Source organism: Vicugna pacos, chromosome 14 (genome assembly GCF_048564905.1).
Source record: "Vicugna pacos chromosome 14, VicPac4, whole genome shotgun sequence".
NCBI classification, from domain to species: domain Eukaryota; kingdom Metazoa; phylum Chordata; class Mammalia; order Artiodactyla; family Camelidae; genus Vicugna; species Vicugna pacos.
Window position 1 is genome coordinate 6,388,688 of NC_133000.1, and position 288,358 is coordinate 6,677,045.

The 288,358-nt window shown below is 44.6% G+C and overlaps 2 protein-coding genes and 5 long non-coding RNA genes across 9 annotated transcripts in view; 4 read left to right on the forward strand and 3 right to left on the reverse strand.

Annotated features, from left to right (window-relative positions):
• Positions 1-27,364: 27,364 nt before the first annotated feature.
• LOC140685481 (uncharacterized) lies at positions 27,365-28,983 on the reverse strand. Its single transcript, XR_012058719.1, has 2 exons — positions 28,623-28,983; positions 27,365-27,462 (listed from the first exon to the last, which is right to left on the reverse strand). It is a non-coding gene; the product is annotated as an uncharacterized lncRNA (long non-coding RNA).
• A 19,122-nt stretch (positions 28,984-48,105) lies between these two features.
• On the forward strand, positions 48,106-50,308 carry LOC102529045 (uncharacterized). Its single transcript, XR_012058720.1, has 3 exons — positions 48,106-48,341; positions 49,465-49,605; positions 50,197-50,308. It is a non-coding gene; the product is annotated as an uncharacterized lncRNA (long non-coding RNA).
• Positions 50,309-75,739: 25,431 nt separating this feature from the next.
• LOC116283342 (uncharacterized) lies at positions 75,740-81,456 on the reverse strand. The gene is made up of 4 exons (XR_012058721.1): positions 81,075-81,456; positions 79,443-79,670; positions 78,312-78,403; positions 75,740-77,336 (listed from the first exon to the last, which is right to left on the reverse strand). It is a non-coding gene; the product is annotated as an uncharacterized lncRNA (long non-coding RNA).
• An 11,300-nt stretch (positions 81,457-92,756) lies between these two features.
• HSPH1 (heat shock protein family H (Hsp110) member 1) lies at positions 92,757-116,042 on the reverse strand. 2 transcript variants are annotated; one of them, XM_006208973.4, is made up of 18 exons: positions 115,593-116,042; positions 113,010-113,067; positions 111,196-111,336; positions 110,447-110,569; positions 108,792-108,891; positions 107,508-107,641; positions 106,818-107,062; positions 105,962-106,190; positions 104,376-104,482; positions 104,010-104,143; positions 101,885-102,093; positions 100,155-100,286; positions 97,474-97,611; positions 96,446-96,571; positions 95,155-95,262; positions 94,934-95,053; positions 94,568-94,729; positions 92,757-93,653 (listed from the first exon to the last, which is right to left on the reverse strand). In XM_006208973.4, the coding sequence occupies exons 1-18, from the start codon at positions 115,697-115,699 to the stop codon at positions 93,447-93,449; spliced, it is 2,580 nt and encodes an 859-aa protein (XP_006209035.1). In that variant the 5' UTR covers positions 115,700-116,042; the 3' UTR covers positions 92,757-93,446. The 2 variants fall into 2 exon arrangements, with proteins under 2 accessions (XP_006209035.1, XP_031540506.1); XM_031684646.2 differs by lacking the exon at positions 100,155-100,286 and having other exon boundaries at positions 115,593-115,992.
• A 473-nt stretch (positions 116,043-116,515) lies between these two features.
• Positions 116,516-121,738, forward strand: LOC140701086 (uncharacterized). Its single transcript, XR_012079911.1, has 2 exons — positions 116,516-116,644; positions 121,259-121,738. It is a non-coding gene; the product is annotated as an uncharacterized lncRNA (long non-coding RNA).
• Positions 121,739-135,139: 13,401 nt separating this feature from the next.
• On the forward strand, positions 135,140-218,498 carry B3GLCT (beta 3-glucosyltransferase). The gene is made up of 15 exons (XM_072976085.1): positions 135,140-135,382; positions 147,347-147,396; positions 152,583-152,622; positions 158,039-158,148; positions 171,461-171,537; positions 172,023-172,134; positions 178,007-178,143; positions 181,015-181,078; positions 185,186-185,305; positions 186,997-187,066; positions 194,073-194,186; positions 196,079-196,178; positions 203,094-203,213; positions 207,698-207,842; positions 216,464-218,498. The coding sequence occupies exons 1-15, from the start codon at positions 135,310-135,312 to the stop codon at positions 216,629-216,631; spliced, it is 1,500 nt and encodes a 499-aa protein (XP_072832186.1). The 5' UTR covers positions 135,140-135,309; the 3' UTR covers positions 216,632-218,498.
• Positions 218,499-283,280: 64,782 nt separating this feature from the next.
• Positions 283,281-288,358, forward strand: part of LOC116283341 (uncharacterized) — a 6,308-nt gene continuing 1,230 nt past the window's right edge. Inside the window, exons 1-2 of one of the 2 annotated variants that reach the window (XR_004192925.2) lie at positions 283,281-283,420; positions 287,721-288,358. The exon at positions 287,721-288,358 is cut by the window's right edge and continues 1,230 nt beyond it. This is a non-coding gene — a long non-coding RNA (uncharacterized lncRNA). Of the gene's footprint in view, positions 283,421-283,465; positions 283,547-287,720 lie in introns of those variants that run through there. The other variant, XR_012058722.1, reaches the window with a different exon arrangement.

Genomic DNA, 288,358 nt, shown 5'->3' on the forward strand with positions numbered 1-288,358 from the left:
CCAATTAGACATTCAGTTCTTGAGATTCTTGCTCCCAGACTAAACAGAATGCAACTGTGTTCATAGCTAATGATTCTTTTTCCCTCCTAGGAGTATGAGAAGAGAGGAAGACAGCTGCTGGATATGGAAACTTTCAAATGCATAATGAAGCAGAGCATGAGGTCACAGAAGAGAGTAAGTGGGTTTTATAAATGTTGGAGCATTGCGGCCACAGTTAAGACGTTAACCCTGGGGGCCAGCTAGGCCTGGTGAGCTATCTGCATGATCACGCTCAGCTCTGAACTGTGATTTCTGCCGAGACCCAGACTGAACAGCTTCTATGGGAAAATACTTTTAAATTACTCAGTACATTAGACCAGCAAGATATTTAGAGACTTTTCTGTAAAAAGAGAAAAAAGCTTTTATTAGATCACTGGTTGTTTCCGAAGAATTTGGGAACTTCTCCCATCCCTACACTGCTGGAATTAAGTATTTTAAATATTCTCTCTGCCATCTTGGTTAGCCATTTTTTTAGCCCAGAATATGAATCTTATGGAATATCTTAGTCCATTCAGGCTGCCGTACAAAAACCCATAAAATAAGTGGCTAGATAGCAAGCACTTGTTTCTCACAGTTCCAGAGCCTAGAACTGAGGTCAGGGTGCAGACTTCTTGTTGGATGCTCCCAGGACAGAAGGATCTCTTTCATAAGATCACTGATCCTGTTCTTGAGGGCTCCATGCTCGTGCCCTAAGCACCTCCCAAATGTCTCACTTCCTAATACCATCACATTGGGCATTAGGGTTTCAACATATGCATTTGGGGGTACACCAACATCCAAACCATAGCAATGAATGAGGCTGTATTCGTAAGATAAAGAACACATTAGAACAGGAGAGGCTGTTTAAGCTCCACTTGTTAAAGTGTCATGATTATATCTTAAATTACAAAAAAACACTCACGGGAAATCTCGACAATCTTGTCCCTCGAGTTTGAACAAAAGCCCACCACTGTCAAACTGCAGGCTGCTGAGGTCCCAGCTGCCCCCTCTCAGTTACAAAGCCCTCGGGTTCGATGGTTGCCATGGAAGTTTAGGTGTTTAGAGTCTCATCCACTATGCAGATGTGACCATTAAATAGCACTTCTTTTTTAAAAATATCTGCTCCATATGCATAATATTAAACGAACAAACAAAACTTCTATTGGGCAGAGAGAGGAGTGATTTCAATGGATAAATTATTAGGTGTTTTAACAATATCCCAGATCTTTTTAACCAAGCAGTCTAATTACCTACATTTTTAGCCTAGTCAGTCGTCTACTCATTCTCTTATCCTCTCATTCATTCACTCACTCACTCATCCATTCATTCAATAAATATTTACTTGTGGCCCAAAAAGTCAATCACGATGTGATCTCTGCCCTCGGGGAGGTCAGGGCTGGCTTAGCTTTCAGCCCAGGTGCTATGGGAGCATCTAAACCAGACCAGGGAGCCAGGAAGTTCTCCTGGAAGAGATGAACCTTGGGCTGAGTTGTCAGGAGCACAATGTGTAGGCTGAGTATTTCAGACATGGGTGGCATTGAGGAATGGGGGTCTCACCACAAGCCCTGTGGTTTCCTTGGGGAGCAGAGAAGGTGATGCTCTATTTTCCTATTTCCATGGCTTCCATGTGCTGTTGTTCCCTTGCCTAGAATGTTCTCTTTCCATTTTTCACCTGAGCAATAATTCTCTCTGGATTCTGATTTTTCGTCATATTTCGAGAATTTAGAGCCATGCCTGGCACATACAGGTACCCAATAAATGTTATTGGGAGAACGAATGACTTTAAGGCAGTGCAGTCATCATAGACTCAAAGGAATCTATTCTAACTTCCCTAGAAATAAGTAGATGCTCCTCTTTTTAAGCTGGTGGTGGTCTGCAGTTACCTGTAGCACAGAACTGATCTTTGGCATTGCATTGCTGGCTTGCTGCGACCCCAGAGACAGTGACTACTGCGAGGGCAAGTAACGCGTCTTTCGGGGCTGAAGCCTCGGCATCTGGCACAGGGCTTGGCGAACCGTTGATGCTCACTCTGTTTTTCTTCAGTACGTGAGTCAATGTGAGGAGGAAGTAGTCCAGTGTCCTTCAGCATCTCACGTAATCATACTGAGAAGGTAGTTCCCCACCGGGGCAGAGGCTGTTCATGCAGACACAGGCTCCCCACAGCTCTGGGCTGATGGAGGAAGCTGGGTCTCTCTGGGCAAAGCCACAGTGCTGCAAGGCCAGAGCAAGGCCGTGTGGTGGCCTGTGCACCGCCCGAGGGCCCACTCCCACAGTGGCTCACAGCGCTGCACGGCCCTTGCCTGATGCCATCTGGTCTGGAGCTCCAGGCATCCAGGCAGACCCACACCTCTCCCAGGCTCCGCCCTGTGGTGACAGGGGTGGTCCAGGTGAGCAGCCCGAGCCTCGGCAGTGGTTTCCCTCATCCTGAGCTTTCTGTGTTTCCTGTTCCATCTCTGATCCCAGGCTCTCTGGAAGCCGTCCCTCTGGGTGTTTTGGTTTGTTGGGACTTTCATTCCAAAAATATTTGTTACCAGTTATGTGTGTGGTATTGTCTAGTTGCCATGGTGATGTCTGTGCTGGCAGCCATACCCAGGAATGTGCGATGTCTCCTTTGGAACGTGACTTAGAGGAAGCTGGGGCTGAGCTTAGTCTCACAGCCAGGGCCTGTTCACAGGACCCTACCCTGGCACGGGGTATCAGCTCACCAGGGAGCAATGCCCATGTCTTGGAGATCAGGCATCATCTTATTTCCTCCATTTTGGTGTCTTTACCGAGCAAAGGCATACACCCCTGAGACTTACAAGAGGAAAGCCAACATCTCACGCTCCCCAAAATAGACATAAAACCTGACCATCTCTCCTGAAGCTGCAATTATGGAATCCAAGGGTTTGAAAGAATCTTAGAGGTCACTTAGTATGTAAACTCTTCAATGCACGAATTCTCTTCTCTGCTAAGCCAGGAGCCAGCATATGCTTGGATACTTTCAGCTAAAGGAAACTCAGACCCTATAGGTTAGCTATTTCAAGGCTGGAGAGATGTGACCTTAAATTTTAAAAGTGTTTTTTCCCTTTCTGAGCTGAAATTGGTCTTTCTTGGCATTCTACTCTTTAGCCCAACTTCTGATTTTATGAACCACTGTATGAGTCAGCCATTGCACCAGAACAAATTATCACAAATTTAGTAGCTTAAAACTACCTGTATATTATCTCACAGTTTTTGTAAGTTAGGAATCCGGTCATGGCTTAGCTGGATTCTGTGCTTCAGGGTGTCTTGTGAGGCTGCATCAAGGTGGTAGCTATGCTTGGATCTCATCCGAAAGCTTGACTGGGGAATGATGCACTTCCAAGGACACGAGGTTGTTGCCAGATTCAGTTTCTTGCAGGTTGTTAGACTAAGGCCTCCGTTCCTCACTGGTTGTTGGCCAGAGGCTGCCCTCAGTTCCCTTCCACGTGGGTAGCTCACACCATAATAGCTGGCTTCCTCAAAGCCAGCAAGGGAGAGAGCACCCACCAGGAAGACAGAAGTTACGATCTCATGTAATCTAATCACAGAAGTAACATCACTTCAGTGTTGAGGCACTGAGGCCCACTGGTCCCAGGCAAGTTACTCAAGGGGATGGTATTTCATCAGCCATGAACACCAAGAGGCAGGGACAATGGGGATCCATCTTCTAGCTTGCCTGCTATGGCCACACAGAGGAAATCTGCTCTCTTTCCCACACAATGATCCTTGTAACACTTGAACATAATTTTCGTGACTTGCACATCTTTTTGTCTTGGCTATGCCCAAGTGAGTAACTCCCTCACGATCCGAGCCATTGTCCTCAGAACCTGCTTTGCTGTTTATCTCCAACTGGGGCCCCTAAAGACAGGTCAGTTCTCTGGCTGGAACTGACCAGGGTGGAGTGGGACCTCCTGGGAGCGCAAGCTTGGGAGACACACAGCTCCTCTTACTAATTAGGGCCTGATTTCAAAAATAGAACTTCTAGGAGCCCAGTCTCTCACTGGGGAAGAGTTTTCGTGTCAGTGCACTGAGTTCAGATTAATAGTCCTATTAGTGTTCTGAAGCAAACATTCCAGAGAGCTTTAAGCATTATGCATTTTTGAATATGATATTCATCAACTGGAAAAGCAAAGCTGTCCCCTTCCTCCTGTATCCCTTTACCCGCCAATCCAGTGAATAATTTACTCTATAAAACAGATTAATGTTTTCCCTCTCCAGAATATTGAACAAATAGAACAACTTTTCATGAAAATAGACTATGAAGCAGTGGTCAGAAGTCAGTGGGTAAGTTGGGTGGTGTTAGGTAACTCAGACTTGAAGTTCGTAAGGGAAACGTATGAAATGTTTGCTTCTGAGCCTTTCTGTTGTTCCCTGTGCCCCTCAGTGCCTTTGCCAAGTGGAAGTTGAACCAAGGGGACATGCATGTTTACAATTTAAAAGTTCCTGTAATGTCAGGTTATACTTGGAAGAGTTTAACTAGGAATTTCAGTAGCTAAGGCAAGTTGCAAGAAGGCTTTCCTAGCCAGGGAATGAAGATACACCTGCCACTTTGCCCAAAAGCAAACGTGAAACAGCAGTGAGCAAGAAATCCTGGGTGCAAGCGCCACCCGATGCTAATGAGCTCATTGACGCATCTCTGTTTAGAACAGGGACAGCCACATAGTAATTTCTCAACAAATATTATTATCATCATCACTATCAATGTATCCCAATACAGGGTGTATAATAAAGAGGAGCTGAGGCAACTGCTTTTAAAATTCTCTGCCATTGTGTGTCAGTATCCTTCTGCTGTTCTAGGATGAATTAAGCTCTAAAGTGACAAGCTGAGTGGTGGGACACCTCTATTCAGACCTCAGAGCAGCTCCCCAACCAAATCAAATGCAAGTGTTTTCCCTGTCATCTGATTTGAAAAGAAGAAGTCAGGACTCCAGGGAAGGGAAGGGGAGACGAGTGAAGTAGGGCTTTGGGGGAAGTGGAGAGAAAATGGAGGCGTTCCCAGGCCCCGTGGGCACCCCCACCCCTGCCCTCCCACCACAGGCCTGCTTTCCCTGCGTACACTGCTGAGATTCGAAATGAGGCATCCATCCTGGTGGGTAGGACCAACAGACCAACGGGGGCTCAAGTCTCAGGCCAGCCACTTGCCAGTTGTTTAAGACTATGTAACCTTTCTAGACTTGAGTTTCCCAATTTGTAAAATGAAGAGAACAATTACCTATCTCATCCAGTTATCTCCAGGATGGAGGTGAAGGTCCACGTGGCCTGGAACAGGGTCTATGCTCAACCACCACCACCATTGTCACCCTTAGAGGAAGGGATTGGGCCTGGAAGGGAGCCCAGACACTGGGTAGCGGCCCATCAGGCACAACTCAGTTATCAGCCCCGAGTTCTTGGCAGCCAAGTCCATACCAGTGAACTAGGTCGTACTGATAATTATGTCATGTCCAAGAAAGGATAGTCATGCCTGGATGATAAAGAGAATTTCTGAAAGCCAGAAAGACAGGAGAGGTTTAATGAATTTTCTTTGATTCTCCAGGACGGCTTCTGCACATATCTGCAGCTCGTGTATTCTGAGCAAGCTGATGCTTTGGCTCGACAGAAAGAGGTTTCCTTCCAGCTGCCTGCTGTGCTGCAGGGGCTGTCATACGGGGGTCCCGTGCTGGGCATTCTCTCCGCGACTGATGACACCTTAATCATGATCAGAGTAGATGGAGCCATTTATTTCTGGTCCCCGCAGCTGAAGTTGAAAAGAAGAAAGTGGGTTTTTGTATGTGATTCTCATTTGCTAAGGATGCTGAGTGCTCCAGTTTGATTCTATTTGCTATTTTAAACTGCTCCTCAAGTGGCATGATTACAGAAATTGTGTCCTTGAATATAATATATTCATGTTGGATTTTGCCAGTCTACGGAATGCAAATAAAATATGATCTCTATATGTAGCACAAGATAATTCTTCCTCGTGCTTCTAAAATCAGATGGAGTGATGAATTACACGTGACTCCATCATGTAATTTACCATATATCTTAATGAATGACAAATGGAAAAGAATTTTCCATTTTTCTCCCTGTTAATGGTTATTTCAGTTTAGGTAGCTATGCTAGGATTTCTCTTCAGAGACCTTAATGAATCACAGAATCAGAACCTCAGAAGGCAAGAAGCATTTGGGAAGTACACTTAGGACAGGAATAACAATACCTGACCCATTCCAGAATATAATCTGTCTTTTAAGTCACTGTTTCATTATCTCATTCAACGAATCGTTGAGCCCTTGTCGCTGCTCAGGCTCTGTGCAGGGTGCTGAGAATACAGACACCCATTCCTGCCCTCAGGAAACTTACCATCCACCCTGGAAGATACAGCTAAACTATACCCCTCAGGCTGCCAAATAAGCCCTCCCTAGAGAGAGGGGCTAAAGTTGGCTCTTCATACTGATGTAGCAAGTTCTCTGTACAGGCAGACCTTGTTTTATCGCGCTTCTCTGATACTGCATTGTTTGCAGACTGAAGGTTGTGGCAACGCTGCATCCAGCAGGGCTATCAGTGCCATTTTCCCAACAGCAGTTGCTCACTTTGTTTCTCTGTGTCACATTTTGATAATTCTTGCAATATTTCACAATTTTTCACTCTCATTATATCTGTTATGGTGACCTGTGATCAGTGATCTTTGATGCTACTATTGCAAAAAGATAACTACTCGTGGAAGGCTCAGATGACAGTTAGCATCTTTTAACAATAAAGTATTTTTAAATTAAGATACGTACATTGATTTTTAAGACATAATGCACACTTAATAGACTACAACACAGTGTAAACTTAACTTTTGTATGCACTGGGCAACCACAACACTCATGTGACTCACTCTATTGCGGTGGTCTCTGGCGCTGAACCCATAATATCTCCGAGATATTCCTGTACTTGAGGGCAAAAGTCAATTAAAGAAAATTCTATAATGTTAAGCATGCATATTATGGACCAGAATAGCTTGAGACAACTGAAACTGTCTTATCATTAAAAGGGCATATTTTTGTTCTTTTTCACCATTCAACCCTGTAGGACAAGTCCATCATTTGGAAGCTCAGGTGGGTGATGGATGTCACCAGCATGCCATAGTACAGCAAACTGATCCTGGGGACTGGGTGACTGCCTGCAGCTCTTCCACCTGGAAGTGAGTAATTGTTGGGCTATGAAATTCATTGCCATGTGTAAGATTACACCGATACATGCATGTCTGTGGTAACAGGATAAAGTATGAAGCCCGTTAAAAAAAATGCTAGAACTCATGTATCATCAAAGCTGTCATGCAAAGCCATCACATTGTTTAGCCTGTTGCAATGATACTGTCATTACCCCAGACAGAAGGGGCCCTCTTTTGGAATACTTCCAGAGTGAGAAAAAAATGTCTTGTTACCTTTTAGTGCCTTTTATTTTAGATTCAAATAATATTCCTATTTTATTATCCACGAAAATTCACTCCAAAGTGCTCTGGCCTGATTCAAAAAATTAAAATCCACAGTAAAAAACAAAAAACAAAACAAAACAAAACAAAAAACTATACTCACTGTTGAAGAGCCTCAGAAGAATGGGTCCAGGCTGGGAAGGTAGACCCTGAAGGTTTCGATGGCAGCGTGATGAAAATGAATGCGCTGCGTCCAGGGCGCTGCTTGCAACCTCAGTAATGGGCCAAGGGAAGGGAGTGCGGCTTGGTAGGAAGGAATTTTGAAAGATTTCAAATCAACGGTGAAGCAAAGCAAGTTCAACACTGGGGGAAGGTGGTGTCCAGGCTGAGGAATCAGGCTATTTAGCTCCGAGCTGGGGGCGTGGCTGAATGAGGGGCGGGGCTTGACGGTGGTTCTTTGCCTACTGACTCCTCCCCTCTCCTCCGACTCCTCCCCTCTCCTCCGACCCCTCCCAAGCCCAGACTGGTCTCATTTAGCAGGACCTGGTTCCCTGGGCTTCAACCACCTTAGGGAACAAACGGTTAATACAACCTCAGATCATCCAGGCTATTAAACACAATCAAATTTAATGTTAAGTTTAATTATTAGAATATATTTATTAATATATTAAAATATATTAGTAATAATTAATGTTAACCATTAAAAAGCAAGAAATTTGGATTTATAAATTCAGCCCAGCTTGGTTTTAAAAAGCATGCTCAGTAACTTTATTATCACGTCTTTTACCCACATAGAAGTTCAGAGATTAAAACAGTAACTTCCTAGAGACTGTATGAGCTGGCAAATCAGAAGATGAGGCAAAGCATATGACCCTGGCAGCGGGGAACCACTCTTGAGCTGCATGGCAGGTAGAAATGAAATGGAAAAAAGATGTTTAACACTGAGGGCAAGGCAAAGCTTTGGAATTTAGGGAGTGACCCCTGTGTGCTCCATGCGAACAGGCTGAAGCAGTAAGTTGTTTTTCTTACAGCCACAGACTTGTCCTTCTCTTGGTCAGCTACAGGGTCGACAAGCTAGCATAGGAGGGAAGGGTCACAGGAACAGGTTATGAGGCGGAGTGAGAGGGAAACTGACTTAACCCCTTAGGTACAGAAAGAGGCCTCAACCCTCCACTTTGCAGATCTAATCATCTTTATTATCAGCAGCAAAACTCAGCTCACATTTTTGAGCACGTCAGAAGTCCCAGGTGCTGGACTGACCACTTTCCCGCATGTCTGCTCATTTAATCCCTGTAACTTCCCGACAGGACAGGAACTGGCATGAGTCCCGTTTTACAGATGAGGGAGCTGCGTGGTACAGTGGGATGCAATGCCCGAACTTTTGGCATCCAGGGCCCATGTTGTTGAAAACTGCCAGGGAAGAACGGGCCCCGTGGCCAGTTTAGAACCAGGCAGAAGTGATGTCCCCAAACGGTCGAACTGAGGAGGGAGCCCTCAAGCTCAGTGAAAGGCAGTGCTCAGGAAGGCAGGCGTTTCATTCGTCAGGTGTGTCTGTTTTGCTGAGTCCACGCAATATAAAAAATGCTTTACAAAAGCGACATGGGAACTTTAAGTCTACTCCAAGTACCCTTGATCTTTGAACAGACACCGTGAGCTCCAGCTGTATGAACTCTCTAACTTGGAGCCCTACTGTCAGATTGGTGGCCTGGAAGCTGTCCCTCTGAAACTGGCCTACCAGTAAGAAAGAGGCATCTCCAGGGCCAGCCAGGTCTCCTGTGGGCTCCTCTCACCTGAGCACCAAATCTTTCCTCCTCTTTCCTTGGGCAGTGATGTTCACTTGTGCTCAGTCAGTAAGTGCTGGGACTTCCAATGACACCTGTCATGACCATGTCATGTCACAGTAGTGCCCAGAAAGGAAGGACCTTCCTGTACCTATGTGGTAATGGAAGGTCCAAAGAGGTGAAATGTTTTCTGGTCATGAATTATTATTAATTATGAACTCATCTGTATTTTAAATGTGGCTGGGTTAATTTTCCTGAAACTTGACTCAGACCATGTTACTCTGCTTTTTAATGGTTGCCAGTTCTCTCTCCAAGAATATCCACACCTTTCAATGGCATCCAAGCCCCCTCTGCCATTCCAGCCTTCCTCCACACTGAGCCTCAACCTAGAGAGTCTTCAGCTTGGACCAAGCTAGTCACTGTCACACTGCTCCAGATGCTGCTCCGTTCCCCATCCATCCTTGTTGAGCACCTACTATGCAACTGACCTTGGGGGATATGGGGACACACATGAATAAGACATGGTTCCCAGTGGCTTTCACAGTCTCACAGAGCACGTGGTTCCTGCAGAAATCCTACCGTTCTTTATGGCCCAAATGTTATCTTTGTATATTCCCCTGAATCTGCTGCATACCCAGAAGCCAGTGTCCCCCTGGGAGCTTCCCCAGCCTGTGGCTGTGGCAGCCCCGCGGACATCACTGGCAGAAGGTCCCGAGGAACGTGCAGGCGGCACCGACGCCTCAGTCTGCCGTGTGCTCTCTGGTACCTACACACCAACTGGCACATAGTAGGCTCTCAAGAAACATTTGTTGAATGACCAAGTCAGAGATCTCTTACTGATTTCTAAAGAAGGATTTAATTTTAATTTATCTTTTCATTCCTTCTCTTCCTTTTCCTCGCAGCTCAACAATTTCAGTAAAATATATCTTTCAATTTTCTTCTACTAATTATTTTGTATATTGAGAAATATACAGAAGAGTTGATGAATTTGGAAGGAAGTGACTGAAAAGCAAATTTGTAACCAAGGGTGTTCCCATGGAACAAAGCCAGGCAGAGCCCTCCCCCAGCGCCCCTCGTGTGCATGCGCAGCCCCACCCAAGACCCCATCCCTCCCAGAGGGCCGCCCACTGGACTCCCCAGGAGGGACCCCAGGGGCAGGAGGGGGCTGGAGCCTTGGCCCGCGCTAAGGGGCCCAGGTGCCCAGCCTGGCTCGGTGAGGGCAGCGCATTATTGAGTTGTGGCAGATTGATTGCCTTTTAGTCAAGACATCTCCCAGAGTTTCCTGAAAATGATACATTGTGTTATCACTGCTTTCAAGAAAGGACACTTTGATGAGAAAAGAAAAAAGACACCTCTGAGAGAACTTGTGCTGGCCCAGCAGAGCGAGTGCTGCTCAGCCTGGCTGTGTTTGCCTCCTGCCTCCACCAGCACTGGCCAGACCCAGCACCTGTGGCAGGGCAGCTCGGGGTCTCCGGGGAGGCAAGGACTTTGTGGTGGACTCACATCTCAGCCCCTTTACTCATCTCTGGGGAAATGAGCAAGTCCTGTCTTCACGCTCAACCGCAGGGGCCATCTGCAGAATGGAGATGAGAAGGCTGGCCTCACTGGGCTGAGGTGAGGAGGAGACGCGTGCCCTAGATCCAGGCCCTCACGCAGCCCCGAGCGGACGGGAGCTCTGCGCACCGTCTGCCCTTCCTCTTCCAATTCCAGCAGGCCAGGGGCAGCATGAACAGCGCATGATGGCCCACGGGCCTTCTGTCCCCTCACCTCTTCACACCCTCTCCCACTCCACTAGCTCCCTGACTTTGGAGCACCAGTCCCCCTGGCCTCATTCAGTTCCTCAGATGCCCTCAGCAGCTTCCCATTTCAGGGCCTTTGCACATACTGTGCATGGGTATGTTTTGGAGGGTGGGGGAAGATGTCTCTGCATCACCCTAAAATCTCAATTAAGGATTGCTGACTTGGTTTCTTTCTGGTTTCTAGCTAAGCAGCCAGAATGTAAACTTTGCATTTTATCTCCATTTCATCTCACCACCCCTGCTCACCCCCAGACCTAATCACTTAGAGCAATATTAGAACCAACATGGTATTTATCATAATATCCTGGGAGAGCGGGGTTCTGGTAGTTACAATGATAGCTAGTTACAGGGACTGAAGGCTCCGGGGAGCATTAATCACGGTGTCTGAGTGCATTTGTGGGAGCACATTGTAAACTAATTGCCATGTACAGAGCTCACTCTGTGATTACCTTTAATATACAATTTCACATAGAACTTTTGTGTTGCTTTCTCACCACTGTAGACACACTCTAAGGTATGTCTCAGCCTTAAATTTTTAGCTGTAAAAACAAAACAGGAAGATAAGAGAAATGTTTGTGATGAGTGATAAATCCATCTGCCTAATAGCCCTTAGATCATAGAAGACACTCAATAGCTATTTTTGACTAAACAGGTGAAAACATAAAAAATAAGTATTTTTTTAATCCCTGCTTGATCTACTGCTAATTTGTCTGCTAACCTAGGGCAAGACATTGCCCTCTTTGAACATAAAATAAACTAACAACAGAAGAAGGGGGGTAAAAACACTTTACTAACTAAAGGATATGATATTGCTACCCCAGAGGATTTCTTGGAAGAAACCTTTAGTATGTTGAGGTTCTTTCCTTCAATTCTTAGTTTGCTGAGAGATTTTTTTTTTATCATGAAAGGATATTGAATTTTGTCAAACACTTCTGCATCTGTTGAGACAATCATGCTTTTTCGTAGTGCCTAGATTCATCTTTGACTGGATATCCTACAGGCCTTTCAAAACTGAAGTGTCATCTGTGGAAAACAGTATGGAGATTCCTTTAAAAAAAACTAAAGATAGACTTACCATATGATCCAGCATCCCACTCCTGGGCATATATCTGGAGGAAACCCTAATATGAAAAGATACATGCACCCCAATGTTCATAGCAGCACTATTTACAATAGCCAGGACATAGAAAGAACTTAAATGTCCACTGACAGATGACTGCATAAAGAAGATATACACACACACATATATATATGTATGAACAGACTACTACTCAGCCATAGAAAAGAATGAAATAAAGCCAATATGGATGGACCTAGGGATTGTCATACTAAGTGAAGTAAGCCAGAAAGAGAAGGAAAAATACCATATATCACTTATATGTGGAATCTAAAAAAAAAAAATGACATAAATGAACTTATTTACAAATCAGACACAGATTCACGACATAGAAAACAAACTTATGGTTACCGGGGAGAAAGGGGCTGGGGAGGGATGAATTGGGAGTTTGGGTTTGCAAGTACTAACTAATATATATAAAATAGATAAACAACAAGGTCCGGCTATGCAGCACAGGGAACTATACTCAATATCTTGTAATCACGTATATGAAAAGGAGCATATACGTATAACTGAATCACTATGCTGTACGCCAGGAACTAACACGACATTGTAAATCTACTATACTTTAAATTTAATCTAAAAACAAAAAAAAAAGAAAGCAAAGTGTCAAAATACAACTGCCCTCCGCCTGGATCCTGCAGTGTTTCCTGTGTTTTCTGTCTTGATTACAGCCTCCATCTCATCACTCAACTTGAGAACCTTGGAAATCTCTGTGGTTGCTTCCTCTCTACCTCACCTTCTACATCCAATTACTGACCAGTCCTGGTCCCCTTTCTCCTCTCACTTCTGCAATACTGTCCCAGTGTGGGGCCCCACAACTTCTTACATATTCTAGTTGGCTGGCTCATCGCCTCCAGTCTCTCCTCTTTGCAGTTTGGCCCACAAGCTCTGGTCAGATTTGACTATGCTCTGCTCACAATCTTGAACAAATGGTATTTGGCCCCTATCCCAATGGGTCAAGGCCTTTTTGGACACTGATGCTTGTCACACGATCTGCACTCTGTGCCAGCTTCCTTGAAGTACAAAAGTGATCAGCATCACCATTGTTTTCTGGTTTTCATCCAAGGTGATGTTACGGCACTGGCTGGCTCTCTCAAGACATGGTTCATCCATCACAGTAAGCCCCATGCTGCCCCAGATGAGCTTTCTCACTTACAGGACAGAATCCCAGCCAGCCTTCAGTGCCTTAGTACTGCCAATTCCATTTGGGTCAGGAGTGCACTGAGTAAAAAGCGGCCTGCCTTCTTTCCTTAGCCGAGTTCTGAATTGGGAGCAGTGAGGATCCATCTTGTGCTGAACACTGGAATTGGACACAACATTGTAAAATGATTATAAATCAATAAAAAATGTTAAAAAAAAAAAAAAAAAGAGTGCACTGAGTAAAAAGCGGCCTGCCTTCTTTCCTTAGCCGAGTTCTGAATTGGGAGCACTGAGGATCCATCTGCTTGCTTGTTTCTGGAAGGCTGACATCTAGAAAAGAAGCCTCTAACATCAATAACCAGAGACACATCCAGTGTGATCTCTTATCCTACTGGCCTTTCTCTCTTTTGCACTGATTGGCCCCTTGTGGACAGCTGTCACTGGTCTCAGTCTCCTCATCACCTTTCATAACTGGGACTCCATGATCCTCTCCACTTTGAAGGGGAAAACCAGGAGATTTATTCCATGCTTTATCCTGCTGCGATCTGGAGGGGGCGAAAATATGGACGAGGGAGAATCATTAGGATTCAGAATACCAAGACTTGTCAGAAATTGACTCACTTGTAATAATGCTTTGCAATTTAGAAAACTTCAGAGAAAGGAAACCTGGAGCCAGTCCGAGCACTGCTGGGTGTTTCCGGTTTCTGGTGCCCGTGTTCTTTCCGGCAGCATGTGCTGAGTTCGCCCGGTGTCTGGGGCCCCGTCCTCAGCACTGTATGACAGCTTCGGGTTATTAGATGTGACGAAATGCTCTCCTGAATCCCTGGGCGGCAGCTAGTCAGATAAAGCTCCTCTAACCCTAACTCCCAAGTGAGATGAGAGCCTTGCTGCCCTTGTTGACAATAAAACACACGGATTAGCTACAGAGATTTCTGAAGAAGGGAGGAACTCATCAGTCCCAAATTGGGCCTCTTTGCATCTTAAAAAGAAATCAAAGATAGCCTCTTTGAAAACCTCGATCTTTCCAGATCCTTATCGCTCGTTTCTATCGCTGCTACTGCGGCGCAGTGAAGTGTTTCAGATGCCTCCAACTCCAGGAATCTGGCCTCTTGCCGGAGGTGCAGAGTGACATGAATAACTTCTGGGCTCTGATACTCGGGATGGGTGTGTTTCTGGGATTTTTTTTTTTTTTTAGCAGAAATACCACCGGAGTCTCTCAGAGCAGTCAGCGACTGTACACTTTGAGGCGGACTCAGAGCCTCCTTTTGGGGTAACAGCAGAGTAGAGATCTCCATGTAAGGCAGTTCTTGCCATTTCTTCAAGTCTTGTTGTAAAAAAAACTATGCTAACATCCAGGGGCAAAGATTTGTGAAAGATAAGCCAGGGGTGCCCCGCAGTTTGTTTCCCCTGATTTTCATGTTCTTAGAATAATGTAGCAAGTGTGAATCTTAGTCTGTAACCTTGGATGTGCAAGAAATAGAACCTTACTTCATTTTCCAAAACTCAAGTTCAATTCTATTGAGCTCCCCACCATAATATTAGTCATTGCAGGGGTTCTCCCACCGACATGGTGCCACGGTTCAGGGACCCACTGGGGGGAAGCCGTCATCAAGACCCCTTCAGGCCTGTGGCCATCTCATACACAGGGCTCTGCACAAGGCTGCAGGTGGCACATCTGCCTGGAGCTCCAGGCGGCCACTTCTCTCCTGCTCCTGAGGAACCGCTGCTCCGCCTGGCAGCCCCTCTGGGAAGCTGGGCTGGGTGCCCACTAGAACCCTCAGCCTCTGTCCTTGTGGCTCTTCTTCTGCTCTTCCTGCTTTCCCCAGCCCAGAGAGACTCTCCTGTTCCAGGGGAAATCCTCCCCGCTTTATGCTTCCTCCACGCCACTCTGTCCCTACTAGGACCCTCCTGCTCGCCCACCCTGCTCCAGGCCTCTGCATGCCTTGCTGCTCTTTGAATATCCCAAGCACATTTGCACCTCAGGGCCTTTGCACCTGCCATCTTCTTCTCCAGGGCTAACCTTCCCTTCTGAATTCCATGTGGCTCAATCCAGTGTCACCTACTCCTCTGAGAGGCCTCTCTGACCATGAGGATACATTCTGCACATCACCCCGCTCCCAGACCCAGAATTCCTTATTGCCCTCACCCTGCTTTAATGATTTTTTAATTGAGATATAGTTGATGTGCAGCACTGTATAAGTTACAGGTGTACAACACAGTGACTCACAGTTTTTAAAGGTTATAGTGCATTTATAGTTATTGTGAAATATTGGCTATATTCCTCTCCTTGCTTTATTTCCATAGCAAGTATCATCATCTGACATATGATATATTTATTTTGTTATTTATTTATTGCCTATCTCCTCACTAGAATATCAGTGCCACAGTGGCAGTGCTTTCTCGCTTCTATCCCGTCAGCATAGAACAGTGCTGGGCACATGGTGTATATTCAGTAAATATTTGAAGAATGAAGGAATAAATGGCAGGCAGCAGGGAACGTGCAGCCAGATCACTGGGACCAAGAAAGGGAGACTTGTGGCCTCCAGGTCCGGCTGTGACACCGGCTGAGGCTTGGAGGCCAAGCAGGCGAGGGTGAGCGGGGAAGGTGGGTGCAGCGTGCAGGCCAGACACCGGCATCCAGCTCGAACAAATACAGCTCAGAAGGCACTAGTAGGCTTGTGGGTGGGAGGACGGGGCAGAGCTCACTAGGCACCACTTGGGGAGGGACTGGAGTGGGGAGCTGCTGTGAGCCACAGGGGTCCCAGGCGAGGCTGGAGTCTACGCGGTGGGGCCTGGTGTGCATGGGGAGTTCAGTGTGGCCAGCCCGGGACACGCGGCTGTGTCAGCAACGGAGATCAGTGGAGCTCCTTATGGGCCCGACACTGCTCTGGGCACGTGGGCTATGTTAAGTGAATAAAATAAGCAAGGACCCTTACTCTAGTGGAACCTGGCTTCCTGATAATAAACCGTCAACATAACAGATGATTATGTAAGATGTCAGAAAGTGGTAAGTGCTATGAAGAAAGAAGGAGCAGCTGAGGGCATCAGAAAATTCAAGACGCTCAGCGTGTGCATGTTGGGGGGGTGGGAGTCATATGCTAATGAGCATAAAGAGGTGGAGTCAAAGCCACAAGGCCGGTGGATGCGCTGGCAGATGGCGTCCATGCAGGTAGCAAGGGCTGAGTCCTGGGCCCTCAAACCTGGGTGACCAGCATCAAGTGCAGCTGCTAGAAAGACGAGGACCCAGACTTTCCACTGGCGGTCACTGCAGTTTGTCCAAGGTGGACAAGCCAGATGGGAATGCTGTTGAGTGGGGATAGGAGGAGAGAAATGGAGGTAACAGGAGCAGCTCCTCTCTAGTAACTTTTCTGTAAAGGGAAGGAGGAAAATGAGATGACAATGGGGTGCGGTCCAGGGGTCGAAACAAGTCTTTTTAATTTTCCGTGATGACAGGAGTCAGAGCACGTTTATGTGCCGATGGGAATGATCCAGGTTATCCACGGTGCAGGAGAGATCGGGGGGGAGTGCTGAATGGCAGCCTTGGGGAGGCGAGAGGGGATGGGACCCAGTGCCCAAGTGAAGGGCTGACCCCAGGGAGGAGCCTGGGACCCAAAGGAAGCCCCAGTGGGTGGGTCCGTGTGCAGTGGGCTCTGGGGAGGGTCTCTTTTGAGGATTTCCATTTCCTGATGACTCGGGAAGCAAGGTCTTCATCTGAGAATGGGCATCGGGAAGAGATGAGATTTGTAGAGCAAAGTTAGTGTGAAATGGCCTTGGAGAGTGGGAGACAAGGGAGGGCTGCCAGGAAACACGAAGAACTTCCTTGTGGTTTGTGGTCACGGATTTGAAGTCAGACCACTCGGCACAGTGGTGTGGTTTGTCTCCAGCCACATTTTCACGGGCATGTGTGCAGGGGTAGGTGGAAAGTCAATTTGAACCAGGGGTGTACTTTTGCAGAGAGAAAACAACAGCGAAAGAGAGAGTTAGGGGTGTATATGAGGAAGCGGCTATAACTGACCGTGGAATTTAAGCCGGATATGACAGAAAGTGAGGCACGGAAGGGTCAGGGACAGTGAAAATGTGTTGGGATCAATGGATTGAAAGTCCTAGAGTTACAGCTGGAATGTATTGTGAATAAAGTAGAAAGACTGGAGGTGAGATGTTTGAAATGGAGGTTCTGGAGGGGTTCCAGGAATTACTGAAGACAAAAATCTAATGGTACAACCATGGCAGTGAGTGGTTGAAGTATGGTAGAAGACAAGGCCATTGAGAGGTAGGTCAAGGAAATGAGAAACTGGTGGATGGGAGAGGTTATTTATGATTGAGATTAAAATCCCAAGAATTATCAAAAAGTTGTGTTGAAGGAGAATGACAATGTGTGCAAGGAGCTGAATTTTATATTTTAAATCTATGAAAATATGAAGTACAGAGAAAACTGGGGGATCCAAACAAGTCTTTTTGATAGTTTAGTGGCGTGCCTCTGATCTTTGTCTTTTTGAGGGACATGTATGATTTTTTGTTGTTGTAATTTACTCAACTGCCCAAATGTTTCTTAATATTTCCAGCATCATGCCTGGGCTGAACTGGTCTTTGCTGGTGAAAGGTATGTCAGATCTTTGCAGGTGAATATGTCTGCATCACAGGAATACCTTGGCCATGAGAAACTTGACTCTTTACTATCTGTCTCACTTCCTCTCTGTCTGAGGAAGAAGTAGACTGGTAGCTAATTGAATATTTCTAGAAATAATCTTAACAAGAAATGTGTAAGGTATAACTAGAGCAATAACAACCTTTCTAAAAACGTAAAAGAAAATCCAAACAAATAGGGAACAACTATGTTCCTGGGTAGGAAAATTCAATATTGTGATGACGTCATCTCCCCCCAAATTAAAAGTCAAATTCAATGGAATTCCAACCAAAATACCTAAGAGATTGTTTTGAAGCTCAGCAAGTTGATTCTTAAGTTCATCTGGAAGAGTAAATATGTGAAAATAGTCCAGAAAATGTTGAACAGGAATAACAAGGAAAGACTGGAACTACCAGTTATCAAAGCAAGCTGTTAAGTTACGGTAAAGGAAAGAGGTAAAATTCTGATGCACAGGAGAGACAAACAGATTGATGGCATACTTGTGTGTACAGGGGAAGCAGTATTTGGTAAAATAAGCGCTTCAAATGGGCGGGAGGACAGTCAAACAAGTAATTGTTGGCTATTTCTTCAGGGGAAAAAAAAATCAAGTCCTTAAATCGCAATATACATAAAAGTAAATTCCAAGTAAAGGTCTAAATATTTTTAAAGTGGATACTGGAAGAAAATAGAAGAGAACATCTTAATAATAATGGAGGTGAAAAAGTCTTTTGCAAAAGGAGAACTCTAATCGCTGAGGTCCAGAAAAGATTAAATAACAGATCTGACTGCAAAACCTAAGGAATATTCTATGCAGTAAAAGATTAAAGTGTAAGAACTTCCAGAATAAGCAAAAAATCCATTTATTTGTGTTTTTATTTATTAATAACCTTGTCATTTGAAAGAGGATTTGGGGACTCTTGCTGTTAGCAATGAATATAGAATAGAATAAGAGACAATACACATACACACAGACGAATGAGGGCTAAGGCAAAAAATTTATATAGGAAGACAAAGTCAGTGAAGTAAATATATTTCATGACTCCCTAAACAAGTTTTAGAAATGAATAGCATATTTTTCTTTGAGTTTCCTAGAAGCCGGAAAACAGAGGGAAACAACACCCACTGGCCAGTTCCTAGTGTCCAGAAGACAACAGTTAAGGTGTTTAGGACATGCACAGATTTCTGATGCTGACACAGGAAAGAAATGTCTTTGGTAGGTCCCTTCTGTCTTTGGAAATAAAAGAGCAATAAATTAATACAGAGGACAAATTATTTGTCAAGTTTAATGTAGCCACACATGGGGACAGATGGTTACTTATGGTGATTATTTCATAATGCATGCAAGTGTCAAATCATGATGCAGTACACCTGAGACTAACATAATACTGTACATCAACTGTATTTCCCCCCAAAATGTGATGTAGCTACATAATGTCAAGCAAGCCTTGTGGCTGCATTGTTAATGTTTCCCAGATATTGGCAGGGCCTCTACTTGTTGCATCCACTTGGCCCCTTCACTGGTTTTGACAAGAAATCCAGCCTCACTGAGCATTGCGTGGTTTTTGTAGGTGTTACTGATTTTCATAGGTACCCTCCCCATCCCCTCCCCTGCTCCTTCTTGGCCTCTTCATCCCTTCTCCAGGCCAACTCCACGCACATCCAAGTCTTCCTCCATCAGCAGCTGTTTCCCTCCCTCTGGTCCCGGCAGCAGCCAGTGGGCACCCTACCCTCGGAGCCAGCCACTTACCCAAAGTGGAGTAGTGTAGCATTTCCCCACAAAAACCTGCCTGTCTGGTGGAGAAACGTCTTCACTCCCCATTTTGTACAGTAGGATCGGGGAGCCAGTCGCCTCTTCCCCGCTCTCTCCACCTCCCATCTGATCCAGGAGATGCCTGGTCAGGGAAATTCCTGCCTCTCCTCCCAGACCAGCCAGTGTGGTTTAGGGTTTAATTCACAGAGATTTCATCAGCTGAAGCATCTCCTTACAGTTCTCTCAGCTCCGGCACTAGCTTTATAAATAAGTTTCTCATTTTAATTATGAACCCGCACAATGGAAGTAGATGATTAAACGAGGAGAAATCTGAAATTACTTCTGACCTGGGTGAAGTAAACAAGTGCCTACTTCCATGAGTGTTCTACAAATAGAATGCAGGCGTGACATCAAGGACATTCGTCAGCCTCCCGCTCCCCGAGCTGCTGTTGTTCTCATCTGAAGATGTTTTCCTTTTCCGTTCTTTGCTTTAGTTATGAGGATCCAGACAAGTGCTTGATTCTCTACGGTGATGATCAGGTAGGTGTGGAGGGCAGAAGGAGGCAGTCGGCACTGATTCAGGGGCCAGAAGACCATCTGCCATCCTTTCAGGGAGAAGCAAGGGGGAGGGAAGTGGGTGGGAGCATCGGTGTCTCAAAGCCCAGGCACAAGGAGAGGAAACAGAAAAGGAAATAACAGCATTATGACAAATAAATAAAACACTAAGAAGTCACACGGGCAGAGTGCTCACCTCTGCCCGATGCTCTGCTCAGTGCCTGCAGCAGTCCTCACACCCCCCGCCCCCCACCAGGCGATGTTCTTAGTGTCGTTTGTGAGAACTGGGACACTGAGGCACAGAGCAGTCGTGCAATTTTCCCAGGTTACGTGCTGCTGGGAGGTGACAGAGCTGAGATTTGAACCTGAGCAGTCTTATCTGAGCCTGCATTTAAACACTGTGCTTTACTGGCTTTCAAGTAAAACGAAAGGGATGTTCCAGGCAAATGTGTGAAGAAACAGGACTGAGAATGAAGGAATCACTCAGAAAGCTTTCAAGTCAAAGAACGGGGGCCGGGGGGAGGGGGGTAGCGCGATGCATGAGGCAGGGGAGGCTCCTGTTAATCAGAGCTAAGAGGAAAGGGGCCAGGAGGGAGGAATCCTTTCTCTGGATTTTGTTTCACAATTAGAAATAAGGCTGAAATGCAAATTCCCGTGGAAGAGGAGGCAGTGGTGTGCATACAGCTGAAGTTGGTGGTGTGATGTCCCAGCATCTTTTTGAAGAGTGCGTTGGAACAGGGCAAAGCCAGAACATCAGGAGAGCGGCAGATTCTTGGACCAGGAATGGGACAGAGGAAGAAGAGAGACCACAACAGACACTGAACTCCAACTGGTCCCGATTTCTAGTTTTGCTTGGGTATTCCTTTCTCTCTGCTTTCCCTAGAACCTTTTAAGGAAGATTTAAAAGTAAAAAAAATTGAAGAGCCAGGAGTGGACAGCCTGGTGCTTCTACAGAGACCTACAGCCCAGGGGCCCTGCACCGTGGGAGCAGGGAATCTACACTCACTGCCCATCTCCAGGGGGCGCCATTCACACAGACTGCGACATGAATGGTGTCCCTGGATCTGCGCTTCGCAGTTGCCAGGCCTGGAATTCCCCAAATGGATGCTGGCACGAGGATGGGATGGAAGAGGCGACCCCACCCCACCCCCACCCCTCGCGGGGTCAGTCATGCCTCCGCGGTCACCAGCCCCAGGCAACTGTTAAATCCAGCTCCAGGGCTCTGCCTGTCCACTGTGCTGCAGTCCTGGGTGCGGTCCAGCCTGTGACTGGCAGCAGTCCAGCAGAAGCCAGGCAGGCGAGTCCAGGGCCCATCCAGGCGACGCTGCCTGTTCATTATAATGCAAGTTCATTGGTAAAAATGCAAATGATTCGTTCTACTTCATCCTTTTGACAGACTGTGCTGGGAGCAATAACTGGCTGCTCCCTACACCTGTCATCACTGCAGCACTGCTCACTTGGTGTAAAAGGCCTGCCATCCTTCAGGTGTATATATAGCAACCGGCGTGAAAGCCGCCTGGTGGAAACTCGATCATTCACTGCCCCCTAGTGGACTGGAAGTGAATGAGCCCATATACTGTGCTCCTTTGATTTAGGTTCTGAGCAAATCGAGTTGCATTTTGTTTCAGGTATAGTTTGCAGGGTCTGTTGCCTTTTAATCGTTGTTGCTAGCGGCTGTGGTTCTTCATTAACAGCACTTTAGTGAGATAAAGTATCAATCATGGGCGGCTCTTTATGGAGCTTTATTTGAATGTTAAAAAGTCTCAACATTTTCAAATAGTTTTGAGCCCTCATTTGATGCTCATTTTAAAAATCAATTTTTCTTTAGGCTGAAGAAAGGCTTAAAGTGAAGGTAGCATTAAAGAGCTCATGCTGCTGTCTAGCAAAGCCATGAGTTTTGCCTGAAAGAGAAATAAGTTTACTGGCTCTGTCTGTCTTATCACCTAACATCTCCTAACCATCCTTTGTCAGCTTTCAAGGTCTTCACAGTTTGCATAATTCTTGATGGGCATGTGTCCCTGGAATCAGGAACACACTCAGCATAAGGGAAGCTGCACTGGCGATATGCTGACCTGGGCAAGGGAAACCTGGCCCGTCATCCCCATACCATGAAGGCGGCCTCCTTGAGTGACTATGCAGATTCCTTGGGCTTATTCCTTTATTGCATCTGGCCCAGGATCACGCACTTAATATCCACCAATGATAATATCCACCAATGTTGCATTCAGCATACAAGAAATCTGTTTCTTAAGATGGTTAAAATAATCTACTCTTATACCCTTTCTGAGCTATTTGCTCATTGCAAGGACTTGAACAGATTTGCAACTCTCTCAGAGTTCAGCAACATCATTGCTGTGACCTTATAGCTCATCTACTGTTAGAATATTATAGATGCTAGAAGAACTCTCTTCCATAGCCTGGACTCTTGCCATAAAGACCTCGATTCATGAAGTCTAGGCCAACAACATCCAAAGGCACCCCTCATATATATGGATTAGCTTCTCATCCATGCATCTAGAATGATGCTAGTTACATGTCATCCTTGGAAGAAATGCAAAAAAGCTAGCCCCTCAAATCATTTTCTGTGCCTGGTGGTACAGATGAGGAAGCTGGGCAGAGAGATGGTTACATATGAGGTGGCATCTGGCTCAGATTGGAAGGGGGGTAATGCTGTACACCACCCCACCCTACCCCGCTGGGACAGCCTTGGTCATTTAATTAATTTATTTCAGGTTGACCAAAGGATGGACACAATACTGATGATAGGAAACTTCCAAGAGAGAGAATGTTGGTGAGAAAAGCGCAGAGCAGAACTCAGATTTTTCCACCCTTGTGTAGATCAGGAGCCGCAGCAAGTGAAGCGCTTCAGTGTTCTTCCTGAGCAAACTGTAGTCCTCCCCGGAATGTCACAGGCAGTGCTGCCGGTGATTCATCAGGTTAAACCTTTCCTCCTTAGTCAGAAAAATACAAAACGGCTGTCCAGTGTCGGGGCCCAGAGGGTCCTGGGCGTGAGGAGGGGGAGACGGAGCAGGCTTGTTCACTAACCGGTCAGAACGTTCTAGTTGTGAAAACTTGAATGGCTGCTGAGGAACATAGTGAAACCCTCAACCCATGGAAACTTCCAATCCAATAATAAACATTAAATAGGCTTGGGTGTGACTTACCAGAGAGAACTAGGCCAGCAGAGCCGCCTTTCTGCAGGTCCCCAGTACAGCGCAGTGAAGCTGGGGGACTGCCTGTTTTACCAACGTTGGGCAAGGTGCCCACTGAGTGGCTCCATTTTGCCTGACCTAGTTTAAATTGGTCGGCCGACATGTCTCCTGGACCCAGAGGCCCGGGATCTGAGTGGTCATGCGGTCTGCCCCTTGGCCTCCTCAGCTGTCATCTCTAAAGAGGTGCTCGAGCCAGGACTGCATGAAGTGCTAGAGGCAGGGAGCAGGGAGAGCAGGGTCCGGGTGTGGGCACAAGCTAAGAATATTCTTTTGTCCACCCTGGGAATTTGACAACCTAACTAGAAAAATCAACGCAAAATACGTGGGTAATGATTTTAAAGTGCACATGAAGAAGGCACGCAGCACACAGTCAGAATTTCTGCTGTCTGGCCTTGTCGTGGTGCTTCTTCCGGTGAAGACCGCCCGGCTCCGGGCACGCGGCAGGTGGGTGAAGGGGTGCAGCAGGCAGACATGGCAGAGAGAGCCCGGCTCCGAGCCGGCCGAATTCAGCCGGGAAGCTGGCTGTCTCCTCGAGGCTGCGGGCTCGGCTCAGCCGCGTCCTGTCCAGCTGGTCTCGGGCCAGGCTGCCTCACTGGCGGTACTGAGCATGTTTTACGTAAGCGTTTCAAAGCCGCCGCCGCTGCTGCAGTGACTATAACCTGGCCTTTCATGTCTCAGTCTAGACAGATGCAGGGTTGAATAAAGGATTCCTCCAAGCCCTGTGTCACATTGGCCATCTGGAACGAAGCCGACCGCTCATTTAGCAAATTGCGCTGTTTGAATGCAGCTGCTGTGTCTCAGCGTTGCTGCTGCCGGGACGGCTTGCACGATTCCTCTGCCTTCACTCGGCTAAGCCGTTGCTCTCAATCTGCCGGGGAACGCACAAGGGCTGTTAGTGCAGACAAGGCACTTGACCCACATGACTTCCGAGCCCAGGGGGAGCATTCGTCTTGTGCGGGGCCGTCTTTTCCTCAAAAGCAAGGGCACCTTGCCTGTGCGCCCTGCCTTCATGAAAGCGCCTTTATTAAGAATCCCATTAAGCGCCACAGCGCCCAGCCATGCAACACTGTAAATATCACCCTTTACAAACACATCCAGAGGCCCGGCGTGGGCAGCTGGCCCGGTGACAAGTCAGGAGGTGACCTCAGACCTCAGATCTCTGCGGACAGGAGGGTGTTGTGTGACAGCCTGGGGCCTCTCTCCTTTTGGAAAGATGGATTACAGTCATTAGCAGATAATGTCAACAAAGCCCCTGAGATGATTTGAATAAGCTTTGGAAGCAAGATAATTTCAGACTAGCAATGAACGCTCAGGTTGGTTTTTGTGTTGTTTTTTTCCCCCTTGGTTTTCTATTTTCCAAAAGGGGGACCACCCAGGGTAAGCAGTTCATTGTCAGGATGTCTGGTCACTGTGGCTTGGTCCTGATAATTATCTGCTATTTATCAGACAAATAATCTGGTGTGACCCCTGGTTTCATCAACTGCTTAACTCAACTGGGGTCACAGTGTCTAGACCTGGAAGTCAGAAGCCAAAAGGAGTGTTTATGAAATAAGTATCATGTGCTCCACCCTGAGCTAGGCCCCCTGGAAAAGAGACAAAACAGTGCAATAAATGATCTTTGACCTTAAATCCTTTGGGAGACAAAAAGAACAAATACAGAGTATTTAGCACAGGGAAGCCGTGAGGTATGCGGGCTTTGGAGTCAGATTTCCTGGATTCGAATCCCAAGTGCAATTTTGGGCAAATTCACCTTCTGAATCTGCTTTCTCATCTGCAAAATTAGGTGGACATTTATCTCGGAGTTATTTTTAGGAGAGATGGAATCAATGTTTGTATGTTGTAAGAATTCAACAAACCTTACTAATGGTAGTTAAAGGATGCACGATCTTGACTATAAATGCCAGAGGGATTCAGAGGGAATAAAGAGCATTTTGGATTAGGGAGAACAAGGCAGTCTTTCTCGATTAGCTAGATCCTGAAGGAAATACAAACTCTGGGGAGAGGAAGGGTGTCTGATGGGAGGAAGACACAGAGACCAGGGCAGAGTAGGAGGTGGGGCGGCTGGTTGGCCTGGAGGGAAGAGCTCCCATTTTGGGGTGTAGGGGTGGAAATGCTGAATGAATGAGGGCCCCCCCTTGATGGAGGATCCTGAAATCAAACTAAAGGATTTTAACCTAATCTAACTGGTAACATGGAAGCACCGTGATTTCTTTAGCAGGAAAGTGCAGAGAGCATGCCGTGGGTTAGAGGGACTTACCTGGTGCCACGGAAGAGGGTGGTTAACTGGGGAAATCAGGGCTGGGAGACAAGGTCCAAGCCAGGCCCTGTTCCAGGCCCAATGGATGAGGGGTTAAGTGAAGGTAGCCCCAGGGTGGATGGGATGGAATAAAGCTGGTGCTCCCTTCTGCACTAGACAGACCCGATGCCTGGGTAACCACTGAGAGGGAGGGAGAGGGAGGCAGAAGGGAAGCGCCAGGAAATAGTTGCCCGCTTTTCAGCCAAAGTTCCCCAACCCTTCTCATTTTACCAAGCGTAGGGCCCTAGAACACAGAGAGACTAACTGGCCCCAAAAGTTAGGGGGCCACCCAGAAAGGGAGCTGTGTTCTGGCCGCCCAGGCTAAGAGGCATGGAGAGTGAGTGACATCGTCCCCGTGAGGGTCGTGTGGGACAGCTCAGCTGTAATACTCAAGGAGCATGGGTTAGGGGTGAGTTTTGGAAGGAAAGAGCAGAAGGCTAAGACCCCAGTCTCAGAGGCATGAGCAAGGAGCTGAGAGGAACTAGCAGAAGCCGAGGGAGGAAGGCAGTCCAGGCGGAAAGAGCCCGTCAGTAGTCAAGCATCCAGGGAGCTCAGGGGAGATGAGAGACTGAGAAATGCCCTTTGATTTATTAGAGACGGAACCCGTGGTGAGCAAAACGCCAGTGGAGGAACAGGAACACAAGCCAGATTGCAGGGCTCTGAGGAGGGAACGTGGAGGAAGAAAATGACACGTTAACTAGGAGAGATGTGGAGAGAGGGCAAGCGCATACTGCGATTTCCCGAAATAAAATGAGTTTCTAAACGGTACTGTAATCGCAGGAAAATGTGACAGAACCCAGTGACGCTAATGTAATTCTCACTGATAGATTATGTACTGGAAAAATCTTACAGACCACACGCAACACAGAACTTTTGGGTATATATCATGCTAACGTTAAAAAAAACAAAACCCAGCACACTGAGATTGCTTTTGTGTCCAGACTGAGCAAGAAAATGGCATTATCTACTGTGAACGCCACATCCTGTGAACTTGACAAAGGCCATAGCTCGTTCCGTGCTGATCCACCTGAGCTCAGAGACCACGTGAAACTGAGCAAGTCCAGAGTTGACGCCACTTAGGCCTTCGGTTACCTTGGGCTCATCACTCAACCTCTTTCTGCCTCAATCTTCTCATCTGTCAAATGGAAATAATAAAATCGCCTGCCCCAGAGGATAATTGTATAGATTTCACAAGATAAGTCATTCAAAGCAGTTAGTTACTGTTGTGCCTGGCACTTATCCAAGGAAACATTGTTTAGTCACGTGACACCATCCGCAAACTAGCAGCTCTAATTTCATACAAGAGACAGCAGCTCTGCTGTTGCACACACCCTGCTATTATGCTGGCGTTTCCTCTGTGCCAAATGCTATTCCAGGTGCCAGTCACTGTGAGAAATGTCCCAGAGTGATCCAGGTCCTCCAAGTACAATGTCACATGCAGTGGGGAGCTGCCCCCGTGACCTCGGTCCGGGCATTTGGACAGGACAGTCTGTCCAGGACCACGTCCCGCTCAAGGTTACAGCCGCTCCACCTGCTGCGGATGAAAGCTTGTCTGTTTGAGGGGAAACAGAGAAGCCTGAAAGCGATCACTCCCTTTTAAATGGAAAAGGGCTGCTGGATGCTTCTGCTGGGAGAACACAAGCTCTTCATGTGCAGGAAATAAATGGAATGTGTTGGCTTTTTACTTCTGAAGAGAATTTATTTTTCTTTTCTTTTTTAAACTGTGTTGCAGAGATGTGTGAACATTCTGTTTTTGGCTTCTGTCGGTGAACTATTAAGGTAAATATTGAAGTTTAAGTCTAATTTCTAAAAGAAGGGGAATAACACATTTTTGAAAAGCAAGTTTTATATAACTGTTGCCATGGGGTAAAAGACTAAACCCAGAAAATGCTCTTAAGATAGCTTAGGGTTTGGATTCACTTTTTCTTCTTCTTTCTCATTTTCTCATCCCCACCCCCTGCTGTACTCTTTTCCTGCTCTGCTCTGATGCTCCCCCATCATGGCTGCGGCGCCACTACCGACCTCCAAAGTCGGCACATTTATCGTTCATCTGAGAAATGTTTTCTGAGGATATATCAGATCATTCTGCTGGGTTCAGAGGACAGAGCAGTGAAACCAAAACCAGCCACGGGGAAAGTCAGGGTGGACATTTCTACTAAACATACAATCTTCAGAGGGTCAGAGAAAACAACCGCCTGTGTTGGTAGGGGTGGGCAAGGTGGGCAAGCTGCTGTAACTAATAACCCCCACATTCTTTCCAGATTCACGCATTTAATGGGTGGCTTCCATGGGGTGATTTGGGGATCCAGGCTCCCCAAGGGCCTTGGAGCCTCTGCATCCAGGCAGCATGTTAAGGAGGAGATCTGAGTGAAGGGTCCTGTGGGCAGCCTTACGGGCGCGGCCGGGAAGGGCTGTGGGTCGCTTCTGCCCAGATGCCCGGAGTCAGGCACACGCCCCCCTGATTGCAAGGGAAGCTGGGAACAGTGAACAAGCACGGAGGGCAGTGGGTTTGGAGCGTAACCAGCCTGAGTAGTCACATAGCCTGCGAAGGAAGAACCAGGACAACAACACACTGTATGTTTCCTGTGACATTCTGGCTGGTGGCACAGAACCCCCTTGTCACCAGGGGTTCCTCTCTTCCCGTCACCTCTCTCTTTGCCCCTTCTTCCCTCTCCTCTTTGCCACTGGCTGGCCTGCTGAGTCCAACTCCTCTCAGGCTCAGGGAGTGGCCATCTTTGCTTGGCTTCCAAACTTCATATCTGAAATGCGATGGGGAGCCGTCCATTCTGGGTCTTCAAATTCCTCTCCCACCTTCAGTGCTCAGATCAAACCCTGTCTCTTCGCAAGGCCTCCCTGATCGGCACACACAGCCCACCCTCTGCCCCGCCGTCGTCTGCCCCTCACCCGGGCCCTTCCCTTTCACCACCTCACCTTTCTGACAGAATTAACGCCATTGCAGAGAACAGCACGTGTCACCCAGCCGGCAGTCACGACACATCTGCGGAGGGAAGAGAGTGAGATGACAGGACCCACCAGCCCAAGCTCTGTGCCCTGAGGCTTGGCTGCAGCCAGATCCTTCCCACTGCCGCGTGTCCTCCTCCATGACCCAGAGACACTACTGTCTGCACCGCCCTTCCCTCCAGAGGGGTTTTGAGATTTAAATGAGGTCACTCAGGTGTATCCAGAAAGAGAACAAGGAAGGCTGGTCCCCAGGCTTATCTGACCAAGAGGCAAACACGAGGTGTCCTGGGGAGGGACTCAGGTGAGTCCCAGCACCTGCCAGGGGGCAACACCCCCCCCCCAGGCTGTGTCAGCCGGACCGGGAAGTCACGGAGTGCCTGTCCGTGGGGCTTCTTGGAAACAGGAGGTGTCCTCTGAAGTCAACAGGAAGGAGAAGTCTGGAAAGAACAGCCTGGTTTCTGGCTTTGAAGTCAGTAGAGGAATAGCTTTTGCAAGCAACAGATCTAGCTGGCTAAAATCGCTCTGTGATCAGAGCGCTGCTTAAAACCACATTTAATGCCTGAAAGGCAAGCACGGCTTCTTTCCACATTTAGAAACCTGTGAGCAAATGCAGGCTGCACCGGGTTCTCCTGAAAAGGCTTCATGTTAATGCGGATCACTGGCACCACACATTACGTGTAAATGCCCCTCTGCACCCAGTGGTTTTGCTGAGGAGACCTGATTCCTCTGAATGGCTGTACCACTGGTTGACTTTAAGTTCCCTGGATAGTGCAGGATCCACACTCTCTAGAGAACATTTCATTTCTGTTTGAGCTGAAGGAAAAATTCCTCTTGGAGCAAAGTGAATTATCACCCAAGTGTCTTTTGCTCCTTTCGCTCGTTTTTGGAAGCTACCAGAAAAAGGATGCTAGACACGGCCCCATTACACTCTCCCCCAGTTGGTCCTGGAGATGCCAAGTGTGCGCCGTTATTGGTGGAGATGTCCCAAGGTGTATTGGTAGAGACTCCGGGGAATGGGATGAGAGCTCTAGGCCCTGTCCACACAGCAGGAGTCCGCTGGGCCTGCCCAGCTGTCTCTCAGGGGAGGGGACACCCTGAATCCCCCTCAGAGGGAGGTCACCCCCCCATTCCTCTCAGTGGAAGCACACACCCCAGCTCCGCCTCGGGAGGAGGTCACACCCCAGCTCCCTCTCAAGGGGAGGTCACGCCCCCAATTCCTCGCAGAGGGGAGGTCAACCCCCAATTCCCTCTCAGGGAGAAGATCACACGCTGATTCCTCCCAGGGGGAGGGGAGGTCAGACACCAGCTCCCTCTCAGGGGCAGGTCACCCCCTCAGTTCCTCTCAGGGGTACATCACACCCCAGCTCCTGCTCCAGAAGAGGTCAGTCTGGGTCGAGTGTTCTGTCACTGTTGGTGGCTGGGATTCCAAGGAAACAGCTGCTGGGTCTTGTCACAGCCACATCTAGGGACAGAGAAGCACAGAGCGGGAGGGAAGTGCTGGTGGAATTCTCAGAGGCTGTCTCACCCCACGTGGGGTGAGTCCAGACTCAAATGGCACAGAGAGGGCACCCAGAGATCTCAGCCTCTCCCAGACACCAGCAGCACCCCCACAGACTCTCCCACACACGCCCCAGAGATACCCGCGAGTGTTCCCACAAGTAAATGCACAGACCGTCGTCACAAATGGTCACTGCCACCTCCTCCAGAGACACTCTCAGGCTCACCCCATAGACTCTCTGTACTCTAGTCACACTCACACCCCACACAGTCCCCGCTGTCACCACACAGACGCTTTACAGACACCCCCCACATCCCCCACGGACACCTCAAAATAAGCCCCCAAACCCTCGCACACAGCCCTCCACACATCTTCTGCCGACTTCCCTCACATTTACCCCAACACGGCTCCCAACTTCATCCTACAGTCTCCCCAAACAACACTCACAAGCACCCTAGAAAGCAGGGCCGTGCACCTGACACACACACGGGCGCAGCTCAGCCACCTCCAGCGACGCCGTCCCAGACGCCGGGCACGCGCGGTCCCACGCGGAGCCTGTGCGCACAGGGACAGACACGGCCGCGACACACAGGCACGTCGGTCCCCGCCCCTGCGCCTCCAGCCCCTCCGCACAGACCCTCACGGGCCTGACAGGCGCGGGCGACGGCACACGGACACCTCAGCGGCACTTCTCGGTTTGTCATTGTAAGCAGTCTTCCGGTTGTCGTCTGGAAACTCAACAGACGTCTTCTCAAAGCCGTTTAAAAACATAGTGCACCCTCCCCGGTCCTGGGGAAGGCAGCAGAAAGTGCTGAAGTGGGATCGAGTGGTGCCCTGGGAGCGCGGGCGAGGGCAGCAGGAGCGGCGCTCGGCGGCCCAGGCCCAGGCCGAGGTGTGGCTTCTGGGACCTGCTGGCCCATTTGTCCCCCAGTGGGAGGCTCTGGTCCTGCGCTCAGGGACGGCTGTCCTCCCACACAGCCCTGCAGCTGGTCTTCCTTACAAGACAAAGGCAGAAAGAAAGGAAAAAATAACGCTCTAAAAACCCCTCCAATTCTCTTAGAAAATAGGTGCTCCCAAAGAGAGGTAGAATCCGGTGGCTGTTAGAGGAGGAGGGGAGAGAAAACAGATCAAAAAGAAAACCCAGAGGACAGATGAAAGGATGCGGATGCAAGAAATAGCCCAGACCAGCTGGTGGCCATCTGGGAGCCACGGAGAAAGGGAAGAACCAAGTTGGTGAGTTTCTAGCAAGTGGGCACAGTTTATCATGAGAGGAGGTTACTGCTTTGAGGAACTGGAAAGAAGCCAGAGCCATTAAAAAAAAATCGAGCGGTTTCTCTGTGGATTGGACTGTAGGGAGTTTGCTCTGGTCTGAAGTAAACTAGTGAAGGACATTATCATTTTAGGGAAAGTTCGGAGGCCCCCGAGGCTGTCATGTTATTGAGGCTTCATCTCTGGATGTCAGTGTAAAAATGGACAGTGGAGAAATGGGAAATATATTTGATTATACCTTATACAGAAATTTTTTAAAACATCAAATAAGACCACAAGGAAGGCCAGTGATTATAGGATAAGCTGTAAATTATTGTATTCAATTATTTTGATTTTGGTAAAAATTTGCGGTAAATTGAATGTGTTTGCATAGGAGCTGTCTATAGACGGGAAAGAGATACATTGTAAAATCAGTATGTACTGAGCAACATAGCGAGATAGTATGTATCTACTCAGCCCACAGAGAACTGGAGGCTAGCCTGTCTGAAAGTAAGCTCATTGTGTCTTTGCCGTCCACCCAAGATTAGCACATCTTTTCTCTTCCTCTGGACCTGATGATAGCTCCACTTAGTTCCCACAACCAAATAATCGGTCACCAAGTCCTGTGTGGGCCCTCCTTTCTCTCCCTGCAGCCACTGCCCTGTTCAACCTGTCAGCATCATTACAGCGAACTCTTAACTGGCCTCCCCAGCCCTAAGATCAAATCCCTGCACACCATCCTCTGTATTTTCATAGGGTAGTTTCGTTTAAAAAAAAAAAAAGGCTAATCTAATTTCTGCTCATCCAGTGTTTGTTCGAGATGCTTGGGACACATCAGGGAGCAAGACAAAGATACCTACCCTTATAGAGTTAGAGTTTAATGGGAGGAGAAAGACCATGAGCATAATATTTTATTAGATATCTTGGAAGGTGATAAATGCTGGGGAAAAGAGAGGAAAACAAGCAGGGTATGGAGGACCAAGAGTGCCGACTGTGTGTGTGGTTTTACATAATGCGGCCAGGAGAGGCCTCACGGAGATGTTGGCGTTTGCTCAAAGCAGGTGAGGGAGTGAGCCCCAGGGATGTCAGGGGGAAGCACATGCCTTGCAGACAGAAGAGCCAGAGATGTGCCCTAAGGCGGAGTGTACTTGGAGGGTCCGAGGAAGAGCAGGGACCAGCATAGCTGGAGCAGAGTAGACGCAGGGTGACAGCGGAAGGCATGAGGTCAGAGAGATGTGGGAGCTCAGGTCACATGGTCCTTGTAGCAGGGGGGACCCACTGCAGGGCTTTAAGCAGTGGGCGACATGCTCTGACTCCTGTATTGAACAGTCCTTCTGGTGATGATGGTGTCTCAGACCAGGGGTACCAGAAGAGACTGTGAGAGGCTGTGATGTCGCTGTCCTGCTCAGAATCCTTCAGTGACTCCCCTTGGCTTTCAGATAAAATCTGAACTCTTCTGTGTGACCCATAAAACACTTCAGGATAGCAGCCTTGCTTCTGCTTCCTTTTCCGTATTCATCGCTCCCTGGCACTTTCACAGCTTCAAAGCCCACCATGTTCTCAAGCAGATGAGCTTCTGTCGAGCATCGCTGTCTCTCATGGCCCCATGCGTCTGTGTAGATGGCTTCCCCTGCCCGCACACAGTGCCCTCGGGGCCTTCACTAAACACTTTCTGCTCGGGAAGCCTTTCTCTCCTCTGGGAACCACGCACCCCTAAGGCAGTCCATGTGTACTTCAAGATTGGGATTATAGCCCTGAGTCAGAATGCTCTGTCCCCAGTCTGTCTCTCTCACCAGACTGGGAACTCCTAGAGGATTGAAATGGTGCTCTTATTTCTGAGTCACTAGTACACATTGGATGGATGGATGGATGGATGGATGGATGTTGGTTCTTTCATCAGATCTTGAATTCTAGGGATTTTGTTTTTAGGTTAAAATTAGTTAAGCATTAAAAAATGCTTTAAAAATGAACTATAAGACTATAACTTCTCCATTGTTGAGGAGATGGTGAAAGGAATGAGCTCAGGTAACTACTTGTGAGCATATATGAAATATAAATTACAGCCAAGTCCTTATTTTAGAGACTTTATCCCCATCCGTTAATTCATGCACAAAAGACTGAATCTATGTTTCCAAGCAGTAATTCCAAGGAGTTTAAAGACTTTTCCTAAAGTTTTATCTCTTGAAGTATGAGTGCGTTTTCAAGTCAATTACCTTTGATTATTGGTTACCATCTCCTCGATCTGCGTCTGTGAGCTTGGCCAGTTTTTATCTTCTGCCCCATCTTCTGTTACGCAGATTCCTTCCCAGAGATTAAATGTATCCAGGGAAGGTAACATAGATGATGAATGGTGCGATGGAGAGCTTGATGGAAGTGGGTCAGAAAAGCTTTTATTTGAGGGAAATTTAAATGAGAGAAGATTAATTGACAGGAAAAGTGGGTTGAAGGATTCTCAAAGTACCACGAAGAAATGTGCAGGCTGAGAAGAAGTATGTGTTCTTTGCTTTATTGTTGGGGAACAGACACTTCATAAAGTAACAATAGCAGACTTTCTAAACTGCTTCTGGAAAATTGTTTTTTAAAGAGAGAAGTTCCAGTAACTAGTGAGATCAGATTCACTGGGGTTTTGTTATGGAAGCCAAGTGAATCTAAACCATAACATAAATCTTAAAAAGACAACAGCGCCGGCGAAATGGAGATTGTCAGGTTGTCGGGACTGGTTCCGCAGTGCCTGCGATCTGAAAGCAGACACAAGAATGAGTAATGGGGCTTGTGAGCCCTGGACTTTGGAGACTGAAATCTAGTCAGTCTAAAACTCTCTGACTCTGTGGCTTAGGTAGATGGTGATGCGGGGGCTTGGATGGGAAGTTCAAGAAAACTCAGTAGTAAAGAACTTCATCAGGTAAGAGTGGATGAAAAGTTCTGTCCAAGACATGAGGTGCCCTGACATGAGTTCATCTGGAGAGAAAGTGAGTCCACACATAGAGCTCCCTCACTCCTGCGCAAGCTGAGACAGTCCGGCAAGGGTTAACCAGACTGAGAGGCAGGGCTAAGTGATCGCCAGTTTACCGTTCTGATAGGGCCACTATTCACAGAAGATTCTCAAGAAATACCTTTTGGATATATTGAAATTTACAAATCTAATACTTGAAAAGTAGTCAAAAGTAATGAGCAATTTCAATCAAAAAATACACTGCCAGGCTAGCAATTAAGAAGTGCAGAGATAACTGTATTATGACATAACTAATAAAAAGAAAAAACAATTACCAAGGGGAAAAAAACAATATTGGGACTGCTTTGGGAAAGCCAGTGTGCTTCTATCATTGCTGGCAGTATGTATAAAAACACCTTGCCTGCAGGTTTCAGTGCTACACAGATCACCACTCCAGGTTACATCTAATCTAATCTTTTCCCGGTCATCTCAAAGGATCCCTCCCAGCTCTAAACAGTTCTACAGTTCTGTGATTTGTTAAACCAAAAGAACATCAACTGTAGAGTTTTGTGTGTAGTTATCCATTAAGAATGCTTCAAGCTGAAATCCAGGCTGTCTACGTTTGAATCCTGGCGCTGCTACTTGCTAATTTTGACAAGTTATTTAAGATCTTTCAATGCCTCAGTTTACTCCCTCTGAAGAAATAATAATAGTGTCTTAAAAAGGGAATAATAATAGTGTTTAATCTCATAAGGTTATGTTAAGGAGTAAATGACTTAAGATGCATAAAGTGCTTGGAACAGTGCTTGACACATGGTAAGAAATTGATAAATATTTATTATTATAGTAACATAAAAAATGGCTAACAGGATAAAGGAGTTTACCTTTCTTTCATTAACAAAAATATCAGGATATAAGTGATTGCTGCCTTGGTTTAGCTTATCAATGATGTCATCAAGAGTCTTCAATCTCTACCATATCACTACACCATCTATAGCATGTTGGCTTTTTGTCCTTCAGCTCATGGCCTCATGGTCACATAATGGCTGCTGTAGATCCAGATACCTCACATCTCAATTACATTTAAAATCAGAAAGAACAACACCATCTAAGGGAGAGGAAAAGTGAGAAAGAAAAATGAGAAAGATAGAGAAAAAGAGACTATCTCACACTATTTTCACATTTTATGAAGGAGCAAAAATATTTTCCCAGAGCTCCTCTGCTGATTTCACCTTATCTCACTGGCCAGAACTGAGTCACATGACACCCCTGAAGTCAAGAGCCCTCTGCCTGGGTTTTGTTGGCAGGGAAGAAGGGAGAGAATGCCTGATGGGGACACAAGCACAGGTCCTCCACAGATACTCATTCCTCTGTTATACCAGCAGCTTTGTTCCTGCTTTGACTGTAAGAAGGACAGTCTGTCCCTCAGTGCTCGTGTGAATTAATCAATAATTACAGAGCTTTTATAACATGTGAGGTCACGGATGCCACCTCTAAGATCTTCCCATCTGCCTTCATGCATGATGCCTATGGGTAAGGTCCACTTCATTTTGAGACAGCCATTGAAAGCCCGGTATCTTCTTCTAAAAGGCTCTTTAAACCCCAGCTGGAACACACGAGGATGTTTGTTGGAGTCCTCAACCAGTCAGCCTTGATTGAGTCTCTGCTGTCCACTAGGCTTTGTGGGGCTCCAGGGAAGAACCCTTGCCTTCAGCATCCAATTAGATGCTCAGTTCTCCTGGAGTTCAGAAAAGGGAGCAATCAAGTGTTCTGGCATACAGAGAAGTTCCCATGGAGGATTTACTGAGGTCACAGAAAATGGGGAGGATTTATATGAGCCGAGGAGAGGAGGGAGGGAATTCCTGACCAGAAGGCTAGGCAACGAAATAAGGCTCCTGGTTGGAGTGAGCAGCATGCGGGAAGGACATTCATTCTTACCCTTTTGAGATTTTTATGTTTTTCATTAGAACCTGGAAGAAGCTGCCCAAAGGTGAGAACATGCCAAACATTAGCATTGATAATGCTGTGAACTCTCCAAATGTAAATTACACCTGCTGGAAAGTACACAGAGACTGGGTTACTCAGGTAAAAAAAAAGTTTATGTTAAAGTAAATTGTAATATGCTGGCCTGCCTCTTTCTCCAGGGGTATCAGACAAGCAATCAAATAACAGCATATATTCTTTAATGAGTCACCACTGGTCCTGAGATAACTTAGCTGAAAATGATGAAAAATAAATGTCACATGGGATTTCTAGAACAGCACAAAGAATAATAAATATCTGGTTTCTGGAAACGAGTGAAAATAATCAATTTGGATTTCCTGGCATATTTGTGTTGTGGGTGTTTCCACCCCAGGTACCCTTCAGTCTGAAAACAGTAGATGTGTTTTTCTTCCTCTTGCAGGAGTAAGAGGCGGCTCAAATGACTTCAGTGTCTTAGGACCCATAATGTGACTTTAGACATGCAACTTGTTTCCCTTAGATTTCTACTGGCTCTGATAAGCTAAATTAATGTTTCCCAAGAGAATAAAAAAGCAAAACAGTGTCCTTTAAGTGTTAAGACACCCAAGGACAACCAAGAAAAATGAAGATATATGTCCACACAAAAACGTATACCTGAATGTTCATAGCAGCATTATTCATGATAGTCAAAAAGTGGAAACAACCCAAATGTCCATCAGCTGGTGAACAGATAAACAAAATGTGGTATATCCATACAATGAAATATTATTTGACAATAAAAGGAATGAAGCAGTGATACATACTGTAACATGAATGACACTTGAAGACATTATGCTAAGTGGAAAAAGCCAGTCACAAAAGACCCCATGTTATATGGTCCCATTTATATGAAATGTCCAGAGCAGGCAAATCCACAGGGACAAAAAGCAGGCTCGTGGTTGCCTAGGGATGAAGACATCGTGGGCAAATGGGGAATGGCTGTTTATGGGTATAGGGTTTCTTTCCTAAGCAATGAAAATGTTTTAAAATTGATGACGGTGATAGTGCACAACTTTGAATATGCTAAAAACCATTCAGTTGTACACTTTAAATTGAAAGGGGAAAAACAGCCCAAATGCAGAGTGGACGTGCAGAAGGCAGAGCAGGGGTCCTTCGGGAGTGATGAGACTCCTTTGCTGGGGGAGCACGGACACCTCTTACATCCTTCTAAACACATCAGGTTTAAACCAGGTAGAGAAGATTTTTAATAAAGAAGACATGTGCAAGAAAAGGAAGGTAGGAAATATTATTGGGTGAAGGGAAAAGAACCAAACGTATTTGCTGAGTGAAAAGGAGAATTAAAGGGGAAGAAAAATTGGTCCAAGAAAATAGCATTTGTCTAAAAGACGAAGACCCACAAAGTTTCAAACACAAAGAGAAGAAAAGAGAAAGAAAATGTGAATTAAGAAAGCTAGATACAAGAGACAGCAGTAATCTGACTGAACGAGCACACAGAAAACTGCCATGTGTGCCATGTGGCGTGTCTCGAAGGTGATTGAAACAAGGTTCTTTTTCCCTTCAACTTGTTTGAGGTCCAATTTACCTGTCATAAATTTCACCCGTTTTAGGTGTACAATTAATGACTGTTGATGAGTTTACTGAGTTGTGCAATTATCACCATAATCTGGTTTAGGAATATTTCCGTTCTCCCAGTAAGATCCCTCCTAACCATATACAGTCGATCCCAGTTCCTATTCCCAGCTCTAGGCAACCGCTAATCTACTATTTGTCTCTATAGATTTGCCTTTTTTGTTTGTTTGCGGGTTTTTTGCCATTTCCTGTAAATAGAATCATACCTTTTTCAGCCTTGTGAGCCTGGCTTCTTCCCATCAGCAGAATGGAGCTATGCTTTTGGAGAATGTGGACATTTTGTGCCGCTGAATTGCTGGTCCCCAGACCCTGCTTTCTGGGCCAGCCAACCTTCTCTGACTCGCCCTTTTCAGTGCTCTGTGCCTGGAAGGAGAAGGAGCAGTACCGAGACCCGAGCAAGGGCTGCCCCCGGGGTGACTGTGCGCCGAGGGGCGGGGAGGGGAGAAAACGAGGCAGGGCATTGGCCGAGCAGACAAGGAGCCCCTCAGAGAGGAGCTGCGGGGTGGGAGAATTCCCCGGGGGCTGTTGTCCTTTCTCCTCTGGAACCTCAGGGAGTGTGTTCAGGACCTTCCTGAAAGGTCAGCCTGTGAACTGCCTCCAGGGAGCCTGAGTGATGGAGAAAAGGCAGAGGACAGTTCTGGGCTCAGGTTACTCTGGCCAGAGTCCTGGTGCCCTGGGCCACACCCAACTGCAGAAATCCCCCTTTCTCCTCCTGACTCTCAGGGTCTGCGGTTTCTGCCCTCCACGCAGAGCAGAACCAAAGGTTATCTGCCCTATCTCCTCCTCTAAACCAAGCGTAGTTCCTGGAAGGTCTAATGATAAGGAATCACCCTTTGTAACCAACATGTGCTCTTTCAACACTGCTGTGGCCTTAGCCCACATCTACATGCTCATATTCTTACTAAGGGCCTCTGCAGGGGGCCTGAGAGGACAGGAACTCCTGGTTCTTTGCACCCAGGACTGGCCCTGGCCCCCACTCAGGGTCCTGCTCGAAAGCTCTGGGTCCCCAACCCCAGCACATCTGCTTCGGAGCCTGGCACACCATTTCCAAAGATGAGGGGAAAGAGGCCGTTGCCTTCCTGGTGTGACACTCGGCATAGCTTCCAACTTAAATCTGATTCAGAGTGAAGGCTACGCTGTTTTCTCTGTGAAACCCCTGTGGCTACGCAGGCAGCATTCTGATTTTCCCAGAAATATCTGAACGAGGCAGTAGAAACTTCGGCACCGTCTCCCAGACAGGACACCCAGGAATTGCTTGCTCTGGGGTTAACCTTGAGCGAGCACGGAGAGAAGCGAGCCCACACGAGCTCCGCTCCCACCACGCCACCTGCACACGTCTGCCCACACGCAGATGTGGCTTTTTAAAGACACGTCCGTCCTGTGAACAAGGAGCTCCTTCCTTCCTCTTGAAATGTGTGTCAAAATGTGCCTTCAGTACAGTTAAACTCTTACTTGACCTAGTATGTGATCTTCATATTAATTAGCACTTTCTTTTTTTTTTTTTTTCCTGTTTCTAGCTTAACTACTACGATTCTCTCAAACCCGTCGTTTCAAGCGCCAAGCACGAGCCCACTGCTCTAGTCACAGGCACTGCTTACGCCTCTCTCAGGTTTGCCATGTTCTCTTGGTGTGTCAGCTCCTTGGCTGTCTCCCACCTTTATAATTTTTGCAAGAGGCATCCCACACTTCAATAATAACTCCTGGTGCAGCTCAAAATGGGACATCCTCCCACTGCTGAGTTTTATAAGCCTCCCTCTAGGCTGCTGGAGAGGCAGAGGGAGGGCGGGCACACCTATCACAGGCTTCACACATACCGGGAGCTCGATCAATATTTGCTGAGTTGAAATAAGAGCAAAATCCACTTCCAGCAATCTCAGGCCATATCATTCAAACAGCCCTAATGTGCTACCTGATATTAAATACACCGACATAATGTCAGTATCGACATAAAACAGTGGTCTTGAGGTATTTGTATGAAGTGGGATTTGGGAATTTTTAAGACTTCAAAAGGCACACGTGATGTCACAGCTGTCAGCAGTGGCCATGGGAAGACCCAGAACCTGCAGCCATTTGGATTTTCTGGAAGCTGGACTTGGACCAAGCGAATTCAGAGAAAGGCCACAGGAGAGCCCAGGTCCCAGCCCAGCCCTCGCCCTTACAGCCCCCGGTGCACGGACGTGACCAGGCTGATCTGGGGTCTTTGGAGTAGGGGACGTGTCAGGGTAAGCCTGCTACTCACGTGGGAGTCGTTCTGTCTGGGCCAGACCCAGGACAGAAATCTTGGCGCTGGATGAACTGCAGTTCTAGTGATTCAGATTTGAACCAGGAGCCACCCTCTTTACAATGGACCATTCCCTGGATACCAACTCATGGTCTGAAACAGACACAACTTCTCTCTGGCCCTGGGGCATTCTGACTAGAACACTTAGTGCCAGGCACTGTGCTAGGCCCCTTCTGTGTATTAATATACCCAGTCTCCATGATAACCTCATGATTAGACCCCACTGCCAGCCCCATCTCACGGGTGAGGAAAATGAAATTCAGAATAATGGACTTGTCCTCGGGTGTTGTTCAGGGCTTTTTTTTTTTTTTCCCCTTCTATACGTATTGAAAGAAGCCCAAACTCAAATTGACATAAGCAACAAGGAGAACTGTTTGGATGTCTCATAAAACACGAGAACAGGAAAGCAGCTCGGCGTTGGAGCTTCTGGGAGCAGAGCCTCCAGTGCTGCTCCGACTCTGTTTCTCCCTCACCTGTGACTCACTTTCCATGTGGGTCCTTCCGGATGGCAGCTTCATGTGGCTTCACCACCAACGGAGCCTGGCTGATGCTCCTGGTCCCCAGTCCAATCACCCCCTGGGACGGTTCTCGCTGGCCAGTTTGGCCCACCTTTGGGACAGTCATGATCCAACTGACCGAGGCAGGGCAGGGGCAGAAAGACCCTGGCAGTGCCTGTTCAAACCACGTGATCAGTGTATGGGAATGTGTGCTCTCCAGGAGTGGGGACAGGGAAAGGGGGTTACTAATTCCAAAAAGTGAAGGATGACCACTGCCTTGAGCCACGAAACTTGGAAATGGAAGGCCAGGAACTTGAACCCAGGTCTGCCTCCAAAGCCTGCGCTTGTAATCCCTAGACCAGAACAACAGCACCATCGGGGAGCATGTTCGAAATGCAGCCTCGGCTGCCCCCAGAGCTCCCGAGTCAGTCTGCCTTTGAAAAGAGCTGCAGATGACTCGTGTGCATGTCAAGTCTGGGGGGCATCCTTTAATGACGATAATATGATTTTACACATTTTTTTCTGTATTTTCTATATTATTCTCTTTTTAATAATTTTTTCTAAAAACTTGCCACTTGAAGATCCTCTTAATTCCTCACATTTACTTTATCAAACTTTATCCTTACTTTGTGAAGCTCTTGAAAGCATGTTGGAAAACCCTACGCAATTATTCAACGTCACTGTCACTGTATTTAATTTTCAAGTTGCTGTTCCTTACGTGTATTTGGCACTTCCTATTTTGTAAAGGGCTTTCACATTCATCAGTGCTTCTCAGTCTTGGCTGCCCTTAGGGATCATCTGGGGACTTTATAAAATCTGATCACCACCTGGGTCCTGCCCGCAGGCAGGGATTCTGGCTCAGTTGGTCTGGGATAAAACCTGGGCATTGGGGCTTTTAAAAGCGCCCCCCTCCCCGAGTGATTCTAATATATGGCCAAGATTAGAAGCGCTGTCCAAGGGGCTGGCCCAGGCACCTGTATCTTTTTGACACTTCAGCCCAGGATGAGAACCACTCACATATATTTGTTACCTGACCTTCACGGTAGCAGGTGAGGTATGACGGTATGCACTCCCATTTTACCGGTGAGGAGTAAGACCATTAGGTCACTTAGCTGGAAGAGCTGGGACTCAACTCCAGTTTCTATGACCCCAATGCCAGTATTCCACCTGCCAGTCCCTAGCCTTGGGTCAGTAAAGCCCTGTCTCTCAGGCCTAGCACTTGTTTTGGAATGGCCTCATTCTCTCCCTGGAGCAGAATAAATCTCTGAAATGTCATCATTCACCCTAGTGCGGTGGGAAAGTTGTAGCTGGCAGAGGCTGCCTGCGATTGGCTCTGCAGTCTCTGGGTGAGGTCCCCGCACACCTGGGTGGCAGCGGTAGCAGGAGCAGCCTGAGGAAGGAGCCAGGGAGGGGCCCAGATACAGACACTCATGGCCGCTGCCCAGCCGGGCCCACTGCGCAGGGAGGAGGGGAGGGCTGGGGGGCTGGGGGGCTGGGGTTGTGCGTCCACCTCCTAGAGGCTGGTTATGACTCGCGTCTCTTCCTGCACGAGATCTTCTCCAGGTATTTCATTTGCTGGCGTGACCTTCCCCTCTTTCTCCTGGCCCTCCGCACTGCCCTTCCCTCTCCCACCTCCCCCAGCTCCACTTCTGGACTTTAAGGGCCTGGTGTCACCCAGCAGTGCATTTGTAATGAATCAAATATTTAACACCGTCTTCCACGACTCAGAAGTCAGCCACCGACATGATGACAGCAGCCGCGTGTTTTGTGAAGCCTTTCAGCCAGGCTGTGCTTGAGCACTTCTGAGCTTTGGAAAAGCTGAAATCTTAAGGGTTTTTTCCCCTTTTCCATTAGAATCCTGTTCCAGTCGCTACTGCACATCACGGAAAATCAGTAATGAATCGGGCCCCAGGCCTCAGTCACCTGTGAAACACCACCTTGCTTCTCTCTTGACAGGAGTCTGACAGAGGCCCCTTCCACCTCTGACTCACAGCCTTCGAACTCACGTTAGCTTTCAAGGAAAGCTTCCTTTATAAACTTCTGATTCACTGACATTTAAGTCACTGAGGTGTAAGGAGAGATGTGCTGTGAGTAAGGAGTTTCTTGAGAGTTTTCAATAGACTTTCTGGGGACTAGGAAATTATGGCTTCTAGAATGGTAATGGATATGAATCCCAAGTAACTGAAAGTCAGCCTGCAGAGGCTGAAGCAGCTTAAAATTCAGTGTTTGTCATGAAGGAACAAAAAAATCAATGAATCCAGAGTGAGGGTCTCTGGGTTCTAGGCCTGGCTCTGCTGCCAACGGAGCTGTGACCTCAGGCCTCAGTTTCCTCTCTAGCTCAGTGAGGAAGCTGGATGTGAGCTCTAAGGATTGGAATTTGCAGATCCTCGTTCTGCTGTAAGTCCCCTGTCCATCCCTTCCTCCTCCTCACGTCTCGGACAGCCGGGGCCACTACAGTCGCTTACAGCTCTGAGCCACCAAGTGCCTCTAGAGACCTAGTTAACTCTGCTGTAGAGAGTCGCTCCCCCACCCCCAGTCACCATCACTGCTGCTTCACTGTGTCGGGTCTTTGTGACGTGGCCAGCACCGTACTCAGGTGAGAGTGCTGAGGAGCCTTTGGAGCGAAACTCCTGGAAAGAGTTGCCTGTGCCTGTTCTCCCAGGCTATCTAAAACCCGCTCCAGCCCAGCTTTGTCCTGCCATGCCAGCAAAATCACTCTTGTAAGGGTCACCAGTGCCCCTCGTGTTGCTGAATCAGTGCCCAGTCCTCATCCCACTTGCTCCTTTAACACCTGAAGGCACAGATCGCTCAGCTTCCTTCCCGTACTTTGCTCACTTGGCTTGAGGACTCCAGCCTCTTTTGGTTTCCTTTCCATCCTGCTTGTTGCTTCTTCTCTGTCTCCCTTACTTGTTCCCCTGCATCTCTGTGATGTAATGTCCACAGTGTGACGTTGGAGCCCCCAGAGTTCCATCCTCGGTCCTCTTCTCTTCCATGTCTGCATCACTCCCTCGATGATCCACTCCAGCACCACTGTTGTCAATTCCCAAATTTATGTCTCTTGTCCGGTCCCCTCCCTGCCCTTCAGCCTGGAATTTCCAACTGCCTTGGATCTATCTCTAAAGGACATCTCCTTGGATATCTCATGGAATTCAAAATCAAACCCAAACCTGAATCTACATCTTCTCTCTCACACCACTTTCCCCATCTCAGTTGGCGCTAAGTCCATCCTTCCAGTTGCTCTGGCCAATGTCTAGTATTCACCCTTGACTCCTGTCTCTTACAACCCATTCCAGCCTGTTGGCTCTGCCTTCCTAATCCACCCGGAATTTGGACGCTTCTCCCCAGCCCCACCGCTACCATCTACCTTCTCTTCCCTGGATTACTGCAAGAGCCTCGCTGCTCTCCCTGCTTCCGTCCTGCCCCTGTAGTCTGTTCTCCACATGGCAGCCTGAGACAGCCTGTAAAGCCAGAAGTCAGGTCAGCCCCAGTCCTCCAGTGTGCCCATCTCACTCAGAGCACAGCCCAACGTCTCTGGCTTGCTCTCCTACTTCCCAACCCTCCCTCCCTCACTCTGTGCCAGCCACACAATCTCCCTGAATATATTTAGGAATTTTTCAGCACTTCTTCCGTGTGCCTGGCAGGTTCTCCCTGAAAATGTCTGTATCGCTCACTCCCTCAGCCCCTTGAAGTCTTTGCTTAGATGTCACCTCTCAGTGCGGCCTCCTCATCCACTTAATTGCATACTGGAGCAGCCCAGCCCCTGCCCCAGCATTCCCTAACCTTCTTACCTCGTTGTGCTCTTATTTAAATCCATGCATCATTTTTTTTTTGTCAGTTACAATGTGTCAGTTTCTGGCATACAGCATAATGTTTCAGTCATACATATGCATACATATATATTCATTTTCATTCTTTTTCATTATAGGTTACTACAAGATATTGAATATAGTTCCCTGTGCTATACAGAAGAAATTTGGCTTTTATCTATTTTATATATAGTAGTTAATATTTGCGAATCTTGAACTCCCAGTTTATCCCTTCCCACCCCTTTTCCCCCTGATAGCCATACATTTGTTTACTATGTCTGTGAGTCTGTTTCTGTTTTGTAGATAAGTCCATTAGTGTCTTCTTTTTTCTTTCTTTCTTTCTTTTTTTTTTTAGATTCCACATATGAGTGATATCATATGGCATTTTTTTTCTCCTTCTGGCTTACTTCACTTAGAATGACGATCTCCAGGTCTATCCATGGTGCTGCAAAACCCATGCATTTTATCGCCTTCTAATATGCTCTGTAACTTATCTATTATGTTTGTGGTTTACGGTCTGCTGTCCCTCATCAGAAGGCAAGCCCCTCAGACGCAGGAGTTTCGTCTGTTTTGTTCACTGTTGTGTCCCAAGCACTTAGCATGGTGCATGGCACATAAGTAGGCGCTCAGTGAATACATATTGAACGGATTTATTAGTGAAGTCAGAATTCATAACGAACTCATCTCCCTCCCAAAGCAGTGCTCTGAAGCATTACACACCAGGAAAGCTGGGGTTCTGCAGCGACAAGCTCTCCAAGTGTCTCCTGCCCTTCTCCTCCCAGCTCCCCATCCGCCCTCCTACATGTCCCACAGTGTCCTAGGCCCATCAGTCCGGTATGTGTATGTCCCCACACACCCCCACCCCGCACTCACACACTCCTCCACCATGTGCTGTCGCACCAGCACTCCCACCCCTAAGTGGTCAATAGAGACGGTCACCCCGTCAGGAAGAAGGTAGAGGGTCCACCCCCTCCCACGACCCCCTCTGAACTAGTTTCAGTCTCCGTTTCTCGGAGGAGCCCTCCCTTCCACAGCCCTGTGGGGACGGCCCTCTGCATACTCCTGGACTTCAACACTCAGCTTCAGGGCAGCCAGCTATTCCCGAACAGGGTCGCCCCCGTCAGGAGGGGAAAACGTAACAGAAGAGACAACCATCACACAGAGGCTCAGCACCGTCGGAAGTGCTTCCAAGCACACTTGTTCACTCACAGTGATGGGAGGCAGGAATCTCTTGCTTCATTTTGGTTACTCTTGAACATGAAAGGGGGACATATCTTGGTCAAGGCCATAAGGAGACCAAGGCTGGGCCTCGAATGTCTTTTGTCCTGCAAACCTGAGTAGGGTTCCATTTTGTGACAGCAGATCTGTGGGCTCCCACCATCCTGAGGAGATTGATGGAGGGAAGGGAATGAAATATAAAGCAGCAGAGGCCCCAGGGTCCACCTCAAAACAGGAAGAGTGGAGGTCTGAGCTTTCGGGGGACACACCCACCTCACTGCTGATCCCCTGGGGATGCTCTGGGCCCTTGACTGTGGATGTAGCCTCTGGCTCAGCCCTGATTCAAGAAACCACAGTGGAGAGTCAGAATTCACCTTCTACCAGGACCCCAGCACCTGAAGACTTATCTGCTGGTTAGTGTGCTGGGATCTGAACCCGCCTTGAATCTGCTCTAGGTTTCCATGGTGATTGCTTCAACTTTTCATCATCCTTCTGTCAGACCTAAGGGGAGAGCAATGCTCTCTGGTTTCCATGGCAACCACTTAAACATGTATCTCTGTCTGGCTCTGGTGGAAAAGAACTGCTAGAGATCATGCAAATGAACTGGCTGCTCTCCCTCCGCTTAAAAAAATAAAAATAAAGTGACACACCTGCTCAGAGGTTTCAGATCTCTGCTCACAACAAGAGGGGTGAAAGTGTCAAACTGGTGTTCGTGGAGGGCCTGCTGCATTGCTTTGACATTTCAAGTGCTCACGCAGGTATGCAGGCGCACATTGGCGTCTGAAGTAATTATCCACACTCAGCACTCGTCCTCCCCTCCCCTCTGCCTGGCAGATGTAAGAGCTGCAGGTTCAAGGCTGTTTACCTTCCTGCTGCATGCTAAAGGAGGAAGGAAGGACAGGGCCACGGTGGCTGCCCAACCCAGCCCTTGGCCACCGTGGGCAGGAGGCACAGAGAGCAGGGTCATCACCTCAACTCGCTGTCCATAAACCAGCCACGGGTGGCTGCTGCCTCGGATTACAGCCCCAAATAACGACGCAATCACAGGGCCCAACTGTTTGGAAATGACTCTGCTTCTCAACTGGAATTCACCGAGCGGAGAACACCCGCACAGCTCTGAAGGAAGGAGCTCAGAAGTGGGAAGATGAGGGCTCCCTTCCCACATCCCGGACAACTGCCTGTCCTCTACCGTATGACCCACCCCTAAACCAGACCCCACAAGAGGCGGCATCGCATCCGGCCAAGCAGCCACAGACAGATTTGCAGCTGTTTTGAAACTAAGTACCAACACGTAAAGTTCTGGCAATTTCCAGTGAAAAATGGAGACTTCCCACTTCTTTGGGAAATTCGGCAGGTCTGCCTCAGTCTGACCGCCGAGGGTCCGCTGGATTGCAGTAGCACCAGCCTCAGGAGGTGAAGCCTGGGCTTCTCTGCTCCCCCAGTCCTGGGAAAGAGCTGGACCTTAACTCGTGCTAACAGGCCCAAGACCCAGATCAAACCGCTCACCCTTCAGCTGATGGCTGAAGTCACAAGCAATGAAAGAGGATTCTTCTCTGGGGTTCGGGGGTCGGGTGGGTGTGGGGGACTGAAGACAAATGTTCTCCCACCTTCTTCCTCCAAGGTCCTTTAGTCACCTTTAACTAGGCCGGAGGTCAGGGGAAAGCAGGTGGGTGGTTGGGAGATGCACTCACGTGAGTGTATTTCAAATTTCTTCCACCATCTTCTGATAAGAATAACGTCTCCAGCCTACAGGAAGGCCCCCGATTTCTTCTGTGTGATACTTCCGTGTGATGCTACCATTTTATCCTACTGCTTAGTAGACTCATAAGCCCAGAAGTCATTTGAATGAAAATATCTGTCACAGTAATTGCAGGATGAAATTGGCTGGGTAGTTGATGAAGCCAATAGGCCCCAGTTTATGTGCCAGACAGTCCCGGACTTGGCGCCACCGTTGCCTTGATGACAAGTTTTTATCCTCCTAAGTGTAAGTTTTCTTACCTATGAGCAGGAGGTGAAGGTGTCTGCCCACTGAGTTTCTGTGAGGCTTGAACAAGATGGTGTGTGGAGAGGCTCTGGCACTTGGTAGGGATGTCATAGAAGTCCATCTGCTCAGAATGAGATGGTCTTTTCGTGTTTCCTCTCTTCGCCTGGTGGCCCTTCTTGTTCTTTTCTAGAGGAGGCATGGGGGAACCTCGTTTTCTGTACAGCAGTACTTTCATTCTTCAGACTGTACAGTTTAACACCTGGGGGTGAAAAAGAAGAAAACCCCAGTCCTCGTTGAAACTGAGCCTGAGTCCTTTAAAAATTAGTAACTTCTCAGAAAATTAACTGATCATGTTAAGAAGCTGTGTTTTGCTTTTCTGTGAATATTTTAGGGTGCACTATGGGAACAACAAATGTCAAGCGAAAGAAGAAAGAGATAAGGATGTTAGAAAAGATGTCAAGACAAGAAAAGGCCAGGCGCTCCTCAGTTTGCCCCAAAGACGAGCAGAATGTGATCAAACAGTTTTTAACGTCTATAAGGGAGTCAAGGCATTTTCGTTCTGTACGAGAAAGAACTTGCTGCTGACAGGTGGAATGGATCGAATAATTAGCATCTGGAATCCTTATCTGCCTGGGTAAGCTTTTTGTTATTATTATTATTACTGAAGCAGAGTCAATTACAATGCGTCAGTTTCTGGTGTACAGTGCAATGTCCTTTCTCTCTCCAACCAAAAGAGCCCTTGATCTAGCAAGTACATGACAGCAGGACAAGGAATCACTAATTCCCCTTTAGAATAACTTAAGAACACTTATCCAGAGTTGCCCTCCCTTACACACAGCCTGGGGGACTTCTGTCTGCGGCTACTGAAGAGTCATTCTTTGGGGTTAATCACCTAAAATGCAAATACCTTGCAGGGACCATTCACTCAGAATCGGAATGTTTTCTTTGATCAGATTGCTATGGTCCTTACAACGAACGATGACCAGTTGTAGAGAGTGTGCAGGGGTTTTGATGTGTAATCAAGGTCCTTTCTGTGTACCTCCCCGACAGCCCTGAGCTTACACACGAGCTCTCCACTAGAGTTGTTTAGCCCCATCTGAACGAATGACTCTGCCACCTCTGAAGTGTAGCAGAATTGACATAAGGAAATGGGGATTGTTCTGGAAAGCCTGGAATTGGGGTAGCAGTGTAACACCTCCCCATCAGAGGGGCAGACGGTTGCCATCACACCCTCAATGTGTAATCATCACAATCCTTAGAACTGGGCTCACGTCTTTCATGGGTGCCGCTCCAGAGCAAGTGCTCAGTAACACTTTCTGGGTAATTACAGCGGCCCTCACTTAACTGAGCATCTACTTTGTCCTGGGCACTGTGCGCCATTTGCATTCTCTCTAGTCCTCACCTCAACTCCGTTTACCAAGGGAGAACTCGAAGGTCAGAGGAGGTAAGTGACTTTTTGGAAGTAATTCCAGAATCGGGGATCGAAAGCAGCTTGGCTTCTAAAAGCCTATGTCATTTCTGTCAGTAAGTGTTGAAGAAGGAAGGAGAGCAGAAAATGGGGCGTTGATAGTAGGATTTGGGGATAAGAACGGGTCATCGAGGAAAGCCCAGATTCCTGTCTGAGCCCCTGTCCAGGCGTCAGTGAGGACCCACCAGGTGCCCCCTGCCCCTCTCAGCCGCAGCGGGCAGCCACGAGGCAGGGCTGTGTGGCAGGGAGGCACTGCGGGGCAGCTGATCCAGCGTCTGTCCCTTTCTAGCTGGGTGATTCCGAGCATGGGCTGCAGCCTCTGCTTCCTCAGCCACAGCAATGGTACCAAGAAGACCCACTCCTGGCGTGGCAATAAAGATCACAAACGAGACGGTCCACGCAGAGCACGCAGCGCAACATCAGATCCCTGGTAAGAAAGAAACATGATTTTTCTCTCTGCTTCTGTTCCCTAGACTCCCATGTGTCTGCAGATTGAGAACAATTTGCTTACTTTCCGGTGACTTGCTTATAAAAAGACTTTGTGCTCTCCCGTCAGCCTCAGCCCTGCCCCTCTTCTCCCGACCCCCCAGCCTCCCACCGCACGCCCAGCCCTGAGCCCCTCAGGGCACTGTGGTCCCTCAGAGCTCCTTAAAATAAACCCGTGTTAAAAAGACACTCGCCCCAGATCCGAATGCTGCATGGAGCTACAACCTGCATGGAATGTACCCCAACCCCAGCCTGCGCTCTTCCGTGCCTGTTCCGTCTATGGTGACTTTGTCGGCCGTGGGAGAAGCAAAGCCCCGGGCTTCACCTCACACGGAGCTGTGCTGCTAGAGCTGGGTGTTATTTGCTTCAGTCCTTTTCTCACACAAGATCTGTACTTGTTTAATTTCAGAGGGAGACATAACCCTCCCCAGGCTGAACAGAGCTGCCAGATCCGGGCCAAGTTTAGTCTCGCATTTTCATTTAGAAATCGCAGGTAGCACTGCTTGGCGTTCATCTGTTCTTCGTTCCATCCTAGAAAACCAACAGGTGTGCTGAAGAGCCACACAGCTCCAGTGACCTACGTCCATGTGTCTCCTGAGGATAACAAAATATTTTCCACGTCCACCAACAGCACGATTAACGTCTTTGCCCTCTTCTGTTTTGATGTGTTATCCAATATGGTTTCAGACAGAGAAGGTGTCATGTTTCATGTTCATGCTTTCATTCCTCTCTCCGTAGACTTCAGGGCTCTGAGTTAGCGGATACTCAAATGGTGTTTATGTTGGGGGTTTGCTTTGAAAAGGGAGACAATGTTGGCAGTGGAGGGGAGCCTCTTAGAGAACTTTCTTTACCTGGTGTTTTATTGGGATGAATAAACATTACAGCCTCTAGGCCCCTGCTTGCGTTCTGTCCAAAGATTCCCTGTGAGGGTGTTGATCGGAGGATGGAGAAGGGGAGCCGGGGACAGAAAGTGGACAGAGGAGGCAGCGGTCCCTCGCCACGATAGGTTATCATCTTATCTTGCGGTACCCGTAGGGCCAGTAGGCCCTTTCTGAAATGTTGTCTGTAAATCTTAGAAGTTAAACATTTCTGGCACTGGTAGCGACATCACCACCTTCATTTTGTTTGCCTTCACAGAGGCAAACACCCTGTGATCAGTCACTTTGTGGCCTTTGTAAGACACTATTTTTTATACAAAAAAAAAATCACTAACTTGTTTCATCCATCATCTCATATACCTTTCCAATGAATAAGACAAATTTGCATGATTCATCCACCTTCTTTTCAAGACTGTCACAGGGCCAGAGGGTGGGAGTTTAGAGCAGTGTGAGTCAAAGGAATGCTGGACCCTCAGGAAGGAGGTCAGATTCACTGCCCTGTACAGACACAGAAATCAGTCCACTGACTCCTCACATAGTAAATGATTGACAGATGATAAGGGCTAAATTGTGTCCCCTCAAAAGTCATATGTCAAAGCCTTAACCCCCAGCACCTTAGAATGTGACTGTATTTGGAGATGGGGCCTATACGGAAGCAATGAAGGTTAAATGAGGTCATGTTGGCAGGCCCTAATCCAACAGGACTGGTGTCCTTATAAGAGGAGGAAATCAGGACACTTGGACCTAAAGGCAACCATGCAAAGACACTGCAAGGAAGTGGTCATCTGCAAGCCAAGAGGGAGGCCTCGGAAGAAACCAAACCTGTCTACACCTTGATTTTGAACTTGAGTCCCTTACTTCACACCACATACAAAAGGTAACTCAAAATGGATCGTAGACTAAATGTAAAAAGAGCCACATCTACAAAATTCTTAGGAGAAAACAGGAATAAATCTTCATGACCTTGGACTAGGCAGTGACTTCTTAGCTATGACATCAAAAGTACAAGAGACAAGAGGGAAAAAACAAGTTGTACTTCATCAAAAATAAAAACTTGTGCTTCAAAGGACACTATTAAGAAAGTGATTAGACAATCTACATAATGCGATAAAACATTTGCAAATCACATGTCTGATGAGGGATTTGTATCTAGAATACAAAGAACTCAATGTTCAGCAAAAAAACACAAATAGCTTAATTTTTAAATCAGCAAAGAACTTGGACAGAAATTTCTTCAAAGAAAATATTCAAATGGCCTGGCCAAAAACACAGGACAAGATGCTCAACATCATTAGTCATTATGAAAGTACAAACTAAAACCACAAATGAAACACCGCTTCACACCCGTTAGGGTGGCTAAAATCAAAAGATAGATGATAACAAGTATTGACAAGGGTGTGGAGAAACTGGAGCCTTCATGTATTGCTGGTAGGAATTTAAAATGGTACAGCCACTTTGGAAAATATTTTGGCAGTTTCTCAAGTAGAGTTAACATATGACCTAGCAACTCTGCTCCTAGGTTTGCACCCCAGAGAACTGAAAACATCTGTTCACACAAACACTTGCATATGAATATTTATAGCAGCGCTATTCGTGATAGCCAACACATAGAAATAAACCAAATGTCTGTGAACTGAGGAATGGATAAACAAAATCTGGTATATCCACACAATGAAATATTATTCAGCAACGAAAAGAAATGAAGCACCAACACATGCTACAACTTGAAAAAGTTTGAGCAGCTTTAATTGTTAAGTGTGAAAGCCAATTACAAAAGGCCAAGTATTGTATGATTCTATTTATATAAAACGTTCAGATTAAACAAATACACAGAGACAGAAATGAGTTTAGTACTTGCCAGGGGGTGGGGAGAAGTGGGACTAGGGAGTGGCTACTGATGGTATGGAGTTTCTTTTTGGAGTAATTACAATTTTTTGAAAATAGATAGTGGTGATGATGGTACAACTCTGTGACTACGCTAAAAACCACTGAATTGTAGACTTTAAGAAGGCAAATTTTGTAGTGGATTAAATGTCAATAAAATTGTTACTTTTTTTTAAGAGCGGAGAGAGAGGCCAAACACTGTGATGAGGAAGACGGTGGGTGAGAAGAGCGTAAGATCAGAAGCGCAGTGGTGGATGCGTCAGAGAGAGTCCTCCTGAGTTGAGGGGAGCTGTCAGGGCTGGAGGTATAAATTTGGGAATCATTAGCATTTAGATGAAATTTTAAGCCACGGAGTGGATGAGATCACAAAAGGAGCAAGAGTGGGGAAAGGAGAGGAAAGCCCCAGACTGAGCACGGGGACACGGTGATGTTCCACGATTCATTGTTTGTGGGTCCAACATGGCTCCTGTATAGTGAGCTCGCAGTCCATCTCATGGCAACGGAGAAGCTATTTTAGACAAAATTAGGTGCTGAGATCAGAGTCAGGGACACAACGGGACCCAAACTCAATTCAATCCCCCAAGAAAATGTGATTAAAATGGTGAGATTTATGGACTTCAGTTTTTGATTTATTTTGAAAATCAAATTCATCCAAATGCATCCTCCAAGGCCACAAAGTTGGAGATTTCATATTTTTAATGCACTTTTTTTTTCAAAACTTGCCACCCTCAGATAATCATAATTCTGTATGTGAGGACACATCTTCTATCCTATTTTATTTTCCTAGTGCCTCTCCATTTTCTTCCACTCTAAACTCATGATTACAAGATTAGCATCTTGCCTGTGATGATTCAGGCATATTGAATCACTTCCCGAAGTGTGTTTAAAATATATTGAAATCCTATCTTGGAAATATGGCATAATTTATTTCAGAATATATTATTCCTATCAAATAAAAACTAATCAACTAGGAGCCAAACAGCTAAATTTCTAGCATGCCTGATCACATAGTCCTCTTTCTTTGAAGTGATTTTTTTAGCCCAAATAGTTCACGTCTCTAAATCATGGGGACACACGAAACGTTTCAGGAGTCTGCTGATTTCTGGCATTCTCTAGAGAAGAGTGAAGTGACAGATTCAGATTTCCATTTTCACTTGTTAGTTTCTGTGAATTTAATATTGGCCACCACAAAGACAGCTGTTTTGTGTCAACAGGAATTAGGATGGAAAGAAAGTTATTTCTTGGAAGGAAGATAGCATGGCTGTTAGTTAAGGTAAGGCTTGCCACTGTAACAGATAAATCCCATATTTTCCATCGATTGAAACAAGAGAAAGTTATTTCTGTCTACTGTAAGAATCCAGCATTTATGAGCCATTTATGCAATCTTCCTTGCTAATGCCGGTGCTCCTGGGGAGGGGCACCTTTTCTCCTTCAAGAACAGGACTGTCTCCATATGAGTTCCCACCTTGCTTAGGTTCTCAGATTCCTCTCAATCTAGGAACAAGTGTGAGAATAGAGAAGGCATATCTGTCTCTTTAAAAATCCCAGCCATAAATGACACATTATGTTCTCTCACATTCTACTGCTTTGTGCATGACTCTGGGTGAGAGGGGAACTGGGAAATGCCTTAGTCCAGTAGCTGCTCCCCAGTAACTTTACGCTGTGGACAGGAAGATTTGGAGGAGGTGCAGACAGAATGCCTTGGAAACAGGCAGGCTTGGGTTTAAGCTCTGAATCTACCACAAATTAGGCGACCTTGGGTGAAGTCATCAATCCTTCTGAAGTAAGTTACCTAATTCTTTTGCACGTTGGTTTACTCTTCTGCAAAATGGGAGGGAGGGCCACCTTGTGGGTTAGTTGTGTTCATAAAAGGTCGTGTATGAACTGTGCTCGCTACAGAGTAGTTTTACCAGGTGAGACTCTTTTGAGCCAAAGAGACAAAAATCTAACTCAAATAGTTGAAGCCGAAAAGGGAGAATTTGAAGGACTCAGTGCACTACTGCTGGTTTAAAGACAGAGGGGAAACAGGACGAGGAGCGGAGGTGCCTAAGGAGCTGAGAGAGGCTCCTGGCCAAGAGCCAGTGAAGAGACAGGACCCCACCCCTCCAAACACAAGCGAGAAGGTTCAAGATGGCAGCGCAGGAAGATCCTGAACTGACCTCCTCCCTTGGACACAAATCTACAGCTACAAATGGAATAATTTCCTCAGTAAGAGATCTGAAAACTGGATAAACAGAGCATCCACAACAACAGGTAAAAAGACAGCGTTGAGATGTGCAGGAGTGTCAGAGACAGAGGCTCCCAAGAAAAGACTGCCCCCTGTGCACAACTGGGAGGGACCGCAACAGGACAGATCTTCCCCTGAGGAGTGAGGGGTGTGAGCTCCACATCAGGCACCCAACCCCTAGATCCTACGCAGAAGAAATAAGCCCCCAAATCACCTGGCTGTGAAAACCAGTGGGGAATGTGCCCGGAAAAAACTACAGACTGCAGGGAACAAAAACTCCTGCTCTTAAAAGGCTGATGTGCGGACTCACCCAACCTGAAAACCAGCGCAAAAACACCAGTTGATCAGTGTATGTTTCATAGGTGGAGAGTACCCATTTACTAGTCTTCAAGTGTCTGCTGGAGAAGCAGGAGCCAGCTGGGATACTTCCTGGGCACTGAGTCGCTGACAGGAGCCATTCATGCGCTCTGTCTTCCTTGCTAATGCCGGTGCTGGTGGGCACCGTTTTGGAATTCTCCATCTAAGCTGTTGGCACCAGTGGGCAAGCCCCACTGACAGCCCCGTCCACCCCACACCCTGGCAGGGTCCCACAGCCAGGGAAACAATAGCCTGGCTCACCAGCTCCCCAAGGCAGCCACAGCCCCGCCACAGCCGGAGGGCACGTGCAGCCCACATAGGGCACACCCCTTGAACCCCTGGCTCTGGTGGCCAGGCAGGCTTGCTCTTCTGAGCCCCAGAGGACATCTCTTAAATAAGGCCATTCCTTCAAGACTGGAGACATAGCTGATCTACATAATACATAGTAACAAACACAGAGAAGCAGGCAAAATGCAGCCACTCCTTGCAATTCTCATCAGATCACAGAACCTTAAGATCCCACATGAACCACAGCATGACTTGGTGCCAATCAAAATCAATGATTAACAATAATATTATCATTCTAACTATATTATACCATTTTCTAGCCACTATCATAAACACTCTTTATTAAAATTTTAAATTCCTTAAAACAACTCTATAAGGTAAGTACTGTTCTTATTCTCCCCATTTTACAGATGAAGAAACTGAGGGAAAGTGAGTATAGTAATTTGCCCAAGGCCACACAGCTGTAAGGCAGTGAAGCTGGGATTCCTGGCCAGGGGTTTGGGACCTCCATGCTCTCAACCAATAGCCACTCCTGAGGTTTGTCCCCTGTGTCCTCCAAGTGTCTCTTCTGTGGCTGGTTTTGAGGACCTGTCATAAGAAATGGGAACGTATCTGGGGGATAGCGGTAACTCTGCACTACAGATCAGGCCCACGGTGTGAGCCCCCGCCGCGGAAGCCGGGCCCGGGGGAAGACGGGAGTTAAGCACAGCTCTGGGGTGGCTTGGCTGCAGTGCCCCCGCTGTTCGGGCAGCTTCGGCCGGGCCGAGGGGCTCAGGAACTCGGTCCCCGCGTTCTGCTTCCTTTACAAACAACAAAGGAGAAGAAGGTCCTTTTACTACTTTTCCTTTGGGTGAGGTGGGGTTGGGGCAGTGTTTAAACTCCGCTCAAGCCTAACAGACCCCACAAAAGGTGACAGCTTTGGAAACACAGAGAAGCAGGCTGTTCAAGAGCTGAGGTCACTTTTTCCTCGTTTCCTCCTCAGATCTGGGGTCTGAAGACCGCCAGCTGCCTATTTACTGCCTCCTCCAAAGCCAGCGGTATTAGGGGGAGCCTGGGGCCTGCCTCTACCGCCCCCAACCCCAGAGCCCTGTGTGTGGCCACTGACGCCATCGCTCTCCTGCACCTGCGGCTCAGGTAGGGGGCCTCTGGGCCCCGAGCGGTCAGCTCTCCAGAAGGTACTGCAGAGCCCAGTGCAGCTGCTTCCAACCTTAACGATCCGCAGCTGAGGTCTCTGTGTGAGCCCCGGGACTGTCTGCCCCACGTCCCTGGCTGGCAGTATACGTTTGGCAAGCTCTCTAACATTTCCTACTAATTACTCCTGCAGCAGCTCCCTATATCATCCAAAAGTCTGGAATCTACCTCTCGATCCCTATTCCAACCACTGGCCCTCCTCCTGTAAGAAACTGTCCAAAAAGCCCCAGGGCTGCTTATTCAGTCCTAAGGCATCAACCACTCCTGTCCCCAAAGCAGGGCAACCATTCAGGGACACGCAGGGACCCTGCCAGACGGTCACTGCAGCCAGGCCTGGAAGTCAGGCTCTTCACTCAAGATGCCAAAGCAACCAGCTGAAAAACAGGACTGCCAGTCTGTCAAACTGCTGTTTGGTCCACATGACACCACTGTATAGAACAAACAGCCTGTGCGATTGACTTTTTAGGGGAGCGAAGTGTCTGAAATTCCACCTCATGGCAGAAACAGCCTGTCTCTAGCACCAGCACGTAGGTGCCAGAGGAGGTCTTCATTCCCTGCTCTGTCACTCGGGAGCTTGTGGTCTCTATCGAGTTGCCTGATCCGGCTCAGTGTCCTGCTGGTTTCCTCATCTGTGAAGTGGGGGGACTCCGTTTTCCCTCCCGTGCTGGGAAAGGGGCGCAGGTGAAGGAAGCAGGGCCTGGCTGGAAGCCCAGCTCTCTCTCTGGGACTCTGCTCCCCACACCCTCCCCCTCCTCACACACTGACCAGACTCCACCTTCACATCCCGCCGTCCAGGGACCATCGTGGGAAAGTTCTAATCATCCTTATGCCAAATCTTGTTCTTCCTTGAAGGGGATTCACCCGCACCGAGAATCTTCTGGCGCTAAGTCGAAGGTTTCAGGTCCCCGAATCTCAGTTAGTGGCTCAGGCTTGGGGCTGACCGGGTGTGGGAACAGTAAAGAGAGCGCAGGCTGGGGACCAACATTCGTTTATTCAGTGTCCACTACGTGCCAGACTCCTCCAGACATTTTACATCCTTTCCCTCACTTCCTCCTCATAAAATGTCTATAGAAGATTCCATTTTACAGATGAGGAAATTAGTGCCAAGGGGTGGGGGCGGCTTAACTCCCAGGGCTGTCCGTTCTGTGTGCTGACCTCCCGGAGGTGGTGTAGGGGACACGGTCCATGGGCACAGGTGAGCCCTTTGCTCCTGGGTTCCCGCGGGAGGTGTGCAGCAGGGCCTCCCAGGCCCTGGCCCTGCTGTGAGGGAGCAGCTCTGCTGTTTAGGCTTGAGGATTCAGAATGGGATAACAGAGTTTGTTTCAGGGAAGATGTAAATTAATAGGGAAGAAGGTTCACTCTGCAGTGATTCTCTGGTTTCATGGTTCTCACGAAATCACACTCCGGCTGCCCCAGCAAGGACACATGTGATACCAGTTTTCGTGGTTCGTGCCACTGCTCATTTCATGCCAGTTGTGTTATGGGAGATTCTGTGCTAAGGATATTACAGTCGACCCTCCCTATCCATGTGTTCTGCTTCAGCAAATTCAACCAACCGTGGCTGGAAAAAAAAATTAATTCCAGAAGTTTCGGAAAGGCAAAAGTTGACTTTGCGACACACCAATAACTATTTACACAGCCTTTGCATTGTATTGGGTATTGTAAGTAGTCTCGAGATTACGTAAAGTGTATGAAAGGATGTGCGGAAGTTATATGCAAATACTATGCCAATTTATGTAAGAGGCTTGAGCATCCGTGGAGTTTGGTACACTTGGGGGTTCCTCGAACCAATTGCCCACAGATACCGAGGGACAGCTGTATATATGTTTTCTCTAATCCTCAAAACAACACTTTAAAGGAGATACCATTATCCCCATTTAATAGATAAGGAAGTTAGAGTTTTGAGCAGTGACTTGTTCAAGGTGACAGATCCATCAAGACTATCCTCTTAACCATTCTGTAATAAAGCACTCGATGCCTCACCCCAGATATGCGTGTTGTACACCCGGTTCAAGGTTTCATCCCCTTTCTGTTTTTCACGAGCACGATCTCCCCATGAGTCTAACCTGGTGGTTTCCCATGAAGAGCCCGTAGCGCGCTGCCAGTACAACCCCGCCTTCCAGCAGGTGGTCAGCTGCTGGGAAGAATCAGTAAGTGTCAACCCTTGGTCTCTTTGGCAATGATGCGTTATGAGTGTGGGCCCCGCTGTCCTCAGCTTGGGGCAGAGAATGTTCTGAGGACATTCTGATCCCAGAAGTGAGGAATGGGCTGTTCATTTCTTCTCCACTAATTGCCTAGTATTGTTTGGACACTCTTCTGTGAACGCTGGGTGGAAGAGCTCACAGATTCTCCAGGGGCTTGCAGTGTGAGCTATTTGGAAGGACCATCTGGTCCTGTGGAATGATACTATTTCACGGTGACTCTCTTGTACGGTGCAGGATGATTGATACACTAGTTCTGAACCGGGCTGGAGGGTCCAGAGCATGCCACTCTGCTTACCCTGTCACCGGGGCTCGTGAGGCTTGTGCTGGCCCTGTGCTGGAGGAGTGGCACTGTGTCGGGCCCACAGGAGGGGACATCATCAGTCACCATTGCTCCTTGAATAAGGAGCTGGAGCAAGGAAAATGCACATCGCATACCTCCTGGGAGGGCACACCTCAGCTACTCTCGTGATGCTGAAATGGTCTGCAATCTCCTCACCTTAGTTCAGTCACTGCCTGCGTCACTGGCCGAGGCCCCAGCACTACACGTGAGTGTCCCAGGCCACCAGGCCGTGCCCTCCTTCCTTCTTCCTGCCAGAGCCTGGCACACCCCCGTCTTTAGGATTGCCAGCGTTGGGGGCATCACGGTCCGGACACATCCTCTTTGTGTTCACACTCACTTCAGCAGCACCTCCAGGGAGACGCGGCTGTCGTTGCCCCTGTTCCTGCCTAGTTTCTGCTCCAGAGATCACCGTGGTTTTATTAAGTATGAAGAGAAATAGATTGCCTGGTCTGTCGGTTGAATTTTTTTTGTAATGACTCAGTCTCAGTTCATCTCAAAGAAGGTGGGTTCCTGTATCGTTTGAGTTCATACTTGTAAAGAAGCATTTGCCCTCCAGATTTTTCAGTGTCACCTCCGACTCCAAGGAAGCCAACCTTTTTCCCTTCCCAGTATCCTGCACATTCCTGCCCCTGCATCTGCGCAACCTTTTCCCATCTCCACCCCGGAATTTCCTGCTTCCTCTTCTTTTCCCACACACACCTGAGCAATCCTTCCAGGTCCAACTCAAGTCCTATCTCCACCAGGAAAAACCTGCCTTTGGCACCCAGACTCGCGCAGGCACCTCCCTCTTCCTGACCACCCACAGCTAGTGCGTCCCGTGGGTCCTGGATCACGTTGTCACCTGCCCTCTTTTGTTTCACGTGTGTGAGCCTCATTTCTAAACAATTTCAGCAGGCCCTTGAGGGCAGGAATCAGAGCATCTGTTTTTCTTCTTTCCTTCTTGATCTGTCAAAACCCTTCTTATTCTTTAAGGCACAACTCAGATGCCAGCTCCTCTAAGAAAGTCCTAGATCTCCTCCAACTTCCAGGCAGAATGAATGGCTCCATTAGCATTTGGGCTCTTAATTCTATGATAACACAGTCTGCCTCCCTCAATAGCATTATTCTGATACGCATATCTCCCCTGGTGGGGGGTGGTTAAGTAGATGTTGAATTGAGATGTAAATACTCTCACAGCTATTACTGTATGAGGCACATGCTGGTAATAAAGTCTCCAGTACTTACTGAATTAAATTATTGATTTGAATATTTGCTCACCTTGCAAATCTGCTGCTGTGTGAAATCTTCCTAACATCATTATGCCCACTGTCACCATCCACAGCATCTAAACCACATCGCGCTTTACATCTGTGCAGGAGAGAGTATAGCCCATGATCTTGGTGAAGTCTGAATTTATGAAGACCACTGTCCTACGCCTCATCCATCCAGTTGTATAAGCAGAGTGCTGGCAACCACCAACTGTCAAGCCTCTGAAAATGCTTGTAAACTGCACAATGAAAATTAATGTTCAATTAAATGTCTACAACATATTACATATGAGCTGCAACCTAACACACATAGTTTTATGTAATATGAAAGTTTATAAGATTAACTATATTCTTTAAGTTATTTCAAAATTACTAGCAAAATTCTACTTAATATGGGACATGTTTGTATTTTAATTTTTAACATTTAATTTTTTATTTTTTAATGGTGGATTAAATTGAACCCAGGACCTCGTTAATATATGTAATTGAATGGAATCTCCGAAATGAAGAACAACATAGGGCAGTGAAATTCTTAAAGGAGCCCCCTGCTATGGCATGAAACTCCCGCCACAAAACACAAGTGAATAGGTATACCTGAAGAGGGTATACAGCACCTTTAGACTTGTATTGATTCTGTACATAGAACCCTAAAGTCATTTTCAAAGATGTTTTTCTATTGCTCACTTCAGTCTTTTCACTTCCATTACCAGCAGTATCAGGTGGCCTTCTTGGGTGAATTAGGAAAAAAAAGCTGTGTTTAATCACATAACAGGAAGGCAGGTCCAGAGGGAGGATGCCTCCCTTGGTTGTGGATCCTGGGCCGTCTGCCCAGGCTCATTCGTCCGTATCATCAGGTACTTAATTCAATTCTGGACTACAACCATATTACAAATCACTGCATGTTGTGGAACTTTGCAAAGATTGAAACCACTGAAGTAAAACCCAGTAATGCTAAGGGTTTATTGCAATATTAAGGAGAATGGATGAGTGCACCTGAGCTGTACACACCCCTGGGAACCCTGGCCTTGGAGGAGGACAGAGGGAAGGAAGCAAAGTGCCTGTTGATCTCAGCAATAAGAAATCCACAACAGTGCCTCCTGGCTTCTGGTTTGGAGACCAAGAAGTTTCTCTAATGTCAATGGAGCAGCCTCTTTTACAAAGGGGAAGACTAGAAGGAATGTTCGATAGTCCTGAGAAAGAGCGTTGTCCTCAAGTGTTTCCGCTCCCACGTTGTCACCACCTTTGGATGCAGAACCTGGAAAGTCTGCCCCAGAAGATGCCCTTCCTCTGACTGGGCACATTCCTCCAACAGTCGTGACAGATGCTACCCAGCTCCCTTTAAAGATGATTCTTAGTCAAAGGCTCTTCAAGGGATGGGGCTAAAAGAAAGTGACTACAAGACTGGAATGATTTGAACTGAGTGAAATCTTAAACCTGAGGGTTTATATCTGCTTCCCAGAAAACAGATCATCTTTCCCACTCAGCTTTGCTTTGATGGTGAATAAATTTTGCTGCTCAAAATTCAATCCAAACCTAACTTCTCTGAGCCTAGATGGTCAGGAGAATTTTATCCAATATTTCTAAATCTCCTAATCTTCTCAGTGAGTGTTATGGACTGAATTGTGTTCCACCAAAATTCATGTGTTGAAGTCCCAAGCCCCAGCACATCAGAAGGTGGCTATATTCAGAGATGGAGTCTTTAAAGAGGCGATCAAGTTAAAATGAGGCTATTAGGGTGGGCCCTCATCCAATCTGACTGGTGTCCTTATAACAAGAGGCGATGTGGACACAGAGAGAGACTCTGAGGTGTACACCAGAGAGAAAAGACCGCGTGAGGACACAGGGAGAAGGTGGCTGTCTGCAAGTCAAGGAGAGACGCCTCAGAAGAAACCAAATCCCGCTGGCAAATTGATCTCGGCCTTCCGGACCCCAGAGCTGTGAGAAAACAAATGCCTGCTGCTTTAGCCCCCGGTGCGTGGCACTTTGTTATGCAGGCTAGCTAACAAATGCACTCAGGCAAGCCAACTTGTATTGAAAGTACAGAAACTTCCGGGGTAAATTTTATCTCTCAGATCTATGACAGCAGACTTCTAAACGTAAATTTTCTTTAATTTGATGGCCAGTATCTCCAGGCTACTTTTTTTTTTCAACTTCCTGATACAGGTGGTGAAAGTATGGGACTTTGAAACAGGAAGGCTGTTGTCTGAATTTACTGGGGCTCATGGCAGCACTGGAATCACTTGTCTGCCCTTTGACCCAGTGGAAGAAGGTATGTGCCTTCTCTAGTATCTTCTACCACTAGGCAGGGTGACCCCTGACATGCCATCCTGATGGGGGCTCTGTTTCCTAGGCTAGTTACCAGGGGCAGAGATGGCTGGCTGAGAACATGGAGCTACAGCAACGGGCGTTGTCTGCACACCCTGAAACACGGCAAGTCATTTTCTACCAAGGATCCCCATATTATAATGATGCAAGATTGAACGTTTGTAATAAATGTGGAAGAAATCAAATGGGAGAGAATCTAGGATGCATGTAACAATCCTACCTCCTTTTCTCTGGCACTTCATTGCCAATGACTCTAAACGTCTATGTAGGAAGGACATACTACACATAAATGTTTGTGGTCCCAGCTGTACCCCATGCGTTTGTTCCCTTGCTGCCTGAGTTTTGAAAGAGTTTATACCTGGTATATATACATATATACCTGGTATACACCTGATTTCTTAAGAGTTTAACTTTTCTAAATATTTTAATCATCGTGTAAGTCAAACATGTAAAGTCTAGATGAACTAAAACCTAGTCTCATTGTGTGTCATTGTGATTTTTTGTTCTCAAGGCTGCTTTTTCCGTTTGTTCATGTGCTGTGTTTGTTCTTAGTAAAATTTCCACAGTTCTGGCCTGTGAGACTATGAGGAAGATCAGAGGCAAACTTTCTTCAGGTATCAGAGAATATAAATGAAATTGAAGTAAATAAGATAAAAATTACTCACAGTAACAAGTGTGTGATCACTTGTTCTGCCTCTGACCTCACACATGCGTGTGCTCATTCGCTGAGTCAGTGAGTGCCAGGCACTGTGTGGGGTCTTTCAGGAGAAGGTGAGCCCCTTCCTGTAGCTGAGTGAGGGCTGAATCGGCCCTTTAGGGCAGGGAGGGTGGCAGTGCTTTGATGGCTTGAAAGACACATAACTGTGGTCTGGAAACTAGAAAGTAAGTGCTGAAGTTTTCCCAGTCATCCGTTGGGTGAAGTCAGTGTGTGGAAACTGATTCAAGAACTAAGATAGAAGAATAAGTTGATAATATTTTCTAGATGAAAAGCAAAATGAAATCTGTGATTGTACCTACTGGGAGGTGAACCAAAACAAGTGAGTTATAGTCCACTTGACTGTAAGAGGGGCATCTTGAGTACTTAGTGGGGCATCTTTTTTGATACAAAGTTTGTCCTGGAGGAAGACACCAAGACAGTAAAGGGAATTTCCCAGAAAGAAATGTGTTGAAGAATTCCCCCAAAATGTGGTGGGTCCCAGATGGTAATTCAGGCAACAGGGCTCTTCCAGAATATTGGAAGCAGTTCTCTGCACATTTTGATAACTGTGTAGGGGTAGAGACTGGAAGCACTGTATCTCTCCACCAAATGCTTTATTAGGGAATAAATCACAAACTAGAGTAATTAAATTCAGCAGCCATGAGTCAAAGAATAAAAACCCAATAAATTCCCTCCTGAACATTAAAATGTTGAAAACAATTCTTGATCAATTTATGTTTGTGCCCCTGCCTCCGTGGTTCAACCACGCTCTTGGGATCAGGGCATCCTTCGGAAGGCAGCTGCTCGTGGAGCGCACCTTGGAAATAACTGGGTACCCTGCTTCTGCTTCCGCATCCTTTAAGAACCAGTTAAAAAACGGACCCTGTTATCAAATCATGTTTTATCTTGCTCTCTGCAAAAAACAGAAGAGGTTGTTTTCTTGCTGTCTTCATTTATCATATGTACATGACAAAATTAAGCCACAGTATTGATTCCATGCAAAAAATTAAGCAGATAATAAGCTCAAGTATCAAAATGTCATGGTCTGTTGTTCTGGGCGTATCACAGCTGCTGGATGGGACAGAAGGATAAACGTATACTATGTCAGTGAAATGTACAAAACTATGGTATTTCAAAACTCTGCTTCAGACTGATTTCCTTTCCCACACTCACCCCCCGTTGATTCTTTTCCCTTTAAAAACAGATTTTGGAGAAATTCTTTATGCCACTGTCTGGTACAAGTCACACCAAAATATAGACAAAAGTTTCCTCCTCTCTCTCTCTTCTCTGTCTCATCTTTCCTTCCTGCTTCCCTTTTAAAAAAAAAAGTTTATACTTTTCCTGTTTCAGTTTCTTCTCACTAGTTCTTTTCTATGGGAAGAAGTGTAATGACTCTGCGCCCAGTTGCAATGTACGGGGGTTTCCTCACGCCAACAAGCAGTTCTCCGACACAAGCTGGTACCCTACAATTCAACTCCATTCTCACGCTATCTACCTTGAGAGAGCGTCAGATTCCACAGGTTGAGGGTTGAGTCCTATAAGGTACAAGACTCCTCACCGCAACTTCAGACACCATTTGCAAATCCAGGTTGTCGCCTGTGCCTCTGACCAACTGGTTATAACACAGGAGGTTCCAAAGACTCCCCTCCTTGGGTTATATTAATTGGCTTAGAGCAGCTCACAGACCTTAGGGAAACTTTTCTCCTGCTGGATTGCCAGTTTATTATAAAAGGATATAACTCAGGAATAGCCAGATGGGAGAGGTGCATAGGGTGCAGTATGGGGAAGGGGCAAGGAGCTTCCATGGTCAGCACTTAGGAAATTCAGAATGGAAACAAAAACAAAATACATATTTCTAATTATAAATCACAGTGTCACCCAGTCCTAGGTAGACAAACTATCAGGGCAAAGAGGGCATCTTTGGGGATCCAAACCAGACCGTACCTTGACACTTGTGGCTCCCCCTCACCTTGCCTAGTCTTCTCAGCTTTTGTGCAGGCTGGCTGTGTTCCCTCCTACCCAGCATGCAGGGGCTTACAATTACATCTGGAATATTCTCGCTCCTAATTGAAGGTTAACCAGCCTGTTAATTTCTTCCTTCTTCCTCCCACCTTGTCTTCATGCCCTAGTCCTTCCCTAAATGGAAAAAAATGAAATGCCATCCATAAGCATCTCTATGGGAAAAAAATTCTTTTTTCTATGGCTTAGAGGTGGGGAAAGGATTAAGAGACGTGGGAAGTTGAAAATGCTGACTAAAACTAAGTTTTAAATCTACCTGCGGCATTTTATTTCCCCCGTTTGCTATGCTGGATGGTCCTGGATTTTTGAAGGTCTTTAAAGATTGTAAGTTCTTTATTCATTTGAAAGTGTGCTGTATTTCACAGCCTGAGCCTTGCATCCTCAGATGATTTGGAAGATGACTACCTGAGAGGTCCCGGCTTTGAATTTGTTCTTTGGTATTAAAGGCTCCTGAGCTGATGGCTTTTGTTTTAGCCCCTTCAACAGTTCTGGGTCTCATTACGGAGGTGAAGCTATGCAGACCATCCGAGGAGAGCCTGTCAGTTGACATATGATTTGCTGGAATGCAATCGCCCAAACATCAGGGTTGGATTGCTTTTTATTCCCACTGGCAGTAGGGGAATTTGCTTTGACGTTTCAAAAAGCCACATCATTGGTAGGGTGAGGGGTAGGGTTATAAAATGTGCCAACACCTCTCCCTGAAGCTGTGAGTGTGTTGGCAGCTCATTTTACTGCTTGTACAACTTCTCCTGTTTGGCTTTGAATACAGGACACACTGTCTCATTTTCATCACTTCCTGAAGCCACAAGTACACTGGCAGGATGACTTGGTGAGCCCTGGTGCACTGTCCAGCTCTCAACCCAGACAGTGGCACTTGATGGGGTTGTCCTTCATTCCTGGGGTTCACCCTGAGTCTCCGGGGCCTGCATCTGCCTAGGGCGATCACAGCATCTCAAAAGCCTCTGCTGTGGTGGGGTTTCGTGATTGGGATGTAGGTAGAGCCAGAAGCACTGAGCTCCTGGCAGCTGCTTCTGCTCCAAGAAGAGTGACGGCCTGTGTCCAGGTTGGGACATGAGGCCCAGGAGCAAACCCATGCATCTCCCCTTGAGCTCAGCCTAGAGTCCTGTGGTGTAGGAATGGCAGCCCAGGATGTGATACGTGTGACTTTCCTCAAAGAAGCATCTGCTTCCTATTTGTTCTTGGCATGCAAAACTGTACCCATTCACTGTGCCATCGTTGGGTGGCCGGGGAACCTAAGCGATGACATTCCTACCGCCTGTGAGGGACTTCTTACGATTCTTGTTAGCATTCAAATTGCCCCCAACTTTCTACAGCTTCTCAGGGTTGAGTGACATCTTTCAGAATTGTCTGGATGCCAAGCCTTTGAGACAAGTGTTAAGAAAGAAAGTTTACTGTGAATAATAACCACTTCCCACCACCCAACCTTACATTACGCCCTTATAAATATTCCAAAAGCTACCAGTCACTAGAATGCAAATTCAGTGAAGACAGACCTTGTCTGTTTTCTCTTTCATATTCCCAGGAACAGCTGGTGTCTGGTTTATCTTAGATGCCCTATTAATACGTGCTCATTCAGCGAGCATATATCCAATGCCTACTGTGGGCCCACTGCGTGCTGTTCCCTGAAGATGCAGCAGTGAGCAAAGTGGTCACCACACGGTCCCTGCCTGCGTGGAGTCTGCAGATGACTGATTGTTGACTGAAAGAACAAAGTTATGCAGAAAATGACCCGAGGGAAGCCATGGTCATTGGAAGGGCAGAAGTCATGCCAGAGTCAGTGAAGTGTTAGTTTATTCAGATATTTATTCATTCAGTTATCAATTCTTTCAACACCTGTTTATCAAGCACTGTCATAGTGCCATCCTTAGAGGGTAGACACAGAAGATAGAAACATGAATAAAACGTGATTCCCGGCCCAGAATTTCACAGGCTGGCAAGGCGATAAACTAAGGAAATAATCATCACACGATGTGACAGATGCTATAATAATGTATAAAACGCTGGAGAAAGCTGGGACAGCTGGGAACTGCTAACTTTGCTCTAGCACCGTACAGGATATTAAAAGATTACTAGGATTTTTCCAGGAGGCCAAGGTAGGGAACAGCAGCCGAGAGGAGGGGGAAGGGGGAGAGCGTGAGCCGAGTGGGAGCATGAGAAGCCATTGAATGAATGTCTCTTTCCCAACTGTCTTACCCACCATCTTCCCAGCAGCTTTCAAGCAGAATGGGCATCTTAGATGATCACGGATAGGTCCTCAGGGGACGCTCTGTAGGAGCTAGGTGAGGGCAAGGGAGAAAAAAATATCTTTACAGCCCCAAGAAAGGCCAATTCTCTCCACAAGTAAACTGCTCCCCAGTGAGAAAGTGGAAAGGATAATGGCCAGGGACTCTTTGAAGTCTGCAGACTAGTCTCAAAACCAAAAATATGTCCATTTCTTATCTTTCTTAAGGATCCACGTCCAAAAATCTTCCTTTCAAGGAGAGTAGATAATTCCAGTTCCTAACAGCACTGGTGAGCCACAGGTGGGGGCAGATGGGAGCTGTGGAGGAACTGAGTTGAGGGACTCCACACACTGGAATTCAGATGTGGGGCTCTGGGGAGACCAAACCCCCTTGGCCAGTGCTTGGGTTCCGTTGTCCTTTCCCATCAGCGTTCTGACGTTGCCCAGCGCCACGTGGAGGTAAGGAAGCTGCTAGAGTAGCGCTTGCCTGGGGAAGGTGACAAAACTGACTGCAGGAGACGCAGCACCTCTCTGGCTGACCTGCAAGCAGACGCCTGCCTGGAGGGACCCCCTGGTCCTCTGGGCTGGGCCACGAGGTTCCGGTGAGTCCTTGATGTGGGCAACCACAGGATCCTCTGTCTTAGGCACCAAATGGAGGGAAGTTAGCTGTGGGTGGCTGGGGATTGGACTTCTCAATCTGTCCCTCTCTGTCTCTCCCAGAACCACAGGCACAAGGAGGCCATCCTCTGTGTGGCTTACTGCCCACCTTTTCTCCTGGCCACCTCCCGCGATGACGGCAAGAGCATCATTTGGAATGTCATCTCAGGCCACGGGTACGGCAAGCTCAACACCCCCAGCCCCTCTGAAGGAGCAGAAGACGGAGAAGGTAGGCGTGAGGCGGCCTCCGCGGACACTCTGACTGGCCTGGCAGCCTTGGGCTCCCAGCAAGTTGTCTCAAGGAGCCTCAGCTCTGGGTGGCTTCCGGTTATAAGGGATTGGCCTGAATTCAGGCTTAACTCGTCAGATGGAGATTCAGATTCCCTAAACTGGAAGGAAGCTCAAGAGTTGAGCTAGCTCAGTCCACATCCTCAGGCACCCGTCCATGAAAGCTCATCTCGCAGGCCAGCCCACCACCTCCAGGAGCCCTTTTCTCACCCCCAGCCAGCCCCTTGGGCCTTGCTGGTACAGCTCTTCCAGTGCTGACTGTACTCCTCTGCTTTGAGGACCACCCTCCACATGCTTCTATCACCTAGCAAGCAAGCCAGGTCCACCGCACCCGCCTAGCTCAGACATCATCTCCTGATGGTCACTCATCCGTGTGCCCTCAGGCTTTATGCCACCCTCACCATCAGCCCCCTCTAGTGGCCTCAGGTTCCCAGGTCCTCACATGGCCTACAGCCCCCTAACCCACCGTCCCACTGGGGCCTGTCCTGACTTCTTGTATACTGTATTGCAAAACTTCTCCCCACCCTCCCACCCCTACTGTCCCCAGTTTCCCTGCCCTGAGTCCATTTCTCCAAGCCCCTTTCTCTTGGATGGGTTCATTCATTCACTTATTCATTCAAAGAATATTGACAAGCCCTTGCTATGTGCCAGGCCCGGTGCCAGGTCTTGGGGCTGGTAATCACATCCCTTTCCCCCATAAGTCCTGAACCACATGGGAAAATACACATGGGAGGATCCACTCGTCTGTCAGTTTCATTGCTGGCGGTGCTGGACTGGAAAACTGGCAGGAGCCCACAGCCAAATGGGCTTCTTACCCCTTCTCTCCCTACGTCCAGAGTCCAGGCCTATCCTCTCCCAGCGGCCATCTGAAGACCCGCATCTGCCAACAGCCAGAGGACCCACTGCCTCACACCCATGGGGCCCCAACAAGGGAGAAACAGGGTGCTGGGCATATCTGCATAAAACTGGAGAGCTTCTGCATCTCCTGAAACCCAACCAGCAAACCCTTAGAGAGCCGTGAGCCCCAGACGACAATCCCTGCTTTAGGCATTTGATGATTTAGTAGCCAGGGAAAAGCTCTAATGATTCATTGGATCAGCAAACATCTTTGAGCTGCTTCCATGGGCATAACTCCATGGGAGATGCGTAGAGGAGACTAGAGAGAGATGTGGGGCCTGGTGCTGCCCTCAGGGGAGTCAGTGTAAATCCAGAGACAAAACTTGCATGCCCAACAGGTAAAGTAATGATACCGTGATGCAGTCAGCCCCTCTGTGCTTGAGAGACACTCTGGAGGGCAGGGGTTGAAACTGAAACCACTGGACACCACGAGATTAAAAAGAAAGTCTTACCTGCAGATTTATTATCCAGTCTATTCTCACCCCCTTTACTACACATAAAAAAAGCCTCTCCTGCGGAGCTCTTTCTGAGAGTGCCTAAGAATTTTTTAAATCTTTAGGGGGAAAAGTGGTGGCATTTCCTTCTAAAGGTTTATTTTCATTGCATTTAAATGAAAATTAAGTCACTGGCCAAGAATGCAATGTTGACCTTTCAGCCAGCAGTTCTAATTTAAAATCCTATTTGAAGCAGCATTTATTGCTTAGAGTTATGTGACTGCTGGTTTTGAAAAACTCCTCTTCTACTCCAAAAATGCAAAGCCAGCCATAGCTCCCAATTATTCACATTTCAACACTGAAAACATTGCACAAATTAGGTGGAAATATGTGAAAGTTTCCCCACCCTTCTGGGAAAGAGCAGTACTGGCTCTTCCTGAAGGTCAGAATGGAACACAGTGGTCTCTTTTCACATGGGATTGTTTAAGAGGCCGCCATCTTACTTGGAAAACCATCTGGACATTTCTCCTGAAGTCATCCTCAGTAGAGAGGGGAGTTAAGAGAGAAAGGCAGTCGTGCAAACAAAGCTGAAAACATATTTTTTCTGCCAACTTTTCAACATTTTAGCTTCATTCTTCCTTATATGTATTGGGAATTCCATCTTCCCCTACATCAAAGAGAAAGAATTTGAGAGCGAAAGAGAGAGACCAAGAGATTTCAGCCAGGCTAAAATCCAGAAATTTGCGAGTTCACTGGGAAAATAAAGCTCTTTCTATTCTTCTTCTTCTTTTTTTTTAATTGTGGTAAAATACACGTAATGTAATATTTGCCATCTTAATTATTTTAAGTCTATAGTTCAGTGGTATAAATACATTCACAGTGCAGCCAACACCTCCATCCATCCCCATAACTCTTCTTGAACCTGAACTCTGTATCTATTAAACAATAACTCCCCCATCCCCACTGCCCCCAGGCCCTGGCCGCCACTATTACAATTCCTGTCTTTATGATCTCGATTACTCATGGAAATGAAATCGTACAGTATGACTGGCTCACTTCACCTAGCATAACAGCCTCAGAGATAACGTCCATCCATATTGCAGCATATTGCAGAACTTCCTTCCTTCTTAAGGCTGCATAGTTTTCCATTATGTATATCTACCACACTTTGCTTATCCATTCATCCATTGATGGATACTTGGATGGCTTCCACCTTTTAACTGTTGTGAATAATGTTTCTATGAACATGGTTGTACAAATATCTCTTCAAGACCCTGCTTTTGATTCTCTTGACTATATTCCCAGAAGTGGAATTGCTGGATATATGATACCTCTAGTTTTGATTTTCTGAGAGACCACCACACTGATTCCCACAGGGGTTCTGCCATTCTACAGTCCTGCCAACAGTGCACAGGGTTCCGATTTCTCCACATCCTGACCAACACTTGTTATTTTCTGGTTTTTGTTAGTAGCCGTCAGAATGGGTGTGAGGTGGTAGCTCATGGTGGTTTTGATGTGCATTTCCCTAAGGATTAGTGATGTTGACCATCTTTTCATGTGCTTATGGCCCTTTGTGTACCTTCTTTGGAAAGATGCCTGTTCAAGTCCTTTGCTTTTTTGAAACTGCTTGTGTTTTCTTATTGTTGTGTTTCAGAAGTTTTCTATATATTCTGGATATTAATCTATTATCAATATATTATTTGCAAATATTCTCTCCCATTCTGTAGGCTTCCTTTTTACTCTATGAATAGTGTCTTTTGATGCACAAAAGTTTATTTTTCATGAAGTCCAATATGTCTATTATTTTTTCTTTTATTACCTGTGCTTTTGGTGCCATATCCAAGAAATCATTGTCAAATCCAATGTCATGCAGCTTTTGTCCCATGTTTTCTTCTAAGAGTTTTATTGTTTTAGGTCTTACATTTAGGTCTTTCATCTATTTTGAGTTAATTTTTGTACCTGGTATTAGTTAAGGGTCCAAATTTCTTCCTTTGCAGATGGATATCCAATGTTCTCAGCACCATTTGTTGAAAAGACTGAAAAGGGTCTTGGCTCCCTTGTCGAAAATCATTTGACCGTAAACGTGAGGGTTTGTTTTAGGGCTCTCTATCCTATTCCACTGTCCTGTGCATCTGTCTTTATGCCAGTGCCACAGTTCTGATGACTGTAGCTTTGTCAAATGTTCTGAAATAAGGAAGTGTGAGTCCTCGAGTTTTCTCTTCTTTTTCAAGATTGTTTTGGCTCTCAGGGGTCCCTTGACATTCCTTATGAATTTTAAAATGGCCTTTTCTATTTCTGCCAGCAACATCTTTGGGATGTTGATAGAGACTGCATTGAATCTATACATCGCTTTTGGTAGTATTGATGTTTTAACAATATTTCTTCCAATCCATGAACATGGGATGTGTTTCTATCTATGTCTTAATTTCTTTCAACAATGTTTTTTAGTTTTCATTGTACAAGTATTTCACATCCTTGGTTAATTCCTAAGTATTTTAGTCTTTTTGATGCTATTCTAAATGGAGTGTTTTTTTTTTAATTTACTTTGCAGATTGTTCCGTGGTCACATATAGAAATGCAACTGACTTCTGTCTGTTGACTTGGTATCCTGATACTTTGCTAAATTCATTCACTGCTTCTAAGAGATGAAAGCTTTTTATTTAGGGAAACAATATAATAATATTTAGTTTAGTTGTGAATAATATTATAACAAAATAATAATATAATAATTTCAATAAGATAGTATTTTATTAATAATAGTATTTAGTAGTTAATAATATAATAAATATAATAACAATATGCTAATAATTATATAAGTAACATATTTAATCCTGTATGTCATTTTCCTGAGTGCTTTCAATGTATTACCTCATTTAGTACTCACGTCAACCCAGGGAGATAGGTGCTATTGGACCCATTTTCATAGATGAGGAAACTGAGGCTAGAGAGTTAAGTAACAGTAACTAGAATGGTTACCATTTGTTGAGTGTCTCTGTGCTCTGAGTACCTTAGGTGCAGTATCTCCATTCAGCTTCATAGCAAGGTCATGGAGCACGATTCCCATAGAGTCTCTAATTTACTCTTCCCTGAAATTCTGTGAACTAGCAAGTATTGTCTCCCTGTCATGGATGAAAAAACTGAGGTTTCGGGAAGTGAAATGCTCCTCCAGACCACGCGTTGGGGAGTGGGGGAGCAGCACACCCACCCCTACCCCAGGATGAAGTGGGCAGGTGAAGGGGGTTATCTCTGCTGCCCCTCCCCCTTTCATCATCCTCCCTCTCGCCACCCCCTAGGGCAATACCCCCAGAGCCGGATAATCTGAGAGTAAGGTGACACCTTAGCCCATCGCTGACCACACACCCCAGGCTTCAGGGAGGGCACGGGGGCCGAGGAGCTGGCAGGAGCCTCACCACCATGTAGGCGACCCTCCACCTGCCTCTGAGAATCCTCAGTGCCCCGAGGACAACCACAAAGCCCGATGTCAAGGGCCCGGGCTTTGGATGCAAACACATCTGGATCTGAATCTCAGCACCTCCACGTCTGAGCTGTGTGACCTCAGGCAATGCGGTTCTTTCTAAACCACGGTCTCACTGCCTGTAAAATCAAGAGCATGATGTCTAACTGGGATTGTTGTGATAACTGACCATGGTGGTGTTGAGAAGGTACTGAGCTCAGTGCCTGACACAGGAAGTTCCACTAAGTGAATTAGCCTTGCTGTGGTGGTCATCCACCTGCTGACAGGGCCTGAGTCTGCCATGTTCACCATGGTTTCCCAAGTGCACAGACCCGACAAAAAACAAGTGAAGGAAAGAATGAACTCTTGATGGCTTTGAGCAAAGCTTTTAACTGTTTTAAATCTCCATTTCCTCATCTGACCCTGGGACTGATAATCCAGTACCATGTGACTTCACATGGTTCTGCATCTTGGCAAATGTAAAAAGTGGCATGCAGGTTAATTATTATTATTCCAATCCAGGAATCCCAGGGAGTGGGGACCTCTTGGGAGGTGTCCACAGAGTCCCGGGCAAAGCCCCGACCTCCCCACCAGCTCGCGGGCCCCGCCCTCCAGCCCACACCAAGTTCCCAATCCCTGTCTCTCTCCCCGGGTCCTAGGGCAACGCCAGGGTGCCCTGAGCCACAGAGGCCCTCAGCCTTCACGTCTGCCTTCCCCCCGTCAACCAGGCTGGGCTGGTTCCTATCCTCCTGTGTGCGCCGCCTCTGCTTCAGGCCCTGGGCCGGGGGCAGCTCTGTGACCCGGGGAGAGACCCAGGAGAGGATGAGAAAAGAGCTGGGAGCACAACCAAAATGCTCCCCTTGCCCCCAGGCCCAGGCCGGAGTGCTCCCTGCCTCACCTTCCTGAAGGCGCGGGCAGCCGCGCTGGGATCAGCCACCGCCCTGGCGGCCCGCGGCCCGAGGGCAGAAGGGAGCCGGCGCGGCTCTTTCCTGCGGCGCTGCGGGCGGGTTTGAGAGGAAGCGTCTCCAGGCGGTCAGGACGCCCCGGCTGCGCCCGCTGCCCTTTCCCTCCGGCTGCGCCGGTCTCTCCCTGGAGCCCAGGCGGACTAACGCCAGCCTGCTCGGCCGCAAGATGAGCAAAGGATCCTGCGCTGGGGATCAGCGGTGGGGGCCGGCTCCCAAGCCCACTAACTAGCTCGGTGATGTCACCCGGGTGACAGGTCCTCCAGCCTTCAGTAACATGTAATGAGTGGGCCAAAGCTCTAGGATTTTATTTTAAATCTCAAGTTAAAAGCAGCTGCCGAGCAGGGAGCTTGGGAAACGCAAGGCACAGATGCCCGGCGCCCTTCCTCCTGCTCCCCTCCCAGGCTCCGTCACCTTCTGGAGGCTGTTCGGCGGGGCCTGTCCCATCGCAAACTTCACTACTCTAAGTTTGGCCGCGGTTTGGTAATAAGTTCCATGCTTCAGGTTTGGGTGTGTTTGTCTGTTTCGACACTAGCCTAAGTGATGCAGCAGCTCATCAGGGCTCTAAGCCCTTTCTATCTGTATGTCTGCTTTACTGGAGGATTAATACCAGCACAGTGACTAGTTCTTACTACAAATGGGAGATAGCATTTCACTTGCCATGGTCTGACAGGTAAGCTGTACCTGTGATGGGCTGTGTGTGTGTGTGCGTGTGTGTGTGTGTGTGTGTGAGATGGACCCTGTGTGTGTATACGTAATGGGCCCTCTGTGTGTATTCTGTGTAATGATCCCTGTGCGTGTGTCTTTCAGTCCAGAGACAAAGCCCGGATCAGCAGCATGGTGGTGACAGCAGGAGACACCCGTGACTATGTGGCTGACCAGGATGGCTTGGTGCACGTCTGCGACATCGAGGAGTACAGCCTGCTGGGACCAGAGCTGCAGCCTTCCAAGGGTAGGCAATGAGCTCTCCGTGTTAAACACTCTGTGGAGCACAGACAGGGAGCATATAGGTATGGACCATCCACCTGGCTACAAGCTCAGCCCCAGTTCAGAGCCTTGCTGGAGTCTCCACTGGGTCGTGAATTCCCTTGAAGTCAAATGTATTCGTCAGGCCAGTACTCGGGCTGCCGTAATGACATACCATACACTGGGCAGCTTAAGCTGCAGAACTTTATTTCTCACATGTGTGGAGTTCTGGAGACTGGAGGTCTGAAGCAGGGTGCCAGTGTGGTCAGAGGGGGCTTTTCCTGGCTTGCAGGTGGACATCTTTTCAGGTCACATTTTGTTGAGTCCTCACATGGCCCAGAGAGAGAGAGAGAGAGAAAGGTGAACACTCTGATGTCTCTTCTTATAAGATCACTTTTGGATCAGGGTCCCACCACATGACCTCAATTAACCTTAATTACTTCCATAAAGGCCTTATCTCCAAATACAGTCACACTGCGGGTTAGGGCTTCAACAGAAGAATTTGGGGGAGGCAGACAAAATTCAGTGTATACCTTAAAATCAGTTTATTTTCACAAAAATTATCAAAATCAAAAACATGTTAATTTAGAGAACTCGGCTAGACTGGAGGCAGTGAATTTGGTAAGGAACTGTGCTATCATGTCCCGGTAGGAATGATTCAGGACTGGGGGGAGCTGTGTGATGAGGAGTGGGCTGTAGTGATTAGATTAACCCGAGTCACTGCTCAGAGAGACTCCGTACCTGCTTCAGTAGGTTACCTTGTCTCCCTAGCTGAGGTTTCTTGAAGCAGGTGCTAGAACTATTTTGGATATACATTCAAGTGCTTAGCATAGACTGAGTCGCTTGTGCACCGATGTGATACATTTTGTAGGAGCTCTTCCGGGCTTGAGGCTCCAGGGCCAGCTGCCCTGGATTGTTTCTTACGGAACCACAGGCAGAACGGAATTTGATTACGTGGACCTCACAAAACTTTGCTCTGATTAGAACTCAGGTTCCCTTCCATCCTACGCTTGCTGTGTATTAATTTATCTCTATTCTTCCAGGAACCTTTGGGCAGAGTAGTCCCTGGGATATTTTCACTCCTGCCTCCTGGGGCCACCCTAGAGTGCCAGTGAAGTTCCGACAGGTCCCCAGAGCGTGCCTGCTCACCCGGCGCTGGAAGGAGGTGTTCCTGCCACGCACACAGGAGAGGAGGGACAAGGCAAGGTGGTGGAGGGCAAGGCCGGTGCTACGGTGGGTCTGCACATCCAACTCACCTGTGCTTCCTTCGTAGCTTCCAGGCAGATCAGCACAGGTTGCCAACTGCAGCCTGAAAGGGCCAAGGCATGACCCAGAGGACCAAGTCAGTACAGAAACAAATGTCCCAAGATCGTGCTACTGGCCAGGGCCAGGGGGCTTACTGGTGCAGGTGGGAGACAGCTGGGGCTAATCTCCCAGCATCAGCTTGACTTTGTCCTCCTTTTCACCAGCGTAAAGGCTACTGTCCGTGGCCTTGGAACACAGAGACTCAACACAATGCTGAACCTGCTGTCACATCAAAGAGACAGACCCGGAAGATTCAGCCTGCAGCACACGCTCACTGTTAGGAAATACATTTACGCGCTGGGCCTCCTGACGGGTGAAAAGAAGAAATGGTGGATTTAGCGCCCGAGTCTATGAAAGCGTCGGAGCAAGAGATGTTGAGCGGGCCCTGGTAGATGCAGCCTTGATTTAGAGCTCAGTGAAATATATGGATTTCCAAGAAATGCTTGCCCTTTAATAAGTGGAAAAGAAGGTCATTTCATGAGCTATTGCTCACCGGTTATGTTACAACTCAAAGCAGGACACCTGCTCTGCCAGCAAAATAATGTGTCTTAGGTTTTGCCTTGGCAGCCTCTTGGAATACTGATCACACAGTGTCTCCTCGTCACTGACGTCCTCGCAGAGCCCCAGACACAGAAAATGGGGAGTGAAGGGCCCGGGCAGCCATCAATCCAGAAGACCTTCTGTCTTGTCAGGAGCCTCCCACGTTTCCAGGACCTTGTTCTCACAAGCGTTCCCAAGGCGGTAACACGGGGCCCTGGTAGCCCTGAGCCCGGGAGGCTCAGAATGTGTCCACACAGCACTGGCACTGTCGGCCTATTTAAAATACACTCATTTCAGCAGGCATGTGATATCCAGAAAATAAATATGTTCATTCACTTTGATCAGGCCCCCAATTTAGAAAACAAAAGCACAGGGGAAGGTGGGAAGAGAGAAAGGAAGGAGCTCATGGGGGAATGTGCTAATAGACACAAAACCCTGGGTCCCCACACCAGACCTGGAGAAAATCAGACTGCAGCTCAGGGGCAGGAAGGAGGGAGCTGAGGGAGGAAGGGGAGGAAAGGGAGGGACGAAGGATTCTCAGTTCAGTACGTTCAAAGTAAATAACTCATACGATGCTCGCTTCCCCCTCCCTGACCCGGTGAAAGAGGAGGAAGCAATAGACTTCATGGGTGGCCTTGATCTTGTGTAGGGAGACCACTAGGAGATTTTGTGTTTCTTATTCTGTCCAATTTGTCTGCAAATACCTCAGGAAACAGTCTGTAAATTCTCCCCAAGAAAAATACACAGGAAAAAAAAAAGAACCTGAAGACCCCTTATGTAGTGTGTCTGGGCCGGTCGATGGGAATTCAAAGTGAAATTACAGAACGAAGTGTTTGCAGTGCTGTTTACAAGTTCGGGTTGCCTGAGGTCTACTCCCAGGTTCGCACCCATTAGTTGGGTGACCTCCAGCAATCACTTCCACTGATCTACAAAACAAGGGCTGGGATTAGCTGATCTTTAAGTTTCATTCCAGCCCTAAAAAATACGATGTTTCTCTGCACATCTGTTTTGCAAAACGGAATGTGTTGATTGGATTCTGCATGTCAGGAGTGAGTCCGCCAGGATGCCAGCCTATCAGACACAACCACAACTGAAACAAGTTGACTGAATGCAGAAAACCATTCACCTGGAAAGCATCACAGATGAATTGGTAGTTTGTGTTGAAAGCACAGGGGAACACGCTCTTGTTATCTAACGGATTCAGCCAGCCTGGGTCCTGTCCTAACACGGAAAATCCATGTAACTGACCTGTTGCCTGTGATCCTGGTTCCTATTCCCACATCTGCTCCTTCTTCCAGCCTGGAGAGACCGCGAACTCTCATTCTCCAGGAGACTCTGTCCTAGAAGTTGAAGGGAAAGAAGACATACATCAATGGGATACATTTTGCAGTGACAGGTCAGCTGAAAAGAAACACCCAGGTTGAAGCCAGGCAGCCTTTGCTGGCTGAGGTATCCCAGGTCACCTGTCCTTAGCACGAGTCACTGGTCCCTAAGCCCCACAGCCTGTGAGAATAGCAAGGTCACAGCTCAAATCTCACCAGTTTAATGTCCTGCTTACCTGGCTCAGGACACTCTAAGGAGCCCCAGTTTTGTCTGGTCAATCTATGTGGTCAGAGGCCACCTTTGCCTCAAGCTCTGTGGCTGGTTGCTGCCCAGGCTGCTTGAGGCAGGACCACGCACGGGTACTCCCACAGGAGCCCAGTGTGTCCCCTGCCGCTCCTCTCGTCATGGGACTTGGATCTAGGTGGTGGGGCTGCATGAGTGATGATGTCACCCTGACCTCCCCGGTTTCTTGGAGCAGCGGCTCCGAGGCCGAGAGCCCAGGCCCCTACTGCATACGGCTGCCCCGCTGTCCTAGCCTCGTTTCCCTCTCACTGTGGCCTTGTGGTACAGGTGCTGTTGGGGCCTCCTGTTTCCACCCATACTCCAGGCAGTGTGAAGAAACAGGAGCGTGCAGAACCAGGTCCAGGACAAAAGTGTGTGCCCTCCCACGAGATCAGCTCCCTTTGCCGACTTTCCGGGAGGCCCTGCACACTTCTGCACACATCTTGAGGGCCAGAATTTAGTCGCTGGGCCCCACCTCATCACAAGAGAGGCTGAGAGTTCTGTACCTTAAGAAGAAGGCAAGAAAGGATTTGGGGTAGACAACTGGCAATCTTTGTGCCAGGAGGTCAGAGTAAAAGGCTTTGGATGCTTCAGAGTCAGAGGGTATCACACCTAGAAACACCATTCATTGTGCATTTCCTGCCAGAAAATGGCAGAGAGCTGTGAATCTAAGGTCTGGATTGGGAGAATACTCAGCTTGTAGGAACGCGATGTGGACTTTGGTTACAGTCACAGGTCTGTCTTTGAAGTCATTTAAGCTCCATGTTGGTATACCTGAGATCTCCCAGGTGGATCTGCAAGCCAGTGAGATGGTCAGTTTAATGATGTGTTGGTTTCTAAGGCTGCAAAGGGAGGGGCTCCCCCATCCATGGATATCTGGGGTTGAGGGAGTGACGTCATCGGCACCTCCATCATCACCGTTACTGGCGGCGGCAGAATCAGCACCGTCCTCTCTACACCTTCCCGGGCAGGGTCTGCTATGGCTTCAGTTGCCTCAGGCTGCTATAACAAAATACGGTTAAGCAACAGACATTTATTTCTCAGAGTTCTGGAGGCTGGAATTCTGAGATCAAGGTCCAGGCCAATTCATTTCCAGGTGTGGGAGGGCCTTCTTCCTGGCTCGCAAGTGGCCGCTTTTCTCTCTGTGTCCTCAGGGGCTGGAGAGAGAGCAAGCTCTATCCTTTCTTCTTCCTATCAAGCCACTAATCCTATCAGAAAGGCCCCACCCTCATGACCTCATCAACCCTAATTACTACCCAAAGGCCCCATCCCCACATTCAGTGGGTGGTGGGCAGCGGAGAGGGCTTCAGCATGTACCTGGGGGGACACAGTTCCGTCCAAAGTACTGAAACTGCTGCGGGGTGTCAGGCGGGACAACAGCTCACATGCAGCAGGAGGCAGCCGCGCTCAGGCTTGTTCACTCCTGCTGGCACCAACTCCAAGTAGAGGCAGCACGGGAACTCAGCTCTGAGCGCAGAGCTGGTTCTAATTCTCAGCACCTCTTTGGTGAGTGACTAAATGACTAAACAGGAAACGGGAGAGGTGAGCAATGAACGAGGCCAGAGTGGGGCCGCTTAGAGGGTCCCAAACAGGAGGTTGAACAGCAGAAACCCTCTCCTCCAACTGGATCCCCACCAGTGGCTGTTAGGTTAATTCAAAAATATATATTTGAAGGCAAGGAACCATTTTTAAATGATACGTACCTCCTACAAACATTTTATTTCAATTTGCAACAGTAAAATGTACATTCGTTCCCGATCTTTTGATGTAAGGCCAAGGCTTTTTCTTCGAGTAAGAGGCAAGTTCAACACAGTCTGCCATAAATGCATTATTTATGACTTTCAGTTTCTGCCTTTTTTAAGCAGAGCAAGAACTTAAAGATATTTGCAAAGCAATGAGAGCACTAGACTTCTAGTTTTTTTGCAATTTCCCCCAAGCTTTAAAAGTTATCTCATCTGTCCTCAATTTAACATGACCCTTCATCTGGTCTTTTCCAAGTATTCATCTTAGTTTTCACAAAGTTTTTTCGTGCTAATTTCGTCAAATTTCATTTTGCTTAAATAAATGTATAATCACAATAAAATGTACGACTGGCAGCCGCAGGTTTGGGAACAAACACAGCTGATTCGTGTTAAGTTACAGCCCCTCAGCCGTCAGGAGCAGAAGTGCCATCTACCAGACGTGAGTGTCTAGAGCATTCTGCGGGCATTTGGCAGGGGGTTTGCAGAGAGTCAGTCAATCCATCAGTTCAGTTAAGAGAGTGTCTACCACATGTAATCCTTTGAGCAACAAGGATTCCCTAGAAACCAAATCAGTGCTTTCCCTGGACAGCTTGGCCGTAGTGCAGAAGAGGGGGAGGGAGCACGTGATCTTGTCCTCAGTCTACCCGGGTTAGTGGTACCTTACCTGCATCACCTCAGTGGGACCCAGCCTCCTCCAACAGCTCACGTCTCATCCAGTGTCAGCAACTGTCAGGATCCCACCCAGGGCCATCGCCGACGTTTGGGTGGGGAATTACTAAACTGCTTTGTCTTATTCTTGCAGCGTCCTGGATGCACCCCTTGTTATCCCCACTCACAGATGAGAAAGTGGAGGCTTAGGGAGGACATGTGACTCGCCCAAAGTCAAGCCACTGGTCAGTGGTAAGGCAGGAACATGGGCCCACCTTCTGTCCACTCCCCCCCAGTGAAAGGACCAGGCCTCAGACAAGGGCTCTGATATGAGCACAGAGATGAAGTAGAAGCTATTGGCGATGGGCAGATTATTGTGGATCCGGGAATCCTCCCCAGCATGCAGGCCCGAGTGATCGTGCTAGTGTTACTTGCTGAGACACATGACGGGGTTCCTTAAATGGAAAGGGGTGGAGAGGCGGCCAGGAGTAGGAGCCTCCCGGGCTGGGCAGGGTGAAGTGAGGACAGGAGAGGCAGACTGGGAAACCACCTCCGGAGACACGGTGCCAGGAGGGCGGAGGGGTGACGGGGGCTGTGCGTGGAGCACAAGGGCTGTAGATGCCACTGGGTTCTCCAAGGACAGCGGTGCTGACTGAGCAGGGGCTGTGGGGGAGGCCAGAGAATCAGTGATCAGATGGAGAGCCCGGCCTTGGAGACGATATGCTCCAGCAAAGGCTGGTTAAGATTCCTCGTACCCCTGCTGGGTCAAGGACATGCAGATTTGGCCTCCAGGCTTGTGCTGGAAATTGTCAGCAAATAATTCAGGGAATGTTTGTTCAACACTCACTCTCATTGTTTGCTGAGCTCCACCCTGCCAGGCACGGGCTGTGACGAGACACTGGGGTACAGCTGGGAAGGGGACGGAGTCTGTGCCCCGAGGAGCGTGTACTTGGTGGGGGCAGAGGGGTCTCTGGGCTCCGTCCCTTCACCGCCTGGCTCTCCCCTGACAGGAGGGGTGCAAAGCATTGTGGGAGCACCAGTGCCGGGGTCGAGGAGGCCTCCTGGAGGAAAGGACTTTGTACTCAGACCTGAAAGATGTATGGGAAGTAGTCCGTTCAAAGGGGATTTTAAGAGAAGTAAGAGCTGCTACAACATAGAGGACATTATGCTCAGTGAAAGAAGCAGGCTGCAAAAGGCCACGTGCTGCATGATCCCACTCACATGAGGTTGGAGTCCTAAACTCCCAGCGACAGAAAGCAGAACAGTGGGTGCCAGAGGCCGGGGGTGGGGTAGTTCTTTTTCACCGAGTTTCGGTTTTGCAAGATGACAAGATTTCCAGAGATGGATGGTAGTGATGGTTGCACAACACTGTGAAAGGACTTAAGGCCACAGAGCTGCACACTTAAAATGACTAAGGTGGTCAACTTTTTGTTCTGTGTGTTTTACCACAATTAAAAATTAAAGAGAGAAATAAAGGAGGAGCATGAGGCAAGGAAGGCCCCCAGATGAGTCAGAAAGGGGAGTAGTTCCCTGTATTTAGCCCAGAGCTGTGTGGAGCGGGGGGAGGTGACAGTGGCAAGGACTGTTATGAAAGGAAGGCATTTGAGGGGTGGAAGTCGGTGGCTTTCCAAGGTGTTCAGAAATGAACAGGAGGAGCGCCTTGGTGACTGAGGATCAAGTAGAAAGGATCAACATAGACATGTCTTTGCTAGTGGACCATGTGCTCTGATGACAGGTACCGCTGCCCTCCATCCAGGGGCTTGCATTTCAGCAAGAGGCAGGAGTGAGCCACCAGCTGCACGAGGAATACGCACTCACCTGGTTCTTTCCCTCCAGGCCGCCTCTGGAGCAGAGCAAGCCCTTCCGGGGAGCGCCCGCACTGGGGGTGCCCAGCATTTACCAGACCCTCTGGTGCCACAAGGTCCACTGCGTGTCAGCTCTTGCGGAGAAGCTGGATTTGTCCATCATTGGTGATTTGTTCGATTTAAACTCTTACCCAGGAAGAAGGAGGACGTGAAGCTGCCCAGAAATGATACTGATCACATAGCAGTTTCCCTATTCGAGTGCTGCAGAGACCAGGCTGCTAGTTTCTTTTCTTGGCAAATTCTTCTTCCCTGGTTGATCAAGAAGTCTGACTGAGATTCAGCTTTGCCCGACGGGGCAAAGAAAAACAAAACAAGAAGTGATTTCAGCCAACATGGGCTTCTTCCCAAAGCAATTAGAGCTTGGATTTAAGCAAACAAATTGGATTCAAGGTTTTTCCTCCTCGGAGCCATTATTTCATTGAGCGAAGAGAGCACAGGGCGGATGGGCCCTGAAGCAGCTCCACCAGGACCCCGAATATCACTGACAGCAGCTGCCCAAGCCGGGCTGGGAGCAGAGGGAGGGGAAGGGGGTGCTAGTAAGAAAGCTGACAGTTTTGAAGGTTTGCTTTGTGCTAGGCGAGCCCTAGTTAAGACCTTAGATGAATCATCTCACTTCTTTCTAATCTTGCCCCCGGGAATAGATGCTCTTATTGGCCCATTTCACCAACAAGGAAACTGAGGCTCCATGAAGTTAAGCGACTTGCCAATGCTTAACAGTTAACAAAATGGCACACAATGATCCAGAGCCCACACTCCTAACTACCAACTGCAGTGACTCTCAGAGAAGAGGGAATGACATCAGAAGGCCAGTGGCCCTCTCCTTGCACCATCACCTCCAAGCCACGCGCCGTCTCAGAGGTCCCAGCCGTAATAGGAAAAGAACAACACGACACTGCCGGTTACAGATCACTGACTAGGCTCGCCTCTTCATGGACATCATTTAATCCTCAAAGCAGGCTCTCTAGACCCTCTCCAGGCTACATCCCCTGCTTTACAGATGAGAAAACCGGTCATCGTAGAAATTAAATATTTTGCCCAAAGTCACACAGCAACAACAACAACACAAAAAACCCTCACAATTCAAATCTTAGTTCGGCCCCAAACACTGGGCTATTCATCTCTGCCTCTGACTCAGAGCCATCGTTTTGCCGAGAAGACCTTACGGTGAAGGGAACCCATAACTGCAAAGCTCGGAAGTCTCCTAACCCCCAAAGTCCAGCACTTTCCAGGGCCCACTCCCCCTTTCTTTGGTCAGCTCATGACAAGTATCCTACTGAAACGGGCCAAAGGCGCTGTCCTGGCCCCGCCACACCCCCTGGGGCCAGGGTCTGCAGGACCAAGGAGAAGAGTCCTCCCAAAGACTGCACCCCCTTCTAGACCACCCTGCAGGTCCTGGGACCTGGGGATCCCCTGCCTCAGTGGCCCTGAGTCTGCATTCAGAGCCTGTGCAGCACCCCCAGGTCCATCCATCCTTGGGGGACCACTGGTCCCAGCCCCTCGAGGTGGCTAAGGACTAAGATGTTCCCTGGGGTGCAGATACTGGACACGCTGGCTGGGGGGCCGTGCACACGCACGTTAAGGCCCTAGGGGTGCGGGAAGAAGCTAGAGGCACAGGGAGAAGGAGGGCAAGCCAGGGTCTCGGGGCCGGGGGCTAGGGGCTGAGGCCTGGGGGCTGGCTCCCCGTGCTCTGCCACATTCACCACGAAACTATGAGGACTCTACCCCTTGAGCCTTAATTTCCTCAGCTGTTAAAAGGGAGGGGGCTGCAGTTTGCTCCCCAGATTTCCCCACCTCTGTTTCTGAGTCTTTGAGCCATCAGCCTAACTTGTCCGGACCTCTTTTCCCACTGTGCTTTTTTTTTAATGAACTTTTAAACAGTGGGTTTCTCTCTATTTTAATGAAGTATTCATTTTTAATCCTTGAGTTTTGGACCGTAATTTAGAGTTCAAGCCTGGGGGTTCTAGCCTGCCCACGTGGTCCTGTTTAAACTGAGAGCCCTGCATGAACGTTGTTTTGCTGAGGGCGGGTTCCCCCTTTTAACTACTCCCCTGAGGAAAGAAGGCCGTTACATGAAGTCAGCAGTGTTCAGAACAAAACCTGCCTTATAAATCAAGCCGAGCAGGGTTCTGGATTCCTCCAGGGGCAACTTCCAATTGGTCTGGGCTGGAAGAAAACGAGGCAGAGTTGTGAAACAATGGAGTGGAACGCCTGACTTTGCTGAGCGGGCCATCCCTCCTCCGACCCAGATCTGCCACCAGGGTTTGGTGAGGGTTTGGTGAGTCCAGTCGGAATCCGGGTCTCTAGTCGGTGATATAGAAGCTGGGACTGTCTTCTTTCCTCCTGTCTGGACAACTTAAAGGAGCCTCAGAGCACAAATTTTTTAGGATGCTCTGATAGAAAATAGGGGCCCACCAAGGAGGGACTGTGGTCTTTTCTCCACTCTGGGTGCTCAGGCGGAGGCCGGCTCCAGCTCCTGGAGGCTTGGTCAGGACGCTCTGAGACTCAGGAAGGGGCCATGATCTTCTATACGTTGAGGCCACTCTGTGCTTCCTGAATCCTGAGGCCATACTCTCTCCTCCATCCCACACAGCCCCTCACCCCCGGCTGAGTTCAGGTGAAACCTAGGTCTGCCTTCCCTTCCTCTCAGTTTCAAGATCCCCAAGAGAATATTTTGTAGTTTATCTGCTAGTCTGAAATACTCCAGGCGGTGTCTCACCTTCCTTGACCTCCTGTCCTGAAACACACCTGCCAGCCTCCCTGCTTCCTCCTACCTCTTGTCGGTGGCAGCTCTCACGAAGAACACTAGCATCTCTGCGCATCTTTGTCACCATCAGAGGTTTTACTAAAGGCTTAAGAAGTTTAATTACTGGTTTAGTTTTCCTAGACAACAACACAGCAGGCCCATTTTATTTGGGAGATGTCTCTCTGGTGAAACACAGACAGGAAAACACTAAAAGAAAGATGCAGGCAACAATTTTTTCATTCACTGGGGAGCACTGTCTGGGCTGAATAACAGCCACCCCCAGACAGCAAGTTCTAATCCCATGTGCTGTGACCATGACCTTACCGGGAAGTGGGTCTTTGCAGATTTAAGTACAGGAGGGTCAGGAGATGAGGAGATGACCGTGGATTTTTCAGGTGGGCCCTAAATGCCATCACAAGTGTCCTTATGAGAGGCAAAAAGAGATGAGAGGGACACAAGGGGAAATGTGGTGCAAAGGAGAAACAGGGGAGGTCGCAGCCACAAGCCAAGGGCTGCCTGGAGCCGGCCAGAGGTTAGAAGAGGCAAGGACAGATTCTCCCCTGGATCCCGGGGTGAGGGGGTGTAGGGGGAGCAGCCCTGCCAGCAGCTTGATTTCAGACGTCTGACCTCCAGATCTGTAAGAGAAAGCCTCCCAGTTTGTGGCTGTTGGTCACAGCAGCCCTAGGCAAGTGAACACAGGCACTAAGGCGTCTAGAATGGGGCACACTTTTCCTTCTCAAGAATGTGCCATCTGGCCAGCACCTGTCTGTTAATTATTTCATTTGTTTGTTTAGTTAACAAATCCTCTACATATCAGGCTCTGTGCTAAGCTCTGGGGACACAAATAGGACTAGGACACTGTCCCTGTTGTCAAGGAGAACACAGTTTAGCAGGAGAAAGACATATAAAGAGATCACTATAAAGTAATGCCTTAAACGCAACAGGATAGAAGTCGATGGAGCTCCGCAGGGGCAGCTAATGGATGTGGTCAGGAGGTTTGGCTGGGATTCCTCGGGGAGGGGGAGGCCTGGGCAGTGGGAAGGCAGGCAGGGCAGGGCCGGTGGGAGGTGGGGCCAGGTGGTGTGTGTGTGTGGAGGGGATACGGGTGTGAGAAAAAATGTGGGGGGGCGTGTGCACTCTTCTGGGAGCACAGTCCCCTGTCCTGAGAAGTGCCCCCTCTTAACGTTTCTCATATTGAGTTCTTCCAGCAATAAATGACCCAGGTTTTGTTTTTCTGATAAAGACTTCTCTTCCTTTTTTGAAAGATATTTGCCATGGGTATAGAATTCTGGATTGAGAGGGGGTTTTGTTTTCCCTTTCAGCCCTGGTTTATTTGGTTTCTGACAAGAAATGTGCTGTTCATTTTATCTTTCTCCTCTGAATTGAATGTGTCTTCATTTTCTGGCTACTTTCAAGATTTCCTCTTTTGTTTTGGGTTTTCAGAAAAGTAGGACAAATATTATTACGTGTTTTTGAAGTGAAGATTGTTGAGGCTTCGAAAGGTAACTGGCCCAAAGTCACAACACTAGAAATTGGCTGAGTGAGGACCAGAGCCCAGGCCTTTGGACCCATCCTGGAAGCAACGAGTATGGGTCACCTGTTGAAAGTGTCCTCCAATGAAAGAAAGCCAGAAATCAACTTAGTAAAGTCAACATTTAAAAAGGTATTTGTATACCCTGGAAGTAAATGTAGTGGATTGTACGGGAAGAGCAAGGATTCCAGGAAGGCAGTGCCAGCACCTCCTTCTTTTCCTCTTTTTCTTTATTCCCTAGTTGGCCAGTGTGTGTTTTTTTCCCTAAGGATTATTCTGACTTCCTCCACTCCACAGGGAAGTGGCTGTGCTCTGACAGAGCTCACTCCTGCACATAATTTGGTCCCCGGGAGGGTACCCATCACAAGTTTTCCCCCGACTCCTTGACACAGGAAGGTGTGTGTCAGCACGTCTGCCGGGGCGCTCCCCACCCTGCCCGGGGAGCAAGTTTGCCGCGGGGAGAGCAGACCTCAGCGAGGACAGTGGGCAGGTGCACCTGGCTCTGTGTTGTGCAAGCCCCGTCTCCCTGAGTTACCCACAGACTGGTTATTCAACGCTCTTTAATCACATGGATCAGTGGTTACAAGTACTGTCTATCAGGAATTACTTGACTGATTAAGAGCCGTCTTCTGATTCCTCTAATAGAGCTGTCCTTTAGGCAACATGCTTACAGAAACTATTGCTGTAAAATGTCCAGAATTCTCCAAAAAAAAAAAAAGCTTACATCATGTAAAAAGTGTTGGGCAGATTATGACAACCAAATGAAGCATATAATCCTCAATTGCATCTTAAATCCAAAATATAGCTGTAAAGGACGCTCGGGACTTTGGACCCAATAATGCTATCGTGCCCGTGAGCAGGTTCTGGGATGTGGTACTGGACTTGCGGCTGGGCAGAGGTCCCCGTGCTGAGAAGCCTCGTGGTGAAGTCGTAGGGGTGAGCGTTGCAGTGACCAGTCACGTGTTCATTGCATTTCGCTTTCAACTTGTCTAAATTAAAAGATGGGGCATTAAAAAAAAGAATGCTACTCTGGGATTGTTGTCGTTCGAAGGGAAGGGGATATTGTCAAAGTGACTCTTGCAGAGAGGTTTTCTTATGTTAGTAAACAGGACAGTTCACAAATCCTGACAATCACATCTTCGAAACTGCGAAAATATTGTCCTGTTTATTGACAGTAAAGTCAATATTCTCCAGACACATTTCTGGTACCATCTGGCATTCAGAACATTCCCCAACCTGGAAGTGGTTAGCAAAGAGGTAGCCCTGAGTAATAAAACAGACTCTGCGTTTCCACTAAGCCGTGGTGGCTGGATGGCTCACCGAGCAGGAAGAAAGCCTTGCTCTGACTGCCCATGTCTATTTAAAAAGCCGCACTTTCCACAGAAAACCTGAAAGGAAGGGAAGAAATGAAAAAAAAAATGCGGTATTTGTGTGTGCGGCGGTGGGAGGGGAGGAGTAAGCAGGGTGCACTGACGGTGGAGAGGAGTGAGGAGGAGACAGGCGGAGCCCTCCGGCATCAAACGTAGCCTTCACTGGGGGTGGGCTCCGCACCAAGATCGCCGCACGCTTCACAGGGACAAGCGCCTTTACTCCTGTGGGGGGAGAAACATCTTACAGAGGAAACTGGCCGGGAGAGGTCAATGCCAAGGTCGTGCTGTTTATAAAAAGTGGAGCCAGAATGTAAACCCATGTATATTTGACTGAAATGCCACGAAGCACTTAATTTACTATCCAGTACTGCCCCCTAACTAAGCTGGAGCCAGTACTCAGTATATAGGGGGCTGTTTCCCGATTCTCCGCACTGTCTTATTTTTGATAATAAAAAATGTGGGAAACCCCTGGAGGGAGGATGTTGGTGCAGGGGTTCTTGGGGTGAGGGGTGCTGAACATCTATAGCCAGTGAGAAAAATCTAAGTCAGAAAACTATAAGTGGATAAGCATGTATCAGTTGATCCACAGAATATAGCACTGATGCTCAGAAAATGAGACTTCGGGTTGTTAGGGCTGAGGTATCAAAGGCATCGCACAGGACGCCTCACACGGAGGCAACAGTCCAGCGGTTCTTCAGGTTGTGTGACACTCATCTGGGAAGCTTTTCAAATCCTCATGCCCACGTCCCATTCAGACCAATTAAATCAGAATCTCTAGAGGTGGGTGTATTTTTTTTTTAAGCCCCTGAGAAATTCCAAAATGCAGCCAGTGTTGTGAAACACTGTTTCTAATCTAATAATTTTCAAAGAAAAGACAAGCTTGTTATTTTTTTTTGAACAATTGCAATTGTCTAACAAAAGCATCAAGGAATGGTACCTTGCTTCCTCCTGATGCACTGATATTTTGTTTTACTTGTTTTTTTTTTTTTTTTTAAGAAAAATACGGGTCTTGATCGGGTTTGAAAACACTGGGCTAAGAATCTATAATCGGTAAAGAAAAGCTTTGGTGTTTCACATAAGCACATGGCTGGAGAACTGGACACAGCCTGGTGAAAACACAGCAGATCCTAACACGGCTGAACTTTGCGGCTAATTTCAGGGAACAGATTTGGAGTCCTCCCGTTGGGAGTTTTCAACGAGGATGAACGCGTCTTTGGTGTTGCTGATCAACTTCTACGCCAGGGTAGGCGCATGCTGTGGTCACTCTGCCACCATGGAGAGAACATGGCCTTCAGAATCAGTCAGCTCCAAGTTCTGATTAACCTTTTAACTTGGTCAAATGATCTTTCAGCTCATGTTCTCACCCACATAAACCAGTGAGGATTATCGTGAAGCCTGCGTCAGAGCACGGAGCAGAGCGCCGGCTCACCAGAAGGCACGCGGCCAGTTTACTTCCTTCTCTTTGCCTATGATTTTAAAGTTCAAAGTCACTTTCCCTAGAGCAGGGGTCCTCAGGGGACAGGGGTCATTGTCACAACGTGAGGCCAGGGATGTTGTTAAATGTTCTTCAGTGCACAGGGCAGGCCCCCCATAACAAAGAATTCCCCAGCCCACCTGAACTATGTATAAAATAAATAAGCTACAAAGATCTTCATACAGCACAGGGACTAGAGCCAAAATTTTATAACTTTAAAAGGCGTATAAGCTATAAAAATTTGGAATCATTATCTTTTATACCTTAAACTAATACAATATTGTAAATCAACCATAAAGTATGAATTTTAAAAATTCATGTAGAAAATTCATGATGAACAAAATACCAAGTTTACATAAACACAAACTGTTAGTATTAAATAGTAATAATAAAAATTACCCAACCCAAAATGACAACAGAGCTGAGGTTGAGAAACCCTGCACTAGAGGAATCCACAACATCAGAGATTCAGCCAAGGGTATGTACTGTGGATTTGGATGAGGAAATGGAGATTCAGAAAAGTTAGGTGATCTGCCTAAAAACCACAGTGCTGGGAGGGGGTGGGGACAGCACAGTTTGGACCCTTGGATACAAAACCAAACCTCTTCCTTCCCCAAAATGTGCTCTTTCCACTATGCTGTGCACCACCCATCCTGAAGCAGAGGAACTGGTAAGGGGCCCATGCTTGACTGCAGTTCTGGGAAAGAAAAACCACAGGTGACTGGAAAAGCTAATCTATCATAGAGCTTTCAAATTATACATGCGTCTATTGTTTAAAAGCTACATGCAAATACAGACTCAAAAGTAACTAATTTTGGTGGGTTGTCTTTCAGGAAGCATCCAGGGTGGCAGAGTTAGCCCACGCACACCTGCCACAGCAAGTAGCCATAGTGCAGGGAAACTTCCTCATCAGCCTGCCCACCAGGAAAGCTTAACCACACCAAATCTGCTCAGTACTTTGACAAAGTGAATCTGTCTCCAAACAGTAAGTTTCAGTCTCCCCGTAAAAGCATGACAAAATTGTTTTGTGCTATGATTACAAATAGTGAGACATTGATCTGCAGCAAATGCCACAGGCAAGATGCAAGTCTGGATATGAACTGATCAGTGGTTAACATTGAGAAAACACCTCAGAAGCTGCTGGGAACAGTGAGTCACCACTGATCCCGTTTGCTGACTGTGAGGTTATTTTGTGGCTTTCAGAAGGTGACTCTCCATAGGCTACTTTTTGATGAGGAATCAAGGACAATAGAAATCAAGTGAGCACTGGGAACTTCTCCCCGGGAAAGCAAGTTAATTGTTGCTCAGACACTACTAATGTTCATAATGAACTACACCCAAGGTTCAATTTTCAGTTTGATTACTAAAATGACTGGAGAATTTTAGAAATAGTCATAAAGTGACAATCTAAGGAAAAATTACATACAAAGTTCAGTCCTTTATTAGAGCATTTATCCAACCTGGTCCACGTCCTAGGGATTCTAGGTAATTACTAATCCATCACACAGCTGTGTGAGCCAATAGATATTAACATGTATTATAAAAGTCAGTGAGACAGTGGGTTTTTCCCACATCCAAAAATGCAGTTCTGAGGTCTACAGCAAACTCAGCTATAGCTAGTCAAGCCATGTTTTGAAATACTGCTTCATCTTTACAGAGGAAATGTGATGCTACAGCAATCTTTGAAACTTAAAGTCCAGATTGATACTTCCCCCGTTATCTGGTGCTATTTTGGGGCATAAGAAAAAAAGGTTTTTCCCCATCCATACTTTTTAAAACTTTTTATGAGCTTCCTGGTTGTACACAGCACATTAACCTATCTTAATGTGTCAGTGGATAAATGTATACCGACTGAATGTGCATTAGTGTGCATGGAGAGAGCATAAGAAAAACCATAAAAACACTAAGAGATAGATTATATTAAAATCTAAGGCTTCAAAATGGTAAATGTTAAAAGAAATTACCAAGTGGGAAATGCTATCTCGCAAATGGTTAAGATCCTTGTAAGAACATCTTATACAAAAATCAATATTCTAACATTACAAATGAGAATGAATAAAATATCCCAATTCATGAAATACAATTAGGTAAGTTAAAAATGTTTAAAACAAAGACACACTGCTCAGTGCAGAAGTGGAGTGTGGGCTTTCCAACTGGAGTAAACTTGAGGGCCCACATTTGTTCCCAGCTGATACTTCCTGTGTGATTTTCTTAATTACTTAACCTTAACCATGTAGGTGGTTTTGAGGACGAAACTATATGAAGTACCTCGTACAGAGTAGCTCAACAGTGGTTGCTAGGTAAAAGATGAACCCCCTGAAGGAGGGAACCACTGCACCTTGGTGGGGACAATGGTTACTTGTGGTCCATGCTAAGTATGCAGGCCTTCTCCCCACAGGACCCTCCACATCACTGCAGTTTTGTTCTGAGATAAGATTCATTGGGGCATCATTTAGAATAGCAAAAGCTTGGGAAACACCGAAGCCCACCGATACTGGGACTGGTTAGATGCTGATGTTCAAATGTCTTTATAAGTTACATGTAACTTCACATTTTTAAAAAAAATTTAATGTAATAAATGTTACTTTTCTATCAGGAGAAAGTTATTCTTAAAAGTGATAGCATATGTAAGAAACAGCAAAAAAGGAAAACTGGATTTTCAGTTTATCACTGTCCTAATCCCGTTTTTAAATTAGTGACAAAATTGTTTAGAAATGACACCATAAGATGAACTTTATTTTAAAGCTCATAAAAGGCTTCACAACATCAGTTACAAACAGAATCAATGTTTCTTCCATTTTACACCTTCACATGACAACATACCGAATAGCGAGAGAGAGATTTTAAAGGTTTGGTTCTGCATGCTGCTAACACATTTCACTAGCTTTTGTTTTTAGTCACTGGGTTTTTAATAATATCAAAGCAAAAAGTCATATTCTATTGGACAGAATTAATTTCAGAAAGCCCTTATGAAATCAGACTTAGTCTTGTTTATAAACACTCACACCCACACACATGCTGAAATGGAGAGCAAAATGCAAGAAAACTACCTTGGCAGAAACAAATGCTTGAAGACTTTAATCACAGCCCTCTTGAACAAGCGGTACAGTTTTTTTTTTCTCCAAAGACAAAAGTCAATTTCATCCTCAGTGATACAAATGGTAATACTGCACAGGAGCTTAGTATGAGTTCACAATTCCACAGGAATCTGAAAGTTACCAAGGCAATTTTCCCTTTTAGGATCATAAAGACTACAGACTTAAGCTTTTTCTTTTTCCATATAATACACAAAGTTTCTAAACATCCTTAAAAAAGAAAATATAAATAGTCTCAGTATGTTATGTAGAATCACATACTATGGCAAAATATTTTATTAATTTAAGGACTAAGCCAGGGTCGTGTCATCTAGTCCAAGTCCATGTTAATGGAGCTCTTCTCGTTAGGGTAACATTCACCGTTCTGATGTGGAGGCTCAGCACTGAAACTGTTTTTGCCTTCTAAGTCCTCTTCCTTTTTATCAGCACCTGGGCCATTTGGAGTTCTTTCCAGTTTGGGCGATTCAATTTTTGGTTTGGGTTGTGTTACGACAGGTTCACAAGTGTTATTCAACTCCTATGAAAGGAAAACAAAACTAGTCATCAGATTAACGCTAGTTCATTTTCATTTCAATTAACTTTCCTACATACCCGGACCAGCATTGTTCCACCAACGCCAATTACACATACCTCAAAGAATTGCATTTGCTCATGACATTCGCCTGAAGCCTGATCAGAAGAGAAGTGAATACTATTCTACGGTGTGCCAGGGTCTCACTAAGTACTCACATATTGTACCCCATTTACTCCTCCCAGTAATTATTAAAAGGTAGGAATTATCATCCCCACTATAGAATGAGAGGTTAAATAACTTAACCTCAGGATTAGAAAAATTAGTAGGCAAAGAGCTAGAATTCAAGCTTATATACAGCCCACTAACCTCAAAGGCTCATGTTAACCTTTACTGAGTATTCTTCCAGAGAAAGCAGTTCCTTGGTTTCCTTCCCAACTTCCTTCAAGCCTCATGCTCTCAGCGAGGCTTTCCCAGGTAAAACACCAGCCTGGGTCCCTCTCCATCGCCTCAAATTTCCTAAACCCCTTTGACTCTTAATTTTTACCCTTGGCACCTAACACAATCTGATATTCTTCCTTACTCGTTTATCGTAAAGTCTTCCTCGCACTGGCAGATGACGTCCACGGGGGTGGGGACTTCCTCTGTACACTGGAAGTTTAACCCCCCAGAACAACGGCTGGCATATGGTAGGGGCTCAACAAGTGTATTTGCTGAACTTAATGAATAAATGAAAAAACAGAAACTTAACAGAACCTTGTAAGGTCTTCTATATTTTGTAATATCAATAATGAACTAAAACATGTGGTTCCAGGATGAGGTAAAAGATTTAAGGAAAAATGGCTATGTTTATAGTTCAAATGATTGCAACCGGAATCCCTAAGAAAACACAGCAGTAAACGCTAGAGGGAAACACGCACCTTTATTTTTGCTCTGATTTCCTGAGCACGTACAATGGGGTCCTGGTCGAGACTCTTTTTAGCCTGGGCGTTCATGGCATTATTCATCCATTCCATCACTTCATTTACAGACTTCTCAACCTTTTTCATTTCAGACTCATCAATATGGTTATATTTCTCATCCTGAATGGAAAAGGTCATTCTGTAGAATTAAGTATTTAACAGTAACACCTAATTTGACCCACTTTTCCGTAAATTCAAATCTATCTTTGGTCAAACGCCAAAACCCACCTTCTAAATTGAGAACACCTGTTCCCAATGAAGGTCCCTCAACTTACACGTGAGCTTCTAACACCCAGGGAACCTCCTCACTGCGCACAGACTTACATTGCTCCTGAAGTCAGCTGCTATCTTGGCGTAGTGCTGCAGCCTCTGTCCCAGTTCTTCAAACATTTTTGGCCGCTCTTCAGCTTCTTGAAACCGGATTTTAATTGGAGTGCCAATTTTCTAAAACCAAATGTAACGAATCAGTGTTTGTCATCACTGTATATTCAGAGTCTACAGTCTCAAGCACAAGTTCTGCCTTCTAGGGGGCAAGCAGGGCCTACCATTAATTCTTCCAACTTGTCCACATACGCTTGCTTGGCCTGGTCCTCTCCTTCTTCATAGAGCCAGTTCTCAGTCTCTGTGAGCAGTCTCAAAAAATTCTGATGATCCTATATATGAAACGTGAGATCAACATTTAGCGGCAATCATACTTAAAAACTTTTCACAACAAAACAGTCATCTTCAGAAGTGTTAATCATCCAGATAGCTAATCTTACCTCTGCGAAGGCACTTAGCTGGCTGTCTTCACTGAACAGTATCAGGGAGCAATAAACACTCTGCCATTAGCTCCATACAGTTACTTTACACGAGGGGTTGACAACTGTCCTTTGGCTATCCTTTTACACAGGGACGTTTGAGAATTTTTGGTAAACTGCTCTTATTGACTTTAAATAATTTTTCTTAGAAGTCCAACTTTGGACAATTTATACACTAAAATGTGACTATGTAAGAGCAATCATCTTCCTACTCTCCAAAAGAAATTAGGTCTCGATTAGTCACTTTCTATTCACTTCCACAACTATCAAATACTGAGAGGGAAACTGGACAAGTTGACAATTCAACCACTGAACACATAAGTCACCTCCAACCAACTTACATAAAGCATGTATTTCTACTCTGGCTTCAGGAGGTCTAGCTGGTTTGGGCCATCTCTGCTTCAGAATCCCAACCATGAGAAATCCAGGAAATGTTAGGGCGGAGCCAAGAATGAAGTGTCTTACAAGGCAGCCCAAGGATCTTGGGATGAAAATAGACTCCAGACTTCATCCTGAAACCACCCTAGATTTCTATCTAGTGAATTTTTCTCCAAGGCCCATTTGTCACAGTTGTGCTTCTTGGATTTACTTAGAACCGTACGGCTTCTGGGAGCTCAGAGTCTAAGAGGAATACTGGTGCCTGATAAACTCTGGCATCACTGGATCAACAAGTCTTATGGGATAAAACAATGACAGACAGCAACCAAAGGACCAGAGTCATCAAAAAAAGTCTGAGGTCTTTGAAAGCAAGAATTTTCTCTCATTTATCTTTCTAGCCCCCAATAACTATGATGTCACAGACTATGAACAAATGTGTTGACAGGTTCTTTCTTTGATGGTAAAAACTAAAGCCATGGGGATAAACTAGAATAAAACTACACATCAGTAATGAGCCTCTCTCCATGATTTTGTTTGTATCATCTCTACTTCAAATTGTTTTGTTTTCAAAAAGCTCAAGTTAGCTTAAATGTCAAATTTGATACTAAACACTTCATAATATGAGATTACCTGAATAAAAACAGAGCTCTAAACATACCTGCTCACATATAAATTTTTCGTATGGTCCACACAGCTTGTCCCTGAACTCATACACATATTCCTCCACTGCGTTTTTAGCATCATTTCTTTCCTTTTCCAGTTTATCCTGCATTATCATCTTACCCTGTCAGGAAGCAGAAAAGGTTAATTCCAGTCTTAACTATAACTAAATTTTAACTAGATTCTGGTGTTAATAAAAATCAATAATTATACCCCAAAAAAGCCTTAATAGTCCTAATATATACCTCATAAAATTCTCCAATAATTCCTACAAAGTTCTTCATTTCCTAAATACACAGGATGAGGTTTCTTTTTTAAACATTAATAAAGTTACATAGCTTTCACATTTCTGATTTAATACTAAGGGAAAAAACCAATCTACTTTCATATAGTTTTGTTTTCTTCTCTGTAGTTACACGGTCGTCTCCTAATGGGATCAGTACTGACCCACATATAATGGCCGTAACACTTTGCTACCACATTTTTAAACCAAAGCTAAACAAATGTCCTTAGAGTCCATTTATTTATCAAATATAATATAAACGGAGTATAATTTATTATTAAATTTCTAAACACAATGTTCCCATCTCAGTAAAGGAAAATGGAATCTCAATTATTTCAAACATTCTGGACTACAAAGCAGCACGATGTACGTATTTTAACTGAAACATTTAGTGTGGCCTGAGATATCCACTGCGTTGTGTTCCTCCAATCTAGAAGACAGCAGCATCTAACTTCTTCACATTAGAACTTGGGCAATCAAGTTTACACCAAGCAGAGAGATCTATGGTACAGCTCTCTTTAACAAGAATACAAAAACATAAACAAAACTTGTTTAAAAAAATTAAACTGAAAATACAATTTTACAATTTTTCTAATTTTACTATTAGTTTTGGCTTCATCCTATCTCTAAAAATTGTATAAAACTTGAGGTACGGGAAAGAATTATAGCCACTTATCTATTATGTGGGTAACAGGGATAACTAAAGATATTCCAAAATAAAAATATTTAATTGAATTACTTACCTCTGTTTCTATATACATGTTAAGAAGGTCTTTCCCTAACTGCCAGACTAAGTTGGCTTCAATAGGTAGCTCAACATTCACCACCTTTATTTTGGGTTTTTTAGCTTCTGGAGGCTGGTCAACTTTTTTTTCATTAGCCTTGGGAAAGGGGTAAAAAAAAAGAAAAAGGGAAAAATTCTTAAATAATCCTTGAAAAACAAAAATATCTCCCTATCATACTTACTGATGACTTAAGCAAAAATAAAATTCCTAAAATCACAAATTTGGAAGAATGTGTAAGATCATCTAATTTCCACCTGCCCATTTTAAATGAGGGCTGCAATGACACTTAGACATGCCACACTTCCCTTCAGGAATTCACCAGGATATTCTTCTTTTCATATTAAATGTAATCTTTCCTGCTAAAGCTCTTCTTCACAGCTCTTTACTTTCTAATCCCTTTAGGCAATGTTTGTGACTCCAAAAAATAAAAAATACTATCAAATTACCACACCTTTAAATTATAACCTACAATCTAATAGTAACCCCAGACAGAATTTAACCAACTGCTAAACATGTTAGGATCAACTCTATTCCTATAATATCTGAGTCCCTATATATCCCAGTATTAAACCTGCTTTAATTACAATTTGCACTTCTCTGATGAGTGCCTTTTAGACCTTCCTGAATGTGGACATTAGACACATACACATATATATGTATGTGTGTATCTGTATCTATTATGTCTCTCTGTATCTTGATTCCTACTACCTGCCTTTGAGCCGTATCACTTCTTATAAGCAACTCTAAGGCAAAAAAGAGATATAGCAGCAAATGCTGCTTAAGTTTTTCAAAATATGTAAATACAGGGCTAAAGAAGTAAGTATCTCCTATGGCCTTTGATTTTTCCAAGCCTCTTACAGTATTTTCGTTTCTGCAGGTTCCTATAAGCACAAATGACAAAGAACACAATTTAGGAAACTCAGTCGTAGAACAGATTAGAAGACAACCAAGGGGCACTCAACAGGTACCCTGCCTGGCTGAGATGGTAAAATAGGAACAGATGACCCGTGAGGCACAGCAAGCGCTGACACTGGGGATGGGTGGGGGGGGGGCTATAAAGAATGTTAGAATTCCAGGCACTCTGTAAGATGAAATGGGACTCGAAAGAGGCTCAGTGGCTTGCCTAAAGTCACAAAGACAGAAACTGAACTAGAAAGCACGTTGCCCAGGCTTCTGTTTCAGTGATCCTTAGGAACCACGTCTCTGAAGAGCTGTGAGCTGTATCACTAGCAATAATCTGGTCAGTCAGCCTGCAGTCCCCATGTCTTCTTCCCTCTAGTGCATAAGAGAAACCTCCAACATATTATGCATGCTCTGGGGGCACGAAACAAGAAAGAAAATGAATCAGATGACACCTACACCCAGCAAAACACAGAACACAACAGGTATCTGGGTAACAAGTGGATGACAGTTACACGTATGGAGGTTAAGTCAGGATACGACCATCCAGCAACATTAAGCCAACTACTGACAAAACCAGTGTATCACAAAATAGCACTCCACATGGCACGGACGAGGACCCTCCAAGGGCGTCTGTGATGATATTCCAAGGAGTTCAGCACCAGTGGTCCCACCTACAACTAAGAACATGAGCTGCTACCCGATGTCACGCTGTAGACAGGTGCTGAGCCCACCAGCATGAATCAGCTCACACTCAACACTCAGTGAAGAGAGGTGACGCTGAAATTAAGGAGCTGCTATTGCAAAGAAAGCAATGCTGCTATACCATCAACACATCATCTTTAACAGGAGGAAAAGGAGGCTTTCAGAAACCAGAATCAGGACCTGCAGCTCATGGTAGAACCCCCACAGGATCAACCGGGGGGTGGGGAGATTAAAAACAAAAGCCTTTCACCAAGTGTAAAGTGTATTTTGATCCCAATGGACAACTCTGTAATTCTCTGAGGGTAAACAATTCTATCTTCAGAACATGACAGAACACCAAACTACTGATGAAAGTTAATCATTTATATGCAACCTGCACAAAGAATGAAGTTCTGCAAAACACAGATCTGGAATAACAATGGAAACTTCCCAATCAATATCCATGTGACCATGAATTGTTTAGGTTTGACTAGAAGTTGTCATTTTTCAAGGCACATGACACAACTATTTAATTTAGCTTCCGATACATACTATGGAATAAGAAAAAAAGAATAATTACTTTGAAATGCAATCTGGTTATTACCAGATCATCATAATTAATTTATTTAAATTTGACAGGTGATTTGAGAGGAGAAAAAAGTTTACAGACTCCTATAGCCCATGTATTTATCAGACGAATTCAGGTGAAAACTAATCACACAGCACTGCGCTGTGCCTACTTCGATGTTCGCATTTGCAGACACCCCCAGCACTAGAGAAAACACAAAAGCTATGCATTCGCCGCTAGCTGCCTGGAGCGCAGTTAATCAAGAGAAGCTTCCAGGTCTAAAGAGCAGGATATTCAATTCTCTCAGTTGAGCTGGAATACCTCTAACTGGTTTTAGTTGAAAAACACAGAAATTCAACAGGAAAAAAAAATTCTACACAGGATAAGACAACCTGGTGCTTGCTCTTGAAACTGCAGATTGAACGGCACCATTAATGATCACATGTTGCAACATTGTGTAATGGAATGAACTGGAAGAGTAACTCACTTTGTCAGCATCTGGGTTTTTGTTTTCTTCTGAGGTAAGTTCAGGTGAAGGGGGAGACTGTGAGGTTTGATGGCCATCGGTTTGTACCTGGGGCTGTGTTCCAGCTTCAGTGCTGTCTTGCTGGATATTTTTCTGAAACGAAAGCCCAGGCACAAAGGATGTAGACAGCAGGTGTACTCGTATACGCTTAAAAGGTTACAGGGCACCACAGACAGTACACTCAGTTTTTGAAATCTTAATAGGCGGGGGGAAAAGATACTGGATAAAAGCAAAATGAACACAAAATATTTGAAAACATCTTTGATATTTTACACCTGTAAGAAATTCTTTGAATGGTAGCAGTTAACACAGTTAAACACCATCAGTAGTAGGCATTCTGACTGATGTGATGACAACCAAGAACTCCCCTCCAAGACAATTTCATCTAGCCCAGTACAAGGATTAACTCTCAAAAGCACAGGAAATACCTTTACTCCAGGCCTCTATCCCAGAAACAAGCTCCCAAAACCTAATCTCACAGCGGCCATGATGCATCTCGACAAATCTCCATTTCAAGAAACTGAACAGTTACATAAAATAACCAACGACCAGTCATCTGGGGGTTCATCATCTCAGTTTACAGAGAACCAAGACCCTCTCTGTCCCCGCTCTTTGCGACCCAGCTATTTACACTGAAAAGGCCCCAGTACAAAGAACACCTGCCCCGTGTCAGGAGACACTGCAGCCCCCAGGCCATCAGTGCTCTCTGTGTCTTTCCCCATCTTTGGGCGAAGCTGGAAACACTGGAATTTAACTACCTTCTGCCCACCCTGGAGTCTCTCACACTTTTCTCTCCAGGCTTCAAGTTCCTAAGGCAGACACTGAAGTAGTCAGTAGCAACACACTCCTGATGTACATACACCCAAAAGGTACCAAGAGATTAGAAAAATGGTGTCTGCAGCCAAATGAGAAAGTTAATAGCGCTGGTCATTTCACTCTTTACACTGAAGTCTTTCCAGATGAGAACAAAACTAAAGCTCAGGCGCTAATGCTCCTTAAATATCCCAGGAATGGTAACAGTGACAACAGAGTTCTCTGACACGGAGTGCCGCGCCCTCTCGCATCTGATCTGAAACACACACTGCCTGCTGCCTCATCGTAACCCAGGCGTGATCTATAATAACTAATCTACTTTAAAGTTTCTTAAAAGTCTTCTGCTGACCATAGCAAACTAGCACTCATGCTAACAGAGGTCTGAACAGCCATGAACAAGTGCGACCTCCTAGATTCTAGGCAGACACCTCCCTTCCCCTCCTACAACCCAGCGAACCACAGAAATCAAAGCGAGTTCTGAAATACCAAAGCCAGTTTTGCCAGTTTTTTTTAAATGCTTTAATATTTTGTATATATTTCACCGAACAGTTTTTGTTTTAGTCTTTTCTCTTAATCATCAGTCAGCATTTGACTTCTCAATATGTGGCCTATGTCTTTAAAAAAATAATTCAGAGAAACTTTACCCACTCATTAAATTGTCATATGCCAATTCAAATAAAGCTACACAGAATTTAGTCACAATTCACCAAACTCCAGGCTGTACGTTACCATCAACTTAGCGACTACTATTGTCATCATTACCCAGAATTTTAATTGAAATTAAGAAAAATAGATTTTAACCCCTCCCCTCCTGTTTATTAAGGCTTAGAATTAAGTAAACCATATATTCTAACTCAAAGGCTTACCCACAAACTTACCTCAGCGTCCGGGTTCTCCTGTGGCCTCTGATTCTGACACTCCATGTCTGCTTCGACAGAAGATGCTTCGTTCTCCTCGGTTGGAACTTTCTCCACCATGGATGCCGTAGAGATGGTGAAAATGCCGTGGGTGTTGACTCGCACTTTGACTTTCACTCTAGATTTTTCTCCATCTTTCTGTGCAGAAACATTCTGAACTATGAAGCGGCCTAGAACAAAAAGAAATGGACAATTTTAGTATTGAATCTAAATCTCTATCAAGAAGACAAAAGTTAACATTGCTATTTCAAACTCTCCGCATTTTCTCTACCTCTTGAAATTACATTTAAGCCCTTTAATGTATACTATAACCATAACCTTTTAAAACAGGCTTACAGGTACACAGTATACTTACAATAGTTGAAATTAGTTTTAATACGCCATAAAACCTTCAAAGGCAAGGGCACTTTTGTTACTTTCTACTTAATACATCCGATACAAACCCCGTAAGACGGAGGACAAGCCGTCCCTGCCTCTTCCTTCCCCATTTCTCCAGGTGAGCACAACCCAGACATGCAAGCCTTAAGTATAAGGCAGATGATATCAAGCCCTTGCTGAATTTTGATTCTTTCAGGGAATACTGTTTTGTTGATTGAATAAACATATTCCTATGTTTCAAATAGGCAAGGTGAGCTAAAACCTGTATCAAAGCCTGAAATTATCATGCATTTTAGAGAAGTTCCAGAACATTACTGAGTAGGAGTTAGGAGTGGTAACTCTGACCCAGACTACCTGGGCCTGAAACTCGGCTGTGTGATGTGCTGCAAGTTACTTCAGCTATGCTTCTGTGGTCTGAGTTGGTAAGTCTTTATTTACAGTGAGCACTTAAAACTCTGGAACCAAGCACTGAATGTCAGTTATCACCTCCACCAACAGTACTGTTACTACAGAAACCACTAAACAAAATTAAGTATTTTGAACCTATTACGCACAAAGCACAACGTGAGATTTAGTGGCCTTGTATTTAAAGTGCTGTCCACACAAACACACACAGTTATATTTACGAGGTCAGTGAAAGATGTTGGAATAGACCTTCATTAAGTATCAAATCACCAGGTTCAGGAAATAATTGCCATAGATCCATTTAAAGAAACAAACTGACACAACATGGAAGAGAGAGAGAAAGGGAGGGAGGAGGAGCATTTACTGAAGGGCATCCAGGAAGACTCACAGAAGAGACAGAAACATGTAAGATGGCTTTTACATGTATGCGCAAGCTTTTCAGTTTTAGTGATGATATTAAAGACTTGATGCCACACTGAAGAGCTTAGATACCATCCTCTGCACAACGGGGAATAGAATCCAGCCTGTTAAAATTTAAGCCTATATTCAGTGATTCCTTAAACTAATTGTCTATCAATAAATTCTTAAAAACTGTTTTTAAAAATAAAACACTCTTGTGTCAGAACATTTTTAGTTTTAAATAGTATGAAAGCAAACACAACTGGCCAGGTTAGACTCCTTCAAACAATTTCATTATGAAAAGGTATGGGGCAAAGACGAGTCCTGACAAGATCTAGCATTACTGGCAAATTTTACCCCCAACCTGGGAAAGAGGCAAGGCTATTCAAGAAGATGCCTGTAGCTCTCCCACAGATTTGCAGTCATTATGGGTCAAACTAGGTGGACAGTGTCAGGCTTCTTAAAGAAAAATGTACCAAAAAAGATATATTTTTAAAAAAGATTATAATACAAGGGTATATTTGAGAAGTAGTTTTAATGGTCTCTGAGCCAGACTTTAAATTGGAAGTAACACTCTGCAAATAACATTTCATCCAGAGGAAAGGTTAACATTAAAAGTAGGTGGTAATCCTTTAAGTATAGACTTATTAGAAAAAGAAAAACACCCAACTGCTCCTAAATATACACATTTGGAAGTAACAGCAGCACTGGAAGTCATTTCCCCCTACAGGCCAGTTTATTCACCAATAAAACAAAGAGCTTTCCCCATCACCATTATCCCAAACTGAAAATGTCTTCACATGGCATTACGGTCCACTCAACACTGCTAAGAGTAAGAAAAGTGTTTAAGCCTGTACACTAAGTAAATTACATCTTTAAAGGATAAATACAATTAACTGCTTACCTATTTTTGCTTCTGGATACGGAACTCCTTGAGGATCAGAATAGAAAGCTTCTAGCTCAAAAGGCCCGCTTCTCAGGAAGGTGAGAACTTTGGAGAAAGGAGCAGCGTGGTTCCTGCTGAAGACCTCGTGGACGCTAGGCGAGGGGAAAGGCATCGTCAGAAGCTCAGAGTCCACACTCACGGTGCTGCACAAGCAGAACAGAGTCCAGGACCTGTGTCCGCCTTGTCCCACCACTTACCACCCCAAATGGGAGAAATATTTGGTATGTTTGGTTGTTCAAAGGTCCCAATCACTCTACCATAAAAGCCATTTGTTAATGTTTCTTTATATTACACAATATCTGAAAGATATTTTCTCCTACATACCCCTCAGCATCTTCTGAATCGTGGTTCCAGACCAGAGATATTGGAAAAGGAACTGCATCGGTGACGGAAAATTCTCTAACTTTAAATGCCGGAGAAAGGATTGCACACTTCAAAAAAAAAAAAGATCATCATAAGCACATGAAAAATTTCACTCACCTTTTTAATACAAAACTCAACTCAACTAGGATGGGTAGGTTTATATTCAAATACAAAATTGCTTACATGTCTTAAGTATATGCGAATTAAGCATAAGTGATTTAGCCCCCAAATACTATGACAATCACCAGCTATAAGGATAAACAATACAATGACTCTTAGGATAGTAATTGTTAATTAGTAACAAGGTTCAGAGAGGCTTAGGAAAAAACACTGGTCTTTTCACAAATGCCCTGCGGACAGCCATTTCACAAGCAGCATCACTTGTGAACATGTATATACATCCCAGCAGCTCTGTCCACATCGCCTTTTAACCATCCAAGAAACTGAAAAAGGGTAAAAGCCAAAGTGTTCCTAATTTCAAGTAATTTTATGAATGAAAGAAGCAATGGCAAGTTCAAATTTGAGGTAGACAACAGCCAACAGACCAACAGGTAGATTTAGATTTGTCACATGAAAATGACTAAATAGATGACTAAATTGAAAGTCAATTAAGGGGGAGGATATAGCTCATGTGGTAGAGCGCACGCTTAGGATGCATGAGACCCTAGGTTCAATCCCCAGTACCTCCTCTAAAAATAAATAAACCTAATTACCTCCCCCACCCCCACAAAATAATTAAATAGTACAATAGTAAATAAAGTATTTTTTAAATAAGTAAATAAAAGTCAATTAATTCTTGAATAGCACAGGATTCTTCAAAAGAGAAGCCAAAATAAGCTCTACTGCTTAAAAAAACTATAACTTCCAAAGTTTGGGGGAATTAGTGCAGGAGACATACTCCATTATTAAGGAAAAAGCAAAAACAAAAACCCATAAAACATGATGAATCTTGATGATGCAATGGACTATCAGCAGTGGTCAGCATATATTCTTTTAAAAAATTTTAGAGTACTCAGTCTAAATGCTTTTGTCTAAAGAATCTCTTGCTGTATATTAAAAAAATACTGCTACCTAGATCAAGTTAACTTCTAGATTGGATGCTTTTGCTTTCACAACCTTTATGCCTCTGATCTGCCTATTTGTTAAGCAAGTTAAAACCACCTGTTAGTTAATCCTCTTACCGCTGCCAACTTCCCCCAAATTACTCCTTTTTACACCAGGTTGCCATTCTAATTCCCTTCTGTGTGCTTTGTAACATGTTACCACCACAGAGCTAACCAGTGCTTTACAGCTGTGTTTTCTGATCCCCCCAGAATCATCCCAGTTTGAGAAACACTAGTTCTGCAGTTCTTTTCGTCTTAATTTCCTAACTCTTCCAGATTTAAAGATCCTTGTGCCCCTACAGCCTCACAGATTTATTAAGAAGTAATTCTCTTGTGGAATCTAACTGGGCACTGGGCCCTGCTCACCTGATGACCCCACCACAAAGGAGAAATGGGTGAGGAATGGGCACCAAGAGAAAGACGGGCAGAGAAGGCAGTACGTACCTGTAGCGCACATCCTCTGGCCACTGCTTCATCTGCATTGAGTGTCGTGCTAATATCTTTTCCAAAGAATTTGGCAATTTTTTCTTTCACAGCTGGAATTCGTGTAGTGCCTCCAACTATCTCCACAGCACTCACATCTTCTACTTTGAGCTGAGTTTGTTCCATCAATGAATAAAGTGGAACTTCTATCTTTTGCAATAGGTCAGCACAGAGTTCTTCAAATTGTGCCCTTGGCAATTAAAAGGAAAACTTTATAAGTATTTAGGAAAATTATCTTAAAGCCAATATCCTGTCCTATTTTTTTAAACAATAAGTCTTATCAACCCAATGAATTTTTTTCCTCAGACACCCTGAATTCCACATGAGCCAAGTTCAACTGTATCATAATTTGTAACTTTTTTTCCCAAAAAATACACAAAACAGATGTAGAAAGGTGACAGGGGAGAAAATCAATCTGAATGGTATTACTGGAATAAATCACTTTTATGTTAAGATTGTCATTTCATTCCTTAATGTTTCATGTGATCCAATTTTGATTACTTTGAATACTTCCACTGACTTCAAAATATTTCTGTGAAATGTTTTGTGAAACCGTTATTCAATCACTGGCCCAGAAATACTGAAAAGTGAATACCACCAAAAAGACTCAGTCAGTCATGAGTGCACTTAGCAACGCTCTCTCTTAGAACCCCCTTTGCAGACGTAACCCTAGTTCTAACGGTTCTGACTTCCAACAGGTACTATACAATCTTGAGACGTGGGCCGAGATTCACACCACCACAGCTAGAACTGACGCCCGGGCTATAGTTTCAGCAAGAAGTTCCTTCTAGTTAATCTGGCAGAATTCAAGACACACCTGTTCATCTTCCCCGAAACATCTTTGTCATTCATAAAGCACTCGATATTCAGTGGTAGGTCCGTGCTGTTAGAGCTCATTAGCTTTTTCAACTTTTCACACTCCTGATACAGACGAAGGAGTGCTCGAATTTTGGATTTTGCATCCAACTTGTACTTAGTTTTAAACTCTGCACAAAAGTGTTCCACTAACTTTGCATCAAAGTTTTTTCCTCCTAAGAAAGGATCAAAAGCTGTTCCCAGTACCTAATTTAGTTAAAACAACAAATAATCTGGTTATTTTCAATAACATTGGTAACTAGAATCTTAAATATTACTACTCAACAAGTAAACAGTAGCAGGCTCAAGATTTCTATTTAAACTACAACATGAAGTCCAAGTCCGTTAGGAGACAGGTAACTACCTAATCCAAATGCAGCTAAAAACCAAAAATACCTTAGAGACTTAACAATTACACGGGATAATCTTATAAAGCTTTTCTTCCCTAAGCAAGAACACTTGAAGAGTACGGTAAAGCAAACACGTCATCTTTATTTTAGGGAGATCAACCTTAGCAATGACTCTGTTGGTATCTTTAGCCAAAACTCTTCATTATCTAGAAGAGCACAGTCAAAAAACTCAGCAGCTTACAGTAATGACAGTTTTAACACATTTAATGTTTGGGTCACTTAGTTCCAATTTATGACTTTACCTTCAATTTCCCCTTGTTAAAGGCACAAGCAGACACTTGAAAAGCTGAGTGTCCCATATCAACAAAAACCACTATTCGAGGTTTCTCGTCCAGGCCTGGGAGATCCTGCTTATAAATTCCATAATTCAAAGCAACTAAAAAAAAATTAGTATGTTTCAATTCTTTGATTTGCATTTTCTTAGGAATTTCATTGTTACTGATATAACTACACATGCAGGAAACCTGACTATACTTCCATCAATTAAAGATGAACATATTCCTTTCATATCTGACTTCACACTAATTTTCTTGACATCAATTACCTTATCCCTTTGAGATTTTAGAACAATGTTCTATCACTTTTAAATAAATGGGGAGACATAACAGAAAAGACAAACATGATTGCAAAACAATGGAATGTAAACCACATGTAACCACAAACAGAATCAGACTCATTACACAAATACTTACATTTCAACCACAACCTGCTAGAGACTGCTTATCCAAAAAAATTAAGAATTTAATACACAACTAGAGCAACTGTAGTTCCTACCAATTAGATCCAAGGTAAGTAATTGATCTACCTTACATAGTATGTGTTAGCTTTTTTTGAAACCACCGTATTCCTAAATATGTATACTTAAGGCATCATCAGTACTCTGAGTTCTTAACACATCTATTAAATAAATACTAAACAAAGCCTGATCTTGCTGTGCCTGAATACATGAGACTATACCTGACTCTGAGTCCGTCTGTAATCACAAAGAACTGACAGAAGCTCCAGGAGCAGGTGAGTGCGTGCTCTGCTCCACACCACACCCACTCCTAACACAGTGCCCAGCAAATGGTACAGCTTAAATCAGTATCTGATAGAAGATGAATGATCAACTCCTAACTACATATAATTGGAAAGTACAGAAGAAAAAAACATTTTAAACTAAATCAGTGGTCAGGGTAGTTGTAAAAGTAACAATCGTAAGGTTTTGGGAAAACTTACTTCTTAACTATAAAAACATGTAAGGAAATTAAAAAAAAAACTAAATTCAACACACTAATTCAAAGGATTAGATATATATATATATACACACACACGAAATTTCCTAATGAAAGCAAATTCATAAATTTGACAAAGTGCCATATTCTCGTTAAAACAAGCATCTGAAAGGCTTTCAAATCTGACACATGCTTTTTTAATAAGCTGTGTTTCTACATCTACATGAAAGTGTTTGATAACAGACCCAGTGTGTCTTAACTTTAGTTTGGACAGCACATTAACTTCTACACAAAAGCAGGTTTTCTTCTTACCAGCTGTCATGTCGTTCATAAGTCTTAAGCAGTTTAGGCCAACAATTTGTGCAGCATCTAAGACAGAGCGCCTCTCCGCATCTGTGAAGAAAGAGGGGACCTACAAACAAAAAGGGAAAGGATTTAACTCAACTAGAGCACAAAAATGCATACCAACTCCTCACAGCCACTTGTAATAAATTCACAAGAGCCCAGCTAAACAGTCCCCAGCCAAGATATGAAACAAACAGAACTTCAGACTAAGTTTCTGGCAAGTTCTTAACGTTCAGAAACAGTAACTACTTTTGAAAAGATTGCCCTAGAATTATCACATCAAACTCACTATAACAAAATTTTAACCTGAAATAAAAAGTAATCAGGAGTATTCACTAGACATATTAACAGTGACTTAAATCTAACAGAAAGTTTTAACTTCAAGTGGATGAAATACCATTTCCAAACTAGTCTTAAATTTCTGACATTTGGAAATTATTATGCTAAGTCAACATTAAATGTTACATGTAACTAAACTATAAAGGCGACAGGCACTTAAAGATAATACAGGGCTAATTCTAGCCACTTCCCTTTAGCTTGGCTATTCATTGAGCATTAATAGGTGGAGTACCTTCTAATTCAGTAGACCTGGAATACATTCATATAATCACTCAACTGGAAAGCACCTAAGGGAAAACCTGGTACACTGGCTTTCATGTTTTTTCCCATAGTAACTACAAATGCTTCAGAAAGAGACAGGGGCAAGAACAAAGGTGGGGTCTCTGATCACCTTTCAAATCAGAACACTACTTTCTTGAGTTTTCCATATTAGGTTATTTAAAGGGAAAAGAAAAAAGGAAGAAGGAAGGACCACTATTATAACTTAATTCTTTAATTTTACCAAAAATTAACAGCATTTCTCCAAGCAAGACCCAGACAGCCCCTTGGTAGAACACCTTCTGTCTTGCAAGAGAGAAATTTTAGCCTTTCTGCTTCTATCCTTTCATATCCCAGGATGCACTGCCATAAAGGCTTCTGACAGGTCTGGGCAGCCCACCCTGCCCCAGATGTGATGCAAACCAGGCCGAAGGTAAGTTCATTACAGACAATCCCGGTGCAGAGCATAATCCCAGCAGATTAAGAAATGACTGGAGGCATCTGAGAGCGCAGGACTGACAACAGTTTTTTGGTGTCCAAATAAGAGGCAAGCTTTTGTCCACTACAAGTCCTCCTTGACAACCTAATTATCAACTGTCCATTGACGCAGTGAGCCTGCCAGTGCTAAATGTAACCAGTAGGTTATATTTCAAAATAAATGTTCACCAAAAACTAATTCACTGGTTCTCATGTGAGGATGGAATTCTGAACAGCTCCCATCTATGTATACAAACTGTCTAACAACACATCAAGTAACTTTAGAATATTCTCCAATTCAACCAATCAGTCTGTATTTTCAAAAAGCCTGACAGGAGATTTTGATTTGCACCACCACTCAAGAACCTCTGCAACTTCTGGCTAAAAATACCACTCAAACCTACTCTTAAATGCTGCTGAACACTATGTTAATACAGTCCAGGGGAATTCTGATCTCTAGAGAACAGCTTTCACACATTCAATATTAAAAAACAACATAAAGAAAGCAAATTAAAATGAAACACATTTCCTTGCTAAATTCTACTTACTGAAATAACACAATCTGTTACTGGCTTCTTGAGGTTGTTTTCAGCAGTTTCCTTTAACTTAGTCAACAGCATGGCTGTTATCTGCTCCACACTAAATAGATGCTCTTCGTCCATGTACATTACCTATATTGAGGAAAGAAAAATGTTTTAAATATTATGATTCTTAAAGCTACATACTAATATTAACTTCCAAACATTACTACATATTCTCTTCCAGAAAATCTTTATTGTTACAGCTGTTTAGAAAAGGAGTAGGAAAGGAATGGTAAAAGGAAGAGAAACAGGGAAAGGAAAGCTAAGAACAAAGAAAGATTTTTTCCCCTAGAGATGAAGAGGAGGAAAAAAAAAAGCTGGGGCAGGTTTTCCCCATATCCAAAGTACTAGTCAAAACATTATAGAAGGTAGTAAATTTCCACTCTAACTGAAGAGATTAATCACTGGGATAAATATTATTTTGTGTAGATCACACGACAGGAATGCAACAGGAACAAACAATGAGGCAACTCTAAAGTTTACAATTGCCAACAAGTCACAAAAAATTTGTAGCAGTATATATCATATGAATAATTTTCAATGATGATTTAAACATAAACTTACAGTTTAAGACAAGCTAGATAAATAAATAAGTTTTTAAGAACACCTTGCCCAATTAACAAAACTGAGTTAAATATTTATTAAGAATTAAGTACATTTCTCTGTAGATGAATTAGACCATTTCCTAGAAAGGAACCTAAGGTCAATTATATTACCTTTATTCCAACTCCTCCATTTTTCATTGGAACCAGATCGTAACTTAAGTTCTCCTTCTCCTTTTGAATGAAGGGGTCACTGAACGCTCGACCATGAAACCTCTTGAAATTAGATACTGTATTGTTTGCATGAGTGATTTGCTGCAAAAGAAATTCGAGATTTAAATTTCTTTTCCTAATTTCCACACCTATTAGCAATTAAGAAGAAAGTCAAATGTACAACTAAAACCATAGGGATATAAGTCACTTTTCCTAGAGCCCTAAATTTCTCCATCAGTGAATGGATTTTATTCTTCTTCCCCAACAGAAATGCCAGAAGGGAGGCCGTGAGAGGGACACACACAGACTTCAAAATCTCCAAGATAAACTCGAAGACAGTGACACTATCACTACAGGTCTAAGTAACTCCCAGGACCTATACGTATTCCTTCCCCCTACTAAACCTGCAAGTTTTACACCTAATGAATAAGTGAAAAAGGAGATCTAGCAGCAACATAAGTCATATTACATTTTTTTAAAAAGTTAATTGTCATAGTCTATTAAGTTGCTAAGTGGTTAGTATAAATATTTGGGGCCACAAAATACATGGATTGCTACTTGACCTATTAACAGCATAGAATACTAATTATCGATATCAAAAAGCAGAAAAAGCAAGGGTAATTCACAAAACCTCTGTATGAGGTGGTGCTTTTGCTGCACGTACAGGTTTTTGATGATCAGGCTCTGGACTTAGAAGTCCCATTTCACAGCATATTTCACGCAAAGATGTCAGCACTGGGAACTTTATTTAAAATACAAAAATAATTAAAAGATAAAAAACTAAGACTTCTAAAGTCATTAGCTTGAAAATGCCAAAACAGTTTACTATTTGCTGTTTTCTCTGATCTACACTTTTAAAGGGAAAAATATAGCTTGACAACACTAGTTTTCAAATAATATGGAGTAGTATTCCAGGATTTAGAGTTGTTTCTTTTTTAGCATATCTTCCATACTTGAAAGAATCTTTTCAATCTCTTTTTTAATTGAATAAATCCAACATGTAACATTGTATGTTTAAGGTGTACAGTGAATGTTACTTTTACATGTTGCAATAGGATTGCTTTCAGTCCCTTCCTTAAAAGCCTCAGAAGGAATTTTCATACTTCATATTTACTTTTCTCCTCAGCCCCTACATTTCAACAGTTACAATGTGAGCCCCAAGTGGGAGCCACATAGGTAAATTTTCAAGTCCTGTTAATAAGGAAACCTAATTCCAAAAAAGGGTGAAATTAATTTCAATAACCTATTCAGCTTAGTATATCTAAAATACCATCATCTCCACATGCTCTCAGTGTAAAAAATTTATGAGGTGGTTTACTCTTTATTTAAGTCTTCGAAATCATGTATTCTGTACCTTACTTTTCGATTCAGACCAGGTACACTTCAAGTGCTGCAGAGCCACGGGGAGCCAATGGCCACCACGCAGACAGCAGAGCCTGGGCAAAAGCTCCCCTCCTACCACCTTAATTACTAAGTAACCTGGAAACACTTTTAAACGCAGAACTTCTTAGATGTTCCTTCTATAAAAGGAATCCTTAACTCTTGAATGAATATCATGAGAAACTTCACATGAAAGAACAAGTGTCTCATTTGTAATTTTTAAAAATTAGATAAATTAGAAGGTAGCAAAGTATCTAAGAGCTCAAAGGAATACTTGCACTACAGTTCTAAAACAAAAAAATAGATAGGCTTAGGTATTTCATGTTCTTATATGTCTGAGATTTTACTCTTAAAATCTCTCCCCTAAAAAGTGATCAGAATTCTCTTAAACATACCTGATTTTTGGCTGCAACTCCAATTGTTCTGTTTTTTGATCCAAATGATATGACTGATCTAGAAGAAATTTTAAAAGCATGCTTAAAAAATGTTAAAAAGCATAAATGTGAACATTTTTAAATGACATGAAAAAGATTCTAATATAAATGTCTTACCCATTCATGGGGACTGGGGCACAAGGACAGCACAATTTTGAAGTCTAAAGCCTCAGGGACTCTAAGAGGGCCCCCTTAACTGCCACTCTGAAAATCCAATCTAGGTGTCAGTTGTACCCCACCACCCATCCCATCCCCATCCCAGATCGTCTGCTCGTGGATCAGAGAACATTTTCCAATGCCAGCATAATTCTCTAGGCTCCAATTGTTAGGAAGTAGACAGTAACTCTGAAAATGCTTTGAACAGTTAAAGAATATTATTAACATGGCACGAGATGCATGATTTAACAAAGTATGGTGTAACCACTTTGCAGTTACCAACTCCATACAAATCTAAATATCACTATCATACTTATTGCTGTCCTGATGTACCATTTGACTCTTTAGGATCAAAAGTTTTTATAGAATTCAATTGATACAAGTAAGCCTAAGTTATGCTTCTGGAATTGAAAAGCACAAAACAGACTCCTGTATGGAAGAAATCGACTTGAGCAAGCCAAGCAGAAATGATGCAGAGCAAGTACCACAGCAGAACCAAGTACAAATGCTGAGGAAAAGGACTGAATAATCAGTTACATTAAGTCAGCTTTGACGAGCAAAGTGACTTGTAACTGTGAGTCAGCCTTCTGAGAAATGGAGACAGAATGGTAGCACAGAGCAGAGAAGTCTCGTCAGAAGGAAGGAAGTGAATTAGGTTTTAGAGGGCAGGTAAGAGTAATGGTACCACAGGAGCAAAATGGGATATACTGAGGGCATTAAATATCAAGCTGAATCAAATTTAAATCTGCTGTAACAGAAACATCTTTGACCTAGATTATTTGAGCAGATGCTCAATCATATCCTAAAAGCCAGAGAACTGTTGGAGCAAAGGCTAGATCTTTAAAATACTTTCCAAAAACCTAGTTATCACTCCAAGCTCAGAGTAAATATACAGCTGTAGAACAAATTCACTCATTTTCCAAGGGGGGAATGAAATCAATTACACTAAACAGAAATTAACAGTAGCCAATGTAGTTGAACCAAATACCTATCTTCCAAAAAATATTAAAAGAAACTCCAATACTGCCCTCAGTTTACCACGTTTTAGAGCCCTATCTGTCATCTTTAGTTTCACAGCGGTCACTATAGCCACGTAATTTTTTCTTACTCTCCTTTGAGCTTTTCTTCCTTTCATTGGATCAAACAGAAAAAAACGTAAACTGCACCCAGGCATGAAAGCCTGAGAAACTGTCTTCTTTCTTACTAGACTCCCATCACAGCCCTTCGCACAGCCAAAGAAAAGACTATAGATTTACAGAGGTCCATGCATGAGATGCTCAGGGACTAAGTCTTCCCAATGCAACTAATACTTAGATGTTTGGGATTTTCCATTCACTTTTCATAAATACTCTTCATGATACAAGCCCCCAGTCATTTCACCTTTGGGCTCAATGTTTCATTCTATTATTTTTACCTTGGGTTTAAGGCATTAAAAATAAATACCTACATCATTTTCCCTGAGAAACAAGCAGTTGGTTTTGTTAGTGTACATACAGGCATGTTTCCATGTATTATGCTCAGAAATTAAGACCCTCCCCCTCCAAAAGAGTTGCTTTTTAAAATGTTAACCTTTGCCCACCACACGCTGCTGTAGAATATACCACTTAACTTAGTGACAACATCCACACTCTGGAGAGCTTCTAGCACAAAAGTATGCAATTTTTACTTTCTCTCCTTCTTAACCATGCAAAATTAATAAAGAAATTAGAGCACGACTTGGGATTCTTCTTTAATGGCTCTCATAAAATGAGCAAAAAAGCCGTTTACATCTTCCACAAATGATCCAAGAGTAAGAGGACGCAGATTTCATCTATCAGAGGAGTGCTCTGTGGTCGCTAACAACAATCCGCCCGCTCACTGCTCAAGCAGCAGCATACAGGCTCTGGAAGCTTCCAGTTCATTTCGAGATTCACAATGCGGAAGAAAAAAACTCGGCAGCCCGGGATCTGCGATGCAGAGACATGTTTGGAGGGAGGGGGACGAGTTGGGGGCGGCTCAGCCAGCTCAGAGAAGCCGGGTGGGGAAACGGGGGCGGCCGCGTAAAGAGCTGGCTGAAGCTTCTTGCCTAGAAAAGGATCGAAGTCTCGGCCTTGGCCGCACCCCGGTCCCCAGGAGGAAGCCCATCCAAAGTGACGACCCTAGAAGATTAGATTCTCTGGCTTCTCTTGGCCCCGCGAACCCCGGAGACACCCCTTCTCCGATATGTGCCCGCAAGACCCCTCGCCTACTCGGCGGCCGGGCCGCCAGCATCCTGACCCCACAGAGGGGCGCACCGCTTCCCACATCGCCCTCCCTTCGTCCTGGTGATCCGCAACCAGCCTCAAGCCTAGGGTCCCCACGCTCCCCGTCCCCGAACGTCCCCCCAGCGCCCCGCAGGCTCTCACTTACGGGGTACACCGGTCACTGAACTCGTTGGCGATGGTCTCGATGCCCCCGGCCCGGGCCACCGCGATGTAGCAGCTCTGCGAGCCCACGTCCAGCCCCACCACCGACATGGCCGGTTCTCGGTCCGCCTCCGCCTTGGGTCTGGGTCTCGGTCTGCGTCCTCTGGCCGCCGCTTCCTGCCCCGGACACGCGCGGCTCCCGCGAGGTTCGCTCCTGTCACGCAGACGGACAGACGGACAGTAGCCGGTCAGGCGCCTCCGGCTTCCAGGGAACAGTGGCGGCTCGCAGAGAAATCTCCACGGGAGAAAACGGCGTTCAGTCCCAGAAGGTCGCTCCGCAGCTCCGGCTGGCTGCCTGGACCTACAGCCGCTGGCTCACCGGCGCGCCGCTGAACTACCGACCCAAAAGGGGAGGTCCCAGCTCCTCAGCCTTATGTATCGCACTGATCGGAACTTTCCAGAATCTGCGGCATTTACTCACCGGCGCCTCCACTGGCCCCTCCACGTGCCACTTCCGCTTCCTTCTTCTCGAGCCTTCTCGAAAGATTCTACCCAATGGGTGGCTGGTCCCTCTGGGGACGACAGTCGTTGCCATGGCGGCAGGACAGCCGCTCCGGCGCTATTTGCTCAAGCTGGCCAAGCTGACCCGCCCACGCCCCGCCCTCCCTAGCTAGGGGCTCTTCGCTGTCCTAATAAAATGGGCAATGAAAAATGACTCGAAAAATCGTAATCTTCGTGATTTAATAATGAGCGATGGTGTCCAACCCTTAGACTCGAAGGAGAGGCTGAGCAGGCGGGGACACACATCCCTACTTCTGCAGAGACCCGAGACCCCCGGACGCCAAGGAGGCCGACCGGCTGTCAGAGGAGCATGTCGGGAACCGTAGTCAGGCTGGAGGACGGTGTCGCCTTGCATGCTGGGATGTGTAGTCCCGGCCGCAGAGCGTGCTGGGAGCTGGCTTTGTCTTGGGGGACTCGCGGGAGAGGCCGGCTTCCCTCTAGCGCTTTTGTGCGCATTCCTCAGTGATGGCGTTATTTCTTTACCCTGCTTTCTTGGTATCCGCTTCCATTATTGTCTAAATTACCCCACAGCTGGTGAATTAGAAATTAGAAGGAGGATTTTCTGTTTAAATTTCTAGTAACAAGCACAGGGTTTGTATTAAATGTTACTGAATTTATCAGCGGCAGGATAGTCTTTTGTGGAATGAAATGTTCCTTTTTCTTTTTTTAAGCGGGTTTTATATGTGGCATAATTTGGAAAGCTGTCTGTGTATCACATTCTGCTTATTTTTGACACATCTGACGTGATCAGGCCTTGGTCTACCCTGCCACTCCTGAGCCGTAAATTATTAGATAAGTTTTGCTTCTTATTTGATCTGAAACAGCTTGTGTTTCTTTGATAGCTATGTCCCTATTATTTTCAGTAAAGAGACAAGCATAGAAAGAAAAAAAAAGGTGGCACGCTGCTGCTGTTACCAGGTCTTTTACAGCCTTCTGTGTCCTTTTAAGTTTGCCTGAGAGCTCCTTGCTTACTCTCCCTCAGGCACATAGAAATATAGATGAAATATGTAGGAATTTCGAGCTGAAGTTAGAATAATTAAAGCCCTGAAGAGTATGGCAGTCCTTAGAAGGTTAAATCAGAAACAGGCTAGAAGGCCAGGTTTATGTTACATATAGTCAATTGTGTGCTTGGCCCAGCATTTAGACAAGCTGCTTAACCTTTACATTGCTTCAGTTAACTGGTCTTTAAAATGAGAACAATTTAATGAAATAGTAGGTCTCTAACGGTGATTGTATTCTTAAATTTGAAAATACAGCTAGCTATCATTATTTTTGTTTTGCTTTACAATTCCCCCCTTCCCCCACACACTTTTTTTGCGTATCAAAACCTTATATTAAAATCCATGGAATCATAACATTTTTGAACGGAAACAGAACTTGGGGATTTTTGGTCAGCTTCCCACATTTATGTGGGGAAACTGTTGTGCAGACAGGAGAAAGGAACAGTTCTTGGTCTTTGGAGCCAGACGGATTTGGATCAGGTTCAAATCCTCGGGCAATACTGATAGCACTTTATAGTACTGCTTGTAAGACCCCCAGCTCTCCTTCATGGAATCTTGAAGAATATAGAATCTTGGCTATACGGATTTATTAATTTGCCAGCTGTGTGACCTTGAGATAATTACTAAGCCTTCCTGTGCTCCACCTCATAGGATCTGTATAATGATGGAAAGGGTATGTAAAGCGCTAAACATATGTCATTATTATGTGATACCCATTTAATGTTCTTCAGATTCTTCTTTGAGCTTCCATTTCAGCATCTGTAATGGACATATACCTATCTTTTGGGGATTTTGGAAGAATCAGATGTAAGTAAAACAGCTAGTATGGTAGTAGACATTCAGTAAGTTGTAGTAATAGTAACAGTAATATTATTCAAGAAAAGCCAGTGCCAGAACTTGTAGCTCAACTCGTGCTGCTTGGACGCTGAGTTGTACCTTTGTGTAGCCCCCTTTTATTTAATCAGTCCACCTTAACTGTGTATTGGAACAGGTGAGTGAGTAGGGGCCATATGAACTACCACGTTTATTATCTAATATTACATTTATTATATGCTTGGAATCCTTGTCATTACTTAATTACATTTTATTTATTTTGATTTATTATGTTTTAAATACATAGATAGTTTCTCACACTATTTCTATCGTAGTCTCAAATTTTAGAATGCAACTAACACCAGATAAAAGTAGTCCCAACGAATTGTCTAACTGTGGATCCACAGGTAAACAGGGAATTAAGTTGACGTTACCCTGTCTGCTAGCAGCTACCAGTGCAGTTACTGGGTTTTTCCCCATATTTGTCTTAGAGAACGAGAGAGTTCTTAAAACTAGAAGCGGAGACAGCACCCAAGAACAACAAAGATAAAACAAAAATGCAAAGATAAAAGAAGAAAAGCCCAAACAAAAATGCCTCTCAAAGAGATGATGAGCAGTAGATATAAAGAGCTGGGAGAGGCGTCCTTGAAAGGGAGGAAGAGATGGGCAAGCGTGGATGCATAGATAGAATAATGCACATGAAAGTGCTCATGACCTTCACCTTCTGGTGAGTCAGTATTTTTGTGGTCTTTGTATTCAGCACGGTGCCAGGTGCTAGGGGTTACAGAAGGAGTATCAGACTTGTTCTAAATCAAGATGCCTTTTGTCTGGCTTGTCTATAATGCCAGTACATCTGAATGCTCAGGTATCTGAAATCTTACCCTTTCCAGCCTCTTTCAGTATTTGCTTTCTAAAGGGTTTTTCCTTCTCATATATTAACTTGAAATTTATTTAAAAATTAATTGGTAGCTGTAAAATCTATTTTTTCTTGATTTGAAGTTATTTTAGAAAGAATGATCACCTAAAAATAGGAATACATGGAAAAATCCTGAAGGAAAAAAGACTACATGCTTTTTCTTCTAACCTAAAAAGGATCATCATATTTTATGACAAATGTGGTTAGCAGAAACTCAGGTTGTAGAATAATGTTCATGTCTCCCCCCTACCCCAAGCTCACTGTGAACCACTTTACCCCTGGAACACCAATGGCCTTCTTGCTGACCTCAAGGCTTTGGTGCTAGTTGGGCCCACCTAGAAAGCTCTTCTTAGGCTCTTGGCGAGGCCAGCTTCTTCTCATCCTTCAAGGCTCAGTCTAAATCTCATTTCCCACAGAGGAAGTTTCTGAATGCCAACCAGTAAGCACATCACCCTTCCCAAAGGAACACTCAGTGTTTGTTTAGTTACTAAGGTGAACCTGGTACCAGACCTGGTGCCAAGGATGGTCACCATTTGGCTTGAGCCAGTCAGCACATTCCTTTCCCCTTCATCACAGTCGTTGGTTCAGGGGTGATCACGTGATGCACTCAGCCCAACCAGGTGACTCTCGGTACTATCACTTAGAATGCTGGGATGGGAGCGTCACCTCTCTGCCCCTCCTTACTCCGTGCCCTCCACCTCCTCCCATGTCCTCCAGCCACTATCTTGTGAGGTTCTGAGATCACAATAACCTTACTACAGAAAAGGTAGCTAGCATACAGCATTGGATAGAAGTTGGAGCCCAGGACTTAAGCCAACCCCGAAACCCAGCTTGCTTCTGCGTTTAAGTTAGGTGAACCATATGTTTCCTTAGTGTTGAAGCCAGCTTGAATTGGGAGTTTCTGTTATTTGCTGACAAAAACATCTTAATTTCCTCAGCAAGGTAGGTCTTCCTTGACTATATCTAAAGCATCTCCTGGTTTCCAGTTACCCTCTATTGTTATCCAGTTATTTCCTTTCCAGTATATACCACAGCCTGCAATTATCTTGTTTATTTATTTACTTATCTTTTTTCTCTTTGAATCGTATGGCTCAGGAAGGCAATGACCTTGTTCTCTTCCTCACAGTGCCCTATAGATGTTCAATAAATATTTGGTGAATGGCTGAATGATAAAAGTATTTCATAAGCTTATTAGGAAAAAGGGATCTGTACCAGCTTTCCTCTAATACAAAGTTGTTCCATCTTGGCACTGCTGACACACTAGGCCAGGTGTTCGCTGTTGTGTGGGCGCTGTCCTGTGCATTGCGGGGGGTTTAACAGGACCCCAGACCTCCACCCCGTAGATGCCAGTAGCACCGTCAAAAACAAATTGTCCCTGATTGAGAACCACTGTTGTAAGATTTTACTTAAGCTTCACTGGCCCATGCTTTTGAGAGAAAACAAAGTAATGTTTGATTCTGAATCACAGAGACTGAGACGTGGGAGGAGTGAAAGCCTCGTTATGAGTGAGTCAGGCACCTTCAGCCCGTATTTGGTCCCATAGGTGAGGAGGGATGGCGCGCCTCCCGTTTAGCCGCAGGACACGCTTATTGACCGTCATGAAAATGGAGGAGCTAATTTTGACAGTGGTTGAGAAGTATTTTTGTGATTACAAATTATTTCCTTCAGACAAGTGTATATAACTCACTGCTTTTCTGTGCCTTAGTTTCCTTGCTTGTGAACAAATACTTTGAGTGCCTGCACAATTACTGGAAAGTATTCGTTCTTACATTTATGGTCACCTTAACCACCCTGTTTTAGCAGAACAAAGAAAGAAATTTAGTATTTGGTAACCAGGATCATTACTGCCTTACATGCTATTCTGACTTTTCACCCTGAAAAGTAAATTCGCATGCCATGAATAGATTCCGTCTTTTCCGCTTTGTTTCCTCAGCACATGGGAGGAAAAGGAGAGGGAGAAAGAGTACCCTGTGTGTGCTGTATTCTGAACTATAATGGGGTAAATTCAAAGTCCTTCCAAGTGAAGTGAGTCATTTCACCACAGACTGTTTGGATTTGGCCTGTTGAAAGGAAGTACCTTCGTTTTCAGAGGGGAAATAACACCAAAGTGTTGGTGTCCTTTTTTCTTTTCTTTTCTTTTCTTTTTTTTGAATCAGATAGGTTCTGAAACCAGGATGTGTCTGAGCTCCAGAGATGTTAGCACTGACGATATACGCCATCAGTGGGTGGCACCTTAAGTTCCTGGAACCAAGGGTGTATCCAGTTCCCCAAATGAATTAATAATCTCCTCAGGAGGGTGGAAGTGGTAGAATAAATAACATTTTCAGGATTTGTTTTGATTGGACAAATCGGATTGTCCTTAACCTCATTTGTGCCAAGTGAAAAGACACTTCAGGAGAGCTGGCTACCTGACTGCAAAGCAGAATCATGGCAAGGATGGATAGACTCAGAGTCAGTTGTCTCGTGATGGACAACTAGAACGATAAAAAGAGAAACACGAGAACTAAGAGTCATGCAAACTAAAGTTACTTTAATTCCCCAGCACAAAGGAAAAACAGAAAAACGGTATTTCCTGCCAATTCTGAATGACGAAGCACTCCGAAATAACCGCACGTGCCCCCGGCTGCTCTCTACATCAGCGAGCGTAAACTTTACGGTCTGCTTGGAGGGGTGAGTGAAGCGCTGGAGAAGCTGAGTCCCTCCAGCCCGCTGGGGAGGGGGGAAACGCAGTTCCTGTTAGGAAGCGCGTGTTGCTAACAACCTTGAAACCAGCTGTTTAAATTGTGAAATGTTAAGCCTGTTTTTCTGGAGGAAGTTTGTAAATTGTTATTTTTCATTTAAAAAAAAAGACACTCCACAGATACCTTATTGCTCTTAATTTTTTGCTTGCAAAGGCTCTCTTCTGAGGATTCACCACTTACCGACTCTTTTCATTTTTTGACAATATGTATTCTTCCCCTTGGCCAGCTAAAGAATGTCACTCGCCATTCAGCTCTACGGGAATTAAGTCATTAGCCACTGCAGTCATTGACCTTCAGCACACCTCGAAAGGCGTGCTCTGAGGAAACTGGCAGGACAGGCCTTCAGATAGTTTTTCAGGAGAAGATTTTATGAACCCAATTTCTTGCATTTTCCCATCCTTAGAAAAGCACTAAAACCTTTAAGTTAGCTGTGCCTGTGACTGGCAGTAGCCTTCTATTAAGGTGTCGCTTGATTGCACCTACCCATTCTCAAAATCACGTGCATGCTGACCGCTGCCCTTGCCTCTTTGGAGCGGTTCCACAGAGCTCTCTGGCAGGCTGGCTCCCAGGCTACTGTCCTCAGTGAGTCCCCAAATAGAACTGGTACGCTCAGCCCTCAGGTTGTGCGTTTTGATTTCAATTGACACCTTTGTTTCTGAAGGGAGTAGGGTCAGCCCAAGATGAGAAGTCAGGAAAGCCTGTCTGTAGCTCCTGTCCCCTGCCTTTCCACCCTGTCTCCAGCCTCCTCCTTTACTACTGGTTATGTCTCCTCAGTGTCCCAGAATGTAAATCCCTGAGCACCTCTGCCAAGGTTTTTAGGCAATATATGTGTGTTCTGTTCCTGTCTGATTTCTTTTTGGCCTCCCAAGGGTGGAGGGGCTTAACCAGCAAAAGGCAACCCGGTCCCATCTTACCTCATCAGTTGGGGAAAAAAGTGCCCCTCTTTCCTGGAACAAACCACTACGGGCCGTTTTCCCACCTGGCCCTGCGCTGGCCTTGCTTGGTGAGGACAATGGCGAGGACACCTCCTAAGGAGGAGCAAGTCCCATCTAGGCTCATTGCCACTGGGATGGAGGTAAATGTTTCCTGAGAGTACAGGAAGCCCCACCCTTATTGCTGTGGCCTATGACACGTCCTTGAGGTTGGCCTCTGTCCTTGAGCAGAGTCAGAACTCTTCCCTGGGGCAGAGTAAAGTGTGTCTGTGAATCAGGGAATGTTTGCTTGGCAGGGAAGGTGGGGAGGGTGGACCCTAGTACCCAGGAGCCTTGGGCTGTTTCCGGGAAGGGTTCCAAGTACCTGGTTGACTTTTTTCAATAGTAGTGGGTCTCTAGGAAATTCATCATGATAAAATAGGACAAATACGGACGAACCTTTGTGCTTTTAAATATGTCCTTACAGATTACATAACAGAAATGCCTGCTAGCCTTCAGCTTGACGTGTTTTGTCCTAACTAGTCAACTCTGCACTCCTGGCCTCACCTGCAGGCAAGACTTTGACTTTGTACTGGAGGTGCAGTGATGAACCCACCCACATCCCTGCCCTCAGGAGACTGGAGAGGAAGCTGCTCTTAGAACAAGGTTCAGGACTTGGCCAGCTGGGCTGTGGTTCCATGTGATGGTGAAAGTTCCAAGACAATACAGTAGACCCTGTCTGGAGTGACATGGGTCTGGGTGTAAGTCCTGGCGTCTATAACCTCTTGTGGGCAAATTACTTAACCTCTGTGAAATCATACCTGTCAAATGTGGATAGGAAATCCTACAGCATCACAGTGTTGTGGAGGCCAGTTAAATAATACGACATAAGCAAAGTGCCTACCACAGAAAGGAAGCGCGATTAATGACAGCTGTGGTTGTTACTGCCTTGATTACTTAACCTCTTGGTCACCTAAGGCACCTCCCCACTTCCTCGCCCTCATAATCCTCTCCCTGCAAGACTGCACACACCTGTTACCCTCCTCCCCTTGCCCAGTGGGCCGCTCCTGTGGCATCTCTGCTTAGATGATCACAGATTTCCAAACGTTCTATAGATCTGTGTTCATATCTTTGCTGATAATTCAAAACCAGAGAATCAGATTTTAGCAGGGAGGTTAAAATGCCTCCTTTCTGTTGTGAGAGATTCTGAAGAATATTGCAAATACCAGAGATTTTAACTTTGTCAGTGTCCTTAAAAAATTCACTTAATTAGCCTTTATTTCTGTTACATAACTCTTAAAGCCCTTTCCCCAGTGTTACTTTATAACATTATGTTTCTGCTTAGTGGATCACTGGAGTGATATTAGTACATTTTCTAAAGGAATATTGCAGTACCCTGCACTAAACGGACTAGTCAGCCACCCTTGCTCAGCACTGGAAGTTTCCCCAAGTCTAGTCACTCACCCATTCATTCAACAAATATTTGTGGAATTCCTTCCATTAAAAAGCCATTATGTAAGAGTGTTACAGGTGATTCAAAGATCATTATCAACAAAAAATATTTGCCTACCTGCTGGGGTGAGGGATGGAGGGAGGTGTAAGTGGAAGCTACAGGGAAGTGTCGGTGAAGCCAAGGACCTGGGGACCAGAGAGAGCTGTGCTCCAACCTCACTCTCTCACAATAACCATGTGAGTCCAGGAAGCAGCCTGAGCTCTCTGAGCCTCTGCATTTTCATCTTCAGAATGAGGATCCACTACCAGCGTTCAGCACACATGTCCACTTTGTGCTGAGTACATCTCCTTGTCAAGTTACACTCTCTTGGCAAATGCTCACCACAGTGCTCTAAGGCATCTAGCCAGTAGGTTCTCAACAAATGCGATTTTATCTTCTCCTGTCTTTCTAACATATATTCATTTAATAAACTTTGGACCAAGCCCTGTGCTAGAAGCACTTGGTTTAAAGATAACAGAGAGAAAGACCACACCTCGAGCTTCCCGGTCTAGTTGGGGACACAACCTATAAACAGATAACTATCCAGGGTAATCACTGTGCAAAGAGCATTATTGGAAACAGAAGCAGGATCCGTAGCCCAGCCTGGGCCAAAGGCGTGGCACGGGGGTGGGGCAGAGAAAGGTGGTTGGCACCTGAGCGTAGGTGAGGAGGCTACAGGAAGGGTCCTCCCTTTCTCTGCCCGATCTGCAACTACCCGAGAGGTTACGATACCTGCGAGGACAAGCAGGTTACTGTTTCTAAAATAAGGAAAGAGCAACAATGATGTAAAAACGTAAGCACAGCGGAGCGGCACGGACTCAGGTTGTGCTTCCAGGCTAAGTACCGAACGGTTGGTGCGGTTCCCAGGAGTAGCACTCCCTCTCCACGAAATGGAGCATGATCGAATAAAAACAAACGTCTGTATTTTTAAATATGTCCTCACAAATTACATAAGAAAAATGCCTACCAGCTTGACTTAAAAAAATTTTTTTTATTCTGCACTTTCCTCATTCAGAGTAAGCTGGATGGGCCCAACTGACGTGGCTGCGGCTTTTAAAAGCACGATGGAGTCACATAGTCGGTTGGTGAAATCTTCTAATAATATCAAAATGGTGCTTTGTGTCCTGACTGCTTCAGAGGAGAGTGACGCACTGCCCTCCTGACGCGGGCCACTCACTGTGCCACTGACCCAGACCCATTGGCCACCCCAAACGGGACCAGTCAGGGGACTAGACAGGCTCACAGCAGACATAGCACCACCACAGCCAGGACAGCAGGTGAACCATGAAAAAGAAATCTCTGTCGAAGCCTTTGTGGGCTAAGTTAACCCAAGGATGTCTGAGACTAGAGGAGTCAAAGTGTAAAAAGATCATAGTAATGAGAATGCTTATGCAGAGTGTGGGATTCCTAGAAATGTGAATTTATTCTCTTTGCCACCCAGGGGAGCCAGAGACTCATGAAAATCTTACACAAAGCTGCCTAAGTTACAAGCCAGGGAGCAGAGAAGTACTACTTCAGTTTCGGCTTTAGCAACTGCAGTCAACAGGAAAAACAACCGACCAACAGAAAAAGAGATGCATTAATTCATGTAACTTGCATCTGGCTTAGGCTCAGTCGTGTTTTGGGCTCCGGTGGGCTCATCACGACCCGCCTGGTCTTCCTCTCCAGCCTCTCTCCTCTCTGTGTTGCCTTCCTTCTCCACTTGGGACAAAGCCCTAGTCTGCTCCACATTGATGCAGTGCTTACACCTGGGACGAGGAGAGGGGGGTGGGCGACACCATGTTTTCCAGGTAACCTCCAGGGTCCCTCTGAAATAGGTACCTTCTATTTCAGCCTCATTTTACAAATAAGACTCAGCTGGGCTAAGTAATTTCCCAAAGGACCACTGTTAAGTGGTGGAGCCGGGTGTTAAACACCACAGCCCTTGCTTGATCGCAGGGCAGGGGAAGTGGTGGGAGGACAGAAGTTCAGACAGAGGGCCGCTGGCTGGCAGGCTGGGAGTGGGGCCCGGGCCCTGGGCACAGGTGGGTGGGGGGAAACGGAACATGCTTTGAAGTAACTCCTCCCCTTTCTTCGAGCACAGCCTGAGCCACAAAACCCCTAAGAGGCAAGTCCCAAAGAATGGGAGAGAATTTCCATTCCGTTGGAGGCCCAGGTCACTATCTGGTGCTGGGCAGCCGGTGGGGATGGCACAGGTGTGGCTTTGGGAGTGTCCGTGGGGACAGTGCCCTTGTCTGAGCTCGCAGACCAGATCCCAGGTCTGCCAGGCCCTGAGGCTGGCCGGATGGGGAAGTGGGGGGGGAGCTGAGTTCCCAGAGGCTCCCTGACCACCCGCGGGGCCTGCAGCCACCAGGTACTCCTTTCCCTCTTAATCTTTCCAGAGGGCTGCCTCCCCCTGAGTCCAGAAGGGGTGGGAACGACCCAGAGATGACTCCTGAAGCCTGGGGGTGGGGGATAAACTGTGAACTAGAGGTCTCTCGGAAGTGGGTTTTTATTTATCAAGAAAAGCTGGCATTTCAGTTTCTCCTTGAGTTGAGGAGAATGCTCAGGAGAACACTAGGTAATGGGGAATGAGGTAACGTCCAGAGCACACATGACCTGCAGACAGAGGACAGCGGAAGCCGGGCCTCACTCTGGAAAATTTAATCAATCTGTGACTTGACTCGAGTTATTGTAAAAGCACAGCTCAAGCCTTACAGTAATTGGTTTCATGCTCTTTGGAGTCTTTGCTTTCTTTTTATTTTACCTCAGAACTTTAAAATACTATATTTCGTTTTAGTTGTGAGAAATGCAGGGGAAGAAAGAGGGAAGGAAAGATGACACACGTGCAGAAGAAGCTTGGAACTGTGTCAGGGTTGGTGATATTTGGATGGCGCCCAGCACTGCCAGGTCCTGGCCTGCCGGAGCCACCGCCCTGGGTGTCTGTGGAGACAGAGTCAGGCCGAGGGGCCCTCATTCCTCAGAGGCTTTTGCTTCAGTCCCTGGGGTAGCAATCCGCTGCTGGTGGAGGAGATCCTCACTTAGACTAGCAGCAGACCCGAGGGCACCCTGGCCTCTTCCCCCTGGGTCCACACATTTACCGCTCTGATACTTGTTGACTGAGAAAAATGAACAACTTAAAAGCTGAGGATTATGTTTTATTCAGCAGGCATTCTGAGAACTTCAAGCTGGGGAGGAAGCCTCTCAGATCACTCTAAGGGACCGCTCCCAAGAGGTAGGGGAGGAGCCAAGATACACAGGAGTTTTTGCAACAAAGACCAGGGATTCGGAACATCAAAAGATGTTACTGAGAAAACCAGGCATCTAGAGTTAAGGAATTTAGCACTTTTCTATATATGCGAAGATGCAAGAGTCTGGGCTCACTGAAATCATTCCTTTGATGTGCACCTAGCTACCTAGGGCCAGTATCCTGTGCTTTCCCATCCTGAGTTCCCCTAGGGGGCACCATTGGGCGTGGCTGCAGAGGCTGAGGGCTTGGCAGCAGGCAGCCTGCTTGTCTCCATCCTGAGTTCCCTCTGGTTCATTGTCAGGGGCATCGGTAGTGACTTATAACTTGATGGCCACAGCATCCTTTGTTTGCTGATACAGCTGGCAATATTTTTCATTCACATACTCATTCAGCAAACACTCATTGAGTGTCTACTACATGCCAGGCACAGTTCTAGGCACTTGGTCTTCAGCAATAAACAACACATAAAAATCCCTGCCCTCATGGGGCTTAAATTCTAAGATTAGGAGACCAACAAAAAATGATGGCTTGTGGTAAACACCATGAAGAAAACTAAAGCAGACTAAGCAGTGAACAGGTGGTAAGGGGATGTGTGTGTGTGTGTGTATGTGTGTGCACACACACACTCCTACTTTAAATTGGAATGTAACAAAAGAGCAGAGACCCGAAGGAAGGAGGGAGTGACATACAAATATCTGAGGGGTGGGATTCTGAGCAGAGGGAACAACACATGCAAAGGCTCTGGGGTAGAAGCATGGTTGGCATGTTCCATGAGTAGCAAGGAGGCCAGTGTGCCCCGAATGGAGTGGCAGAGACAAGAATGATAGAAGAGGGGGGTTGGAGAGGTAGGTGGGACCATCTACAACCATCTGAGTCCTCATAGGCCACAATAATATCTTTCACTTGTCTCTGAGTGAAGTCTAGAGCCACTGGAGAGCTTGAAATTCATCATTCTCAAAGGATCACTCTAGGTGCTGCATGGAGTCCAGAGCAACATGGTCCAATACAAATATAACGTGAGTCACAAATGGAAGTCATAATGTAATTTAAACAATTTGGTGGGGGGATGATATAGCTCAAGTGGTAGAGCACATGCTTAGCAAGCATGAGGTTCCTGCCACGGACAAGGTGGGGACTTGTGTCTGATGAGGACACAGAGAGCAGAACTCCTTGATATGGACATGTACTATGAGTGAAAATAAGCCATTTTTTTAAAAAGAGTTATTTGGTAATGAAACAATACTGAGGCCGGAACACTTTCATAGTTGTGTTCTCCATTTCCAGGTCTCTCTCGTGTCTCACTTTTCTGAAGTTCTCTGAGGCCAGCCTAAAACCTAAGCATGTAACAGCGCGCATTCGATTGTAATGTGGTTTAGCTGTGTTCAGTGTCCTGCTCATGGTAACCTTTCCTGGAAAGGACAGCACACCCCCTCCCTCACGGGTGGCCATGCAGCTTACTTTGCCCAATGAGATGTGAACAAAGATAATGTGTAGTTTGCTGTATTTTTCCCCTGCTGCTATGGCAATGGCCAATGTCCCAGGCAGAGGCTGCTCTGTCACCTTGGGTCCTAGAGTCAAAACGACGTGGAGCAGAACTACAGCTGGCCCCTGATGGACACATAGGATGAGAGAGAAATAAATCTTTATTATGTAAGCCTCGGAGAGTTTGGGGGTCATTTTGAGAGAGGTGATTAGACAGGTTTGCTGACCCTGACTGGCTTCCAACAAGGGGAAGACAGTGCCAGGCTGCTGAAAGGCAGGACATTTCTCATCTCCCACAGCTGGCTCCTTAATTTCAAGGACATGGTCCTACAACAGGATGACTTATGTCCCACGGCTGCTGCATTAATGCCAAGGACAGACCCCAGTATCTTTTTCTTTGTGTTCTTTCTCCTTCTGAACTTCCTGTTTCAGGGCTGAGCTCCCAGGGAGGGAAGAGTCAGTAATAAAGTAATTAGCGCCACCACCAGAAGGAAGAGAAGGATAAAAAGCCCCTGCGGCCTGAGCAGGGGCTGGAGCTGTGTCCACCGGCTACCTTGCCGCCGGCTCCCCACTCCAGTGTTTTCTTTTCCTCTCTCTGACCAAAAAAGCAGCTTGCTCTTCCACTTTGACCCTCTGCTCTATTGAGAATTGTTTCTCAGTCTCTCTCCGTCTGCTGGCTACACGTTTAAGGGGCTTGCCCACCCTTCTGGGGGGTTTCCCAAGTTGGGGGTTCCTCTATCTGCTAACGGTTTGTTTGTTATTCAGTATAGCATAGCCTAACCTGACAGATACATAGGCGCATACCCATGACATTTCAAAAACACCAGCAAAGCATAGAACTGAATATTACCATTACTGGGGAAGAGGGGTTTTCAGAACTTATCACTGTCGGCCTCTCTCCCCATAGTGGGTGGACTACTTTAACCCACACTTACCCTTATCTTCAAGCACAGCTGTGTTTCCGCAGAAAGCGGATTGCTGATTGATTACAGTTCAAGACATTCGCTGGCCTGGGTGTTGCTAGTGAGCTGTATTATTGGTCTTAAAGGTCAGGACTGACAAGAGACACTGTGACTTCCTTTTCTACATTCGGCCTCCACAGGGCCTTGCTTCTGAGGGAGTATGTCATCTCTGCCCATTTGATTGCCTGGGCTGGTGGACTTGCTCCGCTCTTGGATTTGGAAGGGAAGAATCAGAAGCAAGGTGCTTCACTTAAGCCTCCGATGCAGCCTGCTTAACTCTAGCTCAGTGCTGGGGGGTGTTGTTCAAGCAGAGCTCGGCTATTGTTCCTCATGTGTAGGGCACTTAGGAATAAATTCCTCGAGGGAAGGAAGAATGAGTGGTCTATTACCCCAAACACCAACCCAAACCCTGAACAGCTCCTTTAATAGCATACAATCTACTATTAATTTCCTTATCTGTAGGGTTTCCCAAACAAAAGCTGCATGCTTAATAGCTAACCCATGTTACTGTTTCTAAAGAGCTCTTAGCAGAAATTGAATGTTGTCTTGAGGGAGAAGTAAACAGAGAACAAAATAAAGAATAAGTGCTCAGTCAAGGCTCTTTATGGACCTATTTCAAATTGGCTTTTTTTTAAGGGTATATTTTGGAGGTTTATTGGAAGGATGCTGAAAGGTGAAGTTATAGAACCTGGTGCAGAGTCAGCACTCACTCCCCGGGCCACCTCCCCCTCAGGCAGGTGTACTCAGGCTCCAACCAGAGCAGAGAACTCACTTAATTATTAACATGTTAGCACGTTGTTGCCTGATTAGCTTGGCCATCAGCAGTATAATTTAATCAACTAGAATGTGCATCATAGGAGACCACAATATAACAGCATTTGTAAAAGACTGTATTTTTTAAACAAATATTCACAGTCAGATAGTTCTCATATGAAAAAGCACTGAGATTCGAACACCCAAACTGAATAGATTTTTCAAAAATGGAAATTGTGACTATTTAAAATTCATTCCTATCATTTTTCCCCCCTGAGGTTCAAGACTTGCTTGAATTACTGTGCTTTTGGCTTGTTTGGGGAGACTTTTCACATTTGCAAATTAGTGACCCAGTCCTAGCTGAGATGGTGATGTCCGAATACTTCATTTCAAAAACAAACCCAGATCTGGAATTTTTAATAACCCAGACCCGGGGTTGGATTGGTTTGTCTGTGCCCCGAGGTCTACATCTAAGACTGACAGGAGGAAACCCAACTGAGCACAAGTGTTGGGACAGTTTGAATGAAGAGTAATTTGCTTGAGTTTCCCCCACCCTCCTCTTGAGTTTTAAATAGCATTTGTTCAGTAAGTCATTCAATGCACCAGTTTCTACAATCAGCCAATACCGAGAAATTATGGGAGCTTGAAACTATAAAAAATGATTTCTAGTGTAGTATAAAGTTAATTCAGCAGATATTTATAAGCACCTATTTCTTGTCAGGCGCTGTGTGGATACAAAGCAAATTAGGGTATTGAAACAGAATTATAACAGGATGTGATAGATGCCATGAACATGATGGAATTGTGTCCAAAGGGCGTGGTCCCTGGGCTGTGGGTGGGGGAGGGGACAGAAAAAATATTAGAACTTGTCTTTATATTTTTTATCTCATACTTTAATTTTTATGTTTTTGCAGGTTTCTAGATAGAACTGGTACAGTGACATACATAATTTATAAATAGGTAGCTACGGTGCATAATTGCTTTGCTGAATGAGAACAGAAACTGGGATCATTTGCTCTGAGGTGCAGAGGACTTGGAACAAAGTCCCCGAATAAGCAGTATTTCACACAAATCCCACAGAAAGCCTGTGATTTCACCAGGCAGAAAAGCGGGGGGACTGTGCTAGTCAGAAAGAAAATACTGCCGTGTTTTCTCACATGTGGGAAATAATATGACACTTTTATAAAATGTGGGGCGGCTGGGGAGAGCCCTGCACCTGTGGTGGGAAGTAGAGGGGAGGAAGCGGTAGCGCCAGTGTGGGAAGGTCACGGCCAGGTGGGAAGGACGTGGCCGAGATCAAGGACCCGTGTTTTACCCCGTAGAAAGGAGAGGAGGGGAGGAAAGGGAAGACCAGGCCTTCCTACAGCCCCACTGGACCAATCCGTGGGATCCTCTTTCTAGTTGTGATGCTAAGGGTGAGTTTTGCCTATAATTTTGGAATAGCTTTGAAAGCAAAGGGAGACAAGCTCCTCTAGGGCGGTGGAGAGACCCCCTTATTTATGTTGTCAGAGTCTTCTTCCTGAGCACCTGCTGCAGGGGCGGCCAGGGCCACTGCATCCTCTCCGAGCTGCAGCTCCTCTTCCTGCCTTGCTCCTCTCCCGCAGGGGAGGAAGATTCTCTTGCTTCCCTAGAGGCTAAAGCCTCAGGTGCAGCGAGAGCAGGTGTGCACCATTCCAGGGTGTGGGGCAGGGTTAACAGACGGTTAGATCGTGGGTCTGATGATCACAATGGTCTTAAGTCCTAGAGACCCAGTTTTAGACATTCTAATCCACTGTCAGACCCCAGGCCGGGTTTTAGGTTTGGAAAATAACCCAAGGCCCACTTGTAATTCATAAAGCCACTTCACTGTGTTAGAAGAGAACAGCCTTCTCAACACTGGTCGGGGAGTGGAGGGTTGGACTCTGTCCCTTGCTCAGTCCTCACCGGTCAGGACAGGATCCCCAGTCATGGGACAGAGGCAGCCGGCTGGCCAGGGCTGGGTAAGAAGCGCGTCCCTACCGCCACACCAACAACCCAGCACACTCCTCTGGGTGCCTCTGCCTGGGACGCCTTTCCTCCTTTTCTCAGCCCAGAAACTCGCTATTCCCCTGATCAGACTCTGCACAAAAGCCACGTCCACTTTTCTGACCAATTCCCGTGGCCCCGATTTGATTTTTCCCTCGGTATGTTCCAAAGCGTTTCCACCTGTGCTGGAGCATAACGTCACGGCAGTGGCATTCCTTCTGAACGTTTTCACCTCCCCAAAGGGGCTGTGCGCTCTTGCGCCCGGTGCCTCGTTTCATGCTCCTTTGTGTCCCCCCCAGAGCCCGGTCACGGGCAGGCCAGCTCGAAGGTGTTCACCATCAGCTGAATGAATGAATACTGTCCAGCTTTTTGGGCCTGAAGTATAGTTATTATGAGATCCAAAACCCATCTGTTTGGAGCTTATTAGATTATTTGGCTAGCCATGGCTTTATGCGTAGCTTTTTATGTTCTCCTTTAGTATTTAGAAAATTCTTTTAAAAATTACCAGTCAGTTTTAATTATGGTGCAATAGGCCCCTCAAAAGACATGACTCCTTGCTGAACCCCTGCACAGGGGAATGGCATACTTTTGGGGGCCAGGTTGGGGGGTGGCATCCGGAATTCAGGTGAGTGAGCCCCAGGAAGATAAAGCTGTGACCTGCTCTTCCTTCGTATCACAGTCTCAGAGGACAAGAGATTAATTCGTTTCTGTTGGAAGGTGTCCCCTTACAGTTGGTGTTCCAGGTGGCAAAGAGGCGCAGGGGGGAAGGAGTGTGTCACCAAGAGCATCTGTATCCTCACGGGCATGTTTTGTTTCAGGAACTCTCAACCTGTGATTGGGAGGGAGCACCGCCAGCAAGTGCATTTATCATGCAACTGGAGTGAGAGGTAATCCTTTAGAAACCGTGAGGTATGGAGCTCTGTGACCGTTTATCTGCACCTGCCGTGGGAGGGAGGACGCCGGGCCAGGCTTGTGGCTAGGAGTGTGTGCTCTGCTGTGTGCAGGGCTCCGTTTCCCACACCTCTGCTCTGCATGCTGAATTCTGATGAAAACATTGATTAAGCACCTAGAGTTGCTTGTTAGCAAACATGGAGTAGCTATCTGAACACATACCTGGTAGGCAAGCTGCTTAATTACCAGGCTTCTGTGTCTGTTTTAAACAAGTCTTGGTTTAATGTTTAATATAGGTGGGGAGTTATTTTCTTGGAAGAAAGCTAAACAGCTTTGGAAATTGGAAAACTTCTAGAATTCGACACCAGGCAGGTAGGTTTTAAGGAAGGACAGAAGGGATCAATGCAGTCAACCACAAATTCGAAAAGCTTCGCTGAAAAAAAAAAGGGGAGGATTCTGACACTTCTTCTTCCTCCCAGAAAAATGCTGTTGACATGTAGCCATAAGCCTTGGCTGAATGGAACAAAATGGCCCTATGTGCATTCACGGGAAATGGATAACACGCAAAATAATCAGTTTCAGGTTTCAAGAAGTCAATATAAATCAGAGAGAGAAAACCCATTGTCTCTAGACTTCCTTTTAAAAACTTGCAGCCGCTGTTGCAAGGACATACTGCCCGGCGCTGTGAGGGTAATCCTCTCAGCGAGCGTTCATGTTTATTAGGCTCAAGACAGCAAACGTTTAGCCTGCACCGGCCTCTCTCCCCCACGTCCTACTGGTATCCGTAGGGCCTGGCATTGGTCTTCATTTAATGTTTGGCAAATGGGTGAACACTGGATGTCCATGTGGAAGATACTGGTGTTCACAAGGCACCTAATGTGCATCCAGAAATATGGTGAAGTGCAGTGAAAACATGGATGAGACTTCAGGAGGTCACGGTCTACACTCAGGTAAGCATGAGCACTTGGTCCTGTCTTCCCCCGGGGAGACAGAAATGAGTCGAGGCTCGGGGGAGGCTCGGGGGCGTTCAGAACCCTGGGAGGGGTTTGCAGCTCTTCCTTCTCTTCAGTGTACCATCTTCCCCGCTCGGGAGGGACAGTCACATGCGGACAAGAGGGACTATCCGAAGGAGGATTCCGCAGTCCCTCCACTTTTCGGCATTCCGATTCAATTAATTTTTATCAGACTTTTGGATAAAAGTACCCCCTCTGTGTTCCATTATGGTGAACACTTAAAATTACATTTATACAAAATTACATTTACACAAACTTCTATTAAAAGCCAAATTCCAGGCCTAAGCCATTGGCCAAATTCCATTTAAAAAGAGAATATTAAGTAAATTAGTTGAGCTGATTAAAAACACCTTCATCAAAGTAGAATACTGGTGCCAACAATATTAAGAGTTGAATTATTGATTTTTTTTATAGCAGATGGTATACCAGCAGGGAAGAAAAGTGATTCTCCCTCCTTTCCTCTGCCGCCCATCACGCTGCCCCCACCCCTTCACTTTGGGGGTAAGAAGGGGCACCACTGACCTACCGCTGGCGATCCGGGGAGGGGAGGTGACGGAGTAAGGAGGACGCGAGAAGAGAGGATGGGGCCTAGGTGAGGGAGAGGAAGAAAGGGAGGAGTGGAGACGAGTGGCCGCAGGGAGCAGAGGTCAGACGCCTGGAAGGCGGGCGCTGTCCCAGCGTTGGAGCGGCCACCTCTACCCTCACCCTGGCGGCGACCCCAGCCCCAACCGCCAACCAAGCGGGTGCGGGAAGCGCGCACAAGAGCGCTCCCGCTACCGGCCGCCAGAGGGCGCGTCGGGAGCCGACGCGGTGGAGCCGGAGGAGGGAGGAGGGGAGCCGGCGGAGAAGGGTCAGCCGCGGCGGCTGGGGCGGCGGCGGCAGCGGCGCAGCTCCGCTCCCCGCGCGTCTCCCGTCCCCGCGCCCGGACAGGGAGCACAGCTCCGCCGCCGGGATGCGGCCACCCGCCCGCCGGGGCCGCCGCCTGGCGCTCCCGGCACTGCTCTCGCTGCTCACCTGCTCCCTGGGTAAGTAGCGGGCAGCCCGGGTGCGCACGGGAGAGGCGTGGGCTCCCCGGGCGCAGCCGCCCGCGCCCCGCGTCCGCGCGCCGAGGGAGGCGCCGGGCGGCCCAGCCCTGCCCCGCAGGCGCCCGCGCCCCGCCGTCCGGTCCCCGCTGCGCCGGCAGCAGCGCCCTCTCGCGGCGCCAGGACGGGACCCCCCCCCCGCTCCCCCGAACCTGGGACCCCGGGGCGCACCTCCATGGCCCCTTTCGGCGCGCGGAGTCCCGTCGCCGCCCCGGCCCGCCTCGCATCTTCCCGCCTCCTTCCGCCAGGAGCGGGCGGGCGGCCGGCCGGGCCGCGAGGGCGCGGCGCCCACCCCCACAGGAAGCGCGGAGTGAATGTGCAACTGCGAGAAACTTTGAACGGAGGGAAGCGGCGGCCGCGGGCCCGCCCCCCATGCCTTCCGCCCGCGCCCCGCGCGCCCCGCGCTGGCGCAGAGGCTGGAGGCGGGCGGGCTCCGCGGCCCGGGCCCCCGCCCCGCCCCTCCCGCCCTGCCCGCGCGCCCCTCCGGGGCTCCCTGCGGGGTCTGACGGTCCTGCCCGGGCTCCCAAGGCTGAGATGCCCACTGGGCACCAGCCCCTTCCACCGATTCCTGGACCAGGAAGTGGGGACCGGGTGCCCGGCTGGGCCTCCGTGTGTCGGTCGTGGCGTGGGGCAGGCAGCGGGGAAGCCTTCCCGAATCTTGCGTCTTCATGGGGGGGAAATCCGAGAACACTCTGCAACAGTGCTTGTCTGCTGCAGCTGTAATGCCCCTTCCCTCCCCCCCATGCGCCTCACAAGAGCCTGCTTACCCCTTTATCATAAAATAATGTTGTAAAAGTTTAAAAAAAATTGCAGTTGACTTTCATGATTTGTGCAAGTTTGAAAGCTTTGGGGGAAAATTATTCCCTTTGCAGTGTTCTCAGGGGTATTGTCTTCTTTCCCAGACTTTTGTGTTTCCAGCCCGTTAAGAGGCAGTTATTTCAGATTTTTAGAAATGGCAGAATGGTGCAATTTAGGAAAAGACGTAGCGTCATTGCACACTGCTGTTTTGGTAGCCCACCAGAACCTTTCTAGCCGTTTTCATTTGGACTTAAAACTCTCCGAATAAGGACCTTGTTTGTGTACCCTGGCGTGTCTATAGGTGCTCAGTAAGTGTGGAAAAAGTGAGTGAGACTAATTGGTAAGTGTTCACACGCATGATTAAGTAAGTAACAATGTAATTAAAAATGTTTGGGCACCTTGGGCGGAGAAGGCTGTAATTGACGGTGGGGAGCAACTGAACTTGGCCAGAATCTGCTTTGGTGGAAGAGAGTGCGTTGCTGAGGAGGCAGCCCTGGGGGAAGGGGGGACTGAAGGGGTGGGACGCGGACTAGGTGACTCCTGGCTGCATCAGTTGGCTGGCTCCCTGGGCGTTTTTGCATGTCACCAAATGGGGTGGGTGGTAGCTGAAATTGGCATTTTATTTATAGCACTGCACTTTACAAATGCTGTAGTGGGAACACAATGTTTGTATATAACATATTCACTGTACTGGCTCAAGTGCACACTTGTGTTGCTATGTGTATCTGTTTTTCACTGTGCTTATGGGGATGTCTGCATTGTCCAAACTTGATAATACATTAAAGTTCGTTCAGAATGAACTAAGATGCCCTCCGGTTTTTGGAGATGTCTCAGGCTTGTGAAGTTGTCAGGTAGGCACAACAAATAAGACATAAAACCTATTAAAAGGTCCCTGTGAGACATTTGGATTTATGAAGTGGTTTTCATGTGTTGGTACAGACAGGTCTTCGAGGTCAGAGGTAAACCATGAGTTCCTTCTATTGAGATCTGCTTTAATGTTGCAGAAAGGCACCAAGAAATTAAAAGATGTGGTACCCACTCTCTATATCTTCAAATCAGGATTTTGGAATCTTTCTGAAATAGAGAATGCGATAGGAGTTCTAAGGCATGTGAACAATCCTGACAGTGTAAAAATACCTTAAATTCCCTTGTAAGGGTGGCCTGACTGTATATAGCGTCCCACAAACTGTAGTATATTCATTTGAGCTTTTAAAGTCAATAGAACATTTATTTTAAACCCATATGATTATATAAACAAAATTCACTGTAACTTCAGTTCTAAAGTCTGAAGCCAGCACTAGAATCAGAAGATTTATTCATGCTTCCAGGTCACCCACTGTGTGGCTCCTCTTTGCTTTCTTTGAGCCTCAATTTTCTCATATAAAACAGGAGGCATAGACTAGATAAAAATACTAGAACTTCGACATCTCTTACAGTTTTAACTGATTCTATTGTAGCAGAGTTTGCTGTCTGCTACCCTCAAGCCCCTAGTTCCTTCTTTTCCTGACCGAAAAACCTCTTAGATAATCAGCAGTGTTACGGACTGAATTGTGTCCTGCAAATGCACGTGTTGAAGCCTTAATCCACAGTATGACTGTTTGGAGATGTGCCTTTAAGGAGGTAATGAAGGTTAAATGAGGTCTTAAGGGTGGGGCCCTAATCCAGTAGGACCCGTGTCCTTATCAGAAAAGGAAGAGGTACCAGGAATGCTTGCAAACAAAGAAAAGGCTGTGTGAGGACAGAGAGAAAACGGCCATCTGTAAGCCAAGGGGAGAGTTCTCAGCAGAAACCAGCCCTGCTGGTACCTTGATTTTGAACTCCTGGCTTCTAGGACTGTGGGAAATACATTTCTGTTGTTTAAGCCTCACCGTGGCTTCTATTCCGGCAGCCCTAGCAGACTAATAATACAGGGGGTGAGGGGAAGGGTGGTGGGGGGGTGGCTGTGTGTCCAGTGAGAAAACATTTTTCAGTGGTCCTTGCAAGCAGGTGTAGCCTGTGAGCTATCTGTAGAGATTTTTGGGTGGATCTCTTGGTGGCTGACCCAGTTGAGATGCAGAACTTCTGTCATTGTTTCCTCCTCCTCCTCATTGCCTATTGTGTGAATCTGATGGCTGGCGCTTTGGTGGCCATCTTGTGACCACGAGGTGACCTTGAAGACAGAAGCCAGTGGTACAGACGGTAGAGGGGCAGGGTGCCAGGTGGGTGTGGAGCACCAGGCTAGCCTGGGATGGCCTGTTACCACACTTGTATTGCATGCGATAAAAACATAAACCTGTCTTTTTAAAGCCTCGGTTGTTAGGGTTTTTAAATTACATGCAACCAAACCTAATTCTAATGGACACATCTGGGAAGAGGCTCATTTGAACCAATGGTAAAAATAATAATGTTAACATTTATCTTTCTCGTCCCTGTTTCTACTCTGTATGAGTCAGGATTGTGAAGTCTTAGCACCTGCCAAAATTAGGGATGGTTTTTCATTCCGAGCCAGGTCTTGCTCAGATTCTTTTCATTGCAGTGAGTCAGACATTTTAGGACCCTGAGAGTCACACCTGGCTCCAGGTTATCTTGTTGTTGGTTTTTTTTTTTTTAATTTTTATTTTGAAGCCCTCCTTCTGTTTCTTCAGCGGTGCTCAGACATCACCGGCATGGATTTCAGTTGTCTGGATGAATTCTCTGCCGTCCAGATAGCCCAGGCCCCCCAGACCGGCATGGCCCCCTCGGCCATGGACTGGGCCCAAGGGAGTTTGCCTGTGGCCCGCAGTCAGGCTCCGGGGAGGGGGCGGGGAGGGCTGGGGGTGGTGGAAGGCGAGGGAGGAAGGGCATCTGTCCCACATGAGGAGGGGGCGGGGAGGGTGTGTCCCGACCTTCCCGTCAGCTTTGCTGAGGCGAACCTTGTGGGCCCTTGTGGGCCCAGGACCTGCGTCAGTCATCTTACTGAGGTCGCTGGGACCACTGAGGGCCAGGTTTCTCGCTTTCTGCTACAAACACATAAAGCAGGCCTAGTTTGCAGACGTTCTGCGTTCTCCTCCTTGTAGCCGTTACGTGTATCCATCTGGGGTGCTGAGCAGATTGCTGCTGAAGAACAATATACAGGGGTGTGATTTCCATTTTCGTGAATGTAAAGGAAAAGTTACGGTGCGTGTCTGGGGTTCCTGAGACCCGTGACTGATTGAGAGTCTCCTTTAGTACCGTGTTTCAGAGGATCTGTTCACTAAGCCACTCCCAAAGACACCGGATGCAGTGTGGGTGTGGACTTGAACTACTAGAAAATGTTAACTTAAGAGTAGTATTAAAAGCAAAAACCAGCTCCAAGTTTGTTTCATTTATTCAAAGAGGGTAGAGTAGCTAGTCTACATCCAGCATTGGGATGTTGCAGGCAGCCAGAACTAGTATGTGTCTACCTTTGTGAAGCTTGCAGGGAAGGTGACATTAAACACTAACTTCACCAGAAATGCTGGCTGCAGCCTGCTCGGTGCAGTGAGGGGGCTGCGGGGACGTATGTGGCTTTATCCTGGAGTCTGGGGCCTGCGGGGACGTTAACAGCTTTAGCCTGGAGTATGGGGCCCGTGGTTCTCAACAGTCATCTTGCCCCGCCTGGGAACACCTGTGGATGCCTAGAGACTTGGTGTCTGTCACACAGGATGGTTGGGCAGGGAGCGCTGCTGAGTGTCCTACAACGCATAGGACAACCCCCGCCTCCCGAAGAATCAACTATCTGGTCCAAGCTGCCAGTAGTGCGGGGCTGAGGAAACTCAGAGCAGGGACTCAAGGAAGGGACATCGGAGCTCAGACCCGAAGGGGAAGCAGAGATCAGGTAAGCGGAGGAAAGAGCTCTGGCTGGAGGAATTCTGTGGAAAAAGGATGGGGCTGGAGGGGGGGTGGGGGTCATTAGGGGCCCTGCAGACCAGGGTAGGGATTTGGGACTTTGACCTTAGAACAGTCAGAGCTATTGAAGGGCTGTCATAGGGGAGTGACATGATTTGACTTGCATTTTAAGAAGCTCACGCTGGTTGTCCCCTAGGACAGGGACGATGGGAGGGGGCCAGTGTGGACATAGGGGACCAGTGAGGAGGCTGCCAGAGCCAACCCCAGGGGACCTGATTAAGAGTCTCTGAGGTGTGGTGGTGACTGGTCCAGCGGGCTGGGAGGAAAGCTCAAGGATGAGTCTTGGTTTTTGTTCTGAGCTGTTGGTGAAGAGGTGTTATTTACTGATACAGGCATTGATGGAGAAGGACCAGATTCAACTGCAAGAAAAAATCTTAATTGTAATTAAATATATACAACATAAAATGTATCACTTCAGCCATTTTTAAGTGTACAGTTGTGGCATTAAGTACTCAAAGTTTTCTAAAATTTACTTTTAATTTTAGGGGGAGGTGCAGATGATGAGCTGAGTTTGGACAAGTTGAGTTTGGGGTACATGCAAGATGCTCAGGTGCCCTGTCTGGTGGGGAGTTAGAGCTGTGGGTCTAGAGCTCAGAGGAGAGGTTGGCTGGAGAGAGATCTGGGGGCAATTTGAGTTTGTTGTTGTTGTTGTTTTTTAAGAAGAGATTGACAAAATAAACTTATTTAAGCTTTTACTCAAAATGTCTGTGCTCTGAAATTTGGTAGATGTTGGGGAAATAAACAGTCTTTATCTGTAAAACTCATACAGTGTAGAGCTGCAGGCTAGACACACACACAAAAAAGAGTTAAAGTGTCATCAAATTCGGTTTGGAATGCATCTCAAGCACAGCAATGCCAGTCTCTCCTGGGGATACGACCGACTTTCACTCCTAAAGGAGTCTTTTATGATCTGCAAAGGTGATATGTTTTGGTTCACATCATTGCTTCCCACAAGAAGCTCAAGGCTTCTTACACAGCACGCTGAATTTATCTTCTCCGGACCCTTGAGGGTGGATATGCAGGGGCCTGTTCTTCGTTTATGAGATGAAGGAGGCAAAGGAAGATAAATGGTGAGAAAAGCCCATCCCGTCTGCCTGAGTCTTGCTTTCTGTCCATCCCAGTGTGCGTCAGACTTCACACACGGAAACACCTCAGGGTCTTAAAGAGGCCCCTTTGTTAAAATGCAGATTCCCGGGTTCAGGCTCCAGATTTTTCTGATTCAAGAGGTGGGTGATGAGGCCTGTGGATTTGCATTTTTAAAAAGGCGCCACATGAGTTGTATGTGCCGGCAGGTGCAGAGCCCTGCGTGGGCTGCCCTTGCCTGGGGTCAGCGGGGCCGATGACTGACGATTCCCTGCTCATCTGTAGAAGGTAAAGATGATTGCCGGTTGCTTGGTCTTTAAATTGAGTAAGGCGCTGTTTTCGGGAGAGCAAAGTGTGGAATGGAGGCCTGACACTCAGCAATCAGGTGTTTTGTCTCCTTTGGGAAGGAACCAGAAACCCCAGAATTCAGACTGAGAAGTCTCTTTCTGATTCCAGCATCGTTTAGCAGATTTACAGATGCTACTGGAGGGACTGCATGAGTCTCAAAAGCTAAAGCAGTGGGTTGTTAGAGCAAAGATTTTTGGACAATAGACAAGTAAGCTCTTGAAGGCATTGGCACATCTCAGACTGTGGGCACCATGGATTCAGTGGCACTGACAGGGGTGCTTTTTAGGACCCACTCTGTCTTACAAAATTAAGTTACCCAAGAGTCAAGCAGAAGTGTGCTCTTACAGATTAGCCAGACAGCTAGCTGCTGAATATGCGTTAGCAACGTAAAGGCCTTGTGTGGAGCGCAGCTTTCCTGGTGTCTGAGTGAGTGCCTCTCGGAGCTCCTCAGCGTGCTGGGGAGTAGGCTGTGCGGCCAGGACTCCTCTGCCCCTTACCCACGGCTCAGCCTCTGGAACATGTGCATTTCTCTCAAAACTCTGAGTTGGAATTTTCTAGTTTTCAGACCCTGACTGACATGGGTTTTCATATCTTCTGTTTAAATGAGATATGAATCAAAGAAGCAAAAGATCTTTTCCTTCCTAAAATATATGGTCCGTGCCCAGGTCACCCCCCTCCAGGTGTCCCTGCCCAGGTCACACCCTCCAGGTGTCCCTGCCTAGATCACAGACCCCAGGTGTCCCTGCCCAGGTCACACCCCCCAGGTGTCCCTGCTCTGGGCACACCCCCAGGTGTCCCTGCTCAGGTCACACCCCCCAGGTGTCCCTGCCCAGGTCACACCCCCCAGGTGTCCCTGCTCTGGGCACACCCCCAGGTGTCCCTGCTCAGGTCACACCCCCAGGTGTCCCTGCCCAGGTCACACCCCCCAGGTGTCCGTGCCCAGGTCACACCCCCAGGTGTCCCTGCTCCGGGCACACCCCCAGGTGTCCCTGCCCAGGTCACACCGGACTGTTTAATGTGCTTTGTGTGCAGAAGCCTGTTTCCAGGCCTTCTCCTCTTGCACTTGAAGTCTCTGCTGCCTGGGGTTTACGTCCCCGAGCACCGAGGCGAGCTTGCTGCAGGCAGCGCCCCGCGCTCTGGCGGCCTCGCTTCCCCGCTGCCCTGCCAGTGCGATGCCCTCTCTCCCCGCGGGGGCTCCCTCGGTGGTGCCTTTAGAACGGCTGCCTTCAGAGGGCGCCCGTCGGCACTTGGTTGCTGACTGAGGGGCTTGGCAAGTTAGACCATTAGCTCCTTGGGGAGTTGCTCATTCATCGTCTGCCCGGCTCCTAGCCGAATGCAGGGCACATATCACATGCAGCCGCTCTTTGATTTTCTGTTGAACAAAACGAAAGTATAAATTAATAAAAGTAATGACAATTGCTGCTCACACCCAGAGCCCCTCGCATGTGCCAGGCCCCATCCTGGGCCTGTTACAGGGGCTCAACCATTAGCTCCTCAGCCGCCTGAGCTGGTCTGTCCTTCTGTTCTCAGCCCTGCGAACTGAAGTGCCCTCCATCCGTGGTTGAGTGGCATCTCCCCTCCTTCATGACTGCAGCTCTGGGGACAGTGGATTTGTCCGAGGAGGACAAGGGAAGGCCTGTCACTGGGCCAGCATGTTTGTTTCTGTTCCCTCTGCTGCCAGGGATTATCTTCAAAGCAGGTCTTTGGAACCAAGTAAATTGGCTGCAGGCTATGCATCCTGGAGCTTAAGGCCCCTTCGGAGGACCTGGAATTAAACCTGGAAGCTCCAGGGAGCAGGAGCTGCTGGGGAGGAGCTGTGCAGGCCGTGGGAGGTGGGGGGGACCTGTTAAGGAAAGTAGGTCACAGCAAAGAACCCGGGCCCCAGGTGCTCCCTCCCACTGTGCCCGGGAAGAGCCCTGAGCCTGGGGGGGGGCACTGGCCGCAGGCTCCCGGGTGCTGTGAGCTCTGTCCTGGATGGCAGGGCTGCCCTCCCTCTGCTTCCTCCTCCCGGCCTGTGTGCGGGACACACGCCCGCCCGACCCACGGTGACGGCTGGTTTGCTCCACCAGCATCTCCGCGACCCCCTCCTGAGCCTTTGGTATCCGCTGAGCCCTCTCGGAGCACTTGCTGCCTCATCTCACTCAGCCCTGGCGGCACCCCCTGGGGGGTTATTTAGCGTCTTACTGGTTTTGTTTTTTGGTATTTAATTCAGTTTCTATGATAGATGTTACTGGAGGAGTTTGGGAGGAATAAAACAGGAGAATCAGTCACCTTTCCTGCCTGGGCCGGTCCCTGGTCCCTCCCCGGAACAGAAGACAGCTGATTAGTGCTGCTTAAATGCATTGCAATTAATTTCTCTCCTGTTTTCTCACACTCCAGGGCTTGGGCTGGTCGATAAATCTTGGGCCCAGGTTAGCTGTAAAATTTGATTTATCTTTCAGGATAGATGTGCTAACACATTAGTTGGCTTGAATTACTTAAACTTATCATGAGAAGAGTCTTATTTCTATTGTCTGCTCTGATTTGCACTTTAAATATAATTCCCTGTAGCAATTCACAGGGATTCATGTTGAAAATAGAAAAGGGGAAATTACTTTTAAACAGCAGTTTGGCATATAAGAGCTGATTTACCTTGGAATATTTCTCCAACTGCACATTAAGGCCAAGCTTTCAAGAATATTTTTCCCCCCACTGAATCTAGAAATTAATAGCAAGTCATACAGTACACCCTGAGCCCCAGGTGGCCCCTCCCCGTGGCGGGGGGCAGGTCTCACTCCCTCTCCGGCCTCCCTCCCTCCTGCTGGGTGAAATGTCCGTGCTGTGCTCTTGTTAGGGCTGTTGAAGGTGACATGTAATTTCTTACTTTACTTGCTGATTTTTCTCACTTTCCTCTTCTACTATAATGCACCATTTTGCCTTCATTTCCACGAACTGCAAAAGCTGGGATTTTGTTGGTAGGAGTTCTGTAAATGATTCATTATTTTAAGGTTGAATTTATCAGGGTAGAGAGGGTATAGCTCAAGTGGTAGAGCGCATGCTTAGCATGCACGAGGTGCCAGGTTCAATCCCCAGTACCTCCTCCAGAAATAAAGAAAGAAACCTAATTATCACCCTTCGGCCCGCCCCTCCCCCAAAGGATTGGATTTGTCAATAGTATAGCATATTGTTCAAAATGCACTTGGTTCCTTGATGATTTATTTTGTTTTATTTAGATTATGGAAATACAGAGCTAAAACCAACTAGTATTTTTTTAGATATTCATCTAATGGGAATTGTCTTGCCATATTATGATTTGCTCTTATGCTTGAAAGGACCTCTGATGGCTTTTTTATGTTATTGCTTTACATTTTATATAATTTATTTCTCTCACGGGGAAAAGGTCTTAATTTCACAGCAGAATGATGGGGAGAAATAAATTTTATTTCTTTTTTTTTTAAAGGATATTTAAACTCTAGGCAAGTTTATTTTTGGAGACAACTAAAATCTGATTTCCCTTAAGCCTTGTCTGAATAAGAGTACGGTGTCTCTGTTCCATGCAGACAGCGGGGTTTGTGGAATTTACTTGACTTGTGGGAAACATCTTCCCTCTGTGTAGTTCCTGCTTTACACAGTAACACTGTCAAATAATATTAGCTGCTTATTTTTGAAAGCTGATGCATTTGTAGTACTTAGAACTAATACCAGCTAAAGACACCTTCCTTCAGTATAGAGCCTCTGTTTGGAAGGGCCTGGGGCTTTTGTGTGGACATACTTTTATTTTTCACATGGCCAACTGATCTTGCCAAAAAGTGAGGTTAAGAGTAAATGCTGGGTATTAGCTGATAAGTCACTGAACATATTAAATTGGGAGGGTTATTTTTCTTGATAAAGGAGGAAATTCTAACCCAGAGAGCTTTGACTGTCCATGTTTGGAATTAGGCAGTGGTGGGTTGGGGCAGATAGACTTTTGAGTCTCAAGTCCTATATTAGATTGACCACAGTTTTTAGATCCTGCAAGTTATTGGAATGTTCTGTTTTCTGGAATTCTGTAGTGCTGATCAGTGTTAACATGCTGCAACCTCCCTATATGATGTTTATTAATAATTCTACTTTTAAGATCTTGTTGAGGGTTTTAAATGTGCACACTAGCTTGGAGATAAATAAAACAATATCGAAAGATTAAATACCCAGAAGGAGAATTTAAATGATGTTTGAAGTTAAATCCGTCCTCTCTTCTTGGGACTTGGTAAATGATTGGACTTTGCATTTGCCTTGGGGTGTGTGTGTGTGTGCTATGCATGCACGTGTGTGTAAAAAGTGAGAAAGCAGATCAGATCCTAGTGAACATAAACTGAGTGGGGTGCTAAACTTCAGTCTACTGGGTTGGCGATGTTGAGTGTAAGGAGGGGACAGCCCTTCAGTGATGGATTGGAGACGAGCTCACTCCATTCATTCATTCATTCAATAAATGTTTATTGAGCTGCTTCTGATTTGGGGGCAACCAGTAAATAAAACCACACTCCTGCCTTCACGGAGCTTGCGCTAAACTAAGATAAGCAATAAACACGTGAACGTGTATTGTGTCAGCAGCAGGAGGTGCTCTGAAGGAACATAAAGCAGAGCAGAGGGTCGGAGTGTGGCGGTGGGGATTCACTCAGGGAGCCTCGTGCAGCACCTGCTGGGATCGAGGTTCACATAGAGGCTCATTCGGCTTCCGTTTGGATTTTACCCGCCTTCCGAAATATCATCCTGGAAGTGGAATTGATTCACCCTTGTTAGTCATTTGCTTCTTAGTGTGACTCTGTTTTAGGTTATTTCCTTCGAGCAGATGTTAATGGAGAGGGAACTTGAGGCGGGGGCCGTCTCCTCCTCTGTTCCCTGGGAGCCCCGGCACTGACGCTCCCTCTGCTGTGTTACCACTGCCGGAATCACCTGTCCAGCCCTTTCAGCACCTTTTTGCTCTAAGGCATTGCACGTCTTCTCCTGGGAACACTAACTGGAGAAAGCAAACTCTGAAACGCTTTCCTTTTAGCCCTTCAGGGGAAATGCACTGTAAAATTAAGCTTTTTTTTTTTTTTTTTTGGTCTGGTTACCCTTCCTGTTTCATTTATCATTTTGCTTTATATTTTCAAAATGTTACCATCAGGTTATTATTATTATTTTTAATGTAGAGCCTAGTTTTGTCTCTAGGGATGTTTTTGCCTGTTTATGGGCTCCGACTCAAAACATGAAATCATTCTGAGCAGGGGATGGTCCTAACTCCTCCGGCTCCCCTGGCCCTGTGGCTTTAGTAGGGATCTCTTATCTCTCCCCTGCGAGCTGGGAGCAGTATCTGCACCGCACTGCAGACCCCGCACCCACAACCCCCGAGGTGGAAAACTTGCCCCAGGTTTAGCTCTGTTGCCCGCCAGGCTCTGGCACGAATGAGAGGGTGGGAATCTGTGCTTCTTCTTGCCGGATTCTCAGGAATTCCTCTTTGCTTAAGAAGGTACCAGAATCAAGGTTTCTGAGAAGTCGTATGTTTGTATGCGTCTGTCCTGTGGTTTATAATTATAGATAATTCCTTTGCTGTCCATTTTCCTTAGCTTGGTAGCCCAAGCATGTTGGCCTCACACTGATGGATAATCTTAGGTCCGGAGGTAAAGGCGGCCTGGGCACCAGCTTGCAGCAGTGCCACTGCTTTCAAAAATGAGCAAAACGAATCTTGTTAAAGTATTTTTTTTCCTCATTTTAAGGAAAACCGTTTAATGTGAGAATGAATCTTAATTGTTAATTTTAATGTAGAAATGTTTCTTTCTTTTTGTTTTTTTCCAGCTTTTGCTTTGGTTTCTGAAGATATAAAGAAAGAGGTCAAGCAGTCTAAGGTACAAGTCTAATGATCAAATCCATTCTTCCTATGTGAGATTTGTTTGTATTTTCTTTAATGGGAGCGGCAATGATTTCATGTTTCCATAGTTACCAGATTTCTTTTTTTTAAATGAATCATTGGTCAATGTAGATTTTGAATCCACGGCAGCAATCCACAAATAGGCTTGCTTAAAAAAGCCCTTTAATAGTTAAGGCAGATCCACTAGGCTTTCAATTCCATTTTCAGAGAAAAGGTGCTTTGGTATGGAGCTAGACATTTTAGCAGTCTTGCCTGGATACCATAGTCTTCTCCAGTCTTTCACAACTTAACCTTGGGCTGTTCCTCACCTTGAAGGTGGCACCATGTTGAGAGGACATCCTGGGAACCGGCCTGGAGACCCCTAAAGGTGGCTGTCAGGCTCCTTGCACAGTCAGAACCAGAAACTGAGACCTGGGGACCGACGGAGAGGGGACAACACTTACCCAAATCTCAGAGCTGTCCCTTCTTGATCATTGGTTGCATTCAAGAACTGCGTCTAAATTTTGCCATTTGGGGTTGCATTAGATCAGTTTGGCACATGAGAAAGAGAAACAATATTTTAAACATATGAGCTGTTTTCTGTCATATTAATTAAGGCTCAGTTGACTGTATTTTTTCCCACATAATTGGTATAAAAGCATTTTTAAATGGAATGTTTCTTTTTTCAGCAGAGTGTGATCTGTTCTAACTACACCGTGGGATTCCTGCGCTAGGGAAATGATGATAATAATTCCTTACGGCTTTAAGAGTCTTTGTGGTTGGTTAATGAAGCCTTTTCAGACATTTCATTTAATTTGATTTTCTGAATGATCGTGTTATTGCTAAGCAAAGCAGATATTCCCACATATAGCAGAAAACATTTACCCTCAGAGAAGTTAAGTAATTTGATTGAGGTCGAAAGGTGAAGTCAGAATCCAAATTTTCCAAATACTTGAATTTTTCACACTGTGATTTTATAGTACATAGCTGTGTGTGTGTGTGTGTGTGTGTGTGTGTGTGTGTGTATTTGGCAATAATGAGGCTCATTTATAATGAATTTAGGGTTATTAATGGGGAATTAATATTTTGTGTGGTGAATTTAGAAATTAGAGCACCTACTTTCAAATATAGGTTTTAAATAATCTTTTCAAAAGAAGAAATACATATATTCTTTGCCTCAAATACATATATAAATATAAATAGAGGTAGGTAAGGTGAGTCCTGTATCTTAGTGTCATTTTTCACACACAGATATTAAAGCCCTTGAAAAATGTCATTAACCCCATCTGTGCTTAGGTCACAGAACCAACAAGCCATTCAGCCCATGAGGAGAGGCAGTGATGAAGTGTCCCCTGTAGCCCATCCCAAGACTGGGCGATGAAGAAGCGGTTTGTCCAGTGTTGTCCAACATCTGTGCAGTCTGGAGTTCTCCAGAACTCGGGCAGCCCTGCCCAGGGCAGGTCCTTCCCCAGACAGTGGTCAGACACGCTGGTTGGCCTCTGGTGGCTTTGCGCCCAAATCCTGAGAGCTGCCCGTGCCCTGCCGTCCTGCCTGGGGCCTGAGCTCTGGGCCAGGCTCCTCTTCTGGGCACCTGGCCCTGGGACTGCCCAGATTCTGAGCTGCCCGGGCTTTCAGGGGAGCCTGCCCTCTCAGGCTGGCGCTCAGGCTCTGGGTGCTGCCTCAGCCAAGCCCCATACCTGTCCTCAGCCTGCAGGTTTGCCTGGCCTCACACCCTGTGGTAGCTTGAGTTACTGGGTCCTGAGTGACGTAGGCTGAGAGCTGAACCCTGGGGCCAGGCGGCGGTGTTCACAGCCCTTCCCGACTCTGACCCCCTGCAGGAGTCCCAGAACCTCGCTGTGCTCAGCCTCCTCGTCCGTCTGGACGATGAGGTGATGGGACCTCCCTCAGAAAGCTCTTTTGCAGATTAAGTGTGTGTGTGTGTTGTGTTGTGTGTCCACCACTTAGAGCAGTGCGGGTCCCTATTTAAATGTCTACTAGATATGACAACAAGAAGTGTCTTATGCAGTTTTGGGAGGAACCTACATAAATCAAAGTGAAAAGAGGAGCCATAGACCTTACTACTTCTATCAGTTAAGTTTCTTCCGTGGCGGTCGCGGGCCTCACGTGACACGGGTGATGCGGATGACTGTTTAAAGGGAGCAGGAGCACACGATTGAGCATTTGCTTTGGGCAGACATGATACTGTCTAACTGAACCTTCACAGCAACCCTGTGCAGTAGGTCTTGTAATTATGATTCCAGTTTTCCCGAACCTGAGGCCTGAGCTAGTGAGTGGTGGAGGCAGAATTAGAACACGGGACCAGCTTGCAGCTGAGTGCGCTGGCGGACGCGTCTGATGAGTTCATTTCATCCAAAATGTGGGCGGGGGGCGGGGCAGGGGGCTGTTTGCAACCTGGTAGAAGATGCCATTTTACCTCTCTTTCTTCTTAAAACATTTCATAGCAAATTCTTCTGAGCTTGTTTTATCTTCTTTTGGTGAAGGATGTACACACTGGGCATCACATGTACGGATTGCAAGTGTTCAACTCTATTGTGCCTTAAAAATAAAACCTGCACGGAAGGGTGGCTTGGACCTGTCTGTTCCCAGTGAGGGTGGGAGCTGTCTGTGGGGAGCTGCACTTGTAGCACATCTGTCTCTCTCCTCTCTGAGTAGCAATTCCATTGACTTAGAAACCTTTGACAGAGCACATTTTGATTGATATTGATTGTGTCAGAAACATGGGGAAGCAGAGATAATAAAACAAACCATGTGTTTCTGTCTTCTTTAGGAAGAACTAAACCTTTTCACAAGGGAAGCTGGAGACAATTTAAAATGTTCTGTCAATTCGTTCATTTGGTCTAATTTTCTTTCTCAAAGGGGAGATTACTGAAGACCATTTTTGGTTCTGTTTCAATTCACCTAATGCAGCTGTTCCTTGGATGTTTCATTTTTACAGTTTACAAATTGAGCCGTTTGAAATGGCTAATCATTTCCTAGCTCAAAATTGTGTCAGGCAGTCGGAGCCGCAGTGCTTAATAACAAACAGACAGCCATGTCATTTCGGTTGATCGTCTTTGTTTTCACAAAGGCATGTGGTAGAAAGTCCGGTTCCTGTTCTAAGCTTAAGTTAGTCTGGACGCGTTGAGTTCAGGGTTTTTTTTATATTCAGCTTCTGGGTGAAGGTGACTTTTGTGGCAGGTGTTACTTTGAGCTTACTCTCCAAGTACGTTTCCATCTAATGAGGCATGTCGTCCGAAGCAGGCCTCTGCAGTAGCACTGGGCATGCAACGTCCAGCAGTGTAAGGAAGGAACCCCGGAAGGCTCACAGACCTGGATTTTAATCCTGCTTCTGTGGCCGGAGTGACTCGTGGACACTGGGCAAATCCTGTATCTTTTCTGAGCCTCCCTTGTCTTATTTGCAAAAGGCGAGTGTTGGATTGAATCATCTCCCATGCTATTTTTAAAAATTGTAAAATATACATAACATAAAATTGACCATTTTAGCCATTTTTAAGTGCACAATTCAGTACCGTTAAGTATATTCATACTGTTGAGCAAGCAGTCTCCAGAACACTTTTCACCCCACGAGACTGAAGCTCTGTCTCCGTTAAACCGCAACTCTCCCTTCCCCTCCCCCAGCCCCGGCCTGCACCATCCTGCTTTCTCTCTAGGAATTTGGTGACTCTAGGCTGTCACTTAAGTGGAGTCATACAGTGTCTGTCATTTTATAACTGGCTTCTTTCACTGAGCATAACGTCTTCCAGGTTCATCCATGGTGTTGCATGTATCAGAATTTCCTTCCTATTTCAGGCTGAATAATATACCACTGTATGGAGGGACCACATTTTAAAAATCCATTCCAGGACTATTTTTAGATCTAAAATTTCCAGTTTTCCACGATCCTCATCTGGTGGCCACCAAAGCCATGGCCTCTCTGCTGCAGGCTGACGGGGACACCGAGGGCACCTTCCCCGGCTAGAGCGGCAGTCAGTCCCCACGTGCTCACTTCGGTGACAGCTTGGCTTTGCTTCAGGTCACGTGGACAGGTGGCTTGGGCTGTTCAGTCTTTTTTAGTGGCTCTTCCAAAAAGTGTGTGTTTTTATCTGGGTTAAGTAGGGTCACTTGATCCTGAGGTGGAGATCAGGACGCGACTGTGAGGTCCCTCTTGACCCGGTGGTATTTCTGTTCTTGAGATAAAGATAACTTCAGAAAATGCCACCAAAGGTGGCCACTGCGCTGTGTTTCTCTCTGCACGCCGTTGGCACAGCCCTGCTGGCATCCTTAGAGGACGTGTCTCTGCAGCTGCGTCTTGGCTTTTAAGCTGTTCCAGTTTTGTTGATAGAGGCTCACAACTGCATTTCTTGTTGCAGTCTGTGCGGAAAACTGGAGGATATTTGCCACCATCCAATTGTCGTAATTATAGCGTATGGTGGTTGAAAATGGAAGGGGGCAATTAGAGAGAAAATCTCTCTGCCAGAGAAGACAATGCAAGTGGCAGATTCCACGCTGACACTGTGTGCTTTGTCGGAGGGGTCCCTGAAGAGCCCCTCCCTCGACTTACCCGGGATCAGGATCGGGGTTCCTGTGCCCACATCCGGGTTTCTGTGCCTGGAGCTCTGCAGCTCTAAGACACGCGCCTCTGTGCTGGTGAGATCTCGTTCACCCCGGGCTGACCACCTCTGGGGCCCTGCTCTGGCTCCCAGGGCCGCTTCTCAGGTAGGAGACGGCATCACAGTAACATTCTCGAGGACGGCATGTCTGAGCCTCCAAGATGGGAAACACAGTAGTGAGCGGAGCCCCACGAGGACCACGCAGCCAGGGCTGGCGCGACCTCTGATGTGTCTGCCGTGCTTGGCGTTTACGGGGTTTTTAAGCCAACCCTCCCCCAAACACTGTGAGCCATTTACACTGGAGGAAGGAGCCTCAGCTCAATTCAGTGACTTGCCCAAGATCACAGAAGAGAGGCCCCATCAGAACCTTACGTTGTGATACAGAAGTGCATCGTTGCTGCCTTTTCTCCTTTAATTTTGGTCTGTTTCTTTAGGGAAGCCTTTCTAAGCTCTCATTTTCAGTGTCTCCCCTGCAAATGTTAACATGTACCATACATATCTATTTATACATAGATGTATTGCTAGTTTTGTTACGTGACGAGACTGATCTTTTTCTCTTTTATTTAAAATACAGAATTTGGAGAAAAGTGGTATATCTAAGAAAAATGATATAGGTAAGTAATGATTTCTCTTTTTTAAACTGAAGAGTGTGTATCCAGGTGTATTTCTGGTAAATTATATTCCAGTAAAGTGAATTTTGCTTTCTGATTGTATGGGATAAATACTGTTGTCCCGATACTTTGTCTCTGGCCCAGCTCAGTGTTGAAGGCACAGGGAGAACACTTTTCAGGCTGGCTCACTGGCATTCCATACATGTTGGAAGTTACAGCTCATATATTGGATTTAAGTCCTTTGGCCACAATTTATTGAGTTTCCAGTAAGGCCAGATTCTGGTACCAGGTGGGCACTGAGGGGGCTGCAGAGGCGAATAAACAGGGTCTGTTCTTAGTGGGAGGAAAGGATGGCCCTGGCCTTGCCCACGCCCTCCTCCGCCTGGAGCCGGGTGTCCCGCTCGCTGACCCGCGGACAGTGTGTTCCCCTCGGTCCGCTCACCACCACCTCTTCTGTCAAGTTCGTCCGGAGATCCCTGGGGTGGAGGCGGCTCCTTGCTGCTGTGCAGACACACCGTGCTTCCCTCACAGCCCGTAAACACCCTCACCTGCACTCCTTTTTAAAAAAATTTTTTATTGAAGTGTAGTTGATTTACAGTGGCGGTTTCAGGTGTACGCAAAGTGATTCAGTTATATATATACATATATACATTTTCTTTTCAGATTCTTTTTCATTCTAGGCCATTATAAGGTATTGACTATAGTTCCCTGTGCTGTACAGTAGGTCCTTGTTGTTTATCTAGTTTACGTATAGTCGTGTGTGTCTGTTAATCCCCAGCCCCTCTGTTATCCCTCCCTCCCCTTTCCCCTTTGTACTCCCTTGTTAACACATCTTTCGCCCTCCAGTGTTTTGTGAGCATCTTCAGGGATGTGACCATGAGTTAGTCTATAGGATGGAGGCTGAGGGCCGTGGGGGCTACCAAAGCAGCTGTCCCAGCAGAATCAGAGCCAGGATCATGGTCTCACAACACTCAGGGCTGCTGACCAAGTCCAAGGGCGGGCAGTCTTTTTTCCTCTTTTGACTCATTGCCTAATCAATACATTGACTAGTGACCATTATTCTTACCACGTACAGCATAACTGGAGTGGCTCTGTGTGTGCGTGCATGTGTGTGTGCATATGTATGTGTGTGCTGTATTGTGTGCACATGTATTGTGTGTATGTGTCTGCATGTATCGTGTGTATTGTGTGTGTATGTGCATGTGTTTGCATGTATTGTGCTGCGTGTACGTGTGTGTTGTGTGTGCATGCGTCTGTGTGCATGTATTTGTGCATGTATTTGTGTGTTGTGTGTGCATGTATTGTGTGTATTGCGTGTGCGTGCATGTATTTGTGTGTGCATGTATTGTGTGCATGTGTGTATATGCGTGCGTGTATGCATATGCTGTGTGTGTGTGTGTGCATGTTGATCTCTCAGCCTTAGGTCATAGGCTGCTTGTTACCAGAAGCTTTTGTCAGAAGAACATCACATTGAATTCTCTTCAGAAAAACACCAGCACTAGGAAACTCAGGTTTCTAGATAATTTCTGACCGGGAGAGGTTAGCATTTAGTAGAGTGTGTGGTGTGTGACATATGCTCAGAGCGGGGGAATGAGAACCTTTGATCTCTTTACCTTCACAGAGGGCTTAGTTGTCCTGCAGGGACCCTTCTCTAGCCACCTCTGGTTCTGTTTCCTGAAAGCTCTCTGTGGCTTATGTTGGCTTCAGAGCTACATGGGTTCCTCTGCTTCCTTGAGTAACATCTTCATCTTCCCCCCCTTGCCTGTCACACTCATCATTACTGTCAGGCACTCATTGTGCGACCCATTTATCGCTTATTCCTGGAGGGGAAACAATGACATTCTGTCTGGAGTCGTGGCGGGGTTTGCTAAGGGCAAACTGCAGTGAGTTTAGGGAAGTAGCTTCAGAGTGAGGAGGAAGGAGTGGAATTGTCTTAGGCGGCTCCGTTGACTGGGCGGTGGGATGGCATAAACGGAGAAGACAGCTGCCAAGGCGAGCCCTGGGATCTAGACTCAGCCAGGATGCGATTTGGTTAGGATGTCTGTCAGGAAATATTTCTTGGTGCTGATACAAAGAACAGCAGGAATTTGAGAACCAAATTGTACTGTCCTGGTTCTTTTCTGGGATGGGGGTGGGGCTTAATGGCATGGAAGTGATTTTCTGTCATTCATTACATCAGGGCTGTGGGACCTGGGTGCACCTTCCTCTTCTGCCTCATCGCAGGAAACTCCCCTGCACGCGTCCCACTCCTCATCCAGCTGCGCCTAACTGATGTTTTCAGGGCCCCACCTCCACTTCCTGTCCCAGACCATCCCTGCTCTCTCTGTTGGGAAAGTTCTCCCACCCTCTCTCTGGGTGTCCCCAGGGTCGGTGTCCTTATCCCATCCCCCGGGGAGGCCCTGCTGCCTGGGGGCCCAGGTGGTCTGGGACCCTTCCCCAGTTTGAAGGCTGTTAATCTGTAGACCCAGCCTCTCCGCATGTCATATAAATCCTCCAGGATCGGGTCTGGCTGACCCAGCCTTCCTCTCCGACTATCACTGACTGTTCCCTTCATCCGTTTCCCAGAAATGCCGGATAAACTCCCCGGTCACCTACTTGGGGATGCTATAGAGATAAGGTGGGCTGTGGGCTCCAGGATCCCCTCCCTTCTCTCTCTTCCTCCTGTCTGCTGCCTTCTGCACCTGAGTCTGCAGAAACTGCTGCATTTTAAAGGAGACTCAGGAAGCACCCCTTCCCAGAAACTCCCCAGGGCCAGCTCCCCCACCCCTGTCCCCTACGCTCCAGACCCCCCACGGGGCTCGGCGGAGAGCTCGCTGCCTGGTGATGAGATGGCTGAGCGGGACTCAGGCCCTCCTGTGCTGGGGCTGAGCCCGCTCCTCTGCATGTCTGGACCCTCATGCTTAGGAGGGGCTCGGAGGTGTTGCTGAAGGAGCTCACGTCACACGCATGAGGGAAGCACATGAAAAAGCAAGTGACCACTCAGTAGCAAAGGGAACAACTTACAGCACAGGACCTGATACAGGAGAAGGGGAAGAATTCTCACCAAGCTCGTCCCCGCGCAGAGGAGCCATTGTGCAAATGCGGAGCTTTGCGGATCTGCTAGAACAGGGGGCAAGAGTTGATTCCTGCGGGGTTAGCCTTTTGACAGGTGCAATTGCGCTTTTAAAAAATTCAGTATGACTTATTTTGAACCTATCGGAGGCTATAGAGAGTAACAGAATGAACAGCCTTGTATCTACCACCCTGATTAAGAAATAAAACATTCCTAGCACAGCCGAAGCCTTTAAACCATTATCCTGGTTTGGTGTTTAGCATTCTCATGTAGTCTTTCGTACTTCCATGTCGTAGTTAATTGGACACATGTATATATATAGCATGTGTCCGTCTTACATATATTTGTGTTTCTATTTTTGCAAAGCGTTGGTTTATACTGTATGGTTATGCCTTTGCAGCCTGCTTTTTCTGCCATTCTCTGGGTAGGGTTCGTCTACGATGTCCATGTAGATCGATCCGTGGAGTGCTGGTTAATCTTTATTGCTGTGTTGCGGTCCAGTTGGGGTATCTCATCAGTGGGTGTCTGGTTTGCTTCCAGCCTTTTCTTTCTACTCAGGGCTGCCGTGAGCACTGTGCTTGTGTGTCCTGTACCCATGTGTGAGAGTTTCTTGAGGATGACTAACAGGGGTGGAATTTCTGGGTCATTGGAAATGTGCATCTTCAACTTTATTACATTTTGCAAAAATTATTCTCTGAGGTTTATTGACTCCATTGTTAACAAATGTGAATCTTTTTCAGTTTGGTAAGTCAGCTGTGCTAGTGTTTCAGAGGTAGTGGACTGAAGGTTATGTGTCAGTTGAAATAGAAGACACCCATTGAGCCTTAGCCGGATGCCTGATTTGTAGAGCCAAGAAGCCAGTTTAAAGCAGAGATAGGTATGTGGGGGGCTCATATTTATCTAAACGCCTACAGAGAAGGAGTTAGGTCATATTCTATAGGTTGCTCAGTATTTCCTTGTGCATTTTTGAGTTTTAAGCAATGAGCACTTTGGATTATTTTGGGGATCTAGCTGGCTTACTGTGGAGCTGTTTGTTGTCTGAATATTTGAGTGAATAAATGAATGGAACTGTGGAACTAAACATGAGAATGATAAAATAGAACAGAATAAAATTAAAACGAGTTAAAAGCTCACGGTGGCGGGGAGGATCCCCACGTTAACTTACTGTCAACCTGGCTGGAGGCTGAAGTTCTATGTCGCATGTGCCTTCGGCCAACACCTCTGTCTGGAGGCAGGGTCTCGACACAGTGGCTGTTTCTTTACTTTGTCATAAGCTCAGAACCCAGACAGGTGTGATGTGCTTCTCCAGGGTGGGGCCTGAGCCTCCATCTGGGGCCAGACCTCTGATTGCCTACCTGATCAGGAGGCCAGGACATAGCTGGGCTGCCTCCCTCCCCGCCCACCTGTCAAAGCGCTGGCTGCCCTGCAGCGGGTCTCCAGCTGGGAGGCAAGTACTTCTCTACAGCACCTCCTGCCCCAGCCTTGTTGCCGTGGAATCTTGGCTCTTGTCCTGGAGATAACACTTCGCTCTGGCCAGGTGCCTTGTGAGGTCCCTGCTGAGTGTCACCTTAAAGGGCCGTCTAGAACATGCTTGAGGTGGTGTCTTAGTTCGCTAGGACGGCCGAAACAAAGTGCCACCAATTGTGTGGCTTAAACAGACACCTGTCTCCCGGTTCTGGAGGCCTGGTCGGTTTCCTCTGAGGCCTCCATCCTTGGCTTGAAGGTGGCTGTCTTCTCCCTGTGTCTTCACAGTCTCCTCCCCCGTGGGTCTCTTGTTCAGATTTCTCCTTTTTATAAAAACACCGGATACATTGGATTAGGACCTAAATTAATAACCTGGCTTTAACTTGGCTACTTCTGTGAAGACCCACTTCCAAATAAGGCCATGCTCTGAGGTCCTGGGGGCTAGGATTTCAGCATACATAGTTTGGGGGACACAGTTCAACCCCTAATGGGCAACAACACACTGTAGGTTTATGTGTGAATTGTTCAAAGGCTTCTTGCAAACACTTGATTTTCAGGGACGAGGGAGGTGAGCGCTCCAGGCAGTTTCACCCTTTCCTCCATGTTTACATTTGCATTCTTGACAAATGTAGCAGCAAATTCAGTTTGTTACCCCAGACTTGGTCTAGCACAGCGAGCTTATTTACTTGCTGACTGCTAGGAAGGAAGTTTCAGAGATCAGTTTTAAAAGAGAGATTTTGTCCCTAGAATTACATATAAATTGATTTTGCCCCGTAACAGTTTATTGCCTGAAGGCTTGCCTTGTGGGCTGGCTTTTTCGTCGTTGTTGTCCACTTGTTTTCAAGTTTATTTCAGTTATTGTTAGAAAAAAGTCTGAAAACTTTTTTGTTGTTGTTGTTCTAGATTTAAAAGAAATTGTATTTGTCATCCAGAGTCAAAGTAATTCTTTTCATGCAAGAAAAGCAGAACAGTTAAAAAAAAGCGTCTTAAAGCAAGCTGCAGATCTTACACAGGTATGTGGAGACGGCCTGGGGTGTCTGGTAATTACTTATTTCTTGATGCATCATGTTCCCAAAGCTCTTGGTCCGCAGAGAATCAACTTTATTTAGATGAAGATACCTCTTCTGATTTGTTTCGCTGGCTTAATAGGGACTATTTATTGTTTAAAATGCTCTAGTTATTCCTAATACTCAAAGCATCATATTCTAAATTATTATATGTGTATTTTAAGAGAATCATATAAATGGTATGGGACTATCATGGTTTTGTCAAGAAGTGTGATAGAAAAAATTGGAAAAAATAACTTTTTAAAGGCAGGGTTTAAAATAGCATAGATAATTAACTTTTAAAATTTTGGTAAGAAGTCCTATGGCAATTTTTAGGTTGAAATAACATTTTCATTAACCTTAGTGTGGTGCTTCGTCCATGGGTCTCTTAATCTGTTTTTTAATTGGATATTATTAACTGAACTTTCGATTTGATTTATAATGTAATATCTGAGAAGGATTATGGAGAGAAAGATCGACACAGACAGGTACATTGTAATAATGTTTGAAACAGGCGTGAACTGAATTTAAACCTGTTCTGAATAATGCTGGGGTTTGGAGCAAAGGAAGAGCTGCCTTCTTGTGCTGCTGCTCGGAGCTTGCTTCTTAGGCAAGTGGAGAAATTCCTCCAGCCTTGGAGACAGACGTGCTTGTCCGGAGGCAAATAGGGCCGTTTCTCGGTTCTCTCAGCAAAAGCTCTTTGCCCAGAGACCCGTGTGCTTGACACATGGCTTGCTTTCTGTTTTGGGGCACTTGGAAATAAAGGGTTGGAAATACCAGTGGAAAAATTAACAACCTTAATGGCCTTCAAGGTTAAGCCCTGCTGACTTGACAGTAGAGTTTATTGTGCTTAATCTTTAGATGCTTTGCGGGCAAAGTTCATCCAGCCTCCCTGAGTCCCTGCAGGGACGGATCCTTGGCTCCTCTGCCGTGGGACATCATACCTTCTCCAGGGAGAGGGAAGAATTGCAGGCACCAGGCAGTGTTTTTGGTAACTGGAAATGGGAGCAGCTTGATGAGTTTACCATTCTCCTTGGCCTGGAAACCCAACTTTGGGGATTTTCTTCTACTCAGTTTTTTAGATGCCGTCAGGATGGAAGACACGCAGCAACCTTGGGGCCGGGCTTCCTCCGTGGGTCCCGGTGGAGGCGCCTGTGGCGGGGGGACGGGAAGGGGGAGCCCACACAGCCCCCGGGTCCAGGCTCAGCATTCGTGGAATCGAGCCCAGCCAGCCTTGGCACTCCCCCCAGCTGTGTGATCAGTGGTGACGTCAGGGCGGAGTTACGTATCGTTTGAATTCATGTATGAATTAAGGGCACATGTATCTCTGGGACTTGTACGCTCGTTCCCAGAAGCACCTTCCCTCTTGTAGACGCAGACTCACGTGTGATGAGAGTATGTGTCTTCCCCCTTGAATCCATGCTGTTAGTCCTGTGGTCAGTGTGGATGCCTACACACTTTGCCAGCCAAGGCCAGCTGAGTGAGTATGCCCCAGTACTTCCTTTACTGTTTATCAGCTCCTTTTTTGTGGTTTTTTGGGTTAAACTTTTTCTTGTGTGTGCAAATCGCTACTCATCACTGGCTCCCTGCCTGCCTTTCCCCCTCCACTCTTCTGGGAAGAGGCGTTTCCTGGGAGCTGGGGGAAGGACAGTGCTCCCGGGACTTGGTTTACAGTGGGGAAGAGGTGTGTGGGCACCGCTTGGTGGAAAGCAATGTAGATTATAAAACATTCCTCCTCCTTTTCTGCCCCACAGGCAGAGGTACGCCTGGGGGCTGGGAATACCTGCTCCTTCGGGAGGCCCGGGGGCTCTGTAGGGGTCAGGCCCAGGACTGCTGGTTCTTAAAACTGTCTGGAGGTTCTGGGGAAGATGGTGACAGGTTCCCGTCTCAGCCAAGCTTGGCACGTTTAGGAATGGAGAATGGGCATGTCTCTTGGGCTTGTCTCTTGGGAATTGAGGCAGGACAGCAGTCCAAGAAGGTGTGGATCCAGCAGACCCCTGGGAACCTCCCATGCTCATTGCCTTTTGCCAAGACAGCCTCCCAGAGCTTGTTAACCAAAGTCCCCATCCCTGATCCCATCTTCATTCCCTGCCACTCGTCCCTTTGCATTTTATTTGCCAGTAATTTCAAACTCTTCGTGGTCCCTGGGGTCACCTGGTTCTGTCACACTGCTGTGGCCTTGCATGTGATGACCTTCGTCTTGACAAGCTCCCGTATCCGGTGAAGCCTTTCTGTGCACTGGCTTGATCTACGGGGACAGATCACTTCCTCTTTGCTTCCACTTTAAGCGTATACTTTACACTTTGGACTATTTTTATTTGTTACATCTTTGTCTCTTATGAATTTTGAGAGCAGAGAATGTGTCTGATTGGTTTCTGATTCTTCAGAACCAAGCACAGAGCTTTCCATGCACTGAACCTGAGTCCTCAGTGAATGTTAATTAAACTGGATCCCTGAAATTCATGGTCTCATTTTTCCTTACTCTCTTTTCTTTTTGATTTCTTTTTTTTTTTTACTTTTTAAAATTGAAGTATAATCAATTACAATGTGTCAGTTTCTAGTGTACAACATAATGTCCCAGGCATGATATATATATACATATATTCATTTTCACACTCTTTTTCATTAAAGGTTATTACATGATATTGAATATAGTTCCCTGTGCTATACAGAGAAATTTGTTTTTTAAATCTATATTTATATATAGTGGCTAACATTTGCAAATCTCAAACTCCCAAATTTATCCCTTCCCACCCCCTTTTCCCCTGGTAACCATAAGATTGTTTACTGTGTCTGCAAGTCTGTTTCTGTTTTGCAGATGGATTCATTAGTGTCTTCTTTTTTTCCCTTTTATTTCTCTTACAGTATGGTCACCTTTGACCACACACACGCCCCCACATCCACACACACACACTTGTCTTAAGTTACAGGTTCTTTGAGGCAGGTTCTTTGGCTTGCTCTGCTTTTGATTCCTCCACGGCACCTTAAATGTAGTGTGGATTCAGCATATGGCAGTTGAACTGAATCCAGAAGAAACTGAACAAATGAAAACTAAATATTACTTTGAGTAGATTATTTTTTCTATTAAAATTTTGGGGAGTAGTTCTTAAATGGATAGTGGCCAGCCCCTCTCGTATTAAATATAATGTCTATTTTACTTCTCCCTGTGAAACCAGAGTTTAGGGGGAAGAGCAGAATAAAACACCGAGCATGAGTTGGTGCTCTGAGAGTCTGATTTCATGATTAAGTGAATCTTTGAGAGGCAGTATGGAAAAGCACCAGAAAATTCACTGACTGCTTTCACGAAGACTGCATAACAATGACTAAGGAAGGTGGAGCCTTACTCCCCCCAACACAGTCCATTTGAGGGGCAGGGGCTGGCAGCTCTGGTCTGGTTTCTTCCGTCTTGTGACTTTGCCATAGGCTCAGGTGTCTGGTCCTCATCTGTGTGGTTGGAGCTGGCTTACCGCCCTTACATCTGCATTCTCATGTGTGGAGGACGAGGATCCTTTTAAGGATGTGACCTTGAAGTTGTATGCTCAACATTAGAAACTGTATTTTCATGGATGCGCGAGTCTCAGCTTTTAAAACTCAGAAAACTGTTCCATTTCTCGAAAGTATTGAACATTTTTAGCACTTTATTCTGTGCTTCTATTTAGTTTCAGGGTGCTTATACTTAAATTTTTGTTGTCCTTTACATTTATAACTTGCAGTTTAGACCACCTATTTAGCCAGTGACTTAAATGGCCACTAGGTGGCAGTATTGGTTTTGCATTTAAAGACACCTAATTAAGCAATCTCATCAAGCAAACACCTCTCCCAGCACCTACTTTCTGTGATAATAAATGGAGCCTAGACTAAACCAATGGAAACCTCCCTTTAATTATCAGATAGCCTGTTTTTCTTATTCCAAAATTCTTTCCCTGGTGGACCCCAGCTCTGAGTACTGAAGTAGTTATGAAGGGACTTTATTCTAGCACTTGGGTTTAAACTGCTCACAAGATCCAGGGTGCTCTGTTACGACTCAGGTAATTTCACATTTGGGTTAACAAGTCTTTCGGTAGTTGAGCTGGCCAGGAGACTTTACAGTGTGCGGTCGTGTGTGATACTAGTTCATTTTTTCCTCTTTATAGTGTTCTTTATGTCACATATGTAATTGCAAGTTGAATTTATTCCATGCATAGCGTTTTGGAGAGCCACAGATTGTTGACAGCTCACATTGGGTCTGTGGACAGTTCTTGGAGCAATGCTGAGCTACCTGGACCTAGAACTACACACAGATAAAGAAGATGAACTGCAGAGAATTAAATGCTGAGATGCACAAAACATAGGGCATCAAAGTCGCTTTAAAGAGGCAGGTAATGGCTCCCTAGTTACAACTTAACTGGAATTTGTATTTTTAAGAAACTGACATATTCTTGAGAAAGAATTGATAGCTTAGTTGTCAGCCGTGGAAGCGGAGGATGGTTGAGTTCAAGGCAGAGCTGTCGGGGCACCCCAGCCCTGTGGTGGGGAGCGGGTGGCTCCCCCTCCGAGGGGTCAGTCCCGTGGTTTGCCAGGTGTGTGCTGTGCCTCTGATGGAGTGGGATGTCCCCTGGGCCCTGAACCCTGAAGTCTTTAGGTTGCAGTTTTGCTTTTCTCCATAGATTTGCCCACCATGAGCTTTCACAAAAGCTGCTTATGGGGGAGGAATCAGCGGTAGGTTTTATCATCTGAATATTTATCTGATAGCCCAAAATATCTGTTCCTCCCACAGTGCCAGATGTCTAGAACTGCTGTTTATTTATTCATTATACCTATTGAGTTACACTCTACTATGAAATCTGCCAAAAATTGAGGTGCAGAAAAGTAACAGTTTCTGGGGTTACGCACCTGCTTCTAACTGTTCTCTTCTGCTCTGGCAAGTCAGTGTGCTCTTATTAAAAACACAAACACTTTTCATGCTTCTCATGTGAATAGAAAAAAAAAAGAACTTTCTATCTGAAACTTAATACTGTGCTTGGGGTTGTTACTGGAGTGGTGACACTGTTTCCCTTGTTTTCTGAAATAATCTGGGTCATTGTGAGTTGTCACTCCCATCTCCAGTTTTGAAGATTTTAACGCAGTCTGTAATGTTTTTGAAGCTAATAATGGGTTATTTCTTCTAATCAGGAAGCCCGCAGACTTTACCAAGTGCTTTCTGTGTTCAGAGAACCATTCTAGATTGCTGTGGAACCAAGAGTTAGAGAGCAATTAGAGAAGATACTGTGGTTCCTTGAATCACTCATAAGGTAGATGGTAACAGCCTCATAATAGAAGTGACTTTATCATTAAGTAGAAATTAGAAGTCCAAAATAAATGCATTAAAATGTTTATCCAACAAATATTAATTGGCCATCTGTAGCTGTAGGAGGTACTTGTGAATATAAAAGGACATCTCTCCATAGGACCTGGGCCCTTGAGAAAGTGATGCTCACAGAGCTGTTTAGGAAGGAGAGTGATGTATAAAAACATGAGTAAGTCTAGTGCTGACTGTGCCTGTGAAGCCTGGGAGGATAAAGAAGGAAGACTTTTGTCAGGTCAGGGAGGAGAGACAGGAAGTTAGCTGGAGGGATGTCAGCTGAGAACAGCGATCGGATCCGGAAGACAAAGACGCTGACTGTCAGGACGGTCTGCTGCTGGGATGCCCGGGGAACCTGGAGTCTGTGGCAGGCGGCACAGTCTGGGGGATGAGTAACGCGTGTATTAACAGGAGGAGTGAGCTTTTTAGATTGAAATGGGTGGAAAGTAAAGCTGGGGAGGCGGGGGATGTGGCTGACCAATACGGGTTCCTAAATGCACATCTGTACTTACAAGAATACAGATGTGGAAGAAGTGCTCCTTTTTTCCCCTGAGTTTTCTCCCTGCGTTACAGATGGAAGGGGAATGCGAAGTTATAAAGATTGACTGTTTAAAGAGGTGCGTGAACAAAAGCCAGGTGGAGGTGAGGCCACGGAAACCTGGAAGGAGAGTTTGTATGACAGTCTCCGGGTTAATCAGGCTCTTCAGTGGATTTCATTTTAAGCACCTATTATGTGCATAGCATCTGTGCACCAATTATGATTTGACTTTTATTTTTTTTTGAACTTGAAAAAATTCCTTCTTGAGTGGATGTTTGTGTGGAAGTTCCTTTTTTTTTTTTAAACCTAAAAGGGGCACAGACAGCTCAGTCCCTGGTGAAGACTCTATTGGAGAACCCTGTTTATGTTGTGCTGGAGAGGCTGTCATCTGAGAGTCTTTTTTTTCCCCATGGGACCTGGGACCCAGTGACCAAGGCTGATCCTAGATTGAGATAATTTTTTTGTTTGTTTTCATTTTAACTTATTCTCTGCAGTTAAAAGTGAAAACTAGAACACGATACAGCCCTACCACAGAAGCTTTAGATACAGTGTTGATCAGTTTTGAAGCAGTGACAGTGAGTAATCATTGCACACACTCCTCATCTCTAACTTTACATCTAGATTGAGATGATTTTTTACTGTAGCTTCAGAAATGTATTGACACTTGCTTAAAATGATGAAACTATTACTGCTCTCCAAAGCAATTTCAAAGTAAGATTAAACTGGAAACAATAAAGGAGAGAGGATAAAGTATCACTGGGTGTGTGTGTGTGTGTTTTTTAAAGTAGGTTCTAGTAAAATAAGGATTCATATACTATTTTGAAGACTCTAAAGTGTGACCTTTAACCTTAGTGCCAGGCACGGGTCATGCTTGGCTGGGGAGTTGCTTTGAATGAGGAACAGGGAATGAGTCCCTGCGGGAGTGAAGCTGGCAGAGAGGGAAGGGCAGGGTTCAGAGTGAAGGAAGAACCTGAGGTGGGGCAGAACCACCAATGAATTATGGATTCACCTTTAAGGCATCCCACAAACGCAGAAAAGAAAATTCAGAAGCAAGTTATGCTTATAAGGCGTTTTTTTTGGGGGGTGGGAGGTGGGGAGTGTATGGTGCAGCTGTAAATTTCATTTTATGGCAGATGTTGGATTACATTTCCCCTTTGAGGCCAAAAGGAGCCAGACTATTCAGAAACCTCCCCACTCTTCTGGCCTTCGGCTGAATAGCTTTTAAAGAGAACAGACACTTTTAATTCTGTTGCCGACTTTCGTGGTATGAACTTCATTTAAAACCTGGCAGAATTGCAGCCTTACAGATAAATGATTCTTTTTGCTTGTCCACAGAGAGTTTGGAAAATCACTATTTTCTTGAGAAGAGTTAGTCAGGCCTTGGCTCATTAGTTTAAAAAAAAACTCATTTCCATGAGATAAGCCAGGAGAGTGGGGAGCAAAGCCTTTTACAGGTTGGTGCGAAGAAGCTGGAGAAAATGGCCTTGCACTGTCTATTTTTAGACGTTCTGTATTGGCCAGGAGACTGTGAGTGCTTCATTAAAAGGTTAGCTTGGAGAGTCAAGTTGCTCTTTCACTAAACTTCCCTTTTTAGATGAGAGCAATTGGATGCTGAATTACTTAGTAAAATTTCATTTTTTGTAGTAATCCATAGGCATTAAGTAATCACATTAAATTGTTTGTTAAATTGGAGTTTTTAATTACATTGCTGTTGGATAAGAATTTATGCATCTGATGATATCTTTATGGGATATTTACTCACACACAGCCCAGGTGAGGTGCCCCAGGAGAAAACGGAACAGTGAGACCGAGTTCCCTTCCTCAGGGGGTTGCTCAGCGCCAGTGAGTTCTTCACACCCCGTCTTGGACGTCGACTGCCCAGTGGTTGGACCCCCTCCCTCCCCGGAGAACTGGGACCCTGTGTGAGTCTGGTGGGAGGTGGGCTTGGCCCACGAAGAACCTCAGAGGCCAGGTGCTGGGTCCCCCCAGCTCAGAGATGGTGGCCAGTTGGACGTGGCCATGCAGGATTCTGAGTCTGCAGCCAGGGACCCAGAGAAGTGGTCGCTTTAGATCTCACTCCCCTGGTGGTGACATCAGTGCCCAGTGTCTGGTGGTGACAGTGGGGACCAAGTGAGGAGGCAGCACACGTGTGTGTGGAGGAGGCTAGTGCTGGGGTGTGGACGGGGGTGACATCCTGTGGGGCGACTGGGCGACCCTGCCAGTGAGTCACTGGACGGACCCCCACCTCTGCCGGCCTCCAGGAGGCTCATGTTGCGGGAGACCCTCATGTCACGATCTGCAGCCACATCAGCCGCGAGAACACAGGCCGGGCAGCAGCCAGCCCTGCCGGAAGGCTCTGTCCTGACGTTTGACCTGAGCTTGAAGGAACAGGAAGAGTTTGTTAGATCCCGCCTGGGACGACAGCGAGGACCCTCAGTGATGGAGCCGGTGCACCTCAGTCTCCCACGGCAGGAGCCAAGGGGTCAGCTACTCCGTGAGCTCACGCGAGTTAGTGTCTGGGAAGGCGGGGCTGCAGGGACCAGGGAGAGCCCTGAAATGTGGGGCCGGGTCTGTGGCAGGGACGGGTGGGAGCTGCCCCGCGATCACGGCGTCGCCGCTCTTGGCGCTCCTGCAGGGCGCGGTCAGGCTTCACTCGCCTAAGACTGGGAAGCGGTTTCTGTGACTCTCCCCGTCTGCAGCGAGGAAACTCGGGCTTGGAGGGGTGGAGCGACTTGCCCCTGCCGGCGTCACTAGTCAGTGGTGCGGCCAGGCCGGCATCTCGGTTCCGGTTCCGACCTGCTCCCTGACACGCAGGCGGGGCCCCAGTCGCCGGCCGGCGGCAGGTTGTGCGGCTGGTGTGCGCAGATTATTCCTCGCTGGTTGGTAAGCAGTGGCCTGTGCTGTCTCTCGCCTTAGCTGGCTTTATTTTTTTAATACCATTTATCCTTGACGTTATTTTCTAGATTTCTTTGCTTATCATTTGCCTCCTTCGTTAGAACCTGAGATCCGAGAGGGGAGGGATTTGGCCCCGTCTGTTCATAGCTGTTTGCCGTGATCCTTGAACAGCGCCTGGCACGTAGTATTGCTCAACAAATATTGTAAAATCAATAATACAATTAATAACCATCACGTTCAAGCATGTGCCAGGTGCTTGGCATGTTTTAAGTCCCTTGATCCCAGGAGAATTGTTTCCCCCGTGTTAGGGGCGAGAGGACAGAACCACAGGCAGGTCTGGGAACCTGCTCAGGGTTGTGTGGCTCCGAAGAGCTAGAGCGAAGATTCTGATGCAAGTACTTTGGCTCCAGAAATCGGGTTCCTAAATGCTAAGCTTTATCGCCTTTCATGAATGGGTGAATGATTGGTTAAAACAGATTTATATGAGCTATAAAAATGTACTTAGTAACGCATTTCAAAGTAAATAGTTAATAAAAGTAAATTATATTAATAATGAGGTAATATTTTTCTCTTGTTAGGAAATGATGGTTAATGATTAAGACAGGTTTCTGGAAAAAAATGTGTTTTAATATAGGCTCAGATTCCTGGAAGGTTTGTTGTTATGGCATCACATATAATCTACTGGTCCATAAATGAATACTGTTTTTTTTTAAAGGCTAGTAAATCTGTCTGATATATGTTCCTAACTGCATATTATACATCTTGGTTATTATCCTCATAAGATAGACCTACATCTTATGGAAGAAATTATAATAATAAACAGATGTTAATTTTCATCATGATTTATTTGTTGGTCTAAAAGCTCAGTTCAGTGCCTAAGAACTATATAATGATTGGGATTTAGAAATACAGTTGAACTGGAATCAGTCTTAAAACAAGATTTAGTCCTTCAGAACCTTTGCCTAACACTGAACAAATGTCTTGGCTTTTGATTTCTAATTTAGTACTTGGTCTGAGTAATGGGATTGAATTAGACCATAAACGCCTATACTGCCAGGCTTATATTTTAAATTAAGGTATGGACAGGTTACAAATAGTGGGAAATAGTCTGTGGACAAAGGAAAAGGCCAACATCATGGAGTTACATTAGTTGAATCTTTTCCAGACAGAGGCAGAAAGACAAAAGTGGTTCACAACCAAATTTGCCTAGTAATTAAAGTTATTTATGGTATTTAAAATATTAATCTGTTTTGATCCATGTTCAAATGTTGGCTTTTTCGTTCATACTATTAATATTTCTAGATATAAATTTTTAATGATCTCTCCCTCCATATTCAAGAATAACGGGCTCTCTCCATGCTGAAAGCATTTTTAGAGTGCTTAGCTGTGGAATCAAACCCCTTTCCCAAATGAAGGTGATGAGTATGAATAAGAACCAGGTAATGAATTAGAGTGTTGATTTTGAATTTGTTGGTTCTCAATAATTATTATTTAAATATGACTATGCCTTAATAAAACATGTTCAGAGGAAGTACTGCCTGAAGGTCCAGTGGGCTTTCTGACTTCAAAGTGCTTATTAGCAGACCATGGTCAATGCCGATGGTAGAAAATAAAGGGAGACTTTGGATCAGTGAGACAAATAGCATTAACATAAGATGTTTAAATTACTGTGACCAACTTTTTCACTGTTCTCCTTGCCTGTCATTTACCCATATTAGATTATTTGTATTTTTAGCCCCTTTATGCTTGCCTCTGTTAGGGCATTATCTAATTGTTGGTAGAATTTTCCCCGCCTTTTAGGTTTGAAGTAGTAGCATGGTTTGGCGAATAGGCGTCATTTCGGTTGATGGCAGGTGCCACTGCAAGCATGGGTGCCTTTACTGTGGCTTTTACAACAGAGGACTCTGTTGATAGAACATTTTCTTACTTTTTCTTTGATTTTTCATCTGAAAACTTTCTTATTCATCCATCCAATTATATATTAAAAGAACTCTCTTTGTATCTTAAAGTGCTGTAAGGTGGTGATGCGGCACTCTGAAGGAGGTCTAAGTCTTGTGGCGGTGTAAATAGAACAGAACATAAATTGTCACAACCACAAGTGGTAAAACTGAGATAAGATCGTTTGATCATTTGATGGGAAATTTGATTGTGACCTTTTAAATTATTTTATCTTACAAGTGCTAATACACACGAGTATGTGTGTATCTAAGTCTGGGTCTGTGTGTGTTCATACACAGAATACACACACACATATACACATATACACACATATATATACACATATACATATATATAAGACAAGAATAAAAGCTCTTGGTCCCTTTTGAGGATTAGTAGGTGAAAGTTTATAAGTGAAATGGCTTAATCAAGAGTAGGTTTCTGAGCATCAAGGTAGGACCTATTTTATATTTTTGAGATAAAGGTATTGGCACATATCTGGAGAAAATTATGCACAAAGCACACTGGTTTATGAAATGTTTCTACTTGGAGACAGAGAGGTACAGAAAACTTGATTGCCATTTTTGTGTTCACCAACTGAAGCAAATATGAAAGCCAGGCATAAGATTTAGAAAACAAGAAGTAACGGAGATGGGAAAGATTGTAATCCACTAGCAATCCACAGAGTTTATTTTAGTCTAGAATTTAACTCTTTCTCTGTGCTGACTAAACTTTGCCTACAGCACTTTTATTGTCATGACAGGAGGTTTTCACACGTCTGTCTTTGCGTCTCTGCCAGGAAAGGGCCCTTACAGCCTTTCTGCTGAGGTCACCGTCTGCGTGTAACACCTACTGACATCACTTGGATAGTTCCTATAACTCGGAAGGGTAGTTCTTGTTTGGAAGCCAAATTTTTGTATTTATTTCTGCCCAAAATAATTTTTTACTTACAATGCATTTTAACTTTATTTTTCTCACTCCTTTCCAGTCTCTGTTCATGTGTGAATGTGTCTTACACAGTTGGAATCATGTCTGTTTTTTCATTTAACATAAAGAAGTTCCCATGGTTATAATGTCTTCATTATTATAATTTCAGTTGCTACATAATTGCTCATTTGCTACTTACTTTCTTATAAACCTTTTCTTAGTATTTGCTGTGTTTCTTTTCTAGCTAGTTCATATCAGCACACACCCATAATAATTTGAAGGTTTTATGCAAATGTTAATATTACTAGTTTTCTTCACATATGATTTTTGTTCTTACATGATCCCTCATGAGTATATATATGGCATCTATATGCATAAAGCATATAGCTATGTATGTATATATGACATATGTGTATAGCATATAGCTATTATGTCTGTGTATGAGTGTGTGTGTGTGTGTGTATAAATATAAATACAAATACACATAGCAGTTTTTGAAAAGACATTGAAAATGACTGCAAGATTCAGAATCAACAGTAGGAAAGCCCAGAATTATATTGGGTAGCTGTTAATTCATCCTTTAGGGTTTGCTTTTTCTAACGTGCCACACTGTGTGATTGGACCCTTGATTACTGTTTTTACATTTCATATTTGTACATGGAAGCTAAAAATACTATATAAAGAAATAAGGCTTATTTGAGACTCCAAAGATTTATATTAAAAACCATTCTTTTCTTCCGAAATAATAAACTTATATGAACTTCAGGACTGGTATGGAATCTTCATTACTGTGGTAATGTTTCAGATAGTTAATCATTTCTTCTTAAGTCTTTTGTCTGTAACAGTTACCAGGATGTAGGTAGTATAAAACACAGAACATACTGAAGTTTGTTGTGGGGGGTGTTCAGGCGTATTAGATTTCTGACTTTTGGCTTGTCACAACCTGAAATTCATTGACTAGTGCTTAACTTCAAAGCTAACATTTATAGTTTAACAAATATTAGTCTCTTTCTTTATGTATGTGTCTCCATGCATATTCAACCATAGTTGTATCTTATTTCTGGATCTTAGTTCCTCCGAAGTTTATAAATTCTGAACTTCCATCATTATGCTATTACTGTTTTTGCCTTATGAACCCTTAGGGATTCTATTTCTAGTATACACATCCAAAGCTCTTCATTATGGTGGTGTTTCAGTGTTTTTAGGGCACTCTGAAAGTTGTTTTCTTCACGTGAGGTAAATTGGGCATTATACGCTCTTGTTGAGCCGAGGTGTTTTATTTTCCGTGTACTGCCGCTGTTGTGTGTACAATAAAAACTGTCCTTACGCCGCTGAGTTTCCCTGACTTCCCCGGGCTCTGCAAGTTTCAGGTCAGCTCTGGTCTCACTGAGGACCCTTCTTGGAGGTTGTGGGCCCTGTTTGGAGCCTGGCTGGTGGGGAAGTTGTGTGGATTCAGCTAAAATCCTTTGTTTCTAGTAGCTCCTGAAGAGAAGAAAAGAGAGAGTGGTGTAAAGAATAAAACATCAGATCTTTTAAAATTAAAAAAAAAATATATATATATATATTTTAAATATCTGGTCTTAAATCTGAATCTTTTAAAAAAAATTGTGGTCCTATTGCCTGTTCTATTTATTTCTCTGCTTTGATGGCTGTTTCCTCAGGAAGGCCCCCGAGTGCTCCTCCTCCACCAGCTTGCCCAGCAGGAAGGCGCATGGACCATACTTCCGCTGTTACCGCAGTACGTTCACTGCGCTGTGTGCGTGACCGGCGTCTGCCCGACCCTTGGGGGCTCCCTGGGTTTCTTACTAAGAGGGGTTTTTCCTCGAAGTTAGGAAAGTAAAGGAAATTTGGACTCTGTTTTTCCTTCTCACTACTCCCTTAATCAGATTTCATGATGATTGGTTCTTAATCATGAATAGCTTTTATTTTTAAATATGTTTCTCTCGTAAAAGATATGATGTCGATATATTTGATATTTTACTTGAAAAGTATCTCTCTTCTGAATTGCTGCTTGTCATGGAAAGAATTAACCTTAAGAACTCTAGCTGTTTCATAAACCCGTAGAATCCAGCTTTCCTATAAGCTGAAACTATACAGGAGAAAAATATAGGGGGAAAAAAATCCAGGTTCCTTGCCATTTTATATGTTCTTCATCCATGTCCCACTTATGAGTTTTAAACCTTATTATAGAAGTGATTACTATAACCTGTTTCTTTCTGTCAGCTTTTCTGTAACATATAGCAGAAATTCATCTTGGATTTTCTTCTGTGAAGAAGAGACAAGAATACAAATTCCAGAACTCTTAGAAACACTCAGAAGATACGACCCATCAAAGGTGAATACAGTGTCCACACGGGTACTTATCTTTTGGGGAAAATGCTTAAAAGAAGTTTAACTTTGATTAAGAGCCTTTTCAGTCTAATAAAAACACTTAATTTAAAATTTAAAAAAATGAAATAATAGTTGGCTATCTGGAAGCAATGTTAAATAATTCTCTTTGTAGTTTGGAGCTTTCAGAGGATGGAACTTATAATGAGCCAATTTCAAATGAAAAAAATATCTACATGTGTTAGCAGTTTTAAAAAGTTAAAAACTACACCCTAGAGTTAAAAAGTAAGTTTAAGTTGGTTATTTCTCTTCGTCAACAATGACCACACATTATTTTAGATATTAAATATTTTTTGAGGACCACCTGTGTATCAAGGAGTGATCGTAGGGGTGAGGACAGACAAGGCTCCTGATCACCTGCATGGTACAGAGTCGCAGGGGGAGGACGGACTATGAAAGGAGCAATTACAGTTAACAGTGAGACACCTTACGAAGGGAAACACTGGGCTCTATTAGAAGCACAGAGCAAGGCCTCAGACCTGACCTGGGAAGGTCATGACAGGGAGTGACATTTAATCCAAGCCCTGTGGGATGAGTAGAGGTTAAGAAGAGGAAGCATTTTAAGCAGGGGAACAATATTTGAGAAGGTCTGGAAATGAGACAGAAGGCATCTTATGTGAGAAGGTCATCACTGTATTCATATTTCTAAATTTTACCTTGTGCAGATATGATGTCACAATTGGATCTTGTTTGGATCTTGTTTACATCCCAATTCCTAGCGCTGAGGGGTGTTCAACACTTAGTAGGTGGTCAGGAAATATCTGTGAAGGACTGCATGACCCTATAAGGACAGCAGGACAGCTGGGCTGCGTTCAGTGTCTCTGGAGGTGTAGAGGCTACCCTGAAAATGTGTCCAGAGTAAATCAGGCTGTTCAGTTCTCTTGGAGAAGGCCAGGTCACACCCTGGTCACTTAATGGAATTCTTTACACGTGGAATAAGCAGAATTGGGCCCCTTCTGGTACCACTGGACACTCAGCTCAGCCCTGTTCTGATGCCCACTGCAGGCGGGAGTCGGGTTTAACTGGCACGTGGATGAGGAACGGTGGGTTGGTTCTGGGGCCCTGCTTGGTTTGTTGATGTAGACACACAAAGTCGGGTAGCCGTCACCATTAGATTAATTCTCAAAGGCTGGGAAGTTTGTTACTATAATAAAACCACTAGTTTTCATGCCTTTTAAATGCTGGAAGGACCCATTATGATTTCTCTTTATGCTTTTGAGTTCTGGGAACGTACAGATATAATTGAATGAGAAAGTTGTTAGGTTAAAAAAAAATTCCTTCAAAGGAGAGAAGAATTATGAACGTGTCTCATGCAGGCTTCTGAGATCATGCTAAGCACCATCTGTGTACTTCGTGCTGTGTTTTATGTCAGACGTTTGTTAGGCTTTTATGGTTTCCTTTGACTTGAGGAAAACTCCCAAACCCTTTTTCGGATGTAGGAGTTTTAGTCTCCTCCTAGTGTCCATTTCGCCTGGAGGTTATTTTCGCATTCGCCATAGCTCTAATTCTGTACAGAAGATGGTGACTCACTGTACTTTAAAATGAAAATTAGAATGATAAATCTAAAAGTTCAAAGCAAGTTCATGAAAAGCAAGTACAGAACAGAGGTAAAAATGAGATATTTTCTTCTTTTTCGAGCTCTACCATGTGGAAAAAAAAAATCTAGATGCTTTATTTCTTTTGAAACTAACATGAGGAAGTAAGAATTACATAATGTTGAAGTTAGCCAAACCAGTGTGGGTTTGTCCTTCTACCATAAAAAATTTTAGGAAAAAAGCATGAAACAAACCTGGCTTGATGTTGCTACATATGAACTACATTAAAATAATAATTATATAATGCATTAGGGTTACCTGTTATTTTGTTTGATTCTGACTTTTTCCCTTCAGTATATTTTCTGTCATTCTTATTAAATGCAAATTTGTGCTTTTATACACTATTTTAAATGAAAACCTTTAATCTTTACTAAAGTGATTAATCTTTGTTAAGTCGCTTTTCTAGGTGATTTCTATACATGTCTGTATCTTACTGAAGTCTTTCTGTTTTTCCTCACAATGTGCTTTTAATATGTGTGCATTGGTGAAGCGTCTTGAATTTTTTTATTTTTAATAGAGGTGAAACACGAGTGCTGGCAAAGAGTAACTCTGAGATACTAAAAAGGACATTGTCTGACCTACTCTTATGCAGTTTGTCTTGATCATAATTGTCTTTATTAAGAAGCCATTAAGAAAATCGCTAGGAAAGATGGGGAGGTGCCTCTTCACTCAGTCTGTATTAACTTCTCCCTTAGAGCAGTTTACAGTATAACCCCGCCACCAAAATAATGGAAAACAACCTTAGATGCTAGGTAATAGCTGAATACCACTATTAGTTGTTAAAACATAAAAGCGTGTTCTGTGTAAATACATGTTTGGAACGGGAGATTATGATAGTGAAAGATCAGTGAGAAAATGCTAAACTATACTGGTGTTTATGTTCTTTAACTTTAAGTAAGCTGTATTTGCATAGTATGTTAAATCTGAGGATTTTCACATTGGTTAATGTTTAGTAGTTTGAGTTTTTCAAAAAGATGTTGAATTTCCCTCTCAGGCGACGGCTGCTGGCCTTGTAATTACTTCTCTTGCCCAGGGGTGACTTAATATATCCATGGAGTGTCGAGAGGAAATCCTCAGGTGGGGCTGTGGGCCCGGACACAGCTGGGTTACCGGCTTTCACATACGTTCGTTTATGACTTGTTGATGAAATGACCCAAGTGTGAGACTCTGGGAGGCGCCCGGAACACAACCGTAGGCAGAAGGCTCTTAGGAGACAGTCTGCATCCCTCCTGCAGCTTTATTTTTTGATAAGAAGTGGGGAGCAAGGTGGTGGTGGTTGGTAAGAGTGAAGATATACGAGGCTTTTAGTCTACAGGGTAGCTGATGTAAGTGGCATGCTGACGTTTCCTTAGCAGCTGCCTCTGAAAGCTCTCCCGGGCTTGCTGTGTTCATTGAACACAGCCCTCGGGAACATCTGTGACGTGGTAGGTACCCTGGGGATACAGTGGGGAGCGAAATGGACAGCATCCCTGGTCACCAGGAGGGGATGTTCTCGTGGCAGGGGGACAGGCAGTAGACAAACTTAAAATAATGTGTCAGACAGTAGTAAGTGTCTGGAGAAAGAGAAAGCAAGATAAGAGGGATAAAGGATAGGCTAGGGACGGGCTTGCTTTCCTGTATAGGGTGTTCAGGAAGTACCGCACAGGTCAGGTCACATTTGAGCCAAGTGTGAAGGGACCGAGGGAGTGTGCCATGGGCGCCCTACTCTGATGTCAGGCGCCTACCTACCTGTCTGACAGGAGCCCCCAGCTCAGTGTGTTCAGGACCGAACTCCTCACCCCCCTTTTAACCTCTTCCATCTTCAGTCCCCTCATCTCAGAAATGGCTTCACTGTCTATCCAGTTGCTCATATAAAGAACCCTGGGGCTGGTGGTGGACTCCTCTCCCCTGAACCGCAGCTGAGTCTGCCTCCAGAATCCATCTGCTGTCCATCTCCTCTCCCTGTTGAACGCCTGCACCCTCCCGCTGACCGTGACTAGAGCATCCCAGCTGGTCTCCTGCTCCCTACTCTCGCCATCCTGACAATCCCGTATCTCTGTCATTCAGACCACCTCGCCCACCTGCTCACAAGCTTGTGTGGTTCCCCACCCCGCCTAAGAGAGATTCACTAGGTGTAGCTCTCCGGGTCGGCAGCAACCTCCTGCCACTGTAAAGATGCTCCCTTCTTTCATGTCTCCCGTTTTTGTTGAAAAGTTGTTCTATTTTTGCTCCTTTGAAAGAAACGTGTGCACCCCTCCCCGAAAACAACTTTTAATGTTTTCTCTCTCTTTGGGTTTTCAACCGACATATGTCTGTGGGTGCTTTTCTTTGTATTTGTCTTGACTAGAGTTTATAGAGCTTCTTGAATCTATGGCTTGATGCTTTCTGTCAGTTTTTAAAGAAGATTCTCAGCCTGTATTTCCTCAAATGTTGATTCAGTGCCATTGTCTCTCCCTGTCCTGGGTTTCCAGCATCATATATTGTAGAACTTTCATTGTGTCCTATGTTGTGTTTAAGCTCTTTTCTGTATGTTCCTCTTTGTTTTCCCTTTTGTGCAGCAATATGGATATTTTTCCACTGAACTTAACCTTCCAGGGTCACTAATTCTCACTTCTATTATGTCTAATATCCTCTTGAATTCCTAATTCCAGTTACTGCATTAATTAGTTTTAGAATTTCCATTTGACTCCTGTTTATAGATGCTAGTTTTTTGGGGTAAAAATCTTCATCTTTTCATCTATTGTCTTAAACATTAATTGTAGTTATTTTTTAACTGCAGAATTTGATGTATCTATGAATCTCTCATTTTTCAGTTTTCAGTCTGGTCTTGTTTCTTGGCATGCCTGGTAATTTTCCATTAAATGTTAGATATTTTATGTGAAAAAGAGGTTATGGATCATATGCTGTTCTGTAGGAGGGTTTAATCTTCCTCTGGGTTGTAGACCTTGTTTGGGGAGGTCTATTTACAGACGCCCTTACTCCTGGACGCCTTTCTCCCTGGCAGACCCTTCTGGCTCCCAGAACTGTCGCTGAAGTCTTTGCTCAGCTTTTTAACTGCTGCTTCCGTTTGTTCTTGGTTTTTGTGCAGCCTGGGAATTGACGGGAAATTGCAGGCAAAATGCTGGGCTCCCTTCTCTGGGATCCCCTTACATCTCTTCCTCCTTGGCAGCCTCCAGCTCCAGCCTCTGTCTCTGCAGTCCAGCCGGGTTGCAGGAGTCCCCACCTGCTTTCTGTTGTGTGCTGTTCTCTGCTCTGGGACCAGCAATCCCTTGGGGTGAAAGGAGGTGAATATGGGGCTCCTGGGGGGCTCCGCTGCTCTCTGGGAGATTAGCCTTCACATCCCATTTGCCTTTGTCATTTTCCGGTGCCCTCAGTCTTTGCTTTAACAGCATCTCCAGCTTTTAGAGATTGAGTCTGACCCAGACTCTGACATCTAAGCCCTGGTCTGGCTCCTGCGTCTCTTTCATACTGTTTCCCATACCCAGTCTGTTCCAGCCACACCGGGCTTATTTCTTCCTCGAATGTATCAAACGTTTTCTCACCTCAGGGACCCTGTATTAACGGCCTCACCTGCTCCTCCCCAGATTTGTGCACAACCGGCTTCTTGATGTTGTTTAATCTCAGTTCAGCTGTTCCCTCCTGAGAGCCTTCCCTCCCACGGGGACCCCCAGTCACCCTGGTTCGTTTTTGTCATAGCACGCTGCGGTCACGTCTAATGTTCCTTTACTTCCTTCCTTACTCTCTGTCTCCCCACTGTGTCAGCTCTGTTCCCACCTGGTGTGGGATAAATGTCAAATGTTAATTGATAACAAATAATAATAAATGGTAATTGCACGAATAAGTGAATGGATAAAATAGGCATTGATTCCGGGAGGAATTTTTCAAATTCTTCTTTACAAACATCAGTGGGACATAAAGGAACACTGTTTTCCTTATATTAATAGTATTTTGATATGGAATATTCTGTAAAATACCACTTTTATACATTTATAGTATAATGATGACTAACATTTTGTTTGCCCTGATGGTCTGATCTTAAGTTACTCTCATCATAGACAAAGATTATGCTATATTCATTATCATATGAGTATTAATTATATTTTTGTTAAAATTCTTCAAAAAAAATACATAATCTGTGCTTATTCTCTGTCACCCAGAATACTTAGCTGAGACTCATGATACTAATTTGTTTTTGGTCTTGCATGAAATGGCTTTTTAAACATTTCTGTTATCTTTATTTAACAGGAATGGTTTTTAGGAAAAGCCTTACACGATGAAGAGTCTACAATAATTCACCATTATGCCTTTTCTGAAAACCCCACAGTGTTTAAGTATCCAGACTTTGCTGCTGGCTGGGCCCTGAGTATGCCACTTGTAAACAAGTAAGAATTTATTAGACTTTCTTTTCATCTCATTTCATGTATGAATCAACTTTTATTTCCCTGAGTCTTGTAACTGATGGATCTCGGTGAGGTTGCTGAAAAGCAAGTGGTAGAGTGGGGGCCTGCGGCCAGAGCCAGACGTGGGGAGCTCTTGCTTCTGCTCCGTCTCGTGCTGGGCCCCTTGGACTCACCGCCCAGCTGCTCTGAACTTCCTCTTACTCATCTGCAGAGTAAGGCGAATGATGACCTTGAGCCTAAGGGCGCACACGGAGGTGCTCTGGGAGCTCTGCACGTGGAGGCCTGAGCGCTGCTGGTGGTGGACCTAGAGAGCTCTGGGTGTGCCTGGCTGGCAGTGAGGAGACGAACAGCAGGAGAGCAGGGCTGAGGTGGGGGGCTCACTATGTGCAGGGGACACACGCGTATCCGAACTCGGGCTGGGCCGGAGGCGCCGCTGAGAGGCGCTGTGGATCACCGTACGGAGCTGTTTGTGTGAGCACGGTCGTGCTTTTCCAGGTGTGAAAAGTGAGGATAATTAGGTCGTAATCCAGAAGCAATAGGGTTGTTGACCGGCTTTCTCTGAATCTAAATCATGTGAGTTGGTTGTGTGCGTTTGTTCTTTAGGGAGTGGAAAGTTGATAACACATCTGCGAAGAGAGTGTTTCTATTACTACAGTAAGTGTCCTGTTTCTAGGAGAGTGTCCTGTTTCCTGGAGAGTTTTTGGCTTGCTGTAGATGGTAGATATGTTGTCATTTGTCGTTGGCCAAACTTCTTGATGACTCCCTTGGTATTTGAAAGGATATACATCCTTCCTAATGTAGATCTGAAAAATGGCAACAGCAAAATCTGTTTTCTTGCCATCCTGGCTACCAGGAAACCGCTGTATGATACAGGGTCCATCAGCTAGAAGCACTGTAGGAAATTCTTTCTGGGAACTGACTCATCTGGGGAAGGAGACAATGCATGGGGGGCCATGTGGCTCGAGAGATCATGACAGAAGAGGGGTCTTTTGGGGGCTGGCAGCTGAGACAGTGGCTCCCTGATGGTGCGTTTCTAAATCTGAGGGTGTAGAGGTGCTGAGGGCCTGGCAGGTGCTGCGGCTCCGGCTTAACACTTCTCTCGGAACCCCCTCAGGCTGGGCCTGTGACTCACTGCCAGGGCTCCTGCACTGGCCAGGAGAGCAGTCTTGTCCAGGGAGACTCCATGTTAGGGGTTAACTGGCATTTTGTAGAGCTGGTCCCACGGGCACGTGATTGTCTCCTCAGTCGTGTTCACAAGGTTGCTGGAAACATCTGTCAACTGGTCCAGCCCGCTCTCCTCCTGGTCGCACGTAACCACACTTTCTGCTGAGGAATGGGAGGACCCGAGGGTCTTATGTCGCTGCAGTAGGGCGTGCAGGGAACTGTGGCTGAAGGAATTGGGCCAAAAGACTAATCTTTTGCACCTCTCAGGAAATTCCTGGCACCTCCCCTAGAACTCTGACATGAGAGAGGAGGCACTGGCTAAGCTCTGTGTTCAGTGTCGTCTGCTCGTACAACGCTGAGTGGCTGCCAAGTAGCTACAGAATGTTTGCGGTGCATTAATATCCGTGGTCTTTCCCCATCCCTCCTCTAGCAAAAGCAAAACAAAATGAAGATGTAGACTCCACCATACACCAAATTCAGAATTCTAGTTAGACCGCATTTCCTTTTTCTCATGATGCAGACAAGTAATCAAATAAACAGATGATGTAACCCATCCAAGATCAACTATTTTGTTGCCACGATGTATTTTAAAATGGGTTTCTAATAGGAGATTCTAATGTATTCTTCAAGAGATTGGTGTTATACGTAGAACTAAAGGAGGCATAAAGCAGCCATTGGATCTTCTGATGGTTGGCTTTTCCGGTTCCAAAGTTCGTAGGCCGACGTCATTTCCTCCTGCTATTAGGAAGTGTATCAGCATGCTTTTGGATGCAAGTAGCGGAAACTTACTCACCATGGATTAAGGGAATATTATTGCTGTTGTTGGAAGGGGAGATCAGCCGTGTTACTGAGGACCCTGACTCGCTCTCTCTCTCTGCTGCTTGGCACACGGCATCATTTCATCCTAAATCTGGTTCGCTCTGTGGTTGGTTTCAGGGCAGTAAGGGCTGCGTGTTTCTTACTTATGTCCAGCAGTAGAGCTCCTCTAATCATGGAATGTAAGCACTATCCTCAGTGTCTAACTGGATTCTCCTGTCCAGTTAAAAGTTGATGGGGACAACTTCAGGCCCGTATGTACCAATCCCTGGACCATTAAGAGTAGAATTTCAGTGCATTGGCTGGGATCAAATTCATTCTGATCATGGAGCCCCTTTATTGGGCTGAATAATTAATCAAATCAATATTCTCTCCAGAAGGAAGGGGAAGCTCTGTTTTGTGTAGACGAGCAACAGCGCCCTCTGCAGGAGTGTTCATTCCCTTTGTCCCCTTTCCTTGACTTCATGGAGGTTATTAAAAGGAGGAGACTGAAAAGGAGCCACTTTTGTTACTCTGTCATGCAAACTTTTTTCTTTTCTGCCCTTTTCTTTCTCTGTCATTATTTTGTCAAGGATTATTAGGAGTCAACAAAGTTCATGGATTTTTGAAAAGACATTTATTATATTGTGGTGTTTTATGTTATTTTCCAGATGCTGAAATAACGACACTACATTTGCAACAAACCTTGCCTTCATTTACTGGTCCACAGATAATTGTGTTTTCAAAGCCCTTTGCTTCAGGGAAATGAAGCCCTTTTATCTTAAAATGTATATTTTTATCTGTTTTCAAACATTAAATAGTCTTGAGAATGTGTTATTCTTGTCTGACACCTCTTTTGGTTTTTAAAAAACTCTAATTGCCTCTATTTTCTAGGCTTACCAAGAGGTTAAAGAGTGAATCCCTGAAATCCGACTTTACGATAGATTTAAAACACGAGGTAGGTCGTGGTTGGTTTGGTGAAAAGTCTTTGTAATTAAGAGTGTCTTGACATAAAAGGTGTTTTGTGTTCCCTTAAATGTGCCCCCCCCCCACATCTTCTCCCAGCAGGAGACCTGCAGCACCCTGAGAGGGGCCCTTCTCTTGCAAGCTCCTCTAGGTCACGAAGGTGGAGAGGAAGGTGGGAAAGATTCTTCATCCTTTGTTTTTAAGCTCAGCGGGGGAGGGGGGTCCAGAGGTGGATTTTTGAAAACATGCACAAATATTACTCAGATACCTCTGATTTTATTTGGCGCTTTGGTTGCACATGAGCCTTCGTCACATCTCTGTGCTTGGTCCTCTGGACCAGAATTGAGCCAGATGGCCCCAAGCAGGCAGCTGTGGCCTGCTCGCCTGGACCCTCAGCACCTAGTGGGCATCTGTGACCAAGTACCTGGAGACAGGTGACAGGTGTCCCATATTAATCCACGAATCTCTCCTGAATCAGCCTTAACAAGGTCTCTGTGCATTTCATTTACGGCACTTCTGACTGCCTGAAACAGCCATCCCTCTGTATCTTAGGACGTGGGGTCAGTCTCGACAGGTCCTGAGCCCAGCAGTGCTGGCGGCCTGCCAGGAGTGAAAAACATACTCCCAAGGTTTTCATTTTGAGGAGTGTTTTTAAAGGATGAAGAAGCTTATTTGAGGAGAAATGTACATGTAAAAAAATCATTCTTTTCCATAAAAGGGAAAGAATGACTAGTTGAAAGCCAGGGTCCATCTAGATATTTCTACTGAAAAGTCAGCTTGGGTGTGGAGACCCAGGTTTGGGAAACTATTAAACACTGAGTAACATGCAGAAAAATGAAGGTATAAGGATCAGCCAGAATATCTGTGCTGAGGAGCTGGAACTTGACCAGGTGTTTGGAAGCCACCTGCACACATCTCCCCAGTGGCTCCCTCACCAGAGTAAACAACTTTCTCGAATTTTCTGTTTCCCTTTTCTTCATATTGTACAAGCTTCGAATGAATCTCTGCATAACATATTGTGCAGTGATTGCATCCTTCTGGATTCTGTGTAAGCAGAATCATACCATGAACATTGTTCTAGTTGGAAACTCATCCGTGTTGACGGTGGGGCTTTCAAGAGCTTACGGTTGTTTTCAGGACGGTCTCTCATGTGACTGTGCCACAGCTTTGTCGTCCGTTCTCTGGCCCTGGGTTTCTGGGCTGCAACTGGCTTTTTGCTGTCACAGTTACTACTTCTAGGAGTATTTTTGTCGTGTATTATGATGATCATCTGTAAGAGCTTCTCTAGGGCAGAAGCTTTTACTCTGTTCTTTTGACTGTGACCCACTTTAAAAAGCACGTTTTTTCATGGTGACTTAGTGTACTTGTGTGTTGTTATTGTGTCTTACTGATTTCTAGCTTCGTGTCGGTGGCCTGTACAAGTCATCTGACATATTTTTTAGGTGTAATTCATGTTCACTTTTCATAAACGGAGAGAAGGATGTACATGCTCTAATCTGGGGGTCTAATGTTCTCTTTGTATCTGTTAGGTTAACGAAGAAATAGATTTTCACATATTTTATTTCCTCCTGCCCTCCTCCCTTCATTCCCTTCCTTCCACTGTTGCTTTGTATGCTTGATCTCTCATTTACCAAGGGAGGAGTGTGAAAATCTTCCAGAATAGTGGGACAGTGTCTTCTTGGGGACCTGCCATCTCTCGCTATTTATACTCTGAAGCTATGTTAATTAGATGCATGCAAGTTGAGAATTGTTACATCTTCTTGGTAAATTTATCTTTTATCTCTAGTGATGCTCCTTGCCTTAGAGTTAATTTTGTCGATGGGAACACTTCTGTACTAGCTTTCTTCCGGCGTTGCCTCATAACTGTTTTCGCCGCTTTCTTTCAGTCCTTTGTGTCCTCATCTTCTGATGTGTCTCTCTTAAAGAGGACGTGTGTTTTTTTCTCCTGGTTTGACAGTCTTCATCTTCAAACCATGCAGGAAATTGATGTGTACATTTTTCATGGTGACTAACACTTTATTTTATCCTTTGTCCCTGTTTTTTTTCCTTTTAAAAATTTCCTTGCTTTTAGATTTTTTTTTTCATTCCATTTTTTTCCCCTCCTCTGCTGTTTTGGAAGTTTAGCCTCAATGTGTGTTCCCTAATGGTTATTTTAACATGCATTCTTAACCTAACAATCCTGAAAATTCAAGGCCAGAGACTAATTTAACTCTGATTGTCCCCTCTCCCAGCTTATATGCTCTGTTGTCCAGGATTTGTGTGCTTTATTTGAACCGTGCAACTCAGATGCTATCCTGTTTACGCAGGGAGCACCTGCGTTCGCCTCGCCCTCTGTTACCAGTGGCTGTGCTCCCTCCTCACTCTTGCTTCTCCCACCTGCCAACGGGATCATGTTTATTCTTCCTGGATTACATCCTTCAGAATGCCCTTGTTAGTGAGGTGGCAAATTCTCAGTTTTTTTCTTTAAAAAATAATTTATTTCAGCTTTGTTCCTGAGACATAGCTGCCTTGCGTACACACTTCTAGGTTGTCAGGCGCGGTCTGTCGTCACGGTGTTGTCACCCCGCTGTGTGCTGGCTGCTGTCACTGCTGTGGTGCTTGCTGGGAGGCCGGCCCTCACTCCCCGTGGTCCCCGTGTGGGTAACCTGGCCTTTCTCTTTGGTGGCTTTTGAGACTGTCTCCTTGTCTTTGGTCTCCGCAGTGCCTCTACGGCGTGTGTGCCCTAATCCTACTTGGCATTCAGTGAGCCTTTCTAGAACAGCAATTTTACAAGATGCTCAGCCATTCCACTATTTTCTCATCCCTGTGTTGCCTCCTCCTGGGACTCTAGACTCTGCGAGGGCCGACCTTCTCCACGTTTCCCATCTCTGCATCTTGCTGTGCTCTGTTCCACATAACTGGGCTCTAGCTTTTAGCGCCCGCATTTTTAGTCAGCTGTGTCTAATATGCCATTATCTTCACCATTAAAATGTCCTTTTTAAGCCTTATATTTTTCACTCCCAGGCGTTCTAGTCACTTCTTTTTCAGATTTTGCTCTCTTGCATAATTATATAGAACTTTGGCTCATGTTTTAAAGTTTTTCTTTTCTTTATAAAACTATTTTAGCAGTAATGCTGCCCCCAAAGCCTCTGGGGTGGGATGAGGCCGTGTCTGCTGGCTCGTCCTCACCATTGCATCCTTTGTGCTGCTTTTGGTGACTTTTCTGGGAACTCTTGCTCCCTCGGAACTCCATCCAGGGCAGCCCCCTGGGTCCTGGATTAAGGTCCTGGGGTCCTCAGGAAGGGTTTGCGTTAGCTTTTGCCTGCTGCCGGAGGCTCTTGCTGACTTAGGACCACTTTAAATTACTCTGAGCTGTTTGGGGGCCACATAGGTGACAAATTAGGGAGACCTGGTAACAAAATCTCAGAGGACATCTGGAGAGGATTTTTCTTTCCATCTAGTGCCCAGTGCCAGCGTCATGTGCGGGTTTTGCTGACAGACACGCCCCCCGTTGGTGGGTCGCGGGCTTTGTTCTCTTAACTGGCGGATCAGAACCTCTGCCTTCCCTGAGCTCAGCGGATCCCCACCCGGGAAACTACCCTCGGAGCCCTTTCCCGCAGGTTCTCACTTGTACATTTTTGTCCTCACAAGTTCCACACTTTTGTGCCAATTTAATAATGCATTTAAAATGATTTTAAAGATATTTTATCCAACATTTTAAGGTATTTTTAGCTGGTTATTCAGGGTCTGTACTTGCCACCCTGTGGGAAACCAGAGTTGTGATAATATTTCCTTTTATCCTTCTCTCTGATGCTTTAGAATCCCTGAAACAGCTTCCCTGAAATTGCTATGACCACTTTGCAATCTTCTGCAGGTCAGAATATTGATTCTTAATTGTTTATGGTTAATAAAAAATTAGATTGCTCCACATGGAATTACTAGTTTTGTAAGTTAAAAAAATCAAAAACACTTGTTGAATGTTGAATGTTGATAAACTGATGTGGTTCAACCCGACATCCCCTGGAGAAGGATGGCCTGCTTTTCTTTGAGATGCTTCCTGCCTCCACCTGCCCGCGGTGCTGGCGGAGCTTTGTCATGACGCCCGTCTCCTGTGTGACAGATCGCCCTCTACATCTGGGACAGAGGCGGCGGACACCCCCTCACTCCGGTGCCCGAGTTTTGTACCGACGGTGTGGACGCGTCCTGTGCTACCACATTCCGTTCTTTTCTGCCGCTCTGTGTAAGTAACGCCAGGGCCTCTTCCTAGCCGTCAGAGGGAAACGCACCTGCTGTGCACAAGGCCGGCCTAGCACTTTACATGCTGAACAGTAAAATCAACATTTGCCGTGTGCCTGGTGAGAACTCTGTGCATCACATTTCCAGTGATGACAACCCCAGGAGGTGAGCCCTTTGTTCCCCACTTGACAGGACAGGAGGGAGGCGTGGAGAAGCTAAGCACTTGCTCAGGGTGACACAGGGACTACACAGGGAAGTGAGTGAGCTTGTGACCTGCAGTCTCACCCCAGGGCCTGTGTGCAGCGCTCGCTCCATGGAGACTGTGTGCCCGGGGTCTGTTCTTCTGTTGACAACAGAGCATGGAGCTTGGGATTTCAGTTCTGTTCCCTAGGAAGGTGATGAGACATTTCCCGTCAAGCTGCAGCCTTCTCCTCAAGGCCGCCCCCTTTACCCTCTCAGCCAGTGACCCCACTTTGATGTCACCTGAGACTGTCCAGAACTTTCAGAATGAACTTCCTTGTTCTGGTGGACCCTTGGTCCAGTCCCCAGGAGGAGCCTGAAGACCCTGGCACTCAACTGGGTGGTTAACAGTTCTTCTTCATCAGGAAAAATGGATTCAGCACCTCAAACGTTGTCTGTTATTTTCAAGTCAGTGACACAGAAGTCTGCGTGTTGCACTGTCAAAGAGGAATATACGTATACGTACACGTACACACACACACGCTCTCACACACTCATTCACGTACACTCACACTCTGCAACAGTAGGGGAGAAGCTGTAATGTTGGCACAGTGCCTGAGGGGGGAGTGTCTTTCTAGACATTACGCTTGCTTGTTCTTTAGTTCTTTTGGAAAGTCTGGAGGGTCTGACCTGGTGTCTTGAGTGACGTGACCAAACTACGGTTACATGTCACTATAAACCAGCCCCAAATGATGCAGAAATCATGACTGAATATTGATTGTTCCAAGCCTAAGACAGGTGATGAGGGGGTCAGAACACCTGCCCCCCCAACCATGAAGCACCAGGGTCGGGGTGCAGGCTGCCCACAGACTCTGCCCTGTGCCCCTTCGCCTGAGTAACCAACCTGGGCTGCAGCCAGCTCAGGCCTCCAGGCTCCCGCAGGTGTTTGAAGTAGTCCTGCCTTTGGCAGAGGACGGAGCATCACTATTGCCTAGACTTGGGTTGGCAATAAAGGGCCATAAAAATACGTCAAACATCACAGTGAGGCCGGGCTTGCAGAAGGGTGTCACCTCTTACTTTGCGCTGAAATGTCCGCCTACTTCTCCCTTCCTTTGTCAAAATCTTCCCCAGCTGGAGAAAGGAAAGGGATGGGTGCCAGCATTTACTGAGAATCTCTGACGTGCGTAATAAATTGGTGTACTAAAAGCAGCCTGGCTGGTGGCTGCCATTCCAGCGTGCTAAACGAGCAGACTGCAGTTGAGAGAGCTGGGGACGCTGGTTCCGGTGACACTGCCTTTGTGGCAGAGCTGGGACTCTGGTGTAGGCCGGGCTGACTGCAAAGGTTTTACTGTCAGCGGAGCTACAGTTCCTTTTTTTCCTTAAAACTTAATCCTGGAAACAAGTCTGATATCCCTGACGTCGGTGAATTTGAACTTGGGAGCATGAGAGAGCATGTGGGTGTGAAGTTAAGATACACTGACTCATACATGCATATATTTTTTTCTTTTCTTTTAGGGACATCCAGTGAAGAAGGAGGATATTTTTGTTGCAGTAAAAACATGCAAGAAATTTCATGGTGACAGAAGTATGTTTTGGGTTATTCATTTTTATTGGACTTTAATAAAAGTCCAAATTGCCTTTAAAAAAAAAACTACAAATCGGTTATAAACTCAAGAAAGATAATGACAGATATATTACTGAAGTGAAAGCACTTACTTAGTCAGTATTCTTCATTATACCACTTCAGTCTCCAAGATCAGTCACAGAAATAATTCTGTATTGCAGCGTGAGTGGTCATAGCCATTCTAAGGACTGATTAGAGCAGTATTTTAAATGGGAACTGGAAAAGCTCAGCTGTGGCAACTGAGGAGACAGTAAGTGGATAACAGTCCATTTTACAAAACAGCGTCCTGTGATGTCCATGCAGTCTCTGAGCTGTGGGAAAAATACCAGAGGGAATTTCAAAGTAGCAGCATGCCAGAAAGAGTGTTTTCCTGAAGACTGTTCCCTCTTTTTATATTTATTCAAATGCAAATATTAGAACTTCAAGGATATGTACTTGCTCATACATAGATATACTGGAGAAAAGGAAAAAGGTGCCTTACAAGCAGTGGTTCCTCCTTAAGGAAATCCTGCATGCAGATGAGTGTTGTTTTCATTCAAATTTTTGGTGTCATTACAGAATTCTACTATGTTACGGTGATATTAACAAAAAAGCCTATCCTAAATATAAATACATAGTTTATCTCTTCTTTTCACCGTATTTCAAGCAGCACTGACCTGAAATTGAGAATTAGACAGCCTTTTGCATTTTCTAATTTTAGCACATATTTTAATTTTTGTCCATGAAAAGACTCAGTTTTCAACAAGAGTGTGATATTTATATAGGAGAGATTTCTAAACCAGCTATCATTTTTGTGGGATTGGAGCTATGGGAGTTCATTTATATAATTTATGTGATAACATGATATTTACAAATTATATTTTAAATGGGAATGTATTTTCCAAATAAAAGAATATTATAATTTGGGATCAAAGTACTGCCTAAGACACTGACATCAGTTCAAATCTGGTTATAATCAACAAGATCTTACAAGTACATTTGTTGACGAACTCAGGTTTGGCTGCTTGCTGCTCAAAAGCTAATGAATTCGAGAGGCAAGTGTCAGTGGGAAGGAAGGATGCTTTGATCAGAAAAGCCGGCAATCTGGGGAGAAGGTGGACTCCTGTCCACAGACCATCTCTGAAGAGTCTGCTCGGCCATGGCAATTTTTAAAAGGAACATGGGAGGGAAGAATCTCAGTGGATCACCGAGGCAGGAGGTTGGGGTCTGCAACCTTCTCCACTGCCCGCAGACTGGTGGACTCTTCAGTTGTTATCTTGCCCGTGTGATCTGCCTGCAGGATTGCTCAGGGGCTGGTGGGCCTAGAGAGCTAATCGTTCTTTAACTGCTTACTTCTTCATTCTTATTTCTTTTTATCTAGGAAAATCAACAGGTTAGGGCATGACATGCATTCAGGAGAGCATAAGTCAGGGGTTAGTTTCAGTTGCTTAGTGATCTCATTCCTATACTTAGGTTAAGGTTAGAGCGGGACAGACATGGGCAAACAGGAAAGGGTCAAAAGAGCTTCTTTCACATTTATTACAAAGCTTAACGGTTACCTGAAATAGACACAATAAATTCTAAGTCCTGTTAAATCAGCCTAAAGAAATATATGCATTCATTATATAAGGAGTCCTAAAATACTATTAAAATGAATATAGCACTTAAAATGTTCATTTATCATGAGTTTAACCTGGATTTAATACCCCTTTTTTTCATAATCTGGAAGTGCTCTGTGGGATGATTTCTGATATCTTTCATAAAAAAGTATCAAGGGACATGAACTAGGCTGCTTTTTTTAAAACACAGCAAGCAGAAGTGCTCGAATGATTCACCTGATCTTGAAGCTGCACCTGGAACGTGATGTTGATGTTAAGAATGGGGGGTGGTATTTGCTCTTTTGAAACACATTTTTCAAGAGACAGTAAAGCAGTAAAACTGGGGACCTTCCCTGTTGTAGTTTTCATATTCCACAGAAATGAAAAAAGTTTGCTAATTTTAATTGAGTCACTTTGAATAATCTAGCTTATTGCTTTCTTATTTTGCATAAGGTTGAGATGATCCTTTCAGATATCTATTAAATGCTTTTATATTTGAATTCTGAGTCAAAGGTCTTTAAAAATGACAAAATCTTATAGGCCTTTTAGGAGAATTGAAACCAGACCTCCCAGAGCCAGATGCATTGACTCACTGCTGTTAATTTGGACCTGCAGTCACTGAAGCCTGAGACCTACAAGGTGTTTTAAGGATTTCACAGCTGACTTTCTGTGGCAGGCCATCTTTAAACTTGGACCTGTTTGAAAAGATGCTCTAAGACAGCAGGGTTTTAGAGTCTTTGATGTCCATTTTTCTGGGTGGACGTGAAACCTGCCAGGCTAGTGGGCTCTGTTCCTCCTTTTGGAAGTTTAGTCCAGCCACCCATTGGCCCAAAGAATTATCCAGTAATCATGTTAATTTCAGTGGCAACAGCTTCTAGCTGCTCATCTTTTTTTCCATTTTCTGGTGTGTTTTTCACATACATTATATCGTCTGGTTTCATGTTGGCAGTTCCTTGTAACGTGGTAACTATTATTACTCACTCGATGTTATAGGCAAAGCTGACCGTGGAAAACATGCTGGCCCAGCTTCTCATAGGCTGAGTTGGGGAGCTGGGGCTCCAGTTTTGGGGCTCCAAATCCCCAGTTCTTTCCGCCACAGCGGAGCCATACTGTAAACTCTTTGGATGCATTACAAACCTAATGATAGTCATGTTGAAGCTCTGCTACGTTCAAGGTCAGTTGTGACTTGGTCAGAAGCCGTGGCAGAGGCTTTTTATTTTCAGTAGCAGAGAAGGGAGCCAGGAACTGAAGTCCTCGGATGATCTGAAGTATATATTGAGCTGGGAATCCAGATTGCCACCCTGTCCAGGCGTATTACTGCTGCAGTCAAGCCAAATACATGGACTGGGTTTTTTCTGTTTCTTTCCATGTGTACTCTGGTAGAAACACTTGAAGTTACAAAAGCCAGATGACAATGAGGGAAAAAATAAATACAGACAAGACTGCTTATCTCTGATAAACTGGGAGTCGGCTACACGGCAGTGACTTACCCGGAGGCAGGCTCTCCCACATGTGCGCTGCCCCGGGTTCTGAGCGAAAGCGGACGCTAGCCACTGCCCCACTCCTGGCTCCTCCAGGAACGAGGGGGAGTGATGGAACATGCTGTTCAGGGCTCTAATCAAGGCAAGGGAAAATACACGCTGAACTCATTCTACATACTCTTTTAATAAAATAAAAGCCAAGTACCAAAATTAGGAAAATTATTTTACATCTTGTACTTTTAAACGTTTACGTAACTGCTTGTGTCTTCATTCTGATTTAGATGAAATAAAGCATCTTAGGACAGAGTTAGCAAAAATATATCCTATCTTTTGCTCAAGAAAGAAATACACATTGACACCATTGAAACCGCAGCACTCGCTGAGATGCAAGCAGTTGGTAGGGTCTTAAAGACACTGAAGGTTATGACATAAAGAGACGAATTGGATAATGTGTAAAGCTGTGTCTGAGCAAGGAAAAGCTCTCTGGAGTTCTGATGTTCATCTTGATCACTTTCTCTCGGGTTACATGTTTTCCCTTGTGTGATGTGAGCCATCAGAAAACGTTACGAATATTCTCTGCCTCATTTTGCAGGTGGTTCCCGTATGTGGCAGCCACTGTTTTTGTCAAATGGTGGGATGGGAGATATTCCCCTCCTGCAGACTCCCTCTAATTAAAGGGGTTAAATTGCCATTTGCTCAATCTTTAGTTCCTTTTCAGTTTCCTGAGCTCCTAAAAATACTTTACTCCTTTCAGATTAAACAAAAAAGTTTGATATCTTTACTGCAGTGATCTTGTCTAGAAGATGCAAATCTGAACACGTATTAAAAAGAGTGTCTGGTAGCTGTGTCCCCTTTATACCTTGTAAGAGGTACTCACAAGCCTCTCTCACCAGTATGCTTATTGGAAACAGGAGGTTTGAATCAAATGCAGCCAGATGGAAGGCCACACCCCATGCTGAATGCGTGAGTAGATAAATTATTAACATTAACATCGCTTTGTTCCGTTCGCCCTGGCTGCTGCACAGGTGAGGATGCTCCAGATTGCCCTGACATGCTGTGTTAGATCAGCCGTGGGGGATGCGCTTCCATCTTACCTGCCTCGCACCTCTAGACCCAGGACTGCGAGCACACCCTTGGGGTGCTGTGGCCAACCCTCTCCTGAGAAGAGAGGAGAAACCACAGCTTTATTTTGTGGTCATTGACTTTCGTACCGAGACAAAAGGTCCATTTGTCCATTAAAAATAGCAGATTCCTTAAAATCAAAACAGTCATGTACACTGGATCATGTGGTAGTTTTTGTACAGGGTTCAAGTGTCAGTTCATTTTCATTTGTAATCAGAGTTTTGCAAGTAAATTCACTGGGGGTAAAAATGTATGTTCTGTGCCTCGTAGGGAGACACATCTCTTGCCTCCAGTCTGTAAAGCAAAAGGCAAGATTTATGTCATCTGAGCAGAGAGTTTCTTTAATAGTACAGTTTTTACTTTGCTCCAGTTTTAAATTATCTTATGGCAAACCCTGAAAGAAGCATTCACTATTGTCTTATTATGTGGGAGAAAGTATGCCTCTCTTGATTGAAAATGAGATAACAGATCACAAAGCTATACTGAAATATTTTCTCAAAGTTTAATATCTTTAGGAATATAGTGCCTCAATATAATATAAAATATTTTATAAATAGAATGAATTCAATTTAGGATTCAAACAGTGGTAATAAAATAGACCAATATCTTAAAACTTTTAAGTAATTTTGAGTCAAGTGGTTGAAAATAAAGCCTTCACCTGCTGTCACAGAAGACTCAGCTTTAACTTTTAATTCTTTACAGCTGGTGGATACAACAAATGCACAGGTGTTAGAACCATGATGAGAGGACGGATGGTACAAACTGATGCTTCTGGAGTTAGAGACTCATAACACGTTACTGTGGTTGGTTCATTTTTGAATGACTGGCAGTGGTGGGACCAGTCTTGTACCAAAGAATGAATCACCAGTAAGAAGAAAACCTTCCCCAAATAGCCGTCAGCCTAGTGTTGGAATTCCGCCAGAGTCTGGTCCTCAGTCACTATTTATTGAGCACCTGCTACCTCCCAGGCACTGTGCTGGGTGCTGGGGACTGAGTCATAGAGTAATTCCTACCTTTAGTGAAATTTCTGTTTCATTTGTTTCAAATGAAAACTAGAAGCAAGTCGTTAGGTGTAGCAAAGAGCTAACTGACACTTGATTTTGATTTTTAACTTGATTCAAATCAGCGAATTGAGAAGAGAAGCCTGTGCTGTTTAATGACCTCGTAGAGCAAACAGAAACTGAAGGCTTAAAGGTTGAGGAAAATGAAAGCAGAGTTTGCAGGACCCAGTGCTGGGGACCGAGGAAAATTCTTGACCTTTCCTCCCAGCTTCCTCCTGTAACACAGTGGGGGACACTTTCCCAAGAGTGTGAACGCCGCCGTAGTGGTCTCAGGGAGCCTTGCCTGGTTAAGTCCGCCTGCTTATCATATGCAAAGCAGGTGCCACTGCAGGGTCAAGGTTAAGACTTTTGTTGTGCTGGAATGCCGAAGTAGAACAGAGTGAGGATTTTTTTTCTTTTTTTCACCCCAGCAACCTGATCTGTTATGTCCATTCTGTCAGGGAGAAATCTTCTTATCTTCCTTTTTATGACTGCAGAAATATACTTTAATGTGTAAAAATAATATTTAGTGGCTTTAAATGGGTACTTTGTAGATTAGTATAGCAAACATGCAGAATTCATAGGTCTTTTTATTTTTTAAAAGCTGCTGAATTATGGACTATAAAATAGCACACTTTTGATTGTTTTCATAAAAGGACTGGGAGTTTGACCCCAGATAACCGACTAGCACAGCTAGACACTTAAATTTGGCATTGCATGGGTAGTTTTTGCATCTAATTTATTTTTATTTAGGTTGGTGGAAAAGGAAAAGTTAAATGATCTAATAAAGTCTTAAAATACTGACCTACAGATTTGGTTCATCAGAGCTGAGATTCTTAAATCAACAGGGTATAAAATCTAGATATCTTTTCTGTTAAAACAATGGAAACCCTTTCTAAAATGTAGAGGTGCACAGAAGAAAATAATGACTGGCACAGTTGGTCAAGTGAATTAATATCAAGTAGTGATCAGGCAGATTTCTGTATGTCAGGCATGGAGACACACCTACCTTTGAGCATCTCACCCTAAAATACAGAAAACCAGCAATTTGCTGCTGTTTGTGTTTACTGTATTAAAATAATTTATCTGTTCATGGTAGATCTTTAGAATCCGCAGTGGTTCTCAATCTTATTTCTTCCACATTTTTCCAAAGTCCACCACAGTAATGTCAGCATCACATGCAGTGGTTCTCCATCTAGGGTCGTGCCCTTTATAGGCTGGGTGGTCCTGTTAGAATCTCTGAGGGGAGATGTGTGTTGTTTGAAAAGCGCCCCACCCCCCACCCCACTGTGAGGGAGGCAAGTTTACATCTCAGCTAGAACCACACAGAATGTTCCAGTCCTTAGAAGTAATTACATTCCCTACTCCCCTAAAAAGTATTTTAAAAATCCATTTATAAATTGTGAATTATAAATGAAGGAGCCTATTGGGAAAAGAGAACAATTAGGCAAAGTTAATTTAAACACAACAGTATAATGAGACTAGAAGACTGATTGCTCTCTGGACGCAGTGCATCCAGCACTGGGAATGAGCAGTCTTAGTGCTGGGGTGTGTTTGAAAATGCCTCTAGGAGACAATTTGACTCGTGTGCTGTCGGCGTTTCTCAGGGTAGAGCAAGCTCTAAGCCTTGGGACCCTGGAAGAAGAACAAGTAATGGTTCCGTCCTTTACAGGCGATTAGCCTGCTGCTTTGAGTTCCCAGCCTCCCAGATGACAGTGCGGTGACGGTCCCCTCCCTGTTTTTTCAGTCCCCATCGTGAAGCAGACTTGGGCGGGTCAGGCAGCTCTCATCGAATACTACAGCGATTACGCAGATGGCTCCATTCCGACGGTGGATCTGGGAGTTCCCAATACGGACAGAGGTCAGTCCTGCATTTACTCCTCTTCTCCAAAGCGTCCCTTCTGTAAATGTAGTAAATTAGGATAAAGTGAAGAATTTGTGAATACTGTAATTTTGGGACATGGACCGACTCCTGCAGTTTCAGAGCTGCTTTTAGTACTAACAGAGATTTTGAGTTTTTAATTGGTCATGTTATGATTGATGCACATGACAGTTATGCATATGACAGTTATGATAGAGTTTAATAATATATTTTGGTACCTTCATAATTCATTGTGGCCATAATGGGGTGTTCAAAGTCTATTTATCATCTTCCCCTACAAAGCATCTCCTTATTTAACTGTAGCAGTTTATCCAGCCAGGATTGTTATCCAGCTGCCGTGTGCCAGCCACTGTTAGACACTGAGGCAAAAAGGAACGAAGCTGACAGTTTCTGTCCTCCTGGAGCTTATGGTCTGTGACAGTCTGGGACACATCTTGTTTGTACTTCTCAGGAGCATTTAACCACGTTCTACACTGTATACATGCAGTAAAAGCTCACCTACATGTATGTCCATATATTAATATTTTAATTAGTAAATTGTTGGAAGTACACCTGCTTTTCTCTTCAGATTGCAGGCTTTCTGATTAGAAACGTTCTTTATTTCAAAAAAGAGGAGTAGAAATTTGACTACTTCATCTTTAGATGCTCTTTGTTCATCTTAATTTTTATCCCGTGTTCCTGCCACATTTTTTTCTTTAGTTTTCTGGTTCCCTCAAACGCTTTCATGAATGAAAAAAATAAAAGTATTAAGTTGATTATCTTGTTCTACAGAGTAATTTGTCTTGAGTAGTTTATGGTAGTGTCACCCAGAATGCCTTGACTGATAAAGTACAACATAGAATCAGGTATGTCAGTGCTGTAATTATCCGTAATCCCGACAAGGTTAGTAAATGTATTGCTGAGTCTGTCTGTTGCTGTCTGTTTTAGAAAAAGGATTTAGACTGAATTTTCTTTTGTTCTTTTTTTGTTTCTGTTAATCTTGCTTTTTAGACTTTAAGTTGACTATAATAATCATTTTTTCGTTGATGCATTCCTCATTTGATTTTAGTCTGACCTTATTATTTCTCATATTTATATTCTACTTTATCCAAAGGTAATTTAAGATGGCTTTCAAGGATATATACCATAATGGTTAAAAGTACACACAGGGATCAAGAATACAGAAAATGAAGGTTAAATCGAGTGGTTTGTTCTCTGTTGTGTACCCAAATACTTTGTTGAAATGACGGGTTTATTCTTACTTACCGATTAAAGTTCTCTTCCCAAGCATTTTATTGTTATCCTGGCCCCAGCATTTTCCATTAAAGCATCGCTATCTGTTGGCGTCTAAGGGGCTGTGTCTCTGTCTTAGGTAGCATGTATCTTTAATGCATATCCTAGAACTGGCCGCCATATCTGGCATATTAGAAACTTAATAGCAAATATTTGTAAAATAAATAAGTGAAGGTATAGTACTACATTTTGGCACCATTGTTTCCTTTGAGTTTCTACTGTTTCCTTCAGGATACAGTGAATCTGAGGAGAGATGGCAAGCATCTGTAATTTCTGTGAGGCTTACAACTCTCTTGTTTGTCTGGAGGGAAGATATTAGTCCCACTTGTGCTTGACCTTGTGTAAGTCCCCTCACCTCCTAGATCTTCAGTCCCTTGTGTGTGAAATGAATCACTTTGACTTTGTGATCTCTAAAGTTCCCACTGGTTTACTATGTCTATGGAAATTAGAAAAGGCTAATTTTTCACATTTCAAATTCTTAAGGTGTATGTCAGCTTTAAGCTTTTACTTGTCACATTTTAAAACTTAAAAGTTTTAAAATGATTTATATATATTTTAAGAAGGATAATGCATTTTAAGTTTCTTTTCATCTTTCCTAGGTCATTGTGGAAAGACATTTGCCATTTTGGAAAGGTTTCTGAATCACACCCACGACAGAGTAGCCTGGTTAGTCATCCTGGATGATGACACGCTGATAAGGTACGGAGTAGGTACGGAGTCTTTCTTGTCCTCAGGTGGCTTTAAATGCTACATAGATTCACAGTCAGAAACTATGATGGGTACTTCTGCTTCTGGCCAAGATGGAGTAACAGGGACTGGATTTACCCTCCCTTCTGAAACAACCCCCAAAAGGATACAATGTATCAAATAAGTGGTTTTGTTTTTTTTTTTTTTAAATACTGACATTAGGCAACAAGGTACAGTGATCATGAGACACAGGAAGCAAGTGGGGTGAGTCCTCTGACAGCCCCAGGTAACTGCCTTATGAGAGTTTCCACAGTCCTGCTCAGGGAGGGGAACCCAGGTGGAACCCAGCCGAACCCCTGAGCTGAAGTGATGAAGTTGAGAGTCTGGGGAGACCAAAGCCATGAGAGCTGCAGGGCAGAGCACGGGAAAGGAGAAGCTGCACAGAAAGAGCACTGGAGAGCTATGGAGACTCCCCTGAAGTATTCAGCAGAGTATGTGTGAGGAGACTCCCGGAGGCTGGGGAAAGAACCAACCCAGGTGACCAGAGGGAGTGGTGCCCAGCCCTCCCACAGGGCTGAATATGGTACCTGGTCCCACCAGCCTGCCCGGAAAACCCTTGATTCACAGTATTGGGTAGAGTTTATAGAAGGGTCTTACTTTAACAGTGGGAAATAGCTAACCCTAGACTAAGCACTGCTTTGGTCTTGCCTGACAAATAGTAAAGCAAGACCCCAAAAGACCAAACTGTTTCTAAGTCACTGGCCTGCATCCAAGAACAAAGCTCAAGAATATATACAGAAATACAAAAACATCCAGCACCCGACAAGGTAAAATTCACAGTATCTGTGGTTGAAATGGAGGAGGCCATGAAGTCTAACACAGGTATAACTGGAGTCCCTGATGGAAGCAACTCAATAGAACAGAAATAATATTTAAATTACCAGAAATAAAAGATGATCTTAATTTGTATATTGAAAGGGCCTAGCTGGTGCCGGGGAAAACTGGACTGAGATCATCAGCTTCTTCCCATATCCTAGTAATACAACTGGATTCTGATAATTAAGTCCTCCGAGTCTCTGAAGAAAGCTAAAGAGCAAGAAAATTAGACGGGCGTCAGACTTCTCAAAATAACGTAAGAAGTGTGATAATGGTGGAGGAGTGTTTTCCACCAACTGAAAGAAATCGTGAATCAGGGATTTTATATGCAGCTAAGATGTTCTTCCAGTATCAAGGCTGCAGACAAGGTTCTCAGTGCACATGAATTCAGGGAACAGTGTACACGTGTCCTTCCTGAGGAATGTATTAGGGAAAGAACTTCATGCAACTAAGATGAAATCTGGACAAAAGGACTGATGTTGAGCATTTCGTATGTTTAACTGTAGAACTTAAAGCAAAACAGGGGCGGGGGCATGGGTAGAGAACAGCATGTAAATGTTATATGTTCTGACAAAGCAGAGAGCTTGCAACTTAAAAAAAAAAGGAAGGAAAAGGGGACAGTAGGATGAGATCATGGTGAACTGTATGGGTAGCGGATGGAATTAAAAGGAGACTGTGTAGAACTGACAGGCCAAGTAATAAAATGTTAAATAAGGAAGAAGGCATAGTTGAGACATGAAACGTTAAATAGAAGATAAATACCAGGAAAATAAAACTTTCTAATAGCAAAAATATTTTTTAAGAAGCAGAAGAAGACTCACCAAGTAGATAAAGAAACACAGCAAATACAGTATAACACATGTAATAAATCAAACAAAGTAATTTTAGTGTTGAAATCAAACATCATCAGTCACATCACTAGATGTGAGTGGGTTTAACTCACCTAATGAAAGAACAGACTTTTCAGATTGGCTCATAGAGCAAGCCCCAACTCTGCGCTTTATATGAGAGACACGTAAGACACAGTCGTTCCAAAAGTCTGACAGTAAAGGATGGGTGAGGCTTGCCAAGCTAGGGGAACAACAAAGACAAAAAATTGAATCCCAGCCCAAAACACGAGGGAAAGAATCGCAAAATCAGCTCAAAAAAGCACAAGGAAGAAAATAAGAATTGAGATAAAAGCAGAAATGATGATGGAGAGGTCGAAAAAGCAGCGATCAAACTAACGAACCGAAGTTTTGGTTCCTTGAAGAAAAAATAAATTGTATTGAGTGATTCCTAGAAGATACCTGACAACAGCCAGGCGCACAAGAACGTATTTAGTCTGCTTCCTCGTGTGTAAGAAAGAAGGGGAAATAAAACACTCCGTAGGCCTATCTTTACACAAAAGGACAGATAAGCCAGAAAATCCTGAAGTAGTTTCTACAGCGGAAGGGGTGGGAGGACAGGGTGGATGGGGGTGGGGGTATGTGACCCTTTTCTGAGTTTATCTCTTAGTTTAGTTATGACTTTGGGAACCATGCTGATATTTTACCTGTTGAAAAATAAATCCAAGACAGAAGAAAAGTAAACCAGGATGAGGAGAAAACTGAAACGGAAGAATATGTGTTCTAGATGAAAACACAATCACACTGAAGGGCAAATAAAACTAATGCAAGAGCTGCTGAAGACGGGACTTAGGGACACCGTCAGGCAGGGGCGGGGCGAGGCGAGGAGTGTCCGCCCCCAGGTGTGCCGGTCTGGTTTTTGTGGCGTGGCGGGTGGCGCAGTCCTGAAGGGCTGTGAGGGACACTGCAGGACTGAGTAAATGAGTAAGTGGTAGTGGTGTCAGGAGCCATGGTGCTGTCTGTGGAAGGATATGGAACAAGCTGGTCAAGGAAGAGCCCCGCGGGAGGGCTGGAAGACAAATGGAGAAATCTGCCAGAATTCCTGATTTCCGTTAGACTCATGATTCCTGAAAAGTGTGTGTGTGTGTGTGTGTACGTGCGTTTATGCGTGCACGTGTGCACTTGCACACGTACATCTTTCTAGTTCTTTCCCCCAGAGAAGAGTAGAATCAAAGGCATCCCAGAAGCACCGAGCAGCTAGTGACCAGAACTAATAGTGCAATTTCCCCCACTAAAAGGAGCCAGGCCTTCTCAGAAATACCTGATTTTAAGGCTGAGGCAAGGAAGATAGAGGAAGACATTTGGAACATTCTTTTTTATACCAAAGAGTAAGGAAATAGGAAAAAAAAAAGTGCATGTCAAGAGGACACAGATGTGAGCTTGAAAAGGTTCCCGCTGGCTGTGAACCTGGGACAAATTGAGCGTCAGTACGAGTAAGGACAATAGTGAATTACGAACCATTAAAGTCAGGAATTGGTGAGTTCATGCTGTTAGTAAGTAAGTAAATAAACCAATAAATGAGGCAGATCAGGCACCACAACAAAATACTGCAGACTGGGGGGCTTAAACAACGGAAATTTCCTTCTCATGGTTCTGGAGGTTGGTCCAAGATCGGGGGCTCTCAAGGTCTGTTTCTGAGGCCTCTTGGTTTCCGGTGGCCGCCACCTTGCCTATGACCTTTTCTGTGTGCCATGCAGCGACAGTTCTCTGGTGTCTAAGGACACTAATTCTGTTGCACCCGGGTCCTATCCTTATGACCTCATTTAACCTGAGTTACCTTCCTAAAGGCTCCACCTCCAGATACGGTCATGTTGCGGGTTAGGACTTCCACATCTGAGGATCGGGGTGGGGGCCGTAGTGCGGTCCACAGCAGGCCGGCAGGACAGTGAGGAGTTCTGACTGATACATGTGGATGGAGTTGGAAAAATCATCTCTTTGCAACCATCATAGTAAAGATTGATTCAGGTTGGAATCATTAACGGGTGCTAAACTAGGAGTAAATGTTGATGAGGACCTGGGTATTTGCTGGTATTAAAGGGATTCTGCCCAGAGATTCTGAAAAATAGCAAAGGGAAAACAGTAAGTGTCCAGGGAGAAACCAGGCAGCACCTTGAGTAGGTGATCAAAATAGATAAAAATAGACGCTACCAGTGGAGGGCAGGGGGGCACCACGTGCCAGACAGCAGCACGTTTGTTACCGCACCTGGGAGCGCATAACCTGGGCTTTATCACGAGGAAACGCCAGGCGAACCCACCATGAGGATCAGTCTATTAAAGGGGAGGGGCATTTATTTTTAAAAATACCACAGTCATGAAAGATGAAAGCTGAGGAACTGTTCCAGATGAAAGGAGAATAAAGTGAATGATAAATAAATGCAGTAAGGGTCCTGGGCTGCATCCTGTACTGGAGGGACAAAATGCTGTAAAGAGCATTACTGGGTCAGTTGACAGAGTTGGAATATGGTGGTAGCTCAGATACAAGCATGGTGTCAGTGTTCATGACTTTGGATTTTAATTCAGGCTGCAGTGAACCTTCATGTCCATGTCTCTGTATAGTCATCTGCTTTTTCTTGGCTACATACCTAGGGGCAGGATGGCTGGGACATACAATAGGTTTATGTTTAAACTTGTTAAGAAACTAACTGTGTCAGTAGTAGTTTTTGAAGTTGCTAACTTGCACTGTTCTTAGAATACACACATTGATGTATTTGGGGGGAAAAGGCACAATATAATGTCAAATATTTCAGCAAAGGAAATAAAAGTACACATATACATGTATGTATATGTATATATTCATATATACAGGTGTGTGTGTGTGTGTACATATAGAGAGAGAGACAGAGACAGAGAGAATAAAACCCTAAAATGTACTAAGAATTTTGATAGCACTTGAGCATTTCCATACTGTTTCTCTTCATTTCTGAGCCTCAAATTGCCTGAAATGGTAACTGATTGTTAAATGAGGCTTTTTTCCTGGATCAGTAGCCAGTCTACTTGGCGAGAACTGGAGGTCTGCCTGCTGTGGCCACATTCCCCTTTTTAGCAGATAAGGAGTAGGTGATCGTTGTCAGCCTCAGTCTATGCCTCGTCAGCTTTAATGTGGTCTTGTGAATGTGGAAATGGTTAACGTTGTCAGGAAAAGAAGACCAGATGCAGTGTTAAATCCTAGTTATTTTAACCTCAGAAATTGAGGGTTTAGGGTTTAACTAATAATTGTACAATATGCCGGAAGAAGGGAGATACTCATTTCTTCTAGGTCAAGAAGTAGACATGCATTTGCCCCAAGGGGCTTTGAGTTTTTAGGGAACTTTTCACCAACCAAAGGCTGCGATTTCATTAGAGATCTTTCAGTATCTTGTCCATGACCGAACGGTGAGTTACTAGGTGTCCGCACCCTTCCTTGCTTTTTCCTGCAGAGGTATTTATTAGATGACTTTCTGAAGACTTGATTCCAAACTAGGTGCCCAGAATGTTTAACTTCTGTGTCAAAAACACAATAGGTTTTCAAACACTTTCTGGCCACTTAGAAACCGTCAGCGTTATCAGAGCCCTTGACCTTGGGGTAGATATAAAGCTGTTCAGCCAGCTTGTAGACTATGAGCACCTCACTTGTAAGAGACTTTTTTCATACATTATTTTTCTTTTTTTCTTCTCTTCCAGCCTCGGTGTTATTAGTTGGGTGTTTCTGTAAGCTGTGTGAGCGTGGGTGGGAAAGATGCCTCCTTCCTATCCACTTCTACTCTGTTTTCTATGACCCCCACCTTCCCCCAGAAAGAGAGGAAATGTAAATGAGGGCTGTAGAGCAGTAGTGTTCTAGATGTTAATACTGCTCTTGAGAACAGAATTCATGATTAATAATTGAGAGAAATCCTTGATATATTGACCTCTTAAGAGATGCATGATGCTCACGAATCACAGGCTTGAGAAACACTAAAATTTACTTTGCCCATTAAAAATATGTAATCCAAATCCAAAGTCACTGGCCATGGGAAAACTTGTTTCAGGTAATGCTGATTGACGTGAGGGAAGCTAGGATTTGGTATGTGTGACTTGAAAATCTCTAGATTAGAAGAAGCAGTGGAAGGACTTTACAAGGCATTTGTAAGTGACACAAGTTCTTAAAACATGGATAAACTAGCCCTTCTTAACATCAACCTTTGTCTCCACTTTAAAAAAGTTATTTCTAGATTTTATTTCCCTGTGAAATATTTTTTTCCCCATCCTTACAGCAGCCATAGTTGCCAGCACTTTTCTGACCAGCTTGTGGGTACTCTCACTGCCCTTTGTAAGTGGCCACTGTTGACACAGGACAAAGAAGGATAGGGGGCGGAAGGTACAGACAGAAATAAAGGACCACAGATGAGGGAAGCCTTCCTTGAAGAAGGTACAGGCACACTGGTGCATCATAATCTGAAGGTTTCCTGGAAAACCTCGCTGCTCATGTTCCCTTCCCCACCTGCCAGCCACCTGCCTAACATGGACTTCATCTGTACCTCAGAAGTTCCTTTTTCGGCCATCAGGAATTTTAAAAAAATACCAAGGACATCTGAAAAGATGTGACGATCACTTCACTCTCAGTGGGGATCACTGGGGAGCAGTTCCGGTAGAAGTGAGCTGTGTGGTACCCGGGCCACCTTTACTTAATTAACCTGCCGCCCTGCCCACCCAAACGAGGCCACCACGACTGGCAGGGGCTATCTTAAAACTGGGGAGGAAGCCCTTGTTTCTCAGTTTCTCTCCGGTTTCCAGTAATGTATGGTGTTCATCAGTTTTTTTTTTTAATCCATTTCTTCTGTAAATCACTTGAATTTCATCTCTAAATGATTTCCTTTTTTAAAAAATTGAAGTATAATGAGTTACAATGTGTCAGTTTCCCGTGTACAGCATAATGTTTCAGTCATACATACACATACATATATTCGTTTTCATATTCTTTTTCATTATAGGTTACTACAAGATATTGAATATAGTTCCCTGTGCTACACAGAATAAAAAATTGTTTTTTTAACTATTTTATATAGAGTAGTTAATATTTCCAAATCTCGAACTCTGAATTTCTCTCCAAGTACTGCGTAATATAACCACTGGGCTGTAAGAGTCAGAACATATTTACTCTGAACGCACATCTGAATTAACTGTTGCTTTGTTCGCTTTGGGATCGCAGCATCTCCAGGCTCCGGCACCTGCTGAGCTGCTACGACCCCCGCGAGCCCGTGTTCCTGGGAGAGCGCTACGGCTACGGCCTGGGCGCCGGCGGCTACAGCTACGTCACGGGAGGAGGAGGGTAACTATGAGCTTCCGGCCACACTCTCAGCACAACACTTCCGCTTCCGGGCCGCAGGGGCGGGTCTGGCGGTGGGATCTGCGCTGCTGCGTAAGTGCTCTGCAAACAGCAGCTGTTACTGTGGTAGGAAAGTGAACGTTAAATTTGCCAAATATGAGAAGATCCCACTGTAAAGAATATTTCACTCCTTGAAGAGGCAATAATATAAGTGCATGTGGAGGTGCTTGGGAGAAACGTCCCTGTAGTAGTGATTGCTTTGAGGCAGCTAATTCGTTTCGACTGTCTAACTGGAAAAAAAAAAGTTGGATATAGATTTTAATTTCAGAAAATAAAGTCATTAGCTTTTTTTAATTATCTAGTGCTTATAAGTCACATTTGGGAAAAGAGTGGTATAGAAGTTTAGACTTGAGCAATCAAGTGATACTTGTGTGGGATTTATAGGGTTTAAATAGTTAAAAATCAGTGCTTTAAAAAAATAAGCATCTGCCTAATCTCTCAGGGGAAAGATTTTGACTTGATTTACATGGCTAAGTCAGCTAAGCAGTTAGTCGTTCTGTTATTTCTATAGTCTTTTGCTATTGGGCTATTTAGGGATAATCTCAGTTTGTTACCACTGTTGTAATGTAAATTCATTCACCAGGTTTTTGTTTAATGTCCACTATGTTCCGGGCAGCATTCATTCTAGTCACTGGATTACAAACATCTGACAGCTGGGACCTGATATTCCTACTTCACAATCCCCTAGATGAGAGCCATTTCTGCTGCGGGACCCACCACATGGTCACCCTCCTGGTGTTCTGGTTGGTCTGGCCCGTTCGGTGGTGACTGTCACGTGGTTATGGAGGTGGCTCTTCTAGTGATGATCCAAGCCTGTGCAGGAGTACTGATCTCTCTTCACCCACCGGCGGCCATTGGCAGTAGGAGGGCAGGGTCCACATAGGCCTTTGGCCTTGGAAAAGACACCAAAGTGTAAACCTAAGGAGAACTGAGCTGTCGTTGAAACAAGGTTCCGCCATTTGCAGCCTTAGGGTAATGCGTTTAGTTTCCTGGGTGAGGTGCTCGTGCCCACTGGCCAGAACTTTTGACTTTTGCAAGGGACGCTGTTATTTGTACGCAGGTTTGTATATTCTGTAGCACGAAGGTTTTACTATACATGGCCTCCTGGTCTCTTCTGCTCGTCCTCCACTCCGTGTGTCCTCCACGCCACAGAGACCTGGATGGAAGCACATCTGATCCTCTTGCTCGCTGTCAGGCCTGCACTGTCTTCCCACTGCCTTTAGTGTGAACTCTTTCCTACTCTGGCATCCGACTAAGACATGATCATTCAGATTTCAACAAGAGTCAAGCTGATCTGGGATTAGGCCTCAGTCGTAACCACTTGTAGCTGCCTAATACCCAGCCTCCCGGGTGCCGCTGAGATCACAGGGCTAAGCCTCCAGCAGGTCTCTCCTTCCCCCCTCCCGCCCCCAGACCCACTTAAAGCTGCCACCACTTGCTGCTCCCCTGGGCAGGGTTCCTCTCTAGAAACTGGCTCATCTAGGCTTCGTATCATTTATCTCTTGAACGATTCCAAAGGCTAATGTGATTTTTATTTCACTTGGATTTTTCTTTGTGTTACCATGGGAGTGAAAGGCTTTTGCATCCTTTTGTAACCTCCCACTGCTGTTAGGATAAAGTCCAGATTCCTCATCCAGCTCACTAGGCCTCTCCTGGTCTTAGGAGATGCTGCTTTACCTTTTTTGCCTCATTTATCTGCACCTTCATCTTAAAAGAGTTCATACTGAGCCTGTTTCAGTTCTTCAGAGGCACTGTTTTTAACTCTTCCCCCAGATACGGCATCTGCTGGCCCCTACACAGCCTTGTTCCCCCAGCCAGCCTCCTGCCTCTCCCACCTGGCGAATCCTCCTCTTTCTGGACTTGATACCACCGTCGTTTATGAATTCCTGGAAGCCTCCAGCCTAGTCCAGCCCCCTGAAATCTGGGTTTGATGCCTTTCTAATATACTTTCATGGCATATTATGCAAACTATTATCATTTAATTGTCTATTTTCTATTTTCCACCTAGATTATGACTTATTTGAAGGCAGCACCTGTGTTTCATTTCTCATTACATCCTTACTTGCTAGCATGAGAACTCACTTTTCACAAGGTACAGTGGATAACTGAATAAACAAGTGTATGAACACTGGTACTGATCCTTACGTAACTAACATGGACACCAGTGTATTCTGTTCTTAACAGCACCTTACAGACATGCTTTCTTTATGAGATTGTCTCATATCTACCTTTGATAAAAGCTGCAGACATGATAATTTCTCTAGTATTATAGGAGACTTCTCTGGTGATCTAGCTTAATAACCAACACCCTTTTTTAAACAGCAAATCAGGGTTGATTAGTGGCTTGTAAAACCAAGTAATGGCTCATAACCATCATTTAAAAATAATGAAATGCAGAATGGAACTGAATAAAATAGAAATACCACCGTGTATCACATGCAGTAAGAGCGGTATTGTTACGCGATCTTCTCAGTTTTATGCACATGCACACACACATACACAAAACATAAACCACTACCTTTAAAGTGTGTGTGTTTTCTCTGTGGCTTACAGTCAAGTTTTGGAAAACCATTGCCTTAAACCCTCCCTCTTAAGCCCCACTTATCAGAGCTAAGCCAGGAGAGTGGACGCCAGCGATTTACGTGCAGATGTTTGGTTTTGTTTGGAAAATGAGAACTTTGCACTGTTTGAATCCAGGCTGTCTGTGTTTTTGCCTTGTTGCTTACTCCTTAAGTTTGGGTATTTGGAGGCAAGTAGTACAATAACTTTTCTTTTTTGAAAATACTTACTTGCGTGTATTTGGGTAGGAAGCTGTGATCAGGATGTCATTAGTCTTTCTGGCAGCCCCCTTGGAAGAGGCCCTGGCAGTGGTGCCCAGAGACAGCCACGACCTGTCCATCTGCTCGGAGCCCAGGAGTGGGCGGGCTGCTTCTGACCCACGCTACCTTCTGTACGTGCTCTTGATTTGTGGGTATGCCCTTGAGGAAGTCCCTGCCTCCCACTTCAGGCTTTCTTATTTCTAAAATTAGTATATTGCATATTAAAGGAAATCATATTATTAGTCTCATAGCCTTTCAATATCTTTTTAATACTTAAAAGTTGGCAGAACAGCCATACTATGATATAACTGGTAATTTTCCATTTTGGGGGGTAGACTGGGCTGGCCTTTTCTGTCTACTAGATGCTGGCAGAAGAGAGAAAGGAGCATTTTTATTCAGATAGGATTTAAAAGGATAAGATAACAGCTGTGATTGGAATATATTTAGTCACCTATGAAACTTTCCTTGACTGGGCATCGGGTAGACATTCTAAGGGAGAGGTCTGTTTATGGCCAACACATGTCCCCTCACACAGGCTCCTTTTCTGGGCTTGGCCAGTAAAGCAGGAATTTGACTCAGCACGTAGGTGTGAGCCAGAGTCACTGGTGGACCCTAGACTTTCTAAGAGAAAGGCAGTTTATGGTAAGTTTTCAAACTTGTAGCTTGATCCCTTTTGTATAGTTCATAATCACTTTTTTCTTCTTGTGCAGTTGTACTTCCTTGTATCATCTTAAATAACGAGCTGCTTCCTCTTGTCCAGTCATATTCCATGGAGGCTTCTGACATCTTAGCATGGGCAGGGAGCACTGCCAGCCTAGGGTCACAAGTGGCAGTCACAGGGCACTGAACTGAGCCCCGCAGAGCAGGAATCAGCATGTTTGCATCAGGGACTGCGTTCAAGCTCTGTCCTCTTTCCCTTCCTACTAGATGGATTCATAAAACTCCCCCTTCCTCGGGATGATCTTTGCAAAGGCGGCTTTGTTCTCATTTGTTGGATCATCAAACTCTTATGGAGGGCTTACTGTATGTGAGGCCCTGTATTTGCCTGTGGGAATATATGGATACATTTTAGACAGTTTTGCTTTCAAGAAAATTGTTGCTTAGTGGGAATGAACTTGTGAACCATGTCAGCCCCCTCAGCCCCATCGGCTACTGGGTTATTCATGAAGCCAGACGGGAAGCCAGAAACCAATCTATATTTTAAAAAGAGAATTTATTGCAAGAACTTGGTACAGAAGTACTGGCAAGGGCTGAGGGATAAAAGGGAGCAGGTGGCCTTACCTGGACCTCAGTCACTATGGGAAATGCTGTCCCCTGAGGCTGGAGGAGCAAAGGGTGCTGGTTTCTGGTGCTGCTGCTGCTGTCGGGTTAACAACACTGCATCTGGGGTGGCCCAGGGCTGGCCCCCACTGCTGCTTTGGCATTGTCGCTGCCGCTCTGCCATCTCATGTTTCTGTGACAAACACTTCCCCCGGAATAACTATTAAATGTAAAACTCTGCTCTGTCAATGTCTTTATCAGACACGCAGCTGAGAGCGCTATTTCCTTACTCAGATCACTGCTCGGGAGGAGCTGCTCTAACTGCCTTCTCTGTCTGTGTCCCCCCAGGATGGTCTTTAGCAGAGAGGCAGTCAGGAGACTTCTCGCCAGCAAGTGTCGTTGCTACAGCAATGATGCTCCGGATGATATGGTCCTGGGGATGTGCTTCAGCGGGTTAGGGATCCCTGTGACACACAGCCCGCTCTTCCATCAGGTGAGAAGAATGTTCTTAGTCCGACCTCAGGGGGAGAGAGGGGGATCTTCCTCTCACTTAAGGGTCCTACTTCTTTCCCTTCACCTGTTCTGGAAACAACTTTAAGAACCATGTGGACAGGCTCCAGGGGGAAATCCTTAACAGACCTCTTTGTTCAGAGGGTTGGTGCTGTACCAGGTGCAGCATGAAGATGGAAGGCAGAAACATCTAGAAAACGAAATGGTGTTTGACCAGCATCCTTGCATGTAGGACCAGGTAAAGGCTGTTTGTTTTCTTTCTTTTTTTCTTTTGAGTTAAAAAAAATTGACGGTATTTAAAAATTATCCAGTGCTATTTAGAAAATATACAGGACTGATCTAATATTGTCTTGCTGGCCACCAAGTGTGTGTCAGTGTACACCGTCCTCAGTTTTTACACTCTCTATTGGCTACTTTGTTGGGCTTTCTCCCCTTTGATTGCTATTAAACTGAGTGGCTAAACTTAATTAAATTTCAGTGTACTATCTCAATATGCATATATTCTGGAGGCTATAGAAAAGCAGAGCTGAGATGATGTTATCAGGGGTGCTAATAGTGTCACTGTCCTGCAGTGTAGGGTCAGAAGGGAATCCTTCTGCATTATTTTTAGAAGTTTTTTTTTTTCTCTTAAGAATCAGGTCAGTGGATGATAATGTAAGAATAGCATCTGTACTTAGACTAAAAATAACCACAGCCCACACTCATTTAATGCTCTCCCTTAAGAAACTCAGTAAAGCTTTTTGAAATTTGAAATATTTGAGTGCATGTATATTTTAAGTGCCCTCCCTTATGTTGAAAATATAGTCCTCATGCTTTATTTAACAACCAAGAGCAAAAACTATCACAGCAGCACAAGAAACGGGCCTGACAGAGGCAGCACTCCGGAAGTTCACCTGAACAAGGCAAAGAAAGTGCATTATCAAGAAAGGCAGAATCCTCTTCTGCTTTCTTGAGGACTGCAAAGGAGGATAAAAATAGACTGTTGTAATAAGAAACGTATGAGAAATCTCCTTCTTGGTACCACTCAGAAGGTACTTTTCCATCTTTTAAACCCTTGAGCCTGTGTGTGGTGGTGTTATGACTTAGAAAAGCAAGTTAGCGTCTTCTCTTTTGATGTATCTCATAACGTTTCACTCACAGAAAAAGAAAAGGAAGGGTACTTAAAACTGTTGGTGTATAGGGAAAATAATTTACGATTGTTTATATCACAGTCTTGGGTTTTTACAGCAGCCTTTTTTACTTAGGGAAGAATACGCTAGTAAATGAGATGCTAAGGGAAAAAGGAAGGAAAGTAGTCTTTGAGTAAAAGTCCTTTGAAGATAATTTTAAAATAAAAAAAATTGTTTCCCATACTTTAAAACTCTTGATTTCTCTAATTCACCTAATAAATTTTAAACCTTTCCAAAGTTGTAAAGTATGCTCAAAACCTATCCTCCCCATGGACACTGCTTTATCTTCCAACTCCTAAGCCTCTTTTATGAGAGTCTGCTTTGATTTGGACATTACCTTCCATTTGTAATGTTTCAACACTGGTCCAAACGGTGTATTTGTTCATACTGAGAAAGAGATATGAGACAGAGAGAAAACCCAGGATTCCTGAGGAGTTAGTGGGCATGTGGAAACGAGCTCAGATACAAAGCTGCCTGGGCCACATTCCTTCTCTTTTTAGTCAGGGAACGTTATTGTGAAACCACAGGTTTAGAAGGAGGCCTCAAGGAATGTCCAGTCTATCCCTCTGTGTTAAAAACAAAATCTCTAGAGAATGTGGTTTCCTGTTCTTCCAACATTATATGCCTCTGACGGGTGTGGCAACATGCAATGGCCAGTGAATCCTCTGCATAAAATTGTCAAAACAACCACTTCAGGACTCTGGGAGTCAACCAGAAGCACTGAGAAGCATTAACTCCTGGAAATCTACTATAGCTCTGGGTAACAGCAACAGAGCCTGAGGCCTTTCTGTCTGAATCCCCCCACCCAAGCCCTCTTCCATCCCCGTTTGCTTGGAGAGGGCAGCAGCAGTTTCACCAGTATGGGCCTGGTGGGAAAAAACAATAGGTCAGAGTCGTGGGCTTGACTTGTGGGAGAGATGAACACCCACAGATAGTCAACTAAAGCTGTCAAACTAGGGTAGGAAACAAACAAGAAAAGCCGGCATCTTCACTGACCTGGGGTTGTAGTCTCAGTTATCGTGAAGGGAAACCTTTATTACAGCTAAAATATCAAGAAAAAGATTTAAATGTATACTAAAAGATTTTAATGAAAAAATGCCAATAAAGGAAGAAGAGATGGACAAAAAATGAGACATGTAAAAAACAATGGCATATAGAATGGCAAATGGCTGATGAAGATAGAGCTACATCAAGTATTACATGATTATAAATGGACTGGATACCCTAGTCAAAAGGCAGAGATTGTCAGACTGGATAAAAAGCATGACTGACTGTACGTTGTGTATGAGAGTCAAGTACACTTCAGATTCATAGACGCAAACAGGTTGCATATAAAAGGATGGGGAAAGATACGCCCTGCAAACAGTTGGCTATAGAGCACTTGAGTGGCTGCAGTAGCATTAAACACAATAGATTTTAAGAACAGAAATATTACTAGAGAGAGAGTGGGGCACTTCATGACAAAAGGTCAATACATCAAGAAGATAATATATACACTAACAACAGACCTTCAAAGTACATGAAACAGAATTGAAGAGAAAAATAGATATGTATTAACTACTTGACCTGACAACAACAGAATGAACATTCTTTTCAAGTACACGTGGAACATTCTTCAGGACAGACCATATGCTAAGTCGTAAAACAAGTCTCGATAAATGTAACAGGACTGAAAACATACACAGTTATGTTGGGAATTCCCCCAATATTTGGAAATGAGACAACATACTTTTAAATGACCCATGGGTCAAAGAAGAAATCATAAGGAAAATTAGAAAATACCTTGAATGAAAATGTATCAAAAATTTGTGTGCAGCTGTTGTAGGGATTAAAGGAAATTTATAGTTTTAAACATAATCTAAGTTTCTACATTGAGAAGCAAAATAATTATATTAAACATGAACTATGTGAAATAGAAGAAGTATTAAAAGTTAGAGCATAGTCCAACAAACTAGAAAACAGAAAAACAGTAGAGAAAAATCAGTTAAGCCAAAAATTAGTTCTTTTGGAAAGATCAGCTACTTGGGTAAACCTTTAGCTCACTGCACCAAGAGAAAAAGAAAACATGAATTGCCAAAACCAGAAATGAAAGAGAGGCATCATTATAAACCCTACCAAAATTAGCCAACAAATTAGACAATTTAAATGAAATGGAGAAGTTTCTAGAATCACATTTTTTCAGCAAACTTATTTCTCCAGGAGGAATAGAAAATGTATTTAAACTTACATACATGGATGAAATCAGAGAAGGGAGCATGCTTCCCAACTCATTTCATGAGGCCAGCGTTGACCTAGTATGTCAGAGATGAACGTTGTATCCCTACAGCAAGCATGAAGAAAATGACTAAAATTATATAGCAAAAAAAATAACAAAGGGATTAAAATGGTACATCAGAAAAGTAAACTACCGGCAGTGTTACTCCTGAACAGAGGTGCAAAAACCCTTAATCAAATATTAACAAGCTGAAGCCAGCAGTATACTAAAGGGATTATATGACATGACCAAGTCGTGCTCATCACAGGGATGCAAGGTTGGTTTAACACCCAAGGTCAATGATTATTATATGAATAATGAATGAAAAACACATGATCCTCTCAGTAGACACAGAAAAAGTGTTCGATGAAATCTAACACCGCTTCATGATAAAAAAAATAATAAGCAGACAGAAAAACAAAAAACTCTTTCAACAAATAGAACTTCCTCAACCTGATAAAATGAAGATCAGGAGCAAGGCAGACATATCCAGCCTCAGCACTTTTACTGACCCCTGTATTTAGAGGTTCTCACCAGCGCAGTAAAGCAAAAAAAGAAATACAAGGATAGATTGGAAAGGAGGAAGTAAAACTGTCTCTGCCCACAGACAGCATGATCTTGTACGTAGAAAATCCTAAGAATCTATCAAATACTGCTAAGAGAAATTAAGATGTGAATAAATTGAGACACAGTTTTTATGTATTAAAAACTAGCAATTTCCTTGTTGATCTTTTAATATTCATTTTAAAATGTATTAATTTATTTCATTCATTTAAAAATTACTTTATTACTTTTATTCTGAATGCTGACATGAAATGGTCTGGATCAGAGACAGCTTTTTAAATTAAATATCTCACAGTAAATAATAAGAGCATCTTGCCCACACCCCCCACTGCCCCTCTGACCTAGTTTTTGCCTCTAGGGCAATATGAGAGCGAAGTCAGTCATCCTACACTGGTAACCAGATACTCCACAGGCAAGCGATTAGGAAATTTTGTTTTCTCTGCTTATAAAGGTGAAGGAGGCAGCTGTCCCTTTCAGTCCTTACTTCAGCACTTTACTATGCAAACAGTTTCTCCAGGGGCCTCATTCTTCCTTGAAATGTAAATGTATCCCTCGGGTAGTAGTGTTCAGGTCTTCCTGGCACTTCAAGGCTTAATTTAGGGACGGAGTTCAGGGCTATGACCACTGGCCTTCTCCCAGAGATGAAGGGGGTTTTACTCTCGTTTTGGATCACAGCAGTTAACTAGAAAATGACTACAATTTAATTCTCATGGAATGTGAGATATTTATAGTGGGCTAAGGCTCTTTTACAGGACACAGTCATGCAGGGAAACTTTGTCTCCCTGTATTCCCCAAATTGATCTATAAATTTGGTGTAATCATATCAAAAGCACAGCAGCAGGCTTCTTGATAAAAACTGAGAAGCTTATCCTGAAATGTATATGGAAATACCAAACAGTTTTTTACAAAAGAGCTCAAAGTGGGAGGATTTACACTTACATGATTTTGAAACTTACTATAGACCTCCAATAATCGGGACAATGTGAAATTAGTATAAGGATAAACATATATATCAAAGGAATGGGACAGATTCTAGAAATAAACCCTCCCATTTATGGTAAACTGATTTTTAACGAAGATGCCAAGGCAAGTCACTGGGGAAATGGGACAGTGGTGCTGGAACAATTATAGCCACATACAAAAAGTGAACTTAGAACCTTACCTGACACTACACACAGAAATTACCCGAGATGGATCACAGTACAAAATACAAGCTCTAAAGTTACAAGCTTCTGGAAGGAAACAAAGAATAGTTCTTTGTGGCCTCAGTTTAGGCAGAGATCTCTTACAGCATCAAAGGCATGATCTAGAAAGGGAAAACTCATAAACTTCACTTCATGTAAATTAAAAACCTGTGTTCTTTGAAAGATATCATTAAGAAAATGAAAAAAGTACAGGGCAAGTGGCATAATGGATAATGTGTCTGACTATGGATCAGAGGAAAATGAAAACACAAAACAAAACACAGGAAGTCATTTGCTAATCACGTATCTGATGAAAGATTTGTGTCCAGAAATATATAACAATCTCTTACAACTGCATAAAGAAACAAACCACTCTGTTTAAAATGGGCTAAGATTTGAATAGATGTTACACTGAAGAAGAGAAGGAAATGGCTAATGAGCACATGAAAAAACGTGCAGCGTTACTGGTCATTAAGAAAATGTAACGTCAGATCACTGTGAGGCCCCACCACACGTCTCCTGGACTGGCTTTGAGCAGAAAGCAGAGCATACCACGGACGCTCTGTCTACAAGGACGCAGGAAAACTGGCTCTCTCAGACACTGCTGGTGGGAATATGAAATACAGGCACTTTCGGAATGTTTTGGTAGTTTAAGTTAAACATACTTGTAGTAGGCAGTTTATGACATGGACCCCAGTGGTGCCCTCTGAATGCCACCAGCAACCACCCAGTGAGGTTGTGGGTGGATCTTGTCGTCATGGAGCCTTCGGATGAGACCACAGACCCTGAGCTGGTACCTTGACTGCAAGCGTGAGAGAGACCGGGAAGCCGAGGCCCCGGCTGCGTGCTGCCCAGACTCCTGAGCCGTGGCAGCTGGGTGTGGTTTGTGTGGCACGTCCATACAGGGCACCAGCGCCCAGCTGAGAAAGGAACTAACCTCTGGCGTGTGCCCCGATGCCAAGTGAAGGAAGCCAGGCACAAACACCCCTGTTATGATTCCACTCATGAGAAATTTCTAGGGGACACTGTAGAGACAGCAACTCAGTGGTATCCTAGGTCTGTGAATGAGGGAGAGGACTCATTGCAAATGCAGGCAAGGGAACCTGGGGGGCATGACTGTAGAGTTCTGAAACCAGATTTGCGGTTGCCTAGCTCTGGAAACCTGCTAACATTATCCAAACTACCATTCACAGCACTATTGTGTGTGAACTGTGTATGGTATGTAAATCATACCTCAATACAGCTGAGATGAAAACGTGTGTCGAAGAAAATATAGTTTTAACCTTCATTTGCTGCGCTCTGTTCAGTGTGCTGTAAGGAGAAGATTTTAATTTTGCCCAGTGTGTGTTCTCCTCATGCAGTTTCAGCCATCTCTCTCTCTCTCTGGGTACACGGCTTCCCACCATGCTCCCCTCTGTTACCCAGCCCTCCTTCCTCACCCTGACCCTGCCTGCTTGGGATTTCCTTTTGGCCTTTTCACAGACGTGTGATTTTTACAAGCTAAATGGACCTCTCAGTGTCACAGGTGCCTCTCTGGATGCATCCTACTTTTTTCATTTGGTTTTGTTCTTTTCCATGAGCTCATCTGTCAGAAATGATGAGCACGTCCTAGAGCTTAATAAGCCAGGTCTTCACGTGCATAGATGGCTCCTGAGATGCAACTAATCACTTCTGGAATCTGCATTAATAGAGGGAAAGATATTATGGATTTATTTTTTTCCTGTTAGATGTATTTGTATCTCCAATAGTTGATTTTTAAATGTGAAAAACAAGCAACGATTCATTTCCATTGCTTTAATTTTTTTTCTCCTGAGACCACTGTGGAATTATCTGAGAACTGAATTGAGACTTTGTTTCTCCTAGGTTTTCTCCTCTGCTGGTAAATTCTCAGAGAGCATTGCAGATAAACCCATGTAATACATGAATTCCCTCAGCTAATATTCAAAACTTTCTCAAGTCATTTAGAATCTATTCTAGTATGTAATTTTTGGTCTCTGTCTCACTGTATTTCCCTTAAAAAGTCTCTTCCTAGAATTTTAACTTCATGAACACTTAGAATTTTTAAAGGATAGTACCATGACCATTATGAAAGTTCTCCCCTACATTATTTTGAAGTCTTCCTCACAGATACTATCATTTGACCCTCAGCTGAGCAGCGTACTTGTGCCACCGCTGGATACAGCCTCCCAAAGCGGCTAGGGCAGCTAAAGCCTCTGACGACCCCGGACAGGCTGAGGTGCTGGCAGGACACTGGCCTGGGAGCTGGGCACCTGCTCTCACCCCCATTCCAACATTTGCGAGCCATGTTACCCCAAGGAAGTTATAACTTCTGTGAGCTCTGGCTTCCTCATTTGTGAACTGGGGAGGAATCGTGCTGCTCTGACCATCTTGCGAAGTTTGTTTCAAGGACTAAATAAGAACATTTAATGAAGGTATTTTGTAAACCATTTAACAGAGTTTACTCGTATCAAAAATTTAGATGGAATGTAATAAAATATCAGCCTAGAGAAGATCTGTTTCTAAATGTATCACACCTAGGTTTAATAAAGTCAAGGCTACTTCAGTACTGGTAACCCAGTGAGTTACTATATGACACAGATGGGCTATATACATTTGTAAACAAGATAAGCTTTGAGAGAAGATGGATGCTTTGCTCAGAGAAAACAAAATGTATCTGGTTTCAGTTTCCTTCCATACCCTGGAGGTTACTTTTTCAGTCTCATTTTAGGCTATATCTGATTCTGCTTACATTTCATTTTTTCAGAAGTTCTGGAGCATTCTGAAATGATAGTAATGCAAAAGCTTTCTAGGCCCTATTGCAGACTATTTCAGGTTACTCAAATTTCCAAGGACACCTCTGGAACCAGGCTGGATATTCAGGTAGGAAGGAGTAGGAGCTACTGCACCCTTCTCCCTGACGAGCTCCACGTTTCCCTGCTCTGAGAGACACCTGCTGATTCCACGTCAGGGCAGCAGACAGGCAGTGCGAAGCCGGGAAACCCCTTGCCCCACTCCTCCACACACACATGTATGGCCAGAGTTTTAGTTTTTTTTAGACCTAAGAAATAACAGATTTTCTGCCTTTTTGCAGAAGTCATAATTGTCACTTAAATGACTTACCAAGGAAAACTTTTCATAATTATTACCACAATTGAGGAATCTCCCAGACGTGTGACTATGGAACACAGAAGCAAAAAGCGATGTGTTTCGAGTGATGCACTTGGGGTGTGAAAGTAACTGGAGACGTAGAAGCAAAGAGCCTACAGTTAGAGGGAAGATTTTAGTGGGAAGGATTTTCTTCTTGCTTTTAGATTCCCATAACCAACATCAGCTACTGACGGGAAGCAACGGTTTCATGCACTGAGATGCTATTCTGAAGCAAGACTGTCCTCAGTGAGCCAGAGAGCGGCCTTCTCTGTTCTTCTTCCCGCAGGCCCGGCCCGTGGACTACCCCAAGGACTACCTGTCCCACCAGGTCCCCATTTCCTTCCACAAACACTGGAACATCGATCCAGTGAAGGTCTACTTCACATGGTTGGCACCCAGTGAGGAAGACAGAGCCCAGCAGGAGACACAGAAAGGCTTTAAAGAGGAGCTGTAAGGCCCGGCGCCGGGAGCCCAGGCAGGATGCCAGGCAGAGACCGGCCTCGTCCTGCTGCGGTCCTCACGCTCACGCGCGACACGGGGCACAGCGGCTTCCTGACTTTAGGGGAAATTACTGGATGGTAATTTCTGAGTGGGGGGGGAGGAGTCATAGGGAAAACAGATTTTTTTTTTCCTGAGAGAAATCACTTCCTTTTGCATCACGCGGCTGTTGTAATACGCAGTGATTACTGTGTGTTTTTCAAGCTGTAAAACAGCAGCTTTGTTTCTGTCACAGGAAAAGAAATGGCACCAAAGTCTCCTTCCTGCTCTCTCTCCTTTGTAACGGAGGTTTCAGTTGGGCGTGAGGCTGGAGAGACGTGACTGTCTGTCATCATACGTGTAAAATAAAGAAGAGGGGAAGTCCACTGATCTGGGTATTACAATGGGGTGAACTTTTTAACCGTATTATTGATGATTGAAATTATTTCCTGGTTAACTCACTAGGAATATTGCTGTATTAAGGATCATTCATAAACCATCATAAAAGTCTAGTGATGAAAAATCCCCTGGAGTCTGTAATCAGGGTTGTTATGTTTTATCTATTTTTCTGTTTGTGCCTCATAAAAAGAGAGTAAGAAGCCTGCGAGCGTGTTCTACTTCTTTAGAGGTTTGTCTGTGTTCCATTTCTCCCTGAAGCCCTATCTTTATGACCTACTTGTAACACAAGTGTGCTCGCTGCGACCGGAAAATAGTGTTCTCAACATTTAAAAACAGTGTCATATTTTATTCAAGTCACTGAGCTCTGTGTAAGTCTCGGGAAGTGAAGGAAGTGAATTAAATTAATTTTACATGGTACTTTACTCTTATTTTTATTTGTATGCTACTTAATGATCCTCTCCAGACTCAGAATAGGCCCCCCCAGTGTACCCTGAAGCCCCAGTTGGGGTACCAAATGGTGATTTGGCAGTTTCCCCAGGCTCTTAAAGAATGAAATTTGAAAACAGTATTTTGAAGCAGCTCTAATTTCCAAATCATATCTTTAATATATTATTAAATACATTATTAATTTGTAAAGAATACTCTGTATTTTAATGTTTTAATTATATAATTCAGTTTTCTAAAGGTATTTGTGTAAAATTTGATTTTGATATGTCTTAAAACTAATTTTGGTATAGTAAAATACTTTCCTCTTTTTTTTAAATAAAAATTTCTATTCATTAACTTTGCATATAATGTTTTTATAGCCAAGCACAGGGTTTTAAAGCCATGTCACCAAAAGTACCCATGTTTGTGTTTTTAACAGTACATTTTTCTTGTAGCTTATATGCGACTGACTTCCAAAATGATGCAATAGTATTTACCATTTTTCCAAACTAGCAAATACTTGGATGGGTATGTTTTCAGTGATAACTGAATACATTGGATTCATTTCTGTGAAAGTGGATTTTGTGGCCTGTCCAAGAAACGGATCAGGGATTATCAGCTGGATGAGAAGCGCCCTAAGGATTTATGGATCTGGGCAAGCTGTTGCTGATGACATCAGCTTTGTTGTCAGAGCTGGGATTACTGTCACTGTTACGCCCGTCGTGTCATTGGTAGTAACACTCCTGGAGGGCCTGGCTGCCCAACCCAGGGGGGAAGAGCCTTCACGTCCCACCCCTGCCTGCCAGCCGAACACGCTGCCAGAAAGCAGCGCGTTCACGCGACAGGCTGGTCCTGGCGTCTCTACATGAAGACCCACGGCAAGCTTTCTCTGTGTACCATGATCAGTGCCTTCTACTGATACCGGAGCACCTTCTCTGGTACCTTTAGGTGTTTTGTTAATTATGTTCATTTTTTGGAACTGTGTAAGCCTAACCCCAAATAAAAGATGTTTGCCTATGTTTCTGATTTCTCAAGTGTATTTATCAGTCCAGGTAGAGTGGGAGTGGGGAGGGGCATGGGGACAAGGAGTGAACGAATCAGAGAAAAAAGCTGGCAGCTCAGTAGACACAGTTTTCAGCAAGAAAAATTAATCAAAGCCTATCTTTTTTCAGAGAAAACCATCAGACTCTGAAGATATATTTATACTAAGTATAAACGCTTATCTATTTTATTGTATATTGGTGATATTCTGGAACTGATTCTTACAGAATTCATATTTTAAGAACTAGTTTTGAATCGGAACTTTCCTGGACAGATATTGTCCTATTCATATTTTCTTTGCCTTTTAAATAGGAATTTACTGCAAACGTCTGTTTTTATACTGGGGATGTCAACGTCAAGGAGTTGCAGATGGAACCGTGGAAGCCGGTTTTCCTTCTGAGCCTGTTCTGCTGATACAGCCAGAGCTGTATTTTTACATCTAGCCACTAAGTCAGAAATCCAGACAGGGACACAGCCTTTATAGACTGGGGACACAGAACAGCAGCGTGCTAGGCTGCAAGTGATGGAGTGCACGCGTATGTAAACAGCAGAGCTCTCTTGAGTTTCTTGCTTTATTGAATACCTTCAGTGTTTCCACATCCATATCCACTGGAATTGTTCATAATTGTTTTCTCTGCTAGAGTGACACTTGTAAGAATGCTTCTACTATCTTCTATTCAGAGATACAACTTCAGTAGACTAATATGAATCAGTCAGTAGATTCATCGAGCAACTATTCATTAAACCCCCACTGTGTCAGCCCTTCCAGGATGCCCCTTGCCTGTCCTGCTCACCAGTCTCTCCTGGGCATCTCTGAATGCCTGGCACACAGTAGGTGCTATTGTTTTATGTTCCCAAGCTTCCTATAAACATGGCACCTGCAAAATGTGCTCCCCTCCTATCTGTAGAAAGCAAAGGCTTCGTTTCTGGCAGTAAGGCTTTCAGCACATGTTTTCACTTTAAAGACACATATTCCTGGAGGGAGCTGGGGTAGGTGCAAGGAAAAGGGCATAAACCAGTAAACGAATGAATGAACCAGATGATTTCTAATAATGATCAATGCTGTAAAGACACTGAGAACAGGGAGCTAGAATGGGGTGGGGGCTGGGGACGACTTTGGATGTAGTGGTCAGAGAGCCTCTGAGAAGGTGATGACTGAGTGGAGACTCCACTGAACAGAGTGAGTCAGGGACGCAAGAACATGTGCAGGGAGTTCTAGGCAGGGGAACAGCAAACGTGAGGGCTCTAATGTGGGGACAGATTGTCAGAAAAACCTGTGTGATGGCGTAGCTCTCATTGCTGTTATTAGATGTGCAGGTGTTGTCAGATAAACAGCTGCTCTGGCAGTCTGCAGCTCAGAGCAGCCAGGGCAGGAGTTATGATATTGGAACTCACCAGCATTTTACAGGTTTTGAAAGCCACAAGACTGGCCAGGATGGTGTAGGGAGAGAAGGAACTAGAGTCAGCCAAGGTGGGAGGGACTTGGGAGCTGCGGGTGGTGGGGGGCGTGGGAAGTGCTGTGTAAGGGAAGCCAAGGAAAGAGTGTTCTGTGAAGCAAGTGATCAAGGGTCACGTCACCAAGAGGTCCACGAAGGGAGGACAGAGAGGTGCCAGTGTGATTTGGCAGTGTGGAAGTGACCTTGACAAGACTGCTCCTAGTAAGTGGGGCAGGATGAGAGTTGAGATTGTGGAGCGCAATTGTAAACATTTATAGACTGGGAACACGGAACAGTAGCATGCTAGGCTGCAAGTGATGGTGGAGTTCATCCATAGTTAATTCTTTTTATGAGTTAACTTAAAGACAAAGAAAGGTAGCTTGAGGGGGAACATGGCATCTTGGGGGTTTGTATTTCAGGACGGGAGATTCTAGGAAATGTCTTATGAGATGAGATGTGGGTTCGTCACCAGTTGTGGGTTCTGGCCGGCAGAAGTCCCACCGAGACGGAATGAATTACTCGAGACTGCGTGGAAAAAGTCAAGAGAGCAAGAGGGAGTCGGGAGCCAATTCCACGAACCTCTCAAATGCTCCTACATTTATGGTATGCAATCAAAGGAGAAATCACTAACAGTTGTGTGATGGAATGCAGGAATTTAGGGAAAGACAGGGTGGGATCGAGATTGTAGAGTCTGACTCAAGGTCAGAAGACCCTTTATGTTTTGGTAAATCATGTTTGTGTTGGCACCAGCGAAGCTTACAGCTTATCAGGGTGGAACGTATGAGAAGCAGCTGCTTAACAACATTTTTTTTGGACTCAGGCAGCTGTTCCTTTCTTAGGTTGCCCCCTCTCTGGGGATCTTACCCGTCATTGGCTAACCAGCCTTCTCACCTCTGAGTCTGCAGCTTTTTATAACTTGTTTACCATACCAGCCCAAGACTTGTTCCTTTGTTCCCACAATCGGGGGGGGGGGGGGGGGGGCTACAGTTTATCTTTAGGGAAGTCATGGGAAGAGGGAACAAGATACATCCTTATAGATATGTTAGAGCAGACCACCAGACCAGCCAGTTCCTTGTTTTGGGTAAGTGTATCTAACAGCAGGCACGCCCAGCATTTATACCTGAGGGCCTGGGTCCTTGCTTGCAACGAGCAGAGTGCTATCTAAAACCTCAACTGTGTAAGCAAGGCAGTTACTAAGCACATTTGCTCTTCTTTAAGGAGACAAGTGTCTGGGGTCTGTTACAATTGGTAAACCCAACCATGGGCTCCCACAATGAGAATGATCAAGTTGAGAGGGAGGACGACTGCACTGGCAGTCCTGGCGTCAAGGCAGGGAACCCAGTGCGCAGCGGAGGGCTGGACAGGAGGGTTTGCTGTCAAACGGGGCGACAGTGTAGGCACAGAGGAAGATTTTCAGATGTGCTGATGCGAAGATAGGGGTGTTTCCATCTGATCACTTCTGTTGAGTGTGAGACAATGTTACTTGCTGAGAGTGTTTGACTTTTTACATAGGGTTGCTCTTACGGAAACCACAACATCAATACTAATAACAATGACAACCATTTATATATTGCTCACTGTGCTTGGCACAATTCCAAGTATTTCACATACTGAGTTATTTAATCCTCACAGTAACCCTTTCAAATGAGTACTAGGGTCTTCCTCAAGTTACATGGGAGGTACCTGAGGCACAGAGAGATTAAGTAACCAGCTCAGGGTCACACAGCTGGTAAGTAAGTGGCAGAGCTGAGTTTTAAACTCAGACATTTTGGCTCTAGAGTTTATTCATTTAATCTCTGAACTCTTTCACCTCTTCCAAGAACATGTAGCCTCTCCCCAGGCTGACAGTATGTCTAGTTCTAAAACACTAGCATAGGTAAAGATGACCAAGAATGCAAGAGTTGACCATGAAGTAATCCTGTAAGATAGATTAAAGGCAAATAAATCAAATAAATATACATCAAATAAATTTTAGAAGCAGTATGTACTAGGAGGTTTAAAAAGGAAAAAACTGGCTACTTGAAACTGAATTTTGAAATTTTGTACCAGAACTCTGGGAAACAGCACATCCAGTAAGGGTGAAGATCCTTACTTTCTGACCCCAGAGTTCCCTCAGGCGTGTACCCCAGTGAGACACTCACACACGTGTGCTAAGAAGCGTGGACAAGAATGTTCACAGCAGTGTGCACAATTCAGGACAGTGGAAAGCTGGAACCAGCCTGCATGCCCACTGCTTGAAGAATTCATAAGTTCTGTTACATCTTTACAGGATCACATTATGCTGTGGTTAGTATGAACGAAATACAGCTACATGAGGCACCTCAGTGTTAAGCACATTTTAAAGTCACAGAACAAACCTTATAGTAGGATTTCCTTCACAGAATTTAAAACTATGCAAAATGAAAAAGTAAACATATCAAGATACACATCTAAAAAATTAAGAAAAGTGAATGACAGGCACAAAATTCAAGACAGTAGTTACCCTCTAGGGGAAAGAAAGGGAAACAGGCTGTCAGATGCACCGGGGCTCAAAGGTGACGGTAAGTTCTAGATCTGGAACAGCTCGTGGGTACAGGGCTGTTTATAAGTACTCTACACACCTGATGCATATGTTATGAATAGTCCCTGTTTGATGTAATTAATGGCAATAACGACTTGATTTAATTAAAAGCACAAACGCCTTGTTTGGCCCCTGATGTGGGTATTATTTTCCTGCATTAACTGTTGTCCCTGCAACAATTTATCACAAACTGAGTGACTTGAAAAAACACGACTTATTATCCTGCGTCCTGCCTATGGAACTGGGGAGCCTATCAGCCTTCTTTCATTTCACCCTGTTTTTGTCCCTTCCTGATCACTCTGGCAGTGCTTCTGCTTACATAACAATCTCAAAAACCTTGTGACTCTCCTGTGTATGTTACGGGGATTCTCGCTACTAGACAAGGAGCTCCTCCACAGATCTTTCGAGATGCTCTCATCCCTGTCCCTGGCTTCTGCTGAGGCTGGAGGGGCTCCCGGAGTCATCTCTTCAAGGAACCTTCTGTGTGAGGGAAAACTCTGACCTTCCCCCTTCTCAAGGCACTAGCAACACCTGTGGCTTTCTTTCCAGAGCATGCTTTTCTAATAGTGAATCTCCTCATTTTAGCATCTTTTACAATGTGGATTAGCTGAAAATTTCCCAAACTATCAAGTTCAGGTTCATTTTTGCTTAACAGTTAACCTCGATTTCTCTCTTTCCCCTCAAATTATACTATAAACTACAAGAAGAGACCAGGCTGCACATTCAGCATGTTGCTTGGAAATCTCAGGAAAATCTCCAAGTTCACTGCTTACGTGTTCTGCCTTCTACATAACTACAGAGCATAATTCAGCTTGACTTTCTGCCACTACATTATAAAGGATCCCCTTCCCTCCAGTTTCCAAAAATATTTTCCTCATTTCCTTCTGAGCCTTCACCTTCTGAGCAGGGCCCTTAGGGTTCAACTTTCTACCAACCTCCTGTTTATAACAGTATGAGTATTCTCTACAAGGATACAGGCTTTCTCTCCCTCACTCCTTACTTCCTCCTGAGTCCTCACTGGCAGCACCTTTAACATCCATTTCTACCAAAAGTCTGTTCAGAGCAATAAAGTTTTATTGGCTAGGGAATGTTGTATGTAGTTTACTTTATAACTTAGTTTTCCTTTCACAGTGGTAGTAGAGCTATCACATAAGAAACTGTATGGACTGAACTGTAACCCTGCCAAATTTATAGGCTGAAGCCCTAACCCCTAATGCGGCTGAATTTGGAGACGGGGTTTTGTAGGCCCCTGCCTGAAGGCTCTAGAGAATAAGCCATGGGCTGAACTGATAAACGAGCTGTGAGGAATGTCATGTATCCAGTATGGATGGCTGGATAGCCAATGAAAACTAGAAATAATAGTTTTGTCCACTCCTGTGTCTAATAACCCTGTAAATTGCTTTCCTTGTGTTGAAACTGTTAAAACAGGTCTGTTATTGGTTAATGAATGTGTCCAAAAAGCTTGCTGCCCTGTATGTCCGAAGCCCTTATCTCCTCTATTATTTTCAGCAAATTTTTGAGCAGGTAAATAAGGTATTAAAATAATTTGAGCAATTCGAGATTGCTTAGGAATAATGTAATAAGAAGAATTTTTCCAGTATAATCATTATCAATAACACCAGGTAAAAGTGTTAACCCTTTTAAGCCCATAGATGATCTCCCTATTAGCAATCCAAAATACCCAGAAAGTAAAGGTCCCCAAACTCCAGTACAGATTAAGTAGGTTTTATTACTGTCATTTATCAACTCATTATCAATAGTCATTAGCTATAAACTTGCACTCGCAGGGGAAGCTGTGATGAGGTCAGAAATGGTGAGATGGGACTTTGGCTGACAGTGATTTCCTATATTTGTTTTTGAGGGGCACCTGGGAGGGTGCCCTGCTTTGAAATAGCCTTTAACAGCTGCTGCAGAAATGGAAATAAATCTTTTGCTGTACTGTCACCTGCTGTTCCATGGTTACATTGTGGCGCGCCTGATAGGCTGAAAATCCCCGATATAAATTTGTTTCCTTACTTATTACATGTAGTCGCTGCACTGATATCACGTCGGGGTCACCAAATGTCAGTGGCGTGATATCATGTACACACGAACAGCGTGCAGAGAGAAGCAAAGCAGCCTCTGTTTATTGATTCTTAGAAAAGGGTTTATATAGGACATGCACGATGCCTCACATATCATCTAAGTTATGACAATGCTAATAATCTTAATTTATTTAGGTCCCCAAGCTCCTGCAGTAAGCACAGGATGTTACATGATTAAGGACAGACTGTTTTAAAGTTCATCATGAAACTTCATTACGTAGGCCATCTCTCATCCAGCTGCCTGTGCCTGTCTTAGGTTGTCCTCCTCTGAGGATCTTACCCATCACCGGCTAGCCAGCCGTCCACACTGGATACATGACATTCCTCACAGCTTGTTTATCAGTTCAGCCCATGGCTTATTCTCTAGAGCCTTCAGGCAGGGGCCTACAGGTTTTTAGGGAGGTAGTTAAGGTTAAGTGAGGTCATAAGAGTGGGATCCTAATCTGTCAGGACTGGTGTTCTTACAGAGATCTACAAGACCCCAGAGGTCTCTGTCACTCTCCATACACACGAAGGAAAGGCCACACGGGGACACAATGAAAAGGCAGACGTTTACAGGCCAGGAAGAGAAGCCTCACCAGAAACAGAATTGCCAGCACCTCGATCACTGACTTCTAGCCTCCATAACTGTGAGAACATACACTTCTGCTGATTAAGGCACCCAGCCTGCAGTATTTTGTTGTGGCAGCCTGAGTAGACTAATACATTAATGGACAGTCTTATGTTTGTATACACTTAAATAATGTTACAACGAAAATAATTCAAGCTGACTGGCTGATTCCATGAGCAGTGTTACTTGGAAAAGCGCCTTTTTATTATTATGTAAATTTGACAAACGGGGCTTTGTAGTTAAAATAGGAGAGTGCTGGAGTCCTAATATTTGGGTTTTAATCCTGGCTCTACAATTTACTGTGTGATGCTGAACAAGTTAATTAACCTCTCTACCCCTCAGTGTTCTCTTTTGTGAAATATATATAATAATAGCTTCTATCTTTTAGGGCTGTTGTTGAGGAATATGAGGAAGCTGAGTTAAATGACATAATGAACCAAAATACCTAGCACAGTATATAGAAATCTACATTAAAGCTATGTCTTATATTTAAAAATTATTCATGCCATTTTGCACCTAATCTTCCTAATTGTGATAAATTTCTCTAGTCAAACATGAAATTATTAATAGAGCCATATATCTAACTTATAATCCTTATATGCTATTAATAAATAGCTCTTATTACTGAAAAAAAGTTAGACAAAAATAAAGGATAGAGGACATTCTAAAATTTCCAAGCAAAGGAGATTTAATAAAGCTGCCAATAAGAAATCCCGAGGGGAAAAAAAGAACTTGAGCTAGCCTTAGCAAGATTTAGCTTGGGCTGCTGGTTCTAACAAAGATGTAAATGATTTGCTTCTAAGTTGCACGCACCTTTGGTGTAGAAGAGGTGTCCTGGGCATCACTTCACACTGTCGTCCAAGGACCCAAAAGATTAGTTAAAAATTCAATTTCTTTTTCATATTAGGCAATAGAATCATAAAACTCTCTGAAAACATAACACTATAAAATACATTCTTGGACATTTGGGGCACTTTATATCTGTAAAGTATATACCCAAAATTTCAGCTTCCAATTGGGAAGAATATGAGACAGAGCATGGAAACTTTTCACCTAGGTGGAATTTCCGTATGCCACCTGTATTAGATTCCCATTGCTGCTGTAACAAATTACCACACCTTAGCAATTTAACACAACATAAATTTATCATCTTACAGTTCTGGAGATCAGATGTCTGAAATGGATCTCAGCAGGCTAATTAAGGGGTTGGCAGGCTCCTTTCCTTCCAGAGCTTCTAGGGGAGAATCCATTTCCTTTGTTTTAAGCACGGAATCTGTTTCCTTGCAGTTTCTGGAGGCCACCTGCATTCCCTGGCTTCTGGCCCCTTCTTCCACCTTCAAAGACAGCAGCGTATCATCTTGAAACCTTCCTCTCCCTCTGACCCTCCTGCCTCCCTCTTGTCAGGACCCTCATGATTACACTGGATTAAGCTGAATAACCCAGGATAATCTCCCCACCTCGGAATCTTTAACTTAATCATATCTGCACACCTTTGGCCATGTAAGGTAACACGTTCAAATGTTCTGAGGATATGGATGTGGACACTTCTGGGGGCCATTATTCTGTCCTCCACATCACCCGAGGCTCTGCTGTACCTGGCTGGAAGTCAGAGTGACCCAGGTGTGCTTCTGTGAATCAGGCTACATGCATGATTATGCTAAATGTGTGACAAGTGCTTTCTCTGCCAAATCAATTCTACACACATTTTGGTATAACTTCAATGCAACTGACATTGTCCTAAAACCCTGTTTTTAGTTAGAGCTGTACAGGTTTCTCCCTGCCATTACATACAACATTTGGAACTTACAAACTAGAGTCCCCCTGACGCTTCTGTAACAGCTCATCAATGTGTCTGTTTACACATGATTATTACCTCCTGGTGTTCTCACACATTATTAGGGAAGGGGGAGCAACTCGGACCAATGTGAGGAAAGGATCGCCTGATGATGGGTTGGAAAACAAAAAATGAAAGCAACCGAAGCCTCTTTCATCATGCTGGTACTTCTTGCTACTATCAAATGATAAGATCTTTGGATTAACCCTTAAGATGATCAGTACTTGCTAATTTACAAAATTTCCACAATGGCTCTTTAGGAACCAAAGGTAAGGGGAAATAACCTTTTGCACGAAGTCATAGCTAAATTAAAAAAAAAAATTCCAACAGTTTTAGAAGCCTTTGCAGAAACTGAGGTCATTGCCACTTTCAAGGAGGATTCTGTTCCAAGAGATGAACCTAATTGCAATCCCCGCCTCGCATCCAGTGAAAAGTGGGTTATATTTAAACAGGAATGTTCTGCAAAGCAGAAATTAATGAAGTTCTGCCTTTATATTGTGTGCCATGAATGACACACGCCATCATTATAAGACTTATGAATGCATTTCCCTGGGAGGAAACCATGGGGGTTCCGAAGAAGAAGATAATGTAACTGCTTTCAAAGTATCCCATTTAAGTCCTATTATTTGCCTTTGAAGGAGAAGAGGAGCAAATACATCACTGAAGAAACTGACAAGCCTCCATGGGCAATGTGGTGTCAAACACCAGCTCAAACAGGCCTACAGCGAGGTAGGGAAGTCCGAGTCACGACAGCAGAACAGTCAGCAGGGGGCGTACAGATCAGAAAATCACGAGCAACTCGGAACTGTGCCCTGGAGGTGCCACTGCCTCGTGAAACTGGGGAGCTGGAATCTCACAAGGACACGCAGAGAGAAGGGAATGGACTGGACAGGGTGGCTGGTCACTGTAAAACACACAAAAGTCACCCCCGAAAGAGAATTCCACAAGCAGGGAACACCGAGAACAGGCCTGCGGCCTGGTACACCTTAGCACTGACTGCTGGAGAATTAAAACAAAAAATTGCTGGTCCTTTTACTGGGATCATGTTAAGTATTTTCCATCTCTGACAATCAGGTGACACCTCTTGGCCTCTGCCCCCATAGGAACCCCATAACCCGCACTGCGTTTAGAGAGCCCAGCTCCGTGGGAGCAGTTCCCATACGGAGAAGGGCCAAGGATGCTGGGGCTCCTCTCCCAAATCCACCGTCCACAGTCACGGTAAAAAGTATGTTCCCTGGTCCCGCCCAAGCTGCATGAGCAGGATTTCTATGATAAGCCCACTTAAACATCCCAGTATCCCTAAGTCCTTGAAGAGCTTCCTCCCCTGCAGCCCAGGGCACTGCTGGCATCTGGCCACCTTAATCCATGTCTCAGACAATCAACCAAAGAGAGCTCTTCCTAGCCCCTCAGCTGAAGCAGTGACTCTAGAGTTTTGCTTCGTGAGCTAATCTTCATGTTAGCCTCATACAAGTTTATATTCTTTCCACCTCGATCCCACACCCTTGAGAGCCGTACCATACACGTGCGTGTCTTCTGTCTGCATACACTGGGAAGATCGCAGCGCTCTGTTGGTATTCCCTCCCCACTCCACCATGCTCACACACTGGACCCCAGATAGGAAAGCAGCTATAAAGGACTTCGCTGGGACAGCGGAAGACATCCGCGTATGAACTGTGGACTAGCGCCTAGAGCTCGTCTGTGTTAAGCTGTCTGCGTTTGACCCTTGTGCTTCTACTATTTTTCTTGTTCTTAGAGAATATACCCAAATCTGGGCGAAACCAGTCTGCTAATCCTCTAAAATGCAGTAAAAATGAACTGTGTACGGACCACTTCAGTCACAGCATTACAGTTCACATAGCCCTCAGCAAGATTTTGGAAAATTATGTCACTCTTCTTACCTTTTTCAAGTTAACATTTAAAGTGTTTCACCCTAAGTTTTTCTGAGGGGAATTATCCAAAACTTGTAAATAAGATAAAAAATGTGATTCTAATGTCTTGCTAAGAGCGTATTTCTAATAAGCCAGTTTAGGATAATCTGAGTGGATGTTAGACTTACTTTTACATTCGATCAGAGCCCAGTCATTTTACACTTTTACATCTTACACTCCTGTAAAGGTAGAGGCGACTTGTAGAAAAGTAGTAAGATGTGCTGGTTTTTATTCCGTCTGCTAGAGCGCATAGCTTTAAGGGTTATGGGCTTACTGTTGGGTGGGAACTAACCAGCTCTGTTTCTAACTAAGCAATCTTGTTTCAGAAGCATTCCCTCTTTCATTAACTACATAAAATCCTAGTTTCTCACACTCCTTTTTAAAGATGGCTTTGTCTCATGTTGGTCCCTTTTTAATGGGTTAAATAAAATGCTGACTCACCTATTTGTATGATACTTCACATCTATTTGTATGATATTATGTTAACATTTTGTGAGTTTTCATTTGACAGTTCAAATAGTTGCAAAACGTGTAGTTTACAGTATATTGTAAAAAATTTTAAAGCGCTAAATCACTCTTTTGATCTATCCAGATGAATCCAAATACCACGGTGATTTAATACCTACTATCAATTTCTGAAAAAAAAAATACAGGAATGAGCTCATCTTTAACAATCAGAAGCTTAAATCATTGTTTTTCCTCGTTAAACTCATGCCCACAATTCTCAAAATCCTGTCATACTTCTTGGCCAAAAATGTATATATATTAAAATTACTGTTTTGAAAATTTTCCTCTGAGGATTTAAATGTTAAAAAATTCTCAGTTGATTTATCACAATTAGTATGAAAATACAATTAACTAAAACAGTTATCTATTAGATTTTTTGATAGTCATTAAATGTAAGAAAGTATTTTATTGGAAATGCAACTCAATGAGATTAATGGAGCTTTGTATGATTTTTTATACACTCATGGATGAATATTATTTACTGCTATTTTAATTTTATTGATGTAAACACCTCAATAAGTAGATAGGAAATATTATAGTATTGTCACTTAATTCTTTGAAGTCCTCTGAATTATATGTCAAAAATTAGAGTAATTTATTCATCCAAAATGATGGTTGGTGATCTCCCAGCTAATAACTCCATTCTTCAATTTTGTTGACAGTAAAGAACTGGAAACCACCTGATCTACAGAAGGATTTTTATTGGGTCATTTCCCATCACTGATACCAAGACTTTGAATGGATCCTTTGTTTTGTGCCCAGAGGTTTGTGTCCCCAGAGCAGTATCTCATGAGACTTGCAATGTTGGAGCAGTAGGCTGTTCTTTTACAGAGTGAGAAGAGAGATTGTGGAAGGGGAGGTGGGGAAGGAGAACCTGCACCCACAGCACAAAGTTCGATGCAAATGCAGGGCTGGAAGTGAATTCTGTAAACATCCAAAACCACTTACATGGTTTGAAGGCTGCTACTCTACAGAGAACTTCGCTCATGACCTTGTGATGCTGCGAGGCAGGATTCCCTTACCTACCAGTGCTGACCTTCCAATGGGCTTAAATGACTTCCCAGCACAGGTGCACCGAGCCCATCGGTTTAGTTGTATATTTAGCCCAAACATACCTGTCAATAGAATTCCAAAGAGAAACCCACAAAATGAAGAGTATGCAACCTAGAAATTTGTATCAGCATTTGACAACAATTTTTTGAGGTAAGCACTTAAAGAAGGATGAAAAATATCCTCTATCATCAGAAGCTAATGGTGATATTTTATTCTGGTATATTAATGTAGAAAGTCATATTGACTCACTTGCCTAAAATTAAGACACAGAAATATATCATGTTCCCAATGATACGAAGAAAGGCAGTCAACCAAAGAAAGTTAGCAGAAGACACCAGTGTTTGAACAGTCTTATCAGAGACATCACCATTTGCTGGGTCACCAGTTCAAACTGCACACAAGGGGGAAGATATGCTGTCCCCTCCCCTCTTCCTCCTCCAACAAGCTTTCAAGGAGCTTATAACTCAATAAGTGCTCTTCAAAATATAACAGAAAAAGGCTCTACATTCTCCTGTTACAATCCATTTCCAAATCATTTCATTCTGTAACCTCACATGGAAGTCAGGGCTAATTTAATTAATTGGGAAAATAGCAAATACATATAAAAAACATATAAAACTCGCTAAACTCATCCTAAGGCATGCTACGTTAACTTGCAGACTAGTCCTTGCTGACGAGGTACTATAGCTACTCCAATGTTTTATATTATAATATTTATCTGCCCTCTGATTTTATGAAGGTTGTTTTAATCACAGAAGACTAGGATGTTTCCCCAGCATGGAACCAGGTTCACTGCCAGTTACCAGCCATCTCCATCTGTGAGGCATCAGTGGGCAGTACACTCTCACCCATTTCCTTCTCTTGTGACTCCTGAGTGCTCACATCAGCCCAGTTGAGACAAAGGAGGAGACGACCTCCCTGTTGCCCCGGAAAGAGAGCCTGGTGATGCCTTCCTGCGCCCTGTGGCATGCCGGGGCAGAGCCGTCATCATGGCTGGGAGTCCACAGAAAAACACCCCACTCATCCCCACCTCCAACTTGGGGAGCAAAGAAGTGGGGAGGCAAGAGTTTAGCTTTTCAAGTGTATGAGGAGGCAGGTTGTTCTCTTAATTCTTGTCTTTCACCATTTCCAATGGGACTATTAAAGGAAATGATTCATTAAACCCAACCTTTCATTCCTCTAACTAAGCAAATGACTTGGCCTGGGAAAAGGATGGAGGACATAAAAAGAAAGACACAACCAAACAGTTCATCCCAAGACACTTTGCCAAATGCTATGGAAATTCAAAGTCAATGTTTAAAAGAAGAGTTCTAGTGAGGAAAGGGAAGGTTCTCTTTTTCTCAAATAAATTTTTTTTTGGTTTCATCTGGTGCTCTGAATTACTCAGGTGTAGAAGCAGTTGACAAGTATACAGTTTCAACTAGAAGAATGCCTTCTTCTATTTAGTTAACAGTTTCGTTTTTCCTGCTTGTTCGGTTTAGAGCTTTAAGTCTTCAACTCTCAGTAGCCATTAGGATTTCCTGAGTGGCTCTGAAAAAATGGAGATGCTCAGGCTCCATCCCTGAAGACGGGGGACTCTGCATCCCAGCAGGGACTGAACTCCCTTCGGTACTTCCCCACACGTGACGTGGATGGCAGGTGGGGCACCTGCTTTCCAGTCCTGGAAAGTTGGGCCCATGGCCCAACATTATGTAGGGTTGTAAGTATTTTTATCAGTTTGATGTTCAGTTTTATGTATAGGATCTATTTGGGGGTTTTGCCATAAAGAGATTTTAAATTGTTCATAATTAGACCTGTAAGTATTTTCCCCTATTGTTCACTCTTTGCTTTATTCTTGGAGAGGTCATACTTATCTTAAAATATAAAAATATTCAACTACTTCCTCAGTACTATTCTTGTTTTTTAAGTTCATTTATTCAGGCAGGCAGGCACCTACCACCTTTTATCCTCCATCCTCACTTCTGTTCCCTCTCCTACTTTCAGTCTTTGTTATTTCAGCCATTCTAATGGGTGTGTAGGAATATCTCAAGTTTAAATTTGCATGCCATGAATATTAATGAGGCTAAAGATAAAGATGTGGTATTTCTACAATGGAATACTATTCAGCCATAAAAACCAACAACATAACGCCATTTGCAGCAACATGGATGTTCCTGGAGAATGTCATTCTAAGTGAAGTAAGCCAGAAAGAGAAAGAAAAATACCATATGAGATCGCTCATATGTGGAATCTAAAACAAAAAAACAAAAAACATAAATACAAAACAGAAACAGACTCATAGACATAGAATACAAACTTGTGGTTGCCAGGGGGACGGGGGTGGGAAGGGACAGACTGGGATTTCAAAATGTAGAACAGATAAACAAGATTGTACTGTGTAGCACAGGGAAATATATACAGGATCTTGTGGTGGCTCACAGCGAAAGAGAATGTGACAATGAATGTATGTATGTTTATGTATAGCTGAAAAATCATGCTCTACACTGGAATTTGACACAACATTGTAAAATGACTATAACTCAATTAAAAAAATGTTTAAAAAAAGAATTTCCTTCTATGTAGTTTGCTAAGAGTATTTTTATTAGTATAAATGAGTATTGGATTTTATCAAATGAATTTTCCATGTCTTTTGATGTCACTATTTTTTCTTTTAGCTTGTTATTGATAAATTACATTGTTACTGAATGTTAAACAACCTTAAATTCTTGAAATAAACCCAGATGATTGAGAAGTATTATCATTTTTATCTATCACTGAATTCAATGTATTAATATTTTGTTTTGTACTTTTCAATTTACGTTCATGAGAGATTAACTTATAATTTTCCCTTTGTGCAATGTTCTTGTCAAGTTTTGGTGTTAAGGTTATGTAGGTTTCAGAAAACAACTTGAGATGTGTTCCCAAATTTTCTATTTTAAGAAAGAATGTTTTTAAAACGGACATTACCTCTTCTTTGAATGTCTGGAAAGAAGTCACTGGTGAAGCAATCTGGTCTGGAGTACTCTCTGTGAGATGGTCTTAAATTACTCAATTTTATTAACACATATACTAGATTCTTCTATTTCTTCTTGTGTCAGTTTCAGTAAATGGTACTTTTCACGAGATTTCCTCATTTCATCCAAAAATTCATAGCTGGCATAGCACCGTGTTTACTGTCTCTTCAGTGCCCTATCTTCTCTGTATCTGCCGAATCTGTAGCTACATCACTCTTTTCATTCCTGATATTGGTTAATTATGTCTTCTCTTTTCATTCTCAGTCTTGCCATGGATTTTCAAAGAATCAGCTTTTGGTTTCACTGATTTTCTCTATTCTTCCCTTTATTTTCCCTTTTTATCTTCCCCAGATGTGATTTAACTTCCCTCTAGACAACAGTTAGACTAGAGGGCAAAAAATCTGATCCAATCAGGATGTGAGAGATTCAAGGGGAACTTCAGGCTTTCTGAGGGCTGGTCTTTCCACTCTCTCCTTTCCCCCCTGCCCTCGGCACTTTAGAGAGCTCAGATGAAAACCTGAAATATTTACCAGGGTCCTTCTTCCTTGTCTCATCCTGATGTTCTGTTAGGTTGTGTAAACTCTGTCCCATCAAGTAGACACTTAGCAACCATTTTCTGCTTAATTTCTTGGTCTCCTGACTTAGGGCATTTTATGAGCGGCAAATTCCTTGGGAGCAAATGCACTGCAGAATAATGTAGGATGCTGGGCTCACTGCTCTGTGGTTTCTCTCACTTTAGGCTCTTGGTACCACAAGCCCTGGGAGCCTTATTACCCTGCATTCATTTTTGCCTCCTAACTGGGAAAATCTCTAGGCAGCTATTCTCTGCTCGGTGTCCATCTTTCACACTGAAAATGAGCCATTCCTTGAGGGAAAGGAGAACAAAGAAAGTTCGGCTCACCTCAGTAAATTGTTCTTAACTTTGAGCTCTTAACTCTTTGAATTAATTTTCTTTTGCTGTGTTTAACAAATTATCATAAACTTTGAGGCTTAAGACAACACACATTTATTATTTGACAGGTTCCTAGGGTCAGAAATCCAGACATGGCTTAGGTGGCTCCTCTGCTCCCATCTCTTTCATGAGGCTGCAGTCAAGGTGTGAGCTAGAGCTAGGATCTCATCTCAAGGTCAGACCAGGGAAGGACCTACTTCCAAGTTCACTCAGTGCTTGTTGGAAGGAGTCACATCCCTGTGGGCTGTGGGACTGAGCACTGCACTTCCCAGCCATCCTTTGGCCACAGGCTGCCCTCAGTTCCCTGCCACACGGGCTACTCCTACATGGCTGCTTGTTTCATCAAAGTGCCAAGCTGAGAAGGCGACAGAGAGAGGTTGCTAGCAAGATGGCAGTTACAACCTCAGGTAACAGAATCACAGAAGTGACAGCCCATCACTTTTGTGATATATCGGTTAGAGGCAAGCTAGAAGTCACACCTACACTGCAGAGGAAGGCATCACACAAAAGCATAAATACTATGAGGCAAGGATCACTGGGACCATCTGCACGTCCACTATCCCTCGGGTCTTGCCTGCCTTGGCCAATTTTTGATGACTATATTCAAAAGCTTTTTTCCTAAATCTTATTTTGTTTTTAGAGTTTTTCTTGGTGATCTGTTTGATCTAATACAAGCTACTCTATCAGTGCTGCAAGGAGAAAAACAGTATACATGTCCTTTTTTTGTGGGAAAATACACATAACATAAAATTTACCATGTTAGCCAAGTTAAAGTATACAATTTAGTGGCATTTAGTACACAGTGTTGTGCAACCATCATCCCTACCTAATCCTAGAATATTTTCATCCACCACACAGAAACCCTAGATGCATTAATCAGTCACTCCCGTTCCCTTCTCCCCCAGGCCCCGGAAACCTCAATTTGCTTTCTGTCTCTATGGATTTGCCTATTCTGAACATTTCATATAAGTCAAATCATACAATATGTGGCCTTTTGTGTCTGGCTTCTTTCACTCAGTATTACTGAAAACAAGGATCACCCACTCTGTAGCATGTGTCCACACTTCTTTTCTAGTTATGGCTGAATAATATTTAATTGTACAGCTATGCTGTGGTTCCTTTTAATTTACACAAATACATCTTGCTATAGATCTCATTCCGCCTTTTATACTGCTGTGACTCAGGAACTTTAAAAAAAATTATTTTCTTTCAGATAAAATGTACCTCACTGTTGTTATAACTGGATGAGCTTTGATAAATGTGTGCGTTCACAAAGCTACTACCACAGTCATCATATAGAACATGATCCCAAAGATCCATGAAGAAAACCACAGGACTCCTACAGAAGGGAGAATGAGGTGGGCATTAAGCAATATTAGATTTGCAGTCAAATGGATCAATGCTTTTTAAGTGCTGAGAGTAAGTGATTTGGAACTTGGAATGCTATCCAAGCCACACTGTCCATCAAGTGTGAAGAGCCAGTAAGTACATTACTAAATATGCCAAGATGTAGAAATTTGATTTCTCACACACTGTGCACTACTTCTTAGGAAGCTGCTCATGTTCCAGCCAAATGAGACAGTCAACAAAGGAAGGGATCCAGAAAACAACGGCTCCTACTCTGATGACAGCAAGAGTCCCAGAGTGACAGAATGCGGCAGGTCTGGAGAGAAAGAGGTCTGGCTCACCCAGGAAGACGGACGACCCCAGGTGGAAGCTCTCCTAGAGAAAAAGAAGATCCACAGGCCACACAGTACTACTGAGATGCTGGGTGAACTTAAGAATACGCTAAAGGGAGAAAATGCTAGAAAGGCAATTAGATATTTCAGAAAATAAAAGCAGTAAAGGAAAGACACATGATCAAAACACACCAGCTCCTCAGGGAACAATATTTACACAGGCAGATTAGTATGTTTTGATCTTTAAAACTTTAAAAATTCATCTATGAAGAACAGAAAAAATTAATTATTGTTCCAAATAGCACATAAAGATTGTACAAGTGCATGTGACAAAGGCAGGAAGGGGCGAGGCGCGGGGCTGGGCGGGGGTGAGGAGATGGCGAGGGGGGCTGCATGGTCACGTTTCGGTCTCACGTGCCGAAAGGTAGTATCTCGAGCTGCTGCTGTGTGCGGCAGAAAGGGAACCACGTTACTTGAAGTTAAAGAGGTGATTAGTAGAGACACAGATGATACAACTGCACCGCAGGGAGGTGGAGAATGCAGCTCAGGGGACTCCTCAGGTTGCCAGGTAAATACTGACAGTGAGAGTCTATGACCTAGAAATACACTAGTAAACACAGAAGAGTGAGAAATGACCGACGTGAAGTGCCTGCCTCGGGGATCTGAACTGGGAGGACAGGACGAGAGAAAGACATTCTGCTTTTCACTACAGGCCCTCTGTTTTACTGGATTTTCAAGACTATGTATACGTATTACTTTTATAAAATGGGAAAACACAAACATGAAATTTAAAAGATGGTGTTTATTTGAGAACTAAGGTCCAGGTTTATGAAGAACTTGGTGGATTGTAAAAAGGAGTAAGATTGTGTCCTAAGTGATGGTAAGATTTTGAAGAATTTTTATCAAGGGAAAGGTTTACTACAATTTGTATAAGAGAAGAAGATTATGAGGGGATGACTGATGTGGTTTAAGATGAGAGACAGGTAACAGTAAGGATGCTCTAGCGCCGGAACAAGGCAGAGGTGAGGAGGGCCGAAGCTGGAGCAGTGGGACTCAGAGGTGAGGAAGGCTGGTCTGGGCAAGGAGGGGTGTGGTGGAGCGGATCCCAGAGGGAGAGAGTAAAGGGAGGCAAGGTGATGCTGGGAAGAAGAAGATAGAGTTCAGATTTGATGACATTGCACTTGAAGTGCCTGAAGTGGCCTTTGGAAATTCACTGGGCCTCTTGGAACATGGGTGCACGGCTCTGGAGGGATCTGGGGGGCAAAAACACAAACCAGGCTAGTGTCTGTCCACTGAAGCCATGATTATGGGTTAAATCACTCAAAGACTACAGGAGGAGGAGCCACGGGCCAGAAGAGCATCGCCAAAACCGTCAGAGTCCACATGTTGCACTGAGGAACAGCATCTTGGGGGCTGGATGCCTCAAGGACACCTGGCCACCTGATTCGGGCACACCTATCTTGGCCTAACCACCTGTTTTAAGGTTAAGGCTTACTCTTTATTTCAGAATTCCTAGCACAGACACTGTTGGAGACTCACTTTATTTTCACATTCTCTATCACAATTATCTTGTCACGTGGCACAAAATTATGAGTTATTTAGTGGGAGAGAGAATGTACAGGCTGTGAAAAAAAAGAAAACCAAATGATTTTTTCATTTTGCACTTAGTTGTTATGTTAAGTAAGGAAGAGTAGCTGGCTCTCAGTCAGGACGTTTACTGGTACTTGCTTTCCATGTTGTACTGGGCCATGCTGTCTTGGCTATCCACTTCAGTACAGGCAAGGCATCTCCTTACCTCTTACAGAATAACTTTAGAAGCAACTAGACATTTGGAAAAAGTAACAACAGTCTGGATGTGAAATCTACCAGGGGAAAGATAATCTGAACAATTTATTGATACGTTTAAACGTGAAAACAAGTGGTATTAAAGTGTTCAACTGCACCACAACATGCAAGAAGTGATAATATCTCCCTGGAAATCAATTACCACATGACTTTCTTGTGGCCACCAAGGTAGGGAGAACTGGGAACATAAAAACCAAAGGAAACTTCGAGTTAACAGATGGGTCATAAATACCAAGTGTATTCCCTCAGTGGAGGCGTGTGGTCTCCTGCAAGATGATCTATGCCACAGACCCTCAGGCACATGGCTTCCACATGTCAAATATGTTACGAGATGGCTTTATTCCGCTTAACCCAGACTCGGCATCCAGCCTCACTCCTGAAGGGTAACAGTTTGATGAATGATGTTGCCTTCATTATTTCATATAATGCATTTGAGTTGTATGTTTTCATCTTAAATGAGTCCACAAAGACAGTGGTTTAAGTCATTTTGTTGACCTGCAGTTGAATGATACGTCATTTGAGTCAACAAACACACACACACAAACAGATAAGAAACAGTGAATAAGAAACCTGAAAATCCACAGCCAGCACAACCATCAACAAAGAAAGAACCCGAGCAGCAGTTCATCTGGCATTAAGTGAGCCAAGTTTTCTTAGAGATGAACAACTATTTTTCAACTCGACCGCTATAGAAAGAAACATCCTGACGTTGTGGTTTTAAGTGGCCAAATCAGATGAAGTCCAAAGAGGAGATGATGGGAGGTGCAACCTTGTAGAATATTGGCCTTCTTAAGTGTTCATTCAGGAATCTCTCTTGGGCTCACTGCGATGGCCAATGAATTTGGGAGAATGTAGTGTGAGGATGCTATAAGACTGAATTTAAACACGGTATAGTTTTTCAGTTATGGGGAGCCGTTGATCTGTGTCATGGTCTGGAATAATGGATTACAACTAGAAGTCAAAGAATTCACTTTAGAAATCCACAAACATTGGGTTTAATTCCTCATGAAACCAGGAACCATTTTAGACATAGGAGATGATACATTTGTCAAAAATGTCATCAGTTTAGCAAGACCGCCCAAGTCTGGATTTGCTGTTATTATCTATAGCTACTAATTCATTTGATTTTGTTGTCTTCTAACTTTTGTTAACAGATGAGCAAGTGGCAGTAGTCTACATAGGCATGAACATTATTTATGGGAGAAAAATCTTAAAATTCAGAAAACATTTCAATTCATCTAGTTTTTTCCCCCAGACCCTTGGGGGAAAAAACTTGTCAAAATCTGAGCACTTGAGCATGATAACCCATCTCCTTGGGAAATGCTTCAGCAGGCGTACCTTTTTGAAAATCACCATTTTAGCCAGTAGAAAAAAGCAATGTCAAGGCATCAGAAGTATGGGGCTCACTTTTGTTCTTTACCAAAGTCAACACTTGCTTAGCTCACTTCAAAAGTTACTGAGTCTTCAATTTGTCATGTTGACTCAAAAGCTAGCAAATTCTTGTCATTATTAAATGGCTGAATTAATAGAATACATTGCTTTAATCTAGAAATTTAAAACCTTTTGAACTACTGCTGCAATGTAAAGTAAATGAGTAAAAACTGCTGTCATTCTCCCCATGCCTGTTAGCAATATCTATAACTCAGGCAAGAAGAGGCATATTGAAAATGTCAACACGTACAGGGTAATGCAGTGGATTCAGGTAAATCCCAAAGACCGCTCAGTGGGACAAGCAGAAGAAGTGGAGGAGCAGAGAACACTGAGAGGAGAGGGCAGGAGAGAACAAAACTTAACAGGAGATCCTGAGTTTTAGGAAGAGATAATGGTAAGTTAGAAAAAAATTTTTTAAAATTTTTATTGAAGTATAGTTGACTTACAATATTATAACAGTTTCAGCTGCAATCACAGTGATTTGATATTTTTATACATTACGCACCATATGAAGTTATCGTATTGACTGTATTCCCTGTGCTGTACATTACAGCCCTGTGGCCTAGGATGCTATACAACTGGCAGTTTGTACCTCTTCAGCCCCTGCACCTGTTTTGCCCGTCCCCTACCCCTCTCCCCTCGAGCAATCACGAGTTTTAGATTCCACATATAAGTAAAAAGACAGTGTTTGTCTTTCTCTGCCTGACTTATTTCACTTAGCAGAACACCCCCCAGGTCTATCCATGTCACAAATGGTAAGTTTCCATTCTTTCCTATGGCTGGATAATATTCCTCTGTGTGTGTGTGTGTGTGTGTGTGTGTGTGTGTGTGTGTGTGTCTTCTTTATTGATTCACCTCTTGGTGGACACCTAGGTTGCTTCTGTATCTTGGGTACTGTAAATAATGCTGCAATGAATATTGGGGTGCATATACCTTTTTGAATTACTGTTTTTATATCCTTTGGATAAATACCGAGAAGTGAAGCTGCTGGATCATATGGTAGTTCTATTTATAATTTTTTGAGGAAACTCCATGGGCAATACACTCTTTGACATTAGTCTTAGCAACATTTTTTTGGATCCATCTCCTCAGGCAAGGGAAACAAAAGCGAAAATAAACAAATGGGACCACATCAAACTAAAAAGCTTTTGAACAGCAAAGGAAACCATCAACAAAATGAAAAGGCAACCTACTGAATGGGAGAAAGTATTTGCAAATGATATGTCCAACAACAGGTTAACATCCAAAATATATGAAGAACTCATACAACTCGATATAAAAAGAAATTTTTTACAAAAACATGATCCTTTTTGCCTCTCCTCCAAATTTAGCAAGGCAAGGAAAGGCAGGTGCATGATTCTGTATCTAAAAATAGTTGGAGTCAGTGGGTTGGAAATCAAATCCATGGAAAGTGCAGACTGAGAGACCTTACCGTATCCATGCTGAGAGAGATGCAAGTTAAAGACACACTGCCTGCCAGCATCCTCCCTACCCATCGCTCCTGTGAAGCGCTGGTTCCTAGCCCTTCCCACCCTGGCCGGGTTGGCTTTGCAGTGCAGGGCATGGGGCTCCAGGAAACTCAGCTCAGGGTCAGTCAAGATCTATATCCACACCTGTCCATTCAAGGGAGAAACTTTTAGCACCCAACAGGGACACAGTTTGGCATGGGAATAGGTCCCGTGTTCTTGTTCCTGATGAGAGACAGATCTCTAAGTGTGAGGTGACTCTCACTGGCTAACCTTTCCTGAAGGCTCAGCCATCGCTTTGGTCAACCCCTCTGGGGCTCTTAAACTCTGGAGCTGGAGAGACGTACTCAGACCAGTTGTAGGTCACGGACACCCACATTAATTAACTTCCTTCCTTCCTCCCTCCCTCCTTTCCTTCCGCATAGCTTTTGAGTCTCTAATACGTTCCAGATCACTGTTCTTGGCACTGAAGATGGTTAGAAAACTTTCAAGGAGCTTATATTCAAGAGGAGGGAAATGGAAAATTAAGATATGATTTCTCAGATCTTTAAAAAAAATCGTGAAGGAAACTGATAGGATGATGTGGTAGAGAATGCAGGAAAGTGGATCAGGAAAGATCTTTCTGATGAAGTGACAAGAATGAAAGTGGCCCCCCTGTAGGAAGGGCCCACGGGAGCAGGGACCTTCTTTGTTTTGTGACTTAGCGTGCTATATAGTTCCATGGATGCTGCCAGAAGACACAAGATGCTCGGTTGAAGACAAAGGACTTTGTTTCTCATGGCACAGGAAGTAGAAGGAACTTGATGCTCGTGTCAGTTCCCTTTGGCCCCAAAACCCACCTGGTGATGTGTGGCTCCTGCGTGCACAGTGGGTTGGCATCATAGGCAAGGAACTGGGAGCCCAGGGAACCCCAATGTTTTTAATGGGCTCCAAGCAAACTGGTCCACCTGCTGCCTCAGGGAGATATTGTTTCTATTGTATTGGACAGTAAACAAACCTGCCCCAGGCTCCAGAGTGAGGCACAATTTCTGCCTTTCAAGGCTCTTTGCTCTACAGACATCCTTCAAAAGATGGTCTGGAACAAAAGCTGTCAGTGCCTCTGCTTGTAAGACATACACAAACAGGAGGGGCCTGTGGGGAACTGCGATGCTCCGTGAGGCTCAGCAGTTGGAATAAACTCCCAGGCCCCTCACAGCAGGGTGGGCCATGTGACTCTTCCAGCCAACGCCCTGTGAGCAGCCACCGCTGACGTGGAGCGTTCCAGGGCCCCCTCTTCACTCTGGCACAGTGACTGTCACGTTTGAGGTGGGAGCTGTTCAACCAGTCACTACAGTGAGCAGAACACTCAGCTGACCCATGATCGACAGAGAACAGAAGCAAAAATTAAACCTTTGTGGTTTAAGCCAGAGACTGACAAGCTGCAACCCACAGGTGAAATGCGGCCTGTAGTCTGTTTTCTTGTTGCCCGTGAGCTAAAGATACTTGTTTTTTGTTTGTTTTTACATTTTTTAAGTGCAGTGAAGAAAAAGAGGCAAACAGAGAACATGAGTCAGAGTCCTGTGTGGCCTGCAAAGCCTAAAATATTTACTATCTGGCACTTAACAGAAAATGTTCCCCAATCCATTAGGACAGGGCCTTACCCAACAGGATTAGTGTCCTTATAAGAAGAGCGCTAGCTCTCTCTCTTTCCCAATGAACAGGCACCAAGGAAAGGCCGCGTGAGGACACAGCGAGAAGGCGGCCACTCACAAGCCGGGAAGAGAGGTCCGCTAGAAACTGAACTTACTGGCACCTGGATCTTGGACTTTCAGGCTCCAGAACTGTGAGCAAATAAATTTCTGTTGTTTAAGCCCCCAGTCCGTGCTATTTTGTTATGGCAGCCTGAGTAGACAATTACACTTAGCTTCCTAGGGAACATTCTTCCCCTTCCAAACTTCTCTTTGCAAACCTTCAAGTTCTTCCTCTGCCATCTCAATCCTTCCGAGGCTTGCCTGCAGCTAGCGCCCTGGTAGACAAACCCGCAATGATGGTTATTAACGTCACAGCCTCTAGCTGCGATATTTAATCAGGACCACTTCTGGATAACTCCCTAACTACAAAGAATGGTTTTAACAGTGGGCTTCCAACCATTAGGACAGTCAAGCAGAGGAATTCAACGTGGCTTTCACACAAGCCTTCTAGTGGACCTTAAACCCCTCCAAAAAGCAGCTGCCTTCTCACTTGTAGATGGTTTCAACCTTAAACTTCAGACTGCAGCAACCTTTTCACTTTCAACATCCAGGCAGGGAATAATTATTCTAGTACAGTGAACAAGGGAAATAATTATATTTAGAAATATCAGTCATTCATTATTGTGTTGTTTATTTGAAATCAGATTGTTATGTATCATGTGTTCATTTTTTTAGTGTTTACTGACACAATGTCTATTTGAAATATGGGAAAGACATATATTTCATTGGGAAAGACAGTACAGTTCTTCAGGGTAGGAATCATGCTGTGAACTCCTTTTAATATTCTGCTAAACAAAGGTTTAACGAAACCACTGTGTAATACACATACTCAACAAATGTGTGCTGGCTTACTGAATAACTGAAGCTGGAATTAAGTATCAGTAATGCATTGGGTTACAAGTAGCAAAACATTAAACTCACAGAATCTTAATAGGGATTTATTTTTCTTACAACAAATTATTCTTAAAAGTTGGTCAATTCTGGCTTTGGTTTAGCAGCTCAGAAATGCCATCAGAGACTCAGTCCTTCATCTACTTGGACCCTGTCATCCTTAGTGTGCTGGCTTTTGTTCTCATGCTTGTGCCTCATGATCAAAAGTGACCGCCACACACACACAGATGTCAGGCCCGCACTGAAGCACCTGTCAGAACTGTGTCCAGTGGCCACTGTCAGTTGCTAAGGAGGCTTGGAAGGTAAGTATCTCGTTTTTTAACCTAACAGTGATGGTTAAAGGTGAAGATGAACAGAAATAGGTGCTGAGTGAGCAATAACTGGAAGAAACTGCTTTGTGTTTGGAGACGGTGATTTTTGCAAAATTAATCTTTAATGCTAAAATGTAGGGAGTGATATTTGCACCTGATATCTTGGAGGTTTTCTACAAATTGATAATTCTGATTGAGAATTACTTCCTTTTCTCCGATTATAAAACTAGTGCATGTTTGACCTGCTTCTGGTTAAGATACAGAAAGTCGCAGCAGACCATTATTCCCACCGCAACAAGCAGAAAACGCCGGATGAATTGCAAAATATCTTTTAAAAATAACAATGGATACTGTGAATGAAGAAGGTCTAGAGGAACTGAATTCCAGAGTAGAAAGATCTCCTTGTTTCTTCTGTGAATGTAGGTCCACAGCTTTTTTCCTCCCTGAGGCATCTGACACGTGTGTGCGTGGGCTGAGAACTGGGCTCGCTCCTGCAGAGGAGCTCTGTCAAAACACGGAGCAACAGCAGGACTTTCGAGGGCTGCTGTGAAAGATTCAAGTCTGGGCTATTCCTAAATGCAAAGACAGTGTTCTGCTGCTGCTTTCTTCTCACGGCAGTTTTAATGAGTGCTTTGGTGGTGTGTGCGGTGCAAGCTGAGCTTGAAAGGCAGAACAAAGTTTCCTGCAGTCCTAGGGCACACAGAAGGCAAGATCACGCTCGAGAGAGGAACACACAGTAAACTAAGCACACATCTCACCCTTGAGACATTTGAAACCAGAGATGAATTGAGTCTACAAAATCTACAGTCTTTTCCCAGCTCAACTGTTGACTGAGAAAGGAAAGATCAAATCCTCTCCGGGGAAAACAGCATTTACTTCAATCTTCACACAACTTTCGTACACAATTTCTGGCATGTAAGAAAAAAATTACACTACTTTTTAAAAAAGGCAATAAAATGTGATATAATCAAGAGAAAAATAATCAAGAGAGGCAGACAAACAGATGACCCAGATGTTGTATTTTAACACACAAGGTTTTACAATGATTATTATAAACGTGTTAAAGAAACGAACGGGGAAAAGGTGAACAAAACTGATGAAAAGACAGAATTTCAGCAGGGAAATGGAATCTACCTACTTATCTATCCCAAAAGGACATTCTAAGCCTGTAACATTTGAAGAATTTATTGCATTTTACTAAGTTTAATAGCACAATCAAACATATGAGAAGACAGGATTAGTGAACGGAAAATCAGATCAATAGAAATTACCCAAACCTAAGCATACAGAGACAAAAAGAATTTAAAATCAGTATGTAAAAATGTGAAGAACACTTGTCAAATTATGTAACACTTCAACATGTAAAGTCCTAAAGGAGACAGAAAATGGGGCAAAAGCAATACTTGAATTTTCTAGATCTGATGAAAGACCTCAATCCACAAATTTTAGAATCTCAGTGCATCTCAAGCAAGAAAAATAAAAGAAGTCAAATTTAAACATCTCACATGCCAAATGCTGAAAACTAGAGATAGAGGGAAAAAATCTATAAAGTAGCCAGAGGGATAAAAAAACACATTAAGTTCAAAGGAACAACAATTAGACTGACAAACGTTTAAACAGAAACTCTGGAATCCAGGTGACAATGGAATGGATGACAATGAGGAATGGTGCCTGACAGTTTAAGGTGCTTCAGGGGAAGGAAGGAAGGAAGGAAGGAAGGAAGGGAAGGAGGGAAAGGAAAGATAGAAAGATAGAAAGATAGAAAGATAGGAAGGAAGGAAGGAAGGAAGGAAGGAAGGAAGGAAGGAAGGAAGGAAGGAAGGAAGGAAGGAAGGAAGAAAGAAAGGAAAAGAAAGAAAAGAAAGAAAGAGAACAAATGGACTCCTGCCAACCTGTAATTCTTAACCCTGTAAAGTTACCAATTAGAAATGAAGGCAAAATAGATATCTGAAAACAAAGATCTAGATAAATAATTTCCAGCAGAATTACAAATAAGAAGTACTAAAGAAAATTCTTCTGGCTGAAAGGAATTATCTGTGAAGGAAACAGAACTGCGGAAAGGAATGAAGAGGACTGGAAAGGCTAAATATGCAGCTAAATACAAAAGAGTATTGGCTATTTAAACCAGCAATACAGTAACAATGATGTGTAGGATTTAAAACCTATACAGAAGTACAATATATGACAATCTAAGTACAAAGGGCAGAAGGGAGTAAACAGAGCTATACTCTTGTTTCTTGTATTATTTGTGAAGAGCTAAAGTAAAATTTATGATAGATGCAAATAAATTAAGAATGCATATTGTAATTGCCAGGGTAATCACTAAAAATAAAATAAAAACTAAAAAATTTAGTAGAGGAGATAAAATGGAATGTTAAAATTTTTAATTAACCCAAAAGAAATCAAAAAAGGAAGAAAATATGAACAAAGAACAGACATGACCAACAGAAACTAAGTAAAAACACTTAAATCCAGTAATATCAATAATCTTAAAAATATAAATTGACTAAAAACTTTCACTGAAAGACAAAGACTGTTTTACTGGGTTAAAAATTAACACCCAACTTTATACTGTTTAAAAGAAACACACTTTCAATATAAAAAAAAATAATAAGTTGAAAATAAAAGGATGGAAAAAATATGCAGTGCACACATTGATCAAGAAAACAAAAATGCTGTTTGCTATATTAATATTAACAAAGTAAATTTTGAGGCAAAAATATTACTAGAGTAAAGGGAAACATTTCATAATGATAAAAAGGGAAATTTAACAGGAAAACATAACCATTTTTAATTTGAATGCACCTAATATAGCTTCAAAATATATAAACCAAATATTGAACGACCAAAAAGGAGCAGACAAATCCATCCTCACAGCTACAAGTTTTACCACAACTCTTAGTGTTTCGTGGTACCAGCAGACAAAAAAAAAAAAAAAATCAGTAGAAGCTCTCAGAAAACTAGAAACAGAAGGCAAACTCTTCAATATAATAAAGAGTGTCTATAAAAAATCTACAGCTGTCAGAATACTTAATACTGAATTATTTTCCCCCCTAAGTTTGGAGAACAGTCTAGAATTTTAACTGTCACTACTTCCTATTCAATACTGTTTAAGAGATCCCATCCAGGGCAAGAAGACAAGGAAAATAAACAGAACTGTACAAAGAATGGAAATAAAGTAGAATGATATTTGCAGATGAAATGATTATATATAGAGAAAATCCAAACAAATTTAATAAGTATCATATCTAATAAATGAGTTTACCAAGATCGCCAATATAAGGTTAATATGAAAATTAACTGTATTTCTACATACCAACAACAATTAGAAAATAAAATTAGAAAAACAATGTTTACAATAATATAAAAATTCTCAAGTACCTAGAAATAAATTCAATGAAATAGTTGTAAGACCTCAATGCTGAAAGCCATAAAATTTGCCAAGATATTTAAAAGGAACTAAATAAATGAGAGATATATCATTTCATGTACTGAAATATTCAATATTGTTAGAACTACAATGATCTCAAACTGATTTACAAATTCAGTTCCAATCAAAATCTCAGGTTTTTTCTAAAATTGATATCTTGATTGTAAATATATATGGAAAAGCAATGAACCTAGCAAGGCTGGACCAATCTTGATGACAAAGTTTGAAGATTTACATTACCAGATTTCAAGACTTAGCAAAAAACTACTAAAAAGTGTTTTATTTGCAGAAGGATATACATTTGATAAATTGAACAGAATAGAGTCCAAAAATAGATATGCATATACATGAGCACTTTATTTATGACAACAGCAATAAATACAGTTCACGAGGGAAATTCTGTAGAGAAATTAGATATCTATATGGAACAACAGAAGCAGCCGTATAAACTTTGATGGAGAACAGGCAAACTATTTAAAGCTTACACTAAAAGCAAATACTACGGAAAGGAATGAAGAGGACTGGAAAGGCTAAATATGCAGCTAAATACAAAAGAGTATTGGCTATTTAAACCAGCTGGGAACCCCAGTAGTTCCCAGCTGGGGGCTTTCCGGCCCCACGAGACCCTTGGCAGTGTTTTGGGTTGTCACAGTGAGGAGGAAGTGCTACCGGAACCTAGAGGCCATGATGCTGTCACACACGTTACAATGCACAGGGGAGCCCCCCACAACAAAGGATCAGCCAGCCCCAAGCGTCAGCCCTGCCAAGGGTGATTGCCCTGATCTAGAAGAGAAAACAGAATATTTTCACGCTTTGAAGTAGGCAATAAACTGTCAACAGATCATAAGAAGCTCTACTCATACAATTAATAAATGGGTATGTCTGATTGTGAAATAAAACCATTTTTTCTATCAAAGAAAAGGAAAAGGTAAGTTACACACTTGAAGAAGACACACATGACACGTTTATCCAACAAGGACTCTGGCAGGCAGACTCTAAAATGGTCCCTGTGATCCCCGACTCCCGGTATTCACACCTTTGTGTAATCCTCTCCCTGGAGTCTTGGTGGGACATGTGGCTTATTTCTAACCAATAAAATATGGCAAAGGTGATGAGATGTATGTGATTATGTGAATGTGACTATGTTCCATAAGCCTGCAGCATCCATCTCGTGAGGAGACACTCTCCCTTGCTGGCTTAGGAAACAAGCTGTTGTGCTCAGAAACCCCACATGGCAAGGGAGTAGGGGCAGCCTGCAGGCAATGGCCAGCCACAGCCTGACAGCCCAAGGAACCAAGTGCTGCTGACAGCCATTCCCCACTCGAGCCACAGATGAGACCGCAGCCCTGACCAACACCTTGATTGCAGCTCTGTGAGAGACTGAAGTGCGGGGCACAGCTCAGCCACTCTCAGGCTCTTTTAAAATTTCATTTGACAATACTTTTATTTCAGTCAGCATTTATTGACAAATATCTCACTCCAGCCAAACCGGCTATGTAATTTGAGGCCAGTATAAACTGAAAATGCAGTTATCTCTCTTTCAAAAATGAGTCAGATTTCAAGATGGCAACAGCTGCACGGGTCACATGCCCATGAAGTTGGCCCTGAACCCAGGGAAGGCTTTTGGTCACAGACACAAATACACCTAAATCTTAAGCTTTCAAGCAAATGAGAGAAAAGCACAAAAACATAAAAATCACTGTTCAGGGTAGGAAGAGATGAGTGTTTAGAGATGAAGAACAGCCCGATTTGGGGCATACAGAAGAGCTTTCAAGTGGGCAATTCAGGGAAACTCTCAAAGAGGCATTTGAATTAGAGTTTGAAGGATCAATAGGGATGAACATGTGGCCGAAGCAGAACGGATTTCCAAAGGGGTCAAGATCTCTGCCAGAACAAGCTGTTTAATAAAATCATGCTTTGTTTATAGGTATGAACCATGTTTTAAAATAAGCAGGAGAAGATTTTCTATGGAAGGTAAAACTAACGCCAGCAGAGTTGGTTTACGCGGGTTTTCCCTTCTTCTAGTTTTTTAATTTTGTTTTTAATGGTTTCAAACCTACTGAAAAGTTGCAAGAACAGAAAAAAGAACTCCCTCATCCCTTTCACCTGCGTTCCCCTTACCACTAAGTGTCCCTGGACACACTTTCTCCCCCACTGCCACTGTGCAACCTGTGACAATCGGGAAGAAGACACCGGCACAACATTCCCGTCCAGCCCAGAGGCCTGCCCGTTTCACCACCTGCCCCGCCAATGCCTTGTTCTCCCTTCTGGTGCAGCCCCCTGTCCGGGAACGTGCGCTGTATTTAGTGGTCACGTCACACCAGTTTCCTCCAAGCTGGAACAGTTCCTCAGTCTTTCCTATGCTCACGTCTTTGCAAAGCTTAAAGGATACAGATGCACAATGTGGCCACCAATCTAGGTTGGTCTCATGTTTCCTCCTGACCAGACTCTGGGCACATATTCTTGGCAGAAATGGTACAGAAATGATGCTGGGTTTTTCTCAGTGCTTCATGTTGGGGGACACACAGTGCTGACTGGTTCCAGTAAGATGTTAATCATGATCACTTGAGCAAGTTAGTGTCTGCTAGCATAAAGTCACTGTTCCCCTCTCTGTATGTGATCAGTGTTTGTGGAGAGAGCTTATGAAATCATCCTATTCCTCCAGCCTCCATCCACAAAATCTCACATCCACTGAAATCTCCTGTCTCTCAACTGCTGCTGTGACTGTGACCAAGCGCTGATTATTTTTATCATTCCTTCTACATATTCAGTTGGTAGTGTCTTTTAAAGAGGAGCATTCCTTTCTCTACTTTGCATTTATTAATTTGTTTCTACTAACATGAACTCGTAGGTTACTATTTTACTCAATAGGTTGTAATCCCACATTGTGTATATATTCCAAAACAGGGAAGTAATTACAAACTCAACCTGTCTGGATTATCTCAAAAGATGCAAGAATTTTTTTTCATTCAGCAATAACAGATGTTAGAAAATATCTTCAAAGATGGCAAATGGCAGACAAATTTTCTTGAAAGTCGCAAGTCACATGTACAGTACATCCTACAAAAAGTGAGGGGCGTGGAAATTTCATTCACTTTCGTAAGTTTCCTCAAATATTGAACCCACTCAAAGGTGAAGAAGAGAAAAGGCAACCTTCAAAAAGAAGCAAGTGGATTAGAGAGGCGTTTCCTCTGCCACCTCCTGAGAGCACCAGACGGGGGCTGTGGGGAAGGAGAATGAGCGCTAAATCCATCCCCCTCTGCTCAAGCCCTGGCCGCTGGTTAATTTAAAAACAAGATCGAACAGAAATTTCTCCATACATCCCCTCAAATGACAACAAACAGAAAAGCAAACCAAAGAGAAAGCCCACTAAGATGTTCCAAGCTACTCTTCAGAGAGCAACCAGGAGGCAGTTTCAGCAATTTGAGCCAAGAGTTTATCTGTCACAGGGTCTTCACAAGCAAGCCTTCCTTTTCAAAAAACGAAACTTCTTGAAGTAAACAGAATGAAAAACGGTACTGGTCATTTTTCTTACACCGTTCCTCAACACAGTTCCTTACAATACGTAGTTCCCCAACTAGCACTTAAGCTGAGTTAGGAGCGGAAGGGGCCACACCTATGAGCCTTGCTCACAAGAGCACGCGTGGATGGGGACAGGGCACCTGTCATTACTGCAAAATCACATGCTAATGGTTAACCCTTAGCTTGACCTGAACGCTGCATTCAGAAGCCTGCCCACACCGCGGGTGCAGGGAGCGTTCTGGAAGGCGCTCCGGCACGCGCCCGCGGCTCATCTGTTCCGGAGGCCACACCGGGGCGAGTAAGTAGTGTTTTGTCAAACACGCTCTCTAGGCCCTTCTGAGGACAGAAGGCTCCCCACACTCATAGCCTTCAGGCTTTGCAGGGTGTCTCCAGGCTGACAGGCTTTTGTCTGTCCTTAGCTAGTGTCTCAGTAGCAGAGGCATCACCTGAGGTCAATGTCGGTCCCCATAAGCAAGAAAGGAGCCTTTGGCAGCAGTGTTTCAAGCACCCACTTTCCTTTCTATTTTCAAATGAAGACAGAAAGAACACTGAAAACCGGACGAGGGGTGCATGCCTGTGGACTGGTGAGAGGCTGCAACCTGCCATAACCGCCTGGCCTTGCGGTAGAAGTCCGAGGGTACATGACTCCCTGGCAACCCCACCTGTGCCTGCACAGAGGTCAGGGAAGGCTGGTCCGTATTCGGGAGGGAACTTGCTTGTCGGGTAGACTGTCAGGTAACCCTTCTTACCAGTGGCTCTTTCACTGACAACACAATTGTTCGTGTTGCTTAAGTATTTCTGCACCCACTTTCCATATTTCAGATTCACTGTTGGCCTCCAGCTCCCCACCAGGCCACTGGCAGCACTGGGTGCGCTCACAGCCACTGGACAGTGGATGCCCAGTTTATACTTAGATGCTCAAATATTTCTAAATTTGACCAGTGAGGGCCACTTCAAGCTGGCTCTTATTCTTCTTGCCCTTACAATTTTTTGAGCCTTTTTGTATTTTCTGGCCAAAAAAAAAAAGTTGTACGCTTCCCTCCTCCTAACCCAGGGATGGAATCAGCTACTGCTCTAAGGAGCTCTGGTTCCTTTTACTGAAGGATGCCCGTTAGAAACCAAGTTTGACATGAGCACTCAGTGTGCTCACTGCTACCGGGCAGCCACTGCTTTTAGGCCCCTTCAGCAGACGGAGCTGAAAATAATGTTTGTATACTAATATATATACTAATATGCACACAGAACCAACAACTGAAACTGTTTCTACATCTACCTGTGCAGATAAGTATTAGCAATTCCTCAGTTAATACCAATTCAACACACACTCCCATTCAACACCAGAGTTATTTCTAACCTTTCCGTTTTCTGTGTTGGTAAATCCCTTCTCAGACCTGATCAGAAGGTTTTTTTCAACTGAAATTTAGGTTGGAGGGAAAAAAGTCAAAATTGCAAGCCTGGGTATCACAGATGCGATAAACACCACGTAAGAATAAATCATGATTGGCTTTCTGTAACCAGCCACCTTCTCTAAGTATAACACTTGCTGAGACCACAACAGCTGAGTCGCATTTTGCCAGGAATACAGTGGGGGATGCCAGGACCCAGACATGAGCAGAGTCTGGCAGCAGCATGCTAGGACCCAGGAGGTAATGAGAGGCAGAGGTCCCCCCGAGGAAAGGAGTCTTCACACCCAACCTCAGCCTAGCCCTGGAAGGCTCTGGACTGCATTCACCTAGACAGGGCATCCTGCTTCTGGCACTCTGGGGGCCTCAGCCAGCATCTGATGGCTTGTGTCAAGGTCAGGTTGACCAGAGAGTCCCTCTCTCCTCATGATGCTGGCTATTCAGGCTGTGCCAGAGCCTGAGCATCTCTGGTCTCTGTGAAGGGCAGCACGGTGAGGAGGCTGGAGTCCCTGGAGCCACATCACAGAGTCTAAGTGAGAGAGAGAGATGATTAGCCTGCTGGAAGAATCTGGCCCATAGATATTTTGTTTGAGCCAATTTCTAAAAATTCTGAGTTTTCAACTAAAAATCAGCTTTCTGACTCTTCTTGAAAGATGTGAAGATCTGGCAATAAGGGGCCCATATTCTTATGCACTGATACTCAGCTAGAAGTTTAGGAGGGGCATGTACTCCGCCTGGGGCCCGCTGTTCCTCACCCGCCCCACTCACCAACCTGCACCATGTGACAGCCCTCCTGGAGCTGTCAGCGCAGGAGCCTCATCGGAGTGCATGGGATTCTCTCCCGCTTGGTATTTGCTTTGATCCCACAGCCACTTCTCTTACGTCAGGGCCAGCCTGGGCCCGCCCGTCTCCTTGGAGGGAGAAGTCCACCACTGCAGGTAGAGGCCAACTCTGGGCCAGCTGGGGGAGATGCAGCAGGGGAGGATGGTAGCCTAAACCAAGACTAGACTTCAAGTTCATTGTTGAGACAAAAGTGGAAAAGAAACCAGGATCTCTAAGCATCCGAACCTCTCTACTCTCCCACGTGCCTAGTGAGCAGAGGAAGAACAAAGAGTCATGGCAGAGGGGCCCAGAGAGAGAGGCTGAAGATGTGTGGTTTGCTTCTCTGGGCACACATCTGAATCACGTTTCCCAGACAGCCCTCTGGTCAGAGTGGGGTCCTGTGAGCCAGACACGTGTGTGGATGGAAGTGATGGACACCACTGCTAAGCCCAGCCTCTACTCCTCCTCCCTCTCCCCGTCTTCTGCTCACAATCTTTCTTTGCCTAAGGAGCTACAGATTCAGTAGAAGATGCTAAGCAGCCCTGCGAGACCCCGGGGCAGAGTACTCCTCCCCCACATCCTCACTGGCCTCTAATGAGAGCAAGAAATAAACGTCTATGATTTCAAGCCACTGAGATTTGGGGGTTGTTAAAACAACTAGCATGTCCTGACTGGTGCCCTGGCCTTGACTAGCACACAGATTGAGGGTCTACTCAGGCACTTCCAGGAAGTTCAGTTTCCTCTGAGGTCAAATTTCTCAAACAAAGGCTACATGTCCAAATACTTCTAATTGTTCCCCATCCGATTGCTGCCTTATTACCAACAATCCGGTTTGTGTTTCTGTGACTCAACTGGCAAGCACCTGCCAAAGTGCATTTTAACTGCCCAGTCCAAAATTCTTCCCTGTTCTCATTTCACTTGTGTTTTGCGGCATCTGATACTGTTAACTACACTCTTCTTCCTGAAGCTCTTCCCCCAGCTCCACATGGGCCCTAGAGGTGGACTGTTCCACCTGTCAGCCTCGCCACCACTTACTAGCTGTGTGACCCTGGGCCACTCCTGAGCCTCACCAAGCTCACTTACAGGCTCTTGTGACAATTCAGAAAGAGAATGTAAGCTCACTGGAAGAATGCGATGAATAAATGTAAGCGCTCATTGAATGTTAGCTGCTGTTACAATACAGTTAACAACACAGCGTCTTGATTTTCTTCTTTTTTCTTTGTCTTCTCTTCTGCAAAAATTTTGGCTCTTCTTTCCCTCCCTGCTCATGGATTGCTGGTTTCTACAAAGGTTGCTCTGTTGGATCTTTTCACATCTCATTTCTCCTCTGCGACTGACAGACTCCCATGCCAGCTTCTGAACGTCCTACAAGCTTTATTTCTAATTTGCCTCCTCCACACCTCTTCCCTCACATGTTGTCAAAGCATCACACATACAGAACAGACTGAGCGCTTCCCTCTGGGGCTTTGTGGCCAACCCAGTCAGAGACTGGGTCAAAAAGGACGCCTTGAAGACATGAATTGTGTCCTGCGTCCTATTCACTAGAACTAAGTGATGAAGTGACAGCAGAGCCAAGGACTTGGCAGAGATTTCTTGAAGGGACGTAACTGCTCCTTAACGTCCGAGGCCTTCACAGAGCTCACGATGAGGAAGCACCGCCCGTCACTCACAGTCCTTCTGGTCCTCTCAGTACCGCCCAGTCGAGGAGCGGCTCAGCTGGCTTATTTTTCTTTAGAATGGGCTTCCCAGGGTATGATCCACACAATACTGGACCCTTCAGACACTTCTCAAAAGGAGACCTTCAGAATTAAGTAATAATAATTTTAAAAAGCCCCCTGCTGGAAATTCTCAGAGCACGTTAGTGTAGCGAAGGCCCCGGGAGGCCCTGCTGTAAAGAGACAGGGGAACTAAGTCAGCTTAGCGTCTGCCAAGCTTATTGTCCGGGTTGAGCCCAGTGTGTGGAGGCCCCTCAGGGACAGCCAAGGCTGACGTGTGCCACCAGGCCCGAGCTCCAGGGCTGGCGCGTCACGGAGCAGGAGCTCGTGGGAAATCAGGCTGTGCCACCTCTTTTAGGATAGCCCTCAAAACAGAAGAAGGCCAGAGAAGCTGGGAAAGAGGGAGACCCAGGCACCTGAACTAACTATAACTAGAGAAACCTCAGAGGAATCCTGCCTTCCGATTGCTGGCTGCAGGGGGTGCCTCTGGGAACACAGTCACCCACCGTACTGTTTGTTTCCTCGCACTCAGATTCCATTGGAATAAATAAAGTTGGTATCTTTAAAAGAAGTGCTTTCAAAATGTTTTGAAAAGAAGTTCCAGAGAGAGGAAAAATCTCTGTGCCCCCTGCAGCGCAGCAGGCGCACAACCTGCACACGGGCTGGCCTGTCAGTTTCTCATAAGGGTATTTCCCATGCGGCCACGGGGCGAAGGCCCTGGAGCAGAGCTTGCACAGCGGATGTCCAGGACCCAGAGGTGACCAGCGGACTTGCTTTGTTTAACCTACACAGGGTTATAAAAAGTTGAGTAAGACGCCAACATTTAAAAATTGGGAGATTTAGCGTAAAGTATGGATTTCTAGCTTCTCTTGCAAAAATGGAGTCTCAGCAAATTGGCTGGATCTGAGGAGCTGTTTCCACCTTTACATGGGGTAGGCGCTGTATTTCTACCTCAGGGTAGATTCACTCACTTATGTTACCTGCATGGCCCTTGTGGAGGTCTGAGTTTGTGACCTTTGCTATGAAGCACTGTTGGAACTGATACTAAGGTATTTTTAACCATGTTTCAGCAATGTTACAAAATTTGGGCTTCTTAAATCCCAATAACATAAATGAATGGACCAATGCAGCCCCTTAAAATACTTCCTAAACACACCTGGGACCCTGCTGGAGCTGCGTCTCACGGCTGTGTATACTAGCTGTGCTCACTCTGTCAGTCATTTTTGTTCCAGCTGGTAGGGCCCAGTGCCACAGCAGCTACTAACACCCAGTGAAATGGACACTGCAGGTATCACAGAGTAACTGAAGGTCCCCATCTGAAGTAGAGGCTAAGATAATATGCACTTCACTGGGTCATTATGACAGTTAAATGAATAAATATTTGTAAAATGCTTCAAGCAGGGCCTGGTAAATAGTAAGTACTCTATCTGTACTTAGTAAAAAAAAAAAATTAAATGCTGCCAAAATTTAATGATGTTGCCAACTTATGTGCTTTTTCCTTTTGTTCTCTCTCTAGTCTGGGATCAAGCTAAAAAATGGCCTATTCCTCAGGTCTGTGTCGGCTTAGTTTTAAAAAAGGACCTGTCACCCCTGCATGTTTTATTCTCTGCATTCATAAATTGTTTAAGACTACATTCTTGAGTTCTCAATGCCTTAGAGAGATTTTTACGGGAAGAGATCTTTTAGTCTTTATTTACTCTTGATTGTACCCTCCCCTTTTGCCCTACCTACCCCCAGAGGCAAGAACATGGTGTCTAGACAGAAATAATCTAAATCACAGAGACTGGGTGGCATTCAAATTCACATCTCTCCTGCCTAGGTATAAGCTTCATGCCCCACCTTTCTCTTCCCATAGGAAAGTTTCTATGGCTTTGCAGCTAGAATGTGAAAGCCGGCTTCCAGGGTACTTCAGAAAGCCCAGCTCCTCAGGATCCAGTGATGAGCATAATTAAGGGCCCCAGGCTGGCTCTGGGTCACAGAACTGCTGACCACTCTTTCAAACCAACCCTAACCCTCTCCAGACTGGCCTCTGTACCCTAGCCACCTTCACAGCCAAAGCTGCACATATCCCTGATTTTCGGGGTAATTCTCTGCAGGCCAGGCGCTAACTCCTCCTTTGAGTGCCAGTAACAGAAGTTGGAAGAGTCTTCAGCAACAAAATGCACTATAATCTCTATTTTCTGTCAAACTTCTCCTTGCCATTTCCACCCCCAAATCTCAACCAGCTGATGACCAAATACAAAAATAAACTTTCATCAGTATTCATCAATAACTGAAGAAGTGATAACTACTGCTGAAAAGGCCATGCAAAATATTAATCACTCAAGTGCGTACACTACTTCCAGGCACTAAATAATTTTTTTTTTCTGAGAATAAGTTTTTCTTTCTTGTCTCTTTTTCACATTCTTGGTAAAATTTCTTGAGAGCTTATTTATTCATTGCTTTCCTTAAAGTACTGTATTTGACTATGACTTTTGGACATCACCATAAAGGATGTCTATGTACTACACATAATAAAAGCTGCTCGTGTGTAACTGTTTCATATAAACCAGGATGTCTATATAATGCTTTTAAATAAATGAATGACGTCTGCAACCTTGTGCACAGGCACAGTGGTGCTTGGGTCCACGCCACTCATCATAAACACAGCCATAATGCAATGAGCATGGCCACAACTTTATTTAATTGGGATACTACTGCTTTGAGATAGATGGCAATATTTCCCTTTGACACATGAAGAATACACTAATACACTGTTCTTTAGAAAACTTAGTAACTTGCTCAAGGTCATACTATTGGCCAATGGCAGAGTTCTGATCCAAACTCTAGTGTGTCAGGTCCCAAGGGTCTGGGCTTCCCCGCTAGTGTATGGCTAACTCTTTAGCTCTCAGCCCTAAAGGGACAGAAGACTCTGAGGTATAAAGTGTTTAAAAAACATACTCAGGTTGACTCTTAATAAAACTCAGAGGTTTATGGTCAAAGTCTCTGTCTCATCTCCAGACAACTGTGGGTAAACTACATTGTCAGATTCTAAAAGCATGTGTAGACAGTGATGCAATCCAGCAGTTGTTATCAGAGGGAGAACATAATTTACTAGTTCTTTTGAGATTTTAGAAATGGATTTCTGTAGAACTTGATATAGGTTAAAGCATTTTCCAAAAGGATCTGGGCCAGTGATATTCTTCTTTTAAAAAATTTAGTTCCAATAGACTGTCCCAACACTTTGAATAGTTTGTATGAGAGCTCTCTGGGTGTGGTCAAGAATACAGTTAAGAGTCCCTGGGCAGGATGGGCCAAGGGTCCCAGTTACTGATGGAAACGTGGTGGAGTGGGTCCTGGCCAGGGAAGAAACTTAGCCAAGCTCAAATTCAAGGTATCCTAGAGACCATTATAAAAGCTATTATTGCGGGAAAGTACATAGTGGTTTCCAACATCTCCTAATGATGTTAGAACACACTGTTCTAACTCAAATACCAGAAGACTGTTCAGAAATCCTCACAAATATGTTTCTTTTTTTTTTCCTTTCAAGAAAGCAAAGCAAGGATTTATTAAGCAATAGTACGCTCTTAAGGGAAGAGTGGGCAGACTCAGGTGAGTAGCTCACAAACATGTTTTTGAACCAAAATGGCCCATGAACTTCTTGCTTCCTTCAGCCAGTTGCACCTTTGGTCCATATGGACTTTTTCTACACACATCCTACATGAGAAGAAAGCAAACTAAACCATGCCTTTAATGCTACTGACATACACTTTAAACAACAAATATAAAAGTGGTGTTCATATTGCTCTTTCCTCTAATTGATAATAAAAAGTCACAACATTAAATAAATTCTTAATGAAGACAGTTTTGGAAGGGAGCTAACTTAAAATGGTCTAAATATATACATTTCTGGAGGCTTCAATGGATTACATTTCAGCACATTTATCACATTACTTTATCTCCAAAATAACTTTAACTCAGTCTTCCTTTCCAGCAGAAAATTTAACGTTCATAATTACTGGGCTTCCCTGCAGCATCATGCAAGGGTTTTCCCACCCCTTTACACAAACAAGAGTATTCAGGGTGGGCCTCTGCCTTTGTCCACACCGGTTCCTGCCAAATCCTGAGCCTGCTGTTGCTTCCTGCCAGGCTTTGCCATTTGCCCACTGGCTGCGCTGAACTACACTTCCCAGAATCCCCCTTCTTCATGCTTCCTGTCAGTATGAGCTCTGAGGGGGGTTCTCTCGCGACAGTTGGAGGACAGAAGGAAGGCAGCGGCCGCTTTGTCACACACACCTTGTTCCTGATCTCTTGACTCATCTTATTGGCCTGAAGCAGCAACTTGGCTTTCCCCCTGGATCTTCTTTCATTTTCTCTGACTCCTAGGTCAGTTGTATGTGTGTTTAGGTCCTTGAAGAAGGACCCTGGCCTCTGCAGGATATTCCTGTTGACAAGGTCAGAGGCAACAAGAACCCGCGTGGGTCAGCCAAGTCTCATGGGGCTCCAGCCTGCTCATGACCTTCCTTCCTGACCACAGCTCGTGAGCTCTGGACTCCAGCATCAGATGTGGAGACAGCTTTGCAAAGACTGCTTGGTGAACTCCCATGAGTGCTTAAGCTGAATTCCCTTTGATAAATCCACATGTATGTATGTCTTACTGGGTCTGCTGCTCTGAGTGAACCCTGACTAACACTCTTCCATGCTGCTCTCTGAGGGTACAAGCCTTTCTCAAGGCTGGATTCCCAGGGTCTAGGATGGGGCCTGCCTACATGTGCACCAGTAGCCCCTCCTCCATAAAGCCCTGTCATCCAAAGATGTGCCCTGCAGTTCAGCACAGTTCTCTGCCATGGTAGAATTTGTGACTTCTGCCCCTTTCTTAGTCTGGGAAGGATCCCACTGCATGATTCTACTCCATGTCTTCACTCTGGAGGATCGATGATACTTCCTCAGTGGAAATGGGTTGAGGCTTTCACAAAAGACAGGAAGAAGGCTGGCCTACAGGCCACTTCTGCTTTCAACCCCAGGAGAAACTCAGTGAGGCAAGCCAGGACAACCCCTCACCTCCTTGGAGTTGAGAGGTCAATGTGTGAGAAAAAAATAAAGGGAAACAAGTACAAACACTTCAGTAATTATCCTGCCATAGGAGGGCAGAGCTAAAGACCTAGATAGAGGTATGTTCCTTGCCTGTGGTTCCAAAAGCCAGCTAAGTCATTCCCAAATTATATACCTACCAAATCAGAAACTTCTAGGGTGGAGTACAGGGAATCTGTTTTCAGTTAAAACTCCCTCAAGTGGTTCTTACGCACAGATGAATTAAGAATACCTGTCTTATACCACCTTTTCTATATTGAATGCCCATTCTCTGAGCGGAACATTTGATTGGTAGTGGATAGCAAGTAATAATAATCATCCTGTGCAAGGATCTGATGGTTGACTATTCCATGCAGCTAAATATGCATTTGTGTGTTCTGGAAGCCAGAAGAGGCAGTATCTTACCCAATATTCTTATGCAATTGGGAGGCAACCCCATCTGTGAAAGAACATGAGCAGTGGGGGTTATAACCAAATAAAAAGATAAATTTTAGGGTCAGGACTAGACGTCACTGGGGCTGCAGCTCATGGACTGGGAGGAAAAGGAGCCAGAGTTGGGTGCAGCCTCACATTTGCCTAAGTGTCCTCCTGAGGCAGATGGGTTAGTCTGTTCTTGCCGCTGCGAGTCACACTGCCTTCAGCTGCCCTGGCAGATGTTTACAGAGGCTCAAGGAGTTTCAGTTCACTGAGGAAAGAAACACAGACAAAAGCATGATGATGATGATGGAGACTGTCCAGCAAGAAAGAAAAGCCTGATGGGAGCAGTGCACTATGCTGGGTGCCAAGGGTAGCATTCCTGATGGACAGGAGAATGTGAGGGCTACATGCACTGGTGGCCTTTCTGCATCTGGCATAAAGAGACCTTCTTTGTGAAGCACTGGATCAGGCAACTGGAGAGCTGCCAAGGGAGGAAGCCCAGAGGAGGTTATAGAAGATTGAAGACAGAGTAATTGACGAAGATGAAGAAGCTGAAACTGATAGAAATATGAATAATGCCCCCTCCATCCTGTATTACAGCAGATCTGAAGAGGGAGTCTGAGTTGTGAGCTGTTATTCCACGGAGCGTGTACTCTGGGAACCTTCCCCCAAGCGTCTTTTTGATGAGGCAAAGCCGACACCCAGTGTTTGGACCCCACAGGTTAAAGCCCAGCAAACACACAGCTGCGGGACCGCAGCAGAGGGGGACGCCTGCGCAGCGGTGTGGAGAGAACTGCCCGCACAGAAGCCACGGAACTCAAGAAACTAGCTTCCAAACTAATGTGGTCTGATTTTAGAAGGCTCCTGTGGCCACGAGCTTGTTAGCATCATAGAAGGACTAGAGAGTTCTGTGAAATGCGTACAATAGCAGCTCTGCCTGGGACTTGGAGTGGGGATCTCATGTTGGGTAGCCAATGCATTGGATTCAACTTCTTGCCAAGCAAGCTTGTATCAAAAGAAAAGCTATCATCTACGGGGCTTATTAAAGGAATGTTATTTTACAGCCTCTGCTATGGCAAGTTTAAGAAGCTTTAGGTAAAGATGACTTAAATCGGTTGCTACGCTGTCTAAATCATTACGGTTAAGCCTCACTGAGAATATTCTAGGGTGAAAGAGATGCTTGAGAAAGAAGGCTGCTCCTGCTCTATCTGGCAGCTGAATCACACCTTAGTCCATAGCCAGGGGCTCTGCCGACAGCAGCGACCATTCATATTGGTGAGAAGCTGGGAAGAAATCAAGAGCTTAATTCTCCCCCCTAAGAACTATAATGGAGGCCCTGGGGCTCATGCATTAGTTGCCAATTAATACAACTCTATTGATTAAATAGTCAGGAGAACTATGGCTTACTGCTGCCTCTGAAAATGCGGTGAAAATACAAAAATAAAAAAAGTTTTTTCTCCCAGGTTTATTTACCTTATGCTAGTGCCGTTCCTTGGTTTCCCTTGAGTAATTGACACACCAGGCTATTCGGTGTGTTTACTAATTAGTGATGAGTGGTCGGGACAAAGACTAGGACGGGAACCAGGTGCAGACTGGCTACGGGAGGGCAGCCCAGCGGATCCCGAGGAAGTGCTGTGTCAGCCAAACAACTTCTGCAGTTAACAAAAAGTTACACCTCTACTAGGAAGCTAAGTTTTGTTGAGGGTTAATTTTGAAAATGATAATGAACTCTTAACTGAGAACGTACTGGCAAGCGGCACTGAGATTCACTGAAATAGTCAACTCGCCTGGTGTGTAACACATCCTGCGCAGTAATCCTAAACATCAGTGGAGACTAGTTTCCCGCTAGCAGGGAATCATCGGCGGTGCCCAGACCAGACTCTTAGGTGTCCTTGTGGGTAGACAGAGTGAAGTTTTAATTTCTAGGAAGAACTCTTCAATGTGGAAAGAACTTGTGGTGATAAGTGAAATGACAGTTCCTCTACTGTTTCGGACTATCCACTACAACGTTGAAAAGTGATCCTCACATCACACAATGGAAGACCATCCAAGATTTTTATTCTATTTTCCCCTTAGTGAGAAATTGAACATTGTGCAGAAAGAAAATGGTTTATGCCAAGTAGAGATGAACTTTTCAAAAGCAGCCCCATGCTGAAATCTCTTCCCTTGTTGCAGATGGTGTAGATGAGGCACTAATTCCACTGGCTTCACGTCTTGCCTGACAGCCCTGCTCTATTTGTCTGTGTAGTCATGAAAACTTTCAATATTTAATATTTGAATACAATATTTAATGTCTGTACAGGAAATGTATTGGAACTTCAAACGAGTATTGAAACCAGGTGTAAACCAGCTAATGGTTTCTTAATCTCAGACTTGGAGATGAGTGTCAACTATTTTTGTGAAATGTGTTTGAAAAACTCCTGCCTCAAGATCACTGTTAAATGGGATCAACTTTCAGAATTGCTTCTGAGCTAAAAAATTTATTCTAGTATGAGACCAAAAAGTAATGGCAAGCCTGTCCGGAGTTAAAGGAGAAGGTATGACGGTGGCCTTCCAAGACATGACTAAGATTGTATTTTATGCCAAACTATATACTATTCCTATAGAATCTATATGAATTGCTGGGCAGGTTTCTAAACAAAGGTGTACGCAATGAAAAGAAGTAAAGTACAGAAGGGCCCCAAAACAAGGTTCTCAAAGTGTTGGTAAAGATAGGGGAGAATTAAGATTCTGTTAAGATTCAAACAGAACTTGTTTCAGGAGTCTTTACCTGACACGATACTTACTTTCCGCCAAAAAAAAAAAAAAAGGATACTGAACATCCTTTTTGAACTTATCTTCTTGCCTATATTTCACAAAGATTGCTTCCTTTATCCTTGTGATGCTTTACTACTGTTTCCATTTAGCATGGATTAGTATGGATTAGATGTTAGAAAAAAATTATCTAGAGCATGAAAACGTTAATGAACAAATGTGTATTTTCTTTAACTTGTGCAGTAGAATTCTGTTTGGTGTTTTTTTGTTGTTCCTATAAAGGAAATGAGTCTGGTTCTTATAAATATTAAAGGAAAAACTACTTTTTCTTGAAAGGCACAGATGCAAACTTTAGAAAAATAATGGGAGGGAGAAGAAGCACAAGAAGCATATTTACTAGCAAAGAGCCCGTGTTAAGTGGGATCTGAACCTTAAGATTTTTCTTCTTTTTTTTTTTAAAGAGTGACAAGAACTGTACAGGACTAGGGAAAGTTCTGAAAGATGCTGTCAATTTTACTTTAAAATGAGATTGTGATGTTTCTGTATGTTATCTTTTCTGATGAAATTTTAAGGGATTTTGGGGGGGAAAAGTCTAGTTTCAGTTGCCATCATGTTTACCAACTGTTCCAGGCATAGATGAGGGCTAGCTGGAGTCATGGCCCAAGGTTTAGTCAAAGCCAGAGTTCTGGTTCAAGGCAGAGGCGTCGACCAGATTGAGACCCCAGTCACAGAACTGCCTCAACAGTATCTAAGTTGCTCTTGAATCTTAGTGACCTAGAATTTATTTTTTCAGTATTATGATTGAGTATTGAACATTATAGATTTATATATTCAATGTGTTTCAACAATCCCAGTCATTCTTTTTAATGCTCAAAGTGTCCCAAATTTGACCAGTGGGGCCCTTTAATCGGCTGTTGTTATTCTGACATTACCTAGTATCTGGGTACTCCTGTGCTTTCTAGAACAAGGCTCACCTTCTTCATTTCCCATCCCAGACCTAGAATCAGTCAAGTCTGGTTTAGTAGTGTGTGAGTAGAATGGTATTTTGAAACCAAAATCTTGACATTGATGGGAAGCCAAACGTGACAGGGCATCACCAACGACATATGCTTGTCACAATGTTACGCTTGAATCTGGCCAAGGCGTCAGAACTTTCTTCTGGTTGACTGGAAATGCAGGGAATAGAAGACCAAATTAAATAACGTAGTGATGAAACCGGGAGACAAATCCAGACTATGGGGACTTCTACCAGACACTCAGCTTGGTTTCTTTAATAAATCAATGGCATAAACGATGTGGGGAGGTCTGTTGTACATCTGAAGAGACTTAAAAGATGTAACAAAAATAATGTGGGGTCATTACCTAAATTCTTTTTTAAAAAGGTATAAAATCACTCCAAGAGATTGTTAGGGAAATTTTAATATAGATTCAATGTTAGATGATACTAGGTAATTAATTTTTTGAGGTGTGACAATGGTATTATGGTTGCTTAGCTAAATATTTTTGGTGACAAAGGCTACAATAAAGTGTTTAACGGTAAATGCAATGATGTCTTTAGTTTATTTAAAATTATTTAACAAAAATAAAAACCAAGGTAAAATACTATATAACAATATAAATATATATGTATATATGAAGAAGATGTGCAAACTCTTCAACAATTGTTGAAGAACTGTTAAATCTAGGTGATGGGTATTTACTGCACTACTCCTTTTCCTTTTCTGTATGTTTCCTTTTATTATAAAAAAAGTTTAAAAAAGGGACTTTGGGACACAGGAAGCTTTATGCTCCTGAGAACTTTATGCCAGCGTTTCTTCCTGCCTTTCCTGCACCACCCTCCCAGTTTCCAAGTCAGAAGTCTGAGAGTCTTCCTCGACTCCTCTTCCTTCTTCAGCTTTTTCATTCAACAAGTACCACATTTTTCCAATTACGTCTTCTAAATACATCATGGATCCACCCCAATCTGTGACCACGATCTCCGGGGACCCCGGCAGCCACCTTCAGACTGACCTCCCTCCTCCGGGAACATCTTCTTCACATCCATTCAGCCCCAGAGTAATCTTTCCAAAGTGCAATTCTGATCACACTGCCTCTCCGTGACTCCCCATTGCTTAGAGGATAAAGTCCAAGCCCCTAGCATGGTGTGCAACGCTGTGTGGCCTGCACCACCTATCCCTGCTCCAGCAACGTGGAGCTGTACTCGTACTGTCTCCTCTGTGATGCCGTTCAAGTCCTCCTCCCCTGGCTGACTCCTCATGGGCATCCTAAAATTCCCAAATGCAGGAGTCCTCCTTCCCCAGGCCAGTTCTTCAGTCACACTACCATATTACTGGGCTGCAAGTCCCCCATAATAGCACACACCATTGCTGTTACTGCATTTGCTCATACTTGTGCAAAGCAGTGGGATGTAGTGATTGGAGTCAAAGTGCCTGAGTTTGAATCTAGCTCTGCTCCCCACTCCCCACTGGTGCTGGGCAAGTAACTGAACCTTTCCATGCCTGTCGTTCTCATCTATGGAGTCAGGATCATAGTAATAGAGCCTAACTTACAAAGTGCTGAGGGTGAAGCGAGTCTAATAAACACGTCAAGTTTAGAATAGTGCCTGGTACATTGTAAGCACTCAATAAGTGTTAGCTATTAAGATTGTCTGAACTGTGTTCCTATTTCCTTTCTCACTCAATGGTGAGCTCCTTGAAATGTGGGACAGTATTTACGGATATTACCAGGAGCCAGGCACTATGTTAAGTGCCAGCATTTCATTTAATCCTCAAATTGAGTCAACTGCCATTTCTTGCCTCCCTCCTTCTCTGTCTCCCATTTCCTCTCTTCCCCCTCCTCTTGTGCCTCCTTTTCTCTTCCTTCCTTCCACGTATATTTTAGTGCCAAGAGTGTGCTATTGTCTCTATTTTACAGATGAGGAAATTGAGGTACAGAACAGATAAACAGTTTCACCCTATGCACACAGACAGTTCAGTGGGACCCCTGGGCTGGTGTTACCAGCACCTAGCTCTGAAGCTGGTGCATCACTGTACTGAATATTTTTCTATGCATCCATAAATTGTAGTGTCTTGACTTGCCATTTAGTGCTAAATGTTTATGAAATGAATGAATGAATGAATGAGAGGAAGCTAAGTTAAAATGAGGGAAGGATGGACACATGGGTGGGGAAGGGTATGATGAACTCAGGTTTGGATGTAGGCATAACATGCTCTAAACATCCAGGCGATGTAGCCCATCCAGGAGATATCTGGGAAGTTCCGGTTCAACGTCAAGCCATGGGTGTATTCAAGAGGGGAACCCTGAGAACACATGTGCCAGTTCTTCTAAAGTCAGACATGTATTTTGCTGAGAATTCACAATAAACAGAATAATCTGGGCTAAAATCTTCATTGAGGTGAATAATCTCTTGTGGTGAATAATCAGCATTTTGGGGGGCTCCTCTCTTACCCTCCATAATTCCTCAACGATTACTCAGTTTCCAGGATTATGTCTAAAAACTCCCTCATAATTTAGGTCTCCTTAGCAAAGATTTAAAATAAGTAGTTGCCAGGAGTTCTCTTATCACTCCCACAGTGGAGCATCTTAACTGCTTTCTCTGGGATTCTCCAGCTTGAAATCCATTCTCCTGGGTAGTGCTGCCTGGCGGGAGACCAGCTGCCATTTGGTGGTAGGCAGAGGCCATGGCCACTACACCTGAGACGCTCTCCTTGACTGTCCTCTCTGAATCAGTCCCCCAGTCTCCGTCACTGTCATGTTATCCCACGTTACAGTCTTAACAGCATTTATTTTCTTTGAAATTCTCTTAAGCCATAAAAACACTGTGTGTTTCCAGTCTCTGCCTGTCAGAATGTAAGCTCCATGAGGGCGGAGTCTGGTATATCCTGCTCACTACTGGTGTGTGGGTTGTAGGTGCCCAATAACAACTACTGAACAAATGAAATGGGGATGCATGTGGCATGGAGAAAAGAAGACACAGAAAGAGGGGTGAAAACAAACAGGGAAGAGCCCTGACTTGGCGCCAGCAAGCTGCGCTGACTGCCAGCAAAGCAAAGCACCTTCCGCTGGTGCTTTAGCTTCTACTTTAATTGAAAATAAATTAATATTGTTCTATGGTTTTCTATGCTAGTCTGTCTCCACTGCTGGCATTTGGGCTCTGAGAGCCTGGCAGTGCGTGCTAACCTTCCTGGTCATGTCATGTCATTCATTCATTCGTTCCTTCCTTGCATTCACTCATATAAGATGACTGAGTGTGACTCTGGCCTAGGGGTTCTGGGAGCCAGTGGTCCGCACGCGGTTCACAAAGGAAGAGGGACCAGGTGTTGCAAGACTTTTGACTTTGTAATTTTGCTTGCAGCCAAGCCTCCAGCATCAAAGAAACATTTGCCTTCTCCTGCTGTCCCAGGAGGCGTTAGTGAGCAGCTGTCAGTGACAGGAGAGCAGTCTGCTCCCTGCAGCCCAACCACGATTCCCGAGGAGACCTTCATCAATCCCTTTGAGTGGATTAGGTTTTTTAACACTTACTTAACCACTTTCAGAAAACATCTCACTGATCAGTTCAGCCTGATTTTTTTTTTAAATGAGGCTAGAAGTTTATATCCCTTTGCCTTATAAGTGGAGTAATTTATGTGTTTCAAACTTGAAGTAGGTAACAGCCCAAATTCAATAATGACAACATACTTTCCATTTTTCATGTTTGTTGCTAAAAACATTTTACTTCAAAGTTATTTTTGTTTAATATTTATTATTTTTTGGTATAAAAGACTTGCCATGCTCAAAATATGTGGAAGACAGGAAATAACTTACTTCTTTTAAGAGAGCAACTGATAGTATAAAACAACACTCTCACTTATTAACCAGATTCAAGAATATCTGAGCGGAGGGTATAGCTCAAGTGGCAGAGCGCATGCTTAGCATGCACGAGGTCCTGGGTTCAATCCCCAGTACCCACTCAAAGATTAAATAAAATAAATAAACCTAATTACCCCTTCCCCCACAAAAAACCCCTTAAAAATAAAAGAATCTCTGGTGCTTACTTTAAAGATGATAGTCACACACATTACTTAGAATTCTATGCCTGAAGTGTCTACGAAGATAAAGCATGTAGTTTATGAAGTTCTTCTTACACATCCACCATCACCTCCACTCCTCCATGTGGCCCCCTACACTCTCACCTCCCCCGAGGCCTCCTCTTCCTCATGACCTCTCCGCCTCTCCCAATGCACCTCTTTTCCTTCCCACCGCCCCCTCTACCTCCTCCATCACTATTAAGCACTCCCAGCCCCCAAGCATTCTGCACTTCCTGCCACATGGCATTTCCTCAGGGGGGGAATCAGTGTCACTCAGCCTTCCTCCCTGTCAGGGATGCTCCCTACTGACTCTGTTAATGGTGGGTGTAACCATCCAGCCAGCGCCACCACATGTTCCAGCGATCCATTTGAGGAGCACCCAGACGGGCCAGTGTAATCGTTGTCTTAACTGGCAAAGCTCAGGCTGAGAAATTCTTTCCACATCATTTGTTTTTACCTTTGCTCTATTCCAGAGGACTGTACTGTCCCATCTAATTGTCTCAATATCTGAAAACGGTATTCATTTCACACACACAAAAAGAGAATCACTCATTTCTTCCATATGTTTCACCTATTTGGATTTAAATAAGTTTTTTTGCAATTGTTTTTCCAAACAGAATTCTAGGACTTTTGAGAGCTAATTCTTTACCTTTGATTCCATGTGGTTTTAGCCTGAGAAGAGTGTCAGAAATGAGTGACTCTGGTAAGCCAAAGGTGTAACAGGTGGCTGGAATACTCTGCTGCATTTTATAATTTTTATCAAATTGAGAATTTTGTTTTCCATTTTGTAACATCTGCAAGGGTTAAAGCTTTGTTCTTATAAACAATAGAAGTTTGAAACATCACCTTTTAAAAAAGTCTTTAATATTTTCTAATATGAGATCAGAGTATGGACATGCCATTTCTTTTAAAAAATCACTTAGCTTGAGCTCAGAATTTTCCTTATCATTTCTTTCAGCTGAAGTCATCCTTTCTTCCACCTCACACAACAGGTTTATTTGGGAGACTAAGCAAGTGTGCACTCCACCCTTCAGGGGACAGTCCCCTTAGCTGCTCTGCCGAGGGCTTGCTCGTTTCAGCAGACCTCTAGGTGTCCAGCATAACCCTGTCGGTTCATCACCCAGCTCTGCCATCTCTTGGTCCTTTTTGGGGGGATACTTTTCATGAAAAAGGGGTATGGTATAGGTGGCTCAGGGAAGGGAGTTCCATTATCAAATAAGGCTATTTTTCAGACTACCACAAATATCCTCACATCCTTCTGCCAATGAACACAGCTGGAATTCAAGGTGAATTGAGCTTTCTGAGTATTATTCTTTTTCTGGGTACTGCCCCTGAAGCAGCATAAGATGGGGCTTGAGTCTGAGTCAGAAACTGGAAAATTCCAAAGTAAGGACTGAATGATCATGAGCTTTCCATAATGAGGCTATGCAGAGGGCTTATCAAGTGATGCTCATAAACGTCTCAAAATGAAGGCCAGTGAGCATGTGGTGACCAGCAAGAGCAAATCAAGACTCATGTTTCCCACCAGGAGAATGAAAAGTCATTTTAATTTAAAGTCCAGCCATCCAAAAGCTAATCCCTTCTAAAGGTGCAGGTAAACATCTTTTTAAGAAATGGTCAGTGCCATGACACCCCAAAGAGATGGCTTCTTCGTCCTCCCTGACAGCAGGCTCTTGCCCGACCGTGATCCTGGTAAAGCAAGTCAGAGCCTTCCAAAGATCATTTAGAACAAAACTTCATTCTGTTTTTCCACTGACTAAAATCCTTCCCACCATTCCTCATAGCCCCCTGGATAAAGTCCAAGCTCCTTCTCTGGACAGGCCCCGCCATTCACCATCTGCCCCTTCACTGTTCTGACTCCAATACATCACATGACCTAGAACTTGGGTTCTTCTGATGCATCACACTGACTTCCTTCCACCTCTGCCTACTCCCTCTGGAATGGCATTCCCTGCCTCCCCACTCTACCACCTTACTCATTTTTCACGACTCCATTTTGATGTCCTTCGGGGAACCGCTCTTGACTTCCAGAGCTGGGTAAACGCACTTTCCCACGACATTGGAGCATTTACCACAGCATCAATTTGTCTATTCTCTTGTCTACTTTGCAAGGCTACAACTCTCATGGGGGCAAGGACTGTGTTTTAACTCACTATATACCAGTATCTGGCACAAAAATATTTGTTGAGCAGATAAACCATTAGATGCTATGGTTTATCCATAGAAAAGGCATGCTAGGTTCAGTGCCTCTGGAGAGTCCCTTAAGAATAAAAAAGGAGAGGCTGAATAGTTGGGCTATGGCACAAAGCACATATGAGTTTGGCTGATAAAGATTTCCCATCCCAGTGTGGCAAACTGCAGCACAATCAGGAAAATAAGATTAACTAGTCCCCATGCGCGGACTGAAGAAAGAGCTGGTGGACCAATGTGCATCCCAGAATGCATTGGAGACCCACTGAAAACCACGCTCAGGGGGCAACGTGACCAGGAATGGCACGCAGCTGCACCTACAGCGCGGGGGCCTTCAGTTCCAGCATCCGAGTGGGGCTGAAGGAGCCCAGCAGGGAGGACAGAGGTCTTGGAGACCTCTCCAAAGACATAACCTCGGAGGAGATCCTCCTGGAGGAGAGTTTAACTCATTTTGTTTCCATCTGTAACTGAAAAACAAAGTGATTGCGTATAACTTCAAATGGCCCACATAGAGGGATAATAAGGGGCCAGAAATTTATACAGGTCTAGAAACCAAAATCAGATTAATACTGAGTTCTATCCAATTCCAAGGAGATGAATGACCATGGGAAATGTATGAAAACAATTCAAAGCACAAATCTATCCTGTCTGGGGGCACTACAAGTAAAGGGCACTCCATAGTCCTGGCATAATTCCCAGGATATTTAGAAGGTCCATATGTTGGCCATATTTCTCTAAAGTGTTTTAGAGACTTGGAGATTCCAGCATCTGTAGTTCAGGGGACGCACCAAAAGGTGCAAGTCTCCCAGAAGAGGCGGGCTGGTGTCTGAGAAGATAGGAGCTGCCCCCCACACAGCTCCTGCCATTCTATCAGGCTGTCACTATCAGGCTAATTTATTTGTTCTTAGCTAAAGCAGGGGAGCAGTGGGAGAAAAACAAAAACCAAACCCCATCTTGGTTGATGGTTCAGTAAGGCCCTGTACAGGAACCCTAGGCTCGTCTAGAATCATGCAACCATAGAGGAGAGAAGAAATGCTCCTACGTCATATAACTCAGAGCCTTCTACTCCAAAGTGGCCGGCTTCCCAGGCTCTGGAAGTCAGACCCAACCACCCACTCACTCGTTAAACTCTTCACTCATGCCCTGGAATCTCTCTCTCTCTCGGTTCTCTTTCCAACCCTCTGGCTGCTCATCACCAGAGCTCATTCTGGATTCTTCTTACTCTGCCCAATGTCCATCCTCCCGACATATCTGCCCATGCTGAGATACTTCTTTCACTTTATGCTTGGCCCCTGGGCAAGCTCACCCATAGCATGACTTCAGCTACCATCTGTATGTTGATGACTCCCAAAAATTTTTCCCTTGTAGATCTCTGTTCTGGATTCTGGGCTAAGAAGAACCTCTCTGCTGAATGTTCCTCAAGCATCTCAAATTCAGCATCTCTCTTGTTTCCTCTCACCACCCAAACTGCCATCCCTTCAGCCCCTGCCTTTCCCAGAAAAACGAGTGATGACACACACTCTCGGGCAGTCCACTGTCCAAAGTTACCCGGACTCCTTCACCTTCCTGAGCCCTCTCCTCAGTCTAGTACCAAACAGCAAGTTCTCTTGCTTTCACCTCCTAAATCTCTCTGAAATCCATCCCTTCTTCTCAATCTTTCTATCCTCAGCTAGTAAAAGTCAGCTTCTTCTCTGGTTTCTTACCTCCCTTATCACCCTTTCTGCTCTATCTCTATTGTTACCTCTGTGAACTTTGTCACGTGAAATCAAGAAGCGGTTTTCTAGCTTCAGTGCAGTGTTTCCCGGCTGTAAGGCCCTCTTGCAGGACCACATCTTCTGCATACGGACTCGCGTGACTAACTGCCTACTGCTTTCCCTTTTCTCCCCCTAGAACACTCCTGCCAGACTTTTTCTTGTACTTCCCTTGGCATGAATAGCATGTCTATATCAGACCACCATGAGCTTGAATGTGAGCAAATGTGACGTTTTTTGAATACTGAACTCTGCTTGGCTCTTGAGAACAGATAACTCAGTTGTTCCTATTTTGGCATGTTCAATCTAATTCAGGGATTTTTTTTCAGCTACACTCAAATGTTATTTTTTCAATCACTGTCACGTTCAAGGCTTATCATGATGGGGTAACTGTTCTGTTTCCCAGCATTTCCTTCCTCTCCACATTCACCTGCCTTTCTTTTTGAAGGTGAGACTAAGTGCCTAGGGGGAAGAAGGCTAGTGTACTTTCTGGCACCAGGAAAGGGGTGAGTTGTCCCCAGTGGGCATGGCTGTCTGTCCTGCAGTGTCTGCTGAGCGTGGCTCCGTGGCCTGGGCATCAGGCGTCTGTTGCTGGGCTCTATCCAGTTATGGCCAAAGTCCTCACCACTGTTCCAGTACCTTCCTATTCCTGACTTTAGATCCCACCACGTCACTTTTCCTCTCAGAATTCCAAAACCTCCTAGAAGGCCCAGGAACATTAGACGCCTTTCTCCCCATCCCGTGGCAGCAGTGGCTGGGGAGCGTGGCATCCCTCAGCCTGCCCTGCTCTGTGGCTGCCTGCTTCTCCCACCACTGTGAGCAGTGCCCCACCAGATGTGGGATAAGCCCTCAGAACAATCAACCCTCAACACATTTTACTTATTTTCTATGAGTTTAAAAACCTTTCATTTGAAGAGATGACTTCAGCAGTGATAATGCAGGACCAATGGTTTCCACACTGTTCTGAATACTTTTAGGACCCCTGTGAATCTAAATGGCCATACACCTCAGAAATGGGGTTCTCCCACTTTTGGCTCAGGGTCTTGGCTAAGTTCCAGGGGCTTTACAAAAGGGTCTGGAAAGTCAATCAGTCTCTGTGTTATCTGATTGGACAGCGTCCACTGTGATGTTCACTGTTGCACTGGGCCCACAGTTGTTGGACCACACAGGTCCAGGGACATCCCTGGGTCCCATCTTCTGGTCCCCTTTCAGTTCCATTGATACACCGTGTCTCAGATCCAGAGGAGCCAGCTTGGGATTTTCAGCCAGTCCAGGCTGCATGGAAGTGTTTAGAGGCCACGTAAGGCAGCATCTTTATAGATGCTCCCTTTATCCCTTTATCTATATTTTGGAGCCTGGCAACTTCCCAGGGATTTCCCTGGGAGACTGGGCACAAGTTCCCTCCTCGTATGGTCTCCATAGACCCCCCAGGGCTTGACCCAGACAGTGGTCTCTCTTCCAGAGAGACCCACAGACACTGGCCCTTGTATCCCTCCCTCTCCTCCATACTGGAGACAGGAGTCAGAGGAGAGTAGAGAATCTTGCTTTTATCCAGCTTTTATCCAGCAGTCTTTCTCTCAAATTTTTTGAAGCCAAAGGCTATTCCAGTCCCATAAAGGTCTAGGCTTTTCAAACTCAAAAGGCAGAAAGGCACGCTGATCCCCTTAGCCCTCTGTGGTCACTTCTTCTCGCCGAGTGCCTCGGGCCATACCCTGCCTCACTGCTGAGGCGGCCGTCGGACCGCCAGAGGAGAGGGAAGGGCTAGCACTCGGACTGGAAGCCTGGGTGGGCCCCTGTTGTCGGGGGCCCTGGTCCTTCACTGCTTCTGGAGGTTCACACTATGAGAAGTGTGCTTGAAAAGCTTATGTAAAGTCCTCTTCAGGGAGGGACGCATTTTCTACTCTTGACCCTCAATGTTCTGTTACATGGTTGAGACAGGACTATGTAGTTTTCTAGCGTCCACAGAAACCATTTCAGGATTCAATAAAAAAAAAAAAAAGCTGTGTTTGTTTCTCATCTCTCTCTGTCTCTTCCTTTTCTATTTTTTTATTGAAAAGCCTCTGAGGTATGGATCTGCCTGAAAGGGAACGCAGGGAACATCAAGGAAAATGAGGTCAGGTGGCATCCAGACCAGGTGGAAACCAGCTGGATGGATGTCTGCTCTGCTCACCCAGGAAAGATGACTATGGAAATCATCTGCTTCTACGAGGAGAAGAAAAGAGAAGTACTTGTAACATCTCATGGCTCAGGGATGCTGAGGACTAGTTCTCTCAACAAATCCCTGCTCATAGATTTAAAAACATGGATGAAGATGCTGCAAACCACTGAAAGCAATCAGGGGACAGATTAGAGAGGAGAACTTTCAGAGGAGCAGGCTGAGATCACTGGAAAGGAGGCTGTGCTTCCGCAACGGCACCGCACACCTCCTCCTCCTGCTCCTATTCACCCACTATGAGCTAACACCTACTGATCACTTACTCCATGCCAGACATTTCCCAAGAGCCTCCCATGAATTAACCCATTTAATCTTCACAACAACTCTGTGAAGTAGGTATTACCATCATCACCGTCATTTACTCAGATAAGGAAATGAGACATCGAGATGTAATTTGCCCGGGACGGCACAGCAGGTGGCAGGGCTGGGACCTGAACCCAGGCAAGCCTATGGTTCCCGATCTGAACTCTCGGACGCCACCGCCCAAGCCTTCTCTTTGTTTGCAGCACTGCAGTCTACAAAGAGCTTGCCCCGCCACTTATGCCTGAGAGGCAGCGGTCAGCTCAGACTTGAGGAATCAACTCTTCAAGCTTTCGCACCAAAACGCTCCTAAGGGCAGAGGAGAATGAATTTATATCACCCCCTGTCCCTGGTGCCAACCACTCTCTCCCAAGTCTCACTCTTGGCCAGCCCAAAGCTCCCCTAAAGCACTGATTTTGTTCTGAAATCTCATGTCTTGTCTTAAAATTCAGGCACTCTGGTAACTTATGACATGTTATATCCATGTTTGTTTTGCACACCCCACACTGACTAACAGCAGTAACAGGTTCAGGTGGACAGACTGGGCACAAGCCTATTAATCAAGGTCTGTGGCTCTGAAGGATGAGGAGTCGGTGCAGAAAGCAGAGAAAGAAGCTCCATCCCCTAGTGATGGACGGAGGGCTGAGCTTCCAGGGCCCCAGGGAGGGCTCGAAGCAGCAGACACACAGAGCCTGGACACTCTCCCCGCCAAGCCCAGCTGGCAGAGCGGGAGCGCATGCCGGGCCCTCCCTGCGCAGGGAGCCGCACCACTGCTCAGCACCATGCCAGTCACAGCACGGGAGGTCTGCACAGCGCCCGTGGGCGTGAGCGGTCTCCGGACTGACCACCCTCAGCCTCCCCAGGCCAGCACTGCCTGGAATCTTTCCTGTTCTTAGAGCTGTGAACCTGAACAAGGCTCAGACACCCAGGGTCTCTTAGCATCAGGCTATAAGAACAATTCTCCAATTCGACAATATTTAATTGACTACTTTAGGTAAATGTCCACATTTTATCTAGCGGTTTGTGTGCCCGACTCCCTCAACCTTCTGCCACTTATATCCAGACCTAAGCACCCTGCTTCTTTGGGAAGCATGTGCATGGCGTTATAGTACCAGCATTACGAGCATACAGGTTTTGGGAACCAGATGGGACACTGTGCAGCAGCAACTTCCACAGGCCTGTGGACATGGCCCAGGCACCAGGTTCTTGGCAGTTACTCATGTCCCCTAAGTCCTGGACCTCAACCCCCGCACAGCTGTCCTGCCCCTGTCTGTGTGGCAGAGCCAGCAACTGGAGAAATGGTTCAACAGTCCTCAGTCCCTATGTGCTAAGCTATCTGTCCAGGTTGGGAGGAGCTATGTCGCCAGCTGTGGCTCTCCAGGGTCACCAGAACCCAGGGACCACACAAGTCACTGCTCCTTAGGGGCAGAGGGACTACTGTTTGGGGCCTAGAGGGGTTGACTGGTGCATCACTTAGAGCCAGAGGCCAAACCAGGGACCACAGAGGGGGTCAATCGCATACCCAAATTTTGATACACCCTTGAACAAAAACAGAAACCACCTAAAGTGCTTTAAATTCTTCCAGCCATAATATACTTAAGGCATTTTTCTTTGTATGACCCAGCAGAAACATTACTTATATCGAATCAAAACACACACTTATAAGCAATGAAAATCATCACAATTACACATATCTTGCAGCAAACTTTTAAAGTATGCTGTCAAAACCACATCTTTGGATTACCATCTCATAAAATGACCTTTCTCTGAACTCATCTCCAGGGAGAGCATGACAGTGTGGTTTTGTTTGAAAGGCTGTGCCAGCAGCAATCTGGCCTTGGAGAGCATGTGCCCATGTTGCTGCAGGATGGCAGGCTCTGGGGAGACCAAACCTACCCTGCCTCTCAAAGGGTGTGGGTTGATTTGGGGCAGATTCCTTCACTTTAGCTAAGGCAATTTCTTCATCTGTAGAATGGGCACAATAATATCTCACCTGAATGGGACCGTTGCATGATACAAGTTTAGTACAAGGACACAGCCAGCACTCAATAGCTTTTATTCATATTTTTACTGCCCGAAGTCCTACAGTTACTAAGATGCAGGGAAAGGGCTTGCTCTTATGCTCTTGTGTTCTGCTATTATTTTTAGCATTTTTTTTACATTGTAATATAAAACAACATACATAAAAGTGCATAAATCCATGCAGTTTAACAAGTATTTGTAAAACCAATACTTGTGTTACCACTGCCGAGGTCAAGAAAAGGATACTAACATCCTAGGAGCATCTTGTAGGCCCCCTCCCTCCCCTGCCAGGACCCCTTCCCGCCAGCAGTAGCCTCTCTTTCCCACAGCTCCCAAGCACAGCTGCTGTGGCTCTTTGAGAAAAGCTCCTCAGGCGGTGAGCCGCCCTCCCTGCAGCACAACATCCTGAGCTTTGGAGGATTCCTGAGGACTTAGAGGTGAGCCTACCTGCCCTCCCATCCCCACGTCCCACACAGGTGGCGGATGAGTCAGCCCCCTACGGGCAGCAGCTCCTATTCAGGACAAAGGGACAGCTGCCTGCACAGAGTGATGAGCTCACCTAGAAGTCACAGTCCAATTCTTTTGCATTTCTACGTCTTCTGCCCATCTTTCCTAATCAGAGACCAAGTTCTGTTGGTTCTTTTTTCTCCTAACATCTCCAGGCTCTTTCCCGCGGCCCTAGCACCATACTTGCAGAGAGGCAATGGTAACTTGTTTCTTCACAGACTGCCTAAGTTTTAGACATTATGTCCAGTAAGGATTTTATTTTCTATCAAATCTTAATGCTGTTGTTTGCTCGTGGCCCTCAGTGTATTAATTCCTGACTTTGGTTTAATCTTGTTTTCGACTTTGTTCTCAAGAACAAAGTTATCTCAGGATAAGCTTGTCCATTTTGCAAAGCTTCCCCTTCATTCTCCAGTGCAGCATTCATGGAGCGCCTCTGCCAACATGGGAGCAGCAAGAGGCACAGGCCCAGTCCCCACCTTTGGAAGTAGGGTTTTGTGCGTGCGACAGGGGAGTGGGTGACCTATCAAGGTCACCCCAGCCCCTGGCCAGCGCACAGCCCCCAGCAATGACTCAACTACAGGACTTTCTGGGCTATTGGAGACCAGCATGCGGGGTGACAACCTGTGGCTGGGTAGTAACCTCGGTTATACAAATCTTGATTTGGGGAATTTTTGAAGATGTAATCCTGAGAACTCAGCATCACAAATCCCTCATTCATGACCCCAACTGGCAGTATTTCTGTAAAAGCACTGTGCTACAGAGAACGCCAGCTTTCTGGGCACAACCATGCAACCTCTGTGGGGTCAGCCCCTGGAAGAGATGCCACCATTACACAAAGCACTAGGAGGCTTCAGGAAAGCCCACTCTTTGGAGAGCCTGGTCACCCAGGGAGTCTGAGAGTCAGCATTTGAACATTTGCTCCTCTACATCCTGGGCACACCTGATAATCACTCATGTAGGTCGCAATAAATAAGGGCCTTTTCACGGAACAAGGCCTCGCAGAACAGCAAATGCTTAGTGAAAGCTTACTGAATTAAAGTTGAGTTACATAAGGCTACACTTTCTTGGCATTAAAACTGAATATTGAAGAATTTTTTAAGCTATTTTGGCAATAACCAATAATGAGCAAAAATTTTGAATTCTTACTGTGTATGACCCTGAATATTAATAGTTGAAAGCAAAAGCTTAGCAGTAGAGAGAGGTAATGTGTCCAGATGCAAAACTATTTTCCTATGAAATGACAAAAAGTACTAAGATACTTTTTCTAAAACAATCTATGGGAACTGTGAAATCTATTAAAAATTAGTCAGGTAAATTGTATTTCATTTTCCCCTAGATTAATCTTCCTGTTAATTTAGCAAATGAAAAAATTAAATTATCTTTCTGGCAAAATAAATATCTTAATGTTACTGTATAATCTTTTATAGTTTAGACCACACCAAATCAAACACAGACATATGGAGCAATCACATCTAATCTCATTAGTGTATAATTAAAAGGCATCAAGAGAGATGGCTAGAACACTCCACATATTAGAGCTACTTTTAACTAGAAACAGAACTTAGTTCATAGTATTTCAAACCGTCAAACTGACTTGGTGGAGTAGGGATGGTAATCAACACAAAAATATGACAGCATTTAGAACTGCAAGTAACATGTTGGCCTATAAAATCACTACAGAATTTGTAGTGTGTAATAGTTAAGAGTTAGACAATCTTCATATCACCCAATGCAGTCATTGTTACATATGTTTGTGCAAACATGTGCATATGAAGTCAAGTCTAAACGAGTCATAGGGTAAGAGCAGGAGTGAGAGGGAATAAAATGCTGAACACCTGGAAACGAGGGCATGGGATGAAGGGATTTCTGACATAGCTGGAAAGTAGAGATGTGTGGTGATAGTAGGGGTGAGAGGTAGGGAAGACAGAAAACTGAAGAGATAAGCCAGGGCGGTCCAGCAGGGTCTGAAAGCCAAGACAAGGAATTTGGACTTCATCCTGAGAGCAATGGAGGACCTCTGTGACTTCATCCTAAGAGTAACGGGACACCTTTGGGGGATCTGAAGTAGCGAAGTGACGTGATGATCTGCATTTGACAGAGATACTTTGGCCTGCATTGCAGAGAAGAGATCAGAGGGCAAGGGACAGGGGATTTGGAAGAGCAGTTAGGAGAGAACTACAGGTAAAAATGATAATATGTATACTATCCTTCAATGTCCACATTTCTGAAGTTACACACTAATAAGATGAAAAAATCAGATGGAAATTGTAAGTTGAAAGTCTTCTTGATCATTTAAATTTCATCCAGTGGAACCTCACTGCAGGATTAAAAACCCTTTGTCTTAGACAATTTCTGCAATGCTGCCCAGTATCTGTACAGGACAGAACAGATTTAGGATGTGATTATCATGTGCATGACTACCTCTCAAGGCATTTTTGAATCAAATGGGTTTTAATTACATTAAGGATAAAAGAACTGATGTCTTTTGATATTTCTAAGAAATAAGTAACAGCTCAAGAACCAGGAATCTTCACAATCCCCAGATCTTGATGGGTGGTTGAATGTATGGCTTATTTTGGCTTCGGAAAAATTTGTATTTTTCAGTAGAATGAACTTATCCTAACTAGGCAGTTCTTTTTTTTTTTTTTTCCCTATCTTGAAAGATTGAAGAACACCAGGAAAGAATAAGAGTAAAGGTCACCCCAGCACAGTCTTAATGATTTTGTAGAATTTTTTAGCTTGGGATTGAAGGTTTTCTTTAGTTAAGAAAAGTACAGTATTCATTTCAAGTTTATTTTTCTTTCAAACTTAAGGGCATACAGTATGTACACTATTACCTATGTTATGTAAATATTTATAAAAATATGCTCTAGCAATAGCTGGTAAGGATGATTTAAAATGCTATCACTAGCTTTCCTTAATACTTTAAAAATCATTCTGCTTTCAATTTTTCGATTACCTATAATAAATCTTTCTCATCTCTTATTCCTGAGGGAAATCACTGGAAAGGAAACTCAGCTGGATTTCTTTTGAGAAGGCAGATAAACTAAGACTTCTAAGACATAATTTGTCACTTAAAAGACATCCAGAAAAATAAAAGCTATACTGAGGATCTACTTTGTCAACTTTCTCAAAAACTCCATTTTAAACTCTGAATAATACTGTCTACCTACTTAATATAAGATTAACTAGATGGAGTCTAACTAGATAGATTCACTGTTGGCATAGCTTCAGGCAACTCATTGTTTTTTCCTTGTGTGATGTCTTGGCCTAACCTCAATGTGCAAGACTCATGCGTCCTGAAAGCCATGTCCAGAAGATTTCTGCTCTCCTTCATTAATGTCTGGAAGAGGCCTCAGTTACATCCTGCCTATGAGTTGCACATGCAACAGCGCCAACAGTGCTGATCCACCAACTTGAACACTGAAGGCAGTGAGGATCTACATGGATGGAAGAAAAGTGCCTGGTCGAGAGAAATGTGGCAGGTTTAGAAAGAAAACTTAAGGTTGGAACATCTTCAAAGAGGTTGGTTTGTATGCTTTCTTTTCCTGTATTTTAATCCAGCAGTTATTGAACAGCTGCATGTGTACTGTGTAAGGCAACAAGAGAATATAAACGAAGTGTGAGAACCATCTCTATTGCCCTAAAAGTTTTAACAGTTGGGAAGACAAGACACAGACAAAAGTTAAACAATAAGGCTGTGTGCAGAAATGAGAATTTGTGAAGCAGACTTCCGGAGTATGGAGTGGGGAGGACAGGCACCTTTCAAAGAGGAAAGAGGTAGCGGGGTAGCAAGACAACGGTGAAGAAATCACGGTAGAGGCGTGTTTTAGAGGCAGAGGACAGGGAAGCAACAGCACCGTTAGCAGAAATAGAGGTATGAGAGTGTTCAGCATGTTCAAGGCTCTCCGAAGAAGCCAGAGTGCTGCAGTGATAGCAAGTGGCAGGAGACGACACTGGAAAAGAGAGGCTTGGACCGGGTTGTGAAGAACTGTGAATTTCCTGCCAAGGAGCTTGATTTAACGTACTGGCAATGGGGCATCATCTAAGGTTTTAAGCGGGAGAGTGCGATTCACCTCATCACATATACATTTTTTAATTAAAAATGATTTTTGAGTTAAAAATGAAATTAAAAGAGAAAAAATGATGACAAAATGAGGCTGCTCTTACATTGGACGTCAATGTCTTTTTACAGCTCGGAAGCTTTCTATTCAATGCTGTTCAACATGCTGGTCTAAGAAAAGGGAAGGAGACGTGCCCTGTGTTGGGTAAGTCAAGGAATCTCAGGATTCTTTCCGTGGTCCTGAGATTCCTAGGAGCAAGCAGTTTACTGAGCTCCAGAAATCAGGGGGCTGAGGAAAATGTCAACATCAAGAGTTTTCACAGGCCACACAGATGTGGCAGGTGCCATAAGACAGCAGCCTGAGCATCTCAGCACCTCCTGCTGGTCACTCCTGCCCCTGCCTCTGGACCTCCAAGACCCCAGAGTTCCCAGGGATTACCCTCTCTGGCTTTTCCCCCATCCTCCCTGAAATCTGGATAAAGAACCAAGGTTAGAAAGTCAGTGACCTGCTCAAATTCACTCCATCAGGCAGAATAAGAACCAGAAGCTGAGTGCTTTCCTTAACATCATAGGGCCTTTGCCAAAGATGTCAACCTTCCATCCCGGGTACAGTTCCAGAAACCTGAATTTCCAAACTCCGGACCTTTCTATATGAACCTATGATGTCTGTTTTTCCCTCTTAACTTCAACTGACTTTCGGAGTTCACATCTTGACTACACTTTCCAGCTCCTTCTTCCTGTGAAGCCAGACTTCTGTTATCTGGGTCCCCTCTGAAGGTACAAGGAGGGGAAGAGTCTTGACCAGGTAGGTAACCAGGTTACCTAGAGGTTAGGTTATCAGGGTACTGCGTGGCAAGTTAAGAAACAACGAAGCAAAATGCCCAGAGGTGGGCAGTTAAGTCTGAGTACGTGCTCTGGGGAGGTTTGCGTTAATTATAGGCACAAAATTGGCAAAATCCGTTTACCATCAGCTACTATGGCAAGGGGGTGGGATGAGAGGCTAGACAGGCTCACAGCCTTTGGCTGCATAAGGAATGGATTGGTGTCCATGCTTTGGACTAGGGGGGAACACTTCAGCTCCAATTTTAAGCAGGAACTAGAATTTATGCTGAAATTTTTAAACTGGATCCCCATTTTTTGCCCAGTAGGGATCCTTCTGAGCTGGTATTCAGCTGCTGAACTGGATTTTAATCACTGTAGCATGTAGGAAGAAGCTGGGTCCCAAAGAGAATGCAATTTCAAAGAGAGCACAGAAACAGGCAGCGCAGACTTGGGCGGGAGAGAGAGGGCAGCCCACTGTGGCCACAGCAAACCTCAGAACCTAGTGAAGGAGTACAGAGGCTGCTGGGAAATAAACGGGAAGCACACCAGACACAGAGGCGGTTGCAGCTGCCTAAGCCAAGCCCAGGTCTCAGAAATCAGGGCACAAAGCAAGAAGGGGGCAGCCGGTGAAGATGTGATCTATGGGACAAGGACAGAGGAGACACGAGGAAGAGGACACAGCCTGGGCACCCTGGCTAAGGGTTATCATCCATCCCTTAGGGGAAAGAGCTCCAGGTTCATACCAGCACCCATTACAAATCTTTCAGCTTAAAGCCTGCTTCATTTGCCACCGAGGGCATCTGCTCCTCACTCACAGAGACCCTGCCATTCTCCCTGCTCTGCCCTCCCACTTCTTTTCCCAGCAAAAATCCTATTTTTCCCCTCTTCGTGATCCTTCTTCCAAAGTGTTCCACAGGATTTTAAAGTGTTTTCATTATCTGATTATCCCTACTTCTAGGAAGATAAGTTCACTTTTCTTCCAAAAGTACCTAGAAGGCAGCATGGTGACTTAACATCAGAAAAGCCCACGTGCTTTATAGTCCTTCTGCCCCCACCCACCCTTCCACCCTCTGGTCTCATCTCACACGGGCCACTCCCACACTGCTGCCCACCTCCTCTGGGTTGCCACTCCATTCATACTGGAGCAAGGGACAGTTTCTTCCTCTAGACCACAGCCCTCCCCCTTTCTAGAGCACGTTCCTTCCCTGGGGAAGGGGACAGGATGGGCGTAGGCAGGTAGAGACGCTGGCTCAGGGATGCACAGGGCATTGTACATTCTGGCAGACGTGCCTTGCCCTGCTCCGTCTTTATTCACAGGGATTTTTCTCTCAGGACTCCTATATTTTTTCCTTCCAATCTGATTTCCTTTGGGACACTCAGCCCAACAGAAGTATCTGAATATATATTGGTTTCAAACATCCCTACAGAGCTCCTGCTCCATCAAGTGCATTGAAAGATACAGTTGCACCTTGCTCTCTGTGGCAGTTAACAACTTCCCCAATGTTCTCTGGCAGTTAAGAGGTGAGTCTTCCTTGTACTCTGCAGCTGAGTCAGAGGTCATGAGTTCTAAGGTTCCTCAGCTCTGGTCTTGGATGAAAATGCCCTTTTACATGCATACAACAAACTATGTATAATTTTCATTTCTAAGTGTGTGTTCAGTCATTCAGTATATCATTTTGCTATCTTCACATAAAATCCCAAGTTAAAGAATTCTAGGTATTTGTCTCTGCCCACACTTGGATTGGGTAGACCTCAAGACAAGGTTCCCAGAGTTCACAAGCCCAAGGGGGTAGCACTCTTGTGCTACCAAGGCCCATTTCTGCAGGGGGTGAGACGCCGACACAGGCTGGTGGGAGAGGTCATGGAGAGGCTGGGCAGGGAAGGGGAACCTAGGGAAGGACCATGCAGGAGTCAAAATTCTCATGTACCTGGGTACACGCAAGAAGAGGATGTGATTACATTTTATGAGGGACACTGATCTGTAGTTTTCTTTTGGCATCATTTTTGTTTAGTTTTGGTATGAAGTTAATACCAGCATCATAAAATAAGTTGGAGAGTATTCCCTTATCTTCTATTTTCTGGAAAAATGTGCAGAATTGGTGTTAATTCTTCAAGTATTTGGCTTCTCCCATGAAATCATCAGGGACTGGAGAAATTGTTTCTTTTTTCAGTTTTTAATATTATGAATTAAATTTCTTTACTAGTTATAAGGCTATTCAAATTATCCATTTCATACTGGGTGAGACTTGATAGCTTGAGCTTTTTTGTATGTATGTATGTATGTATGTCTAATATATACATTTTATTAGATTCAGGTACACAACATAATGATTTGATATTTGTATATACTTGTATATATTGTGGAATCACCATAAGTCTAACTAGTTAACATCTGTCACTATACCAAGCTGCATATTTTTTTTTCTGCACTGCATAGTTTTATCTTTTTGCAGCATGGAATTCAAGATTTTAAGGCTTCTGGTGTTTGTCAGGATTAGAATCCTTGTTCCACCAAGTATTAGCAAGATAACCTCTCAAAACCTTGGGGTTTTTTTGTCTAGAGACAGTATCTTCCTCATTGGATTGTGTAAATGTAATGGATGATATTTGTAAAGTGCTTTAAAAATAATGCCAAACCCACCAGGAGGCTGGTCAATAGTTAGGAATGTAAAAAGTGGTGGCTGCCCGTTCTTGGCTCGGACAATAGGGTTTATATTCTGACAGGAGAGGAATGAGCCCCGAGGCCAGGGCCCAGGCTACCTGCTGGGTCAGTCTGGGGAAGAGATGAGGAAAGGGAAGAGAGTTCCAGCAGCTGGATGGAGATGCCAGTTTCTGGGGCAACTGTCCACAGAAATCTTGCTAGAGAGATTGAGTCACAAATTAAGGGTAGGGTGGGATAAAGCTCGAGAACTAGGTGAACGGGACACTACCCATCACTAAACTGAGATAGCCCATAAGATAAAGAGAGGTGAGTGGGTGGGGAAAGAAAACCAGTATGAGGCAGTGGAGGTGCAATGAGATTTGGATATGGATAAGAACTCATCACAATTCACCTCATGAGCCCCAGCTTAGTGGAGGAGGAATTTCCTTCCTCTCGTGTGGGATTTGGTATTGTTGCTACTAGACTGGAGGCAGGTGGTTAAAACGAAGGACCTAGTTGGATGCCAGCAGCTACCTGTCAAGATATTAGGGGGCAGCCTTAGTTTAAAATCTACCCTCTCTTCTGCCGAGTAGCTTGGCGATGCTTTGTAGATTGTGTCTGCCAAATTTTGTTATTGAAAACAAAAATGTTTTTAATATACACTTGAGATGATGAGCAAAATTAAGGTGAAGAGATTTCAAATCTCCTTCTAGCTAGTCAGGAAGGGTTTCAGGGAGAAAAGAATTTAGTAAAGAAAAGGGAGACAGAATTGGTTTGTGAAAAAGAGAACTCTGTTCCAGGTGTAATGAAAGGTCTCAGAGAGGACTGTGGACAAGAACTGAAGGAAGGGATACAGATATAGCCAGAGGGTAATAAGTAGCCCAAAGTTTGTAAAACTGGGATTAGCCAAGGAAATACAGGAAGGGGCTGGCAAGCCAAAGGGGACATTAAGGACTGAAATATTAGGGCTGGATCTTTGAGGTGAAAGTAGAGGCGATTCTGGGCTAGTACATGTGAGATGCTTAATAATCAGTGCTTTTCTTAATCACATGAACAAACGGAGGCAGAAAGGTTGGCTTCCCAAGAGGGGCCCCCAGGAATCTGGTTGAGACATGAGCCTCGGGGTGCAGCCCAGGAGTCTCTCTGACTTGTCTGGGAGGGACGGAGCTCACCGTTCAGAGACATGTGCTCTACAGAATGTGGATTTGTAGAAGGCCAAAAAGAAAGCCTCTCCTTTATATTTTCCCTTAACTTTGCATTCTACAATATTTGAAGCACACAAACCAGTATACATGAGTTATGAAGAAAAATGCACAAATGAATGATGGTACAGTGGTAACGAGAAAATGACCAATACACCATTTACGTTGTTTGGGCTCTTCCAGATTCCATTCCATTCACGCCTCTGGGCTGGGGCACTGGCTCTGTTCCTCTCAACACGAGGTTTCCTTCGCTAAGTCAAAGCAGCTGTCTAGCTGTTTTGTGTCCCAGCCATTGGCACAGGAGAAAGAGAATCTGGAATCTTTTAAAAAAATGGCTTGGAAGCTGCATGAATCACTTCTCACATCCAGTTGCCAGAACTTAGTCATTTAGCCACGCCTATCTGCAGAGACTCAAGAATTTACTCTGTAACTGGGTGGCCATATGTTCAGCTAAAACTTGGGGATGTTCTACTAGTAAAGGAAGGATAGATGTGAACACTGGGCGACAGTTCACAGCCACTGACATAGTTCAGCTTTACAACACAATGCCATATCGATTTTCAGAATGGGTAAATTGATTTACACCCTCCAGCAGGAGATAAAATTTCCATTAATACACATTCTCAATGATAGCTGTTGATTCAAATGTCTTACATTTTTATTTTTTTTTAAACTTAACAGGTGTAAAATATTTCATTATGATCTTAAGTTGCAATTCCCTGATTACTGATGTTGATTACTATTGAAGTCTGTTGATTATTGTTTTTTTCTTCAGTGAAATAAATTCCTGTTCAAATCTTTTGCCTATTCCTCCCCACCCCCACTCCCACTGGGTTATCTTTTTTATTCATTTGTTAGGTTTTTAGATTTTTGTATAAAATCCTGAATACTGACCATTTGTCAATTATATGTTGTAAATATCTTCTTGCTTCTATGGCTTCTCCTTTCATGTTATGATACTTTTTGTTAATATATGTTCTTAATTTTAACATCATAATTTTGGATATTTTATAGTTAAAGATTTATTGTCTTGTTTAAGATGAATCTCCCTACTTGAAGGCTGTAAAAATGCTCTTTCATTCCCTTCTAAAAGTTTTAAAGTTCTACTTTACATAGTTAAAGCTTTTAAAATACTTAGAATCAATTTTATGTAAGGCATGAGACGGGGATACGGTTTGGCCTGTCTTTCCTGCAGGTGTGTTAACACTCTATCACTTAAGTTTCTACGTAGGTGTGAGTCTTTTTATGGGCTCTCTTTAGTTCCACTGACAATATGTCTATCCTTACATCTAGCTAAACAATGTTTTAATTACCACAGACATAGTAAGTTCTGAGATCTGGTAAGTCAAGTCCTCCCATCATCTTCTGATCTACTATTTTTGTCCTTTTCTTTTCTACATATATTTTGGAGCAAATTATCAAATTTCTCTAACGAAGTGCCATTTAGCATTTTGGCAAGCATTGCAAATAATGTATACGTAAATGGGTGAAAACTGTTACCTTTACAATGTCTACAAGTTTACAACTCTTACAACAGTACTGATATCTTCACAACATTGAATCTGTCTTTCCATTAAGTATGGTATATCTTTTCATTTATTTAAATAATCTTTAATGTTTTTTAATAACATTTAAAAGTACTCTCTGAGAAGGTCTTGCACATCGTCTGTAAAATTTATTCACAGGTACTCCTTGTTTTGTTTTTGTTATTGTTATTAGTTTGGTTTTTCTTTTAAAACTACAATTTCTAACTTGTGTTATAGAAATTGTGTATAGAAATGAAACTGACTTTTGAATATTAACCTTACATTTAAACTTGGTTACCTCTATAATTTATTATTATAATTATATTGATAATTATATAGATTGTTTTGGGTTTTCTATGTACACAGCCTGATGTGAATAATGACAGTTTTATTTTCTCCTTTCTAATCCTTCTATTCTTTATTTCTTTTTCTTGATTTACTGCTCTGTCCAGGACCGTTGGAACCATTTGGAATGGACGTGGCAGAAAGGCACCATTCTCTTGTTCTTGATTTTAAAGGGAATGCTTCTAATGTTTCACCATTACGATGTTAGGTGTAGGTTCTGAGTAGGTCATCTTACTCATATTAACAGATTTCCCTTCTGTTTCTTACCATGACTTTGCCAAGTGTTTCTTCTTCCTTTTAATAATGAATAAGTGTGGAATTTTATCAAATGTTCTTTGTGTCCCTATTGAAGTGTCTGTACTTTTTTCTCCCATGTTAATGTGATTAATTACATTCAGATATTTTCTAATGGTAATCACTCCTGCATCTCTAGAATAATCCCAATTTAGTCAGAATGTAGTTTCTGTTCTTTATGTTACTGGATCTAGTATGCTTTTACCATGTCTAGGATTTTTTTCATGTAGATAAATGAGAACGACTGTCCCATAATTTTCCTTTATCATATGCTCCTTGTCTGATTTTGGTGTCACAGTTGTGTGGGCCTCAGAGTCAAGCTGGGGAATGTCCTCCTATTTTTCTGTTCTCTAGAAAAGTTTATACCATATGAAATTGTTGTTCTTGTATATAATAATGAAAATTCTGGAATTCTGAGAAAAAAAGTTTTAGTCAACCCATGTGTACCATT

Coding starts and splice junctions, on each gene's coding strand:
- HSPH1 (XM_006208973.4), bottom strand. CDS start 115,699: ATGTCGGTGGTGGGGCTGGACGTGGGCTCGCAGAGCTGCTACATCGCG. Junction 104,483..105,961: donor CCAGAGGATGTGCGCTACAG/GTACGTACTGCC, acceptor TTTTTTTTGAAG/TGTGCAATCCTTTCTCCGGC. Junction 94,730..94,933: donor CAGCTGACTTCAGGAGCAAT/GTAAGTCTGTGC, acceptor TTTTCCATTCAG/GATGAGAAATATAACCATAT.
- B3GLCT (XM_072976085.1), top strand. CDS start 135,310: ATGCGGCCACCCGCCCGCCGGGGCCGCCGCCTGGCGCTCCCGGCACTG. Junction 152,623..158,038: donor ATCTAAGAAAAATGATATAG/GTAAGTAATGAT, acceptor TTGTTGTTCTAG/ATTTAAAAGAAATTGTATTT. Junction 196,179..203,093: donor GATGATGACACGCTGATAAG/GTACGGAGTAGG, acceptor TTGGGATCGCAG/CATCTCCAGGCTCCGGCACC.